At 39.5% G+C, this 288,358-nt stretch overlaps 1 protein-coding gene across 3 annotated transcripts; it reads left to right on the top strand.

Moving 5' to 3' along the window:
• Positions 1 to 55,832: 55,832 nt before the first annotated feature.
• UNC79 (unc-79 homolog, NALCN channel complex subunit) lies at positions 55,833 to 272,189 on the top strand. 3 transcript variants are annotated; one of them, XM_065871450.1, is made up of 51 exons: positions 55,833 to 55,945; positions 62,722 to 63,026; positions 66,916 to 67,086; positions 75,666 to 75,758; positions 82,217 to 82,272; positions 82,951 to 83,080; positions 109,685 to 109,749; positions 116,180 to 116,268; positions 116,884 to 116,924; positions 119,113 to 119,141; positions 124,592 to 124,821; positions 127,396 to 127,567; positions 135,449 to 135,679; positions 150,967 to 151,157; positions 151,736 to 151,859; positions 153,861 to 154,001; positions 156,216 to 156,437; positions 158,441 to 158,668; positions 162,684 to 162,825; positions 166,358 to 166,437; positions 166,522 to 166,670; positions 168,747 to 168,904; positions 174,013 to 174,194; positions 175,942 to 176,143; positions 176,939 to 177,118; positions 178,578 to 178,643; positions 186,474 to 186,760; positions 189,352 to 189,534; positions 190,116 to 190,278; positions 192,743 to 192,892; positions 193,475 to 194,692; positions 201,757 to 201,864; positions 205,254 to 205,370; positions 207,960 to 208,043; positions 211,950 to 212,052; positions 214,550 to 214,690; positions 217,719 to 217,757; positions 221,373 to 221,485; positions 221,574 to 221,659; positions 222,555 to 222,728; positions 226,300 to 226,368; positions 229,761 to 229,871; positions 237,423 to 237,527; positions 245,565 to 245,642; positions 253,684 to 253,773; positions 255,888 to 256,063; positions 257,034 to 257,220; positions 258,796 to 258,993; positions 261,053 to 261,130; positions 270,307 to 270,348; positions 271,989 to 272,189. In XM_065871450.1, exons 2-51 carry the CDS (start codon positions 62,780 to 62,782, stop codon positions 272,187 to 272,189), a joined length of 7,920 nt encoding a protein of 2,639 aa, XP_065727522.1. In that variant the 5' UTR covers positions 55,833 to 55,945; positions 62,722 to 62,779. The 3 variants fall into 3 exon arrangements, with proteins under 3 accessions (XP_065727522.1, XP_065727523.1, XP_065727524.1); XM_065871451.1 differs by lacking the exon at positions 178,578 to 178,643; XM_065871452.1 differs by lacking the exons at positions 55,833 to 55,945; positions 62,722 to 63,026; positions 178,578 to 178,643; positions 192,743 to 192,892 and having other exon boundaries at positions 66,999 to 67,086.
• Positions 272,190 to 288,358: the final 16,169 nt, after the last annotated feature.

Raw genomic sequence — 288,358 nt, 5'->3', positions numbered from 1 at the left:
GAAGCCTATATTAGTCTGCTAATACTATAGAATACCATAGACTGGGTGGCTTAAACAATAAGAATTTATTTCTTACAGTTCTGGAGGCTGGGAAGTCCGAGATCAATGTGCTGGCAGATTCATTTCCCTGGTGAGGGCTCTCTTCCTGGTCCACCTTCTCACTGTTTCCTTACATGGGGGAGAGAGTGAGTGTGCAAGCAAGAGCAAGAGTGAGAGAGAGCATGAGCTCTGGTCTCTCTTCCTGTTCTTATAAGGGCACTAATAATGCCATTATGGGAGCCTCCGCCTCATGGCCTCATCTAATCCCGATTACCTCCCAAAGGCCCCACCTCCCGATACCATCCTGTTGGGGGTTAGGGTTTCAACATATTCATTGGAGAGGGAGGGAGACACAACCCAGCCTGTAGCAAAGCCTGTGATTAGATTATATGGATGAGGTATAGTGGAGAGTAAGACAACATTGAGATTTCAAGTCTGGGTAACAGTGAGAATAATGGCTTCAGGAAGAGGTGTTGGTGGGGATAGGAAAATAATGCATGGTTTATGTATACTGAGTTTAAGGTACTAATGGGACATCCAGAAATAAACATATATCAGTTAAAATTATGAGCTTGAATCTTGGTAGACTGGTTGGGCCAAAAAAATTAAAGATTTGAGAATCTTCAACATGTAAGTTATAGTTGAAGCATGGGAATAGATAGTATACCCAAAGAAGAGAGATTTAGAGAAAACATAAGAATTCTGAGGCCGAAGCTTTGAGAAACAACTCATGTTTTGGGGGAATAGAATCAGAAGATGAAGGAAGGGTCAAATGGAATAGACAGATACTACTCATCCAAGATGGTTGTATGTACATGCATTGGGCCTAAACTCATAGTAATGATAGATAGCACATGGCTGAGTTCAAAACAAGATAAATATCAATTTGTATTAGAAACTGAACAGAAATGCAAATTTATGAGTAGGGTTGATGCCACAAGTCTGCTGGACTCCAGGCTGAAATAAAGCAATGGTATTTTGGATTTACCTCCTGCAGGATAATGGAGGTTAAAGTGTTCCATGTAAGACAGGAACTAGAACCACACTTACTGCTTGAAGTTTTATGCTTTCCTTAGCCTCACTCCATCTCGAGAAAAGAGTCTGAAAAAAACTGTTGGCTCTTACTTGGGATACATACAGTTTACAGCACACTGTAAGACTAGAGATTCAGAAAGATACTGATATAGCCTTGAGACTTGGGACTGAATCAAACTGCCCAAAGACTTCTGACCGGATTTGTGATACCTCTATTTAACAATCTTATCTGCTAGTATAATAGGATCTGGTTCAGGACTTGCTGTCCAGGGAGTTAGGTAGAAACAAACAAATCACAAATTGCTAGATGGAGAGGGTTGAATACAGGGGAAAAGAAGACAGAGAAAAATAAAGATAACAAAAGCCTCTTATACAGGATGCATCCAAACAAAGATTCCACAAATAAACCCACAAGAAACATGGGCAAGACAATAAACTATGATAATATGAATTCAATATAAATAAAATTAATTTTATGGAAAGAGCTGGCAAAAACCTTAAAACAGGATGTTTGGGATTGAAGGAATAAAATCCATAAAGAGGAAAAAATTATGAAAAAAAATCAAGCATACACTAAATGAGAACAGTAGAAAATGAATAATACAACTAGATATATGAAAATGAAATATTTACATCTTTGAAATAGAAAATTCAATGTTGGGACACAAACAAGATTGAACACAAAGAGAATCAGTGAATTAAAAGACAATTCTGGAGCTTCCCTGGTGGCACAGGGGTTGAGAGTCCACCTGCTGATGCAGGGGACGCGGGTTTGTGTCCCGGTCTGAGAGGATCCCACATGCTGTGGGGCGGCTGGGCCCGTGAGCCATGGCCGCTGAGCCTGTGCGTCCGGAGCCTGTGCTCCGCAACGAGAGGCCACAACAGTGAGAGGCCCGCGTACCACAAAAAAAAAAAAAAAAGACAATTCTGAGGAATTAACTCAGAGGTAAAAAGATAAGGAATATGAATAAGCAGTTAAGAGATATGAATTGAATGAGAGGTTATGAAATAGAAATAGAAGTTCCACAACAAGAAAAGGGGAGATGGTAGAGAAGAAATATTTAAGAGAAAATGCAGACAGTTTTCCAGAATTAAAAAATGTCATGACTTCTCAGATAGAAAGTGCACTCTCAATACCAAACAGAATAAAATAAATCTACATGTAGATACATCTTAGTGGATCTGCAGAGCATTGATGATCAAAATAATGTCTGAAATGAGAGGAAAAAATGTATTATTTAATAAAGGCAATTAGAGTGACAATAGACTTCTCATCAATAAAGAATTCCAGAAAACAGTGAAATGATACCTTCAAAATTCTGAGTAGAAAATGATTTTGGGCTAGAATCTTATACCCAGCTAACTACCACATGATAGAGTGGGGCAAAAGAGAAACATTTCAGCATATGAAAATTCTCTAGCTCCATAGCTTTTCTAAAAGAAAGAATAAAGGCTGTACTTCAGTAAGAAAGAAAAGTGAACCAAGAAGGAAGGTGTGGTATACAAGATATAATTGTGAACACAGAAATGGACAAAATATGTTGTTAAATTTACTTAGCTATTGATCAAATGAATGATGTTTTATTTTTAAAGGCAAACTGAAACTCTAGACAACAATAACAAAATAGGGAATCATGTCCAATTGCAAGGAGGATAGAAATACTGAATAGCTTGAATTTGTTAGAAAAATTCATAATTAAACATTTTATTTTAAAATCTGAAAAAGTAATTAGTTAAAGACTAGAAACACAATCTATATCTTTCAAATGAGCAGAGAGAAAAAGAGGATTACAGAAATCTTTTTATTAAAGCAATATGGGAAGCTCAAGATGACGGAGTAGAAGGACGTGAGCTTACCCCCTAATTGCAAGAACACCAAAATTACAACTAGCTGCTGAACAGCCTTCAACAAAAAAATGCTGGAACCTACCAAAAAGGGGATCTACATCCAAAGACAAAGAGGAAGCCACAGTGAGATGGTATGGGTGCAATTGCGATAGAATCAAATCCCATACCTGCCCGGTGGGCAACCCACACACTGGAGAACAACTGTACCACAGAGGTTATCCCACAGGAGTGAAAGTTCTGAGCCCCATGTCAGGCTTCGCAGCCTGGGGGTCTGGCAATGGGAGGAGGATTCCCTAGAGAATCTGGCTTTGAAAGCTAGTGGGGTTTGATCACAGGACTCCACTCTTATAGGGTGCACACAGACTCATGAGCACCAGGACCCAGGGGAAAAAAGCATGATCTCATGAGACTGGGCCAGACCTACCTGCCAGTACTGGAGGGTCTCCTGCGGAGGCGGGGGGTGGCTGTAGCTAACTGCGGGCATGAGGACACTGGCAGCAGCAGTTCTGGGTAGTACACATTGGCATGAGCCCTCTGGGAGGCCACCATTAGCTCCACCAAACAGCCTGTAGGGTTTTGATTTTGTTTTTTCACGTCTATGGATTTGGCTTTTTAAGAATTCACATGTGAGACAATGTTATATCTTTCAGTGTTTTCAATTTCTTGAGATGTTTAACTTGTGAGAGGATGTTCCATGAGAAAAATGCCCAAGGGGGGCTGCATGATGTATGAGGAGGAAGTCAACCAACAGCAGCTTCACATTATGAGAATCAGGTTGCTGTTCTGTGAGGAGACAGCAGGATGGACGTTCTGTCTCAGGAGGACGCCCAGGCTGAGCCATGCAGGATGAGATGGTGCGTGGGGGCTCTGCTGTGTATGAGCAAAAGCCGAGGTGCTGCTCTCGGTTAGTATGTCAAGGGGCTGTGCTGGCCTTTTCCCTGAGGTCCTTCTCTCTTGTGACCTTAGCCACAGTTCTGAGTGTAGCTTTCCTTCTGCAGGAACCTGCTCCATGTTGTTCATTTGTGCTCTTTCCAGCCATTAAAAGCCAAACCTTGGTGTCACCAAGGGCAGCACATTCCCATGAGGTAGCTGAAGCTCTGCTGATAGTTGTGTTTTCACCCTGGGTCGCCTCAGGCCAAACAAACAACAGGGTGGGAACACAGCCCCACCCATCGGCAGACAAGTGGATTAAAGTTTTACTGAGCATGGCTCTGCCCACCTGAGGGACATGTCCCAGCTCCACCCACCACCAGTCCCTCCCATCAGGAAGCTTGCACAAGCCTCTTAGATAGCCTCATCCACCAGAGGGTAGACCGCAGAAGCAAGAAGAACTACAATCCTTCAGCCTGCAGAATGGAAACCACAATCACAGAACTTTAGACAAAATGAAATGGCAGAGGAATATGTCCCAGATGAAGGAACAAGATAAAACCCCAGAAAAACAACTAAGTGGAGTGGAGATAGGCAACCTTCTGGAAAAAGAATCCAGAATAATGATAGTGAAGATGATCCAGGATCTCAGAAAACGAATGGAGGAAAGGATCGAGAAGATGCAAGAAATGTTTAACAAAGACCTAGAAGAACTAAGGCACAAACAGAGATGAAGCGTACAATAACTGAAATGAAAAATACACTAGAAGGAATCAATAGCAGAATAACTGAGGCAGAAGAACGGATAAGTGACCTGGAAGACAGAATGGTAGAATTCACTGCTGCAGAACAGAATAAAGAAAAAAGAATGAAAAGAAATGAGGACAGTCTAAGAGACCTCTGGGACAACATTAAATGCACCAACATTCGCATTACAGGGGTCCCAGAAGGAGAAGAGAGAGAGAAAGGACTTGACAAAATATTTGAAGAGATAATTGCTGTAAAATTCCCTAACATGGGAAAGGAAACAGTCACCCAAGTCCAGGAAGTGCAGAGAGTCTCAGGCAGGATAAACCCAAGGAGGAACACATCAAGACACATAGTAATCAAATTGACAAAAATTAAAGACAAAGAAAAAATATTAAAAGCAACAAGGGAAAAATGACAACATACAAGGGAACTGCCATAAGGTTATCAGCTGATTTCTCAGCAGAAATTCTTCAGGTCAGAAGGGAGTGGCACTATGTATTTAAAGTGATGAAAGGGAAGAACCTACAACCAAGGATACTCTACCCAGCAGGACTCTCATTCAGATGTGATGGAGAAATCAAAAGCTTTACAGACAAGCAGAAGCTTAGAGAATTCAGCACAACCAGACCAGCTTTGCAACAGTTGCTAAAGGAGCCAGTGACTCAGAACGACCTTGTACATATATAGACTGCTGTATCAAAACCTCATGGGAATAGCAGACCCCAAAACTACAATAGATACACACACACAAAAGAAAAAGCAACACAACACTAAAGATGGTCATCAAACCACAAGAGAAGGGACTTCCCTGGTGGTCCAGTGGTAAAGAATCTGCCTTGCAATGCAGGGGATGCAGGTTCGACCCCTGGTCAGGAAACTAAGGTCCCACATGCTGTGGGGTAACTAAAGCCTGCATGCCACAACCACTGAGCTCGCGCACCTCAATTAGAGCCCTCGTGCTGCAAACTATAGAGCCCACGTGCTCTGGAGCCCACGCACCTTGGAGCCTGCACACCACAGCTAGAGTGAGAAAATAAAACCCCACACGCCACAACTGGAGAGAAGCCCATGGGCTGCAACAAAGAGCCCACGTGCTGCAACTAAGACCTGATGCAGCCTAAAATAAATAAATAACAAATAAATCTTAAAAAGAAAAAAAAAACCCACGAGAGAAGAGAACAAGAGAGGAAGGGAAGAAAAAAGACCTACAAAAACAAACCCCAAACAATTAAGAAAATGGCAATAGGAACTTACATATTGATAATTACCTGAAATGTAAATGGATTAAATGCTCCAACCAAAAGACATAGACTGGCTGAATGGATACAAAAACAAGACCTGTATGTATGCTGTCTACAAGAGACCCACTTCAGACCTAGGGACACATACAGACTGAAAGTGAGGAGATGGAAAAAGGTATTCCATGCCAACGGAAATCAAAAGAAAGATGGAGTAGCAATACTCATATCAGACAAAATACACTTTAAAGACTGTTATAAGAGACAAGGACACTACATAATGGTCAAGGGATCAATCCAGAAAGAAGATATAACAATTGTAAATATATATGCCCCCAACATAGGAGCAACTCAATATATAAGGCAAATACTAACAGCCATAAAAGGAGAAATCTACAGTAACACAATAATAATGGGGTATTTTAACACCCCACTGTCACCAATGGACAGATCATCTAGACAGAAAATCAATAAGGAAATACAGGTCTTAAATGACACATTAGACCAGATGAATTTAGTTGATATTTATAGAGCATTCCATCCAAAAGTACCAGAATACACACTCTTCTTATGTGCACATGGAACACTCTCCAGGATTGACCATATGCTGGGCCACAAAGTGAGCCTCAGTAAATTTAAGAAAATTGAAACCATATCAAGCATCTTTTCCAACCACAACGCTATGAGATTAGAAATCAACTACAAGAAAAAAAACTAATAAAACACAAACACGTGGAGGCTAAACAATATGCTACCAATGGATCGCTGAAGAAGTCAAAAAGGAAATCAAAGTATACCTAGAGACAAATGAAAATGAAAGCACAATGATCTAAAACCTATGGGATGTAGCAAAAGCAGTTCTAAGAGGGAAGTTTATACTGATACAATGTTACCTCAGGAAACAAGAAAAATCTCAAATAAACAACCTAACCTTATACCTAAAGCAACTAGAGAAAGAAGAACAAACAAAACCTAAAGTTAGTAGAAGGAAAGAAATAATAAAATCAGAGCAGAAATAAATGAAATAGAGATGAAGAAAACAATAGCAAAGATCAATGAAACTAAAAGCTGGTTCTTTGAAAAGATAAACAAAATTGATAAACCTTTAGCCAGACTCATCAAGAAATAAAGGGAGAGGACTCAATAAAATTAGAAATGAAAAAGGAGAAGTTACAACAGACAACACAGAGATACAAAGGATCATAAGATACTACTACAAGCAACTGTATGCCAATAAAATGGACAACCTGGAAGAAATGGACAAATTCTTAGAAAGGTACAATCTCCCAAGACTGAACCAGGAAGAAATAGAAAATATGAACAAACCAATCACAAGTACTGAAATTGAAACTGTGATTAAAAAACTCCCAACAGGGACTTCCCTGGTGGTCCAGTGGTTAAGACTCTGTGCTCCCAATGCAAGGGGCCTGGGTTCGATCCCTGGTCAGGGAACTAGATCCCGCATGCCACAACTAAGAACCCACATGCTGCAACCAAAAGATCCCACATGCCGCAACTAAAAGGATCCCGCATGTTGCAACGAGTGTCCCACATGCAGCAACAAAGATCCTGCGTGCCACAACTAAGACTCAGAACAGCCAAATAAATAGATAAATAAATAAATATTTTTAAAAAAAGAAAAAAAAACCTCCCAAGAAACAGAAGTCCAGGACCAGATGGGTTCACAGGAGAATTCTATCAAACATTTAAAGAAGAGGTAACACTATCCTTCTGAAACTGTTCCAAAAGTTGCAGAGGAGGGAAAACTCCCAAACTCATTCTATGAGGTCACCATCACCCTGATACCACAACGAGACAAAAAAAGAAAATTATAGGCTAATATCACTGATGACCACAGACGCAAAAATCCTCAACAAAATACTAGCATTCGGAATCCAACAATACATTAAAAGGATCATATGCCATAATCAAGTGGAATTTATTCCAGGGATGCAAGGATTTTTCAGTATCTGCAAACCAATCAGTGTGATATACCACATCAACAAACTGAAGAATAAAAACCATATGATCATCCCAATAGATGCAGAAAAAGCTTTTGACAAAATTCAACACCCATTTATGGTAAAAACTCTCCAGAAGGTGGACATAGAGGGAACCTACTTCAACATAGTAAAGGCAATATATGACAAACCTACAGCTAACATCATACTCAATGGTGAAAAGCTGGAAGCATTTCATCTAAGATCAGGAACAAGACAAGGATGTCTACTCTCGCCACTTTTATTCAACATAGTTTTGGAAGTCCTAGCTACGGCAGTCAGAGAGGAAAAGAATAAAAGGAATCCAAATTGGGAAAAAAGAAGTTAAACTGTCACTGTTTGCAGATGACATGATACTATGTATAGAAAACCCTAAAGACACTACCAGAAAACTACTAGATCTCATTAATTAATTTGGTATAGTTGCAGGTTACAAAATTAATACACAGAAATCTGTTGCCTTTCTACACACCAACAATGAAAGATCAGAAAGAGAAACTCAGGAAACAATCTGATTTACCATCACATCAAGAAGAATAAAACGTCTAGGAATAAACCTACCTAAGGAGACAAAGGACCTGAACCCTGAAAACTATAAGACACTGATGAAAGAAATCGAAGACAACACAAATACGTGGAAAGATATATCATGTTCTTGGATTGGAGGAATCAATATTGTCAAAATGACTATACTGCCCAAGGCAATCTACAGATTCAATGCAATCCCTATCAAATTACCAAGGGCATTTTTCACAGAACTAGAACAAAAAAATCTTAAAATTTATATGGAGATACAAAAGACCCCGAATAGCCAAAGCAATCTTGAGAAAGAAAAATGGATCTGGAGGAATAAGGCTCCCTGACTTCAGACTATACTACAAAGCTACAGTCACCAAAACAGTATGGCACAAAAATAGAAATATAGATCAATAGAACAGGATAGAAAACCCAGAAAAAAACCCATGCACCTATGGTCAATTAATCTATGACAAGGGAGGCAAGATTATACAATGGAGGAAAGACAGTCTCTTCAATAAGTGGTGCTGGGAAAACTGGACAGCTACATGTAAAAAATGAACTTAGAACATTCTTCAGCACCATACGCAAAAATAAACTCAAAATGGAGTAAAGACCTACCCGTGAGACTGGACACTATAAAACTCTTAGAGGGAAACATAGGGAGAATGCTCTCTGACATAAATTGCAGCAGTATCTTTTTTGATCCATCTCCCAGAGTAATGGAAATAAAAACAAAAATAAACAAATGGGACCTAATTAAACTCAAAAGCTTTTGTGCAGCGAGGGAAACCATAAACAAAATGAAAAGACAACCCAGAGAATGGGAGAAAATATTTGCAAATGATGTGATGGACAAGGGATTAGTCTCCAAAATTTACAGCTCATGCAGCTTAATCTCATCAAAACAAACCCAGTCAAAAAATGGGCAGAAGACCTAAACAGACATTTCTCCAAAGAAGACATACAGATGGCCAAGAGACACGTGAAAAGATGTTTAACGTCGCTAATTATTAGAGAAATGCAAATCAAAACTACAATGAGATATCACCTAACACCAGTCAGAATGGCTATCATCAAAAAATCTACAAACAATAAATGCTGGAGAGGGTATGGAGGAAAGGGAACCTTCCTGACACTGTTGGTGGGAAGATAAATTGGTATAGCCACTATGGAGGTTCCTTCAAAAACTAAAAATTGAGATACCATATGATCTTGCAATTCCACTCCTGGGCATATATCCAGAGAAAAACATGGTCCAAAAGGATACATGTACCCCAATGTTCATTGCAGCACTGTCTACAGTAGCCAAGACATGGAAGCAACCTAAATGTCCATCAACAGAGTAACGGATAGAGAAGATGTGGTACCTATGCACAATGGAATATTACTCAGCCATTAACAAGAATAAAATAATGCCATGCGCAGAGCAACATAGATGGACCTAGAGATTATCATACTGAATGAAGTAAGTCAGACAGAGAAAGAGAAATATCATATGATATTGCTTATATGCAGGACCTAAAAAGACTTATTTACTAGGAAGAAACATACTCACAAACTTAGAGAAAAAACTTACAGTTGCCGGGGGGAGGGGTGGGGAGCAGGGATAGTTAGGGAGTTTGGGGTTGACATGTACACATTGCTATATTTTAAATGGATAACCAACAAGGACCTACTATATAGCACAGGGAACTCTGCTCAATATTATATAACAACCTAAATGGGAAAAGAATGTGGAAAAGAATAGATGCATGTATATATATAACTGAATCACTTTGCTGTACACCTGAAACTAACACAACATTGTTAATCAACTGTACTCCAATATAAAATGAAATGTTGAAAAAATAGATGCATTACCTCAGAGAATGTTTTAAATTTTAAATAAAAAAAAAAACCCTTAAAGTGAAAAAAAAAAAGTAATATGGGAGTAAAGGAGAAAACTGTTAGCAAACAGCCTCAGGCATATATAAAAAGTTGTTTTATGACAAGGTTGACATGGTATTAGAAATTGTTGGAGGAGAATTTAATAAGTGGTTTAGGATGATACTCATCCATACAGGAAAAAGTAAACCCTACCTCACACTATACACAAAAATTAATTTTATTTACACTTAAATGTAAAAAGTAAAACCTTGAAACTTTTAGAAATATAAGATAATCTTTACAATGTTGGGGATGGGAAAGAATTTCTTAAAATATAAAAAGCACAAATTATGAAGAAAAGCATTGATAAATTTGGCTACGTTTACGTTTTAAAACTTCATTTCAATAAAAATTCTGTAAAGAAAGTAAAAATCAAACTAGAGCTTGGGTGAGCATATGAGTTTTCATTTGGTGTCATTTTCCTTCAGCCTGAACATTTTGTTTAGCATTTCTTATAGTGAAAGTCTGCTGGTGACAAATTCTCTTCATTTTTTGAAAAAATTTTTTTAAATTAATTTATTTTATTTATTTGTTTTTGGCTGCATTGGGTCTTCGTTGCTGTGTGTGGGCTTTCTCTAGTTGTGGTGAGTGGGGGCTACTCTTCGTTGCAGTGCGCAGGCTTCTCATTGCAGTGGCTTCTCTTGTTGCGGAGCATGGGCTCTAGGCTTGCAGGCTCAGTAGTTGTGGCTCATGGGCTCTAGAGTGCAGGCTTAGTAGGTGTGGCACATGGGCTTAGTTGCTCTGCAGCATGTGGGATCTTCCCAGACCAGGGCTTGAACCCATGACCCCTGCATTGGCAGGCAGATTCTTAACCACTGCATCAAAATTTATTTTGTTTTCATTCTGATGGATATTTTTGCTGGCTATAGATATACTGGCAGTGTTCATTTATTCATTATCTTCTGATCTCCATTATTAGTCAGTGGCTAAGAATTGATATTCCCTTGTATGTAATTTGTCATTTTCCTCTAGTTTCTTCTAAGATTTCTTTTTTATCTTTGTTTTTTGGCAGTTGGAATTTGATGTATCTGGACATGATTTTCTTTGTATTTCTCCTGTTTAGAGGTTTGCATGGCTTCTTAAATCTGTAAATTTTATTGTAGCAAATTTGGAAAATTTTCAGCCATTATTTCTTAAAATATTTTTTCTGCCTGTTCTTTCTATCCTTTCCTTCTGTGACTAACATCATATATATGTTAGACCTTTTGCTATTTGACCCTCAGGCCTAAGGCTTTGTTTATTTTGTTCCAGTTCCCCCCTGCCCACATCATTCTTCATATTGGATAATTTCCATGGATTTATATTCACTTTACTACTTCATCTATTAAGTCCATCTAGTGAATGTTTAATTTAAAATGCTGTATTTTTATGTTCTAAAATTTCCAGTTGGTTTTTAAAAAAATGTATTTTCTATTTCTCTGCTGACATGCCTATCTTTTCACTCATTATGAGCATATTTTCTTTCACCTCAGTGAGCAGAATTAAGCTTTAAATTCCTTGTTTGCTAATTCCAACATCTGGGTCATCTTGAGTTTTTTTCTGTTGATTGTCTTTTTTCTTAAGAATAGGTCACATTTCTTTATGTGTCAGGGAAGTTTGAATTGTATTTTGGACATTGTGAATGTTACGTTGTAAAGATTGAACTTTGTTATTTTCCTCTGAAAGGTGTTGATTTTTTTGTTTTAGCAGATAACTAATTTAATTCAATTTAAACTGCAAACGAACTCTTAGGTGTTAGCTTAAATCTGAATTTCTTTCTTTTTTTTTTTTTTGCAGTACGCGGGCCTCTCAGTGTTGCGGAGCACAGGCTCCAGACGCGCAGGCTGAGCCGCTCCGCGGCATGTGGGATCCTCCCAGACCGGGGCATGAACCCGTGTCCCCTGCATCAGCAGGCAGACTCTCAACCACTGCGCCACCAGGGAAGCCCTGAATTTATTTCTTTTATCCCTAGCTAGATTGTTGTTTGCACATCCCCTGCATGTGTGTTGTTCAGGGATCAGCTAGAGATTTGGGCAGAAACACATAATTTACATTTCCTCCTTTCAGGCTCTCTTTTTCTAGGAGTTACCCTTTCCCTTTCCAGTAGATATGGTTGTTCTAAACTATGTGCTTTGGTAATTCAGACTAAAAAGGCTGTGAGTATTGTTGGAGTCTTAGCCACCCTGTACAGCACCAACTAAAGCCATCCCTCAGGCTAAAAGCCATAAAGAGAGGAAACATATTCCTGTGCCATTCCCTTCCTCCAAGTGTTGAGTTTGTAATTATTATTTTCGGGAGGGTAGAACCAGCAGTAGTTTATTTGGGCACATTGGAAGTGGAAACTGGAGAGAATATACGTTGATAACAATCATTTTGTTAAGGAATTTGGCAGTATCTAGTAAAAGCTGAAGTTGAGAATATCTTAGAGAATTTTTTGCAGAAGTACATATGTATAAGAATGATCATTGCAGTTTTTTTTGTAATAGGTAAAAATTTCAAATAACCTAAATGTTCATCAACAAGACAGTAGGTGAATAGACAGTGAGATATTTATAAAATGAAATACTATACAGTAGTAAAGATGAATAAACTAGTTATATATATATATATCAATATGATTAAGTCAAAATGCAATGTTGAGTTAAAAGATGTAAGTTTCAGAAATATATGTATAGTATAATTATATAAAGTTAAAAATATGTGAAACAATACATATTGTTTTGGATATAGATACATATAGTGTATGTAGCTACCCTATCTAAAATGTACTCTATCCAAAATTACAACCTCTTTCAACATTTCCTGTCTCTTTTCCCTGCCTTAGTATTTTTTCTTTTATGTAATTACCAGTACTTAATGAACTATATGTTTTACATATTTAAATTTTTTTGGATTGTCTTCCCCACTAGAAGACACGAAAGCAGAGATTTGTGTCTTCTTTGTTCACGACATTACCCCCAGTGCCTAGAACACTATTTGGCATATAATAGGTACTCAGTAAGTATTTGCTGAATGAATAACCACCAATTATGTAAGTTTGCTGGGGCCTTCTAACAAATCTAAAATGTTTTATTTCTTAAAAGTAAAGTATCTAGTGTAAATATGACAAAGTATTAAGATCTGATGGCACTGGGTAGAGGCAAAATTAGTGTTTATGACATCATTATTTTTTATATTTCTATGTTGGAAATACTTCCTTAAACAATACAAACACCAAAAAGTCTGGAGAAGATTTTTCAGAACATTATAACATTGAACTTAAGGGAAGAGGGAGTTTCAGAAATGGATAGGGAGATATTTAAAATGCAGAATTAGTCACCAAGAGATAATTGTAATTGACTATTAGGGAATTATTAGTGACTATTGCAAGAAATTGTTTCAGCAAGGAGATGGTAATAGGTGAGATGCTGAAGAAATGGAGACAGCTGGTGGAGAAATGGAGATCACTTATTCAGTGTGATGCCAAGTAGAGCTTTTCCAGAGTGGAAAATTTATTCATGTTTGTGAGCAGAATGAAACAATCCATTGAAAAGACAGAGACTTAAAATGCTGGAAAGAAAGGGCAATTAATGGATGCATTTATAATTAGAGGCATAGATTAAGAAGAAAAGAGCACTTCACTTGGCAGTGTAGAGAGGCATTACTTCTGAAATAGAAGAAAAGAAAGAAAGGTTGATGAAGATCAATGGAGACAAAGACAAGGAACGTGAGGGAGTTCCTATTTGTTTCTTTGAAGTAGTAAGTCAGGCCATCTGTTGGAATGGAGAAACTGGATAATGGACATGGTTCAGGTTAGTGAATTAGCCCAATGGACATGTTAGGAGGTTGAAGTTGTAAGAGCCTAGGTTGATAATTAGGATATCAATAATATGGATGATTTCAGGCTTTGAATGGTTTCACATAGTCAGCATAAACCTTAATGGAATGAGTGCATTTGAGTGGCTTGGACAGTAATGCTAACAAAAGCAAACACTCATATGTTCCAGGGATTATTCTAGATTCTCGTATGTCATTTAACACGTGCCAGGGATTGTTCTAGATTCTTTTTAAAAAACATTTATTGAAGTATAGTTGATTTACAATGTTGTGTTTAATTTCTGCTGTATAGCACAGTGACTCAATTATACACATATCTATTCTTTTTCAGATTCTTTTCCATTATAGTTTATCACAGGATGCTGAATATAGTTCCCTGAGTTGTACAGTAGGACCTTGTTGTTTATCCATCCTATACAGAACCTGCATCTGTTAATCCCAAACCCCCAATCCTTCCCTTTCCCCCACCGCCCCTCCACTTAGCAACCACAAGTCTGCTCTCTATATCTGTGAGTCTGTTTTTGTTTTGCAGATATGTTCATTTGTGTCGTATTTCAGGTTCCACACATCTGGCATTTGTCTTTCTCTTTCTGACTTACTTCACTTAGTATGATAGTCTCTAGGTCCATCCACGTTGCCACAAATGGCATTATTTTGTTCTTTTTAATGGCTGAGTAATAGTCCATTGCATATATATATACCACATCTTCTTTATCCATTCCTCTGTCGATGGACATTTAGGTTGTTTCCGTGTCTTGACTATTGTAAATAGTGCTGCTATGAACATAGGGGTGTATGTATCTTTTTGAATTATAGTTTTGTCTGTTCTAGATTCTTTATGTGCATCAATTTAATTCTGACAACAACCTATGTTATGTGCATTTTTCGGGTGAGGAAATTGAGACATAGGGAAGTAACGTGTTCAAGGTCACACCCAGGCAGAGCTGGAATTCAAACCCAGGCTGTCTAACTCCTGAGTCCATTCCTTAATAATATACTCTCTCAATGAGGCAGTAGAAGGTTTAATTGATGACAAACAGCAGGGTTAGTAAAACAGGCCAAGAGGGAGTAATATACTTTGTTACTTTGTTTCTGGGTTATCCAAGATACCAATTAAAAAAAATTCAATTAGGGCTTCCCTGGTGGTGCAGTGGTTGAGAGTCCACCTGCTGATGCAGGGGACACAGGTTCATGTCCCGGTCCGGGAAGATCCCACATGCCATGCAGCGGCTGGGCCCGTGAGCCATGGCCGCTGAGCCTGCGCGTCCGGAGCCTGTGCTCCGCAACAGTGAGAGGCCCGTGTACCACAAAAAAAAAAAAATTCAATTATTATTTTCTTTATCAAAGCCTCAAGCCTCCCAGAAATTTCTGAATAAATCATTGAGCTTTCTTTTGTTCACATAGAACGTTTGTCATCTTCTTAGAAATTTATATTATATTCACATTTTCTTTCAGAATGATTCCAATTTTTTACTTGAAATTAACTCTTCAGCATCATTCTTTACATCATCATTTATCTTTGAAGCTAGGAACTTCTCTTTGGGATGTGTTTTTAGGAATGAACAATAGTATAGGATGATCGGCTTGATTAGCCAGACCAACCTGGCAATCACTGAGGTGACACAGTCCAGTTGTGTGTACATCCTAAAGAGCCAAGTCACTAACATCTTATGAACATTTTCACCAATATCATGAAACTTGGCCACTGTGTGTATCATAATGGGCAGCTTCTTTGTTGTCCATAGACTATTTTGGGTTACTCAGAAACAACTTTCCTTGACATTTGTTCATTTTTTTTTATAGGCATCCAAAAGTTTTCACCTTTATTTAGATAACTAAATATAACAGCTGTCTCAGTGCTTTGTATTTTGAAGTACTTGCATTCACAGTTCAAAATTTCCCTTTTTCTTAAGTTGCTATTAAAAATGTCCGGCTTGATTGGAAATTTATTCAAGGCTAAATAAAACAGTTTTAGAATCATCATTTTAATTGCTCCCCAAAACCCAATGATCTTAGCTTCAAATTAAAATTCCCCCAAGGGATGATCGCTGGGCACAGTTTTTACATGAGGCCAGCTTACAGGGGGAGTAACATTTAGGCAGAGGCAATAGCGAGGACTGAGATCTTGAGATGAGAGTGATCCTGCAGTTTCCAAGGAGCAGGCTCAGGGTCACTGGGGCCAAGGGAGTGGGATAAGATGGGGTCAGAGAGGATGACAGGAGTTGGGAAGGAAAGACCATTCAGGGTTTGTTCTCCATTATAAGGACTTTGGCTTTTACTCTGAATGGGATGGAAGGCACCTGCAGGGTTCTGTGCCAAGAAGAAGGATGTTCTGTCTTAGATTTTAGTAGGACTACTCAGGAAACTGTATTGAAAATCATGGAGAGGGGACTAGTGAGGATTCTATACAATGTGAGACATTAAGGTGGCTTGGGTCAGACCAGGAGTTAGTTCGGGCCACACATGATTTGAAGTGCCCATTAGACACACAATAGCAGATGTTGAGTAGACAGTAGGAGACCAAGTCTGGAATGCAGGGAAAAGTCTGGGCTGGAGGTAAACTTAGGGAGCTGTCACCATGAAGATTGTATTCAAAGCCCAAAAAGTGTTTACTGAATGACTAAAGTTTGTCAACTAAAGGTTGTCGAGGGAAGAGCTTTTCGTTGAAAAGGAAATTTGAATGCTACTAAGTTAGAGGTTTTCAAGAAATAGAGGGAGTGTTCTCAGCCCAGGCAGAGAATGTAGAACCCATGGAATATTACCCAACCAGGACCCTAGCCTGAGAACAGAGATTGCAGACAGACATGGCCACGGGCTGAATGTTTCTGTCCCCCCCAAAACCATATGTTGAAATCCTAGTCCCCGAGGTGATGGTATTAGGACGTGGGCCTTCAGGAGGTGGATTGGGACTAGTGCCCTTATAAAAGAGGCCCCACAGAGCTCACTCGCCCCTTCTGCCATGTGAGGTCATGTCAAAAATACACCAGTTATGAACCAGTAAGTGGGTCCTCACCAGACACTGCATCTGCTAGTGCCATGATCTTTATTTTTTTTCTTAATTGTCAAAGATCTCTTTTGAATATTTTGTCCATATCATATATAATTTAACATTCTTTTACGTAAACTAAGGATTTTTGTTGTTGAGGTGGAAAACAGTCACCACAGTTATCAGTATTAAAAATAATTGGTCACCTCTTTCAGTTCTGTTCCCAAAGCTTTTTGCTAAATTAACCTGCTTTGATCATTGCTCCTCAGCTTTCACCGGCTATTTAAATTATTTGAATTAAGAATGGTCATAATGGTTGACACTTGCACAGTACTTGAATTTTAAAAGGAATTTCACATTCATTATATCATTTGATCCACCCACTAACTCTTTAGGTGACAGGGCAGGTTTTATTGTTCCCATTTTACAGAAATTGAGGCTTAGGGAGATTAGGATTGTCCTAGAATGAATAAGTAAGTGGTAGAACTGAGTCTTGAATCTGATTCTTCCTGATCCAAGTCCAGGCTCAGAATGTCTTTCCACTACTTTTAAGTATTTTCCTATTAATATGCTTGAGGTGTGTTTCCATCGCCTTCTTTTTCTACTGGCTTCATTTGGTTTCCCAGCAGAGGGGCTTCCTAACGTGCCTGTCTCCCTCCTGGGTGATTGCATGGGAGCCCACCTAGGTTCCTCCTGTTTCCAATCTTGCATTTTCCTTTTCTGTGGCTCTTCCAGCTTCACCATCCGTGGAAATCTCCTCCTTCCCTAGACTCGACTTCTCAAGTCTTCTCACAGCCCCCTGGCCTTGGGACCTCCCATCCTGATCATCAGCAGGAGAGCCCATTGGAGAGGGGAGACAGGGCACGGACCGCAGCACGCCGGGAAGCCATGCTGAGGGTTACTTCTGCATTTCCTTCCTCGCGGTCCTCAGGAGCATCCTCTCCGCCCTCCGGCCCCGGCTCTCTCCAGCCCGCCCCTGATCCGCCTCCCCCTCCTGCCGCACGGAGGCTGAGACCTGGCGTGGGACGCACCTGTCTCCCTCTCCGGTCACACCGCTGAGACACCGGGGCTGCTCCCGGAGCAGGATTTACAGGCCCGGAGAACGCCAATGGGAGATCCAAATGGTCGGGGACTCCGGCACTTTAAGAGGCTTTTCTCTGGGAAACACCCGTCCCCTCCGTGCGCCTTATGAATGGAAATCCTCCTCCCCCGGTCGAGCCCATTCTCCCATTTCACCAGGAGCCGCAGCTTGTTCCCTCCTTTCGGTCTCCCCGCCCACATCAACGCGGGCAGCTCCAGGAGGGGACGGACAGGAAGCCTTTGGCCGCCTATTAAATCCCACCCATTTCTCCGGGGGCGATTTCCTAACCTTCCGGGACCGAATTCTGCAATTTGATGTGCGTTTTGTCCGAATGGTAGCGACACGGGCCTAAGGGAGGGGGAAAGCGAGGGGGTGGGGGTGGGGGGGTATGCGCTCTTTTCCTCGCAACATCGCTGGCGGAGCGAGGGAGCTCACACGACACAGATTTTGGGGCAAAGCCTTTGCATCTGGACAGCACCATGTCCACCAAAGCGGAGCAGTGTAAGTAGCAGCCGGCCCGGCGTTCCGGCCCGGCCTCCGGCTGGGAGCTATTGCAGTTGCAGCGTTTGCGGCTGCTGGGAGACCTTGGCCTCGTGCTGGTGCGGGGGTGGGGGCTGAAGTTGGGGGGGGTGGGGCGTGGGGGGGGGAAGAGAAGGTGGGGGGAGGGCGGACGTTAATGGGAGCGCGGCGCTGTCCCCGGTGCTGAAAAATTATGCGGGCTTCCTCGGCTGGTGGCAGGGTTTGGCAAGACCGAAAAACCCTACGAAACGAAATTAAAATGGGGTCATTTTCGGGAAGAAGAGGCCTCGTATCTTTCAGATAAATATTTCGGTATCTCTTGTTGGAGTGGGGGAAGGGGGGCAGCAGCACATCAGGGGCGGAGAACTGTCAGTGCCACCCGAGCCTGCCGGGCCTTCTGAGCATGCCCAGTTCTCGGTGCTGGAGCCATAGGGGAGTTCGAGTCTGCAGTTTCCACTCTGGGTTGGAGAGGCTAGAAGGCAGAGAAGGGGGAGGGAGGATTCTGGAGTCTGAATTCTGGATTCAGTGTGAGGAAAATCAGCTCAATAACACCAGCACTAATGCTAAAACTAACCACAACCAGAGGTTAAAGCCAGAGCTGCTGCTTGCAAGAAAGTGAAAGGGGCAATGGAAAAATGATCTAATTATTTTTCCAGAGAGGTTTCCTTTGTAGGGCAGCTCACACAAACTATAAAAAATAGCAGGAGGATTTTAGTTTTCCCAGGAATGATTGGCTGTGTGTTTGGTTGGAAACAAGCTGCTAACTCCTTGTGGACAGAGGAAGTTTCTAATAGGCTCCCTATAGCATTTCTTATTGCAGTGTGCATTAGTAGGCCTTGGTATGTACTTGGTAGGTTGATTAACATGAAACCTTTTCCTGAGTGCATGTGAAGGATTCAGGAACTTAAACTTCTGTAAATAAAAGGTGTTTTTATTAAGCAATGAGTTTGAATTTTTAACAAGTATACCAAAAGCTATTCAACGAATTGACTCTAGTTTCTTTCAGAGCAGCACACAGTTATGTGGTCACTGCTTGAAAGTCTTTTTAATTCTTCTTTGGAATGGCTATTAAAGCCATTTTGTGAGACACCAAAAAACAGTAGTCTCGTTATTTTGGGGCAGTAGCCTGTATTTGTTAAAATGCAGTATGCCACTTATTCACCAGGTAGATTAAATGAACTGAAGACTCATAGAATTCCCAGATTGATGCTTCATTAGAGATCCTTTATGAGCACCTACCATCCAGTGCTTGTACCTCTATATAAATTTTTTCTTTTTTTTTGGAATATGGAACACCTGAGTTTGAATCCTAGTTCTGCCGTTTACTGTTTGACCTTGGGCAAAATAATTGACTTCTATGAACTTTATTTCCTCATCTGTAGACCTGGGATAATAATGCCAGTGGGGTGGTTGTGATTATAGGTGAGAGAATACACATAAAATGTTGAGCAGTGAGTCCAGCATATAGCAAGTACTCAATAAATGATAGTTATGATATTGACAATCATTTCCCACTTATTAGTCCATCTCTTCTAAATCATTAGGAAGTTCTTTTGTGATTTTTTGGGCCTGTTTTAGTTCAACCTAACCCTCAAAGATAAATTTGGCTTCTACAGAGGCTTTTGAAAAAATTATGCATTACGTTTTGAGTAATGGTAACATAGTTGGAGTTGGTGCAGAACTTGAGGATAACACACCCTTAAAGGTTTTATTTTAGTACAGTTGTTAAAAAAACCACTACCTGTCATTTGCTTTTATAGTTACATATTATGTAAGAAATATCAGGTATCAGTAATACCAGTGAGTATTACTGTCCTCTTCCTTGTTATATTTTGAGATGCACTGGATGCTTTGTCTTGTCTCTTTCCTGGGCATTTAGTGCCAAGATGGATAAAATCAATCTGTGGACTTGGTTGTGTAGTGCACATAGTGTGTAGTTTAGTAGGTAATTTAGAATTTTTTGTGAAACAGGTTTTGTTCTGTTTTTTTATCTGTAGATGGAAAGGATACCATATTTGAAGCTAGGACATATGGATTTGAGTTTTTCATGTCCTTCTGATTAACTGTGAGACAGTTAACTGGGCAATTAACTTAATCGTTTTGTGCCTCAGAGTTTTCATCTGTAAAGTAAGGAGTCGGAGTAGCAGCTATCTTTGTTTAGCCGTTAGCATTTTGGAGGGCAAAGGAGGTAACACAGGAGTAGGCTGTGAAAAGGATAAGGTGCTTTGGGTGTTTTTCGGCATCTTTATCTAGGGTGGAGGGAAGTTAAGAATCTCATTTCTCTCTCTCTTTGAAGTGCACTAACATGGATGAGTTGACACTCCAGTGCACATTATATACCCGAAAATAGAGCTAATACATGAAAGGCTGCATGGTTACTATTTATGAAGGGTGAATACTTTTTAATAAAGTGAAGTTGCAGATCTGTGATTCTTGGACTCTGTAGGAGCACGGCTAGGAGGAAGGAGAAAGAGAAGGGAGGGCCGTGAGATTTTTCTCTTCTACTGGATGTGAAGACCACCAGAACATGAGAGAACGAGAGAGTTCATTTCTTTTCTGCTTTCGGGAGGAGTGTGCATAGTACTGTTTGCCTAAGGACCAAAGGGGAGATGGAGGCTTAATGCAGTGTCAAAATAATATTTCTGTTACTCTTTTCCTGAGGCCTCTTGATGTAGGTACAGGTTTCTTTGGTACAGGAAGTGGACATAGTTTGGTTGAGCCAGCAAGAGGAAGTATTGCATTGCAACCAAACAAATTACGTGACTTAACCTTTGAAATGTAATGTATCCTAGTTATGTGAAAGATGATCTTATTTTTATGGAGTAGCATTTTCTTTAATAAAATAAGTGATAATGATGAAAGAGAGTGTAGGTATAGTTAAGATATACTTTGGAGCTTGTTTTATACGTTCAATCCGTTTCCTGTGCTTTGTGCAGAACATCATAACAGGAGGTGAAAGCTTCCTAGTAATTTCTCAGGCGATTGCACAAGAGTTACAGGTATTTTCCTTGAAATGCTTCTTTTTCTTAAAGTCAAAGTTCACTGTAGTGAAAATGTTTATGTAGCTGATATAGAATGATAAAAATAAGAATTTATAGTTCTTTCACTTGGGATTCTAAAGAGGAGAAAGAGGAATCTAACCCCCGCCCCCCATTTTCCCTGTCTTTTAAGAGTTAAAATTGACCAATCTGGGGCACTTTGGGTGTGCTCTTTCAAAAGAAGCTTGCTTTTGATAACAGCAGAAGTTAAGAGTCAGGGTTCTAGAATCAGACTGCTGCTTGGGTTTAAATCCTGGCTCTGCTTCTTGCATTCTCTGTGCCCTTGGACAAGTTAACTCGACCTCTCTAAACATCAACTGCATTGTTTGTAAAATGGGGATAGTCATAGTTGTGAAGATTAAATGAGGTGATCCATGAAAAGTGCATAGCACAGAATCCTGGCATATAATGAGGAGTTGATAAATAAGTTAGCTCATTATTATTATCATTATCATCAAGTATTAAACCTTGTGCTTACTGCTAAAATAAGGATAATTATAATGTTTGGATCTAGTCCCCCCACACCCCCCACCGCCACCAGCCCAGAGTGGAGCAGAAAAAAAAGTAGCCATTGTTTAAATGGGACATGGGCTCTTGGGCTATTTTTTTTTCTCCTTTGCTTGTCTCCAAGTCTCTTTTACAACAATCAACCTAACGTATTTGGGTGGGAGTGGATCCCTGCATGGCAGTTCCTTGACTTGATATATCTAGCAGGGAACTGGCTGATCACCTAAACAGAACATTTCTAGGGCATGAACTGCCTATCCATCACCTTCTGTACTGTGATGACAGTGTAGCATCTGGTTAACATAAATCACTCATATAAATATCCATCAAAATGTTTGTCAAATTTGGAAATTAACCTGCTGATATTTGGGGTATAATCTCAGTAAGCTAATTACAGAAATGTGAATGTGTGCCATTTTTAATGTATTTACCCTACTCAACATCTTTATCTCAATAACTAAAAATCTTTTGATTACATCAAAACAAACAGTTTTAAGAGTATAGATAATTAGCAGTATGATTTGAAGTTGAACTTGCTCCTATCCCCTACATATATATATATTTTTTTGGCGATACGCGGGCCTCTCACTGTTGTGGCCTCTGCCGTTGCGGAGCACAGGCTCCAGACGCGCAGGCTCAGCGGCCATGGCTCACGCGCCTAGCCGCTCCGCGGCATGTGGGATCTTCCCGGACCGGGGCACAAACCCGTGTCCCCTGCATCGGCAGGCGGACTCTCAACCACTGCACCACCAGGGAAGCCCTATCCCCTACATATTTAAGGGTCATACTTAGAGAAATCAATAGGTAGTTTTATTTATTTTTATGTACATTATTTGGTAATGTGACTAAAATATAAAAGCCCTTCTCCTTTGAATAACATTGCAACCTGTAGTCATTTAGAAATCTTTGCACAACAACGTAGCTGACTTCTCATAGATGGAACTCTAGTTTTATTCACGTGTAAAAATTAGAGTGTACCTATTAACCATACTTGTGTTCGCAAAAAGAACACCAGGTTTTTAGCTCTGCTTTCTCTGCATGATTTGACACTAGCTTTTCTATTCCTTATTTAAACTCTCCTTCTCTTCTTTCTTTGCTGGCCATTCCTACTCAGATTTTTTCTTAGGGCTACCTTTCTTCTCCCTATCTTTAAAAACAGGATTCTGTCATTAGTTCTCTCTCTTTTTTAAAAAAAAATCCCACAGACTCTTTCTCTCCTTCACTCTTGTGGTATTAACTATCACCTCTATGTGGATGACACCCAAATTCAATTTTCTAGTCTAAACGTGTTTCTTGAGCTATGGCCTCTGTGCCTATCGAAGCATCCTATAGGCAACTCAAACCCAAACTCATTGTCTTCTGTCCCAAACTTGTACTTCTTTTTTATAATACTCATTTTGGTGAATGGCTCCATGATCTATCCACCCATTCACCTAAGTCAAAAAATTGGGAGTCTTCCTAAACTTCTCCTACTCTCTACCATTACTATTTAAGCCCTAATGATGCTTGCCCATCCAACTAAATCCCTGCACTAACTCCTTGATCTAGTTACATTGGACTATTTTTTTCCAGTTCTTCCAGTGCACGATGTTCTTTTTGCCTGACATGCTTTCTTTCTCTTTCGGCCCTTTTCTTTGCCTTCCTAATGCTTACTTATTGTTCATTATTTAGCTTGGAAGCCCTGCGTGATTGTCACTCTTCCCCTGTATGCCCTACTCGTGTGCTCACACTGTATTGAAATAATTAGTCTTCTTGTTAGTTGCCCTAATTTGTGTGTAGACGGTATTATGTTCATCTCTGTGTCTTCAGCATGCAAATCATTGTCTTAGGGCAGTGTTTGCACAAAAACTGTTTCTTGAATAAGTAAAAATGAATGAAGGTGAAGTAAATGTCTTTCATAAAGAAGGATTACATAATTACATTTTGGATGTCATTCACCTGAAGGTTTCATATTTTCATTAATGTGAAGTTCTGTACTGTATACAATGTTTACATGCTTTTCAAATGGATTTACAGGTAAATCAAAGTATAGTTGTCAAAAGTACTTAAAACGTATTTGCTAAATCAAATTTTATAGTATTTATATAACAGCTTACACTCTTCCTGAATGTTCATTATATTTTTGGTTCTTTCTCTTAGTTAAAATTTTCTCTTAGTATATTCAGCATAATACTCACGATTCCTAATTGGTAGACAATCTTAGCACGCAGCCAGCTTCTTTTTTCTTTTTTTTTAGGAAGATGTTGGGGGGTAGGAGTTTTAGTAATTTATTTATTTATTTTTGCTGCGTTGGGTCTTTGTTTCTGTGCGAGGGCTTTCTCTAGTTGTGGCAAGCGGGGGCCACTCTTCATCGCGGTGCACGGGCCCCTCACTATCGCGGCCTCTCTTGTTGCGGAGCACAGGCTCCAGGTGCGCAGGCTCAGTAGTTGTGGCTCACGGGCCTAGTTGCTCCACGGCATGTGGGATCCTCCCAGACCAGGGCTTGAACCCATGTTCCCCGCATTAGCAGGCAGACTCTCAACCACTGCACCACCAGGGAAACCCCTCTTTTTTCTTTTAAGATAAAGTGACAATACATCTGAAGTCAGGGACTCTTCATGCTGTAACTTGACTTGGATCCTTTGGTAGTATACCTGTGCAAATTTTCTGTATTGATTACTCAACCAATAAATAGGCTTTAAATTGGGATTTTCATTTTGCAGTATTATGTTGGAAATTCACATGCATTTGTTTCTCATATTCTGAAAAGATATGGGTAGCTCTGCATAAACGAACACAGACATTGGCTTAGAAATGAAATGTTTATTGCATAAAAAAACTACATTAAGCAAAAATGTATACTTATCAACAAGCTCGCTTCCTGTAGTGTGGAAAGCTCAATCATTTCATTTAGAATATTTAGCTCTTTTCGACCCATACGTTCTATTTCTGTCTTGCTTTTCTCTCCTTCTGGACATTTCTTGAAAGGACAATGCTTCTAAACAGTATATAGTTTATTGTGTGAGTCTCATTTACTATTTGATGTGGGATTAAAATTGGAGGGATATTCAGCATTTCAGAGTGTATTTCATCTTCATTGGTCTTAGAAGCTTGGTCTGACACTAGGACAAAACTTAAAGGATATGTGTGTGTGTACATAGGTACTTATGTATATATAGGCACATGTGTGTTTATATACCTATACATTTATATATATATATAATGCTATTTTAAGAAGAAATGAGCTTGCCTCAGAAGTGAAAATAGATAACTCCTAATCATATAACCAATTTAACATGTCAGAGTTATATGTATTTGAATCTTAAGATCTCTAGAAAGGAGGGTTTAGATATCTATTGTTTGTGCCTATTATGTATTAAGCAGTTGGACATATATTAGCTTAATTCATTCTCGTAATACTTTTGAGAGTCAAGTGTTACTGTATTATGTAAAACTCTGGTTTTGTGTCTTATATATTCCTCAGGTACCCCACGTCCTCTTTGTTCTTATCATCACCATCCTAATTATGGAATTTATCATTTCTTTATTATGACAGCCTTTTAATTTATCTCCTTGTGTCTGCTTTTGTCCCCATCAAATCTGTCCTCACGTAGTCCCCTTAGTGATCCATCTAAAATACAGAGGCTATCGTGTCATTTTTATCATTCTCTTCTTTAAAACACTTCCTATCTTTAAATAACTTCCTGTCACCTTTGACCCATGTTAGAGCTCCACCTCTTTGGGAGTTGGGTGAGCTCCTCCTAGATGTTAGACTATATACCATATACATACAGTAACTGCTCACTGATGTTGGATGATAGCATGACTTAATTTCGAGGCACTTTACTTTTACATTACATTTAAAAAAATTTTTAATTTTATTTATTTTATTTTTGGCTGCATTGGGTCTTTGTTGCTGCACGTGGGCTTTTCTCTGGTTGCGGCGAGCGGAGCCCACTCCCCGTTGCAGTGCACAGGCTTCTCATTGCGGTGGCCTCTCTCGTTGTGGAGCACAGGCTCTAGGTGCATGGACTTCAGTAGTTGTGGCACATGGGCTCAGTAGTTGTGGCCCACGGGCTCTAGAGCGCAGGCTCAGTAGTTGTGGCGCATGGGCTTAGTTGTTCCGTGGCATGGGGGATCTTCCCGGACCAGGGCTTGAACCTGTGTCCCCTGCATTGGCAGGCAGATTCCTAACCGCTGTGCCACCAGGGAAGCCCTACATTACATTTTAATATGCGTTCCAGGTCCTTCTTATGTCGTCCTTTAAATGTGGCACTTGAAAAAGACTCAATACCGTATACATACCTTCACTAATGCAGAGTACAGGAATCTATATTTCAAAATGTAAAGAGTCCTTTAGCTCTTTGTATTATAATGTCAAGCCTCTGGTCTGCTGAAACTGCCAGATCTTTTCCATAGGAAATACCTGTTAAGCCTGTTTTCCTTCATTCTCCAGCTGTGCAGTGGGACGATAATAGAGCTTTGTTTAACCCTGTGCTAGTTTCCTAGGGCTGCTGTAACAAATTACCACAAACTGGGTGGATTCAAACAAGAGAAATTTACTCTCTCACAATTCTGGAGGCTAAAAGTCCAAAATAAAGGTGTTGGCAAGGCCTTGCTTCCTCTGCAGGCCTTCCTTGCCTCTCTCTTACCTTCTGGCGGTTGCTGGTATCCCTTGGTGTTCCTCGGCTTGTGCTGTATCACTCCAATCTCTGCCTCCGTCTTCACATGGCCTGTGTCTCCTCTGTGTCTCTGTATCCAATCTCCCTCTCTTTTCTCTTATCAATACCCCAGTCATTGGATTTAGGGCCTCGCCTAATCCAGTATGACCTCATTTTAATCCGATTACATCTACAAAGGCCCTATTTCCAAATAAGGTTGCATTTATGGGTATCAGGGTTTAGGACTTGAACATAACTTTTTGGGGAACACGATTCAACCCACTACAAACTACTAATTTCATCTTTTTAGTGTCGTCTCATTGTTATGCCTGATTTTATCCTTCAACATAATAGACATTTCTCCATTAGTTTTGCATCAACTACCAAAGTGATATGCATCCCTATATAAAATATTCAAAATAAAAATGTTGATCAGGAGAAAAGAAGTAAAAAAAAGAATGTGGTGTGCCATTAAATAGCTTGTTTCAAGTTGCTTTTGAGCCATTGATCAATACATTTTAGATAAGACAGTTTCACCAACTGCAAGTGCATCCTATTGTGGTACTACCCAATCCATATTTTATCAACTTGTCTGTTCTCTTTTTCAACAAATATCCATTGGGTGTCTGCAGTGTGTCAGGCTCTGTACCAGGCTCTAGAGGAGCTTACAGTTGAGTCTACTCTGCTGAGATGTATATACTCTATCTTTAGCTTTCCTTTGTTACTCTGTCCAGATTCCCCCAAAGAAATAAGAAATTGAAGTGAACTTGGCATGACTTATTCACAGGTAGCCAGTACTTGCTCCTTATGACCATTACTGCACTCTCTCCCTTTTTTTTTTAACTGTAGGCTGAATTTTTTTTTTTTGGTAGAGAATTGTATTGGAATCCCCTCTCCCCCATTCAACGTTTTTCTTCTTTTCCAGGTTTTTCTGGCTGTTCTTTTTCATTCTTCCAAACTAATCTCACAATCAAGTTGCATAGGTCCAGAAAAAAGCCTGATGGTATTTTTGAGTATCACATTAAATTTATAAAATAACTTAGGGAGAACTGGCATCTTCAGGATATTGAATCTCACTATCTAAGAACATTGTATGTCTTTCCAATTATTTTCAAGTCTTTCTGTGCCTTTCCGAAAAGGTGCTTTTAGAGGGCGTGCTTTTAGAATTTCTTGTTAAGCTTATGCTTCGTGTTTTTTTTGTTTTAAATATTTTTATTATTATTTATTTTATTTATTCATTTTTGCCTGCGTTGGGTCTTTGTTGCTGTGCACAGGCTTTCCCTAGTTGCAGTGAGCGGGGACTACTCTTGGTTGTGATGCACGGGCTTCTCATTGCGGTGGCTTCTCTTGTTGCAGAGCACGGGCTCTAGGCGCCGGGCTTCAGGAGTTGTGGATCGCGGGCTCTGGAGCACAGGCTCTGTAGTTGTGGTGCACAGGCTTAGTTGCTCCGTGGTAGGTATGTGGGATCTTCCCAGACCAGGGCTCGAACCCGTGTCCCCTGCATTGAAAGGTGGATTCTTAACTGCCATGCCACCAGGGAAGCCCCTGCTTAATGTTTTTTGAAATCCTTTTTTTTCTATCAAAATTGAGATTTGTCTTTTCTTCTGTATTTTTATTTTTATACCCGAAGGCTATTGATTTTTGTATGCCTATTTTGTAACCTTACTTTACCAAATTATTTTCTTTTTGTAATTGCTTTTCCATTGATTCTTTGGGTTTTCAAGATATATAATTATATAATCTGCAAATAGAAAATAATTTTATTCTTTTCCATCCAATTCTTATATCTCTAATTACCTTCACTTTTCTAATTGCATTGGCAAATATTTCCAGCACAATGTTAAATATAGCATAGAGCGTATTCTTGTGTGATTTTGAATTTTAGTAGCAAAGCCTCTAGTATTTCTCTATTAAGTAAGATTTTGGTGGGGCTGAGGTAATATACTAAGGAAGTGTCCATCAATTCTTATTTTATTGAGTTAAAAAAACTTGAATGGTGTTGAATTTTGTCAAGTTTATTTTCTGTATCTATGGAGACCATATGACTTCTTCCCTTAACTTTATTAATATGCTGGATTGGATTTTATGTTTTATTTAATAATATTTGCAGTGATATTCATAAGTTAGATTGGTCCATTTTTGGGGTGGGGTGGGGAGTAATTCTAGTCAGGTTCTGGAAACAATGTTATACTGACTACATAAAATGAGTTTGGAGGATTTCCTTCTTTTTCTATGCTCTGGAATAATTAAAGTAACATTGAGGTTTTCTGATCTTTAAAAGTTTGTTAGGGTTCCCCTGTGAAATCATCTGGTCTGCTGCTTTTTTGTAGTGGAACTTTTTAACTTCTTCCTTTATTTCCTCTATGACCCTTGTTCTATTTAGACTTTCTGTTTCTACTGGGGTCAATTTTGGTAAGTTTTATTTCTCTAAATTTTTTTCATTTCATCTAAGTTTTCAAACTTGTTTGCATAGAATTATGCAGAAGAGTCTTTTAGAAAATTTAAGATTTCCCCTATTTTGATGTTTATTTTCTCCTTGTCATTTCTAATGTTATATATTTAATGTTGTGTACTTGTGTTTTCTCTCCCCATCCCTATCCCCTTTTTTCCTGATCTAGTTAGTGGTTTGTCTGTTTTATTCATTTCTTTTCTAAGGAACCAGTTTTAGATTTATTTATTAATTCCACTGTTTTTTTTTTTTTTCTGGTTTGTAAATTAATTTCCGCTTTTATTATTAATTCCCTTTTCCCCAGACATCTTTTCTTTTTTTTTTGGCTGCACTGCACAGCATGAAGAACTTCCTCGACCAGGGACCGAACCCATGCTTCCTGTGGTGGAAGCCTGGAGTCTTAACCACTGGACCACCAGGAAGTCCCAGACATCGTTTTTTTAAACTTTGGTGTTTTTTTTCTAGCTTCTTGAGTCGGGTGTTTATTTATTTTAATATTTTTGATCAGGCATTTCTTCATGCAATATATTTTATTTGACACTTCCTTTAGCTGTAGGCTACAGATTCTGATGTCAGGTTTTTATTATCATTTTCACAAAGTTCTGCAATTTAATTTTGTATTTTGCCTTTGACTCAAGTGTTGTTTAAAAGGGTGCTTGTAAATTTCCACATGGAAGGGCATTTTTGTTTATTTTGTGTGTGCGTTTTCATTTCTTTTTGAGGTATAATTAAAATACAACATTAGCTTAAGGTGTGCACATAATTCAGTACTTGTGTATATTGCAAAAGATCACCACAAGTCTAGTTAACATCTTTTTATTTTGTTATTGATTTTGAGTTTTACTGCATTATAGTCTGAGGATGATATTTGCATTATTTCTATTTGGAAATTATTGAGCTTTTCTCTGTGGCATAAGGTTAGGTCAGTTTTTATGAATGTTCTATGTGTACTTGAAAAGAAATTGTAATCTCTGTTATTGGTGTTCAAAGTTTGATATAGATCTAAAAGATCCACCTGATTTATGTTGTTTTAGTCTTCTATACCCTTATTAATTTTTAGTCTGCTTGATCTTGGATTTTGAGAGGTATGTTAAATCTCCTATTGTTAGTGTGTTTTTGTCTATTTCTAGTTGCATCTCCTGTAAGTTTCAGCTTAATTAAAGTTATTGCTGTGTTATTGGGTTCATAAGTATTAATAACTGTAATATCCTCATTGTGAATTGTAGCCTTAACCATTATGAAGTGGCCTTTTTAATATATTGTAATGCTTTTTGGTCTCAATTCCACCTTGTCAGATATCAAGATTAAGACTCCTGTTTTCTTTTTGTGTTTGCCTGATATGTCTTTCTCCATCCTTTGATTTTTAACTCTTTTGAATCTCTTTGTTTTAGGTGTGTCTCTTGTATTCTGCATAGTGTTGGATTTTGATTTATTAGCCAATCTGAAAATCCTTTTCTTTCGATAGGTGAGTTAAGCCCATTTACATCTATTGATATGATTAATATGTTTGGCCTCAGTTCCATTATACTTATTTTTTTGTCTTTTGTATCTACGTTTTTTCATTATGCAGTTGGTTTTACCTGCTTGTTCGTTCTGTTGGTTAACTTTATACTAATACCTTTAAATAATACCATTAGTCCACTTTTTTTTTTTTCGGACTTACTGGTTCCCTACGTTGAAAAATATTGAAATTAGCTTGTAACCTCTTCTCCCTTGCTCCTTCTATCCCAGTATCTGATCTAAAGTAATATCCTATTATTTCCACTTAACGTTTAATCGACAGTCATATCCATATGCACTCCTTATTCCCCCGACCCCAATTTTTGATAATTACACTTGTCTGCTATATTCTCTCTTTTATGACCATGGGTTATCTTTGTTCTATAGGAATATTTATATTTAGTGCTCACCAATGGTTCTTATATCACTGTCTCTCTCAGTCTTTTTGGTTGTCTGAGTGTTTTTTTCTGAGAGATTCTTTTGGAAGGACTCACAGGATCAATGTACCTTGAGTTTTGGCAAGTTTATAATAGTTTGTTTGCACTTTTTACTTGGAGGCCAGTTTGGGTACATGTAAAATCCTTGATTCATATTTCCCTTCCTTGAGTGTCTTAAATTTGTTACACCATGTTCTTTGGGTATTAGGAATTGGTTGAAAAGTCAGGGGACAATCTTGTTTTCTTTCCCTTATTAGTGTCTTAGCCTTTTTGCCTAGTTGCCCAAATGATGTTTTATTTTCTTTTTAAAGTAATTTTCACTGTAATATGATTCAGTGTTGGTCACGCTGAAGTGATTGTGGTGTATCCTTTCAATGTAAAAATTCAAGATTTTTTTTTAATTTTAGGAAAATGTTCTGAAATTATAGAATATAATTTAATATTTATTTTGGTCTATTATTTGACATTCTTTGAGATCCCTATCATATGTATGTTGGGTCTTTTTTGCTTATCTTCTGCATGGATCACTTTCTATTGAATGTTTTAAAAATCTCTCTCTGTATTTCTTTTGAGTTTTTTAAAAAAATTAATTAATTTATTTTTGGCTGAGTTGGGTCTTTGTTGTTGTTGTGTGCGGGCTTTCTCTAATTGCGGTGAGCAGGGGCTACTCTTTGTTGTAATGTGCGGGCTTCTCATTGCAGGGGCTTCTTTTGTTGCAGAGCACGGGCTCTAGGCGTGTGGGCTTCAGTAGTTGTGGCTCGCGGGCTCTAGAGCACAGGCTCAGTAGTTGTGGAGCACAGGCTTAGTTGCTCCGCGGCATGTGGGATCTTCCCAGACCAGGGCTCAAACCCGTGTCCCGTGAATTGGCAGGTGGATTCTTAACCACTGCACCACAAGGGAAGCCCCCTCTTTTGAGTTTTTAAAAGAGTTACCTGTGCAGTATATCTTTATTAGTCTTTATATGAACTAGCCTATTCATGGTGATTCCACATGTATATATATTTATTTAGCTCTTAACTTGAAATGTCAAATATAAATAAAATTGGCACTATTCATTTAAATATTACCTTATTTCTCATAAATCCAAACTTAATCAATATAAGTAAGTACAAGCAGCTGACTACATCATTCTGTCCTCTAGTGTAGACATGCCCAAATACCTACATATTGGAATGCATGTTACTTTGTCCTCTTTTTGTTTATTGTGGAAATAGTTACATATAATAAAATTCACCCATTTTCAAAGCACAGTTTAATGACTTTTGCGAAGCAGATAGAATCCTGTAACCACCACCTTAACCAGTATATGAAACAGTTCTCTTACCTTAAGAAGATTCCTTGTGCCCCTTTGCTCTTGATCTCCTTCCTGTACCCCCAGCCCCAGGCAGACATTGATCTGCTTTCCATCACTATAGTTTGCCTTTTCTAGAATTTCATATAAATGGAATCATTCAGTACATAGTCTTTCTAATTGACTACTTTTATTTAGCATAATGTTTTTGAGATTCATTCATGTTGTTGCATGTATTAATATTTTGTTTCTTTTTATTGCTCTGTAGTGTTCCATGGTTTGTATATATTATTTGGGTTGTTTCTAGTTTTTGGCCATTATGAATAATGCTGCTAAAATATCTGCATACATGTTTTCATGGGGACATGTGTTTTTATTTCTCTAGGGTGAATACCAAAGAATGGAATTGCTTGACAATATGGTATTTACTGTTGTAAGGTATTGCCGTATTGTTTTTGAAAGTGGCTGTAATGTTTTGCATTTCCACCAGCAATGCAGCTGCTCCATATCCCATCCTCATCAACACTTGCTATTGACAGTCTTTTTAACTTAGTCATCCTAGTGTGTGTGTAGCTGTATTTCATTGTGGTTTTAATTAGCATTTCTCTGAGGACTAGCAGTGATGAACATATTTTCATGTGCTTATTGGCCATATGTATATCTTTTGGGAAATGTTTGTTCCAATGTTTTGTCCATTTTTATTAGCTTTTTTTGGTTGTATTCTTATCGAGTTGTAAGAGTTCTTTACGTATTCTGAATAGAAGGCCTTTGTTCTGAAAAATTTCACTTTTGCTCTGTGGCTTACCTTTATGTTTGCATAAGTATGACTTTTGAGAAGTGAAACTTTTAAACCATGAAATCCATTTTTATTAATTTTTTCTTTTATCATTTGTGTTTTGGTCTCCTGTTTAAGAAATCTTTGCCTAACTCAATGACATAAAGATTTTTTCCAGTGTTTACTTCTAGAAATATAATAGTTTTATCTCTAATATATAGGTCAATGAACATTTTTGAGTCACTTTTTATGTATGGTATGAGGTGAGGCTTGACCTTCATTATTTTCTTTTTTTTTGGTGGGAGTACGCGGGCCTCTCACTGCTGTGGCCTCTCCCGTTGCGGAGCACAGGCTCCGGACGCGCAGGCGCAGTGGCCATGGCTCACGGGCCCAGCCGCTCTGCGGCATGTGGGATCTTCCCAGAACGAGGCACGAACCCATGTCCCCTGCATCGGCAGGCGGACTCTCAACCACTGCGCCACCAGGGGAAGCCCCTTGACATTCATTATTTCCACGAATAATATCCAGTTGTCCCAACACCATTTCTTATAAAAACTATCTTGTCTCTATTGAATTACTTTGGTACCTTTGTTGAAAATTGATTGACTGTGTATATGTGGGTCTATCTCTGGACTCAATTCTCTTTATCCATCTATATGTCTATCCTTATGCCAGTGACATACTGTCTTTATTTTGTAAATTTATAGTAAGGCTTAAAATCGAGTAGTGTAAGTCCTTCAACTTTGCTCTTATTTTTCAAAATTATTTTAGCTGTTTTAGTTTCTCTGTTTTCTTATATAAATTTTGAAATCAACCTGTCATTTTTTTCAAAAGAAGCTTATTTGAATTTTGGTCTATAGATCAATTTGGGGAGGATTAGTATCTTAACAACATAGAGTCTTCCAATCCTTGGAATGATATATATGTATACTTATTTAGATCTTGTTTAATTCCGTTCCGTAATGTCTTGTAGTTGTCACGTCATTCATTAAATTTATTCCTAAGCATTTTTGTGAATGTAGTTGTCTTTCAAATTTCATTTTCTAATTATTTGGTGTTAGTTTAGAGAAATACCATTGATTTTTGTATGTTGATCTTATATTCTGCACCCCTGCAATGTTCACTTATTAGTTTAGTAGCTATTTTGGGAATTACTTAAGGTTTTCAGCACACCCCATCATCATGTCATCTGTGAATAAAGATTGTTTTACATCTACCTTTCAAATCTTTATGCCTTTTATTTCTTTTCATTGTCTTATAGCACTGGTTAGGACCTCCAGGACAGTGTTAATTAGAAGTGGTATGAGTGGATATCCTGGCCTTGTTCTCGGTCTTAGGTAGAAAGCTTTGAGCCTTTCACAATATTGAACAACCTTGCATTCCTGAAATAAACCACATTTGGTCATAATATATATCCTTTTAAAATTTTGTTGGTTTCTATTTGCTAATTTTTTTCTTTTTGGCTGCACAGCATGGCTTGTGGGATCTCAGTTCCCCAGTCAGGGATTGAACCTGGGCCACGGCAGTGAAAGCACCAAATTCTAACCACTAGACCACCAAGAAACTCCCTATTTGCTAGTATTTTGTTAAGGATTTTTGTGTCTATGCTCATGAGAGATGTTGGTCTGCAGTTTTATTTTCTTGTAATATTTTTGTCTGGTTTTCAGATCAGGGTAAAATTGACCTCATGAGTTAGGAAATGTTCCTTTTTTCTACATTTTCTGAAAGAGTTTGTATAGAGCTGATATTCATTTTCCCTTAAATTTTTGATAAAATTGACGTTTGAAGCCATCAGAGCCTGAAGGTTTTTTCTTTCCTTTTTAACAAAGGTTTTAAATTTTAAATTGAATTTATCTAATTGATATAGAACTCTTCAAGTTTTTGTTGTTGCTTTAATTTATTCTTAGTTTTGTTATTTGTGTCTTTCAAGGAATTTGTCTATTTTGACCATTTGACAGATTTGTCCAGTTGTCAGTATATTGTCTTAAAGTTGTGTGTAATAATACTTTGTTACCTTTTTTTATATCTGTAGAATCTGTTGCTATGTCTGTCTTTTATTTCTTTTTAAAAAAATATTTATTTTATTTTTGGCTGGGTCGGGTCTTAGTTGCGGCATGCAGGATCTTTATTGTGGCCCGCGGGCTTCTCAGTAGTTGTGGCATGTGGGCTCCAGAGCACATGGGCTCTGTAGTTTGTGGTACATGGGCTCTCTAGTTGAGGCTCGTGGGCTTAGTTGCCCTGATTTTGATTGTTTTCTGTTTTCTATTTTATTGATTTCTGTCACTATCTATACTATTTCCTTCCTTTGGTTTGCTGTGGGTTTAATTTGCTCTTCTTTTTCCATCTTCTTACAGCGAAAGTTTATTGATTTGAGACCTTTCTTGTTTTTGAATATAGGCACTTAAATCCATAAATTTCCATGTGAGCCTTACTTTAACTGCACTCCACAAATTTTGATAGGTTCTATTTTTGTTATATTCAGTTCAAAATATTCTCTAATTTATCTTGTAATATTTTTCATTGACCCACAGTTTCTTTAGAAGGGTGTTGTTTAATTTCAAAATATTTGGGATTTTGCCCGATTATCTTATTTATTGTTTTCAATTTCTAACTTAATTCCACTTTTGTCAGAGAACATGTTCTATATACTTCAATATTTTGACATTAATTGAGACTTGTTTTATGGCCCAAAACGTGGTCTACACTGACCGGTAAACATTCCATAAGCACTTGAAAAGAATGTATATTCTCTAGTTGTTTGTTGATGTGTTCAAATCGTCTATGTCCTTGCTGTTTTTTGTCTAGTTTTTCTGTCAGTTGCTGATAAAAGCATATTGCAGTTTCTGACTATGACTATGGAACTCTCTATTTTTCCCTTTAAAACTGTCAATTTTTGCTTCTTGTGTTTTGAAGCTCTGATACTGGGTTCATACTCATTTATGATTGTTATGTTTCCCTGTTGAATCATCCATTTTAACATTATGAAGTGTCTTTTTTATCCTTGTTAATGTAGTTTGTTTTGGAATCTGTTTTATCTAATATTAATAATGCTACTCCAGCCTACTTTTGTTTACTGTTTGTGTGGTGTATATTTTCCATCCATTTTCTTTTAATGTTTTATAACTTCCTATTGGCTTCCTAGCAATTATAACATACCTTTAACTTTCACAGTTGATTTGCAGTTAATAATGTACTACTTTATTTAAAATATAGAAACCTTGCAACCTTATAGTCTCATATCCCTCTTTAATTTATAGTTATATGTAATACATACACATATGTTATATACGACACAGGACAATGTTATAACTTTAAAATTGTATAGTTAATAAGGAAATTAAGAGGAAAAAGAAAATATAGTCTTTTGTATTTACCAAGAGATTTGCCATTCCTGATGCTCTTCGTTCTTTTCTGAGGATCCAAGTTTCTATCTGGTATCTTTTCTCTTCAGCCCAAAAACTGTAACTGCAACTCTGCTTATGACCAAATTTCTTAGATTTCTTTTGCCTGAGAATGTCTTCATTTTGCTCCTTTTTTTTTTTTTACATTAAGTTCTTATTAGTTATCTATTTTATACATATTAATGTATATATGTCAATCCCAATCTCCCAATTCATCCCCTCCATTTTGCTTTTATTTTTGAATAATAGTTGTGCTGAATATAGAGTTCTGCTTTGACAGCTTTTCTTGTTTTTTTCAGTACTTTAAAGGTATTATTCCATCTGGCCTTCATGGTGTCAGAGGGGAATTCAGCCATCAGTTGTATTATTCCCATAATATGTATAAAATATATTGTTTTTCTCACTGCTTTCAAGATATACTGTTTATCTTTGTCTTTAATAGTTTGAATATCATATGGGCTTCTGTTGGCATAGTTTGCTAGATTTTATTCTGCTTGCTGTTTGCTTATCATTCTGTGTCTGAAAATTTCTGTCTTTTATCAAATTTGGGAAATCTTTGGCCATTATTTCTTTAAACATTTTTTTCTGCTCTATTCTTTCCATTCTCCTTTTCTAATATTCCAATTACATATCCTTAATTGTACTGTTTGATGTTATCTAACAGATTTCTGGGCTCTGTTCACTTTGTTTTTTTCAACCTTTTTTTTCCTCTGTTCTTCACCTTGGATGCTTACTATTGCTCTGTTTTCAAGTTCATGTACTCTTCCTTCTGTCATGTCCATTTGGCTGTTAAGTCTATCAAGTCACGTTTTTATTTCAGAAATTATGTTGTTCAGTTCTAGAATTTTCATCTCGTTCTTCTTTTATTATTTTTATTTTTCTGCTGGGACTTCTCATTTCTCTAATGAGAGTTTCATGCATTGAAAGCATGTTTTGTTTTACTTCATTGAGGATATTATAGTAGTTGCTTATACCTTGTCTGTTATTCCAACCTCTGTTTCATTTAGTGATCAAACTAGTTTGATTTTCTTTTCTTCTGAGAATGTGTTTTATTTTCTTGCTTCTTCATATGTTGGCTAATTTTCGATTGTGTCCTGGACGTTATGAATGTAAAGTTGTGAAAACTTTGGATTCTGTTATTTCCCACTGGCAAATAGTGTTTCCTTTGTTTTAATGGGTCATTTTCTTGGCCGGACTTGAACCGTAAAACTCTGTTGCTTATGCAGTAAATCCTTACTTTGCTCAAATCTTTTGCCTTTTGCTGGGCTGCTTAGAGTCTGTTTTGTACTCGTGTGGTTCAGGGGTCAGTCAAGGAGGTAGATTCCCCTACTCTCTTCAACATTCACAGTTTGCCAGTTTTCCTTTTCTGTTTCTCCAGGCCAGAAAGCTTGTGGGTTTTTCTATGTCTGCTCTCACCACTGTGCACACTGCGTGGGCTGCATTTAGCTCCAGGCCCATGGAGACAGGAGCTTGCTGGTATAGTTGCCTGTCTTCCCTCCTCCTTGGTAGCTGGAGTTCCCTTATCAGAGTCTATCCGCTTCTGTTCATTCTCCTGTACCATCAGGGGGTTGCTTTTTAATTATGTACAAGCTTCTTAGTTGTTTTCTGTGAGAGGAAGAGGGATTGTAGGTAGAGGTTTATTTTATCATAACCTAGAGCCTCTTCATTTCTTTTCTTTTCTTTTTTTTTTTAATAAATTTATTTATTTGGCTGTGTTGGGTCTTTGTTGCTGCGCGCAGGCTTTCTCTAGTTGCAGCAAGCAGGGGCTACTCTTTGTTGCGGTGCGCGGGCTTCTCGTTGCGGTGGCTTCTCTTGTTGCAGAGCAGCGGCTCTAGGCGTGTGGGCTTCAGTAGTTGTGGCACGTGGGCCCAGTAGTTGTGGCTCCTGGGCTCTAGAGCGCAGGCTCAGTAGTTGTGGTGCATGGGCTTAGTTGCTCTGCGGCATGTGGGATCTTCCCGGACCAGGGCTCAAACCCCATGACCCTTGCATTGGCAGGCAGATTCTTTTATTTATTTATTGGTTGCATTGGGTCTTTGTTGCTGCGCGCAGGCTTTCTCTAGTTGCGGCGAGTGGGGGCTTCTCTTGTTGCGGAGCACGGACTCTAGGTGTGCGAGCTTCAGCAGTTGTGGCTCACGGACTCTAGAACACAGGCTCAGTAGTTGTGGCACACTGGCTTAGTTACTCCGCGGCATGTGGGAACTTCCCAGACCATGTGTCCCCTGCATTGGCAGGCAGATTCTTAACCACTGCGCCACCAGGGAAGCCCTTCATTTTAATTTTAAAGAGTTCCTCCTTTCCATGCTTTATCTTTCTTAAGCATCATCCATTGCGTTTATTTACTCCTGTGTTTCTACTGGTTTAGTCTTCATTTAAAAAAATTTTTTTTTCTTTTATTTCTAATTCTCTCTAGAGTTCTTTCACGTTGATTGTCGCAATCTCTTCTTTAGTCACCTAATTTCAGTGTGTCAACAGCACAGTTTCAATCATTTTCTTAATTTCTTTTAGCTTTTGCTTTGAAGTATTGGGTTACAGTTTTCATCTGCTTAGTGCGCGTGCCTCTGCTTCTTATTCTCTTTCTCTTATGATAAATTCATATGGGATTTTCCGTTGCTCATTTTTAAAGTGAAATAGGTTTTTCTACAATTTTTAAAGACAGAGGGGGTGGTTCAGGATAACTTTAGGGCTCCTCTTTCATTTTTTAGTTGTTGGGCAGAGTGATAAAACAATATACTCGTGTACTTTCTGAGACCTGCTTTCTTTGGTTTTCTTTCCCATTTTAATTTGGACTTTCTTTGCGTCTAATATCCTTACACTGTTCTCTCTTGGGATTGGGATTCTCTTCCCCGCAGTTTCTTCTGAACATAGAGCTTTATCTCGAGGTTAGGCTTGGCTTGTTACTTGTTAAGAGTTGAGAGTCTCTTCCATCATTATCAGATCTTATCATCTGAAGAACTCCCTCCTTGCTTTGATTTCTATTTTCAGATTGGGACACCACAGTTTCCAGTGAGTACCGTGGATGATTTGAGAGTTCTTTTGACCGGAGGACCATCAGAGGCCCTTATGTGTCTTCCCTATGTATCTTCCAACATGGATACTGATGTTGCATGGATGTGTAGCTAACAGAAGTTTGTCCCTATCCACTTGTAATTGGTTCATGGGGCTACCTTGTCACCTAGTTTTGTTGTAGATAGTTTTGTCAGCCAGTCTTTGGGTTTGTCACCCTCATTGACCTTTCCGTTTTTATTGGAGGGGCTTGGGTTGCTTCGTAACCTATGCTGCTGCCATTACCCTCTTCCTGGAATCCTCTTCCTTTAGGGTATTTAACGTGACTCTTTTAAAAACCCTATTCTCTGGTATTTAAGATCCGTTTTTTGGATAAATGGCTGTTGCCTTTAGAACCAGGCTTGTGACTCCTCACCCACTCTCTACGTCTGTATCAAGACGAAGTCACAGCAGTCCCTTTAGTCCTTTCTTTTTTCCTGTTGCCATTAAGAGGAGATGACCAAAACTTGTAAATATGGGAGCCTCCTAATCAATGGCAACATTGAGCTTTCCTTATACCACTAGATTTAGGCTTGCTCTTCAGTTTTCTGAAATGAAGTAGTATAATGTTTATATGCACTATATACATGCTCCAGGGATGAAGCTATAAAGAAAAGCAAAGAAATGATGCAGAAAATTTAGAAAAGTATTTACCTTTACGGTGAGTGAGAGGGATGAAATTAGAGATAGATATGCGTAAGATATGGGAAATGTTCCATATTTTAATCTGGGTGGTGGGTACATGAGTATGCATTTAATGTTATTTTTGAATCTGTATATATAATTTTATGTCCTCTTTCATAACATCAAGAGACACTAAATAGAGTCTCTGGAAAACAGTCCTAATTCAGTATTCATGAGAGTCCCTTCCAGGGACATCACTGAGCAAGGTCAGGAGTGAGTCCAGAAAAACAAGACAGCTGGGGCTTTTGCCGGATGCAGAAGTGTGAGCCAGGTACTGGACCTCTGGCAAAAATATGGTTGGGGAGTGGGTTACTCTGTATTCTCTGCTTAAGCTCAGCATGACCTACCCCCAGCCCTTAGAAGTAGGTCAAGGAATACTTCTTTGGGAGTAAAATGAGTGTTCTTAGCTGTTCCAGGAGACTGTGGAAGAGAGTAGGTGCTTTGCTGGCTCGAGAACAAATAAGAGTCTGGGGCACATTGACCCAGGCCTTCCGCCTTGGGTTAAAAACCCTGTGTATAGGGCTTCCCTGGTGGCACAGTGGTTAAGAATTTGCCTGCCAATGCAGGGGACACGGGTTTGAGCCCTGGTCCGGGAAGATCCCACATGCCGCACAGCAACGAAGCCCTTGCGCCACAACTACTGAGCCTGTGCTCTAGAGCCCGTGAGCCACAATTACTGAGCCCACGTGCCACAACTAATGAAGCCCGCGCGCCTAGAGCCTGTGCTCTGTAACAAGAGAAGCCACCGCAATGAGAGGCCTGCTCACTGCAAAGAAGAGTAGCCCCCGCTCACCGCAACTAGAAAAAAGAAAGCCCGCGTGCAGCAACAAAGACCCAACGCAGCCAAAAATAACTAAATAAATAAATAAATTTAAAAAAACAAGAAAAGCAACAACAGAACAACCCTGTATATAGGTATGGGGCTCCTTGTGATGACAGCTTTCAACACTCTGTCTTGGACCACAGTGCTCTGATCTTGTCCAGTTGCTGTCTATGCCTGATGCACAGTTGGGTCTTTCCCAGGAGAAAGGATGCGTGGGAAATAAAGTTTTTGAAACCAGTAATGTATAAACATGTCTTTATTCTTGATTTATAGTTTGCCTGAATATAGAATTCTACTCTGAGGAACATTTTTCTCCCAGGGTTTAAAAGACATTGTTTCATTATTGTCTTGCTTCCAGTGTTGCTTTTGAGAAGTCCAAAATTCCTGATCTTTCCTAAGTGATGTTGCTTTAAAAAAAAACCTCCAGAAGCACGTTGAATTTTTTTGTCACCAGTTTCTGACATTTCATAAAGATGCGCTTTATTATATGTCCATTTTTATTCATTTTGGTGGACCTTTTTAATCTGCCATTTTCTAAATTAAAAAAAAAATAATTTTGTTAATTTTTTTTTTCTGCTGTGCCGCGTGGCTTGTGGGATCCTAGTTCCCCAAAAAGGGGTTGAACTCGGGCCTCCTGCAGTGGAAGCACGGAGTCCTCACCACTGGACCTCCAGGGAATTCCCATGTTAATTTTTTAACCCTTTTGGTTTTGCTATTGCTTTTTCTCCTGAAGCTCCTTTTATTCTCATGTTGGATCTCTAGGATTGATCGTTTCTTATTTTGTCTCTCTTTTTGCTGTATTTTGGGAAATTTCCTCAACTGCATCTTCTAGCCCTTCTATTGAGTATTGATTATTTCTGGGATCATGTTTTTAATTTCTAAGAACTGTTTTCTGTTTTGTTTTGTTCTCTGTATATTGCTTTTTTATCATTTGTGGATAGAGTCTCATATTTCTGATATTAATGACAGTTTTTTTAAAAAGGTTTCCTTCTCTTACATAGATTCTTTTTCTCCAAGTTGATGTTTTGTTCCTTCTGTTTGTCTTCCATGCTAGAGGCTTTTTTTTAGAGGGCTGGACGTCCTTTGCTATCCACTCATGATTACGGGTTGGGACTAAGGAGCTGACCTGAGCATGTTGGTGGGCCATTTACTGGGGGAACCCCTGATGTCACTGTCTGTCTTTAGGTCTTTCCTCTTTGACTGGTCAGATTCACAGAAGGAAGGAGAAAAAAAGAGGCTTCTAATCTACAGCTTGAAGAGTAAGGGTCTGGCTGCTAGGTGTGTGTGTGGGGAGGGGACAGAGTTTGACTTACTCTCTATTCAGTATTCACACTTCATATAACCACCAGTTCCTTGTGTTTAAGTAGGTTACCTTGGTCTTCAATTGTGTTTAGTTTCTTCCATCCCAGAGGCCCTCTGGTGTACATTCTCTTTAAACAATAAACTTCAGCTCTGCTGAGTTGGGGAGAGGTGCTCCCTCAAGGATGTGAGGTAGGGAGAGAATTTAGGGATCCAATTGCTTCTTTTTAAAAATATTTATTTATTTATTTTTGGCTGCGTTGGGTCTTCGTTGCTGCATGCAGGCTTCCTCTGGTTGTGGCAAATGGGGGTTACTCTTCATTTCGATGGCTTCTCTTGTTGCGGAGCACGGGCTCTAGGCACATGGGCTCAGTAGTTGTGGCTCGCGGGCTCTGGAGCGCAGGCTCAGTAGTTGTGGCGCATGGGCTTAGTTGCTCTGCGGCATGTGGGATCTTCCCAGACCAGGGCTCTAACCTGTGTCCCCTGCATTGGCAGGTGGATTCTTAACCACTGCGCCACCAGGGAAGTCCCCCAATTGCTTCTTAAACAGCTTTCAACCAATCCCTCTTTTTAAAAGTTCCTATTCGTACCCCCCAACCTCCCACCCCCGCAGTTCCAGAGCTAACAGTGCTGCCAATTCCATGCCTTTTGAGAATTCTGAGATGCTCATCATTGTTTCTCAGCTTTCCTCACTGCTGGCCTGGAATTTGACTTTGTTTGATCTGCCAAGTCAATGGCTACTTGTCTATTGGTTTTCAAGCTTCCAGAATTATGTTGTTGTGTGTCTTCTTGCTTATTGTCCCTTTCTTCTTGTCTTAAAAAAAATCTTTTACTGTAGTTTGGTAGCATTTCAAGTATGCGTGATTTAGATGCTTGTGTTCACTTTTGTGGTCTTAACCTAGAAACTTTCTCCCACTTTTTCATGGCTGTTGTCTTCTCATTTTTTATGTCTTAACTTAAATATAATCTCTTCTGAGAGGCTTTTCCAAACCACCCTATGTAAAGGAGGCATTCCTTATCCTTTGCTTTATTCTCTGTTTTAGTTCCCATATCTTTATAGACCTTTAAAGCAATTTTATTTTGTCCTTTCCATTCATCTTTCACACTTTATCATAAGCAACATGAGATCAAGGGCTGCAGCTCTCTCATGCATTGTTATATCCCTAGTGTTCGGCACATAGTTGACCTTCAGTAAATATTTGCTGAATGAGTGAAAGTACAAATTCCATGTAGGCCTGAATTTTTAAACTTGATAGCAATGCCTTCAGTTTTTTCATATGTAGAAAAAGAAGGGCAGGGGAATAGAATAGCTCCTACCTCATTGATTGTTGTGAGGCTTACAAGGATTAAAAGGGTAAAGTGCTTAGAGCATGGCCTTGCACATGGTAAATACTAAGGAGACGTTATATTTTTAAGAGTCTTAAAAAAAGAGTCTCTAAAGAGTTATCATTTTATATTTAACTGGTGTTCAGTTTTGATCAGGTTAGAGAAAATGTTGTTGTGTGGTGGACTGAATTGTTTTTGAGTATTGTGTAGCATGTTCTGAATCACAGCACATCTGAATTTTAACTGCAGGTTGATCATGAATCTCAATTTGGACTGTAGCACTGTCATGGAAGAGAGTGTACTTTATCAGGAAAACAGGATCCCAAATATTTTTGAGTTTGTCCATGTAACCAGACACTTAAGTTTCAGGACAGCGCTGTCTGTAAGTCAGGTTCTTATTTAGGCAGTTACACGATATCTGCTTATTGTTAAGGCGTATAATTTATTTTCGGTACAATCATTTTCTTTTGAGGTGGAACCACACTGATTGGATAGATGGTTGATAATTCAGATATGTCTTGGATATTGCCCTTAGATGTAGAAACTTAAAGAGTGATTCATACTCATCAACCTTGGCATACCTCTGAAATTTCTACCAAATATCTCCTCAGTTCCTCAAAAATCTATGCTTATAGACAGCTCAGTTCAGTTTAGCAATGAGAGTTAAAATATTCTCTAGTTTTCTTCTGCTAAAGCCGTATGTCTAGATTTATACTTCCTTGAACAAATCAGTAATACTCTTGTTCCCCCCGTCCCTGCAGTTTCAAGTACAGTATTCAGAGGTCTCATCACATCAGAAAGAAAGTACAGGCTTGTGAGTAACTCTTCAGATGGGATGTGAGGTACTTAAATTTTGGCCTCTTAGATTCTTCAATTTCAAAATCTTGATCTGAGGAAGCTATCCAGTAAACTTCTAAAAACAAACTTGTATAACCTAACCTGATTGTATTAAAATAAAATAGAGATTCATATTCCATTTCAAATATTACTAAAATCCAACAAGCACTCAACTTGAAGAAGATTCACTGCCTTTATCACTTTCTCCATCACAATATGAAATGAATCTGACTTTCACAGTTCCTAGCACAAGCTCTCAGGACCAACAGTGCAACAGGAACCAAACAGGAATCTTCAGTTTTCACTTGAATAAATTGTTTTTCCCCCTTTCTTTATTTCCAGTGCCCCATTTCTGACACATGAGGTTTTTCCATGTTAAGAGGTTTTCCAGTTGGCAAGCGGTCAGGTCTCACTAATTCATGCGTGAAAGCATCGGATTATTTTATGTATCTATGTGTTTTTAAAAATATGCTCAAAAATATATGGTGGGCCACAGTTTGTTCAGTTGTTTCTCTTTATAGGTGACATGTAAGTGCTCTATCATTTACCTACTGTGTGACCTTTGGCAAATTACTTAACCTCTCTAAGCCTTGGTTTTTTCATTGGTAATATGGCAATAATAATAATAATTATTATTATTATTAAAAAAGAACTATTATTTTTATGTTCACTGGCACAAAGTAAGCACTCAGAATTTAGAATTATTACTGTGATTGTGACTCAGAGGATGAGGATTATGTCTTTTTTTGTTGTTGATTTACCCATGCCTCAAGGTGCCTAGCACATAGTGAGTGTTCAATCAACAATATCTGATGAATGAATAAGAACACTAGTATCTTTCCCTTCACCTTTGATGCTTAACTTTTGCTCAATGTCAAAAATGTCTTAGAACTCCTGACGTATTGTTTTTCACAAGTTAACTGTTCAAAAAATGTGACAAATAATGTATGTGGAAATGCTTGGAAAAATGTAAATGGCTATACAAGTGTGATTGATGATGACGATGATAATGACGATGATGATGGTGGTGTTGGAATCACTTGCCCAAGAATGGGAGTGTTCGCTGACCTCTCCTGTCTGCTGAAAGCGCCATATAAAGTTTGTCTCCTGGAAGTAAAACTCACTGAAGATTATATATGTAAGTATAAGAATATTTGGAAGAATTGACAATGAGATTTGTGACATGTGACATCTTTTTGCTTTTGAGGGGAGATTTCACTGTTTGGCTCTCTAAATACGTGTATCCTTTCCCGTCTCCCTTCATTTGTTACTTTTAGGAGGTTTCAGTTCAAGAGGGTGACCTTCCTCAAAGAAGGAGGATCATTCTTTGATCAAGGATTTGCAGAGAACTCTGGCTCCTCATTAGAGCTCCCAAGCCATGCGTCGCTGCATTGTTCTCCCCACATCTCCATTTCTGAACATCTTTATTATTAGCTGTATTTATTCTTTAAAAAAGATGAGTTTCTGAATATAGAACTGGGTTTTAGTACCAAACGCAGTATTTATATTGTGTGTGTGTGTGTGTGTGTGTGTGTGTGTGTGTGTGTGTGTGTGTAGGGGGTTATGCTTGATTTTGTTGATGAAAGATCACTGCTGTGTTTTCCTTACTCTACAGTCATTCCATTTCGAGGGACCAGAGTATTGGACTGGAAAGGGGGAAGCAGAAGGATCTCACGTGTAACTGCTAATTTTAGTAGCAATTTATTATCCACTATGTGCCAGTCATTGTGCTAAACAGTTTATATATGTGATATTTTAAATCCTTTAGCAACCCTGCGAGAGAGATATCATCATCCCTGTTTTATAGGTTAGGAAATTGAGGCTCAGAGCAGTGGAGGAGGCCATTAGTTAGTAATTATATCAATAGCATGTGGCAATAAGGGCTATGATAGAGCGAAGCCCTGTGTGCTGTGAGAGTGCCAATGAGACCATTTAATGCAGCTTGTGGTAGGGAGGGTTAGTTGTCTACGGTGGAAGTGGTTATAGCTGAGATATGAAGAATTCTTAGGAGGTGGCCAGGCAGAGAAGTATGGATTGTATTCTTGTAGAGAGAATAGTGTGTGCAAAACCATGGAACGGTGAGAGCGTCGTGTCGGGGTTTTTTTGCAAGTCATTATGGCTGAAGTGTGGTACTTAGTGAAAAGACGGAAGATGAAGCTTGACAGATGAGCAGGGATCCATTCATGCTGGACTCTATATGCTAAGTTAATTATCTGGATTTCAACCAGCAGGAAAGGAGGAAGACTTGCATTTTGGAAAGATTACTCTGGATGTCATGTAAGAAAAGGATTAGAAGGGAATCAGTCTGGATGTGACAGCAGTAATCTAGGAAAGAGATATGCAGGCTTGAATTAAGGTGATGTAAATGTAGATGGAGAAGAGAATAGATTTTAGAGACTATTTCTAGATAGAACCAATTGGGCCAAAGGAGTAGAATCTATTGGACACGACAAACACTTTGAGAGACACAAAAATAGTAAGTTAGGACAGATATGTAGGGTGATTGAGGCATCTGATGCGCTAATCAAGAGAAGAAATGAGGGACTTCCCTGGCGGCACAATGGTTAAGAATCTGCCTGCCAATGCAGGGGTTACGGGTTTGAGCCCTTGTCCAGGAAGATCCCACTTGCCGTGGAGCAACTAAGCCCATGCACCACAACTACTGAGCCTGCTCTCTAGAACCCGTGAGCCACAACTACTGAGCCCACGTGCCACAACTACTGAAGCCCGCACGCCTAGAGCCCGTGCTCCGCAACAAGAGGAGCCACTGCAATGAGAAGCCCGCGCAGCGCAACGAAGAGTAGCCCCTGCTTGCCGCAACTAGAGAAAGCCCGTGCACAGCAATGAAAACCCAAAGCAGCCAAAAATAAATTAATAAAAAAAGAAGTGAAAAAGGAACCAGGCATAATTCTTACTTTAACCACTGAAGTGAATATTTATAGCAATCCAAATTTGTGAAGTATGTCCAAATACTCTGTGTTTATGTCTATCATTTCTCAATGAAAGGTTAAACTGAAAAGAAGATGAATAGTTTAAAAGGACACAATCACAGCAAATCCATAAAGTCTTAGACTTTATGGAGTGGAAGAGGAAACCAATAAAAAATAAGATGGATTTAAGATATATGCTTCCAAATCTACAACGTTAATAATCAACTTTTGCAAAGAATGTGGAGGAAGTATTATTTTAATTTCTCACTTGGCAAAAAAGGAACAGAACAAAACAAGCGAACAAACAAGCAGACAGGCAAACAAGAACCCCTGAGGCTCACACATAGCTGTAGTTGGAAACTCACTACAAGAGTTTCACTACAAGAACTCTTCCCAGAGTTCTCTGCAAGACGTTGTGATGGCTCCACAACATTTACCCAGCATGTTTAGGGTCCAAGTCAGGAAAAGTACAATAAGTGGCCTATTCTAAGAAAAAAAAAAAGAGTAAATACTGCAAAATATAATGAAGAACATATAAAAATGTTTGGAGTATATAAAGTGAAATGATTATTTGGAGTTCTGTTGAGTGAGAGATGAGGGGAAAATAAATCAGGAAAAGAGTTTTGGGTTAATTACATGTTGTAGAAACAAATTTTATCTGGAAATTACTTATTTGTGTAAATGATACTAGAATGTTAAAGAATTTATCTAGAGGACATTAATGAGATGTAAGATAGCTGACGTTTAAACTTTTAATTCCTTTCAACTCCTGTGTTAACGTGACCATCTGTTATGTGCCCAGCATTGTGACAAGATCTAAGGGCATTACAAATGATATATGAGTTCTGTCCTCAAAGATCTTAAAGTGTTGTTAGGGAGACTAGATTTGCAAACATGAAACTCATTTAGAACCATCCAGAACAGTTTATTATCCGTGAAAAATTTATATAATTAAGTGGCAAAATTTTTGAGGCAGATAACGAGTGCTTTAAGTCTTCCGAAAGGGAGGCAGTGATAAGCGTCAGTTAGGTTTCTTGAATGGTGTGACTCTTAAGGTGGGTCTTCAAGGACTAAAGGGATTTGGTTTTTCAGGCAGAAAAGTGTGGGACTGGTGAAGTAAGCAAGTTTCATTTTGTATTTCCTAAAAAAATAAACAGATTTAGTCTAATATTTCATCTGTTCACTCTAGTGTTACTTAATGAAATATTGGAAACAACCTAAATGTCGAACAATAGAATAGGAGAAATGTCAGTATTTCATGCTATATCATATTTAATAATTAAATATTATTAAACTAGTAAGAATCATTAAGGAACCATGTGACCTGGTGGAGAAGCCTGGCTTGTAACCCGTTAAACTGTCAGTTCTACTACTTCCCAGCTTGGTGCCTTTGGGCAAGTCATTTACTCTTTCTGAGCTTTGGTTTATTCAGCTTAAGTGGAGATGATAATAACCACTTTGAAAAGTTATTGTGAGGATTAAAAATAATGTATATTAAGAACTAATATATATAGAGTGCCTGATAACTAGTGGACATTCAATAAACATTATTATTCATTATTAGTTATACATATACTATTGGTTTGTAAAGAGATACTGTCTTTCTGAAGGGTAATGTCTCAGTTCTTACCGAAAGCTTTAAAATGAGTATTTCCTGTTTGACTCAGCAATTACACAATTAAAAATTTATTCTAAGGAATAAAGATGTGTGCACATATTTAAGAGTATATTCTTTGCAGCATTGAATAGAATAGTAAAAATAACCCAAAAGTTCACAAATAGATGATTGGTAAATAAATTATGATTCACTTACATAAAGGACAATTATAAAGCTATTGAAATGATGATGTAGAAATATATTTCAGATGTAGAAAGTGAGGAAAGCAGATTCTAAATCTGTATACAGTATAACTCCATTTTTGTAGATGTATATTTATGAAGAGAAAATTTTCAGGAAGGATAATATACCAAAAATGTTATCTGTGGTTGTCTCAGAATAGTGGGCCTTCAGGTAATTTTTATCTTCTTACCCGAATTTTTTTACTTTTATGGTAATAAGCATAGATAATTAAAAATTTTAAAATATTAATGGATTCCTAATTAAAGTATTTAGAGACGTAGGAAAATGCTTAAGATTTAAAGAAAAACAAGTTATTAGTTTATTTTTGTTAAAGTATTTTTGTAGTTTTCTATCTATGCCTAAAATGAATGACTGAATTTTGTTTCCGTGGCTCTTTCTCTCAAGATGTAGCAGTTTCCAAGATGGTAGGGATAGGATGAGCAATGAAGAAGCAGAGAGCAGAGATTAGACTTGTGTTTGCCTGGATAAAAACCATCACTTTCTTAGACCTCCCTTTCATGTTTTCTTCATTTTCATCACAGCTTTAACCTTTGGCTTCCTTGGCTATTTTCATAAAGAAACACAGTGTAACCTATTTAAGCACTGCAGAAAGCCACTTTCTACCTCCCTCCTGCTCTTCCTTTCATTCTTACTAGGATCCAGCAAATTCAGCACCCACTAGTCACTAGTCACTGGGCATATACAGTGGTGAACAGGGGACATAGTTCTTGGAGCCTACTGTCCACTTGGGAGAGATAGTCAACAATCACCCAAATAAGTATATAACTAAGAATTGTGCTAACTACTGTGAAAAAAAGAATAGGGTGTTGTGAGAGAGGAAAATGAGGGTGGAGGAGAGGGAATCAATTTAGACATAAGACTTCCATGGGGAAGTGACATTTAAAGTCAGCCTTGGGCTTCCCTGGTGGCGCAGTGGTTGAGAGTCCGCCTGCCGATGCAGGGGACACGGGTTCGTGCCCCGGTCCAGGAGGATCCCGCGTGCCACGGAGCGGCTGGGCCCGTGAGCCATGGCCGCTGAGCCTGCGCGTCCGGAGCCTGTGCTCTGCAACGGGAGAGGCCACAGCAGTGAGAGGCCTGCGTATGGAGAAAAAAAAAGTCAGCCTTGATGCATGAGAAGGGGTTAGACAGACAAAATATGGAAGGAAAAGCATAGTAGGAAGAGGGACAAGCACGTATAAAGATTTTCAGGCAAAAAATAGCTTTGTGTGTTCAAAAAAACTGGGGCAAGAGCCAATGTGTCTGGCCTTTGTGGTATGACGGGTTGGAAGATAGGCAGGGACCTGGTTAAGGATTTTGGATTTTATTCTGAGGGCAATGGATAGCCACTGAGGGATTTGCATGAAACAGTTTATATTTAAAAAAATATCTCTTTGTTTTCTCTGAGGAGAAAGAACTGGAGAGAGGCGAGAAATAAGCAGAAAGGTGAGTAAGGAGGCTTTTAGAATTGATTGGGAGATGATGGTGCCCAGTGATGACAGTGAAGATGAAGAACAGAAGACAGTTGGAGGTGTATTTTGGTGGTAGCACTGGCAGGACTTAGTGACAGATTGGATTAAGGAGTGGGGGAGAGGGAATAGGAGCTGTCGAGGACACTTTGCTGGGGTGACTTGGTGGATTACATGGATGGTGGTGAGGAAAGAGATAAGAGTTTAGTGTTGGACATGTTTGCTATGTAATATCTGTAAGAGAAATTGAATAGATAAGGTCTGTTACTCAGAAGAGCGACCTATCCCCATCTGGGATGGAGATATACAGTTTTCTTTTCAGTGTAGTTTTCTTTTTAATTAATTAATTAATTTGGCTGCGTCAGGTCTTAGTTGCGGCACACGGGATCTGTGTTGCGGCATGCGGGGTCCTTTGTTGCTGCGAGTGGGCTCTTCATTGCGGCATGCGGGCTCCAGAGCGCATGGGCTCAGTAGTTGTGGCACGCGGACTTAGTTGCCCCGCTGCATGTGGGATCTTATTTCCCCGACCAGGGATCGAATTTGCGTCCCCTGCATTGGAAGGAGGATTCTTAACTGCTGGACCACCAGGGAAGTCCCAAGATATGCATTCAAGAGTAGTTGGTACAGATGGTGCTTCAAGCCCTTTGGATGGATGGAACGGTGGAGAGAGTATTGAGAGAGGAGCAGAGAATCTGAGTCCTGAGGAATTCCAACATTTAAACTTTAAGTAATAAGGGAGGTGGCAAAGTGTGTTGAGAGGGATACACTAGGGAGGTAAGAGGAAGATTAAAAGAATGTGGTTGTCAGGGAAACCAACGAGAGAGTTTCAAGGAAGGAGGGATTGGAGGGATGGAATGTGCTGAAAGGTCTAATAAAATGATGGCTGGGAAGTGCCCATTGGATTTGGCAACATAGAGACTCTAGATGATGGTGGAAAAAGCAGATTCTGAGCAGTGGTGCAGGTAGAAGCCAGGCTGCAGAGTGAGTAGAAGTAAGAATAGAAATGATGGAGAGATGAGAGTGTGTACACAACTCTTTATTATCTTGGCTCTGAAGAGAGGCCAATAGCTGGAAAGGATTGTCAAGTCGAGGGAAAGTTTTTTGTTTCCCTTTGACAAGGGAGATTCTAGAGTTTATTTGAATGGTTATGGAAATAATTTTGTAGGGAGGGAGAAATTAATGATGTAGGAGAGACAACTGATGGATGGAGGGCACTCGTGGTGGGACTGATGTTTGATATTTACTGTATGTTGAATATGTACTAGGTATATGCTAAGTTATTAGCACAGTAAATGATTTATTATTCGCAATAGCCCCATGAAGTTGGTATTATTATCCCCATTTTACAGATGAGGAAACTGGGGTTGAGTAGAGAGAGAACCAAATTCTTAGTCCAGAGCTGTTTGATTTCAGAGCTCAGACTCTTAGCTTTTACTTATACTCTTAGAGGACTTCCTCTAGTGTGGTATTTTAGTCAGTTTGCCAGGGCTGCCATAACAAAGTATCACAGACAGGATGGCATATACAACAGAAATTAATTTTCTTGCTGTCCTGGAGGTCAGAAGTCCAAGACCAAGGTGTCGGCAGATTTGATTTCTCCTGAGGACTGTCTCCTTGGCTTGCAGATGGCTGACTTTTTACTGTGTCCTCATATGGCCCTTTCTCTGTGCACATACATCTCTGGTGTCTCTCCTGGGCTGTAATCTCCTCTTGTTTTAAAGACACCAGTCAGCCTGGATGAGGGCCCATTCTAAGGGCCTCATTTTAACTTAATCGCCTCTTTAAAGGCCTGATCTCCAAATACAGTCACATTTTGAGATTAGGACTTCAACATATGAATGTTGGGGGACAAAATTCAGTCTGTAGCAGATGGCTTCTGTTTTCTTAAAGTATAAGGGAAAAAAACTAGCCGTAGGGGTAGTCTTGAAAAGTGTGGAGAAAGATGAAACAGTGATTGAAGAGGGTAGAAGAAGGAGCTTACTAGAGAAATGTAACCTTAGGGTCAGGTGAGATTGGAGGTGATATTTTTACATCCAGTCAACCCAATTATCTGAGTTTCTGCAGCAATATTTAGGCGTATGGGTGGAGTAAATTATTACATATGAGCCCTCTGCTGCCATGAGGTTGCTGTGCGCTCAAACAACCATCTCTTGTATGCAAAGTTGAAATGTAAGTGAATTTCATTCACATCCTCAGCACAATTACAAATTACTGTATGTCAGGGACCTTTCTGGCTGTTCTTAAATAGTTGAAAACAGGAAAGTTAAATAAATCAGTGACTGCTAGGATTTTGTTGCATTCACCAATGAACAAATTAGCTTGCACATTTTTCCAACCGGTTCTATAAAAAAAAATTGTTTTTAATGATTACTCACCACTATTTTTGTTCTTCTTTCTCTCCTCCTTTCTTTCTTCCTTTTTTCCCCATCTTCACTCATCAATTATTTATCGAACACCTACAAGATGTCTGACACTAGGGATAAAAAGAGTCCACAATCTAGTGTGGGAGACAGGTATATATGCAAAAAACCCCGAAGTGATAGTGCTGTTATTAAATTAATAATTCATGTGTTCATTTATCCTGCAAATGTATTGAGTGCCTGCTATGAAGTGCCAGGCAGTGTGTTAGGCTTGGGATAGAGACATGAATAAGGTATAGTTTTTGCCTTCAAGAAATTTACAACCTGGTAAAGAAAAATAAACAGGTAAGTAAACAAAGGCAATACATTGTAACATTTGTAAAATGTTAAAAGATCTCAAAGAAGGGAGTGCCTCTTTGCTTTCCCTTACATGTTTGGATACCCATTGAAAGGAGTCTTTGCTGCGTTTTAATGAAAGGAACTGTAAAAAGCACATTTGTTCATTTCACGTTTTCGAATGCTCACTGTCTTTGTGTAGTGACAGTTTTGTAGTTCTTGAATCACGAACAAGCATTGAGTTGGGGGATCTATGACTTTTCTCCTCATTTGAGCTTATTGTCCAAAACCTACACTATCAACACCTTTTTAAGGTGGTAGAATGATTAATGGTATTCCTGAAATACTCGACAGAAACCTGCTGAATGTTAAAGCTTGAGAAAAGTCACAGTAACAAAGCATTATTGTGATGGCGGGTATGCAGAAAGTGTATGCTGGCCTAGCACATATCTCAAATTCTTGGATCTCAGAACTATGTATTAATATAGGGGTTCCCTGTAATGCAATTTTAAAAAAGATGATGAATGGCAGATCAAAAACATGGAGAAGAAAATGGATTTTTGTAGATTATGTAACTGAAACATTTTCAACTATCATCTACTTTTACCTAAATTTTTATCATCTCAGGAAAAAGATTATTTACAACCAAACACTTATTGGGGTTAATTGAGACAATGGATTTAAACTTGTTGCTTTCTTCAGAGGTGATGTGCTATATAAACTCAAGTTATATAGTTATTATCTACAATGTAGACTTATTTGTGTGGGAAAATGCTAACCATATTATGGAAACAGTGCAGATAGTAGGAGGGAAAAAAGGCAAATCTGATAAATGGTATACTTGAGATTTAGAATCTATAATTAACCTAATAACAGCTGAAAACTGCTTTGATGTCATGCAGTGAACACCCACTATCTGTCTACATACTGACTTCATTTCAGATGGTGTTCTAGAGTATATCATAGTGTAAAGAGCACTGGATGGGAGTCAGGGTTCATAAGTTCTAGTCTAGCTCGGCCGTTGACTACCTATGTGCCTCATTTTCCCCACCTTTAAAATGAAATGGTTATGGGCAAAGGTCTCTAACTTAGGTCCTTCTAGTTCTGCTGTCTCATCATTCTGTGATTCTACGTCCCATGCCTATCAAAAGCATTTTGACTTTCTTCAAGTTGCTTAAGCCAGCATTTCAGTTAGAATGTATCCAGGAGCTTGTTTCCGTGGGCTGTTGGGAACAGCAAGGCCGTGCTTCTCCAGGACTTGATATGTCTTCTGTTAACTGCTGACAGTGAGCCATACCACCTAAAAGGCTCCTTTGGTAGCCTTAAAGATTGAAAGGACAAATGGACAGTGTTGAGAGCTCTGTGGAAGAGGAGACCTGAGAGACGTTGATCATCATGGCCCCTTGGGATTTGCAAAGAGGAATGACTAGAACTGGGCCATTCACTGCTGCCAGGTCAAAGGTCAGGTCAGGAATGTGGACAATGCTGGTGACTCCAGGTAGGTCTAGGAGGGTAAATAAGCCGATTTAGTCCCTCCTGAATCTTGAGAAGATCTGGGCAGCCAAGCTCAGAAAGCTATTAGGAAGTCTCCTAATTTATGAAATTACTTGGAAGAAAAATGTGACATTCATTTTTTGTAATTTGTTACCACACAGTCATTGCATTCTTACTTAATACTCACCAAGTTAATCTACTTTAACAATTCTCACAGCTCAAGCATTCACTAAACACACTTTATGATCCCTTATTGTGTTAAAAATCTGGTTTTGATTGTTGCTATTTTGCAACGGATTCCCTATGTCTTAGGAGTTTTAGTGTTGTTGAAAGACCTTTTGAGTTTTCTCCACTTTTAGTTAAGCACTATTAAATATAATTCTCTGGTGGCAGAGATATATATCTATTATTATTTTGCTAATAATAAGCTAACTTGGGGGTGATTATAGGATGATTTGGAGTACTGCCTTTCTTAGTGATAAAAAGTAACGGCTAATTTGTGACTAGGATATCAAGCCAGATAACTATAACTAATTTTGTGTGTGGAATACAATTATAAGTAAATTAAAGGCCTTTTATAATTGTTTCCATCATGGAATTCCAGTAAAAATGTACATATTTTCCTTAAAATACTGATTAACTTCCTGTATCTGATCATTAAAAAAAATAACTATGCCTAATAAATATTATAAGATGATTCTTTATTTTTTCTTTATTTTTTTTTTTTTTTTGCTTTTATCTAGTTGCTTCCAAGATCCGGTACTTACAGGAATATCATAACCGAGTTCTCCACAACATTTATCCTGTACCTTCGGGAACAGATATCGCAAACACCCTGAAATACTTTTCTCAGACCTTGTTAAGGTAAGCTTTAAAATATCCTGTCCTTTGAAAGAATTATTAGGTAGTTCTACTAAATTGATTGGGACCTAAATTTTTATCGAACTGAAAGTCTTGAAGGGCCTTATGTTTTCTAGTGCTCTGCCAGAAGAGTCTGGACTCAAGCTTTCTGGGTGTATATAGCAGATGAGATCAGAGGCCTAACTGATAAAAATGGCTACTGCCTGCTTTCCTCGGTTGAACGCCTTTTCAAGAGATTTATATAGTGATAAAAGTTATATGTTTGGCACTAATATAGAGTGGAATTAAAAGGAGAGCCTACATTTGCTTAAAATTAAGAACAGGAAACACGGTCTTAAAGAAAATCAGAATTACGAAGCATTTTAAGCTCATCAGTAGTATTTCCTATTTCTCGAAGCATAATTTATGATAATAACAATTATTTTTAATCCATGTAACACTTCAAGTGTTCAATATGCTTTACAATCGATATGGAGGACAACAAACAAAACCACGGCCACCCTTTTATACTGTCTGCTTTGACTATAAGGTAGAGACAGGGAGGACCCATCTGCCTCAGAGTTCTCATTAGGAAAAACAGGCAGACAAAGGTGAGCCTTTCAGGTAAAGACTCAATTGTCGGGGAAATAACATCGAAGAGGTGAGAGCACACTTCACTTTCCATTATATTCTAAGGCTTGGTCTCCTCCATTATCCTGATCTCCTCACTCCAAATCTGATTTTAGAAACCCGTTTCTTTCAGCTATATAACAGCAAAAGTTTTGTAAGATAGGCATTAGGGAAAGAACACCAGCTCAGAACGACTGTAGTGGCACTGGAGTTCCCAGCAGTCTAAGGCTTTGCCCTGGGCGGACTGAATGCCTTGTAGAAAGAAGCCTCACTAGATCAAGTCAGCTCCTAGCCTTCAGTGCCACTATCTCTGTGTTCTTATTCTTTGGAATGTCTCTTCTTCTTTAGAACCCTTAGTGTCCTTGTTCTATGTTAAAGGGATTCTGTTTATCAGATTCATAGATTTCATACTTACATAGTAAGTTTAGGACCTTGTTATAGGACATTTCTCTTTTCCAATGGCAGTGGAATAATTAGCTCAGTTTTCACAGTAATAATCAGATAAGGCACCAAGGCATCCGATTCTGTCCTCTTGAATTCTCCTTTTGTCTTTGAGGTCAGGGTTCTCAACGGGAAACACTTTCCTTTATCACAAATTCTGAAAGCTCTCTAAGTGAGAGACACTTTTCAGTAGGAAGCAAATTACGAATTCCATTTGCAGAGAAACTGTGACATTCTGGTTGGCACTTTGAAACTTGCTGCTTAGGTCTTAGTCATGGTGCCAAAAAATTAAGAAATTTGGGATATTGAAGTCATGTTTGCAAGACATGAGGATTCCATTTTCTTGAGCAATGAATCATTAGAATATGATCATGGGTGACAGCATTTTAATGGTAAAACTAGTGTTAAAATCGTTTATTTAAGTGCTGTTGGGAAAGACTCTATGCAATTGAGTCCATTTTCAAAGGGAGACAATATCAACAGCCACAACGAATGGTAGTACTAACCAATAGCTATTATTATCCTAGCAATATTATATTATAATATATAATAGAAATGACATGTCAAGCACTCTACATGTGTCATCTCATTTAACCCCTCATATTAATTCTATTAAATAAGTTTACTATTATACCCATTTTATATATAATGAAATGAAAGCACGGAGTGGTTAAACTGCTCAAAGTTAACGTATCTGGTGAGCGTTGGAACCAGAATTCCACCCTGGGAGTCCTAATCCACAGCACACGCTCTGAACAGTTAGGCTACACTGCTTCTCCTTACTGTTGCTGCTTATCATAACCCAGGGGCACTTCTCTTAGTAAAAACTTGGTTTGGCCTTTGAGAATGCTGGCATCCATTATGAGTCCATAGAGTATAGTTTTGGCTCTCTTTGAGATCTAGGGAGGAAAGGAAGTGCTTGGCGCAAAGATTTACCATCTTTTTTTATTTTTGGCCGCACTGCCTGGCTTGTGGGATCTTAGTTCCCTGACTAGGGATTGAACCCATGCCCCCTGCAGTGGGAGCGTGGAGTCTTAACCCCTGGACTGCCAGGGAAGTCCCCATCCTTTTGAAAGTTAAATTGAGCTATACCTGAGGTGATGAGCTATACCTGAGGTGATGTGGACAGTGTTTCAATTCCCAGATGTTTTAGCACTATCTCCCACTCAGCAATTTGTTGTGGCTAGTAGGTCAGAGCAGAGTTGACAGCCTATAGGACACACACACGTCAAGTGGGAGGAAGAAAGAAGACACTGAGGATTGTCACAAGTCCCTGGTTGGACTTTAATACTCACAGGTTCAACTCTTGGGCTGAACCCAATGCATTTTGTTTCTTCTCTTTGCCTACCTCACTTTTAAAAAAGTTTTCGTCTCTTTTGTTTACTTTCCAATAATTCCAGTAATACAGAACTTACAACTATTGTCCTGTGTATTAGACCAAGTTATGGTCATTTTCATCATTCTTACCGTTGGTTTATACATCCGTAATAATCATATTTATAATTCTTCATTTTACTTATGCTGTTAGAAAGTTCAAGACAAATAAGATGGTCTAAGTATTTGGTGTCCAAGATTCTTTGACAGTAATGCTTTCTACTTACAAACAAGATGGTTTCCTTTGCATTTTATATAGTTTATTATATACATTCAGAAGCACTTCTTGCTTTCAGAATTCAGGTTCTTGGAAAGAAACAAGGAAGCATTAAATTCTCACAGAGTAACCCTCTGTCTTTCTCTTTGGGTATTCTCAATGAAGTTAAAATTATTTTGGTTAAAATATGCAACTTGAAGTTCCAGCAGCATCATTTAAGTCACAATTGCATTTTTAGAGTAATAGTCATTTGGTATTCATGCATGCACGTAGCTCTCTCTGATTTCAGTAGAGGTTTGTACATATTTTCAAAGGCAGAGATTAGGCTAGGTGTTTAACTTCAATTAATTTAATCCATAGGAGAGGAGAGATTATTTGCAGAGAAATATAGAGACCATAATTGACTATATCAGCAGTTGAACAGTCCACATAGGTCCACTTAGTTTATTATTGGACTTAGAGTTCATGGAGGTTCCCCAAACTCTAGGTGAGCATAAGGCAAGTCCTCTGTGTTACTCAGCTTGCTAGCCCTTGAGTCTAGAGCAATGTTCTGTCCTTAGAAGGGGATCAGTAAGTATTTGTTGAATTGAATTGACTTGAGTCCAAATTTCATCCATCACAGGAACTCTTCTAGAGCATTTACATAATCTAGCAGTGACCAAGGGTCCTGGGTAAGATTTTTTATGTGTGCTGAGGTGTCCTCATTTTAACTTAGTAGGGATCTAAGTGTGGCAATGGACACACAGTTTATACACAACTTCAGAGTTTAGTGTTTTGTTTGCTTTTAGCATTAGAAGTGACTATGAAGATCATCTAGTTTAATCTCCCCTCATGGCTGCAGAGGAGTCTGTCCATTTTATATTAGAAGCATTCTGGGACCATATTTTAAACATCTAAGGTCTTCTATAGGGATCTTGCCTTTTATCTGGGAGAACATTTAAAGGCTTTCTTCTAGTCTTCCTGTTTCAAACATTCTTTTGGAATTCCTTTCTCCAGATCACTCTTCTGGTGCCATTCGAACTGCTAGCACATACAATCTTTTTAAAAAAAATCATTGAGTTTGGGGAAAGCTACTTGCTGCTAACTCTTTAGTAAATGTTTAATATGTTTTTAAAAGGGATTCTAGTTTCAGTTCGATAATCTTAATTGAATTCTAATATCTAATGGCTTAGGAACAAAATACAGACCTTCAAATGACTGATTTATTGTCCACAGCGTAGCTTTAGAGCATAGCATAATCAAGTAAATTTTATGAAGTGCATAGATCTAATTCAAATGTCAAAGTTCATAATCTTATAGAAAGTTTGTATGACATATTAATTTTCTGTGCTATAGATACCTCAGGGCGACTCCTCATCTTTCCCCACACCCACAGTGTTCCTCTTCTCTTGGTTTCTCTTGATGTTGGAAGTAAATGCTTGGTAAAGAGGATCTCAGGAGTGAAGAGGAAAGGTGAAGAGTTGTCTGCTGGGTCAGACTCTTCTGAGCAGGGCATTCTTAATATTCTTTTTGGTTGGGTGTACAGACCTCTGGGAAAGAATCTCAGATGGGGAAGATGGTTTTATCATTCCCAAGTTAGACAGTTTGGTTGGGGAAATAAGTTTCCTTTTTTTAATGAATAAACTTCACAAAACATCATGAAATCACAATGCATTGTACATTTATTCATGAGCCCTTCTTAAGTTTTTGCACAAACGAAAACATTTCCTTACATTGAAACATGAATGGTAATTTAAAACTGGTTTCATGGATTATTCATCTTCAGCCATTTTTTTCTCAACCTCACCTACTTATTAAATCTAAAAGCAGTGAGAAAGAAGTTTACTGTTTCAGTGCTGACGTTTTTTCTTCCCTACGTATATGAAGTTGGTGCTGCTATCATTTGGAAACCCTGCATATACAGGAAGGGAAAAATACCAATGTAGAGCCTCCAAAGTTGATTTCACTAATGTTTGTTAAATTATATCAAACTTTGGAAAAATACTACTGTGTATTTGAAAAGAATAATGTGCTATATTTCCCCCACCAAGGAAACGTTTGATGAGAGCAATGTACTTAATTTAGAGAAAAGCATTAATGTATGCTCTACAACTAATTTTATTCTCTAAGGCAAAGTATTGTTTTTCCGTGCCACTTCTATAAGAGCCACATGTTGCAATTTTGGAAGGATGTTGGTAGTAGGCTAATTTAGGGCTGAAGTTTGGGAAATAATATTTCTGACTTACATCCATTGTGATTTTAAGGGAATTTTCAGTGGGATAAAATCCTACAGGTTTAAAACAGATTTTTGGTGAGTGGGTTTATCAAGAATATAACATTTAAAGGGGCTACTTTTAGGAGTAATTGAGTTATATGAGGAAAGTATAAAGTCTGATGGTATTTATAATAGATGTAGGCAGGCAGGGGTAACTGGAATGTTGATATTATCCCATTGTAAAGTATAAGCTTACAAAGTTAAATACATCACACACAAAAAAGGTAAATTAAATCCCTTTAAAAATAAAAAAGTTACACTAAATCTTAAGTTATTTATTGCTAAGAAGTATTATATAACTATTCTGAAGTTATTTTTATTATTATTAATTGTTTTTCCCTGGACATTGGGTAACAGAAGACAAAGGAAATCGAGGTAAATTAGGCACATGGCAAATAAAAAGCATGTAGTCATTTTTCTTACATTGTAACATATTTTGCACTAAGAGTAAATAAAAATAAATGTAAATTTGAAATAGCGAGCATGCTTGACACTAACCAGTTCTTCACACCACTGTAAAATTGTAAATGTAATACCATTAACTAAGAACTTAGTAATGTTTGATGCACATAGAATAAGTGTAAGATAAGATTATTTCTATGTAATGAAACAATTATAAATTGTTATCTATTTTGATTAACATCGAAGTGTACTATATCAAAGCACTTCGTAAGTCCAGCAGATATTACCAGTATAATGTATAGATATTACCATTATAATGTCTTAATGATTAAATAATATAACCTAATTAAAAAAAACTAAACATTTGGCTAAGCAGTCATTTCTTCTATTTTTAAATTAGCAACTTTTCTGCTTTATTGCTTTTACTAAAAGGTTTCTATTTAAAAATTAGTGCTAAAAGAAAGCCAATTTATTTTTAAGAATTTCTTTTTACTTCCATTAAAATTTTTTTAACTTTGTAAATTATCTTTTCTTTAGTTTTTAGTGAGTTTTGTTGAATAATAACGTAAGTAGCGGCAGTAATATATATATGAGATCTTATTGTATGACGTGCAGCTATATGACAGATACTGCTTGCTTAGTCTTTAGAATTTTGAAGGTAACTATTTAATAAATCTCTGTTTGTATTCATAAAATAAAATGTTTCCTCCCCAACATGCAAAATTTAAAAAACACACATAAATAACCATTATCATTAGTTCACAAACATATGCTATGGACCATCTACTCTATATTATTTTATAGCTTTTCCAATGTAGTTTAGCTAACATTTTAGAAATATGTATTATTTCTAAATTCATATGCCTGTTTAAACTTCATTATCTCAAATGATACTGACAGAATGTCATGAAACAGTATCATAATATACATATAGACATTATTTTGATGCAATAAACATGTGATTTTTAAGACTCTCTTAATAAACACACATGTTTATTCTTTGCTAAAACATGTTTCTGCAAGTGCCATACCTATATTTTGCAAGTTTTTCTTTACCTGATTAAGATAGTCTTGCTGAAAACTTCCTTTGCTTTGAAAGCTCCTTTTAATTAGCAATGAAAGCTCTAACTCGTTAGACAAAGCCATCATTCTTCCCTTCCGGAAACCTCGCCTTCATCAAATCAATAAACTGTAAAACATGGGTTTGGCACTGAAACATGCATTTTTATATTTTTGCTCCTTACTAGCCAGATAACACATGAGATGCAATGCAACTTCCACAAAATAAGCCTTACGTTATTGGTATCTCTGCGCATGAAGCTCTGCGACCCGTACTAGATTTGTAGATGCTGCTGGTGTGGCAATTGCATCTTATGTGGGATGTATCTGGTGTTTTATTATTTGTTTTAGAGTGTCATTTCAATGTAATGTGCTGTTCTTTGTGTCTTTGTTGTCTCTTTTTTTTCTTTGTCCCCCCAACAGCATTTTGTCCCGCACAGGGAAGAAGGAAAACCAAGATGCCTCCAATTTGACAGTGCCCATGACCATGTGTCTTTTTCCTGTGCCATTCCCACTCACCCCATCTCTAAGACCGCAGGTCAGTTCCATCAACCCTACTGTTACTCGCTCCCTCCTTTACAGCGTCCTGCGAGATGCTCCCTCTGAACGTGGCCTGCAAAGTCGTGATGCTCACTTGTCAGACTACCCTTCTTTGGACTATCAAGGCCTCTACGTGACTTTGGTGACTCTCCTGGATCTAGTTCCTTTACTACAGCATGGCCAACATGGTGAGCATTTAATCAAAACTTTTGAAAATGTACATGTATGTTTATAGATGCTACGGACTGTTGTTGTTATTATAATAAATTGCTTGAAAGGTCTCTGTGCGGCTAAAACCTTTCTTACACTGAAACTTAATTATGGTGTTTCCCTTATTATCATTTTTTTGCTGTTTTATGGCCAGAGGGATGTTACCCAAGTGGGTCCCCCCATGGGTGGGGGGAATGGGCTTGAGAAAGGAGGAAGACTATAAAAGGAACTTACCTATTCTCCCCTGATCTGCTTATCAGGGAGACTCTGGTTGAAATTACGATTTGAGGGTTAAGTTTTAAAAACTTGCCCCGCAGAAAATGTATGAGGTGGAGCTTAAAGGGCACGTCATATCCACTGACTAATTCTGTGATTTTTGGGAAAAAAAATCACAGAATCTCTCCGGGACTCATTTTTCCTGTCTTTAAACCCAGGAGGTTAGATAATAAGGAATCTCTAAGAACTCTTCCAAATTTAACAAACAATCAATAGTTATTAGAAAATGTTGACCAAGTGGTACAGTGTATAGTGGTGCTATATGCCATATATAGTATATGCATGCCATGTATGGTATACACTACACAGTCTTAGTGGTGCTTTAGGACAGAAGCCTAAGAGCATGCTTCTTTTCTTAACTCTTCCTCTTTCTACTGTGTGTCTTTAGTAAATTTCATTATCTTGCATGCTTACCAAATTCTTCTAACCCATAAAAAGGAGCACAATAATATCTACTGCTTAAGTATTCAATATTATATTTGGGAGAATCAAATGAAAAATCATACAGTAAGAAAAATGACTTTTGCAGCAAATGAGCTTTTAATACCCCAGTTGTCTTAACTTTAAAGCACTGATAATTTGGTCCATAGAGGTATGATAACCAAAGTTTCACTGTCCAAAAAATTGGAATTTCAGAAATGGGTGGGTGGTGGAGGTTATTTTGTCTTTTAATTATGGCTAACTTTCCTAAGAGAATGCTGAATGGTTTATTTAGTAAGATGTGTTCTGAACTTAAAAAAGAAATCTTCTTTTATAAAAATGATGAAATAATGATTATTAATTTGTTTTTTCTTATATTTACAATTCTGTATAACAGTGAATATAAAAAAATGTAGAAACTTGTGAGTTTGCTTATTGTACAATTTTGTAGCTGTTTGAGTCTAGTCACTTTTATTGTGATCCTATCTCAGCTCAGAACTTAAAGGAGATGACTCTTTGAATGTAATATTCCCGGAGCTTGCCATGGTGGTGAACTTGTCAGTGCTTTTCCTTTGTGACTACCTGCCTGGTCTTGGGATGGGCCACTGAGTTAGGGCCCCTTGATTAAGATAAAAGCATTCACATTCAGTTAATGTGTAAATTGTGACAATTTCAGGGGGGATTATTTGTATTTTTGCTCTTTTACCCACAGCTATTTTGTGACCTTCCTCTTTACTGTTATCTATAGGCTGTGTTCTGCATAACAGATCTTAGAAGATAGGAAAAACTCACTAGACCATCCCTTAGAGGTTAAAAACCAATACAACCCTGTTTTGATCTGAATGACATCAGACTTTCCGAGGGAGGGAGTTCGGAACGTGGAATTCTGGTTCCCAAGCTGGAACTTCTAAATAAGAATGACTGAGGGGTGGGTCCTGAGGATCTGAATTTTTAACTAGCTCTCTGGGTGATTCTTCTGTGCACCAGGTTTGAGAACCACTGCACTTGTACTGTACCCAGCAGAGCTGCATTTTTTTTTTTTTTTTTTTTTTTTTTTGCGGTACGCGGGCCTCTCACTGCTGTGGCCTCTCCCGTTGCGGAGCACAGGCTCTGGACGCGCAGGCTCAGCGGCCATGGCTCACGGGCCCAGCTGCTCCGTGGCATGTGGAATCTTCCCGGACCGGGGCACAAATCCGTGTCCCCTGCATCGCCAGGCGGACTCTCAACCACTGCGCCACCAGGGAAGCCCCAGAGCTGCATTTTTGTTGCAGTTCAGCTACTAACTCTCAGGTGATCTTGGGCAATCACTTCCCTTCTCTGGGCCTCAGTCTCCTCATTTAAAAAATATTCCAGGGGGGCTTCAGGTTCCTTTCAGTGCCAATGTTCTGTAACTAGGCTAAAAGGCAGCTGAGGTGTCTTACGTGCACAGACTCAGTCAGTTCTTAGGAATACACTTGTATTCCTTGTTCGATTACACTTGTTCGATTTTATCAATTTGAGCCCAAGGTTGACTGACCCTCACTCCCCAGTGGGCAGTGTGGCCACATCCTCTCGGCTGTCAGTTGATGTGCTTGTTGAGGTGGCATATTAATTCTAATGATAATCAGAATTAACATTAGGCATCAAAATAGCACAAAGAAGGCGCATCTGCTACAAGACAAACAAGTCTAATGATTTTCTTTTATGATGGATACGAAAATGAGAAAAAGTCTTCATTGTCAAGTCTTGGCTGGTGACCTGTATATCAGGAGATCCAGAGACATCAAAATATATATTCAGTGTAATGGGATTTAGTTTACATGCATTCTAAAGCTAAATCGTTATGATTCTTTGAATGTCCTCTATTTTTACTCCTTGTGCAGGTAATAATAATATATTAATATTCATAATAATACCTAATATTTGTGGAGCACACGTGAGGTGCTATGTTAAGCGCTTTACGTTTTTCTCATTTAAACCTAACAATCCTTCCACTGAAGTGAGGTAGGTACTGTTCCCGTCACTTAAAAATGTTGATAGAAAGATTGTTATTAGGTGGCACGTCCTTCTGTGATCATTGATAACTAAGTGCTCAGGGTCATGCAGTATCCGTTTACGGCTTCCTTTCTTTGGTGCGTGCTGAATCGGCCGCTGTGCTGGAAGACGCAGATTACTTCATTGCCCGGGACTCCAGATGTAGGAGGATTGTTCGGTCGATGGAGCAGAAATAGCACGGTTTTATTCCCAGTCTTGCCCTTGACTTTTCTAAAAATTCCCGTGAGAAAATAATTTAACATCGCTGTGCCACAGTGATCTTGTGTAAAACGTAACAGAGGTAAGAATGCTGGAAGGATTTCAAGATTCGTTAATCACTTGGAAAGTGCTTGTAATTTATGATATCAGGGAGTAATATGAATACCAAGTACTACTGAAGATGGATAAGGTGTTGAGGAAAAGCTCACATCATAGATATGGTTGACCCTCGAGCAACTTGTGGGGTTAGGGGCACTGAGCCCCCGTACAGTTGAAAATCTGCAATCTCTGCTGCTCTCTCTGCCTCAAAAACAAAGGAATTAATAAATGACTCACCTAAGGGCTGGGAGCTGAGACAGTTTGGATAGAATCAGGACTCAGACCCTAGTTCTTTGGGTTCCACTTATTGTGATCTGTAATTGAACACAAACTTTTCCCCACACTTAGTTGATTTAAAGATCTGTAAAATGAAGATACAGGTACTATATTTATTGAAAAAATCCATGTGTATGTGGACCCACACAGTTCAAACCTGTGTTGTTCACGAATCAACTGTATATTTTTTTCTTTTTTTTTTTTTGCGGTACGTGGGCCTCTCCCGCTGCGGAGCACAGGCTCCGGACGCGCAGGCTCAGCGGCCATGGCTCACGGGCCCAGCCACTCCGCGGCATGTGGGATCTTCCCGGACCGGGGCACGAACCCATGTCCCCTGCATCGGCAGGCGGACTCTCAACCACTGTGCCACCAGGGAAGCCCTGTATATTTCTTAATGCAATCATTCATCAAAGACTGTGTACGCACTCTGCAGAACTCTTGATAGGAAGGGAGTGATGGTTGCTTATAATTTAAACCAGTTCATAAAAACTTAAAATGTAAAATTAGCATTTTTTGTTAGATGGCAAAATATTCAGTGACTGATTACTTCATTTCGTTTTGTAGATCTTGGACAGTCAATATTTTATACAACTACGTGTTTGCTCCCCTTTCTCAATGATGATATTCTGAGTACTTTGCCCTACACGATGATATCAACTTTAGCTACCTTTCCTCCGTTTCTGCACAAGGATATTATTGAATATCTCAGCACATCTTTTCTACCAATGGCTATATGTAAGTTCGGTCTTACCTAATACTAGATTATTTTTATGTGTTGTATGAATGGAAATTGCTTTTGCTGTTTAGGCTACAGATTTTCAAGATTATAATGGAATCACTTGCTGTATACATGTGCTTTGATTTAAATTCAGTTATTTCAGCATGAATAGTATGGTGAACATCAAAGAAATGAAAAGACAATTATACCTTAGAACTGTTGTATTCACTTAGTTTGATCTTATTGGATAGGAAGAAGGAACATGTCAAGGCACAGTCTGTATTTCCTCCACATAAATTATGGTATTTTTTGGCTACTTTAGAGAAGAGGGTGGAGCAAAGTGTTGCCTTTGATGTAGTAATTCTTATCTTTTGCATCTGAAAGAAGTAGGGTGTGTCAGGAAGAGCAATGGATAGAATCAGGATACGTAGATCTCCTGTGGTCTCAGTTCTATCTGAAATCTGACGTATGATATGAGGTTGGGCGACTGACATAGTTGAAACCTCATCTCCAGAATGATGATATCATCAGCTTTCCCTCACAGGGGTGCTGTGATGACAAAATGAGTCAAAATTTATGAAAACACTTTGTAAAAAGCTGCAATTTACAACTCATGTGCAAGGTACTCTTATAAACATGGAATCGATATGAATTCTGTTTCACTTTTATAAACTTAATTCTGCAGGCTTTCCAGATGTGATAACAGAGAGAAAAAAATAAGTTGGGTTGTGTTTTTTATGATCAAAGTCCTGCTAGAGTATTTTTTAAAAGAAATGGGTGATTAATTAATTTACGTTTCAGTAGATAACCTGAAAAGATTATGGGTTTAGGAGTCAAACATATCTAGATTCAAATCACAGCTCTGCTACCAACTAGCTGTGTGAGCTTAGGCAAGTTACCTAACCTTTCTGTTTCTTACCTGTAAAATGAGAATAATGATAATACTGCCTCATAAGGTCGCTGTGACAATTGAGATGATTAACTGGAATGTTGATAGAGTGCTAGCACAATGCCTAGTGTTCAATAAGTGTTAGTTTACTTCTCTCCTTCCCTCAACTCTTGTTCTATAATAATGCCTGTGTTGGTCACATTCAATTCCTAGAGATCATTTTTCACTGTTTTAATGTTATGTACTTTTATGATCTTATTAAAGTTGTTGCTTTGTAATAACAGTTGGTAAACATATGTACCTTTGAGCCACATTTACTTATTTTACAATTCAGTTTAATTTTAGCTATGGAATTGTAATTTTCAAGTCTTTTAAACAAAGAGTCTGACTTCTGCCTAAATTATATAGCTATTTAAAAAATTAGCAGACTGATTTTACTGTTCAAGTAATAGAATATTTGATCGTTCTCTTTCTTGGTTCTGTGTATCCTTATTGACAAGTACTTGCTTATGGATACAGCCTTAGGATTGCATAGTTGTATTTTTTTTTTTTTTTTTGCGGTACGCGGGCCTCTCACTGTTGTGGCCTCTCCCGTTGCGGAGCGCAGGCTCCGGACGCGCAGGCTCAGCGGCCATGGCTCACGGGCCCAGCCGCTCCACGGCATGTGGGATCTTCCCGGACCGGGGCACGAACCCGTGTCCCCTGCATCGGCAGGCGGACTCTCAACCACTGTGTCACCAGGGAGGCACCCCTGTATTTTTTTTAATAAGTATGTTAACTGTTAAACTTAGGCATAGAAATTTTTTTCTTTTAAGAATAGCAGGTGAGGCTGCATCTTTCTAATAACGAGTGTAAATTCACTGTATCCTTCCTTCTTAGAAATAAGTTAATAATTTTGGGAGATGTAGTGCATATTTCAGGCCCTTGAATTTATAAAGAGCAAACGAGCATGTGACAGCTGGCAACTTGTTTCTTCACCCTTGATTATTAATTTCTGCTTAATTAGAAGCAGACCCCAAAACATGCCTTGTAGTCACATTGGAATCCTTACTTATTTAAATGTGTGAACTTGGCAACTAAGGAGAACAAAATAGTAAGTTGAGTTTACAAAAATTGTGTGAAAATTTTAGTGCTTATTAGTGGAGTAGCTTGGTGTTCGTTTAAAGGGTAGGGACAAGTCATTTTTGTCTCCATTTTTTTTTTTACTGTAAAGGAGAGGTTTAGAGAATAATGTTGCATCTCTAAGGTTATTTCTGTCTTAATAATTCTAGGTTAAATAGCATCAATCTTATTTTACGTAAGAGGCACATATCTTCCTCCAATGCAATCGCTGATCTGGTTCATTTATTTTGCTGCTCTGGTTTTAGTCTCCTAGTTCTGACTTTCTCATTTCTCATCAACAGTAGCCAGTCTGTGTCATCTTTAAATCTTTGAAAAGAAATTGTGGTACTAATCTTTAAAGCCAAATTCTATTAAACCATTCAGGCATTTCTTTTGTACTTATTCCTTCATAGAGTAGATACAAAGGACGTAGATCCAAAGATGGAGGGGATGGAGTTCCAGATTAATCAAGTCAAACTGAATTGATGTGAGAACGTGTGCCTGTTGTTTGCACCCATGTTGGTTTTATTTTTGGAAGTTGTTTCAGTGTGTAGAAATTCTGACCAGAACAAGAGGGGAGCATTTAACTTCTTCGAGAATATTTTTATTTCAGGCCTGAGATGAAGGATGTTGCATTTTCTGAGTACTTGATAAAGTCTTTGAGACAAAAAGGCTTTTATCTCTTTGGTATGGTATTCACAAGGTCAAATGTAATACATGGACAGTTTTTCAGGTGTTAAATGATTATATCATTAAGGACTTAGAAGATGAAAGTCTGAGCTCTCAAGTGGACCTAATGAGGTATTGCAGCTCCTTCAGTTTAAGAGCCCTGCATGTATATCAGTTATGTCTTTTATGTCATTTTTGTCATTAAACCAAGTACTGTTGCTTTTATTTTAAATAACTCCTTTGAGGTGCTGCAGAGCAAACTGCAATTTATTATACAAATTCCCTTTGACATAACCTGTTCTTGTTAACTCTTTCCTTGTGTATATATTAAGATACACTTGTTTTTATTCCACATGTGTGCAATAGGCTTTGTTTATATATTAAAGGAGTTACTAAGAATTGAAAAAGTCATTTGCATTTCACCATGGAAACCTCTCTTTTTCCACAAAGGTTCTGTGATTTGTGGACCAAATTGAAATATGGATGTTGGGAAGATGATATTTTGGCAGAGAGAAGAAAAAGCGGGTCCCAAATGAGCATTATGTGACGTAGGATACATTATTTTAAAGTGAATAGTAAAGCTGAACAATTAAATCAGTGAAAGAGCCTTCTAGCGGTATCTTGGTATCCTGAACTGTGCAGTCTCATCTAGTTTCTTTTCCAACTTAAATTTCCTCAAAAATCACTCATCCTCTTTGCATTGAATTAAAAGCAATTGTATGATTTAATTGAAGGTCTGCTTCCAAACCATTGGCCCTGTATCATTTTTTTGTTCTATCGCTACTACAGAGGATGTGTGTTATGTTCTATGATCTTCCAAACACTAGTAAGTAAAGATAATAGAAAAAAGACAGTAAAATACCAACACAAGATATTGATGGTATTCGAATAATCTTTTATATATAAAATCTGTTTTATTAGCTAATGATTGTTTTTATAAAGTAGATCTTACTATACTTTAAGAGCTTTATTATTGAATTGTGGGAAATGTTTTGGAATAGGAATCCAGAAGGGCTGAATTGTAGACTGAATCTCTCAACCTTATCAAACTTTAGTTTCTTTAGCTGTAAATTTGTGAATAATCATAACCTCACCTGTCTACATCACGATGTTTGTTGTGAAGGCCATGACATAACATATGGGAATGACCTTTGAATATTGTCTGATGTTATATCAATGTGTAACACTCAGTCAGATAACGGCCATGTCAAATCCCATTGCAACTAATTCCAATATTCTGCTCAAAATCACATGTTGTCCTGAAATTTTATCATCTTAAATATTGCTTGAAATAATAACGGGCCATCTGCTGAGGCTTGGGATTTTTCCCCCCTAGAGTGTGTTGTATAACAACAGTAATTGCTGTGTCAGGTTTAGATCTCATAGAACCTGACAGAACACCTCTGCAGTGTTGATGGGCAATCCTGTCTCTGTGACTTTTTATTAATCTACCAATCTGCACATATTTTAATGCTACATAGACTTCAGGTTCATGGTGTCTTAGTCCTCCCTTTATGTTGAACTGATACGACCTTCTGACAGCACAGGTATCTTACGCTCAAACCCTACCCCATGGAACACAGTTGCCTCTGCTTTCCACAAACAGAGGCCACTTGCTGATCCAGGCAGCACAGGAAATGGTTCTGTCATGTGGTAGAACGGGCATCAGAATGTTTTTCTTCTTCCCAGGTGATTCCCTTACCTTTACCCCTTAAAAAGGTATAAGACTAGTGGGGTTTATTTAAATATATTTCAATTCAGACCACTTCTTGCCACTGTCTCTCATCTGGACCAGACCAATAGCTTCTGAGCCGGTCTCCGTGCTTCTAGTCTTAGCCCCCCTACAGCCTGCTCTCCACCAAAAAGCCAGAGCTATCCTCCAAAGATGTGAGTCAGATCATGTCACTTGCCTCTTCGAAAACATGTAATAGCCTCCGATCACTCCTACAAATCAAATTCAACACCCTTCCGTGGCCCACAAGGCCCTCTGCCTTGTGATGTGGGCCCTGCTTATCTCACTACTTCATCACTTGTGTCTGCTAATGTTCACTCTGCTCTGTCCATATGGGCCTTTCTGCAGTTTCATAAAGGCACCAAGCTTTTGCTTTTCCTCTGTGTCAAAAGCCCTTCGTGCAAATGGTCACGTGATTTGCTTCCTCATTCCCTTCAGGTCTCAGCTCAAGTATCATAGTCTTCCCAGAGGCCCTTCCTTACTCTCAAGCTAAAATAGGACCTTCCATTGCTTTCTGCGTATTCCCTGGCCCTGCTTTATATTTCTTCACAGGTATTTGGTGGCCTGTTCCTCTGGAACAGTGCTGTCCACAGAACTTTCTGCAATGATGGAAATGTTATATAAAATTCTGTGCTGTCCAGTAGAATAGCCGCTAGCCACATGTGGCAACTGAACACTTGAAAATGTATCTAGTGAGAGAGAGGTTTTTAATTTAGTTTACTTTTAATTAGTTTAAATTTAACCACATGTGGCTACTATATTGGATAGCACAGCTCTAGCATTTAAGCTTCATAAAGACAAAGACTTGCCTATCTTATTTATGGCTGTGTCTCAAGGGCCTAGAACAATGTCTGGATACTGAAAAGAAAAATACTCTGTGAATAAATAAGTGACTAGCACATTAGCTGTGAAGTCAAGTGACAGGCTGTAGTCCTAATAATTAGGTTGGTATTCACATGCAAAATTTGGTTTCTCGTTTATAAGATGGCTTTTCCCATATACCTTTTTTTTTTTTAATGAGAATCATATAAGAGCTATACATGATAACACGTTAGGAATTATAAAATGCAGAAACAGATTAAGAAATTGTTATTGTTCATAGAAGGAGGGGATGGTGGTAATGATTGTTTTGGTGGTGCTAGGAAGATGAGGGAATAGGTCTTAAAACTTAATTGTATTTTCTGAGCACAACATTAAATATAAAATTTTCTTATTTTTATTACTTCTCTGCTTCCTTCCATCATGTGTAGCTTTGACCTTAGACACCCTCATGGGGACAAGATGCACATCTGTTTGCCTCGTGCCTTTTTAACAAGATTCAATAAATGATGTGTACCTCTGCATGTTTATTAAATTAGAATTGTGGTGATTTTGTTCAGTCTGTTAGAAAGCTATGAAATTGCAAGGCGCTGTCTGTTTATAGAAATATTGGAGCCGGTTTCTGAGGGCTGGAGCACTCTTGGCTTTGTGGCTGACCATTCTTGAGGGAGAGCGTAGATTTGTAGGGGTAGGGGGGACATTCAGAGGTCACCGAGCCATTTGTCCTGTTCTCCAAATAAACTTCATCTAAATCATCTGAGACATTTGGGCATCTCTCCCATTTTTTTTTTTTTTTTTTGCGGTATGCGGGCCTCTCACTGTTGTGGCCTCTCCCGTTGCGGAGCGCAGGCTCCGGACGCGCAGGCTCAGCGGCCATGGCTCACGGGCCCAGCCGCTCAGCAGCATGTGGGATATTCCCGGACTGGGGCACGAACCCATGTCCCCTGCATCGGCAGGCGGACTCTCAACCACTGCGCCACCAGGGAAGCCCTCCCATTTTTTTAAAAAAAATATTTATTTATTTACTTATTTTGGCTGCACTGGATCTTAGCTGCAGCACACGGGATCTCTTAGTTGCAGCATACGAACTCCTAGCTGTGGCATGCATGCGGGATCCAGTCCCCCAACCAGGAATCAAACTCGGGCCCCCTGCACTGGGCGCGTGGAGTCCCACCCACTGGACCACCAGGGAAGTCCCATCTCTCCCATTTTTAAAGGCCTACAGGCACAGTGCTTCTCAGCCTACCTTAATAAGTAGTTTTCATTTTTTAGAAACACTTATAGTTTAAAAGTTTGAAATGAGTTTAAATGAAGGTGAAAACACTTGTCCCAAAAGGAATGGATATAGTATACATATAATTATTTTTCCTTGCGTATGTCAAAGACTACACTTTCTTTTGCTTTTTTTCCCCCTTAAAGAAAGAACACAAGGGCATGCAATTATTCCTCCCACACTTGGACACCTTACTGAGTATTTCCTTTCTTGTTCTCATTCCTGTAGTAGTACAAATGCAGCTCTAAGACCCACTTGGTCAGAATCACTTGATGTCCTTATTAAACATATAGCTTTCCTGCTTCCAAACTGATTGAGTTAGACTCTCTAGGTATGGGGCCCTGGAAGCTGAATTTGAACCACCTCCCTGTCTAAACTCTGAAACTGAATCTTGTTCTTTAGGATTTGGCACAAAGATTGTTTTCCTTGATTAATCGTATTTGATTAATCAGCTTTAACATCTAAGAGCAGTGAGCTGATCCTCACATCTTTGTATAATAACTAATTCTTATTTATATTGTAAAACCAAACTAATTTATGTACCTGAATATCACCTGCTTAGTGGGTTAGCAGCAGCCCAGCAGTAAGTTACTAATAAAAGCAAACTCAGGTAAATGGAACTTAATTATAGATCTGTTTTGTTTGTTTATTTCTTTAAAGCTATTGTAAAGGCCACTGTCCATTGTGGTGCTCAGTTTTTTTACGTTAAAAAGAAGAATCGTGTTAAATTTTTTTTTGTCTTCTCTACTTTACTATACAACAAACCTTTTATTAGTGCTTGAATGATTCTTTTATACCTGTGTTTTATTATAAGTTGCCTTATTCTTGTCGGTTATAGGTGAGATACTATTCCCACACATTGCACTTTAATACTTTAAAATAAAGCAGATTTTAGGGTTATCTGCTTTTTTCTTGTTGTCTATGTTGATGGTCTTCTGCAGTATGTGTTGGAAATTGAGAGTTGACTTTTTGAGGGTGTTATAGTCACTGTTTACTGTTCTGTTCATGCTTTCTTGACAATTTGCTACAGGAGCCCAGCTCTAAGGAGAGGTTTCTGCTATTCCTGCAATTATCCTGAGAAAAGGAATTCATTTTATATTTGAGTCCTTGTAAAGTATTGTGGGCCCTTTCTCAGTTACTGTGTTTAGAATAATAAAATACTCTGGGGACAGCATATTACCCCGAATGACCTCCATCAGTGATAGTTCTGGATGCTTATAGAGGTTACCTGATACCCTCTATTAAAAAAGAAAGAGAAAGAAAGTTAATACAGTATTGGATGTCATCCTAAACAAGCCACTTAAAGATGTCTCTTAAAAGCAGTATGTAAGTGGTTATCACATGGAGATCACAATTATACGGCTAAAAGATGAATTTTGAAGAAACCAACTGACTTTGTGATTGAATACTGCGGGATAGGATAAAATGTCCAGCAACAGCATTATTCACAGATTCAAAAAGTGCTGTATTTCAAACAACTCAGGTGGATGTGAAGATGGTAAGCTCTGGAAAACTAAAAAAGTGATTGTCATGGTGATTATGATGATGAAGTTACATGTGAAGGTTTGAATAAAATTGTTTAATGATAGGTGAGAGTTGAAAATAATTTTGAAATTGATATAACTAAATGCATATGGTACCCATTAAAAGTAGACTCTTTCATCTGCATCTCTTAAAGTTAATGCATTCAAGTCATGTTCAAAAATGTTTTATTTTTACCTTCTTATTTGGATAACCTTCAATATGCCTTATATTTGGGTACATGGAGGATTCTGTTTTTTCTTTCTTTTCTACCTAGATATAAACATCTTGGAAACAGAGATCACATTTAAGTACAATTCTGATAAAACGATTACATTACCTTCTGGCATTACTCGTGCTCCTAGAAGATTCTCCCTAAATGTGCCTATGATAATGACTACTGTAGCGTTTGTAGGCTAGGACAAATTTTGTGGTTTTATTTATGCAAAACTTCTATTGATTTTTTTTTCAAGTTTCTTCTCAGCTCTCATGCTCTATGCAAAGTAGCAACTAAATATAAATGTACAAATATATAAATATATATATATATATATAAATAAATTGTGTCTAATCAAAAAAATTTTGGTTTCAGTGGGCTCCTCAAGGAGAGAAGGTGTTCCTGCCCACGTTAATCTCTCCGCATCATCCATGCTAATGATTGCAATGCAGTACACATCCAATCCAGGTAAGTGAAAATTTGGATGGCTTCAGTAATTCCAAACCAATAATTAAATAAGACATCAAATAAGCAAGCTAGGAATTCTCATGTGAGAAGAACTTCTCTTGGTAAATAGAAACTGGAGATGTGTTAGAAAACAGACTTTCAACTTGAAATAAATTTCCTTTGCCTCTTGCTATTAGCAGTCATCTTGCTGACTACTGATCTTTTTGGAATGTCTGAGAACACAGTTTTAGAACACTGACTGGAAATTGCTTGAATATAAATATATAGAAATAATTAAATTAGAAATATAAAAATCACCTGCACTTCTAACAACTAAAGATAACCACTGGGACTATTTTGTGAATTCGCTACTCTGACACCACATGAATATCCTTGCACATAAATCGCTCGTTACATTCCCACTAATTATACGTGAAAGTACATTGTAACCTGTCACTGAGTGTTATTATAACATTTGTATAGAGATGGACAGATAAAAAGTAATATGTCATTTTGATCTGTGTTTCTTTGATTTCTAGTAATGTGGGACAGATATAATCTGATATATTCTGTTGGATTTCCATTCATCAGTGTAATTGCAGATGAACTTTGGGAAACTGACCTAAAAGGGGGCTGACTGTTGGAGTCACATGCTAAGATATGAACTCAGTTTTTATTTTCATTTGGAAAGTGAACAAATTTGGTGGCCCTGTTTTCAGCCTTCTGCTTAATTACATAATGAATAATAATTGAGTTTTTGACTCAGCATAAGGAAAACAATTTTTTTCATTTAAAATCTTAATGCTTCTTAGCCTGGAGTGTCATCCTTTAAATATGAAATTCCTTATGATTATTATGTGCGTTTAATTAAAATGTATATTTTTGGGGAAGTTATACCTCGTGTCTCACTCTGGCTTAAAGGATCCTCACAATGTCATTTATATTTATTAGATTTTATGTCCTGAAGAAAACCCCTTCACATAGAATCTAGTTAGTTAACTAAAGTCTCATCATCAGGGTTTGGTCCTAATTTCGAAGTTGGGAGGCAGTAGAGCAGGTTGGGTAGAATCGTGTGCTTTGAGGTTAAGGGTATGTGGGTTCATATCTGAGCTCAGCGCAGATTGCCAGGTAGCTTAACCTTGAGCAAGTTCTTTAACTCCCCTAAGACCAAGTTCCCTCATCTATAAAATGGGAATTCTTCCTGTAGTACCTTAAAATGTTGTTGTGAGGATTTAATGACTTAAGTGTGTGTGAAGTGCTTCTTTAGCATAGTGATTTGACACATCATAAGCACTGCTCAGTAAACAGCAACACGGATCTCTGCAATCTGCCATTGTCTTCTTGGAGTTGAACGTTTCATTGGGAAACCACAGTGATCAAATACTTCTGTTATTTCTTAATCTGTATCTTCATCTGTTCATGGGGGAACGTGTATAGCTAGCTATTCTATACTAAGAATGACATTTGGGACCCCAAATTAATCTTACGATGGGGGAAACATAAGAAGTGAGGTGCTATCCACCAGGGGACTCTCTGAGATCAAGCGGGTAGGGCATCATTATCCTTTGAACTTTTACTGGGGGGAGACAGCAAGTGGCAGCCTGGTCCTTGTAGCTGATTGTGTATCAAGGATGGAGCAGCGTTCTTGCTCAGGCACCAGGAATTCATTGCATAACCCCTGTGTACATGGCTCCATGCTAGGCATTGTGAAAACCACCCTGAAATGTAAGATATGATGCTTGCTGTGGAGCTTATGTCTTATTGGGAAGATTAGGCATGTTTACATAAGTCATTAATTTACAATGTAAAGTAGCATGTAAAAAGTACCAAATAAATACTATAGGCTGTATTAATTCATCAGAGAAGGGAACTCTGTGGGTTGAAATGATCAGGAAAGGCTTTGTGCCACTTGAGCAAAGAATGGGTCTTAAAATACGGATAGAATTTTGATTGATAAGGTAAATGGGGCATTCTGGGAGGGGAAGCAATTTATTTATTTATTTATTTAAAATTTTCATTGGAGTATAGTTGCTTTGCAGTGTTGTGTTAATTTCTACTACTGCACAACAAAATGAGTCAGCCATACATATACATACATCCCCTCCATTTAGAACACTACAGTGCATTAAGTAAAGTTCCCTGTTCTATACAGTATGTTCCCATCAGTTGTCTATCTTATACATAGTATCAATAGCGTATACGAGTCAATCCCAATCTCCCAATTCTTCCCACCACCACCCCTTTCCCCCTTGGTATCCATTTGTTCTCTATGTCTGTGTCTCTATTTCTGTTTGGTAATTAAGATCATCTATACCATTTTTTTAGATTCCATATATATGTACAATATTTGTATTAATATACAATATATGTATTAATATACAATATTTGTTTTTCTCTTTCTGACTTCACTCTGTATGACACTCTCTTGGTCCATCCACATCTCTGTAAGTCACCCAGTTTTGTTCCTTTTTATGACTGAGTGATATCCCATTGTATATATGTTCCACATCTTCTTTATACATTCCTCTGTAGATGGACATTTAGATTGCTTCCATGACCTGGCTATTGTAAATAGTGCTGCTATGAACGTTGGGGTGCATGTGTCTTTTTGAATTATGGTTTTCTCTGGGTATATGCCCAGTAGTGGGATTGCTGGGTCATATGGTAGTTCTATTTTTAGTTTTTTAAGGAACCTCCATACTCTTCTCCATAGTGTCTGTATCAATTTACATTCCCACCAACAGTGTAAGAGGGTTCTCTTTTCTCCACACCCTCTCCAGCATTTATTGTTTGTAGATTTTTTTGATGATGGCCATTCTGACCGGTGTGAGGTGATACCTCATTGTAGTTTTGATTTGCACTCTCTAATAATTAGTGATGTTGAGCATCTTTTCATGTGTTTGTTGGCCATCTGTATGTCTTCTTTGGAGAAATGTCTATTTAGGCCTTCTGCCCATTTTTGGATTGGGTGGTTTGTTTTTTTGATGTTGAGCTGCATGAGCTGCTTGTATATTTTGGAGATTAATCCTTTGTCTGTTGCTTTGTTTGCAAATATTTTCTCCCATTCTGAGGGTTGTCTCTTCGTCTTGTTTGTGGTTTCCTTTGCTGTGCAAAAGCTTTTAAGTTTCATTAGGTCCCATTAGTTTATTTTTGTTTTTATTTTCATTACTCTAGGAGGTGGGTCAAAAAGATCTTGCTGCGATTTATGTCAAAGAGTGTTCTGCCTATGTTTTCCTCTAAGAGTTTTATAGAGTTTGGCCTTACATTTAGGTCTTTAACCCATTTGGAGTTTATTTTTGTGTATGGTGTTAGGGAGTGTTCTAATTTCATTCTTCTACATGTAGCTATCCAATTTTCCCTGCACCACTTATTGAAGAGACAGTCTTTTCTCCATTGTATATTTTTGAGGAGGGGAAGCAGTTTAAATAAAGGGGCTCTCTAGGTCTGTTCATGGGCAGTCAGTGTACTCCTCTGAGCAAGGTTCGTGTAGCAAACATACGGAGAATAGCAGACACCGTGTAAGAGAAAGTACCCCGGAGCATCTGTGCTTGAGAACTCAGTCATGACTTCAGAAAATTCCAAGTCTAGAGGACCATTTATATACTCCACAAACAGTTACTGAGTATCTGCCATGTGCCAGGCACTGGGAACACCATAATTAGTAAAACAGAACCGACCCCTTTCCTCTCTTCATAAAGCTTATCGTGTGGTGGAAGGAGAAGACATTAATCAAATAATTGTAACAGCCAATGCCCAGTTTCAATTGTGACAGGTTCTTCGAAAGATGTACCTTGTGCTATGATGAGACCCTATAAAAGGGGATTTTTCTTTTATTGAAGAGGTCAGAGAGGGCTTTTCTGGGAATATAACGTTTGGTCTGAGGACTGATGGATGAGTAGCATTAACAAGGCCTATCAGGGAGTGGAGGTTTCCAGGCAGAGGAATCTCATATGTCAGAAGGGAGCCTGGCAAGCAGGTGGGACTGAAAAGTCATTGTAGCTGGAGCTCAGAGTGAGGGCTGCCTGGTGTGAGATGAGACTGTAGACTTCTGCAGGCCAGAACATGCAGGATGTCGTGGGCTCTGGGAGTCCTGCGTTTATCCCAAGTCTAATGGAAAAGTGCTGAAGGACTTTGAGTGGTGGTGTGTGTGTCACCCGAGCTGCAGTTGAGAATGGATTAAGAAGGAGCTGGAATGGATACAGATTGACCCATGAGGAGGCCATTGCATTTGTGTAGGCATGTAAAAGTCAGGGTTGATTGAGGCCGAGAAAAGTGGATACATCTGAGAGCTATTTAGGAAGTAGAACTGATAGGGTGTGGTGATGTATTGGATATGGTTGCATTCTGGCTTCTGAACTGGGTGCATGGTGGTTCCATTCACTGCCAAAAGAGACACCGGAAGAGAAAGACCAGGTTTCTAAGGGAAGATCATGAGGTCTACTTTGGACATGTTATGTTAGAAGTGTCTTTGAGGCATTTGAGAGGAGATGATATACTTTAGACTAATACAATGTCATATGTCAATTATATCTTAATAAAGCTGTGGAAAAAAATCACACATAACCTCAGTAATAGTTATACATATCCAAAACACAAAAATGCAAAAAAATCAGGTTTCTTCAGAAAAAAGAGGTAACAGTAATTAGGAAGTTGTATTCTGAACCCAGAACTGAGTTCTGGGCTAGAAGTAACGAACTTTGAGCCCTCATGTAAGTGTCCAGTGCTATTCACTGAACTGCATATAGAGGGTACCTGAAGTTGTACAGGCATACCTCCTTTTAGTGCACTTTGCTCTACTGTGCTTCACAGATATTGTGTTTTTTATAAATTGAAGTTTTGTGGCAACCCTGCATTGTCAGACAATGGTTAGCATTTTTTAGCAATGAAATATTTTAAAACTGAGGTGTGTACACTGGTTTTTAAGATATATTGCTATTGCACACTTAATAGACTACTTAATATATACTTTATGTTTATATAAAGTATACATTAATATACTTAATGTTTGTATAGTGCAAACATAACTGTTATATGCATGGAGAAACCAAAAAATTTGTATGATTTGCGTTATTGCCGTATTTGCTTTCTTGCTATGATCTGGAATGGAACCTGCAGTATCTCTGATATATTGCTGTATATGAGTGTGACATTGCTTACAAGAGAGCACAGAATGAAAAGTGGATTTGACTTATGACCAGGCCTTCAGGAGCTCCAACAGATACTGGCCCAGTGGAAGAAGAAGTCTTGGAGACAGCTCCGCAGTATCAGGGGCCTGAGAGACCATCTCTGTGTTTCTCTTGAACTTCTCCTCATGTTTGCAAGATATGCCACAGTGGAGGTTATTATATTCTTACACAACTACATCTAAAAACAGGTTTCAAAAATATATCCCATCAAATCCTATCAAAAATAGGATCAGTCAGGGTAATCAGAGAAAGGTCTCCTGGTGTGCCTCTTTCCTTCTGTCAAAGAGGAAAAATGAGTCTCAGAAACTCCTCAGCAGATTCTTTCTTAGGTCTTGCTGGCCAGCACTGAGTCACATGGCCATCCCTAGCTGCAACAGAATCTGGGAAATTGTCTTGCTTGGCAGTCTGTGTACTGGGAGCTGAACAAGGAAGAAAGGGTTGTTGATAGCAGTTGAGTAGCAACAACAGTGTCTGCCACAGGTAGTAGGAGAGGGTCAGTCATGAAGTCAAGGAAAGAGGGTGGTCAGCAGTACTAAATGTTGCTGAAAGTCAAGTGGGAGGCAGACTGATAAATGTCCATAGAATTGAACGACATGGAGGTCATCGGTGACTAAAGGGAGACCTGCTTCAGTGCCATGATAGGGTTGGCAGATAGATTAGGGAAGGTATAAAACGGGTATCTAACTAAGGTGCAAGTATCTTTATTCCTCAAGTAAACATAGGCAAATCAAAGAAGATTGCTGTTGTATAGCTTTTAAGGACTCCTCAACAAGATGGAGTTGGTGATAAAAGACTGCCATTCTAATCCATCAGTCTGTCACTTGCTATCTGTCCAACCTTGGGCAAGGTAGGAAACTAAACCTCACTTTTTTAACTGCAACATGGTGGTTATGAGATACATAATACATAAAGCTCTTAGCTCCGTACCTGGCACATAATGAACGCTCAATAAATGTAAGCTGTTATTATGATCCTGTTAGGCTATTTTTTTCCCCGTGCAGTTCTTGATTACATTGATATAAGTTTATGTTATAAAAGTATGATTACTAGGGAGTTTTCTTAATATTTCCTTTGTTAAGATGAATAAAATACTTCTCAAGGATCTTGGAATAAAGCTTGATAAAGTCAAGGGCTTATGAGTTTTGAAAGGCATGAATATATGAAAATAAGTAATTTCTAGTTTAATGATTAGAGTGAAAAGTCTAATATAATTTAGACTAATATAGTTTATTTTAAAGGACCTTTTGTCTGGTATTTACATTTCACGTTCAAATTATATTTTCTTCCTTACAGTATATCATTGTCAATTATTGGAATGCCTCATGAAATATAAACAAGAAGTCTGGAAAGTAAGTTTGGGACCACATTAAACTCATAGTCACAAGTTCAATTTGTATAATATAGTAAAAATTGTTTACATATTAAAACTATTGTTTAGATCAAATTTATTGATGTCTTATTATTTTGGTATGGTAGAACTTATAATCCTTTCCTTACTGGTTAATTATTTACCATTTAGAGCAGAAATGATACTTGAAGACCACAGTGGCTTGACAGAAAATATAATTGGATATATCTTATTCTTGAAATTTAGCAGATACTATATTATGTGACAGTTTTACTTGATTTGAAATGTTGCTTGGGAAACTTCCTTCTTTCAAATAGGAGATGTGAATTATTAAGAAATATGTTTTAGGGAAATGTTTTTAAAAATGCAGTATTTGGCAAACTGGCTTTATGCTATTCTAAAATCTTTCTTTCACGTTATTCTGAGGAGAGAAGAATTTGTTAAAACATAGTGTACATCTGAATACTACTGGGGGGCTTATTTACAGGACCCATAAAAATAATTTTAAAAATATTATAATGTGATTTAATCTGCAAAGCCCATCTGGATGATGAGATTCCAGGGAAATTAACCACCTCAATCTCTCCATTAGAATTTTCACTGCTTTGGTAATATTGAATGAGCTACCTTTATTTTTATTTGATGATGCTAGTGAAAATATGCTTCTTGTCTCCTTTAGGATCTTTTGTATGTGATAGCCTATGGGCCTTCACAGGTGAAACCTCCAGCTGTGCAAATGCTGTTCCATTACTGGCCCAATTTAAAACCTCCTGGGGCAATAAGCGAGTACAGGGGCTTACAGTACACAGGTAAGATTAGGATAGCTCTGTGATGCCCCATCTTTATTTCTTCTGTGCCACATTTGCCTTACTTGCTTGTATTTTTTAATCTTGCTAGATTAAATTTACTGTGCCTTTAGACATTGTCATAAATCCTTTTTGAAACTAGGTGGTATAAAAATAAATTAATTAAAATTAATTTCAAAAGCTTTTATGACATCATAGCAAACCACGTTAAGTTTCAGTCCCACTTGCTGTACACCTGGCCTCTGGTCTTAACACCGCTAATGCTGATCACTGCAAAGGCGTGAGCAGTCAGTAATGCTGCAGATTGGCTCAGATTTAGCAAAATCCCAAGTGGCTAATTCTGCTCTGTTGAGAAGGCTTGGAGTGCTTTCAACATTACCAGTTCAGGCACTAAATAAAAATTGAATGACCCTGAAAGCCTAGGTAGACATGAAGACTCAACCATTGGTGAATACTGGTATAATTAATCGCCAACAAGTAAACACTGAGTTTATTGTAAAGACATATATTTACCAAAAACCAAACAAACTAACCCTTATGTAGTTTATGTTTATATGTTATAAAATCAAAGAAGCAATCTATGGCTAATGTAGTTTCTGATGCCCCTGACTACCCTCTCCCCCCACTTAACTGTGTAATATTTTTTTCTGAAAATGGAAGAGATGGATATTTTGGCATAGCTTTTATTCAAGTTATTGTGGAGTTGTATACTGATATTCTGAGAAAGTACTTTTTTCTTGGCATCACTCATCTTTCCAAAGGTGATTTGAGGTAGTTCAGAGGGGATTTAACATAATTCAAGTGTCTGTTTTATGTTCCTGATTAAAGCCAAGTGTTAGAGGTATTGATGGTCCTTGGTGGGCTTATTCTAAACTCAGAACAAATAATATTGGCCTTAGTGGTAACAATAGTATTAATTGAAATGATGAAGGTAGATAGTAGGTAAATTTAAAAAATGGAAATTGGTATCATTGATGTTTTATATCATTGCTAGTGGAGAATGTTTAAGCGTTGCTGAGTGGATAATTTGAATGTAAAAGCAAGAAGTTGGAAGCACTAATAAAATAAAAGGTGAAATGACGGAAATATTTGACACCAATCCCTTCTCAATAGATCCCTGAAATAAGCGTTTATGTGATGTATGAATGGGTAACTAGTATCAAATGAAATTTATTCATTTGATACATATTTGAAGAGTACTATAGGAAAGAGAAGTATAGTGCTAGGCACTATACTTTGTGTTGATGTTAGAAGAACTGACACAAAACCAGACCCCATGGAGCTTAATGCAGTCTAGATATGGAAATTCATTCATTTCCTCAGCAAATATTTATGGGGCATCTACTATTAGCCAGACATTATCCCAAGCACTGGCGATACAGTGATAAATAAAACAGGCTAAGACATTGGTGTGAACATTCCAGCTGGGGGAAAGACCAGGAAACTACCTGACAGTGTAATAAGCACTGAGGTAGAGCAAAAATACAGAGAGCTGTGGGAACACACAGAAAGAGCCTTTGAACTCACCCTGATGGTGGGCAAATTTGGGGAGGGTTAAGTTGTCAAGGAAAGTCCTCAAGTGTGTGACATGTCAGCTGATGCCTGAAAGATATACGCACGATAGATAGAGTCATAAGGGGAGTGAATCATGAACGGCTAAAATGTGAGTTTGAGGCAGAAGGAACTGCATGGGTTCAGACTTGGAGGCCGAAGATAGCATGATCGTATTTAGGAACTGGAAAAAGTCATATGCAGCCAGATAGTGGAGGGACAGGAGGAGAGAAGCCAGAGAGAAGCAGAAAGTCTGACAGGGCCCATGAAAGAATGTGGATTTTATCCTAGCAGCAAAGTGAAACCATGCACAGGTTTTGTTTTTTGGTTTTTTTTTTGCGGTACGCGGGCCTCTCACTGTTGTGGCCTCTCCTGTTGCGGAGCACAGGCTCCGGACGCGCAGGCTCAGCGACCATGGCTCACGGGCCCAGCCGCTCCGCGGCATGTGGGATCTTCCCGGACCGGGACACGAACCCGTGTCTCCTGCATCGGCAGGCGGACTGTCAACCACTGCGCCACCAGGGAAGCCCCATGCACAGGTTTTAAATGGAGAAACCACATGATGAGATTTGCCTGTTCAGAGCATATGAGAAGCCTGGCAAACTGACAGCCACTTCCATTTACCCCCGTGACCATACCCTCTTGGAAGAGCCAGCCAAACCTGTCTCCCCAGAATAGCTCAGCCTATGCTTACTGAGATCAGAAGAGATGCTCTCATCTTCTCTTGGCTTATCTGAACAAGATGTCTCTGTCTAAAGGCATTCATTCTCCAGTCCATTCTTGTACTCATATCTCCACACACGTCCATCCTTTCAGTGTGTCATTATTTGTCTTCTACCTGCCAGCCTCTGTCCAAGGCCCTGGGAAACAGCTGTCTTGGAACTACCATGCTAATTGACCATCGTGTTTTGTGCAGGAAACAAGGGATCATTGAAAAAAATTAATCATTCTGATCTATGTATTACTATTTATCCAGCACTGGCTGTCTGTCTGACGTCATTCTAGCTGCTTGTAATCTCATTTAATATGTTAGCCTTCTCCTAGTTGAACAAAATTTATGGACCAAGCGCCATATTGGGTTTTATAGACATTTTTCTCAGTTAATTCTTACAAAAATCTTGAGAGGTAGCTTTCTTATTGCAATGTTACAGATGAAGCGTAGGACAGAGAGTTTAAGTAACAGCACTAAGTTCACACAGATAATAAAGGAGCACAGCTTGAATTTGATCCTAGATCATCTTAATTGAAAATCTACATTGTTCTGTTCAATTCAGTTCTGTAATTAAACTTTAGCTGGAGCACTAGAAATTTTCTGCAATGCTTTCGACAATGAAATATGCACTAAAGGGTATCTTCGGTATTTAGGTGGCATTAAAACCCTAAATATTCTCAATAAAAAAATTATGTGGAGATAGAATTTTATGGACTTGGAAGCTCAAAGATGAAATACTTTCTTAGGGACCAGCAACACTGTATGTCTTCCCAGTGATTTATTTCCTTTTTAAAAAGTAAATTTTATTTTTTATAAAAGGAAAATTTGCTTCTAGAAAAATTATAGAAATATGAAAGAAAGAAAAAATACTAACTAGAAATGACCATTATTAACATTTTGGTATATTTCCCTCCAGTTTTTTTGATGAGCATTTTAAAATACAATAGAGGTCATATTGTATATAATTATACAAAGTTACCCCCGCTCCTTACTATGACATTTTTCAAATACAGAAAAGTTTAAAGAGTAACACTATGGGGGCTTCCCTGGTGGCGCAGTGGTTAGGAATCTGCCTGCCAAGGCAGGGGACATGGGTTTGAGCCCTGGTCCGGGAGGATCCCACATGCCGCGGAGCACCTGGGTCCGTGTGCCACAACTGCTGAGCCTGCGCTCTAGAGCCTGCGAGACCCAATGCAGCCAAAAATAAATAAATAAATAAATAAAATTTGTAATAATAATTTAAAAAAGAAAGCCATTGTAACAACAACAAACAAAAGAGTAACAATATGAACACACATATAGCCACCTAGATTTAATAATTGTTAGTAATTCACCATAATTTTAACTATACATATATGTATTTAATTTATTTATTGCTTTTAAAGCGTAATAACATGGGAATGTTTACAGCTCATATGAAGATGATGATCAAATAGTGAGGATTTGGTAATCTACAATGTTTGCTTCTTTTGAGTTTATTAGTATTTATCAACAACAAAAACTACCCCAATTATTTTGGTCATTAAGTATAAGTCTTAAAGATACAAAACTTACAAATTTCTTGGGAATGAAATAGCCATTATATTGTTCTATAAAGCTCTGCTGTGGGGGAGAAAGAAATTATTTAGCAATTTTCTTGCTACAGTGTGCCAATAGTACATAATTTAGCCTTTGTTAACAAAGATGAACACAAGTTATTGTGTAGTTTCCATCTGAATTAGCGGACAGAAATGTGACACAATATCTAATTTCCCAAGACCGAGATTGTGGCAAAAGTAGATCGAGAATGACTTAAGATAGCACTACAAGGTTAAACTTTGGTCTAGTCTACCACATAGCTAACCCTACATTAGTAGAGTTGGATTCTTGAGTTGTATACAAGTTAAAAATACAAGAAGGCCTACCAGTCCTTTTATGTCCTAATTTCCTCCTCATTGACTTCTTATTTATCTTTTTATTATATTGATTTTATGTCCACATAATTTAAAATGTTTTAAACCATTTTATTGGTGCATTATAGACATGTAAAAAAATACAAATTTTAAGTATATGTGGAACACCTCCCACCATGTTTACTACCATGATTACCTTCTCCTTCTGTCCCACAGGTAACCACTAGCCTGCCTTCTTTTTTTTTTTTTTTTTGGAAAGGAAAGTTTGCTTTATTTTGGATGCTGGCACACAAGGGGGTTGGCGGGGGGACTCCTGTCCAAAGGCCGACTCCCTCCCTCCCACACCCCCTCCACCCCGCCCCGCCAACAGTCAGTGGGCAAGAGCTTTTATAGATGGAGGGGAGGAGGCCGCAACAGAAACAGCACAGTCAGCTGTGACCGTCACCTTGAAGTTGGTCACTGGTGGTCTGACCAGCATCGTCTTCATTGTCTTAAGCACAGTTCATCTTCAGTTCCAGGGTCGGTTTGTTCCCATTTCTTTGATAGCCTGACTTCTAACATCAGAGATCATTCTTGCCTAGTGTTAAATTTTATATAAATGGAATCACACATTATTTGTGTGTGTGTGCCAGTGTGTCTGTGTGATTTATCCGTGGGTTGAGCATAACTGCACTTTGTTCATTTTTATTACTATATATATATATCTCAATATTTTACCGAATGTATGTACCACAGTTTATGTATCCATTTTACTATTAATGGATATTTGGGTGGTTCACACTTTTTGGCTCTTACAAATAATGCTGCCATGAACATCCTTCCCCATATCTTTTGGTACACACATGAACACATGTCTGCTAGATGTATGCCTAGGGTAGAATTATTGGATCAGAGGGTATGAATCTATCCAGTTTTAATGGATAATGGCAAACAGTTTTCCAAAACTAGTAATGGTTGTACTAGTTTGTACTACCGTTAGTAGTGTATGAGAGCGCTTTTTGTCTATATTTCACATTTTGAGCAATACTTAGTTTTATTTGTTTTCAAAATTGTAGTCATATTCGAGGATTTGTAGGAGTACCTTATTGTGCTTATAGTTTGTGTTTCCCTGATTACTAATGAAGTTGAACACTTTTTCATATATTTATTGGCCATTTGGATATCCTCTTTATATAATCTTTATCAGTTACATATGTTACAAATATCTTTTCTTATTTTTTCTCTCTTTTAATGATGACTTTTGATTAACTGAGCTCCTTATTTTTAATGTAATCAAATTAACAATCTTTTTCATTATGTAAAGTGCTTTTTATATCCTAGGAAAATCTTTCCCTACTCCAAAATTATGACAATATTATTCATTATCTTATAGAATATTTGTTTTTTACATTTTACATTTAGATGTATCTGGGACTAATTTTCCTGTATGGTGTGAGGTAAGGAACAATTTTTTTTTCCTCTTATGGATAGTCGACTCAACATCATTTACTGAAAAGATCGTCCTTTTATTTATTTATTTATTTTTGCGGTACGCGGGCCTCGCACTATTGTGGCCTCTCCCGTTGTGGAGCACAGGCTCCGGATGCGCAGGCTCAGCGGCCATGGCTCACGGGCCCAGCCGCTCCGCGGCATGTGGGATCCTCCCGGACCGGGGCACGAACCCGCGTCCCCTGCATCGGCAGGTGGACTCTCAACCACTGCGCCACCAGGGAAGCCCAATATCGTCCTTATTACTGCTCTGTAGTACCATTTTTGTCATAAATCAAGTGTCTATTTGAGGATGGCTCTGTCTGTGGATTCTTTATTTAGTTCTATTTGTGTATTTTTCCTTTTCACAATACTACACTGTCTGAATTAATAATGTACATTAATAATAAAATTTTATATCCTTCAGTGCAAGTCTTTCTACCTTGTTGTAATTGTTGATCTCTTGCTTGTCTCCCCTGCTTTCTCTTCTTCCTGTTCTTTCTTCTTCTCTTCCTCCTTCAAGGTTATTCCTAGCTATTTGCTAAGTTGAAGAGTTTGTCAAGTTAAACACACACAAACATATACCTAAACAACTAGGATTTGATTGATAATTGCCTTGAATCTGTAGATCAGTTTGGAGAACTGACATCTGTGTAATATTGAATCTTCTAGTCCATGTGCATAGCATCTCTCTTCATTTATTTAGGCTTTCTTTAGTTTCCCTCAATGCTGTTTTGTAGTTTTCTGTGTAGATATCTTGCCTATGTCTCATGTAGTGTGTTGCTAGGTATTTATTTATTTATTTTGATGTTATTGTCAATGATATATCTTTTAGAAATTACATTTTCTAACTCTTTTTTACTGGTATATAGACATGCAATTAATTCTAGTATATTGATCTTATATCCAGCAACCTTGATAAATCACTTTTTAATTCTAATAATGAATCTGTAGTTTTGTTTTTAAAACATTTTTCATGTGTGCAATTATATTATTGTTGAATGATAACAGTTTAATGTCTTCTTTTCAGTCCTTAAGGCTTTTATGTCTCTTGCCTTGTTGTATGGGCTAAAACCTCCTATGCTGTGCTGAGTTCTAAGTTCCTTCATGGTTTTCTCTTTGACCCATGGGTCATTTAGAAGGATGATGATTAATTTCTAATCATATGGGGATTTTCGTAGTGAAGTTTTATATAGATTTATAGCTTGACTCTTCTATAGTCAGACAACATACTTTGTATTATTTCATTCCTCTGACAGTTTTAAGCCCTACTTTCTTTAGGGCTGAGCTTATGGTCATTTTTGTAAACATTCCTGTGTACTTAAAAGAACTCATATTTGGCAGTTGTTTGATACTGTGTTCTATATAAATATATCAATTAAATAAAATTTCTTAATTGTGTAGTTCAAATATTCTATATCCTTATTGCATTTTTGTATGTTTCTTCCATCAGTTACTAAGAGTAGAATGTTAAACTCTCCCACTGATGACTGTGGATTTGTGTATTTCTCCTTGTAGTTCTGTCAGTATTTGCTGTATTAGTTTGGAGGCTGTTTTATTAGGTGTGGACAAATTTAGAATACACTGTCTTTCTGGTGAATTGCAACTTTTACCATTATGAAATGCATGCCTTTATTTCTAGTAATGCTTTTTTTAATATCAGAATCTACTTTGTTTTATTCTAATATAGCTACACCAGCTTTCATGAGTGTGTGTGTAGTATAAAATTTCCGACCCTTTTGTTTTCAGCTTTTTAAGATTTAAGATTTCATGTGTGTCTTGTAAGTAGCATATAGTTCTATTTTTTAAACTCAGTTTTCATGATCTTTGTCTTCTAATTGAAACTCTTAGTCCATATATATGCAATGTAATTACTAGGATATTTGATTTTAAATCCACCATTTTCTATTTCTCCTGCCTTTTGTGTTCTCTTTTTTCTCTCTTTTTGCCTCTTTTGCACTAATTGGGTATATTTAAATATTTCATCTCTGTCCTGGTGAGTTATTCATTTTAAACATTAATTTTAAACATTACCCTAGAGATTACAGTAGTCCCCCCTTACCCATGGTTTTGCTTTCCATGGTTTTGTCTACCCACGGTCAACTGCAGTCCGAAAATATTAAATGGAAAATTTCAGAAATAATTCATAAGTTTAAAATTGTGTGCTGTGTTGAATGGTATGATGAAATCTCACACCCTCCTGCAGTGTCCCACCTGGGATTCCCAACCATAGACATCATATTCTCCTGACATCCAATCATCAGCATCATCATGGCTTGATGATCCAGGATCACCCCAAGCGGAAGATCCATCTTCTGGTGTATTGTCAGAAGGTCAATAGTAGTGTAACACTACAACACAATTCCTGCGTCATTCATCTCAATTCATCTCATCATGCAGATATTGTAATCTCACATTATCTTAAGAAGGGTGAGTGCAGTACAATAAGATATTTTCAGAGGGAGAGACCACATTCACATAACTTTTATTACAGTATATTATAATTGTTCTACTTCATTATTAGTTATTATTGTTAATTTTTATTGTGCCTAATTTTTTTAAACAAATTTATTTTATTTATTTATTTTTGGCTGCTTTGGGTCTTCGTTGCTGCATGCGGGCTTTCCTAGTTGCGGCGAGTGGGGGCTACTCTTCCTTGCGGTGTGCAGGCTTCTCATTGCAGTAGTTTCTCTTGTGGTGCACGGGCTCAGTAGTTGTGGCTCGCGGGCTCTAGAGTACAGGTTCAGTTAGTTGTGGCGCATGGGCTTAGTTGCTCCGTGGCACGTGGGATTTTCCCGGACCAGGGATCGAACGTGTGTCCCCTGAATCAGCAAGCGGATTCTCAACCACTGCGCCACCAGGGAAGCCCTGTGCCTAATTTATAAATTAAACTTGATCACAGATATATATGTATAGGAAAATCATATTATACTCAGGGTTCAGTAGTATCCATGGTTTCAGGCATCTGCTGGGGGTCTTGGAACGTATCCCCCATAGATAAGGGGGTGGGGTGGATTAACATACACCATGTATTTTTTTTTTTTTTGCGGTACGCAGACGTCTCACTGTTGTGGCCTCTCCCCAGTTGCGGAGCACAGGCTCCGGACGCGAAGGCTCAGCAGCCATGGCTCACGGCCCAGCCGCTCCACGGCATGTGGGATCTTCCCGGACCAGGGCACAAACCCGTGTCTCCTGCATCGGTAGGCAGACTCTCCACCACTGCGCCACCAGGGAAGCCCCACCATGCATTTTGACTTGTCAGTGTCCAGTATAAAATAGTACTTTTACCTTTTTCTGTAAAATGGCAGAAGATTTTAACTTCTTTTACACACTCCTGACTTTCATGTATGCTGTTATGCTCTTTCTATTTTTAATAATTACAGAAAACATAATTATTATTGTTCTTTGCAGTCAGTATTCATTAGATTTTTTCTTGCTCTTTTCCCTTTTTATATCTGTAAGCTCCCATCTAGGATTTAATGTTTTTCCTTAATAATATCCTTCTGTATTTCCTTTAGTGCCTTTCTACTGGGGATACATGTTCTCAGTTAGTGTTTGTCTGAAAATGTCTTTGTTTTGGCTTGATTTCTTAAAGATATTTTCTCAGTGTGTAAAATTCTAGATTGGCATTTTCTTTCAGTACTTTGAAGGTATTTAATGATCTTTTTGTTTTCATTGTTTCCGTTGAGCTGTCAGTTTTTGCTCTTTTAAAAATTGAAGTATAGTTGATTTACAATACTGTGTTAGTTTCAGGTGTACAGCAAAATGATTCAGTTTCATATATATATGTATATGCATACATGTATATATATATTATTTTTCAGATTCTTTTCCATTATAGGTTATTACAAGATAATGAATATAGTCCCCTGTGCTATACAGTAAATCCTTGTTGTTTATCTATTTTGTATATAATAATGTGTATCTATTCATCTCATCCTCCTAATTTATCCCTCTCCCACCTTTCCCCTTTGGTAACCATAAGTTTGTTTTCTATGTCTGTGAGTCTGTTTCTGTTTTGTAAATATGTTTTCTTATCTTTAGATTCCATGTATAAGTGATAACATATAATATTTGTCTTTCTCTGTCTGACTTACTTCACTTAGTATGATAATCTCTAGGTCCATCCATGTTGCTGCAAATGACAATATTTCATTCTTTTTTATGACTAGTATTCCATTTTATATATATACTACATCTTTATCCATTCATCTGTTGATGGACACTTAGATTGCTTCCATGTCTTGGCTATTATAAATATTGCTGCTATGAACATTGGGGTGCATGTATCTTTCCAAATTAGGGTTTTTGTTTTTTCTGGATATATGCCCAGGAGTAGAATTGCTGGATCATATGATAACTCTATTTTTCGTTTTTTAAGGAACTTCCATACTGTTTTCCATAGTGGCTGTACTAATTTACATTCCCACCAACAGTGTAGGAGGGTTCCCTTTTTGCCACACTCTCTCCAGCATTTTTTATCTGTAGACTTTTCAATGATGGCCATTCTGACTGGTGTGAGGTGATACCTCATTGTAGTTTTGACTTGCATTTCTCTAATTTTAGTGATGTTGAGCACCTTTTCATGTGCCTGTTGGCCATCTGTATGTCTTCTTTGGAGAAATGTCTATTTAGGTCTTCTGCCCATTTTTAAATTTTTATTTATTGAGCTGTATGAGCTCTTTGTGTATTTTGGAAATTAAGCCCTTGTCGGTCGTTTCATTTGCAAATAATTTCTCCCATTCTGTAGATTCTCTTTTCATTTTATTTATGGTTTCTTTCGTTGTGCAAAAGCTTATAAGTTTGATTAGGTCCCATTTGTTTATGTTTTCTTTTCTTTCTTTTGCCTTGGAGGATTGATTTAAGAAAATATTGTTACAATTTATGTCAGAGAATGTTTTGCCTATCTTCTCTTCCAGGAGTTTTATGGTGTCATGTCTTATATTTAAGTCTTTAAGCCATTTTGAGTTTATTTTTTTGTACGGTATGAGGGAGTGTTCTAACTTCACTGATTTACATGTGGCTGTTCAGCTTTCCCAACACCACTTGCTGAAGAGACTGTCTTTTCTCCATTGTCTCCTTTGTGGAAGATTAATTGACCATAGGTGTTTGGGTTTATTTCTGGGCTCTCTATTCTGTTCCAGTGACCTATATGTCTGTTTTTGTGCCAACATTTGTGCCAACACAATGCTGTTTTGATCACTGTAGCTTTGTAGTATTGTCTGAAGTCTGGAAGGGTTATGCCTCCAGCTTTGTTATTTTTCCTCAGGATTGCTTTGGCAATTCTGGATCTTTTGTGGTTCCATATAAATTTTAGGGTTATTTCTTCTAGTTCTGTGAAAAAGGTCACGGGTAATTTGAATTTAATTTACATTAAATCTGTAAATTGCTTTGGGTAGTATGGCCATTTTAACTATATTCATTCTTCCAATCCAGAAGCATGGGATATCTTTCCATTTCCTTGAATCATCTTCAATTTCCTTTATCAATGTTTTACAGTTTGCAGTGTAATAAGTCTTACACCTGCTTGGTTAGATTTATTCCTAGGTGGTTTATTTTTTGGATGAGATTTAAATGGGTTTTTAAAAAAACTTTCTCTTTCTGATATTTCATTGCTAATGTAAAGAAATGCAACAGATTTCTGTATGTTAATCTTGTATCCTGCTACCTTGCTGAATTCATTTATCAGTTCTAATAGTTTTTGTGTTGAATCTTTAGGGTTTTCTATATAGAGTATCATGTCGTCTGCATATAATGACAATTTTACCTCTTCCCTTCTGATTTGGATACGTTTTATTTCTTTTTCTTGTCTGATTGCTATGGCTAGGACTTCCAAGCACTCTATGTTGAATAGAGTGGTGAGAGTGGGCGTCCTTGTCTCATTCCAGAATTTGGTGAGAAGTCTTCTAGCTTTTCACCACTGAGTATTATGTTGGCTGTGGATTTGTCATAAATGGCTTTTATTATGTTGAGATATATTCCCTCTGTACTCACTTTGGGGAGAGTTTTTATCATGAATGGAAGTTGAGTTTTATCAAATGCATTTTCTGCGTCTATTGAGATGATCATGTGGTTTTTGTCTTTTGTTGATGTGGTGTATCACACTGATCGATTTGCATATATTGAATCATCCTTGAGACCCTGGGATGAATCCAACTTGTTCATGTTGTATGATCCTTTTTATATGTTCTCGGATTCAGTTTGCAAATATTTTGTTGGGGATTTTTGTATCTTTATTCATCAAAGATATTGGCGTGTAATTCTTTTTTTTGGTAGTGTCTTTGTCTTGTTTTGGTATCAGAGTGATGGTGGATTCATAGAGTGACTTTGGGAGTTTTCCCTCGTTTTCATTCTTTTGGGAGAGTTTGAGAAGGATAAGTATAAGTTCTTCTTTGTATGTTTGATAGAATCCCCAAATGAAGCCATCTGGTCCTGGAATTTTGTTTGCCGGGATTTTTTTAAAAATCACAGATTCTATTTTACTTCTTATGATTGGTCTATTCAAATTATCTGTTTCTTCTTGATTCAGTTTTAGCAGGCTGTATGTTTCTACAAACTTGTCCATTTCTTCTAGGTTTTCTATTTTATTGGCATATAACTGTTCATAGTATTTTCTTATGATTTCTGTTTTTGGGTTTCTGTGGCATTGGTTGTTATTTCTCCTCTTTCTTTTCTTATTTTATTTGGGTCCTCTCTCTTTTCTTCTTGGTAAGCCTGGCCAGAGGTTTTGTTGATTTTATTTATACTTTCAAAAACCTAGCTCTTGGTTTTATTGATATTTTTAAAAAATCTCTATTTTATTTATTTCCTCTCTGATCTTTATTATTTCCTCTCATATCTTTATTATTTCGTTCCTTTTGCTGACGTTAGGTTTTGTTTTTTCTTTTTCTAATTCTTTTAGGTGGTGGGTTAGGTTGTTTATTTGGGATTTTTCTTGTTTTTGAGGAAGGCCTGTAATGCTATAAACTTCCTTCTTAGGACTGCTTTTGCTGCATCCCATAGATTTTTTTTTTTAATTTAAAAAATTTTATTGAAGTATAGTTGATTTACAATGTTGTGTTAATTTCTGCTGTACAGTGAAATGATTCAGTTATACATATATATATATATATATATATATATTTGTCTTTTGTTGCATCCCATAGATTTTGTATGGTTGTGTTTTCATTGTTGTTTTTCTCAAGGTATTTTAAAAATTTCCTCTTTGATTCCATTGTTGACCCATTGGTTTTTTTAGTAGCAGGTTGTTTAGTCTCCATGTGATCATTTTTTCTCATTTCCTTTTCTGTGGTTGATTTCTAGTTTCATGCCAAGTTGTTGCTCTTTTGAAGGTTAAACTGCCTTCTTTTTTTCTTTTGAAAACTATTCTTTTTTTTTCTATTTGATTGAAATTTTCTTTTTTTCCAGTTTTATTGAGAAATAATTAACATGTCACTGTATAAGTTTAAGGGGTACAGCATGATTGTTTGATTTGTATATATTGTGAAACTATTATTGCAGTAAGTTTAACTAACATCCATCATCTCATATATCAACACAAAGAAAAGAAAGAAAGGAAAAAATTTTTTCTCCTTGTGATGAGAAATCAGGATTTACTCTCTTAACAACTTTCTTATATATCATACAGCAGTGTTAACTATAATCATCATGTTGTACCTTACACCCTGAGTACTTATTTATCTTATAACTGGAAATTTGTACTCACAACTTCTTTATCTATTTATCCATTGATGGACACTTAGGTTGCTTCCATGTCACGCCTATTGTAATAATGCTGCTGTGAACATGGAGGTGTAGATATCTTTTCAAGTTAGTATTTTTGTCTCCTTTGGATATATTTCCAGAAGTGGAAATGGTAGTTGTATTTTTAACTTTTTGAGTGTTCCTTTTACTGTTTTCCATAGTGGCTGCACTAATTTACAATAGTGCATGAACGTTCCCTTTTCATTACATCCATGTCAGCATTTGTTATCTCTTGTCTTTTTTTAATTTAATTTAATTTTATTTTTGTGGTACATGGGCCTCTCATTGTTGTGGCCTCTCCCGTTGCGGAACACAGGCTCCGGATGCGCAAGCTCAGCGGCCATGGCTCACGGGCCTAGCCACTCCGCGACATGTGGGATCTTCTCGGCCCGGGGCATGAACCCATGTCCCCTGCATCGGCAGGCAGACTCTCAATCACTGCGCCACCAGGGAAGCCCTCTCTTGTCTTTTTGATGCTGGTCATTCTAACAGGTGTGAGGTAGTATCTCATTGTGTGTGTGTGTGTTTTTTTTAATAGATCTTTATTGGAGTATAATTGCATCACAATACTGTGTTAGTTTCTGTTGTACAACAAAGTGAATAAGGCATATGCATACATATAGTGAATCAGCCATATGCATACATATATCCCCATATCCCCTCCCTCCTGAACCTCCCTCCCACCCTCCCTATCCCATCTCTCTAGATCATTGCAAAGCACGGAGCTGATCTCTCTGTGCTATGCTGCTGCTTCCCACTAGATAACTATTTTACATTCGGTAATGTATATATGTCGATGCTACTCTCACTTTGCCCCAGCTTCCCCCTCCCCCACCATGTCCTCAAGTCCCCTTGTAGTTTTAATCTGCATTTCCCTAATAACTAGTGATGTTGGGCACCTTTTCATGTACCCGTTGGCCTTTTGTATATCTTCTTTGGAAAAATATCTATTTAGGTTTTTTGCCCATTTTAAAATTGTTTTCCTCTTCTTTTTTGCTATTGAGCTGTATGAGTTCTTTATATATTTTGGATATATGGTTTAAAAATGTTTATTCTCATTCCATAGGTTGTTTTTCACTTTGTTGAAAGTTTCTTTTGCTGTGCAGAAGCTTTTTAATTTGGTGTAGTCCCACCTGTATATTTTCGATTTTGTTGCTTATGCTTTAGGTGTCATATCCAAAAAATGACTACCAACCCCATGTCAACGAGTCTTATTCCTATGTTTTCTTCTAGGATTTTCATGGTTTCAGGTCTTACAGTTAAGTCTTTAATCCATTTCAAGTTAATTTTTGTGAGTAGATAGGGATCCAGTTTCATTCTTTTACATGTGAATATCCACTTATCCTAGCACCACTTATTGAAGAAACTGTTTTTTCTCCATTTGAGTGCTCTTGGCTCCCTTTGTCAAATATTAATTGACCATATATGCTTGGCTTTATTTCTGGGCTCTCAGTTCTATTCCATTGGTCGTATGTCTGTTTCTATGCTGGTACCATACTGTTTTGATTACTATAGCTTTATAGTGTAGCCTGAAATCAGAGAATGTGATGCCTCCTGCTTTGTTCTTTTGCAGGATTTCTTTGGCTGTTTGAGGTCTTTTGTGGCTCCATATAAATTTTAGGAGTGTTTTTTACATCCATAAAACATGCCATCGTAATATTGACAGAATTGCATTGAATCTATAGATGGCTTTTGGTACTATTGACATTTTAACAATATTAATTCTTTCAGTTCATTAACTTGGGACGCCTTTCCATTTATTTGTGTTGTTGATTTCTTTCATCAACGTCTTGTAGTTTTCACACTAGAGATCTTTCACCTTCTTGGTTAAGTTTATTCTAAGTATTTTATAGTTTTTGATGCTATTGTAAATGAAATTGATTTCTTTATCTCTTTTTCATAAAATGCATTGTTAGTATATAGGAATGCTACTGATTTTTGTATCTTAATTTTGTATTCTGCACGTTTACTGAATTCATTGATCTAACAGTTTTCTTGTTGGGTCTTTAGGATTTTATATATATAAAATAATGTCATCTGCAAATAGAGACAGGTTTATGTCTTCCTTTACAATTTTCATACATTTTATTTCTTTTTCTTGCCTGATTGCTCTAGCTGGGACTTTCAGTACTATGTTGAATAAGAGTGGTGAGAGGGGTACTTTGTCTTGTTCCTGATCTTAGAGGAAAAGCTTTCAACCTTCCACCATTGAGTATGATGTTAGCCATGGGCTTGTTATATATGGCCTTTATTATGTTGAGATATTTTTCTTCTATGCTTAATTTGTTAAGAGTTTTTACCATGAATTTTGAGTTTTGTCATATGCTTTTCCTGCATTTGTTGAGGTAATCTTATGATTCTTTTCTTTCATTCTACTAATGTAATGTATTATATTTATTGATTTGTGTATGTTGAACCATTTTTGCATTCCACAGATAAATCTCACTTGACCATCGTGAACGATCCTTTTCATGTGCTGCTGAATTCAGTTTGCTAATATTTTATTGAGAATTTTTGTATCTATATTCATCAGGGATATTGACCTTTAGTTTTTTAGTAGTGACCTATCTGTGGTCTCCTGAATATCTGGTGTGTTCACCAACATTCCTCACTTTGGCTACATTGGAAATACAGTGCATCTCTAGCACAATGGGACTTATAAAATCTCTGTTCAGCTTTCAACCATTAAGTATGTGTTCTCTGCTAGTCCTTGTGAAGTTTTTCTGTGAGACCATGCAGTTTAGGATTAAGCCAAGGACCTGAGGAGCATCCTTACACAGATTTATGGGACCTATTCTCTGGCACTCCCTTCTGTTCTCACTTTACTTACAAATTCCAGTTGCATTAGCACTTCTTCACTCTGATGTTTCCTCTACCCACCGAAAATGCTAATTACTAATTGGGTTTCACTTCTCTTTGCTGCAGTTTGCAAGTGTTCCCAGGCAGAAAACCAAGGTGAATGTAGAACTTAATTTGTGTGTTCCCCTCTTTTCAGAGGATTGCAACCTTGTGTTAAAATCTATGCCCAGTGTCGGAAACAAGTTGCTTTATACATTTTGTCCAGTTGAAGGGTAAGTCCAGTACATTCTTAAAACATCATGGCTGTAACTGGAAGTTCCCTTATTTCTTCAACAATGGCTTATACCATATTCTCATCCTTCTTTCTGGAATTCCAATGACACATATGTTACATCTTTTCTCCCATGTCTTCTATGAATATTTTTTTGTATTCTCCTCTCTCATTTCATCTTTCTATGCTTCATTCTGAATCTTTTTATCTGACTTTTCTTCCCCATCATTAATTGTTAACTTCCCAAATGTATTCTTAATTTTGTTAATTGTATTTTTAAGTTCTAGAATTTCCATTTGGTTCTTTAAAAATTCCAGTATCTGATTATATTCTCTAACTGTCTCTTTATAGAATATATTAAGCATAGTTATTTTAAAGTCTTTTCCTGATAACTCAATATTCCAGATCTCTGGAGATTCTGATTCTATTGTCATTTCTTTTTTTTTTCTTGTCTTTGTCTTTGTATTTTTTTAAATAATTGTGTGCAAGATATTAGATAGAAAAACTATGGGATTAATTTGAGGTTTAGGATTAAGTTATGTTTCTTCAGAGAGTATTTGTGTGTTTGCTTCTGGCAGGAGGCTGTAGAATTGGTAACCCAGGTCACTTTAATGCAGCTCAGAAAAAAACTCTGTGGTCAGTTCTTGAGATGATTTGAAGCTGGTCTTCAGTCCCTGTGAGGGTTGGTCTATTTCTGGTTCCTCTTTACTTCTAGGTGTGACCTTTTGGGACCTCTACCCACAGCCCAGGGAGATTTTTAGGTTTCCCATTTCTTGGTAGTCACCCAATTCCAAATTTACTTCCCCTATTTCAGAGAGTCTGTTGAAATCTGCTCATCTTGTGGAATTGGCAGAAAGAGAAATAGGCAAAGGAGAAAGAGTGGCCTCAAATGCCAGACCTACCTTTTGGCAATCTCATTTTCTTTTGGATCATGGCCCCATAATTCTCCCATACAGTTCTCTGGGTTTTTGTTTGTTTGTTTATTTCCTTTTGCATTTAATCTTGTCCGGTTTTCTAATTGTTCTCATTAGGAGAACTGACTTGAATTTATTTGTCTATTGTTTCTGGAGAAATGGAACCCAGACTTTTTTTAATGTAATATTTTCAATGGTGAAATGAAGGTCATATATATTTTTTGAGGTCAGGCATATTTAAGAATGTCTTTCTATTTCTTCACACATGAAAGTAACCTCTGCCTCACTGTGAAAAATATGTAAAAATTGCTTCATAGGTTCCTGGAATTTCAGAGTTATAGAAGACAAATCTTAGACCAGTGATTTTTATCTGTTACAGGAGTTACCTTTGTTGTTCTTAATTCTTGGAGCCTTATCTATTTATTTAAAAAAACCCTTTTCTTAAATATTTCTATATAAGTATCTTTTCATTAATTTCTGTAATGTGAAGAACACTTTCAATCTGCAAATTCAGGTCCTTTTTTCAGGAAATTTCGCATTAATGAAATTTTAAATTATTGCTTTCTTCAAATTGTCTTGGTTTATTCCTCAGGAACACCTGTAATTCATAGGTCATGTTTTCATTTTCTGTGCTGTGTAGCTGTTAATAGCCACTATTTTCCATACATTTATCTTTTCCTCTATATTCTTAGTTTTTCAGGTTGGTTTAATCTCTAACTTACTTGACTTATTCCCCAAATCAGCTCTATTTATTGCACTGAATGAGGGTCTCTAATTTTGCTATCTAATTTTTAGTTTAATTACGTTTATCATGTCTCTTACCTAACTCTATTTTTATCTCATTCTGTTAGTGTCCTATGTTACCCTGAATTTCTGTGACTGTCTACTCCTGTTTTTATAGAGGTCTTATGTTTTTGCTTCATGTTGCAGATGCCACAGACTTTCCTAAAATCTTTTGATTCATTGACTAGATAATTTTCAGACAAATGTTTTCTCTCAGGTTTCAGTATACTATTTCATTTCCTTTGAAGTATACATTTGGTTGGTCCTTCATTTTTTTAAAAAATCAATTTTGTTGAGATATAATTTTCATGCAATAAAATGACCCATTTTAAGCATAGTTTGATAACTTTTGACAAGTGTATACACTAATGTAACCAAAGCTGTAATCAACATACAGGACATTTCCATCACCCCACAAATATCTCCTAGTTTTATTTTCAGTCCATCCACCATAGGCAACCACTGATCTGCTTTTTGTCATTATAGACTAGTTTTGCCTGTCCTAGGATTTCATATGAATGGAATCGTATAGAATGTACTATTTTTGTATCTGCTTATTTCACTCAGCATAATGTTTTTAAAATTTATCCATGTTGGTATATAAGTAGTTCACTTTTTAAAATGTTGAGTAGTAATGCATTGTATGGCTATGTCAGTTTATCCATTCACTTCTTGATGAACATTTTACCTATTATGAGTAAAGCTATAAACATTCATATAAAAGTGTTTTTATGAAGATATACATTTAGTTATTTTGATAAATAACTGGCAATGAAAATGCTGGATTATATGGTAAGTGTATTTTATAAGAAATGTCCAAACACTTCTTCAAAAGTGGTTGTACCATCTTATACTCCCTCCAGAAGTATATGAGAGTTCGAGTTCTATATTATTATCAACACTTGGGATTGTTGGTCTTTTAATGTTAGACATTCTGATGGCCAAGTAGTAATATCACGTTGTTGTTTAGTTTGCATTTCTCTGATGACTAATGCTAATGAACATCTTTATAGGTGCTTTTATATACATATATATATATATATATACATACATATATTTTTGAAGTTCTCAATGAAATCTTTTGTTTATTTTTAAATTGGGTTGCTTGTCTATTGTATGTTCAAAATAGAAGACTTTTTTCAGATATATGTATTGTGAATATGTTCTTTTCATCAGGGGATTTCCTTTTCAGGTATTTCAAAGAGCAAAATTTTCAAATTTTGGTAAATTTCAGTGTATCGATCCTTTTTCTTTTATGGTTCTTTCCTCTCCCCTAAGGTTATAAGGAAATTCTCCTAAGGTTATAAGGAAATTCTCCTGTGTATTATTCTAGAAGTTTATAGTTTAAGCTTTTACATTTAAGTATATGATCCATTTGGAATTAATTTTTATATATGGTGGGACGTAAGGGTTGACTTTTTCCCGTAAGGATATCTGATTGTTCCAGTTCAATTTGTTGAAAAAATTACTCTTTCCACATTGAATTACCTGGACTGTTTTGTTGAAAACCAATTGACCACATATGTGTGGATCAATTTCTAGACCCCATATTTTATTTCATTGTCTGTCCTCTCACCAGTATCACACTATCTTGATTACTATAGTTTTATAGTAAATCTCGAAATTATGTAGTGTAAATCCTCCAGATTTGTTCCTTTTCAAAATTGTTTGACTATTTTAGGACCTTTGCATTTTCATAGAAATGTTACTATCAGCTTGTCAGTTTCTACAAAACAGTCTGATTGCATTTTGACGGGGATTACATTGAATATATAGTTTAATCTGGGGGAGAATTGACCTCCTGAGAAAAGACTCAATACTGAGTCTTCTGATCCATAAACGTGGCATTTCTAGCCATTTATTTAGGTCGTATTTAATTTCTGTCAGCAATATTTGCTAGTTTTCAGTGTACAGGTCCTGTAGATATTTTGTTAAAGGTACTCCTAAATATTTTATGGGTTTGGGTGCTATTATAAATAGTGTTTTAAAATGTAATATTCTACTTGTTTATTGACATTATTTATATAGATATAATTGATTTTTGTATTTTGACTTTTATATCCTTGAACCTTCCTAAATTCACTTATTAATTTTTGTAGCTTATTTGTAAGTTTATTAAGATTTTCTGTATATATGATTATGCTTTCTTGCAAATAAAGATAATTAAAACTTTTTTTTCTTCTAATTTGTATGTCTGTCTGCCTGCCTACCTGCCTGCCTGCCTCCCTCTCTCTCTCTCCCTCCCTCCATTTCGTTCTTCCCTTCTTCCTTTCTCCTTTTCTTTCTCTCATTGCACTGGCTCATAACTCCAGTTCAGTGTTGAATAGAAGTGCTGAGAGTGGATATCATTGTTTTTTTCCTTCATCTGTAGGGGGAAAGTGTTCAGACATTCACCATTAGACATGATGTTAGCTGTAGGATTTTCACAGATGCTTTTTATCATATTGAGGAAGTCCTCATCTATTCATAGTTTGCTGAGAGTTTTTATCATGAGTGAATGTCTATTTTGGTCAAATGTGTTTTCTCCTATTAGATGATCATATGACTTCCCCCCTTAATTCTGTTAATAAGGTGAATTACATTGATTTACTTTGCAATGTTAAACCAACCTTGCATTCCTGGGATAAATTCCACATTGTTTGCTATATTATATTGCCAGATTCAATTTGCTAATTTTTTGTTAAGTGATTCTGGTCCTGCATTTATGAGGGATATTGATTTAGTTTTCTTTTATTATAATGTTTTCATCTGGTTTTTGTTTATAGAGTAATGCTGGCTTCATAAAATGAGTTGGAAAGTGTTTCCTCCTCTTCTATTTTCTGAAAGAATTTATGTAAGATTTGTATTAGTTATCCCTTTAATAATTAATAGTGAATCCATCTGGTAAATCCATCTGGCCTTGGGGCTTTCTTTGTGGGAAGGTTTTACATTATGAATTCAATTTAACAGTTATGGGGCATTTAACTGTCTACTTTTAATTGAGTTGAATTTTGTAATTGTGTAACCAAGTTTTTTGATGAATGTGGGCATTTTATCCAACTTGTCCAATTTATTGGCATGTCTGCAGTATCTGCAGTGATGTCCTACCTTTCATTCCTGATATTGATAATTTACTTCTCTATTTTTTTATTCATCAGGCTACCTAGGGGCTTATCAATTTTATTGAACTTTCCAAAAAAACCCAGCATTTAGTTTTATGACTTTTTCTGTTTTCAATTTTATTGATTTCTGTTTCTATCTTTATTATTTTCTTCCTTCTACTAATATTTAATTTAATTTGCTCTTTTTCTATCTTATTAAGTAGAAGCATGAATCATTTATTTTGGACCTTTAAAATTTTCCAAAATAAGAATTTAAAGCTATAAATTTCCCTTTAAGCATTCCTTTAGTTGCATCCTACAAATTTGATATGCTGTGGTTTCATTGTATTTCAGAACAGAATATTTTATAATATTCCTTGTGATTTCTTCTTTGATTTATGGATTGAGTAGAAGTATATTTTTTTAAATGTACAAATATTTTGTGATTTTCCAGGTATATTTTTGTTATTTATTTCTAGTTTAATCCTATTGTGGTCAGAGAACATACTTTATTCTATCACTCCATCTAAATTTTTGGAGCTTACTTTATGAATGTGAATATTGTCTTAGTAAATGTTACCTAGACACTGTGTCTGTTCCACAGTGATTGAGTGGATAATTCTATAGTTATCAATTAAGTCAAGTTGTTGAGAATGTTGTTCAAGTCTTCTATTTTTATTGATTTTTTTTGTCTGCTTGTTTTATCAATTACTGAGAGAGGATTGTTCAAATTTACAACACTTATTATAGACTTATTTCTCCTTTTAGTTCTGTTAGTTTTGCTTCATATAAATTGAAACTCTATCTTTAGATACACACATATTTATGACTGTTATGTTATCTTGATGAATTGACATTTTCATCAGTGTGAAACATCCTCCTTTGTTCCCGGTAATATTCTTTGTCCTGGAGTCTACTTGTCTGAATTTATATAGACACTCCAGCTTTCCTATGACTAGCATTTAAATGGTATAAGTTTTTCTATCGTTTACTTTTAACTTCTCTACCTTTGTATTTCAAGTGTGTTTCTCACGGGCAGCATATATTTGGTCATGCTTTTTGAAAAACTTAAATCCTATTTGACAATCTCTGTCTTTTAGACTATTTACATTTAATGTATTTATTGTTTAGGCTATTTATACTTCGTGTAATTACAGATATGGTTGGGCTTGAGTCTATCATCTTGTGCTTGTTTTCTATTTTTCCCATCTATTCTTTGTTCCTTTTCATTTTAATATCTTGCCTTCTTTTGGTTAATTTTTACTATTCCATGTTTCTCTTTTAAAATTGTTAGTTATACCTCTTTTTAAAAAGAATACTCTACAGTTCTACAATTACAATATGCACCTTTAACTTCATAGTCTACCTTCAAGTAATATTATACTAGTTTACACGTATGCAAGAATCCTGTGCACTTTCATTTTCCCCTTCCCATCCTTTTAGTTTTTTATCAAATATTTTACTTCTATATATATAGAAAGTTGTTTGTAGTTATTCACTATATTTATCATGCCCAGAACTCTTTATGCCTTTGTGTAGGCCCTAGCATCCATCTGGTATCATTTTCCTTCAGCCTGAAGACCTTCCTTTAGCTTTTCTTGTAGTGGAACTCAGGTGGCAATGAATTCTCTTATCTTGTGTTTGCCTTCAAAGAGTCTTTATTTCATATTCATTTTTGAAGGATATTTTCACTGGGTCTAGAATTATAGGTTGACAGTTTTTTTCTTTCAGCCTATTAAAGATGTTGTTCCATTGTCTTCTGGCTTGCATTGTTTCTGACGAGAAACCAGTGATCATTCTTATCTTTGTCCCCCTGTAAGTAATGTCTTTTTTTCCCTGGTTGTTTTTAAGATATTTCTCTTTATCATTGGTTTTCATCAATTTGATTATAATGAGTTTTGGTGTTATTTTCTTTGCTTTTATTTTGCCTAAGATTCATTGAGCTTCTTGGACCTGTGGGTTTATAGTTTTCATCAAACTTGAAAAAATTTGACCATTGCTTCTTCAAATTTTTGCCTCTACCCCCACCCCCACAACCTTGCTTCTTTTGGGCTTTTAACCACATGTATATTCCCGGATATTTTCCCACAGCTTACTGAAGCTCTATTTATTTTTCTTCCAGCACGTCAGTTTGGGTAGGATCTGTTGTTACATCTCTGAATTCACTGATCTTTTCTTCTGCATTGTCTAATCTTCCTTTAAGCCCATTCTGAGAATTTTTAATTTTTGATATTGTATTTTTAATTTTTAGAAATTCCATTTGGTTGTTTTATTATGTCCTGCATCTCTGTCCTCATTGTGTTCATGTTTTACTTTGAATATGTTTATAATAGCTGTTTTAAAGTCTTTGTTTGCTAATTACCTCATCTCTGTAGTTTCTGGGTTTGTTTATCTTGGCCAATTTTTTCTTCCTAATTGTGGGTAATATTTTCTTGCATAATATTTTCTTCCCCTTTCAAATATCAAGTAATTTTTGACTGGATGCTGGACTTCATGAACATTACATTATTGAGTGTCTGGATTTTGCTGCCTTCCATTACACTGCATTGAAGTTTGTTTTGGCAGCCAGCTTACTGGTGGATCAGCTTGACCCTTTCAAGCCTTGTTCTTATATTTTCTTAGGGTGAACCTGGACTAGCCATTTCCCTAATGTTAGTTTAGCCCAACTACTAAGGTGTGACCTCCTAGAGTCTCAATTGAACATCCCAGGTTTTCACTGAGTTCTCTCCACTCTGGCCAGTTGAAGCTCAAATCTCTCTCAGCCCTGTATGAGATGTAGGAATTATTAATCTTACAGATCCCCCATAGTTTTCTCTGAGCAGCTTAATGGAGTTTTGCCTTACACATGCTCAGCTTAGTGTAAAGCCAAAGACCCAAAACGATTCCTACTCAGATATCTGGAGCTCTTTCTTTGCATAGATCCCTCATCTTTGGTACTCTGCTCAGCAAATTTAAGCCTCTTTGCCTTTCTAAATTCTTTTTTTGTCCCCTCTACTCAATGAAACCACCCTACTGTGCTTATCTTTCTACCTCTAGGACCAAGACCTGGAACTTGCTTCCAGGAAGAAACCAAGGGTAATTGTAGGACTCATTTCATTGTTTCTTCTCTCAAAGGTCATTGTCCTGTACTACCTGTAGTCAAGTTTCTTAAAACAGTTGTTTCATGTATTTTTTAGTTTCTAGTTATTTATGGTAAGAGGGTGAGTCTAATACCAGTTACTCTGTCATTGTTGGAAGCAGAATTCTTGTCTGCCATGTTTATGCTATATTTTTGTTTTTATTTTCAAATAAAGGGAGGTCTATCATGAAAGTATTTGCCATATGGTAAGGTATGTAGATTGTCCTTGTATCAGAATCAACTGTGTTGCTTTTCCCAGTTACAGATACTTGGGCTTTGAGGTTCCAGGCATCATATTTTAAAAACCTTTACAGATGATTTGTGATACAAAACAAAAGCCAATAATCACTGGTCTAGTAAGCTTAAATCTAGTGTGACTTTGGTGAACTTAAAGGAGGTATTCTACAACCTGTGCTTAAGTTAGTGACACCCTGTAAAAATAGAATAAAAAGAGGAGTAGGACCTCCTAGATATCCCCACCATCCACATATAAAGCATTAATTTCTGGCAGAGCAGGAGTTTTTGGAGCTCTGATCAAGTGCTATGGCCATTTCACGTTCTAATTTGTTTGTACCTGTGCCATAACAGTTGTTATGTAGTTTAAATATTACTTTTATCTAAAAATGTCATGAACTTTTTCTTAATATTTATAAAGTGATCTGCAAATATTCTCATAATACATGGATTCAGAGATGGTTAGCAGATTTCATCTTGTATGCCAACTCTGTTTTGATTAGTGGTGACTTCCTGGAGCTCAGTGTTGAGAAAGATTTTAAGGCCAGTTCTAGACTCAGCAGGAAAGAATGCTCTTATCTGTCATGAGTTTGGGATTGGAGGAATGGGGTACACGTTCCATGTATTTGCAACTTCTGTACTGGTTGAAGGCACTCTTTTTTCTCTAGATTTCTCTAATTACACAAGAAAACTTGTTGCTACTCTATCTTGGCTTTTCCACATGTAGGAAACAAATATGGAATGTCTTTATTTAAATTATTTCTTCATTCATCCATTCCTTACTCATTCATTTCCTCATTCTTTCTCTCAAAAGATATAATCAATATGATATTTTGTTATTATAGTAGTAGTTCTAGTCCGTACTTCTTTTTAAATAAGTAGACCCATTGTGTATTTTTTTTTTAAGGTCACCGGTTCTGTTGACCATATTTTCCTGAATTCCAAATCAGACACATAATCTTATTCCTGGTCTAACAATAGCATAGAAGAATTGAAGTTGGGACACTCTTAGAAAATTTTACAAAATGTTCAGAGCACAAATTAGGCTCAGATCATTAATAACAAATATTTTTGGATTATAATTAGACATGTAACTAAGAATATCTTCTCATCTGCAGATTTTTATATATTAGGCCAACCATGGTCCTATAGGATTAGAATATGGCGATTTAGAAAAATGTCCTACTTTCAAACATAAAATCTTATTACATTTTTTTTTATGGTGGAATATTGTTAGCTAAGTGCCTTGGGCTACAGAATCATCTGGATGATGAGAAGTAATTGTAATTCTCTTTCTGATCTGTCTCAGATCACTTGGTTCTTGTCCTCATTCTGTGTGTATACTGTGTTGAGGAGTTGGGTATTAGCAAACTAGCAGAGGTTTAGACTGTGGCTAATGTGTGAGAGGGACGCATTTCGTTTGGGCAAGAAACTCATCTTTTTAGTCTCCACATTTAATGGGGATGGGTGGGAAATGGAATGGTGGAGGTTGCCTTACTACTCATTTCAGTTATTATTAATCTGAAACACTTCCTGGTGCCAAAAATCTAGGATGTTTAGCATAGTATACTATAGTGAAAAGAGCACAGTTTTGAGAACCAAGAGATATATGTTCTAGTCGTAGCTTTTCATTTACTAACTCCGTGACCATAGCAAACTACTTAACCTTTTAAATTTTAACTTACACATAAAATGAGGTTAATAATCTGCTGTATCTATCGTACAGGGTTGTTGGGAGGATCAAGTGAAAACATAGATGTAAAAACTAAGAATTTACTAATGGTATATCATTGTGAAATAATATTATGGTATTGGGTATGCCACCTTATATTAGCTTGTCTCTCCCCATGGGAAAATGGATGGGGTTGTGATATCTTTGCTTAATTTAAAAATACTTCATAGACTGAAAAAAAAATTATTATTTTAGGAAACCTTCTGATGATGGTTCTATTTAAGGAAAACTAGTGAAGTATCTGCTGTGTTTTTCCTAGGGCGTGAATAATGTCAGTGAGAAATACTCATCAGCTATGCTTTGCTTTACAGCTTGGAACCCCATCCACTGCCAGCACACTGAATGCCACAACGCAATTAACAAACCAGCTGTGAAGGTACTGTTTGATTAGACATGGTGCTGTATTATATTGTCAGTGGTCAAATTATCAGGAGCAAATTGCTGAATGAAATGGAGATTGCATCCTTCTCTGTAAAGCAGAAGCCTGTACTCTGTGGTCATCTCAAATGACTGTACTCTACTTGGATCTGACTGTACTCTGGTAGATTGATTCAAGACAGAGCAATGAATAGTGATATCTGCAGATTTGTCTCTGAGTTCATAGCCAAGTGCTGTGGAGAACTGCGCTAATTATCAGAATAATTCTGGTGAAACACTTACATAGTCCTTGACTGATTTCTGTCTGGGCTAATAAACTCGGGGGAATGTACTTTGGCCCTGTTTTCATGTGTTTGCTCCAAGTTATGAGTGGTCTAGCGTGTGACTATGTGAATTCAAGAGTCGTAGGACAAAAACAGATAAAATTGTGAAATGACTGAGTGGTAGTTGGACAGCAAGCACATGGAAAATTACAAAAGAGGTAAGGGAACAGTGGTTTAGAGAGGTCAAGTCACTCTTCTAAGGTCACGCAGACAGAACTAGGTACCTTGACTCTCAGCCTTATTCTTTTCCTGCCACATCTAATTGGTTCTGTCCTGTTATAATCCTGAATCTTTGAAGTAGAAAATTAAGAAAAATAATTACACCACTTAACAAAATTACTTTTGGTATATTTGTCGTATGCAACACTTGGCTGGAGAGACCTGTGTCTGGATTTACAAGGGTTAATTTTTAAATTCTGAGCAGTGGGAGTTAGGTCAAGTGATTAGAATTCAAGTTGCTTTTTAGAACCTATTGTCAAGGAAGTTTGCCTCTCTTGTTCTATAGAGAGGTAGATTGTAAAGATTATCAAATAATAGAAAAATAATACTCTAATTTTTAGAAACAGAGTGGAAGAGGTAAAATGAGATATAAGAAATATAAATATCAATGGAACCAAAAAGAACTCTAAATGGAATAAAACATGTATTTCATATACCAAAAGTGGCACAGGAGTGCCAGTTATCATATTGTCATCTAGATGTATCTTACCAACAAAGGACATCCTTCTATTATTATGCTTGATCTCTGCTTTTGATGAAAGTAAATTGAATGAATTTATGCTGAGAAAGAGCAGGTGAGGGTAACCCACCAATGGAAGCTTAGTCCTCTCCCATTCTACGATGTGTACTCTTCCTCTGAACTTCCATAAACATTTGGGGTTCAAAGGTACTTTTCTTTGGTGTGAGGACATTTTGAGCTAAACACAAGTGAGTTCATATAGTATTCAGCTTAATTCTTCACAGTGGTGAGACTTTCACAATTCCCGTAGTTTCTATATCTGTCCTTTCCTCTTTCTGCCTAAGTTACAGTGCCCTCTTTTCGTTCACCCAGACATCAACAGAAAGGAGGTACTGAAAATCTGTTTAATTTTTCCAGTTATTTTTTCCTTGATTTTATGTCAGACTGCATTCTCGGGAGTCCTCTGACTTCCTGATTAGTAATGGTTTTTGGCTTCCTTCCCACAGAAGTCATCATGAATTAGAAATTCTCCGTCTCTTTAGGCAAACAGCCCAGTCTACTCCTCTGGCCTGGCCTCACTTTTCTCACAGGCCATTCCCTATAGCCAGTCCTCCAGGATAAGCCAAACCATCCCACTTTCTGTCATTTTTTAATTGAGGTAAAATTCACATAACATAAAACTAACCATTTTAGAGTGGACAGTTCAGTGGCATTTATCACATTCACAATGTTGTACAACCAGTACAACCACTACCTCTATCTAGTTTCTAAACGTTTTTCTCACCCCCCCAAATTTTACTTTCTCAGTCCCAGTTTTCTTAAAGGGCTTCCTTTTACATTTTCACTCTATGCTTCCCAGAAAGGGAATATTCTTGTTGTCATTTCCTGTGCAGAGGCTGTTTTTGCACGACCACCGGTCTGGCTCAGGGTTATTCTTTCTTTACAATATGAGCACTCCACAAACCCACAGAGATATGAACATATGACATGTAAATCAAGGGTACCCAACATCCAGATGCTTACAGAATAATGTTAAATGAAAAAGAAATTATGAAGTGTACGGTACGATACAAATGTAGTTTAAAAATCACATATATGAATTTTATATTCATCTTCATAATGAACACCAACCAGTAATTCTCATCAAAATATTACCAGTGATTGCATTGAGATGGAGGGTTAATGAGTTATTTAAATTTTCTTCTTTCCTTTTCTTCATTTTCTGAAGCCTTTACCTTGGGCATGTATTATATTTATAGACAGAAAATAACTATTTTTAAATGTAACAGTCAGATGTGAACATATTAATGTGGATGTAAACTGACCTGTTCAGTGTGGAACAGGATTGACACTACTAGCCACAAATCTGAAGGGTCATGTTAATTCATTTAACATGTCAGAGGTCAACTAGCTAACCTCTAATGACTCTTTACAGTTCTAACATCCTAGGAGTTTTTACTTTGGAATGGAATGAAAAAATATCTTTACCTGACAGAGGTATCAATGACTCATTAGAAATGAGAGTAAAGTACCCATACTGAAGAAGAGGTCTACATGGAGTGCATGGGAAAAACTCAGGGAAAATGGATTTATTTTCACAAAAAGCCTAATATCTCCATAATAGTGAGTTATACCCCTAGGCAGTAATGAACCAAACTTGGGTCTGCTCGCCTGTCTGCAGTAAAGCCAATCTACTGATACCGGCTGGTGGTGAAGGAAAGCACAGCATTTATTGTAAGGCGCCATACAAGTAGTCTGGGACAGCTAGTGCTGAAAACACCCTAACTCTCTGGTGGGTTTCAGCAAAGGATTTATAAAGGCCAGGTGGGGGCAGGGGGGAGGGGTCGCAGGGTCTGTGATCAGCTCGTGCACAGTTCTCCAATTGGTTGATGGTGAGGTAACACGGTGATGTCACAGGGGTTAACATTATCAGTCCTTAGGTGCCAGTAGGTCTGGGGGCTACAAAGTGCTCATGATCATGAAGTAGTTAATTTCTTCCATTTAATGGTGGTTTTAGTATCTGTAAAACAACTCGGGAAATGTTCATCAGATACTGTCATATAACTAGGTATTTCGGAGAGGAGCTACAGCAGAGGATATGGGGGAAGGGTCTGTCTCGGGAAGGCCCCATAAGGTCCTGCTCAGTTACATAATGATTTGCCAAATAGAAAAGCATTATATATATATATATATATATATATATATATATATATATATATATATATACATATATATATATATATATATATATATATATATATAATACAGTAGGTTGCAGAAAAGTACTTTTAAGGCAAGAGCCAAAAGTTATGATAGGATCCGAAAATGAAAGTATGTTGGAAATTATAGTTCATTATATCCCACTCTGTTTTTTGGTTTTACTTGGTCCTATTTGAAAATCACTTTATGAAATATTTGAATCCCAGATAATTAGCTAACACAGGAGTCAGCAAACTATGGCCGCAGTTAAATATGGCCTGCTGCCTGTTTTTGCAAGTAAAGTTTTATTGGAACACAGCTGTGCTCTTTTGCTTACATATTGTCTCTGGCTGCTTTTATGCTACAACGGCAGAGTTGAGTAGTTGTGACAGAGAACTTATGCCCCACGAAGCCTGAAATATTTACTTCCTGGCCATTTACAGAAAGTTTGCCAATCCCTGATTTAACACACCAGAAAGTAGTTATTCACTGTATCAAAGGAAGCATGAAAGTTACCTAAGGAAAATTTTCACACTGGGCCTTTAGCACCAGGGAATATATAATTTACAGATTTTGATGGTATAATTATTTAAGTTTAGGAATTCTAACTCTTACTTCCCCAACCATTGAAACTCCTAAGGGTTTTAACTTTAAATGACAGGCTGCTTGGGTCCTAAGCTCAGTTCATTTATCCCCTTCAAATCATTAAAAAAAAAAAAAAAAAAAAGCCTAAAGAAAAGGCAGAGTGAAGTTCTAGAAGAATTTGTGTACTAGGCATGTTAACTCATACTCAGCTGTAGCATAGATTGATTACTTCTTGAAGGGCAGGAACAGAATTCAAAATGACTTTGAGACTTCCCTGGTGACGCAGTGGTTAAGAATCCACCTGCCAGGGCTTCCCTGGTGGCGCAGTGGTTGAGAGTCCGCCTGCCGATGCAGGGGACACGGGTTCGTGCCCCGGTCTGGGAAGATCCCACATGCCGCGGAGCGGCTGGGCCTGTGAGCCATGGCCGCTGAGCCTGCGCGTCCGGAGCCTGTCCTCCGCAACGGGAGAGGCCACGACAGTGAGAGGCCCGCGTAACGCATAAAAAAAAAAAAAAAAAAAAAGAATCCACCTGCCAATGCAGGGGACACAGGTTTGAGCCCTGGCCCAGGAAGATCCCACATGCCATGTGGAGCAACTAAGCCCGTGTGCCACAACTACTGAGCCTGAGCTATAGAGCCTGTGAGCCACAACTGCTGAGCCTGTGCTCCACAACTATTGAAGCCCATGTGCCTAGAGCCCGTGCTCTGCAATAAGAGAAGGCACTGCAGTGAGAAGCCCGTGCACCGCAACGAAAAGTAGCCCCCACTCACCGTAACTAGAAAAGCCCACGTGCAGCAACAAAGACCCAACGCAGCCAAAACTAAAATAAATAAATGTTTATTTTTTAAAAAAGGACAACTTTGGTGGGACTTCCCTGGTGATGCAGTGGTTAAGAATCCACCTGCCAATGCAGGGAACACGGGTTCGAGCCCTGGTCTGGGAAGATCCCACATGCTGCAGAGCAACTAAGCCCATGTGCCACAACTACTGAGCCTGTGCTCTAGAGCCCACGGGCCACAACTACTGAGCCCACGTGCCACAACTACTGAAGCCTGCGCACCTAGAGCCCATGCTCCACAACAAGAGAAGCCACTGCTATGAGAAGCCCGAGCACCACAACGAAGAGTAGCCCCCGCTCGCCACAACTGGAGAAAGCCTGAGCGCAGCAACGAAGACCAGCGCAGCCAGAAAAAAAAAAAAAAAAAAGAGTTCAGTAAGTCATAGACATTTAAACCAATGCAAAGTACAAAATTCATTTTTTACTAGTCATTGAATGTTTTGTCCATTTGATTTAAAACATCCAGATATTTGAAATATCCTAATGATCAATTTAAGATTAATACTTTAATCTCTGTACTTACACTAATGAAAACAGGCATAAATAACTCAAAATTGAACAGAGCACTACAGGGTTAAACAAACTACAGTTCATATGTGGAAGAAAAAAAACTACCTGAAGTTGGATATACAGAACTTATTCCAGAGTAAGAAAAGTGAATCACTCAATGTTAGATTTAATGCTAAGTTTTCTGAATGAGGTCTATCTTGAGAAGCAAAATTCTCTACTGCCAGCATTTCGGTAACAGTTATGATTTTTAAATCTTAATAATACATTTTCCTTTTCCCAAAGAGAGATTACTGTGTTTACTGCATTAAAGAAGGAGTTACTATATGAGTAATACAGAAGCAATTTGAACAGCCACAGAACAGGATTTTTTTTTGTGTGTGTGTGTGTTGGGTCTTCGTTGCTGCGCATGGGCTTTCTCAAGTTGCGGTGAGCCGGGTCTATTCTTCGTTGAGGTGCGCGGGCTTCTCATTGTCGTGGCTTCTCGTTGCGGAGCATGGGCTCTAGGCACACAGGCTTCAGTAGTTGTGGCTCGTGGGCTCTACAGTGCAGGCTCAGTAGTTGTGGAGCACGGGCTTAGTTGCTCCGCAGCATGTGGGATCTTCCCGGGCCAGGGCACGAACCTGTGTCCCCTGCATTGGCAGGTGGATTCTTAACCATTGAGCCACCAGGGAAACCCACAAGATGATTTTTTATCTTTATAGAATGAGGGTGGATTTCCTTTTTTTTTTTTTTTTCTTTTTTTAAAATAATTAATTAATTTTTGGCTGCGTTGGGTCTTCGTTGCTGTGTGCGGGCTTTCTCTAGTTGTGGCGAGTGGGGGCTACTCTTCGTTGCGGTGCGCAGGCTTCTCATTGCGGTGGCTTCTCTTGTTGTGGAGCAAGGGCTCTAGGTGCACAGGCTTCATTAGTTGTGGCTCAGTAGCTGCAGCTCACGGGCTCTAGAGCGCAGGCTCAGTAGTTGTGGTGCACGGGCTTAGTTGCTCCACATGGCATGTGGGATCCTCCCAGACCAGGGCTTGAACTCGAGTCCTCTGCATTGGCAGGCAGATTCTTAACCACTGCACCACCAGGGAAGTCCAGAGGGTGGATTTCTTGACACTATTTGTGACTTGAATTGCAAATAACAGGAGAAATGAAAAACTCCAATGTGGGAAAACAGTTATAGGTTGAATGGGTTTTACCGAAAATATTTATTCTACTTTGCTTTCGAAAATCTATTATCGAAACATTTGTGCCCTTGATATAGGGAACGTGATAAACAGGAGAGTTCATTCTGTCTTTTCATGTGTTTCAGATGTGTATAGACCCCTCCCTGTCTGTAGCTTTGGGTGATAAACCACCCCCATTGTATCTCTGTGAAGAATGCAGCCAGAGGATTGCAGGGTAGGTATAAGAAAAGGAAATAGGGCTACAATGAGAAGAGAAGAATAATCACTTCGACTTAAATTGGTTGTTACCTTCATTTTCCACTAGCCTCTCTGTTTTTTAAAGGTTAGTTTGTCAGATATTTAACATATATCAAACTTTCATTTGAAAAGATTTCAGCTCTGAAAAATTGCAGTATTTCTCTCCGTGTGACAGGAGAAAGCAATTCCACTTAATAAAGCAGCTCCACTCTTCAAGTGACCCTGTGAAAAAGGCCGCAGAGAAAAATAAAAGAAAGCTGTGGTTTTCAAACATGACATAAAATTCATATGGGATTTCTATGCTTGTTCGTTTCACAGACTCACACTCAGCTTTGTACAAATCATGCTGTATTTTGGTTGACTTAATTAGCATCTGGAAAGTATCATTTAAAGATAACTGAATATGATGAAATGCCTATAATTAATTTAGATGAAATGCATTAGACATTTAAATAGTTTATTATGATAGTGCTCTTAATTACACATCCTTTATATTAAAAGCCTTTCAGCAATAGCGTGCGGCTTATAAACCTGCCTGTGGAAGGGTAACATTGCAACAAAGTTCAAAAATGAATTCTGTTTTTCTTTATAGGGACCACAGTGAATGGTTGATTGACGTTCTTCTGCCGCAAGGTATGGCTTACTTCAGAAGGGATGAATAATGAGTAATCATGACTAATGGCACCGTTGATTTTTCTCCTTTTGTACTGTTTTATTTTACAAAGACAGCAACCAAAGTATTACGTTCTCTGCATATTCACTGATATGAAGCATGATATCAATGTCTTGCTTGTAATATACCCACACATTTAATAATGAGGGAAGAGGTATCATCTCCACCATAATTAGAGGTAGGTGTTGGAATTAGGATTCTGCATGACCAAAGCTGGATTCTGCCTTAAGGGGTTTTCTGTGTATATAACAGGTGTTGCCAGTGATACGTTTGCTGAGCAAGTCAGAAAGGAAATAAGGAACGTCAGTGAGAAGAGCATAAATAATGGGTCTTTCTCCTGCCACGGTTACCAGCTCTGTGTTTTTAGGGAAAATTATTTAATCGTTCTGAGAGTCAGTTTCCCCTTCAGTAAAATGGGGATAAATATGTCTGACCCATCTCAGTGAAAAGACGAGATCGTAACGCTTGCAGTTTGCTAGAGTTCTGAAGGCTGTGCCTGTTAAGTTGGCAGGTTGCAGACAGAGTGTTTCCCTACACATGGGGAAGCAGGTATTCCAGCCACCTAATTGCAGGATGAAATGACCAGGAAAAATACTTAGCAGAGGAAAGATGAAAAGTGGAAAAAGCTGGGGGCATACTGAGCACAGATCAGGCACCCAGGAAGAACTTGATCTATAACTTCAGAGGTAGATACTAAAAGAATTTTTATGAAAGGCCTCACTTAAAAAGAAATGTAAAAACCTCATGTTAACTAAATTCGGTTAACACTTTTTTCAAAACTTAAGGTCTTTCTTTGCCTGATGATAATCACACTCCTTCTTTGTAGTCTAACTCTTAATATTAGGTTATCTCAACCTGAAGAAATAAATAGTGAGTGCTCTGTATCTGTAAAATGGGTCAATAATGTCAGCCTCTATATCCTTTAAAGAGACATTAAAAAGTTTTATACAAGAATATCTGTAAAAAGATTTGGGCTTATATGGGTAAAGGTAACCTTTTTTCCCCCTTAGATTAGTGAACTTCCAGTGCTCCGAGGTAAAACCCATAGTCAGGTTCTAAACTGTGTTTTAAATTTCAGATATGTTGCTGAATTCTGGCCATGATCTGCAGATGATATTCGTCTGTGGAAGAAAACTGATAATAACTTTTCATTATTTATCCAGAGATGTGACCCATTAACCTCAGGTTAAGATAAACTCCAAGATATCAAACTGTTAAATAACCATTAATTATACAAAATCAGTTTTAACAACTGAGTTGTTAATTTCATTGATTTGACATCCGCTAATTCATAATTTCCAGACAGAGTTTGGGAGACATTTATCTTTGATCTTTTAAATAAATTGTGACATAGGCATTTAGTCTATTTTTTGAGCACTTACTATTTCATGGGAAATGTTAACAGATTCTTGGAAAAATTATTTTCAATTACTCTCAAGCATCAGTTTTCATGGAAATAATTGGTATGCCCACTGAAAAGAGTTTTTATCCATTTATTAAAGTCAATCCTGAAGTACTAAAGTAATTTGACAGCCTTACTCCAGCTGGCCAATCCATGGGTTTGAAATTGCTTTCTCTTAAATAAGCCTGCAGCTGGTTTTGCACTAGTTAAGGACTGATGTAAGTTGATAGTTTGAGTCTAATTCATCCAAGTTGTTAAGTTTTTTTCTGTAGTTCTGATATAGCAAATCATCTCCATGGTGAAACCCTAAGCATATCACGTCAACTCAGTGTCATAGCATAATGGAAGAACAGTAGACAGGGAATCCAGGGACATTTGCTCCAGATTGGCCTGTACCATTGATGGCCTGTGTGACTCTGAAGAAGCCATGTAACCCTCAATTTTCTTCTCTGTCAAATGAGGGGGTGAGGTTAAAGTTATTTGATCTGAATTCTAAGTCACGTCTGAGAAGATTGAATTATTTCTAAGGATAGGTGAAAATATTTGCAGCCTCATTAAACATACCACAGGTAATTTTAACCTCATTAAACATAACTAGATGACAGTTTATGAGAGAAGGGAGAAGCTGTTTTGGCCAAGTCTGGAGGTTGTGTTACTAAGCTTGTTTTTTGCTCACCTTGGTGGCTGCCCTTATTTAAAACGGGCTCTCTTTCTTTGTTGATATTTTGTGTACCTTCCCCTTACAGCTGAAATATCTGCTATATGTCAGAAGAAGGTAAGAGCAAACCATCTGTGTGGTGGGGCATGATTTGCTGTGTTTGTATGTAAATTCATTCATTGACATCTGCCTCATTTCTGCACCATGGTTTCCCAGTGTGTACATGTCACTGTATTTGTGAAGGGGGAAAGGAAATAATTCAGCATGCAAGATTGCTGTGTCTGGATGGTCTCTATTTACATTTCTGCTTTTGCTTACCCATCTATGCACAGTGTTTCTGAAAAGTAATCTGAAATAAAAGCATATGTGTAACTCTGGGATAGAAGTCTAAATACAAAAAGGTTTGAGTGACAATGCAATACATGCAACTTTTAACTTTGGTAAAGGCTGATCGTGTTTGCTAAAAGTCTTTATTGTTTGGAAGTGGAATGCAAATAGTCCAATATGTGTGTGTCAGAAACATACCCAGACCAAGTATATATGGAAAATATTAATTTATATGTAAGTTGAATGATATCTCTAGTTAACGATTCCACTTTTGAACAGCCACTGTTCATGACAGTTTCCCTAAGCCATTTCCATCTTCTTTTCTTGCTCCAGTTGTTGAAAAGTACAAGAGAAGATAGTATGGTGTGATACAAAGGACTTTGCACTAGTTGGTTGTGATACTTGGGTTCTGGTTGGCTCTATTCCCACCTAGCTATGAGACTATGTACAAGTCATTTACGCTTTTTGGGAGCTGTTTATGAGTGGATACCTTTGGAGGGCTGTTTCAGTTATCTGTTGCCACCTAATAAACCCTCCTAAACTGTACTGGCTAATGACAACAAACATGTGTTTGCTCACAATGCTGTGGATCGGCTGTGGTGCTCGCCTGGGTAGCTCTCTTGATAAACTCCTCCAGGCTCACTCATGTATTGATATTTGCAGTCAGTTAGTGGCTTTGCTGGCAACTGGTTGGGTCCAGCTGACTTTACTCCCATGTCTGGGGCCTCAGCTGGGATGGCTGGAATGGTTGGGATGACAGGGGTGTCTGGCCCTCCCTCTTTCCATTAGGTGTCTCATCTTCCAGGAGGCTAGGCTGGATTTGTTCACAAGGTATCAGTGTTCTGAGAAAATGAGAGAGGAGGTTGCAAGGCCTTTTGAGCCTGAAGCTCAGTAGTCACAGCATCACTTCTTTTTTTTTTTTTTTTTTTACAATGTTCAATGTTATGTTTTATCACATTTACGATGCTGCGTTTCCAAGCATTATACTCTAGAAAGAAGAACACTCATTACTAATTTCTAAATCATAGTTTGTATCATATACCTTTTATTCTAACACAGCATCACTTCTGCTGCATTCCATTGGCCAAAGGACAGCTCAGTTTCAAGGAGTGGGGAAATAGACTCCTCCTCTTTATAGAAGGAGCAGCAAGAATTTTGTGGTCATATTTAATGTACCACAATCTACCCTCTGGGCATCGTTACTTACATTCTTTCCATGTACCAAATACTCTCAGCACCTTATAAGACCTCCAAAAGTCTTACCCATTTATGGCTTCAGGCTTAAAGTCCATTGTCTTATGATCTGCATCTGGTCTGGTCACTGATGAAACCCCTCGGGTACGAATTTTCTTGAACCAGAGACCTGTGAACTAAAAAGGCAAGTTACATACCCAACACAAAATGCGAGACAGGGATTGGATAACAGCAATAGACCTCTGTTCAGAAAGAGGAAGGGGACGCAGATAGCTGTTACTAGTCAATAGCAGCTCCAGCCAGGAACATGTCAACAGTTCCTCTGTCTTTAAGGAATAGCAAATATGCCTTGATTAGGATCTGATTTTGCTTCCTGGGAATAGTTTCCTAAGTCATTTCTTTCCTGGGATCTTTGCTCCACTCTTTAAGACATCTTTCCTTTATAATAAGAAATGGCCCATGTTGCAGCTGAGTAACCCTCTCAGTCTGCTTCCTGTATGTAGAAGTTGGGGTTCCATAGTCCTCTTTTCGTGTTGAACTGTGTCTGTCCCGTTTGGTCTGCTGGTGGTACTTTTGCTAGTATGCCTCTCTTTAAAACTTTGTGGATTTTCAGTGAATCTAATTGGGGTTCAGTGCCCTCAAAGGCACATCTATAATTCTTTTTGAGTATAGAAATGCCTTCTATACTTTGGGCATTTCAGCCCTTAACATTATTAGAAGCCCTGTTCTAGCTGAAAGGCTCAACTGGGCATCGCCTTATATAGCTTTCTGAAGTTTTAACAAGGGATCATATAGTCATTCAGCATACTTTTGATTTCATTTTTATTCCGAGGCTATTTCCTACTTTGAGAATCTTTTACAAGCTGGAGAGACTAGGATGAGAAACAGTTTTATTTCTAAATTGGCATTTCCTGGCTCTGGTGGTATACGTAACATACTTGGCACCCAGGGTGGATCATTTTTTAACACTCCCCTCCTTTATATGACAAAATTATTTTCAGTAATAAGGTTAAAATTAGCACATTTTTATTACTTATCCTTTAATAAATGTTGTGTTTTATATGAAAGTTAATTTGGAGAACTTTCCTTAAGTTCCTAATAGATCAGAATTGTTTGAGCTTGCTTTGGGCAAAGTTTGTGTCTTTCAGTACTACATATTCAGTACTACATATTCCTACAGTTGAATAGTAGGTTTGAGATAAACATCAAGATTGTATCAAATACAACATTGTAAATCAGCTATACTTCAGTAAAAAAATAAATTAAAAAATTGTATCAAATAAGCATCAAGAGACAGATGCTTTATTGAAATAATTGAATTCTGCTGTTCTGTGAGACCGCTTGGAATTATTTATTTATGTTTAAAATTCAAAGCAGTGAAACAGAGTGGCTAGAGCGAACCTTTGAAAACATGCCCAGCTGAATCTGAACCTAAGGGAAATCTCTCTAATTTACTTTTGAAATGCATGCATGTAGCTGAGTCCACAGGGTTTAGGACTGATTGTGGCTTGGAAATATATTATTAAAACTTAGTAGGAACCACAGCAACTGTTTAGAACTTTGACCATCCAAAGGTTATTTAGGGGCAAAGTATTTTATTGCTGATATTATTTAGAATTGATGGCACATGGGATAAGGCAGGTTGACTTTTAGTTGATATTCCAGATACTAACATACACAGTATGTCCAGATACTACCTAAGAAATCACTCAAAATGTAGCAGCATGAAACAACAACTATTTAATAATGCTTACAGATTCTGAGGGTCAGGGGTTTGGACAGGACACACTCCACAGCCTATCTCTGCTTGATGATGTTTGGGGCCTCATCTGGGAAGACTAACTTGACTAGTTAGGGGCTGGAATTGCCTAGAGACATCTAGATCGTATGTTTGGGCTCTGGGATGGGGTGACTTGAAGGCTGGGCTTAGAGTAGAGACTTACACATTGCCTCTCCATGTGCCTTGACCATGGCACAGTTCTAAGAGTATCCTGATGAGGAAGCTTCTGAAGAGAGAATATTCTAAGACAGCAAGTTGGAAGCTGCATGTCCTTTTAGAATTTGCCTTGGGAGTCCTGTGAGTATCACTTCTGCCGTGCTCTCTTGGTTGAAGCAGCCACAGCCCATCCAGATTCAAGGCTCATGAAAGCATATCTGAGGAACTAAACCAAAAGAGCCTCACCCACAGCTGGACTTAATTTAGACAAGAAGACCTTGGACCTCCAGCCAGGAATTTGCATGTGGGAAGAATGTAAATAATTTGTGACCAGAAAATAGGATTGGAAATTGCAGGCCTTAAACGTTGGGACTTTATTATAGCTAATAACTACCCACTAAACCCATATCCACATCCTATTGTTTATGTAACAGTGGGAATCCCAGAGGAACAAAGACTAACTATAACTGAAAGGAAGAAATAAACACTAACAATGTACTCCGATATAACCCACCCTGCTAGTGATGTGGTTGGGTTTGGTTTGGTTTGGTTTGGAGAAGCCCCAAACCAGTAAGGATTCATGTGCTTCCAGAATGAAATTTAGTAGGTGAAAGAGAAAGAAAAGGCACAAAGCAGGAAAGACACCTCACTTGGAGAAGTCAGGGCCGACTTGGATGCTGAAGAAGACCTGGGCTTCAGATGCAGAGGAAGCACACTGTATTTTAACAAATAATTTTTAAAAACTTGTTAATAAAAGGGAAAAAAGATCATAAAAAATTTAAACTTGCTTTTATGATTTATTGACCTGGGTCCTGTTCAGAAAATGAGATTTCCCAGCACTCGTATCCAAAGGCTTGTGCTAAAATCGAAGTGGAACAAGCCTTACTTTGAGATGGTTGTTCCGATAGGCAATTCAATACATTGTCAATGTTTGGATATAGGTTTTGTACTTGCCTTTTTCCTTCTTCTGTCTCCGCACTTCGCAAGATATCTGTCATGGAAGGTTTTCAGTCTTCCTCAAGCCCTGAGTTCATGATGGCTTAGGATATTATTTCCCCTATTATATTCCATCTTTTAAAAATTTTATTGGATTATAGTTGATTTACAATGTTGTGTTAGTTTCAGATGTACAGCAAAGTGATTCAGTTACACATATACATATATTCATTCTTTTTCAGTATGTTCCATCTTAATAAGCTCTATTGAAAGACTGAAATGCTCTCTTGACACAAGACATTGATTATGTGGTGGTGACATCTCTAAAAGGCTTGGGCACAGTTTTGTGCAGAGGTCAGGGATATTTCCTGATTGCTCCTCAAATTGCATTATGTGGCCGCTGCCTTTCTCCCCTGCTTCTTGTCAGGGCAGCTCTGATAATAAACCCCCCTGAGCTTCAGAATCTCTCTTATACTGCACCACTTTTCTCACTTCATCTGTTGACTCCTTTCCTCTGGTTGATGTCAGCCGCTGAGTCTGTGAATGGTTCTTGCTGTGTTTTGATGTTCCTGTGGTGTCCACTGACATATTCTTTAGGTCTTGATAGAAAGAGTGCCGGTGGGGATGGACAGGCCAGCTTTGGGGTCATCAGCTCGGTGCAACACAGCTCCCTGCCTGTCCTTGAATGCACCAAGGACAGATGAGCTGCAGTGGAAATCGGCTCTTTAGGTGGTGGATAAAATAATTTTGGAAGTTTATTTTAGGGGTTAAAATTGTTTGTTTCCGACTCTGATGTGCTGTGATGCACTCTCTCTGGACCACAGTTCTACTCTTTTTTCATATTTCTGCTGAAAACTCTTGAAATGCTAACTTGAAATAATCCAGGAAGACCCCCATGCCCCATGGCTGAGGTCACTTTACAGAGGACTTTTCAACAGTTTCACTCATATTTAGAACGTTTCTACCACTCACACTAATAGAAACCGCTTCTCACCTTTATTTTTAACTATAGCTGAAATCTCACTGGTTAGAGATGACCTGCATTTTGGAAACTAGTGGCACTTCAGAAATGTGCTGCCACTTCCAGTGGCCCTTTAAGTTTCCATTTGTTCCAATTAGTAGCCAAATTTACCTCAGTGGTGACTTTTAATTGATTTCGCTCTTTTTCTTCTAGAACTGCAGTTCCCACGTTAGAAGAGCTGTTGTCACCTGCTTTTCAGCAGGGTGTTGTGGTCGTCATGGAAACAGGCCTGTTCGGTACTGCAAAAGATGCCACTCAAATCATCACAGTAACGAACTGGGAGCTGCCTCGGAGACCCACCTCTATCAGACCTCCCCTCCACCCATCAACACTCGAGAATGTGGTGCCGAGGAACTTGTCTGCGCCGTGGAGGCGGTGATTAGGTAACAGCGTCATCAGAAACTTACCCTGAAAACACTGCCTTTGCTTTGAGCCACCCTGTTCACATTGAGATGTGCAAATTTATTTATTTATTTTTATTTTAAAAATTATTTATTTATTTATTATTTATTTTTGGCTGCATTGGTCTTTGCTACTGCACGCGGGCTTTCTCTAGTTGCGGCGAGCAGGGGCTACTCTTCGTTGCGGTGTGCGGGCTTCTCACTGCGGTGGCTTCTCTTGTTGCGGAGCACGGGCTCTAGGCGCGTGGGCTTCAGTAGTTGTGGCACGCCGGCTCTAGAGCGCTGGCTCGGTAGTTGTGGCACACGGGCGCAGTGGCTCTGCGGCATGTAGGGATTTTCCCGGACCAGGGCTTGAACCCACGTCCCCTGCATTGGCAGGCGGATTCTTAACTAGTGCGCCACCAGGGAAGTCCGAGATGTGCAAATTTAATTCAACTTCAAGTGCCCTCAGCCAGGCAGCTCAACTTCCACAATGTTGCAATGACGATGTTTTAATTCATTCATTCAACAAATATTTTTATCTAATGCCAGTTATGTGCCAGGCATGTATCAGACACTTGGAAGACAGAAGAGAGTAAAATGTAACCTCTGCTTTCAAGTTACCCATGTAGGGACTATAAAAACAGAAGAAAGAAATTGCAATCCAGTGTGGTGAGCATAATGACAACACAGAGTAGGGGGTCTTAGGGGAATGAAGTGGAGGCGCCAGTCAGAGTGAGAGGTGGGAATAAGGCTGTCCCAGACCTGACTGATAGCAGTGAAGGATGGGAGAGCTCTAGATAATTCGGTACTGGAGTAAACCAGAAGGCTGTGGAGTAAGGCGGGGGCCTGATCCTGCAGGCTTCTGGCTTTTTCTCCTTCTGTCACACACAAAAAAGGAAGCTTTAGAAGTGATAACCTCTAGATTTGTTCTCTTTTTGTATAATATTCACTGAGGCAAGACTTTTAAAAATTAAGAAAAAATACTAGAATGCAAGTTTTTTTAGATGTTCAGGGTAGGAGTTTATTAATTAATTTATTTATTTTTGCTGTGTTGGGTCTTCGTTTCTGTGCGAGGGCTTTCTCTAGTTGTGGCAAGTGGGGGCCACTCTTCATCGCGGTGCGCGGGCCTCTCACTATCGTGGCCTCTCTTGCAGCGGAGCACAGGCTCCAGATGCGCAGGCTCAGTAGTTGTGGCTCACGGGCCCAGTTGCTCCACGGCATGTGGGATCCTCCCAGACCAGGGCTCGAACCCGTGTCCCCTGCATTAGCAGGCAGATTCTCAACCACTGCACCACCAGGGAAGCCCCAGAATGCAAGTTTTAAAGCTAGGGACTAAGTCTTCTGTTTCTCTTATCCCAGTGGCTGATACATGTAGAAGTGCAGTAAATGTTTGCTAAATAAAACATTACAGAAAGTTTGGAAATAGAAAAAAAAATCAACCATACTGCTGTCGTCATCATCACTTTTGCACATGTTCTTCTAGGTTTATTCAAATGCATATTTTATTTATATAACTGTAATCACAGTGTATCCACATTCTTTCTGATGTAACCTTATACCATTAGCTCTTTTTCATGTTGTGTAGTTTCCACATTTATCCTTTTTAGTGCCTACATAATATTTATCTAGCTTATTTTCCTCCACCAGTAGATATTTCAGTTTCTTCCTTTTTGTTTTTTACTGTTAAAAATAACTCTGGGGCTTCCCTGGTGGCGCAGTGGTTGAGAGTCCGCCTGCCGATGCAGGGGACGCGGGTTCGTGCCCCGGTCCGGGAGGATCCCACATGCCGCGGAGCGGCTAGGCCCGTGAGCCATGGCCGCTGGGCCTGCGCGTCCGGAGCCTGTGCTCCTCAACGGGAGAGGCCACAGCAGTGAGAGGCCCGCGTACCGCAAAAAAAAAAAAAAAAAAAAAAAAATAACTCTGATAACTATTTTTGTGTATAGTGCTGTTCGTATATATTTTTTCTTAGGGTAGATGACCAGATGTGGTTGACTGGGTCAAAGGGTCTGAATATTTTAATGGTGCTTGATACATTACCAAACTGATTTTCAAAGAGTGTATGTGAATTTCATACATCACTGTATGAAACTGATAGTTTTTGCTAAACCCTTGCCAACATTGGGTATTATGTTTTTAAATTGTCATTTGCTTAGCAAGTGAAAAAGGAATCTTCGTTGCTCACTGTCAGGTCTTTGAATACTAGATATTAAATAGTTTTCCATCTGGGTACCAGTTCCTCAGTCTTTCCTTGTATTATGCATTTGATGTCCACACAGCTTCATATTAGATATAGGAGAAGCATTGACATATAGTGGGATGGTTGGTGAACTAGAAGCCAGAAGGCATCAGTTCTGCTTGATTCTAATTGATTGGAGGAAGTAGCCTCTTTGTGTCTCAGTTTGTTCATCTTTGAAATGGGGATGGAGTAGAAAATAGTAAGGAAATTAGGCTCCTTCCCATTTAAAGGAGAGCAATGAGTGATGCTTGAGTACTCATGAAGTAATTGCTCTGAATAGGTCATAATCTCGAATGTATTTTTTGGCAGTCTAACTTGAAATCTCTCCCCTTTGGCAGCTTGTTGAAAGAAGCCGAGTTCCATGCTGAGCAGCGGGAACATGAGCTCAATCGCCGGCGGCAGCTGGGCCTCTCCTCCTCCCACCATTCCCTGGATCACGCTGACTTTGACAACAAAGATGATGATAAACACGACCAGCGGCTACTCAGTCAATTTGGGATATGGTTCTTAGTAAGAAAAGAAGTTAACTCTTCTCTGCTTTCTTATGTTTCATTCCAACATTGCGCTGATGAGGAATTTCTTCTGTTCTTTTTAATGAAGTAAATAGTAAATAGTGAAAAATTAAACTTAGCATAGGGACTCTGTACTCTAGGACAGTAACTGCACATTGGATTTACCTGGGAAGGCTTTTAAAAAATGCCATTGCCCAGATTCCACCCCAGAATCTTGGGAACTTTTTAAAAAGCTCCCTAGTTGATTCTAATGAATAGCCAGGTGTTGAACCTACTGTGCCAGACCCTAAACTGTTGGAAATGCACAGTTTGGCAATAAGCAAGTGGGAAAGTTGCTAGGGTATATTGTGAAATATTGGATTCAATATAATTTACAGATCATTCATCTGATCGACATGAAAGTTTGCTTGAAAGTTCAGTCTCTGTGGAGCTTTTTGTGTATTTATGGCAAGTCTGCAACACAGCCAGAAAAATTATAGCCAAACCAATGCAAGGAATTTGATTGCTATTGACTGATTCAACTGCAGTATTCGTTTAGGAAAGATCAAACATACAGATCCAAAGTTCCAAGCATGCTGAATTTGCCAGTTCTGCAGAAAAGCAGACTTTTGTTTTTGTCCATTGGAGACATGGGCTAAGTCTCCAAAGTGATACATCTCTTTTATGCTTTCACACATTTTTTTGGTTTTGTTTTGCTTTGTTTTGTTTTGCCAAATTGCAGTTTAATTGTTGATTTCGCATGTCTTGCTGCTAGAACTTATTATCTAATGACATACTGACTACTATTGTGAACTCCTGAAGGCAGAGATAGTGTTTTACTTATTTTTTTATATTCTTGAATGCTACTTCAGTGCTTAATAAGAGATTATTTCAGAATGATTGAATTACTAAGTGATGAGCAGTTTTGGAAAGTCTATTTATAATATCGTGAACTGGGGGGGGGGCTCTAATGTTTCAGAGTTATTACTGATAGGAAATTCTTGGCTAAATCTGATCATTTTAGAACTGAAATATATATAGATTATTTTTTACTGAAGATATTTATGAAATTTCACTTTGTAGACTTAACTTGTTTAAAGTATCTAGTGCAGATTATGTAACAGATTTCTTATATGGGAAAAGCTTGTAGGGAGGTGCAATCTCGAGGGGAAATTCTTACAGTCCATCTCTCTCTGTAGAGAAGAACACAGTTTCCAGGCTAAGTGGTCCTCCATCAATTTAAAAACTGCCTATTTTACCCCTTCATTTTTCTGATGAGGACAGAGAAGCCCAGAGAGGCAGTTCAACTTGCCCACAGTCACTGCTAACAACCAGTAGCAGAAGGTGGTTGGGACACAGCTCTAGTCCCAAACTCTGATTGAGGGGCAGAGAGTGCCTGATTCAGTTTCTTCTGAAGGCCAGTCTTGGACTTCTTAACATACAATTCCTAATAGCCAGAAGGAAAGTGTACATTTAAAACTTTGGACAGATCAGAACCAAGATGGTGGAGTAGAAGGACGTGCTCTCACTCCCTCTTGCGAGAACACCAGAATCACAACTAGCTGCTGGACAGTCATTGAGAGGAAGACACTGGAACGCACCAAAAAAGATACCCCACATCCAAAGACAAAGGAGAAGCCACAATGAGACGGTAGGAGGGGCGCAATCACAGTAAAATCAAATCCCATAACTGCTGGGTGGGTGACTCACAGATTGGAGAACACTTATACCACAGAAGTCCACCCACTGGAGTGAAGGTTCTGAGCCCCACATCAGGCTTCCCAACCTGGGGGTCCAGCAACAGAAGGAGGAATTCCTAGAGAATCAGACTTTGAAGGCTAGTGGGATTTGATTGCAGGACTTGAACAGGACTGGGGGAAACAGAGACTCCACTCTTGGAGCGCACACACAAAATAGTGTGTGCATCGGGACCCAGGGGAAGGAGCAGTGACCCCACAGGAGACTGAACCAGACCTACCTGCTACTGTTGGAGGGTCTCCTGCAGAGGCAGGGGGTGGATGTGGCTCACCATGGGGACAAGGACACTGGCAGCAGAAGTTCCGGTAAGTACTCCTTGGCGTGAGCCCTCCCAGAGTCTGCCATTAACCCCACCAAAGAGCCCAGGTAGACTCCAGTGTTGGGTTGCCTCAGGCCAAACAACCAACAGGGAGGGTACCCAGCCCCACCCATCAGCAGTCAAACGGATTAAAGTTTTACTGAGCTCTGCCCACCAGAGCAACAGTCAGCTCTACCCACCACCACTCCCTCCCATCAGGAAACTTTCACAAGCCTCTTAGATAGCCTCATCCACCAGAGGGCAGACAGCAGAAGCAAGAAGAACTACAATCCTGCAGCCTGTGGAACAAAAACTACATTCACAGAAAGATAGACAAGATGCAAAGGCAGAGGGCTATGTACCAGATGAAGGAACAAGATAAAACCCCAGAAAAACAACTAAATGAAGTGGAGATGGGCAACCTTCCAGAAAAACAATTCAGAATAATGATAGTGAAGATGATCCAGGACCTCGGAAAAACAATGGAGGCAAAGATCGAGAAGATGCAAGAAATGTTTAACAAAGACCTAGAAGAATTAAAGAACAAACAAACAGAGATGAACAATACAATAACTGAAATGAAAACTACAGTAGAAGGAATCAATAGCAGAATAACTGAGGCAGAAGAAGGGATAAGTGACCTGGAAGACAGAATGGTGGAATTCACTGCTGTGGAAGAGAATAAAGAAAAAAGAATGAAAAGAAATGAAGACAGCCTAAGAGACCTCTGGGACAACATTCAACGCAACAACATTCGCATTATAGGGGTCCCAGAAGGAGAAGAGAGAGAGAAAGGACCCGAGAAAATATTTGAAGAGATTATAGTCGAAAACTTCCCTAATATGGGAAAGGAAACAGCCACCCAAGTTCACGAAGCACAGAGAGTCCCACACAGGATAAACCCAAGGAGAAACACGCGGAGACACATAGTAATCAAACTGACAAAAATTAAACACAAAGAAAAATTATTGAAAGCAGCAAGGGAAAAATGACAAATAACATACAAGGGAACTCCCATAAGGTTAACAGCTGATTTCTCAGCAGAAACTCTACAAGCCAGAAGGGAGTGGCATGATATACTTAAAGTGTTGAAAGAGAAAAACCTACAGCCAAGATTACTCTACCCAGCAAGGATCTCATTCAGATTCAATGGAGAAATCAAAAGCTTTACAGACAAGCAAAAGCTAAGAGAATTCAGCACCACAAAACCAGCTCTACAACAAATGCTAAAGGAACTTCTCTAAGTGGGAAACACAAGAGAAGAAAAGGACCTACAAAAACAAACCCAAAATAATTAAGAAAATGGTCATAGGAACACACATATCGATAATTACCTTAAATGTGAGTGGATTAAATGCTCCAACCAAAGGACACAGGCTTGCTGAATGGATACAAAAACAAGACCCATATATATGCTGTCTACAAGAGACCCACTTCAGACCTAGGGACACATACAGACTGAAAGTGAGGGGATGGAAAAAGATATTCCATGCAAATGGAAACCAAAAGAAAGCTGGAGTAGCAATACTCATATCAGATAAAATAGACTTTAAAATAAAGAATGTTACAAGAGACAAGGAAGGACACTACATAATGATCAAGGGATCAATCCAAGAAGAAGATATAACAATTATAAATATATATGCACCCAACATAGGAGCACCTCAATACATAAGGCAACTGCTAACAGCTATAACACAGGAAATCGACAGTAACACAATAATAGTGGGGGACTTTAACACCTCACTTACACCAATGGACAGATCATCCAAAATGAAAATAAATAAGGAAACAGAAGCTTTAAATGACACAATAGATCAGATAGATTTAATTGACATTTATAGGACATTCCATCCAACAACAGCAGATTACACTTTCTTCTCAAGTGCGCACGGAACATTCTCCAGGATAGATCACATCTTGGGTCACAAATCAAGCCTCAGTAAATTTAAGAAAATTGAAATCATATCAAGCATCTTTTCTGACTACAACACTATGAGATTAGAAATGAGTTACAGGAAAAAAGAGTAAAAAACACAAACACATGGAGGCTAAACAATACATTACTAAATAACCAAGAGATCACTGAAGAAATCAAAGAGGAAATCAAAAAATACCTAGAGACAAATGACAATGAAAACACGATGATCCAAAACCGACGGGATGTGGCAAAAACAGTTCTAAGAGGGAAGTTTATAGCTATACCAGCCTACCTCAGGAAACAAGAAAAATCTCAAATAAACAATCTAACGTTACACCTAAAGGAACTAGAGAAAGAAGAACAAACAAAACCCAAAGTTAGCAGAAGGAAAGAAATCATAAAGATCAGAGTGGAAATAAATGAAATAGAAACAAAGAAAACAATAGCAAAGATCAATAAAACTAAAAGCGGGTTCTTTGAGAAGATAAACAAAATTGATAAACCATTAGCCAGACTCATCAAGAAAACGAGGGAGAGGACTCATAGCAATGTAATTAGAAATGAAAAAGGAAAGTTACAACAGACACTGCAGAAATACGAAGCATCCTAAGAGACTACTACAAGCAACTGTATGCTAATAAAATGGACAACCTGGAAGAAGTGGACAAATTCTTAGAAAGGTATAACCTTCCAAGACTGAACCAGGAAGAAATAGAAAATATGAACAGACCAATCACAAGTAATGAAATTGAGACTGTGATTAAAAATCTTCCAACAAACAAAAGTCCAGGACCAGATGGGTTCACAGGTGAATTCTATCAAACATTTAGAGACGAGCTAACACCCATCCATCCTTCTCAAACTCTTGCAAAAAATTGCGGAGGGAGGAACACTCCCAAACTCACTCTATGAGGCCACCATCACCCTGATATCAAAACCACACAAAGGTACTCAAAAACAGAAAATTACAGACCAATATCACTGATGAATATAGATGCAAAAATCCTCAACAAAATACTAGCAAACAGAATCCAGCAACACATTAAAAGGATCACACACCATGATCAAGTGGGATTTATCCCAGGGATGCAAGGATTCTTCAATATACACAAATCAATCAATGTGATAAACCATATTAACAAATTGAAGAATAAAAACCATGTGATCATCTCAATAGATGCAGAAAAAGCTTTTGACAAAATTCAACACCCGTTTATGATAAAAACTCTCCAGAAAGTGGGCATAGAGGGAACCTACCTCACCATAATAAAGGCCGTATACAACAAACCCACAGCGAACATCATTCTCAATGGTGAAAAACTGAAAGCATTTCCTCTATGATCAGGAACAAGACAAGGGTGTCCACTCTCACCACTATTATTCAACATAGTTTTGAAGTCCTAGCCATGGCAATCAGAGAAGAAAAAGAAATAAAAGGAATACAAATTGGAAAAGAAGAAGTAAAACTGTCACGGTTTGCAGATGACATGATACTATACATAGAGAACCCTAAAGATGCCACCAGAAAACTACTAGAGCTAATGAATTCGGTAAAGTTGCAGGATACAAAATCAATGCACAGAAATCTCTTGCATTCCTATACACTAATGATGAAAAATCTGAAAGAGAAATGAAGGGAACACTCCCATTTACCATTGCAACAACAACAAAAAAATACCTAGGAATAAACCTACCTAGGGAGCAAAAAGACCTGTATGCAGAAAGCTATAAGACACTGATGAAAGAAATTAAAGATGATACCAACAGTTGGAGAGATATACCATGTTCTTGGATTGGAAGAATCAATATTGTGAAAATGACTCTACTGCCCAAAGCAATCTACAGATTCAATGCAATCCCTATCAAATTACCAATGGCATTTTTTATGGAACTAGAACCAAAAATCTTAAAATTTGTATGGAGACACAATAGACCCCGAATAGACAAAGCAGTCCTGAGGGAAAAAAACAGAGCTGGAGGAATCAGACTCCCTGACTTCAGACTATACTACAAAGCTACAGTAATCAAGACAATATGGTACTGGCACAAAAACAAAAATATAGATCAATGGAACAGGATAGAAAGCCCAGAGATAAACCCACACACATATGGTCACCTTATTTTTGATAAAGGAGGCAAGAATATGCAATGGAGAAAAGACAGCCTCTTCAATACATGGTGCTGGGAAAACTGGACAGCTACATGTAAAAGAATGAAATTAGAACACTCCCTAACACCATACACAAAAATAAACTCAAAATGGATTAGAGACCTAAATGTAAGACCGGACACTATAAAACTCTTAGAGGAAAACATAGGAAGAACACTCTGACATAAATCACAGCAACATCTTTTTTGATCCACCTCCTAGAGTAATGGAAATAAAAACAAAAATAAACAAATGGGACCTAATGAGACTTGAAAGCTTTTGCACAGCAAAGGAAACCATAAAGAAGACAAAAAGAAAACCCTTAGAATGGGAGAATATATTTGCAAACGAATCAACAGACAAAGGATTAATCTCCAAAATATATAAACAGCTTATGCAGCTCAATATTAATAAAACAAACAACCCAATCCAAAAATGGACAGAAGACCTAAATAGACATTTCTCCAAAGAAGACATACAGATGGCCAAGAAGCACATGAAAAGCTGCTCAACATCACTAATTATTAGAGAAATGCAAATCAAAACTACAATGAGGTATCACCTCACACCAGTTAGAATGGACATCATCAGAAAATCTACAAACAAAAAGTGCTGGAGAGGGTGTGGGGAAAAGGGAACCCTCTTGCACTGTTGGTGGGAATGTAAATTGATGCAGCCACTATGGAGAACAGTATGGAGCTTCCTTAAAAAACTAAAAATAGAACTACCATACGACCCAGCAATCCCACTACTGGGCATATACCCTGAGAAAACCATAATTCAAAAAGACACATGCACCCCAATGTTCATTGCAGCACTCTTTACAATAGCCAGGTCATGGAAGCAACCTAAATGCCCATTGACAGACGAATGGATAAAGATTATGTGGTACATATATACAATGGAATATTATTCAACCATAAAAAGGAACAATATTGGGTCATTTGTTGAGACGTGGATGGATCTAGAGACTGTCATACAGAGTGAAGTAAGTCAGAAAGAGAAAAACAAATATCATATATTAACGCATATATGTGGAACCTAGAAAAATGGTACAGATGAACCGGTTTGCAGGGTGGAAATAGAGACACAATGTAGAGAACAAATATATGGACACCAAGGGGGAAAGTGGTGGGGGTGGTGGTGTGATGAATTGGGAGATTGAGATTGACATGTATACACTGATGTGTATAAAATGGATGAGTAATAAGAATCTGGTGTATAAAAAATTAAATAAAATAAAATTCAAAAACCCCCAAAAAACAGAAAACAAACAAACAAAAAAAACTTTGGCCCAAAAGATAGAGATACAGTTGCTATAAAGACTTGTTTCCCTGGCCAAATATTGACAAGTTGTACATTAAAAAACGAAACAAAACAAAAACAAGACCAAAAACCAGAAAAGGCCTCTACCTGTTGTTAAGTGAATAGGCTGCAGCAGATGTCAAGAAGAGAAGGACGAGGTAAAGCAGTTACCCTACAGTGGTATTATGTCACTCCTGTCCAGGGGGGTAGATTTCAATTACTCATAAATGTAGTTTTAATAAGAATTTAAACAAATCATATTTCAGTAATTCTTAAAGTGGTTCAAAAATTTAAAGAAATAAATGGGCATTCAAAGGGTTCAAAGAACAGCAACAAAAAAACCCCGAAAAAAACCTCTGCCTATTTCAAATGGATTATACGGGGCATCTTTCTTTTGTTTTCGTCTTTTACCAAACATGTAATAATTATGTAAGGAGGCTGAAGGAGAGTCTGATCTACCTATTTCCAGGTGAGCCTCTGCACGCCCAGTGAGAACACCCCTACGGAAAGCTTGGCCAGGCTGGTGGCCATGGTGTTTCAGTGGTTTCACTCCACAGCATATATGATGGATGATGAAGTTGGAAGTTTAGTGGAAAAGCTGAAGCCTCAGTTTGTCACCAAGTGGTTGAAGACAGTATGTGATGTTCGCTTTGATGTCATGGTCATGTGCCTTCTTCCCAAACCAATGGAATTTGCCAGGGTAAGTGGAGGCTGTCGATGAAAATACATAATCAATAATCGATCTAAGAAAGAAATGGAAAATGTTATTTGAGCCAACCTGAGGATTATAACCCAGGAGAGAGTCTTTCAGAAAGTTCTGAGGACTGTTCTGCCCATTAGAGGTCAAAGCCCAGGTATGTAAAATTTTGAGACAGAGGGTTTTACGTCAAATGATGTATTATTGACAGTTTACAGAATCCAGATCTACACATACAAAGCACGTAGTGGGTCATGGGTCATCATGGCCCTTTACAAGATCAAGAAGGGAAGTTATCTTCTAAGGAATTGTGACCCTTGATGAGGTTAAGAAGGAACGTTATCTCCTAAGGAAGTCTGGTTAATGCAGTTGCACAACACACATTAAAGGGGAGGGAGGAGGCCCAAATGGGCAGAGAAAAAAATTTTTTTTTTTTTTGCGGTACGCGGGCCTCTCACTGTCGTGGCCTCTGCCCTTGCGGAGCACAGGCTCCGGACGCGCGGGCTCAGCGGCCATGGCTCACGGGCCCAGCCGCTCCGCGGCATGTGGGATTCCCCCCGGACTGGGGAACAAACACGCGTCCCCTGCATCGGCCGGCAGGCGGACTCTCAACCACTGCGCCACCAGGGAAGCCCAGAGAAAAATTTTATGTTTAAAATTTTCTTGTCTTGCTATAAAATATGAATTGTTTTCATCAAGGCCTACAGCTTGGACCTTGTTGGAGAGGAGGACTTAGGGAGAAGCACTATTGTTACAGAAACACTGGGTTTGCCTCTTGGTGGGTGTCGAGCCAAAAGACACAACCAAGGCAAAGAGCTGGAGGAGGAGGGATTTATTACTTGCAGCAAGTGAGGAGAACACCAGGGATCTTTCCCAAAGTAGTGTCTCTCCGAACAGCAAAATTGGGGAAGTTTTAAGCTAAGGGTCTGTGCATATTCATGAAGGGGCTTGAGCAGAGAAGTCAGCATAGAATTGGGGCAAAGATGGACAGAGTCCAGACTTTAGTGGATAGAAGTCAGGGGGTCAGAAAAGGTCAACATCATCATTCCTTAGGTTCCGACCAGTCTGGGGTCTCAGCATGTAGTCACCATCCTCTACCTGGTAGGGTGTGTGTGTGTGTGGGGGGCTTAGTTCCTGCAGAACTCAAAAATATGTATCAGATTGTGATGTATATTCTTGAGGAGGAAATAGGACTCTGCTTTATTGCCGAACTATTGTTTCTTGACTGCTTTTCCTTTGTTCCTGCCCTTAAAATCATTAATTACTGAGACCTGTCCAAGGGCAGGCATTGTGGCCAGGCTTAGGTCACAAAATGGCTTAGGTGAAATGGCTTCTTTTCTGTCAAGAAAGCCATGCCTGGTTCTCTTTCTCTGGGGACACCCTACCCTATCTGCTTACACTACCTTAGCCGCTAGAGGATTATCAGTGACTGTAGAAGAGGGACGTCTCTCTTTAACTTAGTCTTTTATTTATTTATATTAATTTTTATTATAGCTAAGTGAGTTTAGTAACTACATTTTAAGTGATGTGCCACTCTGATGATAGTTTGTGATGGGGAAGAATGGCAAGATGAATGTGCAAAGTATCTTTAAGAAATTTAAGGAAATATTCTTTCCTGATATCGCTGAATATTTTTATTAAGAAACAGGAAAAAATAAAAAAGCCTTTCCATGAGGTGGCAAGAGCTCAGTCCTTTTCTGGTTTACAGCCTGTGGAAAGGCTAACATTTGACTAGGGGCAATTTCTGTGGTTTCACATATATTTCTAGAGATGAATGGTCCCTGCCCTCCCATCTGGAATGCCCAAAAGATTTAGGAACTGCCACAATGTTCCTTTTTCTCTGGCTTATAAGACAAATTTCTCTGTGCTTATCCTCTTGCTTCTGCCAAGGTGGATCACAGGCTTCAGATATACAGCTGGTAAGACATCATATTTCTTGAATACAATATGATTTGTGTCTAACCCAGCAAGATGGATATCTAGAATCAGTTTCTGGCAGGAATATATGAAATTTTTTTCAAGGTATTTTCTAAGTTTTAATTTTTTTGTGTGATTTTTGGGTTTACTTTCAATGAAGTCTTGAGGCAGTTTTCAGTTTATTTTATTTATTTATGTATTTATTCATTTATGGCTGCATTGGGTCTTCATTGGTGCGCGTGGGCTTTCTCTAGTTGCAGTGAGCAGGGCCTCGTCGTTGAAGTGCGTGGCTTCTCATTGCAGTGGCTTCTCTTGTTTCGGAGCACGGGCTCTAGGTGCGTGGGCTTCAGTAGTTGTGGCACGCAGGCTCCGTAGTTGTGGCGCACAGGCTTATTTGCTCCGCGGCACGTGGGATCTTCCCGGACCAGGGCTCAAACCCATGTCCCCTGCATTGGCAGACGGATTGTTAACTACCGCGCCACCAGGGAAGTCCCAGTTTTCAGTTTAAATAAGATATTTAAGGATAAAACAGAGCACAGACCTTCTAAAGAGTAGGTTTTATTAGATTTCCAGGAGTCAAAGCATTCTTTGCATTTACCAAGATACACTTCTTTCTCCTTTGGTGCCACCTACTGACTCATATATAAAATTAGATTTTTGCATGATGGAAATGTGCCAAGAATGCCATTTCCTGGCATTCTTTGACTGTGTTGATATGTTTTCTATTATCGTTCCTTTTGGAATAGTAAAGGACTGGTGTGATCTGATTCTGAAAGATAAGAAGTGATTATGTTGGGAGGAAAACTATTCCGCTTATAGCTTGGGTTCAGTGGTTGCAAGCCTGCATATTAATTGATAAGAGACATATTAACAAGAGGAGAGACAAGATTTACTAATATTTATGCACAGGAGTACTCTTCATTGACCGGTAATTTCTTTAATAACCAGAGATAAAAGGTTTATATACCAAACTTCCGGGGGGTGGGGGTGGGAGGAGGCATTCCGGAGGAGGCTTGAATGGGAAGATATGGAAAGTTCTTTTGGGCATTTTGATGCCAATGGAAATGGGCAGCCTGTCTCCAAGGCAGCTGAATTCACAGGAAACTTCCTTTGAAGGGGGTTAATGGCAGCCATATTTTTCTGGAGGCTCTGCTTTAGTCAGGTAAGGGAAGTTCAGATAAGGTTTCTCTCTACATCTTCTTTAGCTCAAATGTTTTCACTTTTTTTTTTATCTTCACTTTATAAAGATAAAAAATAATCTTTATACCAACTCTGGGGGTCTGAGTGGGTCCCCACATTTCTCCTATCTGTAACTTCCCTAGAAGTTTCACACAAAAAGGAATCTAGGTTGATTGACTTGGAAAGAAGATTTGAGTTAGGAAATGCTAGGTAAGAGATCTGAAAAGGAGGAAAAGAGCATAAATTAGAACAAGGAAATACAAAGAAAACAAAGATTAGTGGTTAGAGTAGACAATAAACCTAGTTTCTGAGTCCGAAGGGCAGCCAGTCAAGAAGATTTCTAGATGTTGGGCTTGAAGCATCTTTAGATGATGAATGAGACCATCAGTGTCATGGTCATGGTTATTTCCTAGAGCAGAGCATGGAAGATGCGGATGTTTGGTGAACTTCCTCAGTGGCCTAAACTGTTGCAGCAATAAGTCCTTTGAAGTTTATGTCAAGTTGTCCTGCTTCAGCTTACAGGACTTTGGGACAAGACAGCCTAGAGTCTCAATAAGGAACTGGGCAGTCAGGTTTTATAGTTCTTAGTGACACCAAGTGAAGAGGGTAGTAGAAAAATTGGAAACATTAATTGCTGAAAATGTACAAGACAGAAGGATCCAGTTTATAAAGAGGTTAAAAATAGCGCAAAGACAATGAACAGGACTAGAATCTGATAATCCACAGGATGGGTTATAGTTTCCTGTTGAAACATAAAATTTCTCTCTCAATTACCACCATTTTGATCAAAGAAAAACAAGGTAAGATGGTTCTTGTTCACAACATACATCTGGTCTCATTAAATTTGGCCTGATTATTTGTATAAGTGCAGCAAAAATGGTATTTGACCACATGGGCTTTTAAAAATTTGCTTTGCTGGAGGTTTTTTAAAGAATCTCAGATTGGACTTTTATTGATTGATTTATTTTTTTTTTGTTTGTTTGTTTTGTTTTCCGGTACGCGGGCCTCTCGCTCCGGACGCGCAGGCTCAGCGGCCATGGCTCACGGGCCCAGCCGCTCTGTGGCATGTGGGATCTTCCCGGACCGGGGCACGAACCCGTGTCCCCTGCATCGGCAGGCGGACTCTCAACCACTGCGCCACCAGGGAAGCCCTTGATTTATTTTTTTAAAGATTTTTTTTGATGTGGACCATTTTTTAAAGTCTTCATTGAATTCATTACAAGACTGCTTCTGTTTTATGTTTTGGTTTTTTGGCCACGAGGCATGTGGGATCTTAGCTCCCCAACCAGGGATGAAACCTGCACCCCTTGCATTGGAAGGTGAAGTCTTAACCCCTGGACTGCCAGGAAGGTCCCTCAGATTGGACTTTTAAAAGCCTCTCCACGCTCGGAAGCCAATCTGTCATCATACTTATCTTCAGTACCTATAGATTTGGGTGAATTTCTCTTCTTGAGATCCCCAAAATACTCTGTTTCCTGGGCCTGTCAAGAAGTGACTTTTCTTATTTGCCTGTAGGCTGGGAACATCATAAGTCAGGTATCAGGCTGACTTTTTCCAAGAGGGCTTTATAAGCATTGGTTCCATGATGTCAACCTTAGTTCCTTAAAGCTGTCTGGTCATATTTGATTCTATGCATATCTTTCTCAAGTATGACATTTCAGTCAAAGCCTTGATAATATAACCAATTTTTCCAATTATGTCCTGTTACAAGGAGAACAGATTCTTACTGAACTTGTGTAAATAGCTATATTGCCATATAAATAAGAGTATTGTAAGAGTTTCTGAATTCTGGGAGGTTCAGGTAGGGAGAAAAAGAAATGTTTTGCTTTTGTTTACAAAGGTATAATCTACTAAATAGTCATGAGTTATAGATAGCTTAAGAGAAATCTTATACCCAGAAAACAGAATATTAATGAGCCAGCAGTAAAAAACACATAAAAATTATCATCTTCCTTCAGCAGTTCACTCAGTCCCATGTAATTAATTATTTGTTCTGCTTGGTCTTGGGTTAGCAGTTTTATGAACCCATTGGCTTCTCCACTAGAGTTCTGGTATCTTTACTCAGTCCAGTAGCACGGTCTCAAGGTTACTTGAGCAATTCCATCAGAAGTCTATACCCCAGATTACCTGTTATAGTCCTTGCCATGGGTCTCAGAGACAGTCCTTTTCGCTGAAGATGAAGCATTCTGGATAGTAGCCGATTGTAAGAGCTTTCTGGAAAACACTGGAATAAAACGATAACTGTGAATGATAAAGGCTTAAAATGGCTGTATTAAAGATCTGATGAGAGCAACTGGAATTATGATGATAAAATTATGCCATTATTGTATACTATCAGGCAAAATAGCATAAGAATATAATAGTGGACAAAAAAGGCGTTGACAGGGCTTCCCTGGTGGCGCAGTGGTTGAGATGCAGGGGACGCGGGTTCGTGCCCCGGTCCGGGAAGATCCCACATGCCGCGGAGCGGCTGGGCCCGTGAGCCATGGCCGCTGAGCCTGCGCCTCCGGAGCCTGTGCTCTGCAACGGGAGAGGCCACAACAGTGAGAGGCCCGCGTACCGCAAAAAAAAAAAAAAAAAAAAAAAAAAGGCGTTGACAGATTTTTAGAAATTACATCTAATTCCTGGAATATTTATGTTAAAAACATTTACCTATACAGATATAAGCTAGGGAAGGTTAAGAATCTCTTCTTATTTGACCATGATTTTCATGCAGTTCAACATATTAAATAGACCTAATTAGCTTAACATCTCTTTTTACTAGGAGAGAGCAAATCCTTTGAGGTTTTCCAGAGGCCCTCTCAGAAGTCTCAAAGTCAATTTGAGATCAGGATTTTATTTAGGATTTGATTTTGGTATATGCACTGCCGAAGCGAGCATAAGGATTTGATCTGGGGAAGCAAAATATCAAAAGTTGTCAAAATGTCAAAAGGTTTGGACACTTAATTAACCAGGATGACAGGTCACTATGAAATGATACTTAGTTATCCATTTAATCAAAATGGCAATACAGATATCAAAAGTAAATATGGGATCTAGCATAATTTAAAATTGAGAAGACTCGGTTCTTTTAAATAATTGAGGACATGATGAAGACATGTTCCCCCCCTCCGCACACACAGTTCCTTTACAACTTCATATTTTCATTCAGGTTTTTGTCCTTCACTTTCCTCTTTCTCATCTGAAAGCCTTCACACAACCTCTAAACCACTATTGATACCTTAGGACAGAATTACAATCTTTTCCCTTGACAAGAACACCCCTCATTCCTTGAATATTTTGCATAAAGAGGTTTTTCCTTCATCCTTATTATTTCTAGAAGTTTCATTTATATATTGATTATAATTTTCAACACTTAATAACCTCTATTTTTCCACGAAGACCAGGAAGTAAACAATTGTGATTTGCTTGTCACATACCAGCATTTTGTAGCATACTAGCAAATTTTATGATTATACTATCTCATAACTTCTAGAGGATATGCTTCTTCATAGTATAATTTCTCAGAGTGGCAAAATGAACACATTTATTAACAGATCCAAACAGCTTTGGCTCTCTGTAAAAGAAGAAGCCAAAAGTAGATAAAATTAAACTTATATTCGGTAGTTAATGTTTTGGTGTTTTATCTTATTTAGAAATGATCTAGATATTCAATGAATATCTATTATTTAACTCAATATAAATTTAGTTTCAGGTTACCAAAAAGATTTTGGAACCTACTTCTAAGAAGACATATTATAACACACAATTACTGTTGAAAGAAAGTTTTGCATAATAATAATTTAATTTGATTAAAATGGAATCTATAAATTTTATAATCTTAAACCTCTAGTAAATATAATATTAGCTTATTTGACTAGTAAACCCACGTCGAATAAAAATGTATGCTCATATCATACTCAGTGCTGATAACTCAGAAGATGCAGCTGTTTTTATTAAACCAACAGTATTAAAATAGTCTTATTTATCAAAGATTTACACAAATTGTTACTGAACTCAGATTTGGCTGCTCACTTCTCAAAAGCCAATACTTGAGAGGCAAGTATTTGTAGAAAGGAAAGTTGCTTTAATTAGAAAAGCCAGCAATCTGAAGAGGTGAACTCATGTCCCAAGACCAAGTTGGAAGATTGTGCTCAGCCATGACAGTTTTTTTTTTTTTTTTTTTTTTTTTTTGCGGTACACGGGCCTCTCACTATTGTGGCCTCTCCCGTTGCGGAGCACAGGCTCCGGACGTGCAGGCCCAGTGGCCATGGCTCACGGGCCCAGCCGCTCCGCGGCATGTGGGATCTTCCCAGACCGGGGCACAAACCTGTGTCCCCTGCATCGACAGGCGGACTCTCAACCACTGCACCACCAGGGAAGCCCCATGACAATTTTTAAAAGGAAAAAGGGGAAAGAATCTCAGTGAATCATTGAGGCAGGAAGTTGGGTTCTGCATCATTCCCCGTTGGGTGCAGACTGGCTGACTCTTTCTTCAGACGTTATATTGCCTGCGTGATCTGCCTGCAGGATTGCTAAGGGGGCTGCTGGGGGTAGAGAGCTAGTTATTCTTTAACTCCTTAGTTCTTCATTCTTGCTTCTTTTAATCCAGGGAAAGAATCCACAGGTTAGGCAAGGCATGGTGTGCACTCAGGAGAGCATAAGTCAGGAGTTAGGTTAAATTGTCTAGTGATCTCGTTCCTATAAGGTTTGAGGGGAACAGAAATAGGCAAACAGGAAAGGGGCAAAAGAGCTGCTTACAAATTCCCACTTTTCAGACATCATTCCATTTCTGTGGGATTAGGGGTGAAGGTCTGTTCTCTGTAACTTCTTCATGCTGACATAGGGCGCTGTATTCTCAAAGTGACAGATGTCGACATGGGTCTGTAGCATTTCTTTGCTGACAATTTTAGTTGCCCACTTATATATATGGGCAGAGCAAGCTACAATGATTTTGATGCCCACAAAGATATAGATAATTATGAGCAATAATGTTAATACCATTCTTTTGAGGCCAGTTCTTAGAAATGTGCTAGTCATAGACTCAGTACTGCTCAAGTGGAGCACCTTATGTCATGGCTACAGTCTGGTCATCATGCAGTCAGCTTTCTTCCTCTGGTGGCAGTTAGAGCATCTGTAAAACAGCTCAGGAATGTGCACCAGACACTGAAAGATTCTGTGACTCTCTAGTCCTAATCATTAACTTGAGCCTGCTTTTTGGTGACTCAGGGAGGCCTGGGAGACTTCACCTTTTCTACAAACAAGAGGCAGGGGACATAGAGGGGCCTTTGTCTTTGGGGGTGGGGTGGGGGCTCAAGGTTCTGCTCAGTTTCTAAATCACATGAACTTGAAAAACATTTGGGTTGCTTCCTATATTTCTGAGAGTTTGGGGAATATTTAAATTTTTTTTTCTTTTAGTTTTATTGATCTTTGCTATTGTTTTCTTTGTTTCTATTTCATTTATTTCCACTCTGATCTTTATGATTTCTTTCCTTCTGCTAACTTTGGGTTTTGTTTGTTCTTCTTTCTCTAGTTCCTTTAGGTGTAACGTTAGATTGTTTATTTGAGATTTTTCTTGTTTCCTGACGTAGGCTTGTATAGCTATAAACTACCCTCTTAGAACTGCTTTTGCCACATCCCTTCAGTTTTGGATCATCGTGTTTTCATTGTCATTTGTCTCTAGGTATTTTTTGATTTCCTCTTTGATTTCTTCAGTGATCTCTTGGTTATTTAGTAATGTATTGTTTAGCCTCCATGTGTTTGTGTTTTTTACTCTTTTTTCCTGTAACTCATTTCTAATCTCATAGTGTTGTAGTCAGAAAAGATGCTTGATATGATTTCAATTTTCTTAAATTTACTGAGGCTTGATTTGTGACCCAAGATGTGATCTATCCTGGAGAATGTTCCGTGCGCACTTGAGAAGAAAGTGTAATCCGCTGTTGTTGGATGGAATGTCCTATAAATGTCAATTAAATCTATCTGGTCTATTGTGTCATTTAAAGCTTCTGTTTCCTTATTTATTTTCATTTTGGATGATCTGTCCATTGGTGTAAGTGAGGTGTTAAAGTCCCCCACTATTATTGTGTTACTGTCGATTTCCTGTGTTATAGCTGTTAGCAGTTGCCTTATGTATTGAGGTGCTCCTATGTTGGGTGCATATATATTTATAATTGTTATATCTTCTTCTTGGATTGATCCCTTGATCATTATATAGTGTCCTTCCTTGTCTCTTGTAACATTCTTTATTTTAAAGTCTATTTTTATCTGATATGAGTATTGCTACTTCAGCTTTCTTTTGGTTTCCATTTGCATGGAATATCTTTTTCCATCCCCTCACTTTCAGTCTGTATGTGTCCCTAGGTCTGAAGTGGGTCTCTTGTAGACAGCATATATGTGGGTCTTGTTTTTGTATCCATTCAGCAAGCCTGTGTCTTTTGGTTGGAGCGTTTAATCCACTCACATTTAAGGTAATTATCGATATGTATGTTCCTATGACCATTTTCTTAATTATTTTGGGTTTGTTTTTGTAGGTCCTTTTCTTCTCTTGTGTTTCCCACTTAGAGAAGTTCCTTTAGCATTTGTTGTAGAGCTGGTTTTGTGGTGCTGAATTCTCTTAGCTTTTGCTTGTCTGTAAAGCTTTTGATTTCTCCATTGAATCTGAATGAGATCCTTGCCGGGTAGAGTAATCTTGGTTGTAAGCTCTTCCCTTTCAACACTTTAAGTATATCATGCCACTCCCTTCTGGCTTGTAGAGTTTCTGCTGAGAAATCAGCTGTTAACCTTATGGGAATTCCCTTGTATGTTATTTGTCATTTTTCCCTTGCTGCTTTCAATAATTTTTCTTTGTGTTTAATTTTTGTCAGTTTGATTACTATGTGTCTCCGCGTGTTTCTCCTTGGGTTTATCCTGTGTGGGACTCTCTGTGCTTCGTGAACTTGTGTGGCTGTTTCCTTTCCCATGTTAGGGAAGTTTTCGACTATAATCTCTTCAAATATTTTCTCGGATCCTTTCTCTCTCTCTTCTCCTTCTGAGACCCCTTTAATGCGAATGTAGCTGCATTGAATGTTGTCCCAGAGGTCTCTTATGTTGTCTTCATTTCTTTTCATTCTTTTTTCTTTATTCTGTTCCGCAGCAGTGAATTCCACCATTCTGTCTTCCAGGTCACTTATCCCTTCTTCTGCCTCAGTTATTCTGCTATTGCTTCCTTCTACTGTAGTTTTCATTTCAGTTATTGTATTGTTCATCTCCGTTTGTTTGTTCCTTAATTCTTCTAGGTCTCTGTTAAACATTTCTTGCGTCTTCTCGATCTTTGCCTCCACTGTTTTTCTGAGGACCTGGATCATCTTCACTATCATTATTCTGAATTGTTTTTCTGGAAGGTTGCCTATCTCCACTTCATTTAGTTGTTTTTCTGGGGTTTCATCTTGTTCCTTCATCTGGTACATAGCCCTCTGCCTTTGCATCTTGTCTGTCTTCCTGTGAATGTGGGTTTTGTTCCACAGGCTGCAGGATTGTAATTCTTCTTGCTTCTGCTTGTCTGCCCTCTGGTGGATGAGGTTATCTAAGAGGCTTGTGCAAGTTTCCTGATGGAAGGGACTGGAGGAATATTTAATTTTTAAAAGCTCTTATTTTTTTAAAGCCCATTTAGAATAGAGATCTTTTAAGTTGTTTTATAAATTAATTTGGCAAAACCATCCAGAGGAAGAAAATACCACATATACATACCATACATATATAAACATACAGGCAGACACAAATACAGACCTTATAGAAAGTACAGACCTAATACAAAACTCACTAGTTTATATAAGAGCTGGCTTTCATCTTTACCTCACTTTTATTCAAATTGTGTTTCTAGCAGATGGACCAAGTTGTTAGTTAATCTGTTCAATATAGGGTTAAAGTTTTTAAGCAATATTTGTAGGGGGAGACCCTTAAGAGCTTTTTATTTGCCCTGATACCTGATATATAATCTGATAGAGGCTGTGATTCAGCCTAAGACAGTTGTTTTAGTTGACTAAGAAGTTACTTTTTAAAGGCTGGAGTATGCTAAGGAAAAAGGCATTGGAGGTTTGTTAAGGGGAGTGTTAAGTGATGCTTATCAGGAGGAGAAATACATTTCTTCTATTTTATGAGAGGAGGCAATAGTACAAATAAAAGCAAGGCACCCCTTAGAGAGCCACATTTAATTCCTTTAACATTTGCATTTTAAAGAGGTGATTCTCAAGTCCTTGAGAAGGTAGTGCTGGGTGGTAGAAGATTTAAATGTCAAAGAGGGAGAGAAAGGATGCAAGCTTGCTAGATAACAATCTAAGAGGGTTTTCAAGGGCAGATTTGTCTCTTAACAGGTTTTGACTGGGACAAACAATAAATTCTCTTGGCAGCCTTGAGCTTTTATAGCAGGCATTTTGAGGAAGTTCATGGGAGATGGACAAAATTATTTGTGTTGAGAGTCTGAAGTTTTTAACAGGTCCAAGGTGAGGCCTTAGTTGGGAAGAGGACTCAGAGGAGCCTGTCCGAGGAGGCTGGGCCTAAGACAATTGCTATTTAAGTGTTTCTTCTTCTGAAGGGCAGGGCAGTCGCTTTTCCAATGTCCTGACTTTTTACAGTATCTGCAATCATTTTGAGATGAATAGGGGAGGCTTTGGGACTGGTAAGAAAGATGGATGAGCTTTGGGATTCTTCTAGAGCCACAGTTTAGTTTTTGTAAATATTCAATTAGTAAGGCAAGGCCACTTATTTTTAATTCTTCAAAGAATTAGATGACAGCCTCAATAATAACCTTAAGGAGCTGGCCTGCCCATGCAACCACATTACTTTGAAGTAACCTCTTTATATCAGAAACGAGATTTTCAACTAAAGTAGAAAACAAAAGACTCCTATGACCTGAGATTTGTAGATTTAGAGCTGTGTGCCTTTGCAATATTTTTTATAAATTGTGTGACAAAGGTTTTAGGATATATTCCTTTTCTCCAAGTAGATCATTCCATTTTAGCGCAATTAAACTTCTGAGGGAAGGCCTTTATAATGGCTCCTACCAGGCTCTGAATGTCAACCTCCAACTGGGTCATTCGTAGGAGGGAGGTGGTGGAGGGGGGAGGTTTATGGTGGGTGTGGATTTTATTTTTCTTTCTAAATCAGATTTCTGTTCTTCAGTTTTGTTAAGGGAGTCTTTTAGGCTAGCTGTGATCCATTTTTGGTATGCTTCTGTCAATCTGATCCTTCCCCATTGGTAAGAGGACATTTATTTAGGGTGAGAACTCTCTAAAATCCTTTTAAACATAAAAACTTTTCCAAATCAAAGGATCCATTGTCTGGTCACTGACAATTTAGTATCTCCATAAGGATACCTGTTCCAAAATGTGACCCAAAACCAATAGGCCTTTATATGGCTTAACCATAAATTAAATAGCCAAAGGGACCTCAGTAATGATACATTCCACAATCGCAACATTATCAGTGGTAGCTCTTCTGAGTCTATGTAACTAGCAACAACCCCAGAAATGTAGTCACTTCCTGAAAATGTCTAGTCAGTCATCTAGCGTGTTGGCCAATATGATACCAAATAGATATTTCAAATTTAAATGGAGTTTATTTGTTTTGAATAATGTGGAATTCTAGATATAACAATTAAATATTTTAAATTGGATTCCTTTAAAATAAGATAGTTTTGGGGCAATTAATCCATGACCAAGGAGGCAAGAATGTATAATGGGGAAAAGACAGCCTCTTCAATAAATGGTGTTGGGAAAACTAGACATGCAAAAGAATCAAACTGGACTATTTTCTCGCACAGTATACAAAAATAAATTTAAAATGGATTAAAGACTTAAACGTAAGACCTGAAACCATAAAATATCTAGAGGAAAACATAGGCAGTATGCTCTTTGACATCAGTCTTAGCAATATTTTTAGACATGTCCCCTCAAGCAAGGGAAACAAAAGCAAAAATAAACAAATGGGACTACATCAAACTAAAAAGCTTTTGCACAGCAAAGGAAACATTCACAAAAGGAAAAGACCACGTACTGAATGGGAGGAGCTATTTGTAAATGATATATCTGATAAGGGGTTAATATCCAAAATGTACAAAGTACTCATACAACTCTTATAAAAAAATCCGATTAAAATTGACCAGAGGACCTGAATAGACATTTTTCCAAAGAAGACATACAAATGGCCAATAGGCACATGAAAAGATGCTCAACATCACTAATGATCAGGAAATGCAAATCAAAACCACAATGAGATATCACCTCACACCTGTCAGAATGGCTGTTATCAAAAAGATGACAAATAGCAAGTGTTGGTGAGGATGTGGAGAGAAGGGAACCCTCTTGCACTGTTGGTGGGAATGTAAATTGATGCAGCCACTATGGAGAACAGTATGGAGGTTCCTCAAAAAAATTAAAAATAGAGCTGCCATATGATCCAGCAACTCCACTTGGGTATTTGTCCAAAGAAAACAAAAACACTAATTAGAAAAGATACATGCATCCCTATGTTCACTGCAGCATTATTTATGATAGACAAGATATGGAAGCAACCTAAGTGTCCATCAATAGATGAATGGATAAAGAAGAAGTGGTACATATATAATGGAATATTACTCAACCATAAAAAAGGATGAAATCTTGCCTTTTGTGACAACATGGATGAACCTACAGGGCATTATGCTAAGTGAAATAAGTCAGATAGAGAAAGACAAATATTGTGTGATTTCACGTATATGTGGAATCTAAAAAAACAAAACAAATGAATAAACATAACAAAACAGAAACAGAGTTATAGATACGAAGAAGAAACAGGTGGTTCCGGGAGGGGAGGAGGGTTAGGGGGAAGAGAGAAATAGGTGAGGGAGATTATGAGGTATAATCTTCCAGTTGCAAAATGAATGAGTCACAGGGATGAAATGTACAGTGTGGGGAATATAGTCAATAACTATGTAATATCTTTATATGGTGACAGATGGTAACTAGGCTTATTAGGGTGATCATTTTGAAATATATAGAAATATCAAATCACTATGTCGTGTAACAGGGACTGATATGGTGCTCTAGGTCAATCATACTTCAAAAACGAACAAACAAACTCATAGAAAAAGGGATCAGATTTGTGGTTACCAGAGGTGGGGAGTGGGGGAAAGGGGAATTAGATGAAGGCAGCTAAAAGGTATGAAATTCCAGTTATAAGATAAATAAGTACCAGGGATATAATGTAAAAACATGATAAATATAATGAACATTGCTGTATGTTACATGTGAAAGTTGTTAAGAGAATAAATCCTAAGAGTTCTCATCACAAGGGAAAAATATCTTTCTATTTCTTTAATTTCGTATCTGTAGTGACGGATGTTCACTAAACTTATTGTGGTAATCGTTTCATGACATATGTAAGTCAAATCATTATGGTGTACAGTACACTTTAAACTTATACAATGCCGCATGGCAATTATAACTAAATAAAACTGGAAGGAAAAAAATAACATATTTTCCCACAAATCTTGTGTTATATAGTAAAGATCTAGGACCAGTCAACCCTTTGTTACTTTGATACGTATAATAGTAATATAGGATCTTTATTTAAAATCAGAATTACAAACAGAACCTCAGTTTGTAATTTTAAGTTTTTCTGCATTAGAAAATTAATGTACTATCTTATTTAGTAAAAAATATAGCTTTTAAAAATGTCATGGATTCAACCAGCCTTAGAACATTCTTCGGGAAAAAATTGTGGCAGAATATGCAGTATAGGGGAAAAAAGTACTCTCTTTCCCTTCGTTTTCCATATGAAAAATCTTCAATACAAAGTGTACAGTAGTAGAAATCTGTGTTCCTTTGAAACACAGGTATAACTGCACATATTTGCAATGGGTTTGTCAAACCTTAGAAAAAACGCTCCAATAGCCTGTTCACCCTACTAGGAATAAATCTTTGGAATTTTAATTCATGTGTGATTTGAGAAGTCTGCAGTAGAATAGTTCAAATTCAGTCTGTGATCATTATTTGGACCTATTTGTAACTATGGTTTCTTTTTGGTAACAAAGGGATCCTGGTGGTTTGTAGTTTTTTCCAAATCTTACTCAATATACTTGGCCCAGGTTTCAGATGTAATGGATAGTGGTCTTTGTACCCATTTCATGTAGTATTTCCTTGAGTATAAATGTAACAAGTGCACTTTGTTCTTTTCCCCTGTGGCTGTGGAAATGCCATCAGGTTGGTGGATACTGGGATAAGTCCTGTAGCACAGTGACTCAGTTGAAGGAAGGTCTCAACCGAATCCTCTGCCTGATTCCCTACAATGTGATCAGTCAGTCCGTGTGGGAGTGTATCATGCCGGAATGGCTGGAAGCCATCAGAACAGAAGTCCCAGATAATCAGTTAAAAGAATTCAGGGAAGTATTAAGGTGGGTAAGTAGTTTAATGAAGTTACCGTTAATTATGATGTTTAACATTTATTGAGCATGTCCTGTGTGCCAGGCGCTGTGCTTAGCATTTTATATAATCTCATTTACTTTTAAATGATCCTATAGAAAAATTGGAAGGTTCAGAATGAAATAGTTGCTATAAATTGTGCTAAGATGATTTGTAATTGTTCAGAAAGGATTTCGTTCTTATGGGATAATAAAAAGACACACCATATTGTTTATTTTCAAATGTAATTATGATTTGGATAAAGTGGGAGAAGTACAAAGGGACAATGTTTTTAGATGCTGGGGAGCAATTCCCTAGAAGTGCAATTCCCTAGAAATGCAGTTCCTTCTGTTAAACCTGATATGAGTATGAACCCCAATGTTATTAACAACTGTATGAATTATTTATATCTATTCCAACGACATAAGCATTTTCAGTAAAATGAAACATGCTAATAGTTCAGAACACAGACTAAACTGTTTGGCTCCCCAAATAAGATATAGATGGAAATGCAACAGTAGACCCTACTATATGCCCACTGGTCATTTACTTTTGTTGCTCTGCTTTTCAGCAAAATGTTTGACATTGAGCTTTGTCCTCTACCTTTTTCAATGGAAGAGATGTTTGGCTTTATTAGTTGTCGGTTCACAGGATACCCTTCCTCTGTGCAGGAACAAGCTTTACTGTGGCTTCATGTAAGTAAATGACACTTTTGATCATTTTGGGCAATAGTTTTTAGCCTATGAACTTTAGCTCCTTGGGTAGGGGGCAGAGAGTTATTGCAAAGAATCCTTAAACACGTATGTTTGCTCAGGACTATCTGTAGACTAGTAACTCATATGCATAGACAAATAGCTATATTTCAAATATATTAGCTGTCGTTGTGGTTAATAAAATACAAATTTGTGCAATACTATTACTGAATTCATAGTAGCTTTTGGTTCTTATATTTTTTCTATCAATAGATACTAAAAGTGTAATAGCTGTCTTGTGGGATTCTGATAATTTTTTTGATATTAAATAGGTCCTTTACTTGGAAAGGTTGAAAGGTACTGATTTAGGGAGTAGTTCATGCTATTCCCTCCGCCTGGAATGATTTCATTTCCTGTCTCCATATGTGAACTCTAGCTTATTCTTTAAAATTCAGCTCCGAAATTATCTATGAAGTTTTCTCCTATGTCACACCCTTATCTTCCCATTAGAGTTCATTATTCCTTCCCCCAGTATTCATATAGGTTCTCTGTGTAAACTCTATTTCTGTTTAATATTATAGTTAACTTTTATCTCTTTTCCTGATTACAAATGCCTGGAGTGCAGGGTCCAGGTCTTTTTCATTTTTGAATTTGTAACTCCCTCATCCTTTCCTCTCAGCATCTGGCACATACTTTATTATTTAGTGTACATTCTTAAAAATTTATTAAATTGAGTTGAATTCCTGTTATAAAATTTGGACAATTTCAGAAAAGGAGGACAGAGTCAATATTTAGATTAGCTCTGGGTGCAGATACATTTCTGTATCATGGAAGGATGTGATCCCCAAGGCTTTTCAAGTTCTGGAGATGCCTTTCTGGGTTGTAAACTAAAGAATAATATTTTTCATAACTGACAAGTAGTAAAGGGATTTTTTTAAAAAAAGTCACTTTTGGGACTCAGAATTTTAACTTTTCATCCCCAAGTAGACTTCCATAAGATAATTTCCATTTTAGGAAAGCCCATCCTTCTACAGATGGCTAGATAGCGCCTCAGTTATTCAGTTATACACCCTTTAGCTGTGCCATCTGGAGGTGAGCAGACAGGCCTGTAAACCTCCAGAACATAGAGGTTCTCCATAGCTAGAGCAATTACAGCTTATATGTTTTACAGACTGGGCTTTGACACAGTTTTGCTTTGAAGACAGAGTGCTTCAAAGCACTCTGTAGTTGAAGGATGTTTTAAACGTCTGGTCTAACCATTTGGGGAACAGAGAGAACAATATAGTGATTGGATTGACTCATTTATTAATTAATTATAGAAACATTTATAGAGCTCCTATGTACCAGGCACAGTAATAGGCAGTAGGATAAAAATGGGATAAGAAATGATCCTTTCCTCATACTTCCTTTTTTCAAGGAACTCACAGTGGGGAGATAGTATCAAATAATCAAATATAATAAAAAGTGATAATTGCTCTAATAAAGGTATGTACAAAGTTTTAAGAAAGCGGAGAAGACAGATGGATTAATTCTGTCTGAAGGAAGCAGGCATCTATTTCTAGAAAATTCATTACAGATAAAGTAACATGATTTTGACAGAAGGGTACCTGAGCTTGCACCAGAGAGCAAGGTCGGATGGGGCATTCAGGTCAGAGTGGGGAAAGATTGGAGGAAGATTGCTCACAGATTATACTAGTTCAGGAGAAAAGTGATGAACTAAGGCAGCAGCAGTGGTATGGAAAGGAGGGGACAGCATCAGGAGATACTTAGAAGTTTTAATAGAAAGAACATGGCGATTTATCGGGTGTGGGGAGTGGAGGAGTGGGAATGTTCAATGATAGCTTTGAATTTTTTAGCATGAATAATTGAGGATGACCGCAGATAGAATATGTGTGGGGCTAAATGTCCTTATGTTCAATAGGTCACCTTAGGGAAAAATGTTAAACATAGTTTTTTTGAGTTTTAATGTTTATATTTTGGGGGACATATGCCTTTTTTCCCCAGGTATTATCAGAGTTAGACATCATGGTTCCACTTCAACTATTAATCAGTATGTTTTCTGATGGAGTTAATTCTGTTAAAGAACTGGCAAATCAAAGAAAATCAAGAGTCAGTGAACTGGCAGGGAACCTTGCAGCTCGAAGGGTAATTATTGCCACAATTGTTTTTGTCTTACTTGTTAAGATTTTGAAAACTCTTGTCAATTATAGTGGGCCTTAAAGTCACATCCTCATAAACTGCTCTGAAAATGCTTTCTTCATCCTATCTCACTCACTCTGTTAACCTTTTAAGCACATTAAATAACAGAAAACACTGTTCTAAGACATGTTTGGTATAGTCTGTAATCAGTAAGTTATTGAGTTTTCATTTTCCTTTGAGTTTTTCTCCTACACATCTCTGCTAGCTACCTCTCATCCTCGATAAACCAAAAAGAGTAGCTTGAGCTTTTGGGGTACTATCCAGTTTTGTTTTGTTTTGTTTTCTGGTGAATAAGAATTCTTTACCAGCTAGTGGGCAGATCACTGCTTCACTTTGGGAATGAGGAGTTTGGATATTTTTGTTTGCTTGCTCTTTGTTTTTCCCTATTGTGTTTTGGGAAAAGATGATCAACTAGGGGTGATTGTGAGTGATTTGTCACTGTAAACTAACTGAGCCCATCTTATTGACCCCTTTGTACCTTTGAGGATGAGAAAATATAGTCTGGTCTACAGTGTACAAGAACTGTTGGACATCTGTGATAATTTTTCTATGGAGAGGACCTGATAAAGTTTCTGCTGTTGTTCTGACATTCCCAGACCATGATCAGTTTTGGAGAGGTTGACTCTCATCAACCTCTCCAAGGCAGGGACTGTTCTCCCCTGTCTCCTTGACAAGCCTCTCCATAACATTTTCCCGGCTGTATACTGCAGGCCCCCAGTCATTCTACCTGCTCTCTAGGGATTAGAAAATGAGAATATAACATGATCATGGGATCATAGTTTGTATTCAGTGCTTTCTTTTTAAAAAATCATTACTTCTTTTCTCATCTGCCTCATAGGAGCCAGCTGCCAAACATTTATATTTTATTGATTTCTTCAGTAATCTTTAATATTACAGTACATCATTAGCACTTTATACTGTGTAACGTATTCACACTTAATGACATCACAGGATTGTGTGAGGCAGTTGGGAAGAGCTCATGAGCCTCATTTTACAACTACTTAACCTGAGGTTCAGTGAACTGAAGTGATTTGCCACAGATAACGCTATCATTATCCAGGCATTCTGATTCTTAATGGGGGTACTCTTCTTTTTTATTTTAAATATGGTGTTCAAGGAGATTTCTGATCATTAGAGAGATCTTAAAGAGAAAAAAGATGATTTCACAATGATGTACAGGTATGTCAGTCAGCATCCTGCTACAGAATTTATCCCGGATGGTTCAAATGAAGAGATTTTAATGGATACTCTGCCTATAGAGTTATGGGAAAGGTTAAGGGGGCGATGGGGTTGGTGAGGCACCCAGGGGCCAGCAGTAGTTCACTAGGAAGCCTTTATACCCCTAGGGCTGAAGGAGCAAGGGAAAATGTTCCTGGGCCTTTTGGGAGCTGAAATTATAAGGAAAGGCTGGCTAGAGGAACTATAGAGGGTGGAGATACTGCCAAAGATGTAGCATCAAAGGAGGCAGGAGGTGGGAAGAAATAACTCCTACCTCTCACTCCTTCAGCTTCAGGTCTTCCACTGGTGCCTCTCATTAACTGAACCCAACTGGAAGCCAGCCAGCAAGAGGGTCAGGAGAGACTCAGTCCTGGGCATCCTTGGGCATAGAACAGGGCAGAAAAGGGCAGTGAGGGCCTTCTGCGGGGGGAGGATTGGGTTGGCAGACGGAGAATAAACAGTACAGCAGGCTTGACATATATTGTTTTTTCATGACAGTTTAATACTTATTATACCCAGAGACCATTTTTCTTTAACCAGTCATGTCAATCTGAGATTCTGTGCTAATGATTTCACAAGTGATCTTGCAATGCCTTACTTACGTAAGTTATCATTTTTCAGGTTATGGTTTTAAGTAGATGCAGACAGTTTAGTTTAATTGGAAATGTTTTACGGAATGAAAAATATAATGGCAAAGGGAGCTGCCTTCATTCTTCAGGGTACTTATGTTTCATTCACCTGACAATTAGAAAGTTTAGATATTTTATTTCTTATTTTTATGTTTTGAGAAGATTCATAGGATTTGGAGGTACTAATGCCATTGGCTAAGGAAGGAAATCAGTGTGACAGCTGGAAATACCTTACACAGAGTCCTCCAATATTTTGTACAGCCATTTGAGCTCCTGTGAGTTCACTTATGTGTGTTAATGTTTTTCCTTCTAGGTGAGTGTTGCCTCTGATCCTGGTCGGCGAGTTCAGCACAATATGCTGAGTCCGTTTCATAGTCCTTTTCAGAGTCCATTTCGGAGTCCTATGCGTAGCCCATTTCGTAGTCCTTTCAAGAATTTTGGACATCAAGGAGGAAGGACTATTGACTTTGATTGTGAAGATGATGAAATGAATCTAAATTGTTTCATCCTCATGTTTGATCTTCTCCTGAAGCAGGTAGCTGAAGCATGAACTTCCTTTAGTTCAGAGGTGAAGAATGAGGGAAAGCATTGTATAGTGATTCTTTCTATGTGTTGGGCATCTTCGCACTTACGGAAATGATGCAGCATCGCTCAAGACATTTCACAAACTTCTATGGGGATTTCCTAAGGAGTCTGAAAAATACTTGTATGAATAACTTCAATGATGTTGACACATGAGAATGGATATGAATTTTAGAAACACCCTAGCATCATTAGAATTGATTCTGTTGAACAAATTTGGTGAACAAACTGGGTAATGCTGTTTTGGGGAAGAGCAAGGTACAACTCTATAGTGATGGGCTGATTTTAATATATTGTATAAATTGATTTTTGAAGTTAATTTTAAAAGAAAAAGGCTTTGGTCAGGAGAACATTTTTTCTTAACTTATTATTTTGAAATAATTTCAGACTTACAGAAAAGTTGCAAGAATAGTACAAAAACTTCCCAAGTACTTTCCCCCACATTCTCCAGATGTCAACATTTACCACATTTATTTCTCCTCTCTCTCTCTTAATTATGTGTATGTATGAATTGTAGAATTTTTTAATGAACCATTTGAAAGTAAATTGCAAACAGGATGTCCCTTTATCCTTAAATACTTCAGAGTGTATTTTCTAAAAAACGACATACTTTTACACAACCAAGTACAGTTATCAAAATCAGGAAATTAATATTGTTATAATATTATTATCTATTATAAAACTTACAGAAATTATTCATTTTAAAAATTGATATAATAATCATACCATATTTATAGCAAAAGTAAAAAGTTATTTTTGACTGAGGACACAGTCCAGCATCACTCATTACAATGATTTGTCCTGATTTATTAGTTCTTTAATCTTTGTTTATCTTTCATATTCTTGACATTTCTGAAGAGTACAGTCCAGTCACGTTATAGAATACTTCTCAATTTGAGTTTGTCTGATGTTTCCTTATGAATCAATTTGAGTTAAGCATTTTTGTCAGTCATACCACAGATGTGATGTTATGTTGTTTTCAGTGCATGATATCGGGGGGCACATGACATGATAATGTCCCATTACTGGTGGTAATAACTTGGTTAAGGTGATTTCTGCCAGATTTCTCTACTACAAAGCCACTATTTTCCCCTTTGTAATTAATAACTTACTTGTAGGGAGCTACTTTAAGACAGATTTCCTGTTTTTCATCAGACTTTCACCTTCTAGTTTTAGTATCCATGGATGATTCATGCCTGAATCAATTTTTACTCTGTTGGTTACCAAATGATAATATTCTAATTCCATCATTTCTTTTAATTTATTAGCTGGCATTCTACTGAAGGAGCAGGTTCCCTGCCTCTCCCATTTATATGTTTATTTGTTTAATCTACTTATACCCGAATGTAGTCATGGATTCTTTTGTTCAGTGGGCTAAAATCTGTTACTATGATTATTTATTTTGAGGCTCATTTCATCCCACATTTGGCCAATGAGAGTCCCTTCAAACTGGCTTCTGTGTTCTTTTGACGTATTCCCATCATTCTTTGAACACTTCCTTAATGTCTCACGTGACAGAATGTTCCAGGATCATTTTATATTTTCCTAGCCCCAACCCTGGAATCAGCCATTTCTCCAAGGAGTCCTGGTTCCTTTAGTGGATAATGGTATTTAGAAACCAAGATCTGGACACTAGGTGAGGAACAGCATTTGTTAAATGTGTAAAATCTCACAAAGTGTTGGCTTTAAAAAAGAACTCTCTTTTAAATGTCCTACATGATTTAAAAAATAATTCCTATTACTTTGTATTGTGTTTGTCTTCTTTTTAGAAGATTCCATGGAAAGTAATGTATGCTCATGGTCTGTAAGCCTTATCATCTTTAAATAATTTATATTGTCATCAGTTAGTGAAAATTGTCCCCAGTTAGTGTGCCAGTGGAATATTGGACAAAAGGACCAAACTCCTTCTTCTTCTTTTTTTTTTTTTTTTTTTGGCTTTTTTTTGGTATCTTTCAGATGGAGTTACAAGATGATGGGATCACGATGGGCTTAGAGCACAGCTTATCAAAGGACATTATTTCCATTATAAACAATGTCTTCCAAGCCCCCTGGGGGGGCTCCCACACCTGCCAGAAGGAAGAAAAAGCAATTGAGTGTAACTTATGTCAGTCTAGTATTCTCTGCTATCAGCTTGCTTGTGAGCTCCTGGAGAGACTGGCTCCCAAAGAAGAAAGCCGGCTGGTGGTAAGCAGTTGAAGACATGAGATGATCCATGCCTAATGGTAATAAAGACTGCAGTAGATGGTGTAATGGAGTCTTCCTCCAGTATTATCTTATGCTCCATGCTGGGTTATACGTGAGATTGCGTTAAAAGAAGGTTTCCCTGTTCCTTCTGCTAACTCAGGCTCCTGGAAAGAGACATGAGATGGAGATACATTACACAGAATTCTTGAGTTAGAATTCTTGAGTCTTGAGTTAGGGTTGTAGTATATCCGTTCATACAGTTTTCATAAATACAAAGCATTACTGGTATTCTTGAAATAACTTTTATCACAAAGTTATATTACAAAGTTTAGATAAAAATGAATACTACAAAATATAGACATCAAATATTGAGTAAGTAGATTGGATATGGACACTGAAAATTCCTTGGTCACCTCAGTGTATAAAACCAATTGACTTGATCAACAACCAATAAAGCTTCCATTTCATTTTCTGCTTTTTAAGAAAATTGTTTAAATAGGGAACAGCTAATATATGCCATGAATTATCTACTCCATCTATTAGTTATTCCCTGTTTAGCCTATTTTCCATCTAAGATACACACATCACCAAAATACCCACATAGCATCATAGGTAGATGAACCTGGATCATTTGAGCCGGTGTTCGCCATCTTCTCTTTTTCTTCCCCTAGCGTTTGTCTAGGTAGAAAGCGACTTCTTTTAAAAAATTCTTCGGGGATGTATAGTATATATGCAGTAAAGTGTTGCTTCAGTTTTTAAATACCTTTCAGCCCACGTAACTCATTAGTCCTACCTGCCACAACATAATGTTCCTGTAGTACGGTCTTTTAACACCGTCACTGGGTATATAGTCTAAAGCAGTCACAGTAATAGATGGTTCGAAAACATCGTCTAGCTTAGAGCCTAATCAGGAAGACGTTTACGTAAATGAAAAACCTAAGATGCTCACGATGATCGTAGTGAGAAAGAGATGAACAAGATAGCTATGGGAGGACAGAGAGAGGATGAAGCTAGGTTAGAGGTGTGATGGGGATAGGCAAGGTCTTTCCGGAGGAGATGTCTGCTGAGCACATATTTGAAGGAGGAGTGGAGTTAATGAAATGAAGGTGATAGGAGAGAAGGACTGCTGAGACCCAGGAAACTCTGTTTAAATGATACAGAGGAAAGGGGGTGATGATACACTCAGGAAACTACGAGTAGTTCATCGTTGCTAGAGCAGCGAGGAGGATGGCAAAGGAGTAAAAGGTAGACTCAGTTTTATAGTCACATTTATTAAGGGCTCTGTCTGCCAAACTAAGAGGTAAGGATTTTGTCTTGGCGACAATGGGGGAATCCTGAAGAATTTTAATCAGGGTGGTGATATAATTTGATGAATTTGAGAAATTCTGCCAGTGGAGGAGAGAGATTAGAGGATTTGGAGGCCAGGGACAGGTATTTAGTCAGAAGGTAATGCTGTCACTCAGGGGAGAAACAGGGGAGCCTTAACTAAAGCAATTGATGGTGGTGATAAAGAGAAGGTGTGGACCTGACGGATTTTTAGGAAAGAGAATCAACAGCACTTGGTGTTTAGTTAGCGTTTAGCGATGGAAAAGTTGAGGACAAATCCATGTTTTCTGGCTTGGGAGCTGATGATGTTTCCATTTACAGAAAATTATACGTGAGTTATTGGGTGTATGCCGAAGAAAACTGGGTGTATGCAGCAGGAAACTTTTTGCCATATCGAATTTTATGAAACTCAGTTTATAATTTGATTTAGTGTCTTGTTCATGGGTGACCAAGGAACAGGGCCAGCCTCAGCAAAACTGCAAAGTTGGCAAAGATATTCTTCAGAACCCTCCCAGACACCGTTTTAGCACTGGTTTCTTTCTTCTTGGTGTCCTTCGTGTATCCCATCAATCTTTACCTCCTTCTTGCTTTCAGCTGGCTATCAAGTAATTCTTCAAATTATTGGTTAAAGTAATTACTGGTTAAAGTGTTAGCTAAAGAGGATACTTTAAAATTTTATTTATGTAAAAAATTTTTTAATTTAATGTTTATTTTATATTGGAGTATAGTTGATTTACAATGCTGTGTTAGTTTCAGGTATACAGCAAAGTGATTCAGTTATACATATATCCATTCTTTTTCAGATTCTTGTCCCATATAGGTTATTACAGATCATTGAGCACAGTTCCCTGTGCTATACAGTAGGTCCTTGTTGATTATCTATTTTATATATAGTACTGTGTATATGTTAATCCCAAACTCCTAATTTATCCCTCCCCCAACCTTTCCCCTAAAAGAGGATGATTTTAGAAGAGGATATTTGAAGGTGGGAGTTGAAAGAGAGAATAAAACTGGAATAGGAGGGTAACTAGAGATGGATATTTTAAACGGTAGCTATTCCTAATACATTCTGTCTCTCTCTTTAAATCTTCTTTTTCGCCCCTTTTCCAGCTTGTTATATATCTATATATAGACATACAGATATAGTGTTAAGTATATTCACATTGTTGTGCAACCAATCTTTTTCTCTTGCAAAATGGAAACTCTGTACCCATCAAACAATAATGCCCATTTCTCCCTCCCCTTAACCCCTGGAGACCACCATTTTACTTTCTGTTTCTATGAGTTTGACTCCTGTAGATACCTTATATAAGTGGAATAATCCAATATTTGTCCTTTTTTAACTAAAAATAGAACTACCATACGACCTAGCAATCCTACTACTGGGCATATACCCTGAGAAAACCATAATTCAAAAAGAGTCATGTCCCACAGTGTTCACTGCAGCTCTATTTGCAATAGCCAGGACATGGAAGCAACCTAAGTGTCCATCGACAGATGGATGGATAAAGAAGATGTGGCACATATATACAACGGAACATTACTCAGCCATAAAAAGAAATGAAATTGAGTTATTTGTAGTGAGGTGGATGGACTAGAGACTGTCATACAGAGTGAAGACAGAAAAAGATAAACAAATACCGTATGCTGACACATATATGTGGAATCTAAAAAAAAAAAAAAATGGTTCTGAAGAACCTAGCGGCAGGACAGGAATAAAGACGCAGACGTAGAGAATGGACTTGAGGACATGGGGAGGGGGGAAGGGTAAGCTGAGACAAAATGAGAGAGTGACATGGACATATATACACTACTAAATGTAAAATCATAGCTAGTGGGAAGCAGCCACATAGCACAGGGAGATCAGCTCGGTGCTGTGTGTCCACCTAGAGGGGTGGGATAGAGAGGGTGGGAGAGAGATGCAAGAGGGAGGGGATATGGGGATATACATATGCATATAGCTGATTCACTCTGTTATACAGCAGAAACTAACACAACACTGTAAAGCAATTATACTCCAATAAAGATGTTAAAAAAGAAAATTTGTCCTTTTTTGACTGGCTTATTTCACTTAGCATAATGTCCTCAAAGTCTATTCCTGTTGTAGCATGTGTCAGAATTTCCTTCCTTTTCAAGGGTGAATAATAATGCCGTTGTATGCATTTTGTCTATCTGTTCATCTGTTGATGGACACCTGGGTTGCCATACCTTGCTCTCTTTAACTCACATATTATAGAAATTTCTTGCTCCTAAAAATTTGACTTCCCCCAGCAACCAGTATTTGTATCTAAATATATTGGTGTGAACCCCTTATTATTCTCTGCTAATTAAATGCTGTGATTAAACAAAATGAGCGTGGATTGGAATCACCTGGCAAGTGAGACATGCTCACAGGGATTACAGCAGAGATGAGAAAGCAGGCCTAGGAAGATTTAACAATGTTTTTGAGATTTTTTCCATATTTATTTTAAGGGAATGAAAATATTTCAGAAAACAGCTGATCCAAATCTCCTTTAACCATTATGGCAATAAACTCAAGTCTCTATGGAGGCACATGCGTTTGCCCTCCGGGGCTCAGCACAGGGCCTGGGACACAGCAGGCGCTCATCCATCTGTGTTGAACTAAGTGGAACCGTTCTTTACATCCCCAAAGGGCTGCTCATCTGGCTGCTTGTCATATTTGTTTCAGGAGCCCACAGACAGCCTTGAGGATAGCCTCCTTTCTTCCAGACCAGAGTTTATTATAGGCCCGGAAGGTGAGGATGAGGAGAACCCAGCAACTAAGCATGAGGAGAACCCAGGCAATCGCACCAAGCCCATGGAACATGCTGGTAGGTGGACTCTGGCTGATGGGGGGAGAGGTGTGCACATCCCAGTTTGCACAGGTCTAACACTCAGAACCCGGATTTCTTAGATCACCCTCGGCTTGGGCAAGCTCAGACTTGGGTTCCTCAGTACAGACTTGTGCACGGGAACCATTTCTCTCAGGATTATGAAGTGAACAGATCCAGATTGTGCTTCTCACAGAAGAGAGGTCACTGAGCGTATTTCTTGCTATCGATAAAAACCTACCCTGTCCGTGAAAGCATCACCTCTACATATAGTGAATCATGTTCTCTGTGGAGAAGTAGCTGTGAACCAAGGCTGAAGGGCCCAAGTGGAGGCTGCCAACACTCTTGAAAGCCACTCAGGGCATTTGGCCAAAGCACAGTGTTTTTGGATAGAGGTGACCAAAGTTGAGCTCGTGCAGCTTCTGAGCCCCAGGGGCTTGGCTGTGACCCTGGATGGCCTCACCGTGAATAGCTGTATGAGTCGTACTCTAAGGCTAGTTTGGCTCTGCTGAGAGCTGGGAAGAGAGGTGACCTCCTTCTACTTTGCTTAAAGGCTCTATGTAGGTGAATTGGGCCCAGCAAGATGGCAGGCAGGCCTGGAATCATCTCCAGCTCCTCAAACTCTGAAGGAGTTTCAGGAATTTAGGATGGGACTCCACGTGCCTCTGAGAAAGCCTGGTTTCTGGATCTGCACTGTGGCACTCTCGGAATTTTTGTCTTCTCGCTTCCACTATCCTGAATTGTTAGAACACCTGTTGTAATAGAGCCTACTCCCCAGAACCAAAGTTTGGGAAGCTTTCCATCATTTCTTCAGTGGACAGCAAACATTATTAAGTGACTGTTTTGTGGGGCTCATTGCAAGTCACGGGGTGTCTTATCAGACCAAGGTAACTACATCATTAGTACAAAATGCTTGGTTGAAACTAACTGCTTCAGCATGATTGTGTAAATAGTTGAGGATGTATGTGTTGCCTCACACTATTTAGAACCATTGCAACTTAGATGAGGGAACACCTGAGATAACCTACTTCATTGGTTTTCAGTGTGTACTTGGAGTTGTAAATCTCTGTGTTGTTTCCTTTTGACCTTCCTTAATTGGGGTGGCAATTGGTGAGAACATGTGGGCAAATGATAAAGACCCAGGCTCCCCACCCTGCTTCAACCAGAGTGTTCTGACTTGTGCTATTTCCTATGTTGGAGCTCTAAGTAAGATTCTCTTTCAACAAAGGATTTCATAGCAAGGAATTTGAAACCTGCGGATCTAGGTCAGCCTCCTCACTTTGTAGATGAGGAAAGTACATCCAAGATGGGTTAAGCAACTTGCCCATGGTCATATAGCACAAGTTATTCATTCCTGATTTATGTTTTTTTGTTTTTTTTTTGCGGTACACGGGCCTCTCACTGTTGGGGCCTCTCCCGTTGCGGAGCACAGGCTCCGGACGCGCAGGCTCAGCAGCCATGGCTCACAGGCCTAGCTGCCCCATGGCATGTGGGATCTTCCCGGACCAGGGCACGAACCCATGTCCCCTGCATCGGCAGACGGGCTCTCAAGCACTGCGCCACCAGGGAAGCCCTGATTTATGTTTTATGCTTAACATGATTTCAAAACTGTAATAGAGCATCAGGGTCATCTGAGGAGCTGAAACACAAAATGAAATGAGTTCCACCTGCTCACCCCTGATTCTGGGCATATTTGGGGGCAGAGGACTGGGAATTGGAAACCCAAATATTGTACAACTAGTTAGTGACAGGGTTGAGACTAGATCCCAGGGCCATGTTTCTATCAGGCATTGATGCCTAAGGGAAGCAACGATTTCACTTACGATCCAATAACCTGTACTCTTTAGATATAAATATATATTTTTAAACCTGACATAGCACGCAAATCAGTTCACTACCGTTTTAATTTATATGTAACATTTTATTTGAACAATGGTTAAAATGAAGCAATTTGTTTTTATAAATTACTCTTTCCTTTGCTTAATTGTTGTAAACTCCACTTATTTAAACACTTGCTGTATTCATCTCCCCCAAACACTACTTCAGACTCTGGCCACAGCCTCTGGTCTGTTTTCCTTCTTTTACTTTCTGCTGTCTTACAGGACACAGTTATCACTTGTGTCCTCAGGGAAGAGGAATTTTCTTCCAAGACCGGCCTTCCTGGCTGCTACACATGCTGACCCTGCTTCTGCTTTGTGGGTCTCCAGGTGTTGGTCTTGAGCTCCTCTGTCAGAGAACAGATGGGTGCTCTACTGATACGTGTTCAGCAGTTTCCCTCTCTCATTCTAGAGTATTTCCTGTTTCTGCATTTTGTGGCCTGGTGCCTGTTCCTTATAGCAGTCAGAGATGTCCTCCACTAAAAATGTTAAAAATTTCTTTCATGCTAGACCAAATGGAGTTTAGTGCTGGTAACAAGTATTTAAAATACATGGGAGTGGAAGATCCCCATTAAACTAGTATATACACCAAGAGGGTTTGGCTCTCACTGTCTCTGATCCTAGGAATGGCCAAAACTTAGGATGGTGATTTGAAAACATTTTACGTTCGTTTCTATATCTGGTTAACTTTCGAATTCTTTTCTCTAGCATGCCCCATGTAAAATATACCACCATTACCCACTATAGAGGCAAAGGTCTTTTTATTTATTTATTTATTATTTATTTATTTATTTTTGGCTGTGTTGGGTCTTTGTTGCTGCGCATGGGCTTTCTCTAGTTGCGGCGAGCGGGGGCTACTCTTCGTTGTGATGCACGGGCTTCTCATTGTGGTGGCTTCTCTTGTTGTGGAGCACGGGCTCTAGGTGCTTGGGCTTCAGTAGTTGCAGCACATGGGCTCAGTAGTTGTGGCGCGTAAGCTCAGTAGTGGTGGCTCACGGGCTCAGTTGCTCCGCGGCACGTGAGATCTTCCCGGTCCAGGGATCAAACCCGTGTCCCCTGCATCGGCAGGCGGATTCTTAACCACTTTGTCACCGGAGAAGTCCCAAAGGTCTTTTTAGAGCTCCTCACAAGAAGATAAAACCATGAGTAGTTCTGATTTGAATATGCTCAACTTCTTTAAAAGGCTCCCTTTTTGCACATGGGAGTCCTGTGCATGTGTGAATAGTGTACACTTGAGTCCTGGGGTAAATCCCTCCTTAGGTGCTAATATAAGTTGCGTATCTCTCTTTAATACCTGCTTATCTCCCTTTCAGTTAGAAGGACAGACCTCGGCAGGCCCTAAGCCCCTTCCAGGTGTCAGCAGAAATAGCTGCCCACGGGAGCATAGGGCTGGGCTGGGGTTGCTTCCGGGAATCAAAGGCATCTGAATACACAGTGGAAGGTGGAAGCTGAGGATCCTAAATCTAGAAGGTTTCCTGCACTTGCATCATGGAAAGGATATATGCTACCTTGGAGAACAAATAAACACATTACATGAACACTTTTTAATATATTCTATTTCTGTGTTTACTCCTCTTTGTTTTATGGTCTTGATCAATTCATGAACGGTGAGGGGAAGGAGTTATGCTAACCTTTGTGTAATTATTTCTTCCCAGCAATAAAGAATGATACTGAAAGGAAGTTTTGCTACCAGCAGCTTCCCGTAACGCTGAGACTAATATACACCATTTTCCAGGTACATTTTTTGAAATATTTGAGTATTATATTTAGTAGCATTGCCGTTTTAGATAACTCAGTAAACCTGTGGTTCTTTGCATAGGAAATGGCCAAGTTTGAAGAGCCAGACATTCTTTTTAATATGCTCAATTGCCTGAAGATCCTCTGTCTACACGGAGAGTGTTTATACAGTGCTAGAAAAGATCATCCTCAATTTTTAGCCTATATTCAGGATCATATGTTGATTGCAAGGTATGTCTTCCTAGTAGTTTTTTGTTTGTTCATATTTTAGGCTTTTATCTGTGAAAATCGTTTTTACAGTAAGACTTACCAACTCATTGGGTTATTTCTCTTAGCCAGCACAGGCTAATTACCTATGGGAACTACTTTTATTTCTTTTATGTAGTCTAATTTTTGAGTATGTCAATATGAAGAATAGTAATTGTCTTTGCTAGGTACTTTAGAAGTAGAAAAGGCAAAATAAGGATTATTTTATGCCTTTCAGTTGTTAGATGGCTTAAGAATATTGTGTACTCTAGGTGGGCTGACTTTTGTCGTTAAAGCGATCTCTACCAAATATGTACCCAGGCCATTTGGATTGCTGATGCCGTGGGATCTCTGCCTCAGCCTTCGGGCTTTGTAGCCCAGGTTTTTCCCCCAAAGTACCACCCTGACACAAAAGCCATGGTGGACAATGTAGGGATTTGCAGAAGGGACGCTCTTCCATTTTTCAAACAAGACTGCCTTAGAGAACTGGGAGAGCTATATGTTACTGGACAAATCCAGAATTTTTTTGTCACTGAGAGGGTTTTCTACTAGTGCTGTATATATATATATATATATATGCTTTGCCTCCTTCAACTAAATTGCAAGCTCCATGAGGGCAATTGTTCGGACATTCTCCTTATATAAGACCTACTGTTGTGCTCTGGAGGCATCATCATCCTTCATCACACAATAACAGTAGCTCAAGCTTTTTGAGTACCTACTGTGTGTTAAGTACTATATATCATTTCATTTAATACAACCAGCATTGGGAGGAAACAAAAGTTCAGAGAAGTTAAGAAATTTACGCTTGGTTACACAGCTAATTAATGGCAGGGTTGGGATTAGATGTATATTTGTCTGATTTCTACTATTAAGACGAAGCACACAGTGTTTGAAAGTTACTCCTTTTCATTCCATAGCTTTCGTACGTCTTCTCAAAAACAAGGCTCTCTAGTGACATGTACCTCAATATGTTCTCTGTAAAACGGAGATAATGTGTCACTTCTTCTTTCTCTTAGTGCTGCATTATAAGTTTTTAAAGTCAAACATAGTTTTGATTCTGATATTAACTCTGGAGCCAAATAGAAAACAAAACAAAATGAAACGAAACAGAAGGCATACTTTAAATAATTGAATAAAAATTTTGAAAACGTTATTACTAGAAATATATATTCAGCACTATTCTGGCATGCAATGATAGGGACTTAGCTTAAACTTGCTAAGGTATGTTTTTGACCAGTAGTAGTCTGGTTTTAAGAATGGCAGGTACTCATAAGATGTTACCAGGGATACCTCTCTCTCCTTCTGTTTTTTTCTCTCTTTCTTTCCCTGCCCCTTTCTCCCTCCCCATCACTTAGCCTAGTTCTCTCTGTGCTGGCTTCTTCTCCTCAGGCTGTTCCTGTAAGGTGGGAAAGAGAGAGGGTTGCTAGCAGCCCTAGATTGACATTACACTTCATTCTTGAGATTTCAGAGTGCATATCAAAACCTGGAAAAAGGATGCTAGCACTCTCATGCTTGGGTCACATGCCCACGCCTGGACTAATCACTCTTCATGACATTGATCACCCTGGGTTTTGTGTTCATTATTAGGATAGAGAAGGTGGGGGAACTTGATTGACAGCCCTGCCAGTTGGTGGAGAGGCTGTTCTTAATAGAGAAAGAGTTGTTCTTTGCTAGAATAAGAGGAAAAATTTTAAAAATCACTTATCACCCCATCATCTTAACATAACTGATATCAGTTATTATTTAACAGTCATTGTTCATTTATGTACCTTCATTTATAATATACAATTTTTAACTTTTATGTTAAAAATGCACTGTTAACTGGTAGTGTTCTCCTATGTTATTACATAAAAGTAATTTCTTTAAAAAAATTAACATAGGAAAAGAGCATAGGAACGGTTTTCCAAGGGTTATACTCTTGTGAATGAATGGAACTTCACCAAAAGCATCCCTACCAGCCCTCTGTTAACTATACTTCCCACAAACTAAGATAATAAGATTCTTTTCCTAGAAAGATTGTCATAACTGTAACCACTTTGCTTCTTCTTGATTCCCCAGCCTGTGGAGAGTCGTCAAATCTGAATTCTCCCAGCTATCTTCATTGGCAGTTCCTCTCCTTCTTCACGCTTTGTCACTTCCTCATGGTGCTGACATCTTTTGGACAATCATTAATGGCAATTTCAACAGCAAAGACTGGAAGATGAGGTTTGAAGCAGGTACCTCTGTATTAGCTTAAAAATTCTCTCTGGGTCACAAGGTAAACCAGATGTCCAGTCATGACATCTCTTTTTGGCCCTCCCTTCCCCTCCCTTCTTTTTAGAAGGCATTGTCCTGCTCGCTAGCGTTCTTTGATGGCTCTACTTAGTTGAGCCCTTGATAATAGAATTTTTCAGAGTGGTCCTTAGGTAGGTTGACCATGTCTAGTTTTGTCTGGGATAGGCCTAGTTTATGCCTGTTGTCCAGGTGTATTTATTAACTGCACCCTTGTTTACTCTCAAATGGGTCCTGGCTTGAATAATAAATTATGTAGTCACCTAATAGGTTACTTGCATTTGAGTACCTGGGAATGTTTGTTAAAAATGCAGATTTTGGGGCCTCATCCTAGACCTACTGAATCAGAATCTCAGGAGGTGAGGCCAGAAATCTATATTTTCTAACACGTTCTCCAGGTAATTCAGTGAAGTTTGAGAAGCTCTGCTGTTGTACTCTTGCCGTTGGAGCATCAGTGACCAAATCTGGTGCAGTGATGGGTATAACTCCTAGTGCTTAGAATGGCAAGTTCCCAGAGGAACATGGTAAGGAAGGAATTGGGATGTGTTCTCTTAGTCTTGCATCTGCTGGTCTCACTGTCACCCTAATCTGCTGGTACTCCCGTTCTCAGGGGGCAGCAAGCAGGGTTGGCATACCAACCTGTGCCTTATCAGAATGGTTTCATATATTTTAGTGTCTCAGAAATTTAGCAGAGAAATGGAACTTCCGTCAGGTGAGTTAACTACTCTACTTTGAGTTCAGTTCCCTAATAGCTGACCACTTCAAAGAGTTCCTGCTTTTAATGCCCCATGAATCCCAGGGGCTGGTTTATTTATGTGATAGCACATAATGTTGTATGAACTTAGAGTAAAACCTTCTAGCACAAGTCTACATAGTTTTGGCCACATTTTATAGGCATTTGAATACAAATAAGGCAGGTAAATATTTAACTATGCTCTTTCATTACAATTTAAGGATTAGATTATTGCCAAATTAATCTTCTGAATCACAGCTCCGATTATGTTGCTTTTCTACTCAAAAAATTTTAATGCGTTTTCGGTGCCCAGAGAATAAAGTTCAGACTCCTTAAACTGGCGTTCAAAGTTTTCCATGGTCTAACTGCAAGTGTTTGCAGCCTCATTTCCCACTCTTCTTTCTACATATACCATTGCTATTTCTCCATTGCTTCCTGCTTCCCTTCATCCATGTGTTGGCCATTCTGTGCTCTCCATCTGAAACCCTCTTCTATTCAAGGTTCCGTTTAAATGCCACCTCCCAAACAATGATGAACAACACAATAAATGACATTAAAAACTCTCTAGAAGGAATCAATTGCAGAATAACTGAGGCAGAAGAACGGATAAGTGACCTGGAAGATAAAATAGTGGAAATAACTACTACAGAGCAGAATAAAGGAAAAAGAATGAAAAGAATTGAGGACAGTCTTAGAGACCTCTGGGACAACATTAAACACACCAACATTCGAATAATATAGGGGTCCCAGAAGAAGAAGAGAAAAAGAAAGGGATGGAGAAAATATTTGAAGAGATTATAGTTGAAAACTTCCCTAATATGGGAAAGGAATAGTTAATCAAGTCCAGGAAGCGCAGAGAGTCCCATACAGGATAAATCCAAGGAGAAACACGCCAAGACACATATTAATCAAACTATCAAAAATTAAATACAAAGAAAAAATATTAAAAGCAGCAAGGGAAAAGCAACAAATAACGTATAAGGAATCCCCATAATGTTAACAGCTGATCTTTTAGCAGAAACTCTGCAAGCCAGAAGGGACTGGCAGGACATATTTAAACTGATGAAAGGGAAAAACCTACAACCAAGATTACTCTACCCAGCAAGGATCTCATTCAGATTCGACGGAGAACTTAAAAGCTTTACAGACAAGCAAAAGCTAAGAGAATACAGCACCACCAAACCAGCTTTACAACAAATGCTAAAGGAACTTCTCTGGGCACGAAACACAAGAGAAGGAAAAGACCTACAATAACAAACCCAGAACGATTAAGAAAGTGGTCATAGGAACATACATATCGATGATTACCTTAAATGTGAGTGGATTAAATGCTCCAGCCTAAGGACACAGGCTTGCTGAATGGATACAAAAACAATACCCATATATATGCTGTCTACAAGAGACCCAGTTCAGACCTAGGGACACATACAGACTGAAAGTGAGGGGATGGAAAAAGATATTCCATGCAAATGCAAATCAAAAGAAAGCTGGAGTAGCAATTCTCATATCAGGCAAAATAGACTTTAAAATAAAGACAATTATAAGAGACAAAGAAAGGCACTACGTAATGATCAAGGGATCAATCCAAGAAGAAGATACAACAATTGTAAATATTTATGCACCCAACATAGGAGCGTCTCAATACATAAGGCAAATGCTAACAGCCATAAAAGGGGAAATTGACAGTAACACAATCATAGTAGGGGACTTTAACACCCCATTTTCACCAGTGGACAGATCATCCAAGATGAAGCTAAATAAGGAAACACAAGCTTTAAATGATACATTAAACAAGGTGGACTTAATTGATATTCATAGGACATTCCATCCAAAAACAATAGAATACACTTTCTTCTCAAGTACTCATGGAACATTCTCCAGGATAGATCATATCTTGGGTCACAAATCAAGCCTTGGTAAATTTAAGAAAACTGAAATCATATCAAGTATCTTTTTTGACCACAATGCTATGAGACTAGATATCAATTACGGAAAAAAAATCTGTAAAAAGTACAAACACATGGAGGCTAAACAATACACTACTTAATAACCAAGAGATCACTGAAGAAATCAAAGAGGAAATCAAAAAATACCTGGAAACAAATGACAATGAAAACACGACAACCCAAAATCTATGGGATGCAGCAAAAGCAGTTCTAAGAGGGAAGTTTTTTTTTTTTTTTGCAGTACGCAGGCCTCTCCCTGTTGTGGCCTCTCCCATTGCAGAGCACAGGCTCCGGACGCGCAGGCTTAGCGGCCGTGGCTCACGGGCCCAGCCGCTCTGCGGCACGTGGGATCTTCCCGGACCGGGGCACGAACCCGTGTCCCCTGCATCGGCAGGTGGACTGTCAACCACTGCACCACCAGGGGAGCCCTATACATATTTTTCATATTCTTTTCCATTATAGTTAATTAAAAATAAGTGAATCAGTGAATTTATTGAATAAATACTGTATGTACTAGGTATCACGGGAGCAATACAAAGAGTGTAAGAGCAGATTCTTGCCCTCAAGAAGCTCCTAATTTAATTGATGAGATCAAATATAAACATGTAAGAGGTTAAGAAACTATAACAGTATAAATATAATTCAAGACAACAGAAGATAATGGTATAGATATAATTCAGACAACAGAAGATATGTCATATAGCTATATATGAACACACAAATGCCATAGGTAAATGAATAGTATTTTTGCAGGAGTTCGTGGGATGGAAAGGCCACTCTAGGAAGTCAGAGTGACTTTACAGAATAGTAGAATTTCAGCAGCAGACTCTTTAAGGATGGTAGAATGTCAATAAGCAGAAAAGAATAGAAAGAATATTCTATCTAGGCTGCTGGAACAGCTTAAGTAAAGTCCTGAAATGTCTTTGCATGGAACTGTATTGCTTCACTATTTATTATAACTTTTTATAAAGCTATGTTTAAAGAGTGGCTGGGGGACTTCCCTGGTGGCGCAGCGGTTGGGGGTCCGCCTGCCAATGCAGGGGACGCGGGTTCGATCCCTGGTCCGGGGGGATCCCACATGCCGGGGAGCGGCTGGGCCCGTGCGCCATGGCTGCTGAGCCTGTGCTCTAGAGCCCGCGAGCCACAACTACCGAAGCCCACACGCCTGGAGCCTGTGCTCTGCAACGAGAGGCCACCGCAATGGGAGGCCTGCGTACCACGACGAGGAGTGGCCCCTGCTCTCTGCAGCTAGGGAGGGCCCACACAGCAGCGAAGACCCAATACAGCCAAAAATAAATAAATAATAAAAAATTAAAAAAAAAAAAAAAAAAAGAGTGGCTGGAATAATTTAATATAGATTTGCAGAATAATGGTACATCTGTTTCATGGAAGAAATATGTGACTTCTATAGCCCCAGGAAGACTGGTTGTCATATCACTTCATGACATATTAAGGGCTTAGAGCCAGCCCTGGTGGGCACGTCTCACATCCCTGTGTGGTCTGCAGAACCTCTATAGAAGGGACAAAGATATGAGCATGGAGGCATTTTGAAAAGTTTGAAATGTGGCTGAAAGTTAAACAAAGGTAAAGACCATTAAAAAGAAAAGAAAACCCAGAACTAAATCAAGGCCGCCTGACATAAAAATACTACACTGGGTAGAAACGGTCTCTGCTTCACAGATGAAATGGAACACTAAAGAAGGTGGCGTTAGGGCTTCCCTGGTGGCGCAGTGGTTGAGAATCTGCCTGCCAGTGCAGGGGACATGGGTTTGAGCCCCGGTCTGGGAAGATCCCACATGCCGCGGAGCGGCTGGGCCCGTGAGCCATGGCCGCTGAGCCTGCGCGTCCGGAGCCTGTCCTCCGCAACGGGAGAGGCCACAACAGTGAGAGGCCCGCGTAACGCATAAAAAAAAATATATATATATATATATTTTGGGGCTTCCCTGGTGGCGCAGTGGTTGAGAGTCCACCTGCCGATGCAGGGGACACGGGTTCGTGCCCCGGTCCAGGAAGATCCCACATGCCGCGGAGCGGCTGGGCCCGTGAGCCATGGCCGCTGAGCCTGCGCGTCCGGAGCCTGTGCTCCGCAACAAGAGAGGCCGCGACAGTGAGAGGCCCATGCACCGCGATGAAGAGTGGCCCCCGCTTGCCACAACTAGAGAAAGCCCTCGCACGGAAACGAAGACCCAACACAGTCAAAAATAAAAATAAGTAAATAAATAAATTAAAAAAAGAAAAGGTGGCATTAGGATTTCCTTTTGGTATTTAACATCAGTGTAAGGGGGCCCAGAGTTAGCTTTTTCTCTGTGGGCTCATTTCTCAGACCATCTAAATAAATGTCAATTTTTTTTGTTCTCTGCCTTTGACATTGCAGTGGAAAAAGTGGCTGTAATTTGTAGATTTCTGGATATTCATTCAGTGACCAAAAACCACCTGCTGAAGTACTCCCTGGCACACGCCTTCTGCTGCTTTCTGACGGCTGTGGAGGACGTCAACCCAGCTGTGGCTACGAGGGCTGGTCTCCTGCTTGACACCATAAAGAGGCCAGCCTTGCAGGTGACGTCCCTCAGATGTGCATTATCTGCTCTACTCTCCTAATTCATTGAGTTATTTGTCACATAAACACACAGAATACTGATGATGATGGTAACAGTGGAAATTTTTACATTGAGAAAAGCATCCCAGAACCACACTGTATTAACAGATCTCTTGTTTTTATTTGTTGATTCTTTCTTTCCAGTCTTTGTCCCTATGCTGCCATCGCTTCTGACAGATGTAATTATTGTATAATTTTGTGTGTGTGGCAGATTTTTAAACTAGGTTGGTTATTTTATACCATTCAGCTGGCTCCTGGGGCAGAAGCCCTTGTCACTCAGTCTAGATGCAAAGAGAAATCAGATGAATTATAATATAAACCAAAGCAAAACAAGAGATGGCAAATATACTACTGAAATGAAATACCACAAAGTAAAATCAAAGAGACATGAAATATGAGACCTAGAGAGAGTTGTTCATTTATCTTATTTGGCACCTTTATTTTATACTTGAAAAATCCAAGTCTCAGAGAGATAATGTGACTTTTCAAAGAACACAGAGTGAATTCATGGGAGAACCAAGACTAGAACCTCTAAAGTCCTGATCTACTGTTTTTCCACATTGGCACCTGATTTATGGTTATATTGTTATTATTAAAAGTAATAATAATGGCAAGAACTAACATTTGTCAAACAGGTATTGTGTTTCCGGGGCAGTGTATTAGAAGTGTCCCATCATGCATTACTTCATTTAATCCTCACAATAATATTGTGTGTGTTCCCATTTTACAGATAGAGAAGTTGAGGGTTAGAAAGTTTAAGCAACTTTTTCAGAGTCACACGGCTAGTAAGTGGTAGCACAAACTCAGGTCTGACTCATAATAATGTCCATGTTCTTAATTGTGTGTGTGTGTGTGTGTGTGTGTGTGTGTGTGTGTGTGCGCGCACACAAGGTCTCCCAAACCAGTGTAAGAGCTTCTCTTGTAAAAAAGACTAAGAAGAAAGGGCAAACTATGCTGTAGAGCTCTGCTGCTTGTGGACCCATACCTCCCCATGCAAAAATTCCCAGTTGTCTTCTGGATAGTCCTTCTGTGTTGGTCTTAATAAGACAAGGTAGTTGTATGTCTAACCCCTGCTCAGGGCTTGGAACATAGGAGGCACTCATTAGATGAGAGTTGAATGAATTAATAGCATAATTGGGTGAATTAGTTTTAAAATTTCATTCAGTTAAAAAAAGGGAAATGGTAGACTCACATCCTAGAGAAATAGATGCTCAGTCCATTCCAACGTGGATTTCTTAAGATTCTATGTTCCACTCACATTCCAAGAAGACAAGATGACTTCCCTTTCTTTTAGAATCATGGAATTTAGCATTGAAAGGGAATTTAAAGACCATATTCTTGTGTATTCTAAAATGTAGTTTTGGAAGTATGCTTCTCTTAATAGAAAGTAACAGACATTAAAGAAAGAAACACTGGTCTGAGGGTACTTGGATTAAGTGGTTATTATTCGATGCATCAGAAAAATCAATAATATACATTTAGCTCAGATTTCGGAGTCAAAATTCAAGAGATATTCAACAATTAGGAGAAGCGCCTCCTCTGCGTTTTTTTTTTTTTTCCCCTACCAAAAATGCAATCAAAGAAGAGCTCAGTTGAATCATTCTTCATTGTAAGCATGGATTGAGGAGGCTGCCTTGTTTCACTGACTTGGCTTGGTGTATTTACATCTGACTTTCCTTTTTTTTTTTTTTTTTACCTTTTCCCCAGGGTCTGTGTCTTTGTCTTGACTTCCAGTTTGATACTGTGGTTAAAGATCGACCCACAATATTGAGCAAGCTTTTACTCTTGCATTTTCTTAAGCAAGATATTCCTGCTTTGAGTTGGGAGTTCTTTGTCAACAGATTTGAAACGCTTTCTTTGGAAGCTCAGCTACATTTGGATTGTAACAAAGAATTTCCTTTTCCTACAAGTAAGCAAAACAAAGAACTTGCTTTAAACAGTCACAGTTCCTATTCTGGTGCTTGCTGGATAAACAGAAGATACTCTGCATGTAGTTTAATTTCCCATTATGGAGGATACCTTGACTTCATGTACTCAGTTCATCAAATGTTTATTGAATATCTACTGTGGTAATCTGCAGGTTAACTATTTTCTGGCATTCCAACATCAAAATTTTTCTCATTTAGGCACTTCCCTGGCGGTCCAGTGGTTAAGACTCCACGCTTCCAATGCAGGGGGCATGGGTTCAATCCCCAGTCGGGGAACTAAGATCCCACATGCCACGTCGCGTGGCCAAAAAAAAAAATGAAAAAAAACCCTCATTTATTTGAGGACCAGTGAGAACTATTTGTGACTCTGTGTTCCTTAAATATTATTCAACCATCATGTTTGTCATGTCCGTGAGCAATTTTGTGAGATATATTTGCACTTTGTAAATTTATTCTTCCGTGCTTAGTAATCAGTTACCTGGAGCTCTAAATAGATGGAGGAAAGACTTTGGTCACTCAACTATTTATCCAGTGATAACAAAATTAGATACTTTAATCTTATGGTCTAAACAGAAAAATGATAGACGCTAGTCAAAATAGGTAATAGCCATGATTTTTTAATATAAGGCTTATCATAGAGGGAGATAGATGAATGAGAAATGTATCCATGGAAGATGACTTTTAATATTGAAAATATACACAGATGGATTGTTTCAAACTACTTGTATAACATAGCGAGTTAAGGAAAATGATCACCTCTAATTCCTTTTGCAAAGCTATCACTGCTGTGAGGACCAATGTCGCTAATCTCAGTGATGCAGCATTGTGGAAGATCAAGAGGGCTCGTTTTGCAAGGAACCGCCAGAAGAGTGTGCGTTCCCTCAGAGACAGCGTGAAAGGGCCCGCGGAGTCCAAGAGGGCGCTCTCCCTCCCTGAGACCCTAACCTCCAAAATCTGTTGAGTATCTTCTTCCATCCTTCCCTTAAATCTGTTTGATGTCTTTCTGAGGCTGACATGTCTTGTTGAATGTTCACAGACAGTAGTGTATTTAGCAAACTGAGCTCCTTCAGCTGCATTGGCCTTCACATTCCCTAGAGGGTCCCCTCAGGTGTGTCAATGCCCTGGGTGGCTTTTCCCAGTTGCTGGTGAAACAAATCCCTGATCCAGCAGTAGATTGTTTTGAAATGTAGAAGGCAGTAAATCCACTGATGCATGGCATGAGACGCAGGAGAAGCGTTTGCTCCTAAGTCCTAGAATATGAAAGTTTCCACCACCACCATTATAACCTAAGACCTTCCTGGATGAGACTTTGTCAAGACCCATGGCAACTAACAGGGTAGAGTAGAACTTTGGGGAATGCATTTTCTTTTCATGCATGACAAAGCCAGCCAAGAAGCTCCTAGAGAACCAATAATAATGGTGTTTTCAAAAAAGAAAAAACAGGCTGATAAGAAGTTGAGTTTCTGCCCAACTTCACCAGATAATTTATAAATAAAAACAAACATCATTGCCAACTAAAAAAAGACCATATATACTTGTTTTCTAAAGGTCTTTTTTTTATATTGCACTTTTAAAGAAAACAAAAAATACCAAATGACTAGATGAACTGTAATGATTGGCAATGGCTCATGAATGACAAATAATTAAAAATTCATAACTAAATCACCATATTAGCGAAGAAGTACATTAAATATAACACTAACTTGTAACATTTATTAAATGATTTAATTTTTAAATAATGTCATGAAGTTAATAAAATAACACTATAAAACATTTTTTTATGCTGTCAGAAGCTGAAATGTTTGCTGTTTCATTGACATTTCTTAGAAGTCAGCTTTATGTAACATAACCATTTTTAATCATAAATATGATTTTATTTTGTTTATTGCATTTCTCTCTATTTTATGACAAGCTACGGAAATGTGATATTTTGAACTTTGGAAGAGTCAATGAAAGCCCTTTAAGCAATCAATGACCCAGCTTTTCAGGGAGCAAAGATAATAACAGATGGCCATTTAAGAATAATCTTTAGCATTGCTAGGCCCAGTGAAACTGCATCAGATTCTAGAAACCAGTACCTAGATTCAATAAATTACAATTTCGATATGAATTTCCCAGCTCTTTTATAACCTAACTAATCAGTTTGGGATATAAAGTTTATTTATTGTTATTTCTTGTTAATTGATTCACATAACAATTGGGAAGAATAAGAATTGAAGTAACATTGAAGGATGTTCTTTAGATTCAAAGAAAGCCACAGAACTTCTGTGACGTAAACATCTTGTATGTGATGTTAATTACAAATACGAAAACGAAACTTGCTCCTGCTATCCAGTGCAGTTAGCACTGAGTATGTTTTCTAGGCTCAAGTTGTTTTTAATGCTTATTTAAATAGAGTTGTTGTTGATTTTTAAGCTGTGAGGTTGACCAGGCATGAGCAGTCTGCTCCAGCTCTCGGTGGGACACCCGAACAGATGCCAGGTGGGTACTCCTGACGTTGAAGGGCCGTGTGCAAGTGTCTATCACAGGTGGACAAGGTAAAGAATGCGGTGTCTCTAACTGGACCAGAGTGATGTATTTAGGATTTGAAAGCTCGAAGGGTTTTACCCCTTCGAGGTGCTCAAGTGTTTGAGCCCCTGACATGGCAATTCTTTCCATCTTAAAATTGGCAGATGACTTTTGATCCTGTTAACTTATGGTCCAGTAAGAAGCCTCATGTTACCTGAGTATGCACTTCTCCCCCGAGAGCCAGTATGACTTGAACTATAACTAGTACTTATATTTGTATGTGTTTTTACACATAGAAATATTATGTTCATATATATCTGCTCTAGGAAAAACATTTCATTTACATTTTAAAAGGTTATACATTTGAACCACCATCATTCACTCATCCCCTTAGCCATTTCCGATTCTTTGCAACTCTTACATGCATTTCTGTCTCTCGAGAAAGGAGGATTTCCATTGTTTAGAGGACCATGGGGTCATATTCTGCTTGGTAGAGTGTAACTGTCCTTTGACGTTCTTGATAGATTAACTTATCATGAAGTATCTTAAGGGTTGAAGGGACGCTGGCGAGCCTGTTACAGATTGAATGTTATCTACACACATGATGCCATACTTGCTGGGAAAATTGTGGAGGTTCTGAATACCTGCTTATTTGTCCAAAACAAACCTGGTAACTACCACCTATGTATCATGCTATACAACGTTTGGCTTTTCATCTAAGAGTAGTTTTAAAATAAACTTTTCAGAATGGTACCAATCCTCTCAGAAGGAGAGTATTTCAAGTAAGGAGACTTTCAAGAACGTGTTGTAAAAACAATGGTAGAAAGAGAAGCAGTTAGGCGTGGGAGACGAGGGGAAGAGGGAGAGCCCTAAATACTATGAATGCAGATGGCAGATGTTGGCCTAAGTGCATTTTTGCTTTTAAAATTGATGAGAAAAGGGGAGCACACACTTGGCAGAGTCCCTCTACCTTGTTTTGAGCATCACTCGGGCCTCAATTGTGCTGGGATTTAAAAAAAAAAAAAGAATAAAAATAAGAATTTCTGATCCTGAACTTCATTTAAAATGTGAAAATATCCATTTTCCCTTCAGTTAGGTCTTTTTGAGATTGGTCTTATGCAATTTCATAAGTTACCTTTATCTTACCCTGTCTTTTCTTTTTGTCTTAAGGCTTAGTTGAAAAGCTAGTCTTTAATTATTATTATCCATTTAAACAATCTAACCGTAGGAGTCCTCTCACATCTCTTTGGAAAAACATGTACGTATGTTTCTTGAAGAAAAGCCTTTAGGTGTCTAACTGTCCCATCAAAAGTGATCAGATGGAAAAGGGGCAGATAACAGTATTGTTTAAATTAAATATAAAGCTAATGCTTCTGGAAAGATAATTACATGACACCACAATAAGCAAAACTTGCTTAGATTTGGAAACAGGTGGCTCAGCTTATAAGGCAATTTCAAACTAGTTTTTCATTTTTGCATTATTATTTACTGAACACTGAGTGTTTTAACTTGGAAGCAAAGACACGCCAGGATAATCACAAGATTGTACAGAGTGGTTTAAGATAGTAATTAAATGGAAACCGAAGACCTTGCTATTTAACGAACATGCTTTTGTTTGGTACAAGTAATGAGCTCCTCTGTGCAACACCTCTTATTGATCAGGCCTGAAATAAAGCAGGTGTCCTTTAATTATGCAGCAAGACTTAATTTTAGTTGCTGTTTAGGCTGAACTTTTGGACACTGGATTTACAGTTTATGGCTCTCTGATCTTAGCATTTACATATTGCCCACAGCAAATTTTGCAGCAGAAATGCACTTGTATAGAGGGTAAACTCTGCAAGGCTACTGAAGAGTTGCATTCCTCTGTGACTTTTTTTTTTTTTTTTTTTTTTTGCGGTACGCGGGCCTCTCACTGTTGTGGCCTCTGCCGTTGCGAAGCACAGGCTCTGGACACGCAGGCTCAGCGGCCATGGCTCACGGGCCCAGCCGCTCCATGGCATGTGGGATCTTACCGGACCGGGGCACGAACCTGTGTCCCCTGCATCGGCAGGCGGACTCTCAACCACTGCCCCACCAGGGAAGCCCCCTCTGTGACTTTTATGAGTCAAATCAGAGACCTTTGTGCATATAAGTAAAATTCATAGACTGTCATAGCTGAAACATTAGAGATATGTTACCATTCTCATTTTCCAGAAGAGGAAACTGAGGTTCCCAGAAAGGAACAAGTTTCACAAGCTTGTTGGTGACAGATCTGGGTCTCAAGCCCAGATGTCTTGATCTCTCTTGCAAGGCATGTGTGGTAATGCTAGCAGGAGCTCAGCACCTTCATTTAATCCCAATTGATGAAATATACAATTTTATGTGCTAGTCTGAATTTGGTATAATTATAATTAGATATAAGCTGTTTTTTCACTGATGCTGTGAGAACCAGGAATTCTTTGCTTTTGGTGATTCAGAACACCTGCTGAATATTAATTGACTACAATGCAGCAGTTATGGTAGGTTACCATTGGACCGTACTGGAAAATTGGTATCAACCCCATGTGATCATGGGAAACTTAGTTATATCTTCTTCCTCATCCCCTGGGATGAATAATTAAACAAGAGTAGGTATATAATGTTAATGACGACAATAGCACTTTATATATGTATAGTACCTTTTTATAAAGAGTGTTTTTAATGCAAATCATCTAATTTCAATTTCACAACAACTGTGCATATACATAAAGTATTATTTTTTTTTCCACTTTACATACAGACAGGAAAACTGAGGTCCTGGGGGACTAGGTAACTCTGCTTATATAATTTGCTCGTGATCACATATAACTAGTTAGTTAGATAGAGACTGATACTTGAGTCCGGGAGACTTTATTTGCTTTCTTTCCACTACAGCTTCTTCTCAATAAATTGGTCTTAGGGTGTCCCTGCCTTGGGGTACGTGAGGACACCAGTCTTATCAGGGAGCTGACTTGGGCACTCAAGCTCCAATGTGACTTAAGCCCATGAGTGTTCAGACCAAAGGACCTTTCCCGACCAGGACTTATAGATTGGTCTAGAGCTATCCTAATCCCTAAAGGGACATATATACTTTCAATTCTACTCCAGCCTGCAGAGAAATCTTGAGATCTCTTGGTCTGAATTTGTGTCAACAAGAGAAGGTACCCAGTACTGGGTAGCACTGGTAAAACTCTCTTGTATTTCCCGCCTCCCTCAATGTCCAGCCTAGAATTCCAAATTACTTCTCTTTGGGCTCTCTCTTTCTAGAGGTGGTTTACATTTCATGTCTTCACTAACTTGCAAAATGCCTATTGATCATTAAGAGCCAATAAATCAAAGAATTCAATTGTTCTTATAGGAATGACCTTGATTGAAATGATAGTTTCGGAAAATGACAGTTTCTATTGACCAAACACTTATTGGGCACCTGCTGTACTAGAAAATATGAAGAATGTAAAGATACATCAGAAATTCTTGTACTCTCAACTTGCTTATAGTCAAGTAAGGGAGATAAAGTATGAACATAGGTGAACTCTCATCTCGTGTGAAAGTGATAGTACTACAGTATCGTTCACGTCAAATGCAATGGGAGGAGAGCTGGAGGGAACAAGGAAGGTTTTGTGGACAGGTGACTCAGCCAGGCCTAGACAGGTGGATAGGAGGTAAATGCATGGTGATAGGATGTGGGATAGGAGACGCAAAGGCAGGGATGGGGAGCACATGAAGCTATGCAGCTAGTAACCGGCCCCAGCTTTACGGCCCTCCGTAGCTCTGTGCATACAGAACAGAACTGCTGTGAACGAAGCCTTAAGTTGTTTTAATGAGCCACGGAAACCAGTGAGGCAGTGTAGTTAGAACTACCAACATAATGCGGACTCATTTATAGTGCTTGATCATTGGTTTCTCTGGACCAAATGCAGAGTAAACTCATAGAAACTTCCTTCCACTACCTAATTGTCACTTGTCGGCTTGATAGAGGGGTCAGTGAGTCGACTTACAAAGAGGAATGTTCCCTATTTCCCTACCCACTTCCTTGCTGTTTGGGGACATCATCAGGTTTTTGCCCATGTAGAAAAGATATGAAATATTTATTTGAATTCAATGCACTTTAAACATATACGAATTATGAGCATCTACTATATATCAAACACTGTCCCGTATTCTGTGAGGGATGTAAAATTGGATAAGACATAGCACTTGCCTTCAAGGAGTCTTTGTTCTTACAGGGGAAATACAGCAAATGGATAAAAAAAAAAGTTCTGCCTCGCATAGTAGTTATTTGCCACATGAGAGTTGGGAAATGCTAAAGGAAATTTTCCTGCGCTCTTTCCCACCCGTCTTCCCTCCTTTCTTGTTTTTGGAGATGTATAGATTTAGGGACCCCAGTTGCTGAGAGGAGGGTGGGCATGTTAATAAGAATGGCTTCTGGGGACCAGATCCATAGGATAAAGTTGGGGGTGCGGGTGGAGGACCACCGTGCAAGGTGAAGAGAGCATCACAAGCAAAGACACCAAGGTGGGAAGAGGCTGGCTCCGTTCTGAGATCCAGGAGTAGCCCCGTGTGTAAGACTGTGGAGCATTTAGGGTGGAGCAATAGGAGATAAGTCTGGAAAAGCAGATCCTGGTCCTGCCTGGTTTCACATCTTCTGAATAAATAAAACTGTTATACCGTGGCGTTTCAATCAGTTGTGCCACTCTGTGGACAGGTCATGATGGACCCGGTCCATGTTAAAGTGAGGGTAGGAGTAGCTCTGCCCCCATGGTAATAAAGGTTTTTACATTTTTCTTTACAAAAATGATAAAATCAAATCCCTTAACCTGTTAAATCTCCATAGTTAAAACAGATATAGGAATTTCACAGACTAGAATTCAAAAGGAAGTGTTTTAATTGTCACATTTAGAGAAAATATTACAGGCATTTAGTTTTAAACTGGAAATTTTATATCTTTTATAGATAACTAAAATAGTAATATTGTCTTTATCCATAAAGAAAATGTCAGCTTTCCTAAGCTCATTTTTCTTAGGGGTTTGATTGAGGTAACTTTTCCTGATGAAGAGTGGTGTCAGTCACATGCTTACGCTATTTTTAAAGAAAGAGAATATACAAAGCGTAGACTTGCAAAGCCCACACTTGGAGGGGTAAATTATTGGAATGAAAAGAGATTTCTTTCACTTTATGCAAAAAGTTCCATTAACTAGTTCTTTTTTCAGTACATTTAATGGTTTGTGAAAGATCACTCATTACTGGCTATTCAGGGAAAGCAAAGAGCAGCAAACTTAAAGCTAAGTACTGCAGATCGATGAAGATGAATCCAAAATGAGGATGGGCCCTTTGAAATGATACTTAGTCATTAGGAAAATATGATTTGATGGGAAAAACTAAGGTTACACACTTTTAAAATGAATGTCTACTTGCAATGGGGCGAAGAGATTTGAAATATCTAAACTTGAAGCCTGATAGTTTATTTTCTAGACTTGAACTAGATAGGAGGAAATAGGGAGCCGGTGTCCTAGCTGGGCCTTGTCTGGATCTCCCTTTCTTCTGTTTGAGTCCCCTAGACTCTCAGGGCTAAAAAACAAAGTTGCATCTCCTCTCAATTCCTCCTCAGTTCCATTTTTAACTTTGGAGTCAAGCCAGTCTAGACTTGGAAGTGGCTGAGCAGGGCTGAGCGATACATGCTGTCCTAAACCTTGCCCCCCCAGAGCTAAAACGAATTGAGGAATGAAGCTATATCATCCTAACAGCCATTGCTTGCTGCTACAATAACACTGAACGCTGCAGGTAACCTAGATTCTCACACTTGTCACATTCTTGGCCCGAGCTTGCCCAGAGCAATACCGTCCTGCTAGTTGTAAAGTAATACTCCGATGGAAAAAAAAAAAAAAAAAATCAAGACTAAATATTTTTCAATGCTGAAAAGATAGTTCTTTAAACTTTTAAAATAAGGATTTGGTCTGATCTTCTATTTCAGACATTTAATTTAATTATAATATACAGTAATGCTTTACATTTATGACCTTTCGTGAAATAGGGTGTTCCACATGAATTGATATTTTTCCTGATGGGTCATGCATGCCTCATAAATGATGATAATGGTAACAACTTATTGACCACTCTCTGCATGTGAAACGGTGTAATAAACAAATCCTTAGGTTTTATTTGAACAATTTTTGGTTAAAACTTCTCTAAAGTACATTGCATACATTTATTCCTTCATGAACAGACTCTATGAGACCGAAAAATGTTGTTAATGTCCGAGGGTCACACTGAAGTTTGTTAGGTGGTTTCCCCTCTACTAGAGGTTCTTAGACTTAGTTGATTCTGCTGCCTCTTCACTCATTGTCAACTATCCCATCTCAGTGTATCACTTTTGAAAAGGTCAACATTCTTCTGATCATCTTGGGAAAACTAGACAACCAAGCATGTAACCTTATGTGCAGTTCTAAACTAGTAAATTCAGAATTTGACATTACCTTCATGCCACTACTTCAGAGAAAGTGTTTAGGCTTGAGACAGCTAATTTCTGTGGTCCCCAGGAAACATTTCTTCTATCTTGCTTCTCTTGGCTGGTCCTAGAAGATTGAGATTTTTGCCAAATTAGTTGAGGCGTTAAAGGATATAAATTACTACCTAGCTCTTGGTTGTATCCTGCATGCCATAATTCAAATGGATAGAATCAAAGTTTGGTTTGTAGTGATTTGTAACCAAAGCTTGTCATCATTTAGAATGTTTCCTCTCAGGATGAGAGATGAGAATGCTGGTGTGTGGGTCTAACCCACCAGGCAAAAACTTTGTTTCCAATTTAGAAATTCTCATGTGGCTTGTCAAAGGAAGGACAAGAATGTATATAGGGTATTTTGAATAAAGCCCAAAACATAAACATAAATATGGAAGAGCAAATCTCACTCTTCCTTCCCTCAAAGTCCTAAACTAAACCAGATCAGAAAAGGCAGAAAACAAGGGGAGACAGGGTATAATTTCTGACTTTGAGAAATAACAGAGAAAGTCAATGTCGGGGACCTACTCAGATATAATTATTTGTTAGGTTAAGAGTAAGTCAAGGGCTACGGTATTTTTTCTTTCCATATGAACTTTCAGCTCACCTTCGTGTGGTGTTTTTCTCTGTTTTTAAAAGTTCATGCTTCTTTCTTTCTGTCTGTGCCCTCCCACCCCTTATATGTTTCTCATTACATACAGCAGGGCTTATAATTTGCTATTTCTAATTTTGACTGTGTCATTCAAAGAGTACACACTGCTAATATCTTAGAATTTGGAGAAGAAAACTTTTCTTTTTGTATCAGCTGATATTTGAACATAACTGAATTGAGATTATAATTTAGACAAAATAACTCAATGGATGTTTTAGTCGCTCAGTAGATTTTAGGAAAATGATTTTTGTGGTTATTCTTACACGCTTAGTTTACAAAGCTGGAAGGGAAACTTCTCTTTATTAGTGAGGATAAAACTTTGCCAAGATATTCAAAAATTTGCTAAGTGCAAAGTTTGTGTAGGTATTTGTCTTGCTGTTTGAAGATAACTTTGCTTTATAGTGTCTCCTTTTTTTTTGCATTCCCTTATTCTTCCCAAATCACTTGGTCGTTGTAATTTCCACCCTGGGACCAGTGCTTTGCTCAGTAGGCCATATTGTGCCTTTAAGTTTGTCTAGAGCAGACCTTTAAATATTTAGAGGCTTTATCGATATAAAGAATGAAATAGGGTGCTATGGTGCTTCATTGACCAGTGAGATTTTAGTGTAAACTTACCTGTGGGGGAACCACCCACTGATGGCCTTTCTTGTACCGACAGGCCAACAATCCCCTGAGAATGACAACACCATCAAGGACCTGCTCCCTGAAGATGCTGGGATCGACCACCAGACAGTGCACCAGCTAATTACAGTGCTCATGAAGTTCATGGCCAAGGATGAGAGCAGCGCCGAGTCAGACATCAGCAGCGCCAAGGCCTTCAACACGGTCAAGCGGCACCTGTATGTCTTACTTGGCTACGACCAGCAGGAAGGTTGCTTCATGATTGCACCTCAAAAAATGCGCCTGTCCACTTGCTTTAATGCGTTTATTGCAGGAATTGCCCAAGTAAGTGTAAGCTTTCAGGAGTCATGCCGTTAGGCTTTTAGTACAAACAAGTCATTAAATTCCATTTAGCTGACATTGGTTAAGTGTAAAGTTTTGCACAAGTTGCTTTATTAGGCAGGGGTACGTGGAGGACATCAACAGCCTGATATCATAAAGGGAGTTGGGGATTTTGGGGGGGGTAAAACATACAGAAAACTTAGCATTTTAATCTTTTTTTTTTTAACATCTTTATTGGAATATAATTGCTTTACAGTGGTGTGTTAGTTTCTGCTTTATAACAAAGTGAATCAGCGATACGTATACATACATCCTCCTATCCCCTCCCTCTTGCATCTCCCTCCCTCCCACCCACCCTCCCTCGAGGTGATCACAAAGCACCGAGCTGATCTCCCTGTGCTATGCGGCTGCTTCCCACTAGCTATCTGTTTTACATTTGGTAGTGTATATATGTCCATGCCACTCTCACTTTCTCACAGCTTACCCTTCCCCCTCCCCGTGTCCTCAAGTCCATTCTCTAGTAGGTCTGCTCTTTATTCCCATCCTGCCCCTAGGTTCTTCATAACCTTTTTTTTTTTTTTCGATTCCATATATATGTGTTAGCATACGGTATTTGTCTTTCTCTTTCCGACTGACTTCGCTCTGTGTGACAGACTCTAGGTCCACCCACCTCAGTACAGATAACTCAGTTCCGTTTCTTTTTATGGCTGAGTGACGTTCCGTTGTCATTTTAATCATTTTTAAGAGTACAGCTCAGCGGCAGTAAGTATATTCACGCTGTTAGGTAACCATCACCACCCTCCATCTCTAGAACTTTTTCATCGTCCTAAACTGAAACTCTACCCATTAAACAATAAAGAAGTGTGGAAGTTTTGTTTGTAGGTTTTTTTCTTTTAAACCGTTTTCCTTTCTTGGCTTCAAGTGGAGAGTTGAGTTAATCATCCAACTTACTTCATGTCACCTTATCATCATTGGCTTTTTTCATGTTTCTCTGCTACTTCTAACTGCTGTATTATACATCATGGTATACATTTTCCATGATTTAACTATCCACTCCCCCAGTGATGGACACTTACATTGCTCCCAACTCCTCACCACCCCATACAGATCATCAGTGAACATTCTGTACGTGCACCTTATTCACCAGTGTAAGAATTCCTTTGGGATATGGGTCCAGGAGCAGACGTAACAGATCATTGGGTATATATATGCCTACTTTGACCAATGTTACGAATCTCACTGTCCGAAATGGCTGTCCCAATCTGCAAAGGGTGTAGAACTTGGGGCTAGAGAGAAATGGATGTGAATTTCAGCTCTGCCACTGTTATTAACTGTTAAGCATCCTGGCTGCTTTGCTCACTGGTAATAGATTTTGGGGGGAAAGATTAGAGACAACATATTGCAAACGCCTTAATCAGTGCCTATCTCATGGTAGGGACTCAGTGATGGTAGCTGTTATTATTTAGCTCAAATAGATCGTTAATATAATGAACACAGAGAAGCAAAGGGGGAGCAATATGTATGTCTCTTGCTGGTGTTGATAACTAGATGGATCTTCACTAAGACTCAGCTGTCTATGATGGAGAGAGAATACATCATTTCAGATACCAAACTTTACCTCCCTTCCTCCCTCACTTCTCTCTTTCTATATTCACATTATGCATATTTATTTTAGATATATAAGAAAAAAATTAAAATGCAAATCTCCAGGAAACCCATGACAAATATAACTTACTAACATTTTGGTGTATGTCACTGGCTCCAGATTTACATACATTCACATATACATGCATACACACATATGTGTGTATATGTATATGTGCACATATTTTTTTATAATAATGGGATCACTTATACATACTGATATATATATGTGCCTGATGTGTGTATGAATATGTATATATATACATATTTGTATCTTTTAAACCTAAAATTTATTATGAAGTTCATATCACGTAAATAAATTTGTACCATGTTCCATTTAATGGCTACACAGTATTCTGTTGTCATATAAACAGTCTTTTATTTAATTCCATATTGTTGAATATGGAGGTTGTTTTCAATTTGCGGTGGCTATAATGCTGGATATCTTTATGCATACACCTGGGAATGCCTGTCAGATTATTTCCTTAGGATATATTTAATTGCTGTATTAGAGGCTATGTGCTTTTTCCTACTTCTGAATACATGTTTCTAAATTGCTCTCCTGAAACGTTGAGAAATACTCTTGCTAGTGGTGTCTGAGAATGCCCATTTCCCTACATAATTACCAATACTATGTGTTTTCATTGATTCTAGTTTAATTCTAGTTAATAGTTTAATGGGACATTTTAAAAGATAAAATTTATTTTCAACAGATAATTAAGTAGATAAATTAAATAGTTAAGTAGATCAAAACTATTTAAGTTACAAGTTATTAAATTTCTTGTGAGCTAGGATTTTTCCCCCTCTATATGTACTGGCCGTTACTGTTACTATTTTGTGAGATACCTGTAAAATATTTCTCCCGTGTTTTGATGGTTCAAAGTTTTCCTTTTGGCTTATAAATGCTCTTTATAGTTTTCCTTCAGTTATTACGTTTTTTCCTATTTCAGGTTATGGACTATAACATTAATTTGGGAAAACACCTTCTCCCCTTGGTGGTTCAGGTGCTCAAATACTGCTCTTGTCCTCAACTACGGCATTATTTCCAACAGCCACCTCGTTGTTCTCTCTGGTCCCTAAAACCTCACATCCGGCAGATGTGGTTGAAGGCCTTGCTTGTCATCCTTTACAAGGTGAGTTGCTGTAGTCACTCATTTTTTGGGTGGAATGATTCTCTTAGAGAGAACATTTAAGAGATCTCTGTGGGATAGTAATTTGACCTTCAGAGGAAGACGCATGATACACAATTAGTGTCGAGAAGTAAAGAGCCGTTGGAATGAAAATAGAAATGTAGACCGTGCCGGTGTATACTCCAAAATGCTTGAAGCAAAATCTGATGCCTATTGATCAATAATCTCTCTTTATGCTCGGAACCTCATATCTTATCTATATATTAATTATTATGTCAGAAAACAAGAAAACTATTTAAAGTTGTATTCATACACCAAATGTTTATGCCAGGTAATTTTCTTGAAAGGAATTATAACTACAAAATGGCATGCGTTGCCATCCATGATTTGGTGCAAGAGGAAGGGGATACAGTCCCTTGTCAAAATAAGGCCATGATAAAGGGAAATTTATGTTTCTGCTTTTCTATGTTTTTCTTTTTATTATACCCAGAAGAGACTGAGAAAAATATCTAGCAAGATCAAGTGGAAAAATTTACCCTTCAGAATAACCGTTTATATTCTTCTCCCTCCATTTCATTGAGCAGTATCCATACCGAGACTGTGATATCAGCAAGGTCCTGCTGCATCTGATTCACATAACAGTCAATACACTCAATGCACAATATCACAGCTGCAAGCCCCACGCCGCGGCAGGACCTTTGTACAGTGACAACAGTAACATAAGCAGATACAGCGAAAAAGAAAAAGGTACTTGACATATCTCAATTCTCTCTCAAACTTAGCTTGCCTACGTAATACATTTCTGGACAGTGTTTCTCTTAGATGATAGAGGAGCCCCCCCCCAGATATCATTCTGGAGTCAAAAATGACCTACTGCTTCATTAATTTTCCAACTTTCCCATGAATGTTGCTGCTTTCATTATGTAAAATGAACACTCAAGAGAAATAATTGATACGCTTCTAAAGCCCCCTTCATAAGAAATCGTGTTTTGTAAAAAAAAATTGTCTGCTGGTTAGTTCAGGAGGCTTTGTAAACCTTTTCCTACATGTTGGAAACATCTTGCTTTGGACTGTGAAGTAAATCTTGGTTGGCACTCAGTGGAGCCATAATCTTGTCCATCTCTAGTTTGCTCCTGACCTTGTGCTCGTAGATTTGAATGGAGCCTAAATTTGCTGAAGTGCTTTTTCCTAGCCTCCTTATTCAATAAGAATTAATTTAAGGCAACTGAAATGAAACATTTTTGCTGCATAGGTTTAAATTATTTCCAGTATCGACACTCTTTATATTGATAGCTCTTCGGCAAAGGAGGCAGTAGAATGAAACTTTAGATAAACTTCCAGCCTGGATGTTTTCAGGTGAGAGCTGAAGAGCCAAGGTGTGTCTTTAGTGCATGTCGCAGGGTGACTAGACTCGTAAAAGGTGACATCATCGATCCAGTCCTGGGAGAAAGCCAAGTGCCCCGTGGCCCTTTGTGGTGTTAATAGATTCCTTTTTGGTGGGACTGCTCTGGAAATGTCTGGATAGGAGGGATTGGAGCCAGTGTTCCACTGTTCATTTATTGACAAAAGGTCCAAGAGCCTAGGTTGGCCAGAGATAGAGCTGTCAGAACTAAGTTCATTAAGTTCTGGTACCATTCAGATCCTTCCTGAAGAATATCTTAGGTCCTAGTTTCTGGGAAATTAGACAGATTCAGTTGAACTATAGATGTCGTCAATGTGGGCTCAGTATTTGGGCCAATCCCAGATGAACCTTTCTGGATGGGAGGAGCCATCTTGAAGTCTTTCCATCTCTCTCATTCAGTACATTTTGAGAATTATTTCCAAGTTATGTAAGGGAAGTTACACAATGATTTTTTCGAAAAACTGTATTTTTCAAAGGAGAGTATTTTTAAAAAGGAAATAAATTAAACAGATCATCGTGTTGATAGGCTTCCTCATCATCACGGAAGTTCACGGGAGTTTTGTATCCATTTTGATCATTAACGCTTATTTTTTTATTTGACCAAAAAGATTATTATGATTACTTTGTCTAACATCTACTGCTTCAAATTTCATTAACTTACAGAATCTTGTGTTTTAAGACAGGATCGATCCTTAAAACTTAACCCTATGCTGGTACTCCCCTTATACTCAAGAAGTCTTAAATAATCATAATCACACCTGAGGCTCATTTTGTCAGATAGGTAGATATAAATATAGGCCAAATACTATGGTTTCAGTGATGTTCAACTTGAAGAGTAGGTTAATTCCATTTACTGTGGTATTAAATGCATTTTTGTAGCCTTTTCTCTTGCTGCTTTGTACATGGCTTTGGCTTTTCTAAAGGATGCAAGAAGAAAATTTATTAAGTGGACTTCGTGGGTTGCAAAATAGCAAGCTTTTCCTCATTACTGTGTTTCTGGGTTTCTCTTTGATTTAAAAGTAGCCAAATGTGGATAGAAGAGAACATAGAAACAAGCTTGATAGGACTCTAAGTGACCAGTTTGTTTATGAGGCCTCAGGACCATAAGAGTCAAAGATTCTTTCTGGGATTCATAATAGCTACCTGTGGCAAACTCTTACTTTAATATGGGGAAATGTTATTTTCTGTTTTCTTTCTCCTTTGTTTATCAGTCCATAATCATTTGTGGAGCTTTTGAGATGACCGGTGGCTTTTCTAAGCTTTTTCTGTGTGTTGTGTGTTTCATTGCCAAATGTAGAGTACAGTATTTTGCATTCACAAAGTTTAAGGTGCATGTACTGTTAGGCTGTGTCTATGCCAGTTCTCAAATCCCAGGAAGGCATATATTTTTGGAAGGGGCAAGATCCACTCATTTCGTTTAATTTTCTTTTGCCAAATCAGCCTGAAAATTCACCCAAAGCAGGCACATTTAAGCAGGAGTGTCCCAGATTCCTGACGTGTATTGGTTATCTGGTTTTAAGTACATTGGAAAAGTTTTCCCATGAAGGTCCTATTGGAATATCGAGATGCCTGTCTTGAAAATGCTGCCCACTGTGACACGAAGTATGAGGGGCAAACTTGTAACAGTTGCTCTGTTCAACGCATGAATAATTTGACACCTGAATGAAATGCCAAGCCAGGCTAGACTTGGGCTGGTTTAGGACCACCCCAGGCTGTGTTCCATAATGCTTTCAATGAAATGCTTGTGTAGATACAGCCTAAGAGAGAATAACCTCTTAAGTGTAATTTTGACTTTCTCTCCCCAATTAGAAGAAGATAGTGTTTTTGATGAATCTGATATTCATGATACACCTACTGGACCCTGCAATAAAGAGTCTCAAACTTTTTTTGCAAGATTGAAAAGGATAGGCGGCAGCAAAATGGTGAAATATCAGCCGGTTGAGATGAATGTTCAGAGAAGTATGAATTTTTTCCTCTTAGTAGTTTTATGCAGAAATGTTGTACTCTACCATTTTTTGGGGGTGAAATCTCAATTTTATTATGTTACTACACATTTTTAATACCGTTGATTTGATATATATGTATGCACAACCAGTATATATATATATGCACTTATATATATACGTGAATTGACAGATACATCATTAATGTCATGATCGTCTTAGAGGGCCATTGCTTGATTTGATTTGTTGCAAAATGTTTGCTTCTCTTCCACACAATTTGAATAAAGTTTCCTAGATCCACCTCAGCCAAAAGCGATCCCCTCTCCTGTGCACAAATGAACAGAGCTGAGGAATTATCCCGAAGCCCGATTTCAGATATAAGATCTTAAACTGCCTTTTGGGGTTCTCTCATTCCAAAGTTTTCTGGGTTTTGAAATTAGAATGAACCTTATGAAAATTTGGCCAGGAGGTCACTTTTACCTTCTGGTAGAGCTGGGATTATGATTACGGTTGATGCCAATTGTATGCCCAAGTTTGAGGGGAAGAGAAAGGTGAAATCTCCAAGTAAAATAGTACTAGCTTTTTCTGTTTTAATCAGGTGAAATAGAACTGGCTGAATATAGAGAAACGGGTGCATTACAAGACAACATTCTACACTGTGTGAGAGAAGAAAGCATTCAGAAAAAAAAGCTGCGCTCATTAAAACAAAAATCTCTTGATATAGGGAATGCAGACTCCCTCTTGTTTACGCTAGATGAGCACCGTAGGAAGTCCTGCATAGACCGGTGTGACATAGACAAGCCTCCAGCCCAAGCTGCATATTTCATGCAAAGACAGCATGACCATGGACGGTCTAGACAGAACTCTGCTACGAGGTCTGACAATGCCGAAATCCCCGAGAACCCGGCTCTGGAAGGTTTTCAAGAAGCTCGGAGGCCTGTAATACCAGAAGTTAGGTTAAACTGCATGGAGACATTTGAGGTGAAAGTGGATTCCCCAATAAAGCCTGCTCCCAAAGAGGATTTAGATCTGATAGACTTGTCCTCAGATTCAACATCTGGGCCTGAAAAGCACTCTACGCTCTCAACATCGGACAGCGACTCCCTTGTGTTTGAACCTCTTCCCCCTCTCCGAATAGTAGAGAGTGATGAAGAGGAGACCATGGACCAAGGGGACGATGGTACCTCTGGTAAGGATGCTGCTTCCTCTCCCTCCATCCGCAACCGCCCCTCTGTCCTCAGCCTCAGTACGACGCCCCTCGTGCAGGTAAGCGTGGAAGACTGTTCCAAAGACTTTTCTTCTAAGGACTCAGGAAATAACCAGTCGGCGGATGCCAGGGACTCCCCTCTCATAGCTCTGGAAGACCCCACGGACTCCGAAGAATTATCAAAGCCTGAGGAGCTGCAAGGGTGTTCCTGTGGCAGCCCGCTCACGCTTAAGCAAAGACGAGACCTCCTTCAGAAGACGCTTGCTCTCCCTGAGATGTCACTGGACGATAACCCTGAGCCCAGCACTGAGGAAGGGAAGCCCGGTGGGCTGATGCCAAGTTCAGGGGCAAAAACCGTCCTCCTCAAAGTCCCTGAAGATTCGGAGAATCCAACGGAAAGTGAGAAGCCAGACGCCAGAGCTGAATCAGACGCAGAACAGAACCCTGAAAGGAAGGCAGAAGAGGAGGGAGCTGAGGAATCTGAATTTAAGATTCAGATTGTCCCCAGGCAGAGGAAACAGAGGAAGATTGCGGTCAGTGCCATCCAGAGAGAGTACCTTGACATTTCCTTCAACATTCTAGACAAATTGGGAGATCAGAAAGATCCAGGTGAGCGCGTCTATCTTCTTTCTCCCAGCCTTACGTTCAAGTTTCTGCATTTTACTTGTTAGGGTCTTGGTACTGATACGCATCAAACTCTAAATTTTAAAATGTCAAGGAATGACATTATAATTGCTTCATTATCACTCTGAACCCTTCCTGCTTCCTGGAGTGTGTTGGATTCAGATGTGGTTCTGTTGGCTCCATAAATGTTTCTGTATTGGTTGTTTCTAAACTCTGCACTCAGTTCTTGATCATCCTTGACAACAAGAGGCAATGATTAATTCATATCAAGACATTCCAAGTATCATTTTCGTTTTCCTCAAACAGCAAAAGTCATTAATTGAACTCTTATTGCTTTCTTTTTTTTTCCTGCTATACTTTAGTGAATTATGATACAGCTAAAATATCATGAAGGGCTAAAATAAAGCAGAGTGCTTGGAATGATTAAGAATTGACTGTATAGTCATTTAGGGTCTCTACTGGTTACATATTCTAAGCAAGTATCAGCAGTCTGGCAGACATTGTGTGCCCTCAGGAACCAAAAAGAGCCCAGTTACAACCTAGACTCTAATCCATGGTCACCAGTTGATGGTGAAGTTGTTATAGTACGAGCACTTCCTGCCTCAAATGCTGTTTCTTGTGTTTCCTTGGAGGCACTGTTTCCAAGAAAGATTAACTTGAAAAAGGGACAAGCTGGTAGTCCACCTCATCCTAAAGCACAGTTCTCCACTCTGTTATAATACTGATCAGAATGTTACGTCATTTCTCAGCCCATATTTAAAAAAAAAACAAAAAAGGATGTGAATCTCTAGAAAAAATGAGATTGGCCAGGGATGATTATTTTAGTAGATCCGTAGACTACAGAACATTGAGCACTGGCAAAAATCTTGGGGACCTCTAGTATAATCCCTCATTTCCTATAAGAGGACACTGACACTGGGAGGAGGGGACATGCCCTGCCCCAGGTCACACAGCACTTCTCCCCCACTCCATAACAAAAGCAACTCCTCAGAGAACAGGCTCAGCCCTTTTATTTGCCCCGGGCATTTCCTGAGCTTTCCAATTGTTCTCTACTTCATAGGACAGAGCTGTGTACCTTCAAGGGGCTCTGTAAAAACTTGTCAAATGAACATTAATGTATTTGGAAAAGGCCATGCTCCAGCCAGGCTGGGGGAAGAAAAAGATTCTCATAATAACAAGAAAGTGTAAGAAGGTTTCTTGGGAAACTGGGACACCCTTTTATTATTTGGAGCCAAGAAAATTGTTGCATATAGATGGAGCAAAGCACTGACCTAGAAACTATAGAGGTCTATAGGTGGGTATATAAGAAACCATATAAGGTCTGTAGGGTGGGTATATAAGAAACTATATGAGGTCAGTAGGGTGGGTATATATGATATATAGGTTGTATATAGGTTGTGGTATGTATGTTGTGTCATCCTTATGTCAGGTTGTTCCCCAGGCTACCAGGGAGGAGATTGGTGTTATATTAATATATTTGTTACCAGAGCAAGAAGGAAAGTATCTGACAATTAAGATGATACGTATTTAAAATTTTTATAATATAGGTTATACTGTCATAATCATTTTATATCTGTGTAGTGTCCCACCTGCCACAGACATGCGGAGCTACCCTTCCTTGCTGGGTGTTGGAAGGAGGCCCATGTGCTCAGAGTAAGACTCAGGCTTCCCGAGACCTTCTTGCCTCTATCAGTCATAGTCAAGGGAGGCCTGGACTCACAGCCTTGCCATTGCTAATTGCCTTGAGTCTACCAAGTCTAATGGCATTGTGTACTTTCCTTCTGTTCACGTCAGTCCCTGCAAGAAGCTCCAGATCACCCTTCATCTCTCTCACTCTAATTTCCATAAGGCCTTGCACATCTCCTGTCCAGATCCTTTCTCCCACCTTATCGCAATTCCTGAAACTTTTCCTCCATCAGAAATTCATGGTCCTTCATGTGCTCTGTTTCCTTTCCCTTCTTAGTCTAATGGAAACCCAGCTCTTCCCTGGGGAAGCGCATCCTTGGACTAGGGCCAGGGTGTAGGCATCTTCCTTCCTCATCATTTCCCCCTTCAGACCATTCCCACCTTGTCTTTAAAAACACCCAGCTCTGAATCTCACATTACTTACCCTGACTTTTTCATTTATTGACAATTTTAATTCCTGGCTCTTTTGACTCTTTCCTAAACTATTCCTGTCTTAATTCTTGTTGATTTCAGTATTAATACACATAGTACAGTGTTTTCTGACACTCTGGCTTCTCAGTTCCTCGAATTCGTCTTCCCCAGAGACTTTTTTTTTCATCTTCCACCCTCACTCAGTTACTTATTCCTATGGTCATATCACAGAACGTGTTATTATCAATAACTGCAGCCTGTCCATGGTGTCAGTCCAGTGTCTCCCATTCTCTGATTACCATTTCCTCTCTCTCTGGACAGCGCTGTATTGATCCTATTGCCTCTCACTGTTCCTCCCCTTCTTCATGTCTTCCCTTCTCAAGTCAATCATTACAGTCCCTTCTTGCCTACATCATTCCTGACCTCTGCTTTTTCAGACTTGCTTGGCTAAACACAGCCCTCATCAAATCTGCCTTTCCATCTACCAACACCTGTACCTATCAGATGAGTGTGGCTGGAGAACAAAACGCATAACAATATTGACTGGTCTTATTTTAAATTCATGACCATGAACCTCAACTGGGTCCTTAAAGCTACCTGGCATCACACCGTATTTCCCTGGTCCATTCACGTTTCCATTCTCCTGATTATTTCATAGCTACTTTTCTTTCCAGACTTTCAGTATCTCTTCCTATTTGACATAATCTGAAGAGATTTCCACATCCTCCTACCCCTTCCTCTGCCTCCCTTCCACCAGCTGCACCCATACACCTGGCCTTCCTAGCTGGGGCTGCAAGTGAACTGTGTTTTGGTCTGAAGTCAGCCTTTCCACATGTGGACATGATTCCATCTCTCTTACTTACTCACGGATGTACGCCCAGAAATCTCCCCTCTTGCTCCTCCCTTAGTTTTTTCTAAGGTATCTTTGACTTGAATATACAAACATCATCTTATTTCTCTCTTTTTAAAAAAGCTCTTGATCCTAATTCTCCCCATTATTATCCCATTTGCTTCTTCCCTTTTAGCAAAAAACACCCCCGCCTTTTTATTGAAGTATAATCGACATACAATATTATATTAACTTTAGGTGTACAACATAGCAATTCAATGTTTATATGCATTACAAAATAATCACCATGATAAGTCTAGTTACCATCTATCACCATTTAAAGCTACTACAGTATTGTTGACTATATTCCCTATTCTGTGTGTTACATCCCCATGACTCATTTTATATAACTGGAAGTTTGTGCCTCTTAATCCTCTTCACCTATTTTGTCCATCCCTCCGTCCCCCTCCTCTCTGGCAACCACCAGTTTGTTCTCTGTATCTATGAATCTGTTTCTCTTTTGCTTGTTCGCTTGTTTTGTTTTTAAGAATCCACATATAGGGGAAATCATAGAGTATTTGTTTTTCTCTGTCTGGCTTACTTTACTTAGCATAATACCCTCTAGGTTTTAGCAAAACTTTTTAAGGAGTTATCTGTACTATCACTATTCCCAATTTTCTCCCATACTATTCTTCCTAAAAAGTACGCATCGTTCCTATGAGGCTTCCAGAGTTCACCCAAACTTCACTTGTCAAGGTCACCAGTGGCCTCCACTGCTAAATCCAATGGTCAGCTCTTAGATATTATCTTCTGACTCAATAGTTCACAGAGTTGATCACCCCCACGTCACTTGGCTTCTGGGATACACATTCTCTTGGTTTTCTGCATATTCAGTGGTCACTCCTTCTCAATCTCTTTTTTCGGTTCCTCCTGAACTCCCTAATAAGGGAGTGCCGCAGGGTCTTTTGGTCCTTTTCTCAGGTCTGTCTACACTCAGTGTGTTGGTGATCTCACCTACTCTTGTAGTTTTACATACTGTCTGTATACTGAGACAACTCTATTAGGTACCTACCGCTGGAATAATGCCGTGTAACAAATAAACATACAGGTATCAGCAACGTATAACAATAAGCATTTATTCAATTCAAGGGCTGTTGGCTATCTGCAGATCAGCTAGTCCAGGCTGGACTGGGTGGCCAGCCTCCTCCTGGGACCCATGAAGCCTGGAAATGTTTTTCTCAGGGTGATGGAAGAGGCACAAGAGAGCAAGCCCCGTCGCACAGGAGCCCGGCAAGCCTTTGGTCATGTTATGCCTGCAAACTTTCCATGAGCCAAAGCAGATCACCTGGCTGGAGCCAAAGGCAAGAGGGGAAACACACTCTGCCTCTTTAGTGGGAGGAACTTTTAAGTTACATGGCAAAGGTCATTGATTCGGAGAGGAGTGAAGAATTGGGGCCTCATCTGCCAAAAACTGCATGGGACATACTCATACTAAAAAATTTTCTGTTGTTTATCCCAAATTAAATTTCAACTGGGTGTCCTCTTTTATCTGGCCACCTTAATCTACCTTCAAAATCTACTCCTTCTCACCATCAGCCCTGCTTCCACCCTGGTCTGAGCCATTAACATCTCTCTCTCACATAGCCATTGACATCTCTCATGTGGATCAACTGCCATAGCCTCCAAACTGGGCTCCTGCCTTTTACCCGTATTGCCTTCATATCTGCCCAACGCAGCAGCCACCGTGATCCTTTAAAACATGAGATTATACCATTACTCCGCTTAAAACCCTCCACTGGCTCCCATTTCTTTCATAGTAAAAAGTCAAGTCCTTTAAATTCCTCAAATGCTTTATGTAGTCCTGATTCTCTTTAGTTCTCTGACTTCATTTTGCTTGGTTCTCTCCACATTTCTCCTATTCAGCCACAGTGGCCTCCTGCCATTTTTTTGAACACTCCTTACATTTTCTTACCTTGGGGCCTTTGCACCGGCTGGTTCCTCAGCCTGAAACTGTCTTCTCCAGATACCTGCCTGGCTCCGTCTCTCATTTCTTTTAATTCTCTGTTCAAACATCAGGTTCCCCATGAGGCCTGGACCACACCCCACCTTTCCACCCCTACCCGGCATCTTAGAATCACTTTCTCTTCTCTGTTTCTCTTCTATAAAGAATTATTCTTCTAATATATAATAATTTATTTACTTTTATGTATGTTAATTATTGTCTGTCTGTCCCCACTGTTCTCTCAAAGGCAAGAAATCTCTGGTTTGTTCTTTGATTGTATCCCAAGTACCTAGTAGAGTGGTGGCAAATATTTGATGAATGAATGAATCAATAACATGACATTTTCTTCACATCAGTATAAAAAATTGAATAGAAGAATTTTAAGCTAAGTGTATAGCTCTATTCAAATACTTGTTGTCTTAAACTATATACAAATGGAAGGCTTCATAAAATGATTTAGGACTGAGCAAAAATTCCCTGGCTTAAAGAATCTTGGTACACTAATGATTATTAATAAGTATCTTACAGTTATGACGTTTCTTTAAAATTAAAGATACCAAGGATTTTAATAAGCGTATCGAGACTCTAAAAGTCTCAGTAATCTGTTAAAGAATTCTTGCCTTTAAGCTTTCTTGTTCTACATTATCGGTGGGACTATTATGCCAGAGTAGCAGCAAATGTAAACCAGAAGCAGATAAGGGTAAGATAGGTAATTATGCATGTTTTAAACTTGTGGTTTGTGGAGAATACCTAAGAGAAAAGCAATAGCTTAATCACTAAGGAATTTTTAATGGGTAGTTATTTTTATGCTGTATTTGGAGAGTTTGGGAAACATTGTAACAGTTATACTTCTTTTGTTACCAAGAAAGTATTTATCTGGCAAATGTATCTATTCAGAAAGACCTCTGAGAACCAAAAAATAGACGTTCCAAAATCAGTGCTTAAAAGCTTTTCTCCTCAGCCCTCACCTAGGATCTATTTTACTTTTATTTCTGACAGTTTAATAAGTTTAATGATCACCCAATAGTAGAATAGCATCTGCATACTTATATTTTATGTATGTGTGAATGTGTGGTGACTTGCTCTGTGGCAAGAAAAACAATTGATAACCTGGAAAGGAGGAGACAGATGTCATGAAGCTTAAGAACTTGGAGCCATTTAGGGTGGACATGTTATAATCATGGAAGCCCATAGTGGTAATTCCAGGCTACTCATTGAGCTCAATATACAGTGAGTGTTGCTTAAGATGTCAAGGAAGTTTATAAAAAAGTTTTAGGGGTTTGCCAAGATAACCCACTAAACTTTTCAAAAAGCTGTAAAGGATAATCTTTACCTAGAATAACGTGGGACAGCTTGTTTCCCATTATTCATAGATGAAAAAGACAATATTATATGCAGAAAATATTTTACCTTAGATGCATTTGTCAACAGCAGAAGCAAATGATACGTCTTTCTTGCTCAACTAATAAAATCGAAAACCTGAGTAACTGGTAAGTGATTATTCCAAGTTAGATACAGTCCCTGCTCTGAAATCACTTATGATTTAGCAAAGGTTGTAGACCGGTAAACAGACAGTTACATTATGGCGTGTTCATTTTGGTACAGGTTAGGACAGGGTGTTCTGGGATTGCATAAGAGGGTCACATGATTCAGTTTTTTGTTTGAATCTGGGGGTGGGGGTCCTGGATGCTTTTCTGGAGGAGGAATTGTCTATGTAAATTGAGATGTAAGTGATGAGTAGGAAATTGCCAGACAAAGGTGGAGTGGTGGAATGATATAAGTGGATCAACTGTAGGTGCCTTTGGGTTTTGTATGAAAAGAAATTCAGTTGCGGAAAGGTGCAAAGATATGTGATATGAGCATGCTGAGCTCTAGCTTTGTAATTGTGCTGTCGTTAATTTCTGAGAGGCACAGCAACACGTGCAGAATATAATGGGGACACAGCTCCCAGGGAACTTTGCAACCAGTGTGTATGTGATTCCATTAAAGTAGTTAGTAGGGCCAGAAAGTATATAATGATTTGAATGGGAGAATTGGGCAAGAGGGGGAAATATATGAAAAAGGTTCTTGAACTTGCTTTTAATCAATGTCATGAGTTTTAAATAATATTTCTGTTTGTAGATCCGGCTACTAAAGGACTTTCAACTTTGGAAATGCCACGAGAATGCTCATCTGCCCCCACATTAGAAGCAGGTGTGCCAGAAACAAGCAGCCATTCTTCAATATCAAGTAAGATTTCCTTTGGTGATCATTTCACCTGTACATTGATTTGGAACATTATCTGCTGCATAGTTTTCAATTTTCACACTCTTGGTATTGTTTTTTTCTTCTTCTTTTTAACGTTGTGTTAGCTTCCTAGGTAACACTATGTTGTATGTTCTCAGAGACCCTGAGACATAGGCCCACTTTTGTCAGCATCTCACGTGTTTGATAAATCAGTACAGCTACTGATAGGCCAAGAATCCTAATTTGTTAAGGTATAATCACTGGATAATTCAATAAAATAAGTATTATATATGACTAGCCTAAACATAAAACATGGAACTGGTTTTGGGACAAGTGAAAAACATTGTCTGTGACAGAATTTTACATGAAACACCTTTGTTTAATTTGAATCACCTCCATCATTGACAAAATTTTTATCTAAGTTATCATCAAATAAATGTATCAGATATATCATGATCCCAAAGTTATTATTGAATATAGCGCTTTTGGATCGGAAAATTAAAATGGCATGAAGTATTACTGGATCTGCTGGAGGCAACTATTCAGTATTTTGAAACTACCTTGTTTGTTGGGTCCTATATTTTGCCCATGAGGAGCTTGAGTTCCACTGAGGTGAAAATAAGGGTGTCCACCTGGCTCAGTGGAGTCAATTAAAAGACTTTAGCATGGGAAACTCTCAGTAGGAATCAGAGATACAAACAGTGGTGCAACTTCTGCAAACCCTTGTCATCTGTGCTGGTGTATTTTGTGTTCCATGTGGCCACTGCCTCAAGGGCTAGTGAATTTTCCTTTGACAGTCTTTTGAAATAAAGATGATCCTGAAAACCAGATAAAGATCTTAACTTAAATGCTGGACTGGTAGTATGGAACAACATCATCATCTTCATCATTCATTTATTCATGCTTTCATTCATTCAGCAACTGTTTATTAAGTGTCTGCTGAGTGCCAGGCACTGTGCTTGGTACTGGTGATCACAGGTGAATAAATAAGACACCCCTTGTTCTCCAGGCATTTACAGACATAATAGTCATAACTGCTACCAATTATTTGACACCGTGTTCCAGGCACCGTGCTAAGTGGTTGCTCTCTTAACACATTGCTATCTTATTAAATCCTCGCGTCAGCACTGCATGGCAGATCTTATTGACCCAGTTTTAATAGACTAAGAAACAGGTTCAGAGAGGCTAAGTGACTTGCCTAAAGTCATACGGCTATTAAGTGGTAGAGACAGGAATTGATGTTAGGTCTGTTTGATTTTTCAAGCCCATGGTGTTTTTTAGTATACCACACTGCCTTAGAAGAATTCAGATTCAGTTATAATAGAGATTACAGAAATTCTAAGAAAGCATCTTCAAGTAACAGTTATTTGCCCTTTTGGCAGCAAAGAAGAACGCCTCGTTCTGAATCTAATTGTTCTTCTTTTATCACAAAAAATCTGTTTTATAACGTGAAAAAATGCCCATTTTTAAGTCCATATATACTAAAATCATGAAAGTGTATCTTCTCCTAATTTGCATGAGTCATCTGAAAAAAGTGAATTATAGTTAGAATTCCAAGTTGGATATAATTTGAGATAGGATGACTTAAGTCAGTTTGACTTCAGTGCTAGTTACATGTATCATAAAGTAAATGTATCAATGAATCATGATCCTGAAGTCATGATTGAATCTAGCCCTTTCGGATTCAGCATAGTGCATCATTAAATTTCCACCTTCCTCCTTCTCTCCATTTAAAGCATGTATTGGATAGCTCTTGGTGGTGTGTTCTTAGAGACATAATGCCAGGTGCTTTACACACTGAGCTAAACATTAAGGGACTTTACTCTCAGGGAATTCTTCTGTCTTTAAAAAAATACTGAGGACTGGAGAAATTAATCAAGCACTAGAGGTTTTTAACCCTTCTTTGATTTTGTCTGATGGGGCTAATTTTTAAATTTGTCCATCTTCCAAAAGATTTCTGCTTTTGAATTTTACTTGAAATTTGTTAAATTTTATAAAGATTTCTGCCTTTGGATTTTACCTGGAGCTGCACTTTCAAGTGAACCATGAAATTGCAAAATTTACCAGTCGACCACAAGAATCAGATTTTTCATTAGTTTGCATAGTCATTTCCATGAATTCAGTTAACATGGACTCCAAGACACAAGAATTCTCATCACACCCCTCTTTTTTGCTCAGTTTATCAGCTGATTCTTTTGTAGCTAAACATGCCATGACCACCATGAATCAAACAGCATGCTAATTACATTAAAAATAATATCATAATTGATTTCGCATCACACCAAGTTGCTGCCCTGGTACCATGATTGTGAAACCTGTGTATAACACGTAAGGCTTTCTAGGGCCATAAAGACATCTCGGTTTCTACCATCCCCTTCTAGACCGTGTATTTCAGAGCTTCAGTTTCTGAAATTGTCCTTATAAGAGAGTGAATAACCACGAGTTCTCAAATATCCAGTTGTTTGGGATCATGTATAAAAGGTCTCTTAGCGATGCTCTTCCTTTCTTACTGGGCTGCTGGCAGGGATTGGTGGGACCACTTGAGGAGGGATAGGAGGGTAGGAGACAGGTTGCTTTCTCACTCAGCAGTCTGTTGTCAGAAGTGCTTTTCACTGTTTTTCCAGTTTGGAGATGCTTATGTACGTGACTTATCAATCATGGGATATTTGTCAATGCCTAATTGCAAGATAAAAATGTTACCACTATTTTTTTTTAAAACAAAGATGTGTACTAGAATATACTTGTGGAATGTTATTCAATTCACATTTTTCCAACAGTAGGCAGAGGCTCATACAGAGATTGAAAACAGCATTGACTTTGGAGTCAACATGTTTTAGTTTTACGACCACCTCATTTGCTGGTTGGCTCCAAGGAACATAATTTCATTTGCTTCAATTTCTCCCTAAAAATTGGGGTTGATATGTGTCATCCTACTCCAAAATATGCATGTACATACACAAACACACACACATGCACAGGGGCCTCAGAGGGATATAATGGAAACTGAAACTATGTATGTATGCACAGCTCCATTAAAGAAAGTTAAGCTATAAATTCAAAGTAGTAGTATCTGTCTTGAATCCTTTTGGGAACAAGGCAGAGAATATAAATTAAAAAGTAAATGAAAATATCATATTGTTGTAACTGGGGTAAATATTTACAGGCTACAGATAAGTGCTCATAGGCACTGTTTCTTTCTTTATCGAGTGAAGACAGGCACCAGAAATAGCATAGTGCCTTAGTTTTTCATCTGGACAGGAGCATACAACTCACTAAACAATGATGAATAGCCAACGAAGGTTCAATTAAGATTCTGTATGGATGTGTGGAGCCTTTGTGTGCTGTGCATATTTATTCCCCCTAGTAATTATCTCCTAATTTCCTCCATATAGCTCAGTATAGGCAGATGAAAAGGGGATCCCTGGGAGCTCTGACAATGAGCCAGTTAATGAAGCGACAGCTGGAGCATCAGTCTAGCGCCCCCCATAACATCAGCAACTGGGACACTGGTGGGTCAAGCTTTTTCTTCTTGTTTTACCTCTCAGATTAGCGAATGCCACTTTCTCTGTGTCCCCTCTGCTTCCTTGTGAAGGAATAGATTTTTTCTCATATTCTGTGGTTCAAACAATTTTTTTAACCTAAGGTAATTAATAAGTCTATTTAAACTTTCCAAGTATTCTAGAGCCACCGGTTCTTCCATCTCCGCTGGTCCAACTCCTTTTTTTGTTTGTTTGTTTGTTTGTTTTCCTCTAAGACCCAGATACCAGATGTTAGGCTATCTCTTTGGGGGTTAAATGATATAAATGCATAAAGGAGGGAATGGAACTATGATTTCATGATGCAAATTAGAAAACAAAAGAAAACACCAGATTATCAATATTCTCTGTTTTATAAACTCTGAATGATCAAAAATGAGGGACTATTGATAGTAATAATAGCAGTAATAACAAATGTCAGCTTAGTGACGTCATGATCTGCCGGTAGGTTTGGGAATATGAGCTCTGTGTTTTAGTCAGCAGGGTCACCAGGTTGCAGCCGCACACCCTCATGCTCATACGATGGAACTGCCTCTAACCTCAATTTTAAAGTAAGAATTGACCGCCATGACATGTCTATCTCAAACATGATCGCTTTGCATTTTCTAAACTTTGTTACCACGTTCTGCACACGTACTACTTCCTCAAGCCAGTAGTACTGCTGCAATTCTGCTCTTTTGAGTGCCTGCCTTTTCTTTTTTCTTTTTTAATTAAATGGGTCATTTGATTACAAGATTATATATGTGAAAGCTTTTTGCAAGATGCATGCACTTTGAAAACGTCAGGGTTTACTACTGTGATATGCTCTGGGGGCCAACACTTGGATATAGGACTATTTTTGTATCATGGTTAGTATACTTTCTGGCTACAGTTATATGAAATTATTTTAATGGCTTTCTTTATGACCAGGAATTACAGTGTCCACAAAACCAAAATATTGAGATACTGTTAATTTTTCATAACCATAATATTTACATATATTTCGTCTTATTTTCCCCACTGTTCTTCAAGAAAAAAAAGAGAGCTAGTCTAGATAACTAAATCCTACACACCATACCCAATCCTATATTTAACAGATAATTTCAACTCTCCTGGCCTTTATTAAGGTTCTTAACATTTTAAAGGTTTAGTGTTTTGTCTTCTTTTTAGTGATAAGTGGTAGTGAATAATGAAATGGCCAAAAGCCAACGGGCAAGGGAGACAAGGAGAAAGACATTGAATAACCAGCCTTGAGAGTTTACTGGGTTTGGGTGAAGCTTTTCTGTTCACACCAAAGAGGACTTTGTTCCTCTCTTTACTGAGCTCGTGCTATGTAAAACTGAGAATGGAAGCTTTTGTTAGGTTCATTCTCTGATAATTAAATGCCCATCTTTCGTTAGGTTGACCTGAAGATTATTTTACCATGCTGCTGTTCTCTGTAGCAAGCTCAGCCTAAGCTATCCATTTTAGATTCTGACTACAATTACAGCTTAGTTTGATTGACTCTGTAGAGTTAAAAAAAGGCAAATAGATCTCAATTTCTAATCCAAATTTTAATCTAAAGAAAAAACTACATGATGCCAAATAACCCATTTAACTGAATTTTTCACTTTTCAACTAAACCTCAGCCTTGTTCATGTCACTCTGGTTTATCATCTAATACTTAACCATTTACATGCTGTCTGAATTTCTTTCGTCTGAGTTTTCCTGGGCTTGTTTTCCATCCTCCAAGTTGGTTTGCTAGTCACCAAGTCCTCCTAGAGCTTCATCTCAATATTCTTTTTTTTTATTAGTGTCATAAAAATTCTCCCCAAATCCAAGACCAGAGAGAGTCGATGAGTGTGGAGTTTTTTGTTACGTGGCATGTCACTTTATACCACATACGTTGATTCAGTGACTTGCTAGTCTCCAAAAGAACAAATCTGGTCATGCAGACACACTGAGAACGGCACCCTAAAGCATGGGTCATGATCGACTCACCTCAGCATGCACCTGCTCGCTCAGAGGATACCTGCCTCTTCTCCACCCATGCGTGTCTGATGGCTTGCTTCTTTGCCTCATCTTTCACATGAAAAAAATGTCCCTGAAGCACTACTCCTCCATTTGCCCCTGTCCCCTTATTCCTGTTCTGCAGCCCTCAGTCAAATGCCTGTCATTTCCTTGCTACCAGTTCCACATGTTTTCTGTACGATCTGTCTGGTCATTGCCACAAACGATCACTTAGGTATTTATTGATTTGCATGTCTTTCATGGCTGTGACATTAGCCTTTCATTTTTTTCATTTCATATCAAGAGATTTGCGATTTGAGCTTTTGTGGGGGAGGGATTAGAGAATCTGGACTCTTAGGGATGGTTTTAGATACTCTCCTGCTTTCAGCTGCATCTCATACACCTGAACGGCAGGTTTGTAGTGAAACCCCAAGCAACCCTACCCTAAAATCTAGGATGTTTCCTGTAAATGTTAATAATCAACAGTAACAATCACCACAGAATGGCCCCAGGAGATCATTGGTTAAATTCTTTGTATTGTGAATTTTGTGCAGTCGACCGCGATGAAGACTGAAATGTTCCGTTTATCCACAGAACAGATACAGCCTGGGAAACGCCAGTGTAATGTGCCAACGTGCCTAAACCCTGACCTGGAGGGACAGCCACTGAGAATGAGAGGTGAGCCGAGTCGCAGAATCTCAGACCGAAAGGGTGAAAGAAACCATATATGTCAATCATCTAGTCACCCAGCAGGTGCTGGAATCTCTTCTTCAGCAGCTCCATGAAGTGGATCCAACCTTTGCTCAAACGCTTCCAGGACCTGGGAATGTACGACATCTCATCTTTGAACATGACTGACAAGAATGTCTTCCTTATAGTGAATTTTTAACCTTTGGGGCCACACAAAGCAAGTCTAGACTGTCTCACGTAATTTTTAGATATTTGAAGAGAGCCACCAGTTGCTTGTTTCCTCAGGCTTGTCTAAACCACACATCCCTGGTCATTTGGTATTTCTCCTGATATGTATCAGTCTTCCATATCATCCTGTATCTACTTCTCTGAACATGGCCCAGCTTATCTATGTTTCTTCTAGATTATTGAGATCATAGATGAATAGCTTCTTTTCAGCTATCCGGAACTGAACAAAATATACACTTGACTTTATGATGGTCGTAGGAGCAAGCTGAGAATAAATCTATGCTAAGATAATCAGAATATGTATTTTTAAAATTCATCTTATGTCTAGTTAATCATTACTTCTGTTCTTTTTTTTTTTTTTTTAATTTAGAAGGCAGGTTAACCTATTACTTGTGACAACCAAAAAGCAAAAATGAATTCTGACCACATCTCTTAGCTAGTCCCATAAATCAAGCAAACCTATTATCCTGGACCATATCACTTCTGATTTTCCTTAGGGATGAGGAGACAGTTATCTCCAGCTTTGGCTAACATTTATTTGGCATTGAGTAGCAGTTTTATCTCCTGTATCCGACGAGATGAGACTCTTCCCATTTATGGGCTTAGGAAAAGCTTTTATGAGCAGAAATCAGGGTGGTTGAACAAACTCTGGTGCTTGTCCATGATCTAGTGACTCGGTCAATAGAAACAAAAGTGGAATGAGGTATTGGGAACAAAGAAAGTCTCTTTCATGGTAAACTGAAGAGTCCATTGATATAGCTAGGGGACTGATGTGTGCATTTACGCTTTGAGACAAACCAGCACCTGTATACTTTCTCCAAGACTCTCTAAAAGAAGCTTTTGTCAAAATCTCCAGCTATGGGCTTCCCTGGTGGCACAGTGGTTGGGAGTCCGCCTGCCGATGCAGGGGACACGGGTTCATGCCCCAGTCCGGGAAGATCCCACATGCCGCGGAGCGGCTAGGCCCGTGAGCCATGGCCACTGAGCCTGCGCGTCCGGAGCCTGTGCGCCGCAACGGGAGAGGCCACAGCAGTGAGAGGCCCGCGTACCTCAAAAAACAAACAAACAAAAAAGTCTCCAGCTATGAAGTTGGGCTTTGGAGGAGGTCCCCTCTTTATTCAAGTTTCTAAGAATGTTCTGTTTCTGTTCCTAATTCCATATACAGTGCACTTTGGGTATTCAGTAGGGGAACCAGTAGGGGTGGCACCAGAAGTGTTGCCCTAGATAATGGGAGATAATGGGACTGCCCTTAATACTGCAGACTTAGTTGTGACTCAGCTATAGCACAAGGTGGCTGAGGTCAATGGCTTCCTTTTTGCATTGCCCACCTTCTCCTTGTATATTACTCTTTGCTCCCTTATCATAAGCAGTATTTAGAAATCCATTGATTCAGCTAATGTTGCCATAAGGTGGCCAATGTCTCATAACTTAACCTATCTGCTTTTATAAATGACTGTCATAAATATTGCCTTGTACATTCTGTGTTGTGTGGAAAAACAAATTCATGATGCTGTTGTCAAAAATATCTGTTCCTTGGGCTTCCCTGGTGGCGCAGTGGCTGAGAATCTGCCTGCTAATGCAGGGGACACGGGTTCGAGCCCTGGTCTGGGAGGATCCCACATGCCGCGGAGCAACTAGGCCCGTGAGCCACAACTACTGAGCCTCCGCGTCTGGAGCCTGTGCTCCGCAACAAGAGAGGCTGCGATAGTGAGAGGTCCGCGCACTGCGATGAAGAGTGGCCCCCGCTTGCCGCAACTAGAGAAAGCCCTCGCACAGAAACGAAGATCCAACACAGCAAAAATTAATTAATTAATTAATAAACTCCTACCCCCAACATCTTCTTTAAAAAAAAAAAAAAATCTGTTCCTCGGCATTTGTATTAGGTAAGGATTGGCTTGAAACTGCCCAGATGACTTGGATTCCCACTTTTCTTGACTCGAATTGTGATTTCTATGTATGCAGTAGTAATTAGCAAGCATCTTCTGAAAGCCTTGACTCAGAGTTGTTGGTTTTTTAAAAAATCAGTTGCTTATGTTTCTAGTAAGACCGTATATATATCACCACGTATCTTGTGGGCTGAGTTTCCACTTTTAGCACAGGCATTATGGCATCTGGCAGATGTGGCGTGTCAGTGTTCAAGAAATGTGGAGTACTGGAGTTGAACTTTCTATGTTTCGGTTTCTTGAAGCAACTTCATGCAGTTTACCTTACTGTTTTAATAATCAATCATATCTTCTTTTATCTTGGCCCAGTTCTTGCCTTTCCTATTATTAATCGATTTATACTTTTGCTTGTAATAAATATGTTGCTTCCTTTCAAAGCATCATCTTTATGAAACAGCTGGAGATCTTTGTTAAAGATATAACTGGAAAGAGTATTATCTCAGAGAGAGCTGATAAATATAGTAGCAAAATTTGGATTCCCATTTGGGATCCTCAGAAGTGACATCAAGATATTTTCAGATAATTTCCTTTGCTGTTTGGGTCTGAAGGTCTCCTTATAAACAGATTTTGTAGCCTTTGATCGGACAAGGGAGTCTGTATAGTATGGAAGCATCAAAGGCTTTGATACCATTTTTTTCTCCCTCAGATTGAAATACTTTGCCCACTTGGTGAGGTTTCTAAAATTTTTTATGTTGATTCCTTTAGAAACCAATTCTCTGAATCATTATCTTTCTCCTATTTAAGGAAAGACCAGACAGTTTTGTTTTGTTTTTCAGCACAAAGTTAGCAGTTCCTTAATGAAAAACAGATTCTTTAATGACCATTGGGTTTTTCTGGCTTCTTTCCTGTTTGAAGAACTCAGAGTCTCAGTTATTACTTTGTAGAACATGGTATTATTCTGAGTTGTCACTTTGGTATTCTTCTTGGAGTGCCTTATTTCCATAGTTCCTGGAGAATCTGTCTAGCGCTGGTGGTTTTCTTAATGGAGAACAGTCTCCTGGATCTCCAGATTTACTCATCACTAGAGCACTAGATTCCTGCCTCAGATTTCTCTGAAGGCAGCAAAACCCAAAGTACTAAACTCTGTGATATCGATTGGCTGAAGTCACCAGATGGTTCATTCAAAAACACTTCATATTTCATTCATAAAGATTTCAGTTTGAAAAATGAAGTCTTTTGCTTTGGGGCTTATATTAATTTACAAAGTAGAAAACTTTCCTGATATTTCTTAGCTCAAACTTCTCCCCTTGCTTAGGTGTGTAGAGATCTAGGATCTGATTCCCTTTCCAAATGAGCAACATTTTAGTGTTGGCATGCATTTGTGATTTTATGTAGTATTGTATGAGCAGCTTCCATTTATGCCTAGCAATTAAGGGTTGTAACTCATTTAAGGATACCCTTGTATAGATCCCACACACACACTTTTTTTCCTCTCTGTTTTGGTACCCTGTTGGCACACCTGAACTCTTTCTGATATGTTTTTCAGAGTCAAAAAGCAAAATGAACCATAGGAGTCTAGCTCTTGAAATGATATAAGCCAAAACAAATCAGTCTTTCTTGAATTCATTTCACTCTCGATGGTTTTTCACAATGGAATTGGGCTGTCCCTGTTACATCCCTGTGAATGTGATCTTTGGAGGATTTATAAGAGGAGAATAGGGCTTTTCCTGGTCCCCAGACACACATATTTTATTCACCACCTGTTTCTTTGCTGCTTACCCAGGTGCCACGAAATCCAGCCTGCTGTCAGCACCCAGCATTGTGAGTATGTTTGTACCAGCACCCGAAGAATTCACAGACGAGCAGCCGACGGTGATGACAGACAAGTAAGCTCACAGTTATTTTCTTCACTGTTTACAGAATTTGAGGAGTTGCTCACCATGGTTGTGAGAAAATATCAGAGGAGGCATGCTATGCTTTTAAGTCATAATTTGTTCTTCAAATGGCTGTAGCCATAAGTGTTGGTAAACATTTGTTACTTTAGAAATGCAGTATTGTATGGGCAGCTTTCATCTATGCCAAGGCATTTTTGTTTTTTTAATTTGGATGAATGCAAATAATGTCCACTTACTGATTATTCCTAGCAATAATTTCACACATATGAAATCTCTCATCCAGAAGCTTCAAATTGTTAAGAGCGGGACTAAGTTTGAGATATGATCCAGCTAGTAGGATTCATTCTCTGAATCTCAGATTGATTACGTTGCCTCTCTGTTTCTCAGCCTTCAGTCCCCCCAGATTTCTTATGGGATAAAGTCCAAATGCTTTAGCTGATTGTAAAAGGCCCTTTAGGTTGTGAAGGTATGGACTTAACCACTCCTCACCAGGAACTCCTTCCCTAGCCCCCTCACCTTCTCCAGAGCATGCCTGATGTGTTCTCTCCTCTGTGATCTCATAGGTGCCCTTCACTCTGTACTTTCTCTGCCTGGTGAACTCCTATTCATGCATCAAGACCCAACCTGAGGCCAAGTTTCCCTGATTTCACAAGGCAGAATGCATCATGCCATTCTCCAAGTTTCCATAGTATTTGATACATCTCTCTGTTCTACCACTTATCACACTGTATTTTAATCGTTAGGTGTTTATACACACATGTTCTGTAATAGATTGTGAGTTCCTTAGGGACTAGTACCCTTTCTTCTGTACTTTATGCTCTGAGGTCCCTATACATTTCCTGGCACATAAATGCTGTTCAGTGAATATGATAAAGAATAAGACTTGTACAATTTCAAGTTTGGAGAGATCCCTTGGGCCGGGGAGGCTTCCTGGTAAAGGTGACCCATGTGAGAAATTGAGTAGGCTTGCGATAAAAGGAGAGGAAGATGAGGTGGAAGGGGCTGGTATGAGGATCCATGCAGCTGGCCACAGCTGGCCATCATTACTGAAGAAGTGAAAGGCCTGTCTTGAACAGCTCCTGACCATGTCCACATGGGGAGCACCTAGTTGCTTGTGGAGGGCTCTTCTTAGCTCTTTCTTTGGTATAATTTTCTCGTTTTGTGTCCTCCTCCAAGTCTCAATATTTCCTAGTTGTCTTCCCGGTTGCCTTTGTGTGTACTCCATTTATCTTCGTTTTTAGTTACAAGTGTGAATCCTATATTTTTTTTAAAAGTCAGTTTGTAAGGAGTGATATGTATGTATATCAGGAAGTTTGTAAGGAGTGATATATATGTATATCAGGAAGTTTTCAGATGGAAAGGTCACAGTAGCTATTTTAGCGCTGCCTCCCTTGCTTTTCCCTTCACCGTATAAATCTGTTCAGCGGCCACTGAGAAAAAGAGCTCCGCTTTGGTTGAGATGACGTCAGTTGAACCCACATTAGATACTACAAAGAGCAATAAGCTGGAAGTTCCTTAAGAGCAGGGACCATTGTGTTTTTACAGACTGCTCTCTCAGTAGGCATGGTGAGTTCATAAACTGATCTGAGTGACGGGTAGAGAAGAGGCTTGAACCAGACTCCCTAGGCTTTCTACAGGGTTCTATTGACTAGACTATTCTGTCTCTCACTCACAAATAGGATTTAAAATTTTTTATTTATTTTTGTTTTATTTCTTTTTTCAATAGATCTTTATGGAGTATAATTGCTTCATAATGCTGTGTTAGTTTCTGCTGTACACCAAAGTGAATCAGCCATGTGCACACACATGTCCCCATATCCCCTCCCTCTTGAGCCTCTCTCCCACCCTCCCTATCCCACCCCTCTAGGTCATCGCAAAGCACCGAGCCGATCTCCCTGTGCTATGCTGCTGCTTCCCACTAGCTCTCTATTTTACATTCGGTAGTGTATATATGTCGATGCTACTGTCACTTTTCCCCAGCTTCCCCCTCCCTGCCCCCGTGTCCTCAAGTACATTCTCTATGTCTACGTCTTTATTAATAGGATGTTTTTAAATCTGAAAGATTGGGAAGGCTTCCATTTTTGTCTAGATATTTTTCACTTTTAATTTCAACAAACGAAAAAAAATCTAGTTAATGACTATCCCCAGCAATAATTTCACATGCAGAAAATCCTTCAACCAGAAGCTTCGGACTATTAGTCCCATTGGCGCTCATTGTAAAAGGGAGCACTGATTCGTGTAAAGGCCAGATACCAATGAGTTGAAAGACCATTTTCAGTGATCAGCGGGACCTTCCTGATCTCTGGTGTGTGTGCTATTTCTGTGTCTGAGGTGATGGTGGTGCTGGAGTTTTCTGTTTATTGTTAGAATGGGACCGCTCACCTCCTTTTGGGGACTTTTCCAAGACTCACCAAAAATGGCTGCACGTACTAACACCTTGAAACCACTGTCGGCTTTCATGGAAAGCATTCCTCTGTTTTCTTTGCAGATGCCATGACTGTGGGGCCATTCTTGAAGAGTATGATGAGGAAACCCTTGGGCTGGCCATTGTGGTTCTCTCCACATTCATTCACTTAAGCCCAGACTTGGCAGCCCCGTTGTTGCTGGATATCATGCAGTCTGTGGGAAGGTGAATGTCAGCTTCCGTTTTGTTTGGTAGGAAGGAGTCTTACTCCATCTGTATCCTTAAATAAAAACTGCCAATTCAAAAGTGAAGCATTTTGTAACCTTACAGATGCTTGATATTTGTGGGATCAACTCAGACTAATTTCACAAACTGAATGTACCAAACTTTTGGTTGAATTCTGCAGCCATGCAGGGTCGTGAGTCACAACGTCAGAGTGGAGCTAGAGGAAACTGCACTAAGAAAACCCTACTGTTTGTTGTTCTCTGTTAAACACTATGTGAGCCAGTGTATGTTACAGTGCTCAGAACTGTACATAATTCACACTAAACACTTCGTAACTTTTAGATATTATTATTATCTTTCTTTACCTGTTTTTAAAAAAAATATCTATTTGGTTGTACCAGGTCTTTGTTGCTGCAGGCAGCCTCCTTAGTTGTGGCATGCATGTGGGATCTAGTTCCCCTACCAGGGATCGAACCCAGGCTCCCTGCTTTGGGAGTGTGGAGTCCTAACTACTGTGCCACCAGGGAAGTCCCTCACTTTACCTGTTTTAAGATGGGTTCTCTAGGCACTTGTAATCTTAGGGTGGCTCACTTAATTATGCAACTTGCGGCCTTGTCACGTGAAGGGATAAATGGAAGTATAGTAGTTTTATACTTCTGACTCAGAAAAAGGAAAGATGCACACATTTTGGGAACAGAGCCTTCAGCCTGACTGATTAAAACTTAGCTGCTTTGAGAATTTTCATGTTAAAAAAATTCCATTTAGTAGATAGGACATTAGAAGAAAAGTGATGTACTTCACGGATATAAGTAAAGTTCAAATTCAGTAACAAATTGTAGTCCTAGCATACACAACGTATAGGAGAGGACTGAGTTAATTCCCTGTGAATGTGTTAAGTTTCCAATCTGTGCTAGCACAGAGCTAGGTGCTTTAGGTTGCAGGCATTACACCTAGCTCTTGCCCTCAAGTGCTTTATGGCTTAGTTGTTGAAGAGGACAGTGATGTGTGGAATAACTGAGTAGCCATAAAAGACGGGACATGATTAAGAGCTGTATTCATGAGTGATATGTGTGGTGAGTGCTGTGGGAGTTCAGGATGGAAATGATTTCTTAGGGAAGGTCTCTATGGAGGAGGTTGGAGAAAAAACCTGGATTCTGCAAATTCCTGGTATTTGATGGAGGAAACAGAATGAATCTTGATGGAGCTAAAATTTAATCTTTTTAATGAAAAAAATGATGATTTCAAGTTAAAGACAAACAGGGAAGCATTAAAAACCCCTCAAGCCCAGAAGTATGTGACTCCCTTATCCCCCTTCCCCAGATTTTTCTGTAGTATCCTTAGGTGTGTGTATCCCTGGGAGGATGCAGTCAGACTTGGTATAACTGTTCCACCTCTAATACTTAGAAATAGCCAATGTGTAAAGTAAGTGATGAACACAGGGAGATAGAGAGATAAGAAAAGATGAATTAAGCCCTTGATTTGAACCTAATCATAATAAATGTGGAATAAATGTTATACCAGCTATCAGCAATACTTGTGAAATTGAAAGATTTTTATTAATGCAAGGTCTCGATTCCTACTATCAATACTTTTCAGTTTTAGAACAGACAGAATTATTGTTCCGGTCTGTTACCATCTCCTTGAAATAGCTGATCTAAGTTGTAATAGATACACAGAGGGGTTTTTATTTTGTTTTAACATAAGGGAGAATAAATCACGTTCAAGCATTGCCAGTTCTTAGGATGGAAACAAACAAGTTTTGAAGAAAAGCAAAGGAAAAACAATAGAGATATATTTTTACATACCTACCTATAAAAATCGTTAAATCTGTACCTCCTTTGGGCAGACTAGCAAGAGACAGGGAGAGCATTAAAGCAAGCTGCCCAGTTCTTAGCAACCAAACCTACCAAGAAGGCAGATTCAGTAGTCACCTGATTCAGGGTTTCCTTGCATACCTCAATTCCCGGTGAAGCAGTGTGGATTTACGAACACTTAAGTTTATTCTGGTCCCACAGGAACTATTTCCAGCATGTTCTAAGAGTGTGTAAGTTCAACACATCCCTTTCATTTATCCCCCAAGCCTTTCCATATGATTTCATATTTTGCTCTCTACTTAGATCTCTTAAAATTTACCCACCCCTTTCTCTAGATGCAGCCTTCAAAATCACATTGGCTGCACCCTTAATTACTGTTTATTTCATTTGCCAATGATTATCTATTCATTGTAGTGTCATTAGTATGAGAGAGACCATAACCAAAGAAACTGGGAATCGTGTCTGGTGTTACTGGTGCTGGACCCTCTATTCCTGTCCAAATGCATTCTTGACTCGATTCACTGTTGTGGTCTTAAGTAAATAAGTTTTTAGCTTTCTCCTTGTTTGTTTCTTCAGTATCTCACTGATCAAGACGTGTTTTTCTAAACCCACAAATTTATTACATTCTTTTTCTTTCTATACATCTAGAATATTTCCATGCATATAGAACCATATAATTATATTTTTCAAAAATTACATGTTATATATTGATTACTTAACCTAATACATTTCTCTTTTCAATATGTCATTTCAACCCAACGATTAGCTGACAAATATCCGTTACCTATTTTGCTATCTTACAGAGGCTTTTACAGTTTGTGGTTTGTTTGCGGTGAGGTTTCAGAGGTTGTATACAAAGAAATGAATTTTGAGTTGAGTTAATATGGGGAAGGACTGGGTCAAATACTGTTCTGTTATCTGTCTAACCTGGCTGCGAAGGACATGTTTGTAGATTGACTGGGTGCTATTCAACTAACTCAACTGTATGCATCTCCGTGGAAATATTTGATGCAGAAAGCAGATTTCAGAAACTAGATTAAATTGAACCCTGGAGACTGACCCCTGAGTGGATCCTCTGTCCCTGGTCAAGGACATTGTCAATGGTTTTACAGGTCCCGCATCGAAATGGGAGCTGCAATGTGACATACAGTACTCATGCATTTCATCATGAAACCCTAAGATACTCATGTGATTCTGTTTACTTTATTTCCTAGATTGGCATCCAGCACAACTTTTTCTAATCAAGCAGAAAGGTAAGGTCCTAAAATGAGCTCAAATCTGATTTCTTTTTGTCCCCTGTGCGTGTTCATCCATTTCTAAAACACTAGAGTGTTTACCACGGGAGGAATATGGTTAGGTTCAGTTGCAGCTCCAGAGAGCACTCGTTCATTTTCTCTTCACACCTTCATTTATTCAATCCTGCATTCACTCATTTCAGTCAACAAATACTTTTTTTAAAAAAAATTAATTTATTTATTTATTTGGCTGCGTTGGGTCTTCGTTGCTGTGCTCGGGTTTTCTCTAGTTGCGGCGTGTGGGCTTCTCATTGCGGTGGCTTCTCTTGTTGCAGAGCACGGGTTCTAGGCACACAGGCTTCAGTAGTTGTGGCACGTGGGCTCAGTAGTTGTGGCTCACGGGCTCTAGAGTGCACGCTCAGTAATTGCATCCCACGGGCTTAGTTGCTCCATGGCATGTGGTCCCGGGCCAGGGCTTGAACCCGTGTCCCCTGCATTGGCAGGCAGATTCTTAACCACTGGGCCACCAGGGAAGCTCTGATGAGAAGTTTTTAATTTAGATGAAGTCTAATGTTTTAAAATTTTAAAACAACTTATGACTATTCCTTCTTATTGTTTATCTAAGGAACCTTTGCCTATCCTTAAGTCAAGAATATATTTTCCAATGTCTCCCAATAGAAGTTTTATGGTTTTAGCATTTATATTTAGCATTTACATGATCCATCTCAAATTAATCTTTATGTATGGTGTGAGGTAGGGGTTGAAGTTCCATTTTATCCATGTGAATACCTTAGTTATTTCAGCACCATTAAAAAAAAAAAAAAAGGCTTCCCTGGTGGCGCAGTGATTGAGAGTCCGCCTGTCAATGCAGGGGACACGGGTTCGTGCCCCGGTCCGGGAAGATCCCACATGCTGCGGAGCGGCTGGGCCTGTGAGCCATGGCGCTGAGCCTGCGCGTCCGGAGCCTGTGCTCCGCAATGGGAGAGGCCACAACAGTGAGAGGCCCGTGTACCGCAAAAAAAAAAAAAAAAAAAAAAAAAAAAGACTTTCCCTTTCCCCATTGGATCACTTTGGTGTCTGTTAAAATCAAATAACCGTATTAGGTTCAGTCTATTTCTAGCCTCTCTATCCTGTTTCACTGATCTGTATGTTGATCCTTGTGCTGGCACCACACTGTCTTGATTACTGTAGCCGTATAGTAAGTCTTGAAGTCATTGTGAATTCTCCAACTTTGGTCATCCTTTAAAAGAAGGTTGATTTGGATATTCTAGATTCCTTACATTTCCATATAAATTGTAGAAAAAGCTTCTCAATCTGCGGGGGAAAGCCTCCTAGGATTGTACTCAGACTCTAAGTCAGTTTGGGGATAAATGATATCATAAAAATATTGAGGGCTTCCCTGGTGGCGCAGTGGTTGGGAGTCCGCCTGCCGATGCAGGGGACGCGGGTTCGTGCCCCGGTCCGGGAGGATCCCACATGCCGCGGAGCGGCTGGGCCCGTGACCCATGGCCGCTGGGCCTGCGCGTCCGGAGCCTGTGCTCCGCAGCGGGAGGGGCCGCAGCGGTGAGAGGCCCGCGTACCACAAAAAAAAAAAAAAAATATATTGAGTCTTTCAATTAATAAACATGGTGTCTATTGTCATTTCATTTGGTCTTTGTTTCTCTCAGCAATGGTTTATGGTTTTCATTGTAGAGATCTTGCATAGCTTTTGTTAAATTTATTCCCAGGAATTTTGGTTTTTTAATGCCCATGTAAATGAAATTGAAAAAATTTTGTTTTCTTTTTGCTGCTGATATACAGATATACAATTTTTTGTATTAATATTGTAATGTAATAAACTAAATTCACTTAGTTGTAGTAGCTGTCTTTTAGATTCCTTAGAATGTAAAGGCAATTGTATGTAGAAAGTCATATCGTCTGTAAATAGTGACAGTTTCACCTCTTTCTGATTTTTATGCCTTTTACTTTTTTGTTACTCCCTTGCATTGGCTAGGGCCTCCAGTGTAATAGTAAAGATGTGAATGAGCACCCTTGCCTTGTTCCTGCTCTTACAAGACAATCATTTAATATCTCACCATTAATTATGTTTGCTATAGGTTTTCACAGGTGCCCTTTACCAGACTGAGGGTAGTTCCTTCTATTTCTAGTTTGCCGAGAGTTTTTTATCATGAATGCATGTTGAATTTTATCAAATGCACTTTCTGTTATCTATTGAAATAACTATGGTTTTTGCCCTTTATTCTCTAAGATATTGAATTGCATTGATTGGTTTTTTTTTTTTAATTTATTTATTTTTGGCTGTGTTGGGTCGTCATTGCTGTGCACAGGCTTTCTCTAGTTGCGGTGAGTGGGGGCTACTCTTTGTTGCGGTGCGTGGGTTTCTCGTTGCAGTGGCCTCTCTTGTTGCGGAGCACGGGCTGTAGCCGTGCGGGCTTCAGTAGTTGTGGCTCGCGGGCTCTAGAGCACAGGCTCAGTAGTTGCGGTGCACGGGCTTAGTTGCTCCGCAGCATGTGGGATCCTCCTGGACCAGGGCTCGAACCCGTGTCCCCTGCATTGGCTGGTGGATTCTCAACCACTGTGCCACCGGGAAGGCCATTGATTGGGTTTTGAATATTAAGTCATTCTTACATTCCTGGGATAAACTCTATTTGGTCACGGTCAATCATCCTTTTTATCTACAGTTGGAGTCAATGTCCATGAGGACTATTGGTCTGTCCTTTTTCTTTTCATTTTGTTCCTTCTTGGTTTTTGTTTTGCTTTATTTGTAATGCTTTATCTGATTTTAGTTTTAGGGCCTCATAAAATACACTGGGAAGGGTTCCCTCCTTTTCTAATTTTCGAAAGAGTTTGTGAGAGTTTGGTGTCATTTCTTCCTGAAGGACATTTTTGACCTATAAGTTTGAGCCAGCATATCAGGGTAGACAAGGCAGAAAGAAACAATCAGACAAGACAGATTTTTTACTAGTTATCCAGCTGGGCTCTTTGATTTCCTCCTTCTTCTTTTCAGCAACTCAGCTACAGTCACCTCTGGGAGCGTCCTTTCTGATACTTCGGTCTAAGGGGAAAGGCCAAATAATCATCTCTTGGCTCCCTGTTTTGACATGCAGTTGGTAGTGCAGAGGGTAAAGGGGAAAACTGCACATATCGAAGTCCTAACCGTTTTACAAGTAGCAGCTCAGATGCCCCACGAAAACTTCCCAGATCTTCCAGTAGGAATGAACATGTCCCTCCTGCATTTTCCCTCAGAGGGGCTGTCTCTCTTAGCCAACGCCACTTTCTGAGAGGATCTTGCTGATAATCCCCATCCTGGATTCTAGTCCTGACTCTGCCATTCTCTGGACTTGTAGCCTTTGTAGGTCACCTTTTCTCTCTGGCTGGGAACCCTCATCTGTACAGTGGGGTGGCTGGAATTAGTCTGAGACCAACTCTGGCATTACCTGGTTCCCTCTTTCTAAAAACGTATCGCTAACAGGGATTCCATGTGACTAGAATATTTCATCTTACTAATGGAAATGACAGTGGGATATTCCATAAGAGGACTGATGTGTATGTGAATAGATAAGTAAATAAATACCTGAACTCACGCTGGTTGCTCCAAGATTCCTTGTGTTTTCTCTCCCTGGTCAACGCCAGCATGATGCTACCCGGCAATGCAGCGGGGGTGGCCAAGCAGTTCCTGCGCTGTATCTTCCATCAGCTGGCTCCCAATGGCATCTTCCCGCAGCTGTTCCAGAGCACTATCAAAGGTAATTCATCCATGGGGAATTCAGACACCACAGGCGTGGCTAGTCGCTGAAACCCAAACGCTACTAAATCTGATTGTTGTCTTTCCAGATGGGACTTTTTTACGGACCTTGGCCACGTCTCTGATGGACTTCAATGAACTGAGCTCTGTTGCTGTCCTCAGTCAGCTCTTGGAGGTAGGTTTGCTTTCTCGGCACTCTGAGCCCCTGCCGAAATCACTGCTGAGGAAGAAATTCAGAGTCATTTAACTTAAGTATTAAAATTTAAATGTCAAATTAAGTTTTAAGTAATTTAACATTAAAAAATTTAAAAAATGAAAATTGCCAACGCATAGAATAGTGTCAGTTGGACACTGCTGTTTAGTGTGGACTTAGAATTTACTTGAAGCCTCTGGACCCCTTCGCTAAGAGGTGGATGCCAGGCGTGGAACACTCACCTCCACAAAACTCTCCAGCTTTCAGAATGGGTGGTGCGCAGATCCATGTGCATTGCATCACGAGACTTGGATTCAGATTTCAGCGGCACTGTTTGTTTGTGTATCACAAGATCTGGGTTCGAGGTCTGCTTATTTTCTGTATCATGAGACTTGAAGCTACTTCTCACCTCCACGGCTTATTCGCTGTATCGCTTTACTTGGAGTCTGTCTCCTGTCCTCTGCTCCTTAGCTTTTCTCAGTTAGCTTGGAGGGTTGGCAGATTGCCGTAGGGACTTTGCTGTTGCTATAGTAGTCATCCTCAGTCTTTGGCCGGTGGAGTTTCCAACAAGCATCATTCACTGCGTTTCTTGACACCTAACCACACCAATTGTAGATCCTTAAAAGGTGTTTCTAATTTCCTGTTTACATTTCACCCTTTCTCACTGAGTCAGAGATCACAGTTTCCCCCCCAACTTTGTGTGGACTCGTCCATTTCCCCCTGTACTCCTGAAGTTACAATGATTGGCCTTTATAGCAGGCACACAACACGTGTTTATAGTGCGAATATATGATTTTTAAAAACTGATCTTCGCCAAATAGCTGTATGAATTCCCACACTGTTTCAGCAGTTGATTGCCTATGCTTTGTGTTTTTAGGGTCTAAATAACAAAAAGAATTTACCAGCAGGGGGTGCTATGATACGCTGTTTGGAAAACATTGCTACCTTCATGGAAGCTTTGCCCATGGATTCTCCTAGTAGCCTCTGGGCAATCATCAGCAACCAGTTTCAGACTTTTTTTGCCAAGCTGCCTTGTGTTTTGCCTCTGAAGGTAAGCTGAACCCAGGATTTCATTTTAAATTACTTCCTTACTGTTTGCAGATCATCTGGGTCTTGGGTGATTGAATGTTTCATAAAGTGCTATAAGGAGTCTCTTTTAGCCACAGAGTAGAGAGTGTTATTTAGGTTTTCTCTTCAAATGTTACAGATTGACAGTAATATGCAGTGGACGTTTTGACTTAGTGATTTCATGTTTCCAGTTGAGTAAAACACAAAAACGTTCAGGAAGACGTTAGTAGATTGTGTTTATCTAGAAATTTTTCTCAAAAGGATATTAAATGAAAACATAATAGTTTCATCTAAAAGGAGACCAGACATATAATGTAAGGCTTCAATTTTAGAGCATTATCTAAAGGGAAGTGATTGCTTTTGTGTGTGTGAATAAAGTACTTGAAAGACCAAGATGGTATTTTTCTATATGACAGCTTTACCCCTCCTCCCCCTCCTCCCTCCCCCAGCCCCTGCCCAACGCCACACCGCCCTCCAAGAATACACACAAAATTACCTAGCTAGAAATCTGGTAGCCTAAGGAACTTTTCCAATATGAGCCCATTAAATGCAAAACCAGAATCTTCTACTGTCAAAACTGGAAGAGACCTATAAAAACCATCCTTTCCAACGCTCCCATTTTCCAGATGGAGATCTGCAAATTCAGAGAGATAGTGGCAGTGTAAAGATTAGAACTCAAGTCTTCTGACTCCCAGTCCAGTGTCCTTTCACTAGCAGACTCCTAGAGTCCTTCTAGAACAAGGGTGAATTAGAGGCATTCAGGTCTCTATAGCAGGGAGAAAGGAGGTAGCTGGGAGTGGCCATTGCTGTGTCTTTGAACCTCATTGGTTCCACAAGCTTTTTGTGCTTTATCCAGGTCACAGATAAAAATATTCAACTTGCAGCAAAACTGGATCTGACAAGTGAAGTTACACGTTAGCAGCACTACTTCTGAAAAGAATATTACATATGTGTAAAATGTTTTCAAAAGACCAACCACCTCTGATAATACCTTTTCCCAAATTGGCAAATTTGGAAAATGCGACCCCCAAATAAGGTCTGTAAGGATGATAATTCAGGGACCCTTACCTTGGTGTATACTGTTTTCTTTGAGTCTGAAATTACTGTAAGAAGCCGGAATACTGAGATCTTTGCCATCTCTCACATCCTGTGATTCTTGTCTATCCAGAAATCTAGAGTAGTTGAATAAATCCAAGCAAAGAGAATTAATTGGTACTTTGAAACTGTGTATGTACATAGCTATTGTACATATACACTTAGGAAATCAAGTGCATGCATTTTTTTAACATCTTTATTGGAGTATAATTGCTTTACAATGGTGTGTTAGTTTCTGCTTTATAACAAAGTGAATCAGTTATACATATACATATATCCCCATATCTCTTCCCTCTTGCATCTCCCTCCCTCCCACCCTCCCTATCCCACCCCTCTAGGTGGTCACAAAGCACCGAGCTGATCTTCCTGTGCTATGCGGCTGCTTCCCACTAGCTATCTATTTTATGTTTGGTAGTGTATATATGTCCATGCCACTCTCTCACTTCGTCCCAGCTTACCCTTCCCCCTCCCCGTATCCTCAAGTCCATGAAGCAACTGACAAAGGATTAATCTCCAACATTTACAGGCAGCTTATGCAGCTCAACATTAAAAAAACAAACTATCTAATCCAAAAATGGACAGAAGACCTAAATAGACATTTCTCCAAAGAAGATATACAGATTGCCAACAGACACATGAAAGAATGCTCAAAATCATTAATCATTAGAGAAATACAAATCAAAACTACAATGAGATATCATCTCACACCGGTCAGAATGGCCATCATCAAAAAACCTACAAACAATAAATGCTGGAGAGGGTGTGGAGAAAAGGGAACCCTCGTGCACTGTTGGTGGGAATGTAAATTGATACAGCCACTATGGAGAACAGTATGGACATTCCTTAAAAAACTAAAAATCTAACTACCATACGACCGAGCAATCCCACTACTGGGCATATACCCTGAGAAAACCGTAATTCAAAAACAGTCATGTACCAGAATATTCCAGTGCATGCATTTTAACACGACCACAAGGACCCTCCCTAGGAGCAGAGAGCCATTCAGGGCCGTTCATTGCTTAGGAGCCGCACACTTTTCGAGAAGGTGTGGGGCAGGCATGGCAAATTCAAATGCCTGTAGGGCGGTGCTATAATGAAAATATTTAACTTGAACATGGACTAGTTGGAAGTATTGCCAGCTGGAAACAATTAGTAAACCTAATTTGTAATAATCAGTCCTGTCCAAAGGGACCCTGACTGCAAGGTTAATGAGTGGAGTGGAGTGAGATAAGGAGAATTGAGACCCTTGAGAACGGGAGAGCACCAGTCCTTTCTAATGGGGTCAGCTGCTACTCCACTCTAGCCAACAGTTATTTGAGAATGCAATCCTCATCTCCCCACGTTTCCTAAGATATTTCCTGACTTCCTTCATAGGTCACTGTGGGGACCTGATGAGCACCCGGTTAAGTAATGTAAATGTCACGTCAACTCCTATGGGTATTGAGCAGGTTAAATAGACCAATGGTTCCCTTAGAAGGTATTGATACTTGTGAAATGCTTTCAGCATTTATCTGAAAACTTGCCCTGTTCGATTTTGTCTGGGCACTGCCTCTGATCATCCTATGCTGTGTATTTAATCTCTGGGGAAAACATTAAGCCATTGAAAGACCTTCTGTAGTTTGTTCTCATCAGTTTAGAGAAATGGATTTCAAACATCAGTGTGTGTCAGTGTCCCTGAAGGACTTGCTAAAAATCTGACTCCTGGGCCTTATTCTGAGAACTTCTGGTTCAGTATGGGTGCGACCTGAGGATTTGCATTCCAGCTAGTTTCCAGGTAATAGAGGTGCTGCTGGTCCAGGGATCATACTTGGAGAAACACTGGCTTCGTTTGTACTATCTTAAAGAGGTTCGTATTGTACACAGCTGCAGAGATTTCACTGTAACCTGCTATTTTCATATATTTAACAATGTTAAATAATATCATTGCTTATTCTTGCTATAACATTTTCCCCCAAACCCAGTACACGTTATTTAAAAAGTACATTTTGATGTGGAATTGTGCCAGAATATGCTACTTGATTTGTGAGGCATGATTTTCTCTTGTAGGAATTTTACTGCTTTTTCTTAGGTTATTGTTATATCTTTTCGTAGCAGAGAAATGACAGATGAAATGTTCTTTATTTGGACTAATAAGCCTAATGGTTTTAAATTGATCTAAGTAGGTTTTTTTTTTTTTCAACAGGACCTTTCACAAATTAATAGACCTCTTCAGGATTGGGCACATTTAATATCAATTAATATTATTTAATTGTTTCACACTGTTTAATTAATGGTTTAATGAAATTTTTAAAGCTAAGAATTATTTTTTTTTCAACATGAATATATGGCACGGAAAACTGTAAGGAGGCAGCTATATTTCAGATTTTTTTTCCCTAAAATAAATGCTTAGAGGAAATACATGAAGCAAAAGATATGTTAAGAAGAGTACTGACTTTTACTTTTTTTGTATTTGTTCATAGTGTTCTTTAGATTCCAGTTTGAGAATTATGATTTGCCTCTTGAAGATACCCTCTACCAATGCCACAAGGGTATGTATGTTTCAGAAAAACATAACCAGTTGGTTATTTGGTTATTTTTTTAACCTAAAAAGACAGGCATATAGCAAGCAATACTGAAGAAACAGTTATCACATACTGAATGCTTCACTTTCAACCTTTTTTTTTAAATTTATTTTTTAGTGAAGTATAGTTGAATTACAATGTTGTGTTAATTACTGCTGTACAGCAAAGTGACTCAGTTATACATATATATACATTCTTTTTCATATTATTTTCCATTTTGGTTTATCACAGGATATTGAATATAGTTCTCTGTGCTATACAGTAGGACCTTGTTGTTTATCTATTCTAGATATACCAGTTTTCATCTGCTAACCCCAAACTCCCAATCCATCTCTCTCCTACCATACCCCCCTTGGCAACCAACAGTCTATTCTCTATGTCCCTGATTCTGTTTCTGTTTCATAGATAGATTCACTGTCATATTTTAGATTCCACATATAAGTGATATCATATGGTATTTGTCTTTCTGACTTATTTCACTTAGTATGATAATCTGTAGTTGCCACTTTCAACCTTCTGAAAGTGCCTAGTATGAAGAACTCTAATAGATTACAATATCATTGGTCCTTTTAGTCCTGGGCCATGTCCACCAGTTCATCCTCAATACTATGAACTAGATGATCCTTCCAAACACAGATCTCATCGCACTGGTTCCTTGTTTAAAATCTTTGATAACTTCTCACTTCTTTTAAGATAATGTCCAAATTCCTTAATGGAGCATACAAGAAGGTACCTAATTAACTTGCAAGCCTACCTTTCCTAGTTAGTCTTTGGCTACTTGTCCCATCCCTGTGCTTCCTGCGTACTTTCAGAATCATCATCATTATCGTCAGCGAAACAATAACCACTGTTTGCTGAACACTTACCATATGGCAGACATTGTGCTAATTGCTGTACATTTATCATCTTATTTAATTTCATACTTCCTTGCCTTTGCTTAGGCCATTTCCTTTGCCTGAAACGCTTTATACCCTTGCTGGTGAGTGAACTCCTTCTCATTCTTCAAGATGAGAATCTGAATTCCATTCCAATTTTTAAAAGGCTCACGTTTTCTGTAGCAACTTCCTCCTATATCAGATCCCACAATACCTGACAGAGCTCTTTATACGAGCAGTTATATTATACTGAAGTCTCCCCAGTGAGCCTGTGAGCTTTATGAAGTCCAGCACTGTGTCTCATTTACTTTCGTATTCCTGGCTACATCCCCAGGCTGCGTTATATGCAATAGGGCGATAATTTGTATTGCAATGGCTTGTAGCTACTAGTTAATATACCAAGAAGCCACATCCCCTGTAACTTTTTACCTTGACTGTGCTTGCATAGACTCATGGTTTATGCTGGAAAATTGCATAGAGATCATTTGGTCTAGTCTGCTCATTTACAGATAAGGAAACAGGCTCAGAGAGATGAAGTGTCTTGGCCAAGGTCACAGAGCTGGTTACTGGAAGATTTGAGACTTGAATCTATGTCCTTTGATTTCAAGCTTTTTTATTTGTCTGTATTGCCCCATTACCATGCTGCTTTGCTAGATAAAAGAGCAAGTTTCTATATAGGTCTGAATTCAGGTTTCTTTTTTTGACCGATAAGGATGTATATCAACCAGAGACATATTCCTATCCCTATCCCTGTTCATTCATTATTAGTGTTTTAAGGCAACAACATTTATACAAAGCAAACAGTACTGAATCAATAGTGCTATTTCAAAGAGTGTCTCTAAGATTTTCTGTATGGAAAGCACTGCATGGTTTTGTGGGTAATACAAATAACAAACATAATTCCTATCCTCAGAGGCAGCTATCATGTAATGAATTCATTTTTGTATCCATAAGGAAAAAGGACCTCAAAAATGCACATATTCTTTGATTTAGTCATTCTTTTTCTGGTAATCTATTCTAAGGAAGAAAATGCAAATTTTATGCAAAAACATATTTATTGAGATGTTATATATAATAAAATCTGACTTTTGTGGCCATTAAAGTGGATCTTTATGAAGAATTAAATAGCATTGGAAATTTCGTACGTTACTATCTTAACAAAATGTAGTATTATATATACGTGTAAGACTTCAACTGAGTAAACTGGTGTGTGATGAAGAAGAGAAATATATCAAAATGTTATCACTGGGTGATGGGAATATGGATGACTTTTATTTCCTTATCTGTACTTTTCTACAGATCCTGCGTTTGCACACTGAGCATGTATTACTTTCATAATCCAGATAGTTAGGACCGTAGAGGTTGAGAAGTAGTGGAAATCACAGCATCGAAGTCTTTTGGAGCCCAATTAAAATCCTGTCTTCCCTACAGAGCAATTCTCCCTCTGGAAAATTGCCCTGGAATTTGAGTTTGAATTCCATTCAATGGCTGTATGGCCTTAGGCAAGTTACTTGCCTACTTAACTGCCTCAGCTGAAGAATGGGGATAGTAAAGCTTCAGAGAGTTATGGCGCAGTTCATAACTAACAGTGATGGAAGGCTTACTGTTGCCAAGTGCTTTACGTACATTATCTTCTTTAATTCTCACAACACTATTGAGATGGAAGTCATTATTATCCTCATTTTACAGGGAAGAGAATTAAGTCCAGAGAGGTTAAATCACTTATTCAAGGTTCACAGAGAGCTAAAGTTTGCAAACACTGGTGTGAAATTCTAGAGCTTGTGTCATTAATTATTATAATATACTGTCTCCCCAGGATTGTTATCAGAAATTTAAACGAGATAAACGAAACAAAAGCGTGTAACTCTGCTTGCTACTTAGTAGGTGCCCAATAAATGTCTCTAAATGACTTAAGAAAGCATAAGGATCTAAAAGTGACCCTTTATGGGTGGGATTCAGATGGGGAAACCAAAACTGACAGCCTTCCTGGTAAACACTGGCAGGAAGCTGGGTCCTGATGTGTATTATCTAAGCTAATAGTGCCTTGGTACTTACGTGCAAGGGTGGTTTGTGCTACTTAACTGAGATGACAGGCTTCTAGAGGAGCTGGGTCTGATGAACTCACACATGCCTAAAGATTCAGAGAAATAGAGTGGGAGATCCTAAAGCAAACTTCACAGAGTCTTGATTGCTGGGGGTGGGTATGAGGATAAGATTGGAGTTACATAGGTTTATAAATGATGCCACATGGAAAAAATGGATTATTTTTAGCAATAAAATGATTAAGTCATGCTCTTTGAGCCATTGATTGAAGATTCAGTTCTGTTCTTGTTAGACAAACAGGGTTGCTACAGTAGCCACCTGGCAACGCATTTGAAATTAAGAAAGAGTGATCCCATTAGTTAAGGTATCATTAGACTTTAATACTATTTTTTAATGAAAGAATCAGCAATTGGTTTTATTTTGGCCCCAATCTCATTGCAGAGTTTGTTGGAACCATTTTCAAAACTGCTCAGCTTTGTAATTCAGAATGCCATCTTCACTTTGGCCTACCTGGTGGAGGTGTGTGGCTTATGTTACCGAGCTTTCACTAAGGTAAGGTTGCATGTGTGTTTATGTGTCCCTGGGAAACAAAAAACTGGCAGAAGCATATTCTTTCTAATCAGTATCAAATCCTTCTTAGTTTAATTGCCTCAGTATAGTGAAAAGTGAGTAATTCAACTGAGGTCTAATAAAATTCATTAGAAGGAAACACTTTGCACACACAAATATATAAACTATACGTTATATATGCAAATGTGGAGAACTGAGGGTCATATGGTTTAGAGGAGAAGAGGTATTCCGAATGAAATGAGATAATGGTCTAAATGACCTCTAATGTCCTTTTCAAGTTCACCATCCTATGATTAGTGGGCAAGCCATCAGTACATATCAATTTTATACCCAGAGTAGAAAAATACCAGCTTGTCATTTGTAAAAGCCTGTGGAGAGCTCCTTAATTCTCATCATTTGTCTGTCTCCCCAGTTCTGGGTTCTTGGCCTCTGAGACTGTAATCTCATCGTTTGTCATCTTGCTTTGATAATGGTTTCTCTATTGCATTATCTTTAGTATCCCCTGCCCCACTACTGAGGAAGTGGAAAAGTACTGCTTGCCCAGTGCTTATAGCAGCCTTGTTGGTGCTGATAGACACTATCCTAGTGGAAAAGCAGAAGGCAGGACAAATTGAGAGCGTTTCTGTCCTTAAGAACAATGTGCAAATGCTACTTTTCCAATTTCCAAATTTTCCAAGTTTATTTTCAATGGGGTTTCTGTTTCTGTTGTTCCCTCTTAAACATTCAGAATACTCCTTTATTCACGTTGTCCACTTCTACAAGCCCTTTAATTTCTCCTAAAAATCTAACTTTTATCAAGGTTTTCATTCTATTTAAAACACCCTTGTCTCCTTTCTTACCATCTTGTGTCCATTCCGCCATGTTAAGTGTTTCATGATAACCTTCTCTTTAATCTTTATGATTATAAACTGTTTATTACTCTGCCTGGAACAATATGTTTTCTAACTACGAAAATAATCAGTATTTTTTTCTTCTTTCAAATCCTTCCTGAAAAATAACTTCTTTTTCTTTTTTTCACTTAAAAAAAAAGACACAGCAGCAAATACAATGAAAAGATATTCTATTTTTAGAAGTCATTTTATTTCTTAATTTTCTTTATGTTTGATTTGTTTAAATTATATATTTTATAGAAGAGGAATCATAATGGGTTTGTGCTTTCTATGCTGTGTACTGTAAGTATTTATTACAGTGGCCCTTCCACTATTTTGAATTCAAGATATTTTTGGTTTTAAATATTCATTATGCATTATATCCCCTCATAATCTATCATAGCTTTTGTGGCCTCTCTCTTCCCGTTGTCATCTACCCTGCTTCATTCTGCAACTCAAAATGACTATTAGTTGTAGAAAGCTTTGATCTAGGGCATTCCCACCTTTTCCACAGATAAGGAGAAACTATAAGAAATAGCTAAAGAAATAGCAGTATCTAATGGAGGCTTCTCCTCAACTGCTTCACAGCACTGTGTTAGTTTCTGTGGCTCAACAAAGCGAATCAGCCATGTGCACACACACGTCCCCATATCCCCTCCCTCTTGAGCCTCCCTCCCACCCCCCCCATCCCACCCCTCTAGGTCATCATAACGCACCAAGCTGATCTCCCTGGGCTGTGCTGCTGCTTCCCACTAGCTAACTATTTTACATTCAGTAGTGTGTATATGTCAGCGCTACTCTCACTTTGCCCTCCCACCCCATGTCCTCAAGTCCATTTTCTATGTCTACCTCTTTATTCCTGCCCTGCAACTAGGTTCATCAGTACCATTTTTTTTTTAAGATTCCATATATATGCGTTAGCCTACAGTATTTGTTTTTCTCTTTCTGACTTAACTTCACTCTGTATGACAGACTCTAGGTCCATCCACCTCACTACAAATAACTCAATTTCATTTCTTTTCATGGCAAGTAATATTCCATTGTATATATGTGCCACATCTTCTTTATCCATTCATCTGTCGATGGACATTTAGGTTGGTTCCATGTCCTGGCTATTGTAAATAGTGCTTCAGCGAACATTGTGGTACATGTCTCTTTTTGAATTATGGTTTTCTCAGGGTATATGCCCAGTAGTGGGATTGCGGGGTCATAGGGTAGTTCTATTTTTAGTTTTTTAAGGAACCTCCATACTGTTTTCCATAGTGGTTGTATCAATTTACATTCCCACCAACAGTGCAAGAGGGTTCCCTTTTCACCACACCCCTTCCATCATTTATTGTTTCTAGATTTGTTTGATAATGGCCATTCTGACCGGTGTGAGGTGATACCCTCATTGTAGTTTTGATTTGCATTTCTCTAATAATTAGTGATGTTGAGCATCTTTTCATGTGCCCAAGAAAAGACATGGAAAGGTAATAGCTTTGGAGACTATTTGGCAATCGGGCAGTCTCGATAACTTGAAAACTGTCCCACTTAAAATGCTAGAAGTGATGGATGAAAAGTAATAAACATGATTTTAAATATATAGCAAATTTTATAGGAATGAAAGTTGAAAAAATGAAAAGGGAATTGAGAACCAGAGTGGTAAGCATATAAGCTGATATTGTAGCAGTCTTGGGGTAGAGAAGTTGATTGTTTGGGTAACTTAGTAGCTTGAGTTTTTTGTTTTTAATTGAAGTATGGTTGATATACAATATTTTATGAGTTCCAGGTGTACAATATAGTGATTCACAATTTTTAAAGGTTATACTCCATTTATAGTTATTATTAAAATTGGCTATATTCCCTGTTGTACAATATATCCTTGTAGCCTATTTTATACCCAGTAGTTTGTACCTCTTAGTCCCCTACCCCTTTCCCTTTCTCTGCTGGTAACCACTAGTTGGTTCTCTATGTCTGTGAGTCTGTTTCTTTTTTGTTATATTCCTTAGTGACTTGAGTTTTAAAGCCCATATAGAGAAAGGAAATGAAGTCTTGGGACTATTTCAGGCTGGGAGTTGGAGCTGAGTTGTCCCCAGGAGAAAGCCAGAACCCTTGAAAGGCTATATGTTTGAGAAAAGTTTGCTTTGGAAAGGATATATTCTTATATGGAGGTGACAAAGAATGGGCTCTGTCTGAGCCTGGGAACTGAAAGAGTTGTAGTTTCCCTTGAGAATTAGTAAACATGAGCCTATCTTTGAACATGTTTAGAATTTGAATTTGTAATACCTGCATGCTCTGTGAACCCCCAAAAGCCAAATAAATTGGTGCTGGGCAAGTAATTGCATTGGAGTGTCTGGCAGAAACAAGCTCAAAATCAATCCTCAAACCTCTCTGGAGGGATATGCCTTCAACCTAGGCCAACAGGATTCCCATAATTAAAATCTGGATGAACATGAGATCATGATCTAACATTACAAAACATGTGAAGAAATAATCCACCATGAGCTACTTTAGCATAGTCAACAAAAATCAGATTATTCCCCCTAAGAACTTCCAATATTAGAACAATGTGATAGAGACTATAAAAACATACTCTGAATGATAAGCATTAAAAGATGAATTAAAAACTTGAGAAAAGATCTAGTCACTTAAAAAAAAAACAGATAGATTTGAACAAAGTAGAAATTCTAGAAATGAAATAGTCATTGACATAAAAAAAAAAACCTCAGTGGACAGGTTAGAGAGCAAATTAGACATAGCCAAAGAGGGATTTAGTGAAATGAAAATAGATCTGAAGAAATTATATAGCATGCAGCAAAGGGAGATAAAGAAATGAAGAATATAAAGAGAAGATTTAGCCAGTAAATTTGAAATCTTGGGAAATAGGGACAATTTTCTAGAAAAAATGTAATGTGTAACAATCAGAAAAAAGATGGCTAGATTTAAATGATGAAAAAATGGAATCAGTAGTTAAAAACATTCCAATTTTTTTTAACATCTTTATTGGAGTATAATTGCTTTACAATGGTGTGTTAGTTTCTGCTTTATAACAAAGTGAATCAGTTATACATATACATATGTTCCCATATCTCTTCCCTCTTGCGTCTCCCTCCCTCCCACCCTCCCTATCCCACCCCTCTAGGTGGTCACAAAGCACAAAGGTCCCTGTGCTATGTGGCTGCTTCTCACTAGCTATCTATCTTACGTTTAAAAACCATTCCAATTTTAAAGACAACTTTCATTAAACATTTAAGGAGCAGATTGAGCTCTACTTTATGCAAACTAAAACAGAGAATAGAAAAAAAGGGAACAATTTGCAACATATTTTATGAGGCCAATAGAATTTTGATACCAACCAGACAAGGGCAATAGGGGAAAGGAAAATTATAGGCCAGTTATACTTCAAAGATGCAAAAATTCTGAATGAATAATCCCAAGTTAATGCATTAAAAATAAAACCTCATGCTCAGCCATAAAAAAGAATGAAATTCTGCCATTTGCAGCAACATGGATGGACTTGGAGGGCATTATGCTAAGTGAAGTAAATCAGACAAACAAAGACAAATATGTATGATATCACTTATATGTGGAATCTAAAAATACGACAAACTAGTGAATATAACAAAAAAGAAACAGACTCACAGATACAGAGAACAAACTAGTGGTTACCAGTGGGGAGAGGGAAGTGGGGAGGGACAGATTAGGGGTAGGGGATTAAGAGGTACAAACTATTATGTATAAAGTATAAGGATATATTGTACAACATGGGGAATATAGGAAATATTTTATAATAACTATAAATGGAGTGTAACCTTTACAAGTTGTGAACAAATATATTGTCCCCCTGGAACTTATATAATATTGTACGCCAACTGTACTTCAGTTTAAAAAATTTAAAAAAGCTAAAGCCTCATGACCTAGTGAGGGTTTTCTTGTAATATAAAATTGGCTTAAATATTAGAATATCTATTTATGTTACCATGTTGCCAGATTAAAGGAGGAAAAGCTTTTATCATTATCTCAAGAGATACAAAAGAAGCATTCTATATAATTCAACATCCATTTATGATAAATCTTGTCAGACTAGGAGTAAAAGGGATAACTTGATAAAGGATGTCTACCAGAAATCTCTAGGAAACATCATACTTATGGTGAAATGCCAACAGTAGTCCCTTTAAAATCATAAGTAAGACAAGAATGGCCATTATCACGGCTTCTATTTGCTATGGTTCTGGAGGTCCTACTCAGTTGAGTAAGACAGGAAGAATAAATCAAAGTATAAGGGTTAGAAAGGAAAAAAACTCTCCCTTTTCATAGATGATGTGATTACAAACGAACTGAAGAGAATCTATCTATAGACACCTTTTTATAACTTTTATGAGAGTTCAGTAAGGATGCTGATACAAATGAATATGCAGAAATCATCTACCTTTAATTATTCAGCTACAAATGATTATAAAATGTACTTTTAAAATAGCATTTATTGTGGCAACAAAAAATGAATCTAACAAAAATATGCAAGAATTTTATGGAGATAACCAGAAAATTTTATTAAACAATGTTAAATAAATGGAGACAGATCTCATGTTCATGAATGAGGACCCAGCATAATAAAGATAGCTAATTCTCACAAAATAACCTATAAATTTAGTATAATTCCAATAAATATCCTAGACTTTCTCTCCTGATACTGATGGACTAGATAATTTGAATGTATCCTCTCACTGGATTTGAAAAGTTTCTTAAAAAAGTGAACAAACTATTCTCTGAAAACTTTAAAAAATCATCAAAGTGCTAACCAGATATAGAATTACCAGGCTAAGATCTGAGAGAACACAGAAATGCAGAGATGTGAGCCTAGCACTGAAGACCTTTTTTTTGCTCTGGGGGGTGTTTGCCTATCTGAAAGATGTGACAATTCTGGAAGATCCAGGAGGCTAGGGGGGAAAAAAGTCAGAATCCGGGACCGTCCAAGAGTAGAGACTCTCTGATCCTGCACCTCCTGCACCTTTTGGCTGGGACCACTAAGTAAAGATAACCCAGAAGTAAAGTTGTCCTCACATGGACACAGATCCCTGTCAAGACCTTTGGTGGCCCAATATAAGATATTACAAGGTTTGTATGTGTATTAAGGTAACCCTGGATCACTAGTGCCTCCAGTACCTGGTAAAAAATGAACAGAAAGCTCTTTGGAGGAAGATAACATTTCAGGCCTCAAATTATTTCTAAAAATATTTTAAAAATAAAGGATGCAACATACAAAGATAAAACCAGACATATGAGGAGGCAAGACACCACAAGTGAGAATGAGTAGAAAGAAAAGACAGTGGATACAGACCTACAGGGTCTCCAATAAGTTGGTTATGATCAAGAAAGGACACATAGGGGACTTTTAAGGTGCTTGTGATGTGTACCTGACTTGGGTGCTGATTACATGAGTGTTCAATCTATGCTAATCTGTTCACTTATATTTTATGTACTTTTCTGCATGTGTGCTATATTTGACAATACATAAAGCTTACAAAATTGAAAATATTCTAGCATTGCATTAACAAGGACGGATCAATGAATTTCACTATGTTCATACAATAAAACATCATTAAACTGTTTAGTTGAAAGAATGAGAACTATATGTATCAACAGGGACTCACTTCAAAAATATAATGGAGGGCTTCCCTGGTGGCGCAGTAGTTGAGGGTCCGCCTGCCGATGCAGGGGACATGGGTTCACGCCCCGGTCCGGGAAGATCCCACATGCCATGGAGCGGCGGGGCCCGTGAGCCATGGCCGCTGAGCCTGCGTGTCTGGATCCTGTGCTCTGCAACGGGAGAGGCCACAACAGTGAGAGGCCCACGTACCACACACACACACACAATATATATATATATATATATATATATATATATATATATATATATATATAATGGAGTAAAAAATTATAAGTTGCAGAAAGATTTGCATTGTATGATAACATTATAGAAAGTTAAAAACAAGCAAAAATAATAGTAAGCCTTATAATGGAGGTATACATATGTAGTAAAAGTGTAGTACATGAAATAATAAACACCAGATTCAAAATAGTGGCTATTTCAAGGAAGGGAGAAAGAAAAGAGAGCACTGTATAGGTAGCTTCAACTATTTCTGTGATGTTTGATTTTTGATAAAAAGTATTAAATAAAGCAAAATGCTATGATTTAACAAAGATGGGTAATAGGTAGATGATGCATTCCATCTCTCTAATTTTCTGTATGCTTGAAATAGTCCACTTAAAAAGTAAGTTCCTTTTGAGAGGATATGAGACCCTTTCAACAGTGTTACATGTTTTTCTGTAAATCATTTTCTATTGAAAAACATCCTTTTAGATTTGTTTAGTTTCTGCAGTTCTTGGAACCTCTCCACTGTGAATAAGAACCAAATCTCGTGGTTTCAGTCTTTAAGAGGTAGCCTGTCTTTTTCTTATCCGTTAAATTATGTGTTCTCAGTGCTTCACTAAACTCATTACAAACACAAAAATGCTCTTTTTCTTTTTTCTTGGGTTTATTTCTTAAGGACAGTTCATTATGCATTTTAAAATACTGTTTCTTATTTCTGACCTGTGAATCTTTTGGAAGCTCTTTTGACATAGATCTATTCTAATTGAAGTTTTAGAAATCGCTTACCTTCTTCTCTCTTGTTTCGTTTAGGAGAGGGATAAATTCTATTTGTCTCGTAGTGTTGTTCTAGAACTCCTGCAGGCCCTGAAGCTCAAATCTCCTTTACCGGATACAAACCTCCTTCTGCTTGTCCAGGTAGGCTTATGCCTCATTTCACTTTTCATGAAATTCACTTATGTTTGGAAAATTTAAGGAAGGTGTGGGACATGTGCATAAATTCAATGTCTGTCCAGAGATAAGAAATAATATATCTTACGTGAGCCATGATCTGTCTATCACTATGCACTTGGCACTTCCACTGGCCAAAAAAGACCGGAAAAGGAGTATTTATTTTGTTCCTACTGTGGAACTAGTTCTGTGAGAGACAAAAAAGAAGAATGAAACGATAATGTGTCCGCGAGAAGTTTATGGTCCAGTAGGTTGGAGGGGCAGCCCATTATTGGCTACCAGAGCTGAGGCAGGACTAACGAAGCCAAAAGTGAGCGACCCGGAGGCTGAGGTCTGATCGCAGAGTCGCACGAGTATGGATGGGTCGCCAAATCTCTGTGAAGCAGAAGTGAAAGTGAGGGTGGGCCCAGCCAGATATGGTCAAAAGGGAGGACGGACTGAGTCCAACCAGGGTGGGATGTGGGTGTGAAAGAACCAGCACCACAGGAGCCCTAAGGCAGGGGGCAGGGCTTGAACACATACCAGACAGGCTCTAGAGAACTTGCAAAGATTAATGCTTTTGGTTGTAGGGCTGCTTACGAGAGGCTTTGGCTCTCCATCCCTGGCATCCTAAGCTCAGCATCTTAGGCAAGCGTGCCGGTTTTGATCACACAAGATAGGCTGCAATTAGTGCCATGAGTGAGAAAGAGATGTAGGTAAAGTCCTAGGGGGGAGTTAAGAGCAGGAGGCATCTTACCTCATATGGTGTGAAATCAGGGAAGACTTCATGAAGGAAGTGGCGTTTGAACTGGGTCACAAAGGACTGGTGGGTGCAGGCCAAACTCTGCCTGGGGTTGGAGTTCAGCACCAGAGGCTGACCATCTTCGAGCAATAAAGGGAGGCTTCAGCAGAAAGATGGAATAAATTTAGAAATAACGACATGAGGATGGGTTTAGAAAAAGGCTGGCCATGCCAGGGGTGTCAGCAAGGGATCAGGTAAACTGGGATCCTGCCTCTTATCCCAAAGGTTGAGCCTGGTTTTAAAGACTTGGTCATGAGCTGCAGCTGGGATCAGGGTATCATTCAGACTGCCTTTGTGCAAAGTACCCAGGAAGTGTGTCACAGCTGTTTCAGTTCTCCCCTGCTGAGCGTTATGGCCAGTCCCAGAGTCTGGTCCTACAAGGCTGAGCTTAAATAAATGAAGGAAAATGGAGCTTGATATCAAGGAACTAGACAGGTTTCCCTGAATCTTAGGTACCTTGGGTGCCATTTGGAGAGATGAGGGAGAAGGGGAAATTAATGGAGCACCTATTAAGTGCCAGGCAGCATGCTGGGGTTTTATGTATCCCCCTCACTCCTTCAGCCGGGAGAGGCATTAGTCCTGTACCGCAGGTGAGGAGACCGCGGCTCGGGATGGGGGGGTCAGTGACTTGCCCACGATCACACAGCTGGCATAAGTAGCGTAAGCACCTGACCACAGGGTCTAATCAGTATAGAGCACAGCCTAGTCAGGGCCCGCACATCACTTGCCCGGATTACCGTTAATAGCTCTTAGCGTTTTGCACCGTTCATTTCTCCCCACGTCAATCCAGTCTTATAGCCTATGGCTGCCTAGAGGAATTTTGCTAAAACTCTGCTCTTTATCATATCACTCTGTGCATCGAAAACCTCCAGTGACCTTGTGGTACCCGAATTGTCAAGGTCTTCCATCGTCTGGCCATATTTGACTATTCAGCATTATTTCCCACTACAAATATTTACTGACCACCTATCTTCGGCTAGGTTCTGGGGATATAGAGATATAAAGGCATAGGCCCTACCCCTATAACGTGCTAACCAGTATACTGAAAATCTGTACGGTATATAAACTACTGTACAGGAGGGAGCGGCCAGCTCAGCCTGGGAAATGGAGGAAGACTCATTAACCGTTATGAGCCCTGACGTGGCCCAGGTGCTGGGGAAGCAGAGATGAATGTCATGGCCCCTTCCTCCCAGGAGTTTCCTGTCTGATGGGAGTAGCTGACATCGAAACAAAAATTCCCAACGCAGTGTGATGGGTACGGTAGCAGAGGTGTGTACTGAGGAGGGAAGTAGTGTAGAAAAGGGATCGTATGTTTTTGAAGGGTGTGCAGAAGTTTGGGGGTTTACCTGGGAGGAGAGAAGGAATACCCTTGTCATTAACCATTTAATATCCACTAACTGGTCCGCTTCTTCCCCCGCCTTATACTAGTAATCCTTGGGAACAGAACCGAGTTTTTCTCAAAGGCTTGAGATTTAATAAAAAGTTGGTATACTTTCAGTGAAGAATGGTCTTAAGTCATGTTTAAAGAGCTTTCCCAGGCACAGTGATGCTTTCTGAGAGGAGTGACTGCTGGAAAATGGTGGCAGTGGATGTTGGGCATGATATAGTCAGAGTGAACTGGCTCCTATTGTACCAAGATGCTGGACAGCCCAAGAGGGAGACAGAAGCAAAGCATAGCCGGGAAATATCTGTGTTCCTAAGAAGAGACAGATTGAATCTCTTCCAGTGCGTTGCCATTGGCCAGTCCTACCTCTTCACACATCAGCAGCATCACCACTTTTGAGTACAAGTGACTTTGATGCAACTGACCATAGAGGTTAATAAGATCAACACTGGTTTGGAAGAGAGGGCAGGTGACCTAGGCTTAGTGAAGTAGCCCACAAGGGAGGTAAGGCCAGCAGGTTGACAGTGTCTGGAAGTCACTTGCTTCTGATAGCGTTTAGATTGGGGACATGCCACCTCAAAGCAACCTCAGTTTCCAGGCCCTGAAGGTGCTTTCCTGCGGGCATCAGAGGCTGGTCCCTTGATTGCCCTCAATCCTGGCAGAGCCGGTCTGTGTGGCTGATCTTCTTGGGTTCTAGCACCCCGCTTTGTGACTGCAACTGGGGGCGGGTTTTTCTCTGAAGTACATTAGCTGGCTGTAATAAGCACTTGTCACAAGACAGTGAAAGAACACCGACAGTTTAAATTGCTCAGTGCTTCGGGAGACCCTGAAAACAGTGGTTATTACATCCCAGCTAGGTGAATAAATAACAAACACAAATTAGCTTTAGGAAGAAGGAAGACAAAAAAGTAAATTCTTCTGTGTATTTTGGGTTCTCTCATGCCATTTCAAATGTATAACATTTTCATCTTTAAAAACAGATATGTATTTGTCATTGAGTCATTAAGTTAAATTTAAAAATCAGATTGTAAAATTATTTAGATCAAAGAGATATCTGGGGGGGACACTTGGAGATCATGCCCACGAGGAACAACCTAGTGAATAATATTTCGACCTTCTCCAACAAAAAATATTAAACACCATGCCATTTTGAAGTAACATATCCTTGTTCTGTAAACTCAGAATAAACCAGTAATGAAAAAATTACTGAGAGAAATAAAAGTGAGGCGTACCTTAAAAAAAACAAAAGTAGTTCCCTTTTCCCCGCTGTGCTTCCTGGCTAAGTTGTGGAGAAAAGTCTGCCACGGGGCCACTCATGGGATGAGGGAGAAGCATCTTTTGTCTCACTACAGAAAGCGGTGCATCTTTCTGCAGGGTTTCCCCGTTCCTTTTTCTCTTGCCCTTGACAAATGTTCAAGCGGGTAGCAGAAGTGGTAGCCTGTTCTCTGGTAGTTTCTCTTAAACCAGAGAATCTAGCATGGAGTCAGAGAGAAGCTTTCCCCTTCACTGGTGGGCAGTGTCAGTTCCTGGTACCTGGGAGACCAGATTCACAATATGAACAGACAATGTGTCTGGGGCAGATAGCGACTTCCTTCTTGGATATCATGACCGTCATCTCAGGACACTGGAGGCGGCTCTGTTTAACTGAAAACGCAACTTGGAAAAAGAAAAGAAAGTAACAACTGGAAGGAAAAAGTCCCCTGGTGGGAAGGGTGAGAGGGAGGGATAGATTGGGAGTTTGGGACTGACATGTACACACTGCTGTATTTAAAATGGATAACCAACAAGGACCTACTGTATAGCACAGGGAACTCTGCTCAATATTATGTAACAACCTAAATGGGAAAAGCATTTGAAAAAGAATAGCTACATGTATATGTATAACTGAATCACTTTGCTGTACACCTGAAACTAACACAACATTGTTAATCCACTACACTCCACTATAACATTTTTAAAAAGATAAATTTCTTAAAGCTTAGAAGTAAAAAAACCAAAAGTCCCCTGGTGATCCATCATGAGTGACAGTAGCCCCATTGGCGAGAAGAGAGTCAGTTGCTCAGACCTTGGATTTACCATTGGTTCTTTCACCCCACAGGGAACCACTAGGATATTCCCTCTACTATTGTACTTCTCTAATTAATAACTTAGTAGATAGATGAGTTCACAGATATGAGGCTGTTCATAATTCTTTTCATGGGTAAACCATACTTTTGTTGTTTACCAAATACTCTGGCAGTAAGAGTGTTCCTTTAAAGGACAATGGAACACTTGCCCAAGGGATGCAGGGTCATTCAGGTTCTAAACATTTCAAGGCAGTGACAGGTACCAATCTGGTTTTCAATTTCTAGAACTTCTTCCTGGAGGCCTGGCACTGTGGAGTATCTCCCAGTCTGCTGTATTATGGTTGTTCAGCCATCACTCCTGTTATTTGTTTTAACTTACATATACAATCAGGTGGCCTTAAATGTTCAAGTGGATTTTTTAAAAAAGGAAAAAGAGGCATGGAGACAGGAAAGAATTTTCCAAATAGAAAAAATATATGTATTCTTCAGAATCTACTATTGTTGACCATCAGGGTGTAGTTCCCCTTTTATACTTTGGACAGTTGCCCTATCTTGTTTTAATTTAGATCTGTTGACATTTTTGCTTTCACTTATAACATTTTCTCTTCTGCTGTCATGCTGTAGATATTTTATGTGTAATAAGCTATTGTTCTCAGGATGGATTAGAGTTTTCATAATGGAGTGATAACTCATTGAAAGCTACCATAAAATCTATATAGGCTCAAATCCAAAAGAATTTCCTCAGCTCCTATTATGTGTCAAGAGTAGACATTCTGCTAATTTGCATGTAACACTCCCACTGTGTGGGATACACCTGCATATTCAAGCTGTGAGAAATCATGTGGGTGAAAGGTTTTCTTTTAAAGATAGTTTAGTTGTGGGCTGGAGGACAAAGAAATGGCAGAGTTACGGCTGTTGTTTTTAATTCCCAGATACTATTGATGTGGGGTAATTAATATTTGTTGCGTTAGTAATAATCTGATCACTCTCTGGGATGAGAGGTGGTGATCCTATTTTATTATCATTTTGATAGTGATTTTAGTAATGACACATAATGGGTATTGCGTTTCTTTTGTATTCATGCGGGAGTGCCTATTTCAGTGGCATATTTCTATCTAAAAGTACTGAATTCTTCCTTCTGTAGCCATCATTCTTTTTCCCTCTGATTTTGTTATATCTTTATATTTTGAACAACTCTATAAAATAATAATGGAGTTTTTCAGTTGGCAGCTATATAAAATGAAGACAGAAAGGTTTGTTAAGGTTTTAGTCATACATATTACGTAAAATTACACAGGAGGAAAAGACATTGATAAAAAGTAGTAGATGATTTTAGAGGCTTATGTACTTTTATGCCTTTTAGTACATCAGACTCTCTGAGACTCCTCCATAACTTTTAGAGTGATTTTTAAAAAAATTAATTCTGACTTCTGAAGTTATCTATTAGCTCTCGCAGATCGGACGTTTGAATTTGGCCTCAAATCTTAACACTACATGGCTGACAACCTGCTTACGTCATGCTACGCCATAAGGTGAAGCTCTAACCTGAGTTTGGTGAGGGAGAAAGGCTGAGGGAGATACAGACACTTGAAATTTTGCTTCTTCACACATTTTCTCTTGCCCTTAAGTGCACAGCCAGGCTTGCAAGCATACTTTAGGGGTCAGGGTTTGCACCATCCTTACAGAGGATACTGCAGAGGACTCCTACCCACTTCACCCACAGTTAGATGCATCTCTCTCTTTTCTTTTTGCCTCTCTTAGCTGTGCAGTCTCTTGGTTCTGCTGTAAAGAAATTAATTAAAACGTTGGAGTCCTGACGGGGCTTTTGGAACTTATTATAAGTCGTTTGTCTTAGATGGCAGACTCTGATAACTTTTGAAAATACGTTTTTTGGGAAAACATGCAGTATCTGCCAGGAGGTTGGGAGTGTTCCTTCTTTTCACTATGTACCTCTATCAAATATTTTATTAGTTTTTTTTTTTTGGCCGCCCTGCGCGGCTTGCGGGATCCTAGTTCCCCCACCAAGGATCAAACCCGTGCCCCCTTCAGTGGAGTCGTAACCACTGGACCACCAGAGAAGTCCCTCAAATATTTTCCTTTTTTACTTAGAGGTTTGCCAAGGTTGTAGGCTTCATTATTATTATTTATCCTCATTTATTTACTTTTTCTTATTAGAAATAAGTCCAAGTTAGGAGAGCAGACATAAAGCATTCTTGAATAAAATAATAGAAAATTTTAGGTGTTCCCTAGATGTTACTAGCTGGTCTTCAGAGTTAATAGCCAAATAGATTCTTCAGCTTTCTCTAACTGTCTGCGAGGCAAATGGAGAGGATAGAATGTGAGCCTGGAGATTTGTGTCCACTCCTGCCATGCGGCTTTCAGGGACAGCTCTGCTTGCTGTCGTCTCAGCTTCAGCTCAGTTACCTGTCCCGAAATACCTTTCAGGGAGGACCGCCTCTCCCACACTTGAAAACCAGCTCATGGCCCCAGATGAGAAGTCTACAGGCCCCTGACCCTCAGAAAGTCTTTTGACGTTAGAGCTTCACCTTATTGGCCAATGCTGCCTGTTAATAACGCCTAGATTCCGATCTCTGGCTAACCTGACAACATGCTGGGTTTTGTTCCTCGTCCTCCTTGAGACTTTTTCTGCTACCCCGATCCGTACTGCTTCTCCTCAGTTTGACGGGGACCATGCCTGCCTGGCTGACCTACCTAAATTTACCATGCTCTTGCAGTATGAGAGTGAAATGAATCAGAAGGAAGAGCTGTCAGGGTCAAAGCTTCTTTCAGAACCTCTGAGCTCTGGATGGCAGCAGCTTTGGATCCTCAAGTCACTGGGGCCAGAGGCCAGGAACGAGAAACTAACCAGGAGCTAGCTGCTCATAGCAAACTCTGCAGACTTCATGTTTGACTTTCCCCCTAAAACCATTAATAAACAGTTGGGCATTGCATTAAGTGGGAAACACCTGTAAAAATCTGTAATGAAGCAAATCAGGTTGTAAGCTGACAAATCCATCCTCACCATGATCTCGAGTCATACCTGATCAATCGTCTCATTTCACAATCTCTTGCCGAGCCCCTCCGAGATGTCAGGCATGGAGCTAGTGCCAGGCGTGAGCTGCATCAAATCTGTGGTCTCGAAGATCTTGTAGCCAGTTGAGAAATAGACTTGTGGATCATTGCAACCTGATGTGATGACTGTTACAATGGAAATGTGTGGAAAGTCCTGTGGGGATACAGAGAGGGAGGCGGGGCGGGGGGGGGGGTCATTATCAGCACAGAGGATAGGCGTGAATGAAGTGGGAGGAGAAAGACCAGATACTGAGGGGCCTCGGAGGGGAAGAAACAGGTACAGTCCTCACTCTGAAGTTGACTGTTTTTCTGTTTTCAGTCTAAATGTATGGTATAATGACAGAAGTCCGGAAAATCTGTGAAAATTCAGGAACTGTCAAAAAGTGCTGAAGAGTAAATAGCATGACTTCAGAATAAATCTGACAACGCTGACACCTTTCCTTTCTTCCTTGATTGAATGTGGCACTTCAGTGCCACTGAACTACTGTCTGGTTAAAGTGAGAATCTGTGTGTTAATCCCAGTACTACGATTCTGAATTTCTGGTAGGAATGAACTCTCATGACTAGCAAGTCCCATATATCTAGGGCAGCTTGTCACCAAAGTAAACGCTAATGAACTTAAGCCAAGTTAATGAAATTACAAATTCCTTATTACTGTCCAAATGCTCTTAAAAATAATTATCCTTTCAATTTCTTATTAGTTTATTTGTGCAGATGCTGGAACCAAACTAGCTGAGTCAACGATCCTGAGCAAGCAGATGATCGCCTCTGTACCTGGAGTAAGTCCTGACCGAGTTAACTATCCACATTTTCTATTACTCATTTCCCCATTTAGCCAAGAGGTACTTTTGGCCTGTGTCCTGGTTCGCTTTTGATAGAACAAACACTGTAAAATTGAAATCATTAGTATCTTGTTTGAAAGAGCACTGGTGAAAATTTAAATCAATCTCTGCCCCTGGAAACTTTTAATTCCAGGAAACATGAATGAAATTGAAGCAGCCAATTAAGGAGAGGGAAGAAATTACCAGGCATACAGCATAGATTTGATTAAAGTTCAATTTTTCCAGAATCAGTTTTCTTACACTGGCTTCTGTTAACCAATTTGATTTAACTACTGCCAGAAAGAAATAAGCATTTAATACCTTGTTTTCCTTTATAATATTTCCTCTGAAAATTGAAAAAAAACTTCTGTTATCATCAACTAGTGAACTATTTGGTGAAATATGTCGAGATTCTTATAGATAGGATTGAATGTGAGAAACCACAATAACTTATTGATAGCAAGGTTATTGCAACAAACTGAGAAAACTTAGAGATATAAATTATTAATGGGAAAAATTTATTTAAATTTTCAGTAGAGAAAAAATTTAGTTTATTTGTTTACGTATTTATGTATTTATTTTTGGCTGTGTTGGGTCTTCATTGCTGCACGTGGGCTTTCTCTAGTTGCGGCGAGCGGGGGTACTCTTCGTTGCGGTGCACGGGCTTCTCATTGCGGTGGCTTCTCTTGTCGTGGAGAACGGGCCCTAGGCGCGCGGGCTTCAGTAGTTGTGGCACGTAGGTTCAGTAGTTGTGGCTCGCGGGCTCCAGAGCGCAGGCTCAGTAGTTGTGGCACGTGGGCTCAGTAGTTGTGGTGTACGGGCTTAGTTGCTCCGCGGCATGTGGGATCCTCCCGGATCAGGGCTCAAACCCGTGTCCCCTGCATTAGCAGGAGGATTCTTAACCACTGCACCACCAGGGAAGTCTGAGAAAAATTTTAATAAGGAAAAAAGATCACTTATAATCCTTCTGCCCTAAAATAAGAACCCTATTGTTTTAGAAATTTTTTACATGTTTTAATCTATTCAGTATCCTAATTTGCTTATTCCCATATTGTTGGAAATCTATATGTTTTCTAGTTTCTTTGCTTGTATAGCATAGCATAGTATATAGCATATACACAAAGATCCTCTTCATGTTTATTTTGAATGATATCCTTGGGATAAATTCCTTAGTCAGTGGGCAGGGACATCTTCACAATACGTATTCCCATGTCGCTTTCCAAGAAGGTTTTATTCATTTACATTTATAAGCATACCAGTTTTATCCACAGCACACTAAACATTACTTCATTTTGTTTTTTGATGTGGAGAAATATTATGAGAGAGGAAGAATAACAGTCATTCAACCCAGAGATAATTTTACTGCTAACATACTAATGTATTTTCTTTCTCTATGTATATTTTTAAATATAGTCAAACCGTAATATAGATGCAGCTTTGGCTTCAAATGTCATAAGCATTTTCCCCAAAGCGACGTTACCTCATGTGACTGCCCATATAATAGTGGTTAACAATATGGGTTTTGATTCACACCTGAGTTTGAGGCCTGACATTTACTAGCTGTGTGATCGGGAAGGTTATTTAACCCATGATGCTTTGATTTGTATTATCTGTACAATGGGATATAATAGGGCCTAAGGTCTAGGTTGAGGATTGAATGAGATAATGCATGTAAAGCACATTAGCATGGTGTTAAATATATAGTAAGTGCTGAGTAAACATTAACTATTAAAAGTAATATTAATGGAGGTAGGGGGACAGGACAGGTGATGTTTAAGGGTACAGACTTACTATGAGCAGTAAAAAAGTCCTAGAGATATAATGCACAGGTCAGTGAATATAGACAACAAAATTGTATTATAATAATCAAACTTGCTAAGAGACTAAAACTTAATTATTCCTACCACAAAGAAAGGATAATTACATAATGTGATATAGGTACTAATTATCGTTACGATGGCAGTTATATTACAATATATAAATGCATCAAATTAACATGTTATACACCTTAAATTTACATCATTATATGTCAAACATATTTCAATAAAAAAATAAAATACAACTAAAAGTAAAAAAAATACTATTAACAAACACTACTTATTGTTGGATAGTTTCATTATTTTCAGTATTCTGCAATTGTAACTAATGTGTGATAAACATCTTTGTGCTTAAATCTTTGTTCATATTTTAGACTATTTCTTTATAATAGATTTCTAGGAGTAGATTAATAGATTCTGGGTTTTTTTAAAAGGTTCTTGACAATAGTTGGGGTAATACAAGATGCTATGAGATAAAATTCCAGTTCTTAGCAACTTAGCTCCAAAAAAGTTTATTGTTTGCTCAAGTGAAGTTTGAACAGCTGTCCAGATTAACAAAGGGAGGAGGACTTCCACATGAGCACTTGGGGATCAGTTTTCTTCTGTCATGTGCAGTCCTCTGCAATCAGCTGGTGGTTGGGGAAAGAGAAGGGAATATGGTACATGGAACGTTTTCATGGGCCAGGTCTAAAAGTGGTGCACATTTCTCTTACTCACGTTCCATTGGCTAGAACTCAGTCACTCCGCCACACCCGACTGCAAAGGAGGATGGGAAATGTGGTCTAGTGCATCCTAGGGAAGAAGAAAAATGGTTCTGTGAGTAGCTAGCCAGTCTCTGCCCAGCACTCACTGGTTTCCTTATTTAATTCTCTAAAACTCAATATTTGCTACCTATGCGATAGCTAAAAAATAATATCCCTAATATGTAAAGGTTTATTGAAATCAACAAAAGACAAATATTCCAAAACAACAAAATAGCAACAGTTATAGCTCTACATATAGAACCCTTTCCAATGACCAATAAGCCATTCAAAATAAGCCTTTTACCCTCACTAGCAATCAGTGAACTGTAAATTAATATAAATTAATTTAATATAAATTAAAATATAAAAATCTAAAATCAGTTAGCAAATCAGCAGGTTTTTCTTAACAAAGAAACTTACTGATGATGAAGTGAAACAAGCATTCTTGTTTTTTTTTTTTTTTTTTGCGGTACGCGGGCCTCTCACTGTTATGGCCACTCCCGTTGCGGAGCAACAGGCTCCGGACGCGCAGGCTCAGCGGCCATGGCTCGTGGGCCCAGCAGCTCCGCAGCATGTGGGATCCTCCCGGACCGGGGCACGAACCCGCGTCCCCTGCATCAGCAGGCGGACTCTCAACCACTGCGCCACCAGGGAAGCCCGAAACAAAAATTCTTAAAAGCTACTGGTGATAGTCAGTTTTGCTGAAAAAGAGTTGACAGTCTACTTCTAGGAATATGTTTGAGAAAGTAATTAAATATAGAATTATCTACAAGCACATAAAGAATTATCTACAAGTATATTTATTAAAGTAGCATTTAAAATAGCAAAAATATGGAAACAAAATTAATGTGCAACATTAGGGTATTATTTAAATAAAATAAAGTACATCTATAAGATAGACTATTATGTGGACCAAATCAAATTTTCAAAGAATATTTAATTAATTGGAAAATGCTTATGATGAATCTAATTAAAAAGCAGGTTAGAAAAAATTATCTCATATTAACAAATTGAAGGAGAAAAACCATATGATCATCTCAATAGATGCAGAGAAAGCTTTCGACAAAATTCAACACCCATTTATGATAAAAACCCTCCAGAAAGTAGGCATAGAGGGAACTTTCCTCAACATAATAAAGGCCATATATGACAAGCCCACAGCAAACATCATCCTCAATGGTGAAAAACTGAAAGCATTTCCACTAAGATCAGGAACAAGACAAGCTTGCCCACTCTCACCACTCTTATTCAACATAGTTTTGGAAGTTTTAGCCACAGCAATCAGAGAAGAAAAGGAAATAAAAGGAATCCAAATCGGAAAAGAAGAAGTAAAGCTGTCACTGTTTGCAGATGACATGATACTATACATAGAGAATCCTAAAGATGCTACCAGAAAACTACTAGAGCTAATCAATGAATTTGGTAAAGTAGCAGGATACAAAATTAATGCACAGAAATCTCTGGCATTCCTATATACTAATGATGAAAAATCTGAAAGTGAAATCAAGAAAACACTCCCATTTACCATTGCAACAAAAAGAATAAAATATCTAGGAATAAACCTACCTAAGGAGACGAAAGACCTGTATGCAGAAAATTATAAGACACTGATGAAAGAAATTAAAGATGATACAAATAGATGGAGAGATATACCATGTTCTTGGATGGGAAAAATCAACATTGTGAAAATGACTCTACTACCCAAAGCAATCTACAGATTCAATGCAATCCCTATCAAACTACCACTGGCATTTTTCACAGAACTAGAACAAAAAATTTCGCAATTTGTATGGAAACACAAAAGACCCCGAATAGCCAAAGCAATCTTGAGAACGAAAAAAGGAGCTGGAGGAATCAGGCTCCCTGACTTCAGACTATATTACAAAGCAACAGTAATCAAGACAGTATGGTACTGGCACAAAAACAGAAAGATAGATCAGTGGAACAGGATAGAAAGCCCAGAGATAAACCCACGCACATATGGACACCTTATCTTTGATAAAGGAGGCAGGAATGTACAGTGGAGAAAGGACAGCCTCTTCAATAAATGGTGCTGGGAAAACTGGACAGGTACATGTAAAAGTATGAGATTAGATCACTCCCTAACACCATACACAAAAATAAGCTCAAAATGGATTAAAGACCTAAATGTAAGGCCAGAAACTATCAAACTCTTAGAAGAAAACGTAGGAAGAACACTCTATGACATAAATCACAGCAAGATCCTTTCTGACCCACCTCCTAGAGTAATGGAAATAAAAACAAAAATAAACAAATGGGACCTAATGAAACTTCAAAGCTTTTGCACAGCAAAGGAAACCATAACCAAGACCAAAAGCCAACCCTCAGAATGGGAGAAAACATTTGCAAATGAAGCAACTGACAAAGGATTAATCTCCAAAATTTACAAGCAGCTCATGCAGCTCAATAACAAAAAAACAAACAACCCCATCCAAAAATGGGCAGAAGACCTAAATAGACATTTCTCCAAAGAAGATATACAGAATGCCAACAAACACATGAAAGAATGCTCAACATCATTAATCATTAGAGAAATGCAAATCAAAACTACAATGAGATATCATCTCACACCAGTCAGAATGGCCATCATCAAAAAATCTAGAAACAATAAATGCTGGAGAGGGTGTGGAGAAAAGGGGACACTCTTGCACTGCTGGTGGGAATGTGAATTGGTTCAGCCACTATGGAGAACAGTATGGAGGTTCCTTAAAAAACTACAAATAGAATTACCATATGACCCAGCAATCCCACTACTGGGCATATACCCTGAGAAAACCAAAATTCAAAAAGAGTCATGTACCAAAATGTTCATTGCAGCTCTGTTTACAATAGCCCGGAGATGGAAACAACCTAAGCGCCCATCATCGGATGAATGGATAAAGAAGATGTGGCACATATACACAATGGAATATTACTCAGCCTTAAAAAGAAATGAAATTGAGCTATTTGTAATGAGATGGATAGACCTAGAGTCTGTCATACAGAGTGAAGTAAGTCAGAAAGAAAAAGACAAATACCGTATGCTAACACATATATATGGAATTTAAGGAAAAAAAATGTCATGAAGAACCTAGGGGTAAGACAGGAATAAAGACGCAGACCTACTGGAGAACGGACTTGAGGATATGGGGAGGGGGAAGGGTGAGTTTTGACAGGGCGAGAGAGAGTCATGGACATATACACACTAACAAACGTAGTAAGGTAGATAGCTGGGGGGAAGCAGCCGCAAGGCACAGGGATATTAGCTCGGTGCTTTGTGACAGCCTGGAAGGGTGGGATGGGGAGAGTGGGAGGGAGGGAGACGCAAGAGGGAAGATATATGGGAACATATGTATATGTATAGCTGATTCACTTTGCTATAGAGCAGAAACTAACACACCATTGTAAAGCAATTGTACCCCAATAAAGATGTTTAAAAAAAAAATCTCAATCTTATAAAAAATTATATATGTGTGTATGTTATATGCATTAAAAATATTTGGAAATATTAACAGTGGCTGTCTCAGAGGTGGAGAGCAGGAATTAGGATTATGGTGATTTTTCTTTTTCTTTTATTAATTTGTATTTTCCAAGGTTTCTACATCGAACACGTGTTATCTTTATAATGTAAGAAATGTAACTTTAAAATCAGAAACAAGTTTTGAGAAAGAATTGGATGTGGTTCACTTCAATTCATGTTTTTGAGATTAGAGTATGTTTTCAACTCCTTTATCATCAGTTTTCCCACTGAAATAAACATAAGTCTTTTGAAACAAGTTGAGCTAGACTCTTTATGTTTTTTGGTTTTTTAAAATAACACACTAAGGTTATACTTATATTTTGCAAAGTAAAAGAAAAAAGGGGGGCAATTGGAAATTATATGCTTTGTTTTATAAGTGTAGATGGCTCACTGAAGTCATCCTGACTAGAAAGTGTATTTTAAGCCTTTTATTAGATCTAGTTACTGTCTCTAGAGCAAAAGTAACTGGTAATAGTAAATTGTTTCCTCTCATTTTTTGAAATTCAAGAGTAAAAGACAAATATTGAATAATGCTCCAAGTAATTATTTTCTGTGACATTTGCCTAGTTGAAATGGTATAAAATATTGCCTATGAAAGAAACAAATCCCTTTCAAGAAATTCAGGAGCAGAGTATATGCTCTTATTTGCATGACATGTGAAAGGTCAGAGAAAATGGAATAAACTACGGGGGGGAAATCCTTTCTTGCACTAAGGGACTAATATTCCCAAAGCAGGAGCACAATAACCTTTTATAATTCCTTCACTTGATTTAAATTAAAAGAAGAAAACCTTAAAACATATGAAATGCTTGGAAAACACTCTTGACAGAACTGCCAATGACCTTATTTTACTGTTTGTTATCCTGTCAGAGGAACCGACAGGCGTAACATTCTAGAAGAGATAGAAGGTGATATCGTTCAGTGCTGTGCAGATTTACATGAATATGGGAAAATGAGAGCCACTGGGTGAGCTAGTTAAGTATATAATGTTCCAGATTTTCCTAAAGAAAGCTAAGAAAGGCCTTAGCATAGTATTCAGATGGCTTCAAAGAGGGCCTGCTTTTGATCCACACTGTATCCAGTCTTATGTATGAGTTCTCTCATACAGCTTTGATGTAGCAGCCTGTCTGTCCATTTTCCTTTTCTTTGTTTATAATCCTAAATTCACTGCATTGCCCTGAGAGAGCAGGTTTATTCCATTTAATAACCTGAAACACAAGTATGGTTTTTTTTCCTTTAAAACTTCTCAAACACGCTGCTAGTACGTGGGGAAGATGACCATTTTGTTTCTTTAATTATCCCTAGCAAGAATTCAACAATGATAAATGTATCTATTTAATAGTGTACCTACTATGTATAAGAAGTTGTAAGTGCTTGAATATAAGAATTTTTGACTCTTTCAACAAACATGCTATTTGTTTATGTCCTTTTTTTTTTTTTGCTGAAGAAAGACATCTAAGATTACGGTGGTAGAATTTGGTGGTACATATTTTTTGTGTGTCTAAGACTCCCTGGAGTGATAAAGTGTTACTGTTGTTTTGAGGTGATTCATGTCATGAAGACCGATACTGATGACTTTTACGTAAGCTAAATCTTTATATACCAACCCGTTTAAAAACAAGCAAACAAAATCAGTTCAATGACCCAGTGGGGGAAAAAAGCCTGTAAACCCTGTCTTCCCTAGACCATCCCATTTCTTTGCTCTCCACCACAAACCTTTTTATTAATTTTTGTCCAAAGTTGGGGCAGACGATCACAGGCTATGGCTGAGAGCAACGAAGCGAGTCAGAAATCCAGAAAATGAAACAACTCATTAGTAAGCAGCGTGAAACCAGAGCGAGACAATCACTTCCGTCAGGGCAAAAGTGCAGGCCGTGACTCAGAGCGCGCGCCCCGCCGTGTCCTTCTGTGTGTTTCAGTGCGGGACGGCGGCCATGGAGTGTGTGCGGCAGTACATCAACGACGTGCTGGACTTCATGGCAGACATGCACACGCTGACCAAACTGAAGGTAAGAGGGCCTGCGTCCCCTCATCCCTCAGGTTAGCGAGACTGGAGAGACATTTTTAGGGAATTAAGCAGACTGGATGGAAATTTATCATGACCCGGAGAGGCCGTGGTGGCACTGTTGAATGAGCCCATGTCCTGGGATTCTGAAGAACCGAGTTCCACCTCTGTGAAGAGGGAGTGAAGAAAGGAAAGGATATTTCCATGGCGGCTCCAGTTCTGTGCATACCTTTACTTTTGCCATTTATTCAATTCTCAGAATACTCCTATTGTAAAATATTCCCATTTTACCAATGTAGACACTGAGGCCTAAGGTTGTGCAGTCATTTGCTCAAGATCACGCTACTGCTGAGTGGTGGAATCAGGGGTGACCTAAGACTGTAGTGACCCCCAATCCATCCTCTTTTCACTGTGCCACCCATTTAACTACCCTGAGCCTCAGTTTCCTCATTAGCAAAGGAAGTCTAATAAACCCACCTAAATCAACCTACCTTTGCTGCCCGTTCCAAGGTTTGGTGTGAAATAATGCATGTGAAGACACTTTTGTAAACTTTAGTTTGTATGAAATGTGTACACCTTATGCAAACGTAAGTTGTTTTTGGTTTTTATCTGCATTAAAGCTATCTCCTTCCAGAAAATAATTAAAGACAGAACAACATTTCATTTGCATATGGATAAAATCCCAGTGAGGTTGTTGAGGATATTGATTGCTTTGCAGGGTGGAATGAACTGCTGATGCAAGTCAACTTCCCTGCCGCAAGAAGACTAGGGAGCTAAAAGGTTGATAGTCCGAGAGATTTGAGGAAGGCCCCAGACAAAGAGCAGAAGAGGAGCCAGACATGGCCCGATGAGCAGCCAGATTGCAGTCCAGCACTAAATGTGGCTTTTTGATAAATAGGATCTAGTCGTCCCAGAAGTTCATCAGCTAAAGCTACGGTCCCTTCAGCACCCAACTCAGTTTCCAGACTCTGCTCAGATGATCCAAGTGTTTCTTGGGATAGGGATAGACTTGCAAATGCTCTGCAGAGAGTAGAATCAAAATTTAAGTCGATGATTTCTCACAATATCCAAATCCAGTCATTTCTGAGTAAGCTCCCCTAGTGTTTGCTCACACACGTGCTGAATCTGGTTGCCCACGCTGAAACCATTTTGCTGTCTGAAGAGGAAACAATATTACCTAAATAGTTTTATAGCCACTTCCAAAATACAGAGAAAAATAATAAGAAGGATCCATGATGACCAAAAGGTTAGGGACTGTAGACATAATCCAACCCTCTGATTTTACATATTAGGAAACAGATCAGAAAGGTCAAGTGGCAAGTGGCTTAGCTAAGGCCATGTGACTGTTAGGACAGAACTGGGTCTAGAACCTAGGTCTCAACTCCCAGTTCACTGCTCTTTCCACTAAGCCACACTGAGCAACGACATTTTTCTGAATTAATTCAACTGGTATGTATTGAGCACCAATAACATGCCTGACACTGTTCTAGGCATTTAAGGATGTGATGATCCGCAAAAACAGACACAGTGGCTGCCCTCAGTTATAGTCTGGCTCAGCGATGGCCAATTTTAATGAAAATTTCGTACAAACGAAAGTGAAATTGTGACTTTCACAATTGCTATGAAAAAGAGGTAGACAGCAGCATGAGAGCTTCTAATAGGGTGATATGACCTACCAGGGAGGTTAGGAAGGCTCCTAAAGTAGATCAAGGAAGGCTTCCTGGAGGGAGTGACACTTGAGCTAAAATCTGAACAATGAATAGGGTTAATTAGGCGAAGAGAGGCAGAAACAGTATTTCAGGGAGAGAGAACAACATAAGCAAAGGCCAGTGATGGAGGGGAACATGGAGAGCCAGTGTAGCTGGACCACAAGGATGAAGGGGTAAGATGCAGAAATCTGAAGTATCTAGATCATTCCAGGTTGTTTAGGCCATGCTAAGGAATTTTTTTCCCCTTTATCTTAAGAACAATGGGAAGCCCCTGAAGCAGTTTAAATGGGTTGTATGCTTGGGAGTGGTGATAGAAGGTGTGGAAATGACAACCTGATCTTCTTAAAGAGTGCCCTGGAACATCCCCATTTACTCTGCCAAAGTCACAAAATACCACTTGGTTTTGTAGAGCCACATGAAGACATGTTCCCAGCCTCTGCATGAAGATACCTTTGGTGGCCATCTCAAAGTTGGGCTGGCTCAGATTGCAGCCATGGAAATCTCACGGGGCAACCACAGAGATAACAAAGCTGTGATTCGCTATCTGCCTTGGCTCTATCATCCCCCTTCTGCAATGCAACAAGGGTAAGACCCTTATTATTTGGGCCACGAGGCAGGAAACACCCCTGAGTTTCCTGGGGCTCAGTAAGAGCTACTGAATGCATTGAAGATCTATGAGAATAGAATATGGTTGGTTAGGGAGATGGGAATTGAGACCAATTTCCATACTTATTTGCTGACCTGGCAGCATTTTTGAACACGAGTACTTCATGACATGCTGGCAATAAAAGTTGCCCTCCTACAAAGACCTCAGTCATCCTGATGGATGATGAGAACTTGGAGCTTAGAACTATCACTTTAACTCTGAATTCCCACTAGTTAAGTAAATTGATAGGTATTTATTTGTGCACTTACATAGTTTCTGCCTTCAAGGAGCTTAGATTATAGCTTGAACAGAATCTACGTCAGAGATGAAATAGAGTTCAAGGAGGTGTGAGCCCCTGACCCTGCCCATAAGGGGGGCTGAGAAGAGGGAGGTGCCCGTGGGCTAGTTTACTTGGGACCTTGGAGCACGCTTGACCTGCCATCTTGCATGGGCAGCTTCCTGGCTAGAGGAAAGGTTTGGAGTGGGGTGTAGGGAGGGGCAGGGGGAGAAAATTACTGGAGAACAGGAATGTGGGTGGCTGTGTATTTTATCTCCTCTCCTATTCCTTCCCTTCTGGTGGGGATATCCGAGAACTTTCTAATGAGAAGAAAGGAAAGAGTTTAGAAAGAGAAGCTCGTCAGAATGGCAGCCAGGTTTGTGGAAGAATGATGTTTAATCCTGTGTCGCCAAAGGCTGCTCTTTGCTCAAGAAGCTAAGATCCAGGGTTAGAGTGCAGAACCAGAAAACCAGATTTATCATTTTGTTCTCCCTTTGTTGCTTTGGTGTTTTACTTCGTGTAACTGCCTACAAGACCACACTTTTAAACCCCTCCATCAATAAGCATTTGTTAAGCACCCAACGAAACCGAAAACACAAAAACATCTCTAACACTTCCTTCCTCCCCAATAGACCAAAAGAATTCATTGAGTGTGTGTCTCACATCCGGCTGCTGTCCTGGCTGCTTCTGGGTTCCCTCACTCATAATGCGGTGTGTCCAAATGCCTCCTTTCCCTGCCTGCCAATACCTCTGGATGCAGGTTCCCATATTGCCGATCATCTTATTGTTATCCTGATTGGATTTCCAGAGCAATCAAAGGTAAGTGATTTCTGCAAGATTAAAACCATATGCATCAAAATTGCTAATGGAAACCCTTATCAGCCAATTATGTTTCTTCTGAGAAGAAAATGCATCTTATCACTTGCCCTCCTGTGGATGCTAGGAAAGCAACTTTGTGCTAATGCCTTATTTAAAGTTGTTCAAATTCCCAGACTATCTTTCCTTCCCCCTAAATTGTTTTTCGGTTTACTTTTATGAAGATAAATTATGGAGGCAAGCAAGAGTTAGCTTCCTAGGCATGTCTGTCTCAAAATAATGAAGAGCAATACAAGGATAGAAATACAATAAAAATTCTGTGATCAGTTTTTAGAACCAAATATGAAGAGGAGGATAATTTACACTCTAATTTTTTATGCACTGCCTTTCAACTTAAATCTCTAGAGATACATGAAGATAAAAAATGAAAATAAGGCCAGTTGGGAGCTCACTAAAGTATATGTTGGAATCCCTTACACAGAGGAACTTATAAATTGTAGAGACAGATGATGTGCTTAAGGGATTAAAGTCAGTCCAGGGCAAGCATCAATCATGAACCTATGCAAGCAAACTAGACACACTGGTACTAATCAGTTATGAGGAGACAAGGTCCCCTCACAGAGCTTAGGCAAATTCTAGGAGGTCACGGCGGGTTTGGGAACAGCTGGGATTTAGGCCAGGGCAAGCTGACCTGCAGTAGATTTATTCTGAAATCAAATAGGGCACCCATCCAAATGACCTGAATGATGTTTGCAAAAGGAATTAGGCAGTCAGTTCCTAATATTTCAACCCAGTCTGTGTTTGATTCCTCATGATGGTACTTTGTAATTCTGTGACATTGAAAAAGTTACTTAACCTCTCTGAGCTCCAGGTTTTCATCTGTAAGATAGATGAAATGGTTTGAGAATTACGGAGGTGATCTATAAAAAGTCTTTACCACAGTGCCTGCGACATTGTAGGTGCTTACTCAATCAGTACTCATTACTAGTTAGGAATACTATCTGTACTTACTACTAGTTAAGAATACTATCGATACTTATACAAGTTAGGAATACTATCAGTACTTATACTAGTCAGGAATACTATCTTTGCTTCTGCTGTTACTGCTGTCACGACTAATAGTATAATTATTAAGTGCTGGGCAGGGCGTTCATGTATATCACCTCATTTACTCTTAACTACAGCTCTTTGAGGAGGGTACTGTTATCTCCATGTTACAGATCAGCAAGCACCCTAAAATGGTAGAATGATTGTTCTTCCCAATCTAGTGTAGGGATAGGAACGTCAGTTTCATTAAAGGGCAAGGGGGAGGGTAGATTTATTCCGCAAACTAAGGTGCCTTCTCTCTGAAAAGATGCTTGGTCTCTAAGCGCACTCCCACTAACTGAGTGAAGAGCAGATTGTTTGGAGGTGATGAGTCATGAGTTTGTAACTTGGAGACGACTCCTCCAGCCTTGGATCACTTGAATTACATGACCTTGGCTGTGCTCCTTGGAAAGCTGAAGCCGTGCGGAGAGGGCTCCTTGGAGCACCACAGCCCACTAGCATGTAACGGTTCCCTGTTTTCTTCCTTTTCAGACCTCCGTGTTGCACATGTGTTCTCTTTTCCATGCATTTATCTTTGCTCAGCTCTGGACCGTATATTGTGAACAAAGTGCTGTAGCTACAAATGTTCAAAGTCAGAATGAATTCAGCTTCACAGCGATACTGACAGCACTAGAATTTTGGAGTAGGGTGACACCCAGCATCCTTCAGCTGATGGCCCATAACAAAGTGGTGAGTTCACAAATGAGTTTCCCCTCTTGGACAGAATCTCAAAAACCACTCTCAGTCCTCACATTACATGTTTTTTTAAAGACTTCAGTTGTAACAGTACATAAATGGATTGGTGAATTTTTATGTTATAACCTGGGTGTTCTACCTGCATAATAATTTTGATGAAAAACAATGCAAACAAATAAATTCAGTAAAAACCATTTTTGTTTTCTCTGCCTAGTGCCAAAGGAAATTTATGTGAAACTTCTACCTTTAAGAGTTGTCTCATGCTATAAAGTCAGAGAGTGAGGAGGGAGATTTATATTATTTTTGGATTCTAAGGCAATTTGGAAAAACCATAGCCAGTTAAGTCATCTCTTTGTGGTGTTTAAGAGCAGATTGGGGCTCCCCTGGTGGCACAGTGGTTGAGAGTCCGCCTGCCGATGCAGGGTACACGGGTTCGTGCCCCGGTCCGGGAAGATCCCACATGCCGCGGAGCGGCTGGGCCCGTGAGCCATGGCCGCTGAGCCTGCGCGTCCGGAGCCTGTGCTCCGCAACGGGAGAGGCCACAACAGTGAGAGGCCCACGTACCAAAAAAAAAAAAGAGCATATTGACTGTACGTGTTAATTCTACTTAGGACCCAAAGCTGAAAAGAGTCTCACCATTTTGAGTTGCCCTCTGAGGACCTAAGCTCCTCAATCTTCAAATCCAGTTCCATTTTAATGTGGATGGCTCACCTTGTTGGAAAATAGCTGAGGTATGGATAGCATGAGCCCACTTCATTGAACAAGCTTAGCTGAGTCCTATAGAGTCAAGATTGGAGGGTGTATGGAAGGAATTTACAAGGGAGTCCTTTGGTTCAGTTTGCTACTTTGGAGGAAGATTCTCAGCTGGGAAAGCAGCATCCAGTGTCTTGGTTATGGGGGCTTCATCAGTAGAATTCTTATCTGTGAAGGGCAGGGGGCCTGGAAGAATGCCATAATGATGATTCCAATGTGCCCAGAAACCCAGTAATTCACTGTCCACCAATGCATTCTGCAATGGTTTTGACTGATTGAATATTAGTCTAAGAAACATTTTCTTTTTGTTGTAATTGGAAAGGGGAATTATATTTTTCCTTTAGGGAAGCACTTTCTTTTCTTTAGAGAAGCAGATATTATAAGGCAGTTCTGTAGGGAGAGAGGTGTTTTAATTCAACTTAAAGGAAATTTATGTGAAAACTTTAGGGTACACCGACAGTTCTGACCACCGCATAGATAATTCCATTTATTAGATCATAGAGTCTGGGACTGAAGAAGCACTTGGAGGTCAAGTATTCTATTCTGCTCTTTTACAGACGATGAAACTGGGACCTTAAATTTAAACTAGAGATTCAGAGTTTCCTTCTACTGCCACTCGTTTTTTGATACCATTAATACCTCTCCTCCAAAGGTCTCTTAATATTCAAATGTTGGAAATGAATTTGTTACTGGTGAATCTTGTACAAATGGCGTTACAAATGAATTTGAATTAATTTTAAATTCTGAAAATTTTGTTAAACTACATAAGCCAGTCTGGTAAAATCCCCCCTGGAGTGTTTAAAATCTAGCCACAGGGATTTCTGATGAGGGATATCATTTCTATGGTATTTTTAAACTGTCGTAAATATGACCGCCTTGTTCCACGGAGAATAAAGCCTCAAACACAGATGGTGCAATAAATGAAACAGCCGCTCCAAGTGAAGAAACTGTGGAGAAAGGATCGATCAAGATGGAGAAAAGACCCAAGCCCAAGAGTTCTGCAGCTGGAAATGAAGGAAGCAGAAACCGTTTATCCTCTGGTGTGAATCGCAGTGTGGTGCGGATTAGAGAGATTGATACCTGAATTCACTGGCAGCCCCAAGTTAGATGAGGAAGGCATGGCATGAGGAAACCTCTGCAGCCTATAAAATTCAGTTTCTGGTTGAAGTTTTAGAGAGGAATAAGTACCCCGGTCCCCTCCGGCTGTTGTGCAGAATGTCCTCTTGGGCACAGGGCATGCGGCTGCAGACTGTTTCCGTATCACCTTGAGTGGAATTGATTTTCCTGTTTGTTGTTTCAGATGGTAGAAATGGTGTGTCTCCATGTGATTAGTTTAATGGAGGCATTGCAAGAATGCAATTCAACAATTTTTGTCAAGGTAGGAAAATCTTATGATTTCTATAGACCATTTCTTGCTTCTAAAAACAAATGTGGATTTATTTTGAACGTACCTTCTGAAGAGGAAAATAAAACTGATTTAATTTTCACATTCAAAGTTGGGGCTGGAGGAATCGGGCTCATATAACAACCCTAGCTGGGTTCAGTATGTCACACCATGATTGCATGCAACATAAGTAATTAAAATAGTACCAGAAACATTGATCTGGAAATGACCCTAGAGTCATATAAATTGTTTGGTGGAGCCTCACCTTGCAAGATATCCAGACAACCAAGGAAAATACTCTGTCATTGTTTGACTTGGTAGCTGATACTTTTCTCTAAGATAAATTAATTTTGTTTCTAATATTACTATTCTAAACCACTGTACAGTGTGTGAAAGTAATTCAGGTATTTGTTTTCTATCCAGGGACATCAGAAACATGCTAGTGTGATAAAAAGATAAAAGAACAAAGGAGAACCTGGTTGCTCACTCGCTTTCTCTTTTTATTTCCATTCTTTTTCCTTTCCTTCCTATCATTCCACCTCTCTGTTTCACTGATTCTTTGTCCTTCCTCTTCTTGTACCACTTCCTTCTTTGCCTTCCATGTCTATATTCCATTATCCCAGCCACCATCACCACCCACCTCCCCCCTCCCAACCCACAGACTGCATCAGTTTAGAACCTTATAACTTCCTAGTTCACTCCTTGGTTGACTCCCTTCAACAAAGGACATTTGTAAAGTTAACTCACACAGTGCTGAAGAAAAGCAGCATGTTTTTAGGGAAAACTTGACTGTTACCAGAAAACTGCAAGGTGGTTGGTTAAAAAGGGATAGATATAGCTTATCTAGCTTGACAGTCAATAGCAAAAGTCAACACTGTGGGAGAAACTACATGACTGACACTTGGGTGATCATACCTGATTTTGTTTTTTACAGCTTTATTGAAGTATAATTTATACACAGTAAACTTTACATATGTAGAATGTACAATTTGATATCTTCACATCACACATATTACACCTGTGAAGCCATCCATCACCACAGTCAAGATAATGAATATTGTCCTCCCCAGCTAAAGTTTTCTCATACACATTGGTTAGTCTCTGTTCCACCACTTCCTGTGCCCCACTTCCTCATCGCCAGGCACCTGCTGATCTGCTTTCTGTCATACTAGCTTAGTTTGCATTTTCTAGAATTTCATATAAATAGATTCATACAGTAGTTATGCTCTTCTCTGCCTTCCTTCACTCAGAATAATTATATTACCATTAATCCACGTTACATGTATCAGTAGATTATTTTATTTCTGAGTAGTATCTATTATATGGATATAACACATTTTGTTTATCCATTCATCAATTAATGGACATCTGAGCTGTTTCCAAAGTTTGAGGCTATTACAAATAAAGCTGTTATGAATATACATACACAAGTCTTTGTGTAGCTATAGGCTTTCAGGTGTGTTGGATAAACACCAAGGAGTGGAATTGCTAGGCTGTATGATATGTGTATAACTTTTAAAGAAATTGGCAAACTGTTTTCCAAAGTGATTGTACCCTGTTACATTCACGCCAGCAGTATGCGTTCCAGTGCCTACACATCTTCATCAATACTTAATGTAGTTAATCTTTAGTTTTAGTCATTCTAAGAACTGTGTACTGCAGAATTGCATTTTCCTGTTGACAAATGATGCTCAACATCTTTTCATGTGCTTATTTGCTATCCATATATCTGCATGGTAAAATGTCTATTAAAATTATTTGCCCATTTTAAAAATCAAGTTGGTTTTTTTCTTATTATTGAATTTTCAGATACAAGTCCTTTATCAGATATGTCATTTGCAAAGACTTTTTTTCTGTGTTTGTCTTCTCATTGTCTTCACAGTGACTTGTGAAGAGCAGAAAGTCTTAATTTTGATGAAATACCATTTATCAAATTTTTCTTTTATGAATCATGCTTTTGATGTTGTATTTAAGAAAATCTTTGCCTCATCCAAGATCACAAAGAGTTTTCTTTGTGTTTTCTTCTAGATATTATATATGTTTTCTTCTAGATGTTAGTTTATATCTATGATCCATTTTGAGTTAACTTTTGTGGATGTGTGTGGTATGGATTGAGGTACTTTTTATGTGTGTGGATATCCAATTATTCTAGGATTGTTTGTGAAAAATTCTATCCATTGAATTGCCTTTGCACTTTTGTCAAAAATCAATTGACCATTCATGGTATGGTTCTATTAATGGATACTCAATTCATTTCTATTGATCTGTTTGTCTACCTTTGTACCACACTGTCTAGGTTACTATAGCTTTCTAATATGCCTTGAAATCATGTAGTGTTACTCCTCTAAATTTCTACACCTATTTCAAAGTTGTTTTGGCTATTTTAGGTCCGTTGCATTCTAGATACATTTAAAAATCAACTTGTCAATTACTACGAAAAGCATGCTGGGAATGTGGGTTGCACTGATGTATACATCACTTTAAGGAGAATTGAGATGTTAACAATATCGAGTCTTCCAATCTTTGAACAGAGTATACCACTCTATTTATTTATGTCTTTGTTAATTTTTTTCAGCAATATTTATAGTTTTCCATATACAGGACTAGAATATTTTATCAAATTTATTCCTAAGCATATAGTAATTTTATAGTATTATAAATAGTATGGTTTTTTATATTTAAATTTTTGGTATTTTATTGTTAGTATTTAGAAATATAACTGATTTATGCCTTTATACCCTGCAATCTGTTAAACTCATTTATTAGTTCTAGTAGCTTTCTTGTAGCTTTCATCAGGTTTTCTCCGTAGACAATTATGTCATGTGCAAGTAGAAGCAGTTTTCTTTCTTTCTTTTGAATTTTTATACTTTTAATTTCTTTTTCTTGTCTCATTGCTCTGGCTAGATCCTCTAATACAAGTTGAATAGAAGTCATGAGGGTTGGAAACCTTGTCTTGTTCCTGATCTTAGGAAGAAAGCATTCATTAAATATAAATGTTAGCTGTTAGTTTTTCATAGATACCCTTTGTCAGATTGATTAAGGGTCTCTTCTATTCCTAGTCTGCTAAGAATTTTTGTCAGGAATAGATGTAGGATTTGTCAAATGCTTTTTCTACATTTATTGAGATGGTCATTTGATTTTTCTTTTTTGACTATTAACAGTGAGATTCATGGATTGATTTTTGAATGTTAAACCAACCTTATATTCCTGGGACAAACCACTTGGTCTTGAAGTATTATTCTTTTATGTATTGCTGAATTCTATTTGCTAACACTATAAAATAATTTTTTTGCATCAGTGTTTATGAGGGATATTGGACTGTAATTTTCTTTTCTTGTAATAACTATTTTTGGTTTTGGTATCAGGGTAATGATGGCCTTATAGAGTAAGTCAGGAAGTATTCCTTTCTTTTCCATTTTCTGGAAAAGTTAATATATGTTTGGTATTTTTTTTTCTCCTTAAATATTTGGTCAAATTCACCAGTGGAACTGCTTGGGCTTGGAATTTTCTTTGCAGGAGGGTGTTACACTACAGATCCAATTTCTTTAATAGATACAGGGCTATTTAAGTTATCTGCTTATTCTTGAGTGATCTTTGACAGTGTGTCTTTCAAAGAATTTGTCCATTTCATCAAAATAGTTGATGTTATTGGCATGAAGTTACTCATAATATTCCCTTATTATACTTTTACTATTTGTAGGATCAGTAGTTATGCTACCTCTTTCATTCCTGATAATGGCGATTTGTGATCCCACTTTTATTTTTCTGATCAATCTGGTTAAAGGTTTATCAGTTTTAGTGAGCTTTTGATTTAAAACAATGACAACAATAACCAGCTTTTGGTTGGTTTTCATAGATTTTTTTCTGTAGTTTTTGTTTCATTGATTTCTGTTCTTTATCAGTTTCTTTCTTCTGTTGACTTCCAATTTAATTTGCTCTTCTTTTTCTTGTTTCTTAAGGTGGAAGTGGAATTCACTGATTTGAGATTTTTTTCTTTTATAACATAAGTGATTAAGATTTCCATCTAAGCACTGGTTTAGCAGCATCCTACAATTTGGTAGTTCTGTTCTCGTTTTCGTTCAGTTCAGAATACTTTCTATCTTCCCTTTTGCTTTCCTTTTTGACCCATTGCTTATTTAGAGGCAATAATTTAGTTTCCAAATATTTGAGGCTTTTCTAGAGATTTTCTGTTATGGATTTTTAATCCAATCCCGTTATCATCAGAGAAAATATCAATACTTCGTATAATTTGACTCATTTTAAATTTATTGAGTCTTGTTTAGGATATTGTCTATCTTGGTAAATGCTGTGTGTACTAGAAAAGAATATGTCTTCTGCTGTTGTTGAATATAGTTTCCTATGTCAGTTGCTTCAAGCTTGTTGATAGTATTTTTCAATTTTTTCATGTCCTTCCTTCTTTTTCTATCCACTTAGTCTATCAGTTATTGAAAAGGGGTATTGAAATATCTCCCTAATTTATCTTTTCAGGTATACCAGTTTTTGTTTCACATATTACGAAGCTATTATTAGGTGTATAAATGTTTAGGATTGTTATATCTTCTTAATGAATTGAAATTATGAAATGGTTCTCTTTATCCTCGATAATATTCTTTGGTAATAATAAAGGCAGTCCAGCTTTCTTTTGACTAGTATTAGTATGGTATATCTTTTTCTAGCCTTTTAACCTATTTGTGTCTTTTTATTTAAAGTATATTTCTTATAGGCAGCATGTAGTTGGGTATTGGGCTTTTTTAAAAATCCAATCTGACAATCCCTTTTAATTGGGATTTTTAAACCATTTTCATTTCATGTGTTTTGTGATATCATTTGGCTTAAAATACCTTGCTATTTGTTTTCTTTATTTCCCATCTGTTCTTTGTCCTTTATTCCCTCTTTTTCTACCTTCTTTTTGACTAATTGAGTTTTTAATGATTAAATTTTGGATACAGTTTCCACTTTTTGGTCTAGATTCTTAAGGTGGAAGCTGAGGTCATTAATTTGAGAACCTTTTTCTATTCAGCTGTCAGTGTTTGGTTTTCTGAATTTCCTCCTAAGTACTGCTTTGGCTGTATTCCTCTGAATTTTGATATACTCTCATTTCCATTCAGTTCAAAATACTTTCTAATTTCCCTTTTGACTTCTTTGACCCGTGGGTTATTTAAATGTGTTTTTCAGTTATCTTATTAGCTATATGTCTTAGCTGTTGTTGTTTTAGTGGTTGACTTAAGAGTTTATAGTCAACATTTTTAACTTAACACAATCTGCCTTCAAGTAATAATGTACCACTTCATGTATAGTATGAGAATGTACAACAGTATACTTCCATTTCCAGACTTTGTGCTATGATTGTCATCCATTTTACTCCTACATATGTTATAAACCAAACCATAATTTTTTTTGCTTTAACCAATTATCTCTCAAAGCAATTTAAATTTTGTTTTATATTTTCTGTTTTTGCCATATTTACATTTTTCAGTTTTCTTCATTCCTTTCTGTAGAATTAAACCTCCATCTTCCTTCTGCCCAAAGGACTTTCTTTACAACTTCTCACGTAGGTCTACTGAAGCTTAATTCCTTCAGCTTTCGTATGTCTGAGAAAGTCTTTACTTTGCCTTCATATTTGAAAGCTATTTTCAGTGGTTATTGAATTCTAGGTTCAAAGTTTTTTCCCCCTAGTATTTTGAGGATGCTATTCAATCACTGTCTTTTTGCTTCCATTGTTTCTGAGAAGAAATCTTTGTCATTCTTATTTTTTTTCTTCTGTATATGATAGGTCTTTTTTCTCAGGCTGCTCTGAAGATTTTTTCTTTACCATTGTTGCTAAGCGATTTGATGATGATATGCCTTGGTGTAGTTTTCTTCATATTTCTTGTTCTTGATTTTGTTGACTTTCTTGGATCTGTGAATTTATAGTTTTCATTATATCTGGAAAAGTATCAGCTATTGTTTCTTTAAGATTTTCTTGCGTACCTCTATTTAACATACTCAGTATTTCCTCTACCTTCTTGACCGTATTGAATATAGTTGTAATAACTGTTTTAATGTCCTTGTTTACCGGTTCTGTTCTCTGTGTCATTTCGGGGTCTTTTCTAGTTACTTGAGTTTTCTTCTCATTATGGATCACATTTTCCTGCTTCTTAGCATGTCTGGTAATTTTTTATTGGATTCTTGACATTTTGAATTTGACTTTTTTGGGTGCTAGATATTTTTTTATTCCTACAAGCATTCTTGAGCTGTACTCTATGCCATAGTTAAATTACTTAGAAACAGTTTTATGCCTTTGAAACTTGGTGTTAAGCTTTGTTAGGTAGGATCGGAGCAGCAGTTTGTCTAGGGCTACTATTTCTTCACTGGTAAGGTAATATCCTGAGTACTCTACTTGGTGTTCTATGATTTGCAAGATTTTTCCACTATAACTAGTGGAAACACAAACTATTGCTATGTGATTACCAGGGATTCTTCCCTCTAATCTTTTTAGGTTATTTTTTCTTCAGCCTTGGATAATTTTCTCACATGTGTATACTGGTCAGTATTGAGCTGAAGACTCAAGGGGAACCCTTTACAGATCTTCAGAGAGTTAGCGCTCTCTCTCTCTCTCTCCAGCTCTCTCCTTTCCACTACTCTGCCTCACAAACTCTAGCTCCCTTGGCCTCCCTGGACTGCCGGCTCCATCTCCTCACCTCAGGAAGACCACCAGACTCTACCTGGGTTCCTTCTCCCTGTGCTACTGCCTGAAAACACTGTCTAGGCAGTGAGCTAGGATAACTGTAGGGGTCACCTTGTTTGTTTCCTCTCCCTCAGTGATCCCTGTCCTGCATTGCTGATACTTAATGTCTGAAAATCATTGTTTCATTACCCTTCATCTGGAATTTTAGTTTTGTTTTAGGCAGGATTGTAAATCTGGTCTTTGTTACTCCATCTTGGGTGAAAGAGAAAGTTTCGTGACTAATTTTATTTTGAGGGCTGGAAAAAGCATGGAGTGAAATGAATATAGTCCAACTGAGCAGGAAGTCTTCAATTTATCCCATAACATAAACCAAGATAAGAGGAAAAGTATCCCTTTGATTTTGATGAAAAACATATTTTTTAAAGTGTCCTTCAGTTTTCTGGATATTGTTTTTGGAGAAGAAAAAATACAACCAATTTTATTATAACATTACAGTGCCCAGAATAAATTACATCTAATTCTTACTGACAGCTTTGTAGGAGCCACTAGCAAAAGGATACTGAAATGAACCGTTATTCAAAACAGTCAAATTAGCATTCCTGAAATAGGATGACTGCTGGATTGTATAATGCTGTCCTTCACGATGAACTTTAACCTGATGCCTTCAGTCAGGTTGGTAAATCACAAACCTGAAGGCACCTTGCAGGTATATTTAGAATCTTATGGTCTTGTGTTACATCAGTGGGGAAATAACAAAAGCACTTCTAAAATCAGCCTCAGTATTCCCCTTGTTTGCCTCATAAAGGCCCTTAGCCCCTGGGGCAACCCTGGGAAAGATGCCCACCCAGGGGCAGAGTACTCAGTGTTCCCTGGTCTCAACCCACCTCCCCATCCCTCAGGATTCTTAACAAGAGGTCAGTTCAGGTATTTCCCAAACATCAAGGCCAAACATCAAGAGGCCTCACTCTGCTTTTCTAAACTTGCTTTTCATGACCCTGTGCTAAGAACCTCACCCTTCAGCATCACGTGAACCCCCACTGCTTCCTCACCTCTCCGCACACTCCCGCCTCTGGGCTCTGCTTCCTTGAGTGCCCTTGTATTAGATCGCTAGGCCGCCGAACACTGCAGATTGGGTGACTGACTCAAGTAACAGAAATGGATTGTCTCATGGTTCTGGAGGCAAGAAGTTATGAGATCAAGGTGATGGCAGAATTGATTCCTTCTGAGGCTGTGAGGGAGCATCTGTCCCAGCCTCTCCCCTGGCTCCTGGGGGTTTGCTGGCCATCTTTGGCGTTCCTCGGCTTGTAGATCTCTGCTTCACCTTCATGAACCGCTCTCCCTGTGTACCTATCTGTGTCCAAATTCCCCCTTGCTATAAGAACACCAGTCATATTGGATTAGGGGTCCCCACTGCTCCAGAGTGACCTCATCCTGACTCGCTACATCTTCAATGACCCCATTTCCAAATAAGGTCCCATCTGAGGCTGTGGGCAAGGACTACAACGGCTATATGAGAGGACACAGTGCAATCCATATCAACTCTATTGGAGTTGAGTGAGAAGGAGCGTGGACTGAAATGATATGATGCATTTGAGCATATTAAAGATCTGAACAGTCCTGAAAGAAACTAATATTTCCAGACTTATTAGATCATAGCCCCCCTTCCCCATTTAAATCCCACCCAACTGGAGTTCTGTGGAATACACTTTGGGAAATGTATTCTGTCCCTGACGTCCGGATTTATGAGGCCACGAACACAAGTCAACACTTGCGTTTGGAAGGGCTGAAGTGTGGCGAGAGACCAAAGCGGACAGAGGAGAGCCGCTGCTGGGGGAGCTCGGGCGGGGCACCTGTGACCTCCTAGGAAGCGTCTCAGGGCAAATCAGAGGCAGCGGAGGGGCAGGGCTCCCCAGATGCCCAGGATTTGAGAGCCTTGCTCCCGGCTGGAGCAGGGACCCGCTGCTCGCCTGCCCGTGCACCCACACTGCTGAAACCCCGGCCTGCACTCACTCCTGCTGTGTCTCGTCTCCCAGATCACAGCCAGGCAACTTCAGGGCTTGTCTTTGTCCATCACTTAAGCATTTTAACCACTTCCCAGTGATCTTTTCTTAACGACCACAGGCAGAGAGCTTCGCCATGCTACTTGGAGACTCAGTTCTAAAGATCCCGTGGAGGAAATTCTATTTCAAGAAAGAGAGGATTTAATTAAATAAATACAGATTTAATTTCCCATGCTTGGTAGCTTTCAAGAGACAATCAGTCATTTACCGTGTGTGTTTCAGGCACTCATGGGGCGCTTATTAACCTCCAAATGCCACCAGCTCAGCAGGGTTTGGCCTCAGAGAGACGTTTGTCTGATAGCGGGGGAACTCTGTAGCGGAGGCCCACATCCTTTTGTGATGTTAAAGGGATTCCGTGCGCCTTGCTTTGCCAGGCAGTAAGCGGAGCTTATGTGGGAGAACGGAGAACAGTAATAACGGGCCTTCTGTGTTTCTCCATACAGCTGATACCTATGTGGTTACCAATGATTCAGTCAAATGTCAAGGTAAGTCACCCCCGGGTGGACTGGAAGCTCAGTTCCCTCCAGAGACGCTCATAACATTCACAGGGCTCCACAATGCGCCACTCATTACCTGTTCCTGCTCTCTGGGGGCTGATAATGCAGGAGACCCTGCGGGACAGGTAGGGGGCCTGTGGGCCGAGGTGACAGCAGGAGCCGCTGTCCTACTCATCGTTGATTGAAGGGGGAGGGGGAGGATCCCAGAGTCTGGGCGAGGCTCTGCTACTGACTAGAACACAGGCTGAAAAGCTACTGTACCTTCAGAGGATACCCATGGGATCCGGTCCCAGACATGTCTGGTGCTATTTCCTGGCCACTAGGACTGACTTTTTATGATGGGAAGAATTCTATTAAGAGAGGATAACATTCAGTGAATGACAGAATTGAACTAGAAGGGACCTGCCCACTCCCCCTCTCATTCTATTTAAGAGGAAACATAGGAGCGGAAGGAAGAGTAACTTGGACAGGGTGCCACAGCCAGGGAGGGGGAGACAGAACGTAGTTCCCACTACCAGGCCCCGCCTTGAGTGACGCATTGTCACTGCAGGGCCAGACATACTCCATGGCTGTAAATCTAGTTACTGGGGCTTAACATTAAGATGGCAAAGCTCACCACCCTCTCTATCCCAAACTGGGTCCCGTCTAAGGCACTGGGAGTGTCAGGAAGGAGGGGGAGAAGATGGAAGCCTTGTTGCTGGATTTCCTCCCAGAGTTGGGGAGGGATGCTCGTGGAAGGAAGGGAGGTGACTTCAAGGGATACCAAGAGAGATATACAGCTGTCAGCAGTGCCCACAGGCTTTGAGTACTGGTTCACGGCCTAGCTGCTGTTTGTGGCCACCGGTAGGGCCAATGGCTTTGCTGAAAACCTCATTGCACCACTAGCTTCTGTTGTGAAAACTGCTTGGGCTTTCACCCCGAGGCATTCCAAACTGCCCTCCCCCTGCTTGGCTGTGGCAATTTGACACTGCCCAGAGTGCTAAGTGGAGGCCAACAGAACTTCACGGAAAGCTAAGAAGAATAAGAAAAGCTTACAACCTAGCTCCTTCGTGTGTATGTGCATGAACGTGAGAACAGAGAGACTGTAATCATGATGAAAATGTCCTGAGCCCTTCCTACGTGCCGGCTTCTGTTCTGACCCCTCTGTTAAATCACTTAACCTGACAATAACCCCGTCAGGTGAGTGCTACTATCCCCACTTTGCCCATGAGACAATCCAAACACAGACCGAAAAAACCTCGTTCCCCAAGTTGTTTACAGAGGACCGAGGATCTGAACCCAGGGAGCCTGGCAACATAGCCCGCGACACCAGGCCCACATAGCAAACAGCTCTCGGGGGACAAGTCTAAGTGTCAGCCCCTGCACTGGTGTTACAAAGAATAAGTCGAGATGGGAGGGGCGTTATTTGGATGGATTTGGGCCAGGTGGGCTCTAAGAACATGGCACCGGCCCACGCCCTCTGCCCTGAGCCCTCCCCAAATTTGAGAGTTGGCCTTCTTCAGGCCAGACAGCTCCCGTGCCACGTGTAAGTTCTTCTGCCTGCAGAAGAAGTCCAGGCCGGCACTCCCTGGGTTGACAGGAACCCGAGCAGGAAAAAAACTAAACTACCGTCTTGCCCTCTCTTACAGCACTTATCTGCGGGACTCCAGCTTCGCCTCCAGGCCATTCAGAACAACGTGAACCACCACAGCCTCAGGACGCTGCCGGGCTCCACCCAGAGCAGTGCCAGCCTGGCGGCCCTGCGCAAGTGGCTGCAGTGCACCCAGTTCAAAATGGCCCAGGTGGAGATCCAGTCCTCAGAAGCAGCCTCTCAATTTTATCCTCTATGAGCGGACTCCTCGGCTCTCAGTGTCAACACTCTGGTTTAGCAATAATGGGTTTCAAAACAAAACAATTCGATCCAAGCAGGTTGGGGAACATATTGGTACTGTACATTCTCTTTCTAGTTTAGTAAAAGACGTGCAAAGGCCGGAGAGGGCCAAAATGAAGCTTTCTTGCTACACATTTCTGATGACTCCTTGGGCTATCCGATTAAGTGTTTCCTTACATTATTTTTTAAAAACCAAATCATTTTTCTTTAACTAACTTCTATTTTTTTTAAGAAAAAAAAATAGACTGGTGGGTACTCACAGAAAAGTTGTATAAGTCCCCCTGTTGCTATTTTTGATGATAGAGAATAAATAGGGTTTTTGAAACCTTTGTAGTGTTTTTTCTTAAAATCCACTCTTGGCAATGCAATAAAAAAACCCCGTCACCATAAGCCAGTGACACTTGACTGAAGCTTTTTGTCATTATCCTGGGAAAAGTGGCAGCTTGCAAGGACCATTACAAAGTGCACTTAGAAATTAGGTGGTTAAACTGTGCCAACTGTTTTCTTTGTTTTATAATATCATTTTCCAGGACTGTCCAGTAAGTTTTATTATTTTTAAAACTAGTTTTTCAACTCATTAGTCCTAGGCTGTACTTTCTTGTAAGCTTTATGACAACCACTTTAGTTTTGTGAATAATAAATTTTATTCTTTTGTTAATACTTGTATACAATTCAATTTAAAACTGTAGATTGCATACTGGACCAGACGATTCCCCACGCTGGCACAGAACACTGCACCTGGAGCTATGTTTCATAAAACGGAATTTTAATAGTGTAAGAGCACCAAGATTTATCAGCACTTATATTTAACATTTGACTGTGCATTCACAAATGATATTTCTCTTCTCTATCCCTGTAATGCACTGACTAAAAGAAGACTTAATATACATTTAAGCTGTATATTGACATGCTATTAAATGCATTTTTTATTATCTTTGTGAGCCTGGGGTTTTTTAAAATCAGTTTATAGAGCTAGAGTTCAGTTCCTGACCACCATTTCTTCTAAACTTTTAAAACTTCTAACTCCCATTAAGGCTAAGTACAATTTTAAGAGGAAAAGGCTTTCTTTAAGGTCATTTGGTGAGAGAAATACACAATTTATTTGAAGTCCATTCTCTAGGAGGGACTTTGAGGGCATGAGACTTTTTTTTTTTTTTTTATGTTGGTTTTAAAGAAGCTTCTCTCTTCTTCTGGGAAGTCTGATATCTTAATGCTTCTCAGGGGAAAACAAGTCCTCAAATGTTAAGTATTTCACATGAGTTCTAGAAAGACAGGGTGGCAGATCTCCATTCTTATGAAAACTTGTGGGGAACCAATAGGTCCTTATAGTAAGAGTACAGAAATGATTCTTCTTCATATTTTGCCAACGAACTCTTTGGAAAGGCCTTCCCCTTTCCATAATCAGAATTCTCCTCTGTCCCAGTCGTGCTTGGTTACGCTTCTGTGTCTTGTATGATGAAAAGTTGCGCATGTACTTATCTCGCGTGTAAACTGTGACGGCTTTGAGGATATGTCCCGTCTCTGTATCCCCAGGGTTTGGCTCATAATACGTGTTTAATTAGTGTCTATTGAATGGAACGGATTTGATTAAGCAGCAGGTCTTTCTTGAGCTACCCAGTGGGCTCAGCAAGGGCTAAATTGTGACTTTCTCTTTTTTATGCAGGGATTCCTAGGGGGGGTTACAGGCACAGGCTGGAGCAGGAGGCCCTGGCTGCTCTCCCTGGGGGTTTAACTGACTTCCCCATCTGGGCTCAGCTGTAGGCCCAGCTCTTTAGTGGTCCTGAGCCCACCCTGCCACAGGTGGCCAGGATCTTGGTGGCCCTATTCTACCAGTAGACAAGGTCCAGAGTCATCCACAGCTTCTTCTCCATCTTCTTTGCCCAGTTCCTTGAATGAACTTCTGCCTCAATTTCCCTTTGTATTTGCATCCCCCCAACGGCTGGAGATGACCCTTTAGCTCAGCCCTCTTGACTGGGTCACCTCTAATGCTTCCTGCTATCTGGACCTGTTTCCTTTACCCCAGTCACAACCTGGGTCCTTGGTCCCATCCAGGCAGGTCTCCCTCCTTGCCCCTCAGAACTGTGGGACCAGTTTTCCTACCAGCTTGACCAAAATACTGCCCCTGCTGGGACCCTGCCACTTCATTGGCTGTTAGAGATCAGCAGGCTTCTCTGGCTTACACTCACTCCCCCCTGCCCACTTCATTACCCAGTATCCTCATCTTCTTTTGTTATGTCATTGTGGTAGCCTCTCCAGCAAGTGGGGCTCAGGCACTTAGAAGAAAAAAGCCAGGAAAAGAAGGGACAGATGGAAGTTTAGCAGGATTTGTCCTTACAAGGAAGAGGAGAAGCCATTCGCCTAGGTCAGGTGTCAGACAACTGCAGCCCACTGCCTGTTTTTGTAAAAAATCTACTAGAACACAACCACACCAGCCATTTACACATTGTCTCTGGCTGTGTTTGTGCTACAACGGCAGAGCTGAAGGGTCATGAAGGAGACTGAATAGTCCTGAAAGCCTAAAACATTTACCATCTGGCCCTTTACAGAAAAAGTCTCCTGACCTCTGGCCTAGGTGAAGGCCACCGAGGAGCACTGAGTTGAACCCTTGCATGGGTATATTTTCCCCAAAGCCTCAGGGTTTTTGAAGTTGCATTACTAGTGTTTCCTCATCTGTAAAATGTGGACAGTGACACATTCTACCTCATAGGGTTGTTGAGATGACGAAATAAAGAATGCAAGGAGAGAGCTTAAAGCAATGCCGGGCACATGGTAAGCCCTCAATAAAAGTTATCGGTTACTGTTTTTATTCTCACGTTAAAGCCTAGAGAAGTATAGCTCCTTGCCCAAGGTCTACGGCTAGTAAGAGGCAGAGCCGGAACATGACCCCAGGTTGTCTGACGCCAGGGACTGTGCTCTCAACCACGGTCCATATAGACTCCTGCTACCCCACAGTCCAGCCCCGGGTGACAGCTCTGACAGCAGCAGAGAGGGCAGAGAGACTCCAATCCAGATCTGGCCAGGTCTGATTATTGGCTTGGAGAAGAGCCAATAAATAAATTCAGTTTTCCTTCCCTCACGGAATCCTACGGGTTCCAGGATGTGGACAGAACATTCTGAGATTCCCAAGGGTAGAATGGGCCAGAATCTGCAAATGCGTAGATTCCACGACTGTTTTGCAGTGAGCATGCCTCTTACTAGTTGGGTGACCTTGGACACGTTATTAAATCTCTCTGGACCTCTGTTTTGCCTTATCTGTAAAATGGAGCTGTCTACGCATCTCCCTGGGGAGATGGAAAGCACAAACGAGTGGAGGACTGAGGTGGTGCTTGGGAGACTGTACCAGACTCTGTGGACCTCCGAGGAAACCTGTGCCACCTTAGGAAGACCAGACGAGGGGACAGCTCCCAGCTGCAGGCTCATCTGGTTTTTCCTTCAGCCAGTCCCTCAGAAGCAAGACCTACAAGACCCATGGGAGCTGAAACGCGCTCATTAACCAAGGGTGTCCAGTCTTCATTGTATGCCATTCTTTACACGTGTGTCATTCTGCCTGACAATGGGATATTTTCAGCAACTCTCTTCCCTAAGTCTCATCTGAGGCCAAGTGACCTCAGCAACTTCGTCTCCATTTCCAAGCTACCACAGGACAAATAAAGTTGGATTGGATCAGAGAAGATGGGTTATTCACCAAGACTCTTTCGTGAGCTGGGACTCAAGGGCTTCTGGCATTAATCGGACAATGCAGATCATTTAATATACCTCTTTAATAGAATTAATTTGAAACTATGTATTTTGGGCAGATCGGGTGTTTTAACAGTAATGGTCTTAAGAAGAATGAAGGGAGTGGTTGGAACTCAATGGAATGGAACCAAACTATGTTTTTATGAGTCAAACCCTCTGGGAGAGGAAGTGTTATCAGTAAGAGGCTGGCCAGTTCCTTCCACTGACAGCAGTGAGCCTCTTTTGAAGGGGGTTCAAGTGAAACAACAGAGCCACCGTTTACTGAGTATCTACTAGGTGTTGAGCACTTCACAAACATTATCTTTACTTCTCTTAGCCCTCTCTTCCCCGTTAATATTCCCACACTTCAGGTGAGGCAACTGAAGCCCAGAAGTTAAATGACTCATCCAAGGTCAAGCTGGCAGTAGTAGCATTAGGACCGGAAGGCCAACTGACTCCATCAGAGCTTCACTCAGTAAATGTTAATTTCTCTCTCCCTTTCTTTGATTCTGGCCTCTTGGCTAAAATGTGCCAAGAGCATGGGATAAAGCAATCTGAGGGCTCTTTTGGAGGAAGCTCAGTCTTGTTGGTTTCTCTGTTTATTAATCATCTATAATAAATTTCCATTGAGCCACTGTCACTTCACCTGACAAAGGCATTTTCTCCTTTACTTTGGGAATTCATTTATTTGCCAAAAAATTATAGCTCACAAATTAAATCACATTTAGCTTCCCACTTAATAGAACCGTTTTATGGCAAAGAATAAAATTTTCTGAATTCATCAGATTGGGATGATAGATTAGGGGGTCTGAGTTCACTCAGCCCTGCTGAGACTTGCCCCTAATTCAAATAATCATAGCTACCCTCTGTGTGGGCTTACTGCATGTCAGGCACTTTAGATGCAGCAATCTCATTTAGTCTTCTCAACAGTGATGTGAGGCAGGTACTTCTGTTATTAACCCCATATTACAGATGAGGAAACTGAGGCATGGAGAGACAATATCTGCAGGGGTCACTCAGTAAGAGGCAGAGCAAACTTTGAATCCAGATATGTCTGCCTCCAAAGCCTTGGCTCTTTCTACTACATAATTCTGGCAGGTCAATGATGGGTAGAGTCCTTTGCTACTCACCTGACCACAAGGTAACCTAGAATCACATAGACCAGAAGTCAGCAGCCGGCAGCCTGCTGGTGAAACTTGGCCCACAGCATATTTTGTTTGATGAACTTGAACTTTCCATTTCCCCTTTCAGTTTGAATACTTCCGCTAGAGCATGCAGTCTACAGTTTTGTACCGTTTCCCACTACTGACCTCTGCTTCCCAAGCAGGAAGACCCCACAGCCTCTCGGCAGAAATCCTGTTGCCTTCCAGTTGGTGCTTCACTCATTCACCTGCTCCACCCTGCAGGCTTGTGAGTTTGCCACCCAGTTTAGACCGACCGTCTCATTTTACGGGCCTAAGACGGGGTGGGGTTGACCCAGTGTCACTTAGCGAGCCAGTGGCCAAGCAGGACTTGGGGCCGTGCTATCAGCCCCACAGTGGCCCACCTCTCCCTGGCATCACTCCCCCACCTCCATCTGCATGGCCATGGGCCCCCTCCACACCCCGACCCATCAGTTCGACCTCATTTCTAGTCAGGGCTGGTCCCTGCAAGGTGAGCCCTGGCAGCAGCTCTTCCCTGCAGGGTGCCAGGGACATTGGCGGAAGACACGGATCAGGTCGAACACAGAGCTGGCTTTTTAATCATTGCAGTCCAGACAGGCCCCCGCCCGCAGGCCGGTGGAGAGGGGAGCCTCCCGGGGCTGCCCGGCAGATGCCCTGATTTCCGCTCCTTCAAGTGGCCACTTGGAAAAGAAAGGAACAAGCAAGTAATCAGGCGTGAAGGACAGAAACACTCCAGGTGAGGACAATCACGCTGCCCAGGTGGGGTGCTGGGGGCTGGTGGTGGGAAAGTTCCCAAGAGGGGATTGGCCAGTTCAGACAGCACGGTGTGCCCAGAGCCTTCAGCTAGAGAGCCCGTTGCTGGGCTCAGGGCTGGGGGGCAGCTGGAGGGGAACACACACAGGCTCTGCGGCCAGGCCAGTTGCGGACGTTCCCGCCGACCCGCTCTCTGACCACCGGCAAGTACTTCATCTCGCTAAGGCTCGGTTTCATCAGCTGCAAAATGGAGATGCTAATTCCTCTCTGTTGACGTTTTTTGTGAAGAGTAAACGCAATGATGTCTGTCAGGTACTTAGCACAGAGAGGGAGTCGTAAACAGGAATGAGAGTGGAACTTTAAGGAACCCTCGCTACTCCTGGGAATGCCAGGCTCTGGTCTAAGCAGCCGACATTCACGCAGCCATTTCTTCTTCCAACTGCAATGCCGTGTGACAGCTGGTGTTTTGCTGAGATGAAATCACAGCTTGCAATGGGACCTTGGCTCCCGTCCTTTGGAATGCGGCATTCCTACGCTGCTGGGCTGCCTGTGGCGACTCAAGGCTCTCCCACGTTTCTCTGTTTGAATGAGCAACTGGGAAATCCTCCTGCATATGGTGTGTTCTCTCATCACTGGGACTTCACATGGTGTGAACACATCCTTGTGTTTGTAATGGGGATGATATTTTGAAAGTAATAAATGGATATGTCTTTTGTTCTTCTCTAGGAAATCGCGTTCCCCAGCCTAGCTCCGTGGATGGCGTGGGTGGGAGGGGGTTCAGACGCAGGGAAAGTTCTGGTCACACAGGATGAGGGAATGGGGAGCCCGCCTCTTCTGGACCCTAGTGGACTGTTGGCCAAAGAAAAAGGGAGACAAATGTAGGGCATGGCAGAGAGGCCAGGTGGGCATGTCGGCAGCTTCCCTGCTGGGGGTGAGAACATTGTAGAAATGTTCTAACGGGAATGTCCTGATGGGAATGTCCCAGGGAGCCCCATCACATGGGGCTGCACAAGCCTCCAGGAGAAGGGCCGGCAGCCCTGGGCAGCCTCGGTGCTGCAAATGGAATCCTGCACCCAGCTCCAGCAGCTCTCTCCTGGCTTGCGGGAGCGTGCAGGTTCCAGAGTCCCCGTGGCTGGAGCTGAGAGAGCAGGAAGATGGGCAGGGCCCATGGTCAGGGGAAAGAGGCTGCCACAGTGTGGACGTTTGCAGCTGGGGGTGCCGTCACCCTTGGAGACCGGAAGGGCCCAGGCACAGTTCTGCAGTCACCGGGCCCGGAAGCAGCCCAGGCCGGCCACGAGACCTGCCAGGACCCCGAAGGTACCACGTGGTCTGCACCTGCCTCTGCCTGTGCCCGAGACCACGGATACCCCCTCAGGGGCACACCTGGGAGCCTCCTGGAGGGGAGCCGGACTGAGGAGATGGCTCGCAGTTTGAGCATCTGTCCCAAAGAGACAGAGTCATCCAAAAGAAACTAGTTAAACCAGAAGAGGCCCAAACACCATCAATTTGCAAATTCAGGGTTTTCTACTGCCTCAACCCGCCTACACCCAGTGAGGTGGGGACTCTGAACAGTTTTGGGAAATAAAGTGCTGTATTCTTTTCTTGACGCTGTGTGTACGGTATTAAATTTGTAACCCACAATTAATTAATCAATGAATCCTACAAACATTTCTGGGGTCAGTCACACTGGGGGTCTAGAGACCTGGCAATGACTAAGACCCGAGAGCAGAGCAGGCCCCTGTCCTCACGCATTTTATATCCATGTGGGAGGAGAAAGACAGGAAATGCATACACTTCTCAACAAGTGTCCTTAGCTGGCGAGAAGTGCTGTATTGAAAAGAAACTACTAAGGCGACAGATTAGAGAAGGACTTGGGCTGGTTGAAGAAAGCCACAGGTGATAACCAAGGAGAGAGTGGCTGGCACATGTGAGGAGCTCAGGAAGGCCAGGGTGACGAAGGGGAGTGGGTGCCGGAGAAGCAGGGGCCAGGTCAGGACGGGCTTTGTGAGCCAGTGCACGGAGTGTAGTGTGTAAGTATGAAAAGAGTCATGGGCAGGTTTTTAACTCACGTATGGTCTGACTTACGTTTTGTAAGGATCCCTCTGGCTTTTGTGGGAACGATCCTGGGGGCGGCAGGGGTGGAAGCAGATCGCCCAGGCAGGGGCTGTCACTGTAGTCCAGGCAGGAAGTGATGGTGGCTTGGATGGGGGTGGTCGGGGCCGAGTTAAGCAGATGGATTTAAGTGTTTTGGAGACCGAGTTGACAGGACTTGCTGGTTTATTGGCCACTGACAAATGATCGCCCCTGAGAACATGTCCCTTTTGAGAGGCAAAGAGGAATAAAGGCTGACTGTCAGGGTTTGGGCTGAGAAACAGTGGTGCTGAAGAGGCCAGGTGTGGAGGTGAGGACAATGGGGTGACGAGAGGTCGTAAGGAGAGAGCCAGGAGTCCTTCCGGGCTCTGATGAGACGCCCGCGTACGGCAGGTGTGCAGCTGGACGCACTCAGGTCTGGGGATGATTGGGAAGCGGGGACCGGAGGCACGAACGTGGGAGTCATGCGTGTTTGATGGGGTGTGAAGCCCAGGACTGGATGAGCTCTCTGGGAGGGTGTGGCAGACAGAGGAGGGGGATTGCACGCAGAGGCCAGGCAGTGGGGAGGCCAGCCAGCCACGGTGCCCAGCTGGCTTCTCTTCTCATCACCCACGACGACTAAAATGGTGCTGTTTGTCATCACCGGGCGACACTGAACACAAATGTGGGCCTGAAATCTCAGTCTGTATTCCTATGATCCAGACATGTTCGTTACACTTTTTTTTTTTTTAAGTTTGACTAAGAATGAAATCGAAAATTAAGTTCTCACAGAGCACAGACTTACCGCTGAGAATACGTCCCATTTGAAAGGTTGAGGCCAAACCTCCAGGCAAAAGTCAGTGGCATGAAGCCAGCCCCCCTGGAATTCCACAGAACAAGGGCTCCTTCCACCAGACCGTCCTCAGCCCTGCTCTTTGAGGACAGGTTCAGAGTGGCCTCACTGGCGATCGTCTGTGTGCTTAGCTGTGTCGTCACGATCCTCTGGACCCCTCTGTCTTCCTGGGCAGGGATTGGACTTCCTAGGGTTGTGCTCACGTCAGGGGTGCAGTGCCCCCTACTCAGACGTCCCCCAACCTGCACGCCCACCATCAGAGCGACTCTTTCTTTGGGGGGCGCCTTGCCTGACTCCCTTTTCATAATTGCATTATCCCCATGTATCAGCGAGTCTGGAAAGGACATTTTTTTTAAATTAAGGGGTGTAGGGCGGGCACATGGGGAACAACAAACAAAAGCTTCTGATTTCTTCTAGTTCCAACGGTGGAGACAGCAAGTTACCTCTTTGCTCTAGGAGGAATTCCTGAGGGCCCCTCTTAGCTGGGAGTCAGTAGACACGCATTTCCTTTGGGAAAGGGTGGCTTGTGTTTGTCTTCGTAAAAAAAAAAAAAAAAAAAAGGAGGATGCTTTCCCTCAGGAAGCTCCTGGGAGAAGAGAACTAAGCCTGAACCCTGTCCCTTCTGGGCTTCACTGTTAGAAGAGCTTCTCTATTGGCCCCAGATGGCTCTGGCTGTGGTTAGCGGACAGGAAAGGACCCCCATCCCCCTGAGGAAACTTAGTGGAAGAAATAGAGATGTGGCATGAGGGCAGGAGTACAGGGCTGAGGTCAAAGGTCAAGGGCTTCTGTTGAGGGAATGACTCTGAATGACCGACCTTGCAGCCAAGGCAGGGGTGACGATGCCCACCAGGGGCCAGGGAGGATGAGAGCCCAGTGCAACCTTGTGGGGACAGGATTCTGCTTCCTGTCCCTGAGAAGCCGTCCCAGGAAGACCCTCTTGAGGCCACACGGCCACCCACAGAGAGCCATCAGATGCGAGGCCGAGGGTGCCTCAGGCACCCACACCCAACGGCATCTGGGCCTGGTGGGAAGCAGCTGTTTGCGTCAGCCAAGGGGAGTCAGGAGGTCCAGGGCCGCCATTCATATTGTTCTGGGCAGCCCTGCAGGCCCCTCTGGTTTCAGGGAGTCCCTACTACCCCCTGGGGGGCCTGGCGTGGGCTCCCCACCTTTGGTGGAAGGGCCCTCCGAGTCTGTGGCTCACATGGCTGGGGCGAGGCCTTCTCGAAGACTGAGAAAAGAGGGGCCGCCTGGGTCTCAGGCCCATCTCTGGTTCCTTCCCTGGGGCTGGGGGCATCCTCAGGGTCCAGGTGCCAGTACTGACTGAGAAGGCAATTTTCCCCTCACCCACCTACACAGAGCCCCCCTAAAGTCGTCCCATACATGAATGTCTCGCAGGACTTGGAGAATCTTCTGTGGAGACCCAGGAAGCAGGGACTGGGTGTCACGTGATGGCCGGCTTGTTGGGGACCAGGGGCAACCCTGAAGACTCTGAAGTCTGTAGCCAGATGTAAGTCCCCAAGGGATGGGTAGAGAGGACAGGAGAGCTTCAGGCTCCTGCAGGCTTGGAATGAGGACCCAACTGCTGTGACCTCAATCCGGTGCTGCTGGGACCCTTCCAGTCCCTTCCATGTGCACATCCTGGAGAAGCAGCTGGCCAGGGATTATTACTCTTATTTTACGGGTGAGAAAACTGAGGCTCTGAGAGGGGAGAGGACTTGCCAGAATCACATATTAATTGATTCATGTTAGTACTAAATGAAGTAAGTCAGAAAGAGAAAGACAAATACCATATGATATCACTTATATGTGGAATCTAAAACATGCCACAAATAAACCAATCTGTGAAACAGAAACAGAATCATGGACATAGAGAACAGACTCGTGGTTGCCAAGGGGGAGGGGGTTGGGGGAGGGATGGAGTGGGAGTTTGGGGTTAGCAGATGGAAGCTTTTATATCTAGAATGGATAAAAAACAAGGTCCTACTGTATAGCACAGAGAACTATGTTCAATATCTTATGATAAACCATAATGGAAAAGAATATTTTTTAAAAAAGGATGTATATATATGTAGAACTGAATCACTTTGCTGTACAGCAGAAATTAACACAACGTTGTAAACCAACTATACTTCGATTAAAAAAAAAAAGAAATCACAAAAATGATTCATGTTAGATCCATGAGTCCCTGACTCCAGCTTCCAGGGGCTGGGGACGCTGAGTGTCCTGTTTGCTTTTCATGGGCTGGGAAGATAATCGGGTGTAAATCTAGCTGGGATGGACCATTTGAAATCTGAGGGCCTGTCTGGGTTGGAAGGGCCTAGAACTTATAGCCACACAGAACTGGGTCTGAATTTCGGCTCTGCCATTTACTGCTTTTTTGACCCTTGGTGAGCCACTGAACCCCTCTGAACCTCTCTGAGCCTCAGTTTACTCTTCCGTGAAATAGGGATGATCTACATCCTCCTAGGCTTGCAGGAAGCATTAAAAGAGATGATGTATGTGAAGTGCTGGGAAGTCAACCCTGGGTGTCCCTCCATCTCCACACGGGTGTCACTGTCTGTTTGCATCGCCACCACCAAACTGCTCCTGGGGGTGGGGCCCTCTCCTGTTTCTCTGAATCCCCAGGACACAGCATGGTCAACACCTAGGGTAGGAGTGGATGCAGGCTCTCCAGAGGGTGACAGGTTCACACAAGAGAGGAGAAAGCTTCTGGAACTGTCCACGGGAGAGGGCAGACATGAGAGCTGTGCACGCAGGGCTGTCTGTGCCGTCCAGAGAAGGCAGAAATCACTGGGCTCTGTGCACCCGTGGGCTTTTGGTCCATGTGGTCAGGGAAGAGGCAGCTTCTGAGAGGATCTGCACAGCACATCAGATGTGGCCATGCAGCCAGGCCAAGGGGTGGGGGAGGGGAGCCTGAAACCTGCAGACGGGGAGGTGTGCACGTGGAGTGGCGCTGCGGTGAGCGGTGTGGGATGGCCCAGGGAAGGGCAGCCAGGCCAGAGACCGTGGCCAGGGAGCGGTCCCTAGCCGTCAGCGGGGTAGGTTTGAGGAAGTTCCTGTGGGCAGACAGAGGCTAGATGGAATGAGGCAGAGTTTGGGGAAAGTGGGTAGTGGGACCAGCGCTGGGGATTGGGACAGCGGAGGTGGGACTGGACAGCCGATTGGAGGGCCAGGGCGGGATCTGCCGGATTTGAGGGCGGGAATGAGCTGGGACCTCAAGCATCGGGGAAGCTGAACCCCAGTGCCCAGTGTGCTGCCTGCCACGTATCAGATGCTCCGTAAGTACTTGGGGAATGACTGAGCAAATGATTGACAGCTGAAGTCAGGAGCCTGAGGATGTACATTTGGGAGAGCCGCTCCCCAGCAGAGGATGGGAAGGAGGGGTGGCCCGAGGGGTCGGATGTGCTGGATAAGGGCAGTCACAGCGGCGCCCGGAGTCTGGGCTGGTGGCACTGGTTGTGCCAGGGATGGAAACAGGAGACAGGGCATCAAAACTACTATGTCAAGGAAGTTTTCGGGCGCTTTCCTGACAGCTACTTTGGGAAGAGGGAGGAGGGAGCTTAATGGCTTCCTCCTGGGCGGGGGTGGGTGGCAGGGGAGGGTGGAGGAAGGAAGTGGAGGTCCAGTGGGGCCGGTCCCTGGGTAGGTGGGGTGGGTGGGCGTGGCCAAAGATGAGGCCGCAGCGAGGCCGCCACCGGGAACCATGTGCCACTGCTCGCTCCACCTCACAGGACCGTCTCCCGAGATGTCACCCACGGTGAGTCTCAGTGCCGCGTCTGAGGGAAGCAAGGAGGAAGAGCTGCCCCCCACGGGCCAGGGGCTGTCATTCCAACACAGCTCCGTGCCGCCACCCCGGTCACCTGTGGATCCCACCGTGTCCCACACCTGGGTGGCGGCAGCAGGACCCCGAGCACGAGGGGCGAGGCTCACGGGTGGGCCCGGGGCTGCCAGGCGGCCGGAGCACCCGCGTTGTTTGACGTGTTGGCCTCCGTCTGGAGCTGGAAGCGTGGCCAGAAGCCCCGGAAAGGCGGGGTGGAGACGGGAAGTGGCGGGGGCACTCTGCCGCTCGGGGCTGACGGCTCCCGGCACCCGGCACCTGTCCTCTCCTAGGCTGGTGCTGCCTGCCCGCCGGGCACCTGCAGGGGTCAGCAGAGCCCCACACCCAGGCCTGATGCACCCTGCCGCACGCCCTGCTGGCCTCCGGCTTTGCTGCTGTGAGTTTGGCCAGGCTGGGGTGCCCGGGAGTGAGGCCGGAGGTGCCCCACCGAATCTTCACCCGCCCCAAACAGGGGACCCGGGTAAGTGGCCAGTGGGCGGAGGAGCTCTGCCTGTGGCCTGGGTGGCAGCCTTTTATTAATGACAGCAGTGACAGTGACAGCAATGGTGGCCACCACCCACCGTGTGCCTACTGTCTGCCAGGACACGTGTCAAGTTTCGGGAAATGACAGCTCGTGGAATCCCAGGTGGAGGTCGGGGGGGTGTGCCACTGGGATGACAGCCTCCTGGCTCTCAGCAGGGACTTCCACGGCTCCCCTCCGCTGCCCTGACCCCAGATGCCTGAGACACAGGCCCTTTCCTCCAGAGCCGCTGCACCGAGCCAACATCCCCCTGGGCTGGCAGCTTGGAGAAATTCCAGGCCCCCAACTCCGGGCACACAGGGGCCTCCCAATTGCCTCCACAGAGCTGACTCTGAAGCTGTGGGGAACCCAGGTAGAGGTGATGGGGTCCAGCAGCACCCCAACTGTGGGGAGACAGTCTGGGTTGGGGTCCCCCTCAGTCGTGTCCAGTGGCTGCATGCGGAAGACACCCAAGTCTGGGTGCAAACCCCAGTCCCACCCGTTTCCTGTGTCTGCGTGACCTTGGCTGTCACTCCGTCTCCAAACTGTTTCCTCACTCCTCGGATAAAAACGATGATGCTGCAGGGGCAACTGTTTTCTTTCTCCGTCCCGCCTGGCCCATCAGACAGGAGCCTCTTCTCTCCAAAAGCACAGGGAAAGAGGGCTGCTCCTGGTGGGGCTGGGGTCCCTCTGCTTGGGGGCGCAGGGTAGGCCACACCACAGTGATCTGAGCAGCTGCAGACTGACCCTGGGGGCCGAGGTCTAGACCTGGGGGTAGATATAGTAGGAGGCCCGTCACTGGCCACAGAAGTAACCCGTCTCCCCTCTAGCGTGGCCCGCTGATCCTTGGCCCCCATGATTCCCGTGAGCACTTGTCAAATTAGAGCGACTGGCTCATCCAGTCCGCCAGGCACTTTTCCCGTTTCAGCTCTGAACGTTCCATATTTTAGGAAAACCCCCCAGTCCCAGGCGAACTAGGATGGTTGGCCACCCTCCTCTCACTTGAGTCAAGGGTCAAGGTGGCCGGGTTGGGGCTGACGGAGAGGCTTGATACCTTGGAATCTCCACAAATGCCAGCCTCGGGGCGTTACGATAAAACCATATAGAAACCAGGCAAGCAAAGTACCACGGCCAGCCAGGTACCCAAGGTACCTGGGTCTATAGCAGGGCCTCAAGGAAGGACCACACCGCCACACTCAGTCCGCTCTCTCCTTCCCTACTCCGCCACAAAGGACAACTGACAGCCATCTTTATAAGTATATTTTTATTGAAAATAAAAAGGCATGTTGCTTTCTTCCTCGTAAGTAACACGGAGCCCACCCGCAGCGCTGCCCGTCCTGCTTCCTGTGCAACATCTCAGCACAGAGTCGACATCAGTGGCTTGTTGGTGGCAAGACGGCACCGATGCGTGTATTTGTCCATTGAGACAGAACTCCTGGGACTAAGAGCCATCTTCCCGGTACTCTCGGCGCACGGTTAGGAAGGCAGGTCTCGGGGTATTTACATTCATGCGTTAGATATCTCACACTACCTGGGCTGTTTAAATCATACTTTGTACAGATTCAGAGAGTACAGTAATTATATATAGATATAGATATAGATATAGATATCTCTTTAAATATATATATATAACTATATATAATATATATGTCTATATTTTTACAGCTATTAGTCTTTCTTCTAAAACTGGCTTTAGAAGCTTCTAAGGAACACCTGAAAACTCTGGGAGATCTATATGCCACTCTAAAGTTGGGCTCAACTAGGAGACGGTTGAAAAATATCTATTCGAGAAAATGCAGAGAAGGAATGTGCATTTCGTTCTCGAAAGTTCAGACTAGTCTGAGGATTGGTCCATGTTTAGGGGCTGCAGATACAGTCCTTAAATTAAAGTTCGAAGCTCAAACACCAGGCTGGGGTAGTTTTATTGTTGCTTCTGTTGCTTAAGCTGAAAATCCAGTGGGGCTCTCCCCCTGCACCCGTGAGAGCTGTCTTCCAAATGGCCGGTTCAGGGTTTGTTCTCAAGTGAATTCTCTTTTAAAAACTGGGCCCTTCTCTTAGTTTTCACTAACTGGTGAGAGGAGATTTGACAAACCCAATTTGGGGGAATTTACGCACAAACGTTAGCTTTTCATGGAGCCCTGGCTGTGTGTCTCCAGGGAAGGGGATACTGGCCCCACAGTGATGGATGGATGGTCCACCGGGGTTCCTCGTGGGGAGACTCGCCGGGGCTGGAGGATTAGGCTAATTGCAAAATCCGGGCCTCCTAAATTTAAGCTCAGGTTGGGGAAGGTGGACCAGTGGGTTTGTGCAACAGCCGGGCTGTGACCTGCCCCCCTCGGGGTCTCCCCGAGACTGGCTGTCCAGTACTCCACGATCCCTTAGCTCGGATCCTTCCCTCTGGCTGAAGGTGCTCTCCTATCACTTCTGAACCCGGGATGGATGTGCTTAGGGCTGGGTCTCTATTCAGGGATCAGGGGGGACTTGGCAGGAGGCTGCAGGCAGCGGGGGAAGTGCGCTGGGATGGGGTGTGCCCCGCTGAGGACCCACAGCCTCTGGCCCGCTTGTCACCCAGATCTGCATCCTTGGTAACTGGAGGGCATGAACCATGAGTACTGTCACGTGCTCACCAGGGATGCAGGCCACAGGTGGCCCTGTGCTAGGGTGCACAGGGAGAGCAAAATCCAATCCACACCCACACTCAGGCCTCAACGCACGGGGAAAATGGAAAAGCAGGAAAAATCCTTTCTGGGAGAGTCTGCCCTGGACCTGTCCTCAGCCTGTACCCGCTGACCTGGGAGCAGGACCTGGGTCAGGGTCACAGCGCACTCACCTTTTCCCCTGCGCTCGGCCCACAGACAACTCCGTGGGCACCAGGGCTCCTGGACAGTGGATGTTTCAAGGTTCAGCCCAAATGGGGACTGGTTTTCAGTCTATCAGTCTCCCCTGGATGGGAAAGTCTCACCTGTGGCCCAAACACCCCCCAGAGAACGACACTGATGGCTTAGGAGGCGGTCAGGGTCCCCAGGCTAAGTCCCTACATAGCCAGCCAGTGGAGCCGCTGGCTGGGTCGGGTCCCTTCTCAGCAGGTGTGTGGGCAGTGAGGGAACCGCGGGGCGTGTTCTCCCAGCACATGGGCTGTGCAGAACCACAAGGCTGCTGTCTCCAAGGGCCTAGCAATGTGCCCACGGGGCAGGTGGCCGACTGCCAAAGAGGCTGGCAGATGGGGGGTCACCGG

The sequence above is a fragment of the Phocoena phocoena genome, chromosome 2, assembly GCF_963924675.1.
Source record: "Phocoena phocoena chromosome 2, mPhoPho1.1, whole genome shotgun sequence".
NCBI classification, from domain to species: Eukaryota; Metazoa; Chordata; class Mammalia; order Artiodactyla; family Phocoenidae; genus Phocoena; species Phocoena phocoena.
The sequence above is the reverse complement of the archived record's forward strand: the minus strand, read 5'-3'. Positions and strand labels throughout refer to the sequence as shown.

What these genes read in the sequence shown, in the direction of transcription:
- UNC79 (XM_065871450.1), top strand. Translation starts at nt 62,780, where the DNA reads ATGACCATGTGTCTTTTTCCTGTGCCATTCCCACTCACCCCATCTCTA. An exon ending in ACTACAGCATGGCCAACATG is followed by an intron (nt 63,027 to 66,915) that starts GTGAGCATTTAA and finishes TTCGTTTTGTAG; the next exon opens with ATCTTGGACAGTCAATATTT. An exon ending in TTGATCTTCTCCTGAAGCAG is followed by an intron (nt 156,438 to 158,440) that starts GTAGCTGAAGCA and finishes GGTATCTTTCAG; the next exon opens with ATGGAGTTACAAGATGATGG.